This window comes from Pseudophryne corroboree, chromosome 1 (genome assembly GCF_028390025.1).
Source record: "Pseudophryne corroboree isolate aPseCor3 chromosome 1, aPseCor3.hap2, whole genome shotgun sequence".
NCBI classification, from domain to species: Eukaryota; Metazoa; Chordata; class Amphibia; order Anura; family Myobatrachidae; genus Pseudophryne; species Pseudophryne corroboree.
The window spans coordinates 237,899,857-238,188,214 of record NC_086444.1 but is presented as its reverse complement, the minus strand read 5'-3'; the positions used below and the strand labels follow the sequence as shown (position 1 = coordinate 238,188,214).

Genomic DNA, 288,358 nt, shown 5'->3' with positions numbered 1-288,358 from the left:
AATGCGTATCCGATGGTAAAATGTACACAACAAATGTTCGCTATCTTGTCGCAGCCGAGGAGTAAGTTTGCAGCTACTCAGCACTTGCGAAGTACTGTTACAAGTGTGTCTGCCCTAATTATCAATTCATTTGCCAATGAATTCACCTGTTGACCAATTACTTGGCAAACACTGCTCTTACAAAATACTACAAACAGCAATTGTATGGCCACATATCATTTTTATTGTTAGCACGTATAAATCTGACACACTCACAAATAATGCACTGTATTTTTTTTTAAATACTTTGATGTTAAATGCATGTTTTAATTATTTGTTTAATACTGTCAAATGTAATCAAGTGTGAATAAACCAACTTATAAACTACATCAGCTAAATCTTCTCGACATAGACATAGTCCTTTGTACATACCAAATAACATGAACAACATAATGCAGCCTACACTTAATGTAACTTAATACAATTTTTTTGTTTTTTTGTGGGAATATGTGTCCATATCTAATACTATGCCATGTTGCCCCTAGTAACCCAAGTTACTATTTTTTTTTTTATATGGCCACTTAAGTGTTGTGCAAGGCATACATGTTTTAAATTTTAATATGCAATGTTTGTATGAATATTCTGATTGTTCCCTTGTTCCACAAATGTCAATATGCCATGTTAAAGTTTACAGGGCACAGTTTTCCATAGTGCATAACCCATACTTGCCTACCTGACCCTCTCCATGAGGGAGAAAATGCTCTGTTCCTGGACTTTCCTGGTAATGTATGATTGCCATCACCTGCTAGTTAATTGATAAGAAAGGTGTTTCACCACAGGTGATGGCAATCATACATTACCAGGAAAGTCCAGGAACAGAGCATTTCCTCCATCATGGAGAGGGTCAGGTAGGCAAGTATGGCATAACCTTTAATAAAACACCAAGTTTTTTTTTATTTTTTTTTTACTTCAAAAAATAAAGTAAATCAGCAACACATCATGGCTACAAATGAGCATCACATACAAAGATGGACATAGCAACAAGCAGATGGCAGTGCCAAAATTCACTTAGCAGAACCCAGTACTATGGTAACACCATCTTCTGACAAAATATGATGTTTAATATTTACTAAGTATATGTTGTGAACCCCCAGCCAGACAAAAGTTTTAGGGGAACTGAGGTCGATTCTGGAACCAACACACAAACACAACCATACACAGCACGCTCGGAAGAGGAAGATGGCTCAGGTGTAGATGAAAATAACTCACAGGCTACAATTTAAATAAACACAAATATACCCTTTCACTTTGAGGGAGTTGTACATTCTGGCCACACAAGCCAAAAAAACAACAACACAGAGGCAACATGTAAAACATGGGTGCTGCCCATCTGGAGAGACATCACTTTCTCTTCTTTTTCCCCGCCTGATGTAATTCTTCATGGCTCGGTCTGCGAAGCGACCTTCGAGGGCCCTGCCCAGTGGGATGTTCTCCCTGGGCAGAGGGAGGGGAGCGAGCAGAAGTGGCTGGCTCTCTGCCACTGTGGGCAAGGGAGACAGCGATGTCCTGGAGCCCTTGCAGAATGGAATTGGCAATTTGTTGGAAGGAGGAGGCGAGTTGCTCTTGGCCCTGCCTGATCTCTGCCAGACCTTGGCAGAGTTGAGCTACACCTTGCTCCACACTGTTTCAGTGCTCAGTGAGCCGGAGAGGTATCTGGCTTACCTCCCGGATCATCCTGTCCTGAAAAGCATTCAGGCTCTCACCATACCTGGCAATTTGAGACAGGATGTCCGGGATAGCAGATGGTTGGGTGGGGGGGCCAGTTGGAATCTGGACGGATGGAATCTGTGGTCCCACAGTGGCAGAGACACTAGGTCCCCCCAACTCAGCCTCAGCCACATAACCCTCCTCTGACTCTACCTGCTCACCCACCTGTGCTGTGTTATGTTCAAAGCAAATAGAAGAATGAGTGGGGAAAAAAACAGAAAAAAAAAACATGAGACTTTTGGAACCACTAAATTAGTTGTTTAGGAATATGTGTGTAAACTTACCTGGCAAGTCATGTGCACTCAGTATTTCAGGCAGGTCCGTGTCCATATGAGACACCCCAACCCCCTCCTCGTAGCTCACACAGTCCATCGCCATCTCCTCAAGATCTGTGTACTCCACAGTGGCCGCTGGACCTCCCCCTGTTGCCCTCGAGGCATTCCACTCCGCAGACCTCTTGCCCTTCAGGCGGGATTTGAAGTCGGCCCAACTACATATGTGATTAAAAATAGGGGCAAGGGACATAAAAGTTATGAATACCTGCTTTAATTGATAGTACACATGTTATGTATTTGGTTGCTATAGGCAACATCACATCTAGCTAAGTTTTTAATAATACTTGGCTCAGAAAATGGTGTGTCAATATACACTTACCGTCTTCTAACTTCCTGTGAGGTGCGGACTATTGAGCCGACTTCATTAACAGAAACAGTGATGTCCCTCTAGATTCGATCTTTGGATGCAGCACCCATGTTTTTGGGGCCTCGATTAATTTTTTCCATGGCCTGTGTGACCAAAACATGTAACTCCCTCTTAGGGAAGGCGGGCTGTCTTTTTTTTTTTTTGGGATGTAGCCTGTGAGCTATCGTCCTGTCCCTCCTCACCATCTTCCTCTTCACTAGCTGTTGTGTACTTTGTGTTTGAGATGCTAGACCAGAATCTCCCTCAGTTTCCCCAGTATCTATGTCTGGCAGGGGATTCACTCCTAACTCCTGGGTATCAGAAGATGAAGTTTGTACAGTACTGGGTCCTGCAATTTGAACATCTGCACTTGCAGCTTCCATCATCTGCCTCAGCAGCGCTAGGCGCCTATGTGTCAAAGCGGACATCTGCTGCTGCACCTGGTCCATCTCTGCTGCCATCTGCTCACGAGTAGCCATGTTGCTGGTGGCATGTGTGTTTGCACAGGTGTCTAGCGATTTATAGCTGTGTGTGTTTTCCAGTGCGGTAATTCGTACAGGTGTAAATTATGCTAATACTTCCAGTAATTGTTGTACTGCCTATTTAAAAGCCTTGACTGCAGCCTGTGTGAGTGGGTGTATGATGCTAAATGCTGTTTGAAGACACAAGCAAGGTGGACGTGTTGCCTCTCACATTTCAGAGTAAGTTTTTATTGCAGTATATAGCATAAAAATGTGCGTTTGTTTGCTTGCAAATGTGTTACTGTTGTGTTGCGGAGGGCGTATTTAAAGCATAATTTTTTTATTTTTTTATTAAAAATTAGGATATTAACAAACCAAGTATGTATGGGTGTGCAGTGGTCCTTTGTAGTGGTTTAAAATGGGTGTTTGTAGTTTGGTGGTTAATGTTTTTTGGTATAAATTTATTAACATGTACTATCTAATAGTTTTGTTACCTGTAATTTACAGTGTGTCCGTTCTAGTGTTGAGAGTGGTTATTTTATTTCTTATTGCCCATTTCTCTCTCTTGTAGGTGTCTTCTTGGTTTTTGCAGTCCCATTTTGTTTGCCAAAGTAGGCCAGATTTTATTTCTGAGCAGGTAAGTTGCCTGTCCCTGGGTGTCATGGTGTGTGTTTGTTGCGAGTGTGTATCTTATTTCTTATTGCCCATTTCTCTCTCTTGTAGGTGTCTCTATTGTTTGTGTTTGCATTTCCATTTTGAGTGCCAAAGTAGGCCAGTTTTCATTTTCAGTTTCCAAAAAAGGGATCCTTTATTTTCGGATCAGGTAAAAAAAAATTTTTTTAATGTTTGCATGTTGTTTTTTTTTAAACATACTTAGTACTTTTTTAATATATTGTTGCAGTAATTATATGGGTATGTTTTAAATCTCAGAAAGTTTTTGATTTGTGATGGAACCTATGTTGTAGGTACTTAGCTAACTGTGGCGTATTTTTTTTCATTTATGTGATTTTGTTCCGTATTTTCATCTTGAAGATATGGAGTATGCTCCTGCAGTAAGTGAACACCCATACACTTTGAATTATATTTTGGTTTACAATGTGTGTTGTTATTTGTTTGTGTTTTTTAATGATTCTTACCTTCATTTTAAGTTGGTGATGTCCATTCATGTGGCAGCTGAAGCCCTCCCACCACAACCCACGGAACCACTCCCACCCCAACCGCCGCAAGCCCTCCAACCCCAACCGGCTCCTCATCCTCCAAGGCAACGGAGGTGTGTTAGGCCACCAATTTTCCCTACCCGTGTCCTGCTTTTTGGGATGCCTAATGATGTAGTGTTGCGCAGATACAGACTGCCACCTCATCTAATCCTAGACACTCTCTCCATAATAGAGAGTGATCTAGAACAATTCATTAGGTATCCTACAGCAATACCAGCATTGACACAATTCCTTGCTGTGTTACATTTTGTGTCCACTGGTTCGTACCAGCATGTGGTAGGAGATCTGGTTGGCATGTCGCAGGGCCAGTTCAGTAAGGTCCTGCGGCGTGTCAGCCAAGCTTTCCTAAAGCGAGTGAAGCAATTTATCGCAATGCCTTTGGATGTTGGTGCCCTGGCTGTGGTGAAGCGGCAATTTCAAGAAGGTGGTAGTCGCTTCCCACACGTTATTGGGGTTGTGGATGGGACACATGTAGCTATTGTTGCGCCAAGACATAATGAAGAAATTTATAGAAACAGGAAACTGTTTCATTCTCTGAATGTAATGGTTGTTTGTGGGCCATCCCTCCAGATCCTGTCCCTGAATGCTAAGTTCCCTGGGAACTCCCATGATGCCCATGTCATTAGACAATCAGGGATATGGCAGAGATTAAGAACGATGGAAGGCCAAGACATGTGGCTATTGGGTGAGTTTGGTATTTTTTATGATTTGAGCAGTCATATTTTTGGTATTACATTATTTAATGTTTTATTTTTCCTTTTTCTATTTTCATCTTATCAAACAGGAGACCGTCGATATCCTTGCACCCCCTGGCTCATGACTCCTTACAGTAAACCCAGGCCAGGACCACAGACGGCATTTAACTCTGTGCTTACTGCCACTAGACAGCTGGTGGAGCGCACGATGGGTGTTCTTAAAGGGCGTTTTCGTGTGCTCCACCGCACTGGTGGCGACATCATGTATTCGCCGGAGATGGTAAGTAAAATTGTGGTCCTGTGCGCTCTCCTACATAACATCGCTGTAAGGAGTCGCGTAGAGCGTCCCCAAATGGAGGAATTGCCGGATGAGGAGCCAGGGGTTGGCCGGACATTCGGTGGAGGGAGTGTGTCCCGCCGGGGGAATGCAGTAAGGGCTAGAATTGTCCGGGATATTTCAAGTATTGTTATTTTTTTATCTTTAGTTTTGTTTCCAAAAACTCTCTGAATTTGTTTAATAATTTTGGACTGATGTCATTTAGGTTGCTTGGTAAAGTTCAGAGTGTGTTGGTTTTGTTTTGTGAGTCTATATTATTGTTTCAGTACATAATTAATCTGTAATGTTCTCCTTATCATGTTTTTTTGTGTAATATTGTTGTTGACAATGGTTTTTTTTCTTGTAATTTATAATTAATTCTATTTGGGTTAATTGTGTTAATAACCATAATTTGTATTTTTTTTTTTTTTTTGGTTTGGCTTGTGCATCTGTTTACATTAAAAATGACACAACATATGATCCTAAATGTCGAAAACTTTGTGACTTTGTGCAGCTGATTGTTCATGCAAAATGTGGTGAGTACACAGATTGTAACAATTACTTTTCAATAAGTGTGTGTGAGTGTGTGTGTGAGTGAGTGTGATTGTGAGTGAGTGTGTGTTTGTGTGTGTGTCTTTTTTTTAATTTTCTTCCGCGGGTGCGAATTTCCGCTAATGCGAACTGTACCCACTGCCCTTCACATTAATGCACACATATCAATAAAGTTTATTACAGATGACACCATTAATTTACAACCAATCAAATGGCACCACACACTATAAATATATGCCCATGTATGGGAAACGCCATTGGCACCATGCGCACAGCTGCATTCTCACGACGGGAGCTGCGCGTGTTGGTCGAGGTAATGGACCGATGCGTAGGCCGCGCAGGGCCCTTTATACCAAATAGGGGCCTACGCGGAGGTCCGCCGCATACTGCGCACACGCACCCGGACCAGAAGGAGTATAATCCAGCTGGAAAGGCGCCTGAGCGACCTCCGACGTCGAACACCGGACCTGTTGGCGGAATTACGCCAACAAATCCGCTGTATACGTAGACGCAGTAAGTTTCACATATTACATTAAATATGTGTATTACACTGAGATTATTAGCAGAAACTTTAAATGTAAATACTGCACATTTTCACTAAGAAGTTATATAGTGAGAAAATTAGCAGACTGTAATTATACTATTGTAGAACAAACATGACAAGTTTACACAGTGTGTGTGGTTATGGCAAGCAGTGATGACTGTGTAGCAAAGTGTTTCTGAAAAAGTTCATGTTGTTGTAGTGAGTGAGCTGTCGACTGAACCCAATAACGTGCTCTGTGTCTTTAACATGGGACAGAACAATGTAATTTTTAAATGCTGATGGTATTATTTTTTAAGCCACAACCTAAATAATACATATTTCATTCTAGGGCAAGCATAACGGCAAACCGCCGATGGAAGGCTGCAAAGTGTCAGCCCAGGCCAATCCCCTTCTCCGCCCCCCTCCCCTTCTGTGGCCCAATCCCCCTCTCCTTCCCCCTCCCCCTCTCTTTCCCAATCCCCTTCTCAGCCCCACTCCCCCTCTCTTTCATAATCCACTTCTCTGGCCCCCTCCCCTTCTGTGGCCCAATCTCTCCCTCCCCACCCCCCTCCTCCTCTCTTTCCCAATCCCCTTCTCAGCCCCCCTCCCCCTCTCTTTCCCAATCCCCTTCTCAGCCCCCCTCCCCCTCTCTTTCACAATCCACTTCTCCGGCCCACTCCCCTTCTGTAGCCCAATCCCCCTCTCCGCCACCCTCCCCCTCTCTTTACCCAAACCCCTCTCTGTCCCCCTCCCCCTCTGTAGCCCAAACCACCTCTCTGCCCACCTCCCCCTCTCTTTCCTAATCCCCCTCTCTGCCCCCTCCCCCTCTGTGGCCCAACCCACCTCTCTGCACCCCTCTGTGGCCCAACCCACCTCTCCGCCACCCTCCCCCTCTCAATCTGACCCACCCTCTGTAACCAGATCCCCCTTTCATCCTCTTTCCACAATCCAGACTCCTTCCCCCATCCAGACTCCTTCCCCCATCCAGACTCCTTCCCCACAATCTGAATGGGCAGCAGAGGCCCCGGAGCGACTTGATGAAGGTGAACAAGTGGCAGAGGAGAGTAAGTTCACACACATTTACATTTAATTTGTTACCTAATTTAACTTCACATTCAAATAAATGCAGTGTTGTAGTGGGGCCAATATTTTCCCAAGGTCAAATTTTGGACTTCTTCATCATGGTATGGATGTTGGATTTACATTTGTGTGAGGATCATTAGATGTACAGTGTCTACGTCTGCAATGTTTAGGATGAGCACTCTAGGTCGACACTCATTATGTCGACAGGGTTGCATGGACAACAGGGTTTATATGTGCGACATTATCAGCAAAAATAAGATTTTACTCACCGGTAAATCTATTTCTCGTAGTCCGTAGTGGATGCTGGGAACTCCGTAAGGACCATGGGGAATAGACGGGCTCCGCAGGAGACTGGGCACTCTAAAAGAAAGATTAGGTACTATCTGGTGTGCACTGGCTCCTCCCTCTATGCTTCTCCTCCAGACCTCAGTTAGGATACTGTGCCCGGAAGAGCTGACACAATAAGGAAGGATTTTGAATCCCGGGTAAGACTCATACCAGCCACACCAATCACACCGTATAACTCGTGATACTATACCCAGTTAACAGTATGAAATATAACTGAGCCTCTCAACAGATGGCTCAACAATAACCCTTTAGTTAGGCAATAACTATATACAAGTATTGCAGACAATCCGCACTTGGGATGGGCGCCCAGCATCCACTACGGACTACGAGAAATAGATTTACCGGTGAGTAAAATCTTATTTTCTCTGACGTCCTAGTGGATGCTGGGAACTCCGTAAGGACCATGGGGATTATACCAAAGCTCCCAAACGGGCGGGAGAGTGCGGATGACTCTGCAGCACCGAATGAGAGAACTCAAGGTCCTCCTCAGCCAGGGTATCAAATTTGTAGAATTTTGCAAACGTGTTGGCCCCTGACCAAGTTGCAGCTCGGCAAAGTTGTAAAGCCGAGACCCCTCGGGCAGCCGCCCAAGATGAGCCCACCTTCCTTGTGGAATGGGCTTTTACTGATTTAGGATGCAGCAATCCAGCCGCAGAATGCGCCAGCTAAATTGTGCTACAAATCCAGCGAGCAATAGTCTGCTTAGATTATTTTGTTGGGTGCATACAGGATAAAAAACGAGTCAGTTTTTCTGACTCCAGCCGTCCTGGAAATATAAATTTTTAAGGCCCTGACTACGTCCAGTAACTTGGAATCTTCCAAGTCCCTAGTAGCCGCAGGCACTACAATAGGTTGGTTCAAGTGAAAAGCTGATACCACCTTAGGGAGAAACTGGGGACGAGTCCTCAATTCTGCCCTATCCATATGGAAAATCAGATAAGGGCTTTTACATGACAAAGCCGCCAATTCTGACACACGCCTGGCCGAAGCCAAGGCCAATAACATGACCACTTTCCACGTGAGATATTTCAGATCCACAGTTTTAAGTGGCTCAAACCAATGTGATTTCAGGAAACTCAACACCACGTTGAGATCCCACCGTGCCACAGGAGGCACAAAAGGGGGCTGAATATGTAGCACTCCCTTTACAAAAGTCTGAACTGCAGGCAGTGAAGCCAGTTCTTTCTGGAAGAAAATCGACAGAGCCGAAATCTGGACCTTAATGGAACCCAATTTTAGGCCCATAGTCACTCCCGACTGTAGGAAGTGCAGAAAACGACCCAGCTGAAATTCCTCTGTTGGGGCCTTCCTGGCCTCACACCACGCAACATATTTTCGCCAAATACGGTGATAATGGTTTGCGGTTACTTCTTTCCTGGCTTTTATCAGCGTAGGAATGACTTCCTCCGGAATGCCCTTTTGCTTTAGGATCCGGAATTCAACCGCCATGCCGTCCAACGCAGCCGCGGTAAGTCTTGGAACAGACAGGGCCCCTGCTGTAGCAGATCCAGTCTGAGCGGTAGAGGCCATGGGTCCTCTGATATTATTTCTGTAAGTTCTGGGTACCAAGCTCTTCTTGGCCCATCCGGAACCACGAGTATCGTTCTTACTCCTCGTTTTCTTATTATTCTCAGTACCTTTGGTATGAGAGGCAGAGGAGGGAACACATAAACCGACTGGTACACCCACGGTGTCACTAGAGCGTCCACAGCTATTGCCTGAGGGTCCCTTGACCTGGCGCAATATCTAGTTTTTTGTTTAGGCGGGACGCCATCATGTCCACCTGTGGCCTTTCCCAACGGTTTACCAACAGTTGGAAGACTTCTGGATGAAGTCCCCACTCTCCCGGGTGTCGGTCGTGTCTGCTGAGGAAGTCTGCTTCCCAGTTGTCCACTCCCGGAATGAACACTGCTGACAGTGCTAAGACGTGATTTTCCACCCATCGGAGAATCCTTGTGGCTTCTGCCATCGCCATCCTGCTTCTTGTGCCGCCCTGTCGGTTTACATGGGCGACTGCCGTGATGTTGTCTGATTGGATCAGTACCGGCTGGTTTTGAAGCAGAGGCCTTGCCAGACTTAGGGCATTGTAAATGGCCCTCAGTTCCAGAATATTTATGTGTAGGGACGACTCCTGACTTGACCAAAGTCCTTGGAAATTTCTTCCCTGTGTGACTGCCCCCCAGCCTCGAAGGCTGGCATCCGTGGTCACCAGGACCCAGTCCTGTATGCCGAATCTGCGGCCCTCTTGAAGATGAGCACTCTGCAGCCACCACAGTAGAGATACCCTGGTCCTTGGAGACAGGGTTATCAGCCGATGCATCTGAAGATGCGATCCCGACCACTTGTCCAAGAGGTCCCACTAAAAGGTTCTTGTATGGAACCTGCCGAATGGAATTTTGCTTCGTAAGAAGCTACCATTTTTCCCAGGACTCGTGTGCAGTGATGCACCGATACCTGTTTTGGTTTCAGGAGGTCTCTGACTAGACATGACAGCTCCTTGGCTTTCTCCTGCAGGAGAAACACTTTTTTCTGTTCTGTGTCCAGAACCATCCCCAGGAACAGTAGGCGTGTGGTAGGAACCAGCTGTGACTTTGGAATGTATAGAATCCATCCGTGCTGTTGTAGCACTTCCCGAGATAGTGCTACCCCGACCAACAACTGCTCCTTGGACCTCGCCTTTATAAGGAGATCGTCCAAGTACGGGATAATTAAAACTCCCTTTTTTCGAAGGAGTATCATCATTTCTGCCATTACCTTGGTAAAGACCCTCGGTGCCGTGGACAGTCCAAACGGCAGTGTTTGGAATTGGTAATGGCAATCCTGTACCACAATCTGAGGTACTCCTGGTGAGGATGGTAAATGGGGACATGTAGGTAAGCATCCTTGATGTCCAGGGATACCATGTAATCCCCCTCCTCCAGGCTTGCAATAACCGCCCTGAGCGATTCCATCTTGAACTTGAATTATTTTATGTATGTGTTCAAGGATTTCAAATTTAAAATGGGTCTCACCGAACCGTCCGGTTTCGGTACCACAAACAGTGTGGAATAGTAACCCCGTCCTTGTTGAAGTAGGTGCACCTTGACTATCACCTGCTGGGAATACAGCTTGTGAATTGCCTCTAGCACAGCCTCCCTGCCTGAGGGCGTTGTCGGCAAGGCAGATTTGAGGAAACGGCGGGGGGGAGACGCCTCGAATTTCAGCTTGTACCCCTGAGATACTACTTGAAGGATCCAGGGATCCACCTGTGAGCGAGCCCATGATCGCTGAAATTTTTGAGGCGGCCCCCCCACCGTACCTGGCTACGCCTGTGGAGCCCCCGCGTCATGCGGTGGACTCAGAGGAAGCGGGGGAAGAATTTTGATTCTGGGAACTGGCTGACTGGTGCAGCTTTTTCCCTCTTCCCTCGTCTCTGTGCAGAAAGGAAGCGCCTTTGACCCGCTTGCTTTTCTGAAGCTGAAAGGACTGTACCTGATAATACAGTGCTTTTCTTAGGCTGTGAGGAAACCTGAGGTAAAAAAAATTCTTCCCAGCTGTTGCTGTGGATACGAGGTCCCAGAGACCATCCCCAAACAATTCCTCACCCTTATAAGGCTCTATGTGCCTTTTAAAGTCAGCATCACCTGTCCAGTGTCGGGTCTCTAATACCCTCCTGACAGAATGGACATTGCATTAATTCTGGATGCCAGCCGGCAAAATATCCCTCTGTGCATCCCTCATATATAAGACGACGTCTTATGTTCGCAAAATAGTATCCCTGTTTGACAGGGTTACAGACCACGCTGCAGCAGCACTATCTGCAGGTCTCAGTCTAGTACCTGAGTGTGTAAATACAGACTTCAGGATAGCCTCCTGCTTTTTATCAGCAGGTACCTTCAAAGTGGCCGTATCCTAAGACGGCAGTGCCACCTTTTTTAACAAACGTGTGAGCGCCTTATCCACCCTAGGGGATATCTCCCAGCGTAACTTATCCTCTGGCGGGAAAGGGTACGCCATCAGTAACTTTTTAGAAATTACCAGTTTCTTATCGGGGGGAACCCACGCTTTTTCACACTTCATTCACTCATTTGATGGGGGAACAAAACACTGCCTGCTTTTCCTCCCCACACATAAAACCCTTTTTTAGTGGTACTTGGGTTAATGTCAGAAATGTGTAACACATTTTTTATTGCCGGGATCATGTAACGGATGTTCCTAGTGGATTGTGTATATGTCTCAACCTCGTCGACACTGGAGTCAAACTCCGTGTCGACATCTGTGTCTGCCATCTGACGGAGCGGGCGTTTTTGAGCCCCTGATGGCCTTTGAGACGCCTGGGCAGGCGCGGGCTGAGAAGCCGGCTGTCCCATAGCTGTTACGTCATCCAGCCTTTTATGTAAGGAGTTGACACTGTCGGTTAATACCTTCCACCTATCCATCCACTCTGGTGTCGGCCCACAGGGGGCGACATCCCATTTATCGGCATCTGCTCCGCCTCCACATAAGCCTCCTCATCAAACATGTCGACACAGCCGTACCGACACACCGCACACACACAGGGAAGGCTCTGACTGAGGACAGGACCCCACACAGCCCTTTGGGGAGACAGAGAGAGAGTATGCCAGCACACACCAGAGCGCTATATAATGTAGGGATAAACACTATCACTGAGTGAATTTTCCCCAATAGCTGCTTGTATAAACAATATTGCACCTAAATTTAGTGCCCCCCCTCTCTTTTTAACCCTTTGAGCCTGAAAACTACAGGGGAGAGCCTGGGGAGCTGTCTTCCAGCTACACTGTGAAGAGAAAATGGCGCCAGTGTGCCGAGGGAGATAGCTCCGCCCCCTTTTCGCGGACTTTTCTCCCGCTTTTTTATGGATTCTGGCAGGGGTAATTATCACATATATAGCCTCTTGGGCTATATATTGTGATTATTTTGCCAGCCAAGGTGTTTTTATTGCTGCTCAGGGCGCCCCCCCCAGCGCCCTGCACCCTCAGTGACCGGAGTGTGAAGTGTGTATGAGGAGCAATGGCGCACAGCTGCAGTGCTGTGCGCTACCTTGGTGAAGACTGAAGTCTTCTGCCGCCGATTTTCCGGACCATCTTCATGCTTCTGGCTCTGTAAGGGGGACGGCGGCGCGGCTCCGGGAACGAACACCAAGGACGGGTCCTGCGGTCGATCCCTCTGGAGCTAATGGTGTCCAGTAGCCTAAGAAGCCCAAGCTAGCTGCAAGCAGGTAGGTTCGCTTCTTCTCCCCTTAGTCCCTCGTTGCAGTGAGCCTGTTGCCAGCAGGTCTCACTGTAAAATAAAAAACCTAATATATACTTTCTTTCTAGGAGCTCAGGAGAGCCCCTAGTGTGCATCCAGCTCGGCCGGGCACAGAAATCTAACTGAGGTCTGGAGGAGGGGCATAGAGGGAGGAGCCAGTGCACACCAGATAGTACCTAATCTTTCTTTTAGAGTGCCCAGTCTCCTGCGGAGCCCGTCTATTCCCCATGGTCCTTACGGAGTTCCCAGCATCCACTAGGACGTCAGAGAAACAGTTATACCTGAGTGGAGTTTAGTATGTTGTTTGACTTTTACACTTGTGCCTGGGTATTCCAATATTTGCACATTGAACTCGCATGCTTCACTTTGTTAGCCAGGCTAAGGACACAGTGATTAGTGTTGTGAAAGTTACACTCCAAAAATGTTACAATACACATTTAAAAAACCTGTTTGACCTTATGTAGTAAGGCAGGCTTTCAGGGAGGGTGTGCCTGCTAGGATATGTGGTCCTTCTGAAGATGTTGATATGCAGTGTGATGATACAGGGCCAACCACAAAAACAAAAAATCTGCTTCACTCCAGATGTGAATGAATCCCTGCATGAGGTTACATTTACTAAGATGGTATTTCTATTTAAGTTGGGATGTTGCCCATAGCAACCAATCAGATTATACTTTTCATTTATTTAGCAACTTCTACAAGATAATATGTGGAATTTGATTGGTTGCTATGGGTAACGTTCCATCTAAAATATAACTTCCATATTACTGTATGTACCCCATGGGGTCGTACACTTTGTTAAAAAAAACAAAAACCTTGCTGAGCAGGCTTGTGTGTTGTTCTGATACTGTTTTCTCATTAAAACATCCATGATGTAGTCACTTTGCCATTAAAGCAGGCCTGTCCAAACTGCGGCCCTCCAGCTATTGACAAACTACACATCCCAGCATAGCCAGACACAGCTTTAGCATTCTCTGACAGCAAAACTGCGTCAAGGCATGCTGGTATATGAAGTTTCACAACAGCTGGAGGGCCGCAGTTTGGACATGCCTGCATTAAAGTGTGCTTTGTACCTTGTTTGTATAATAGGTAATATGAGGAATTTAATAATGTTTATTTTGCCTCTTAATTTCAGATGTTGCGGTTGGAGATCCTACAAGTTTTGCGGGCATTCTGGCCAGCATGCGCCACAACCTTCAAGCCTTGTTAAATAATGTTTCACAGTTAGAAAAGTTTGCATAATATTTATTTTTATTTAAAAAAAAACAGTTAATTAATGGAAAAAATTAAAACAAAAATAAATATATATTTTTTCAATTTAAGCGGGTGTTGTGTTTATTTATGCAATAAAGGAACATCAGATTGGCTAGCAGAAATTGGTTAGCTTAAACATTACACACATCTAACTTAAGAATGTTATTTCAAAATTAAAACCAAAAAATAAAAAGTTAGGAGGTTATTGTTTACAAAAATATAAACACCTTTATTCACAAACTACATCTCTACACACACAAAAAAAAAAAAAAAAAAAAACATTAGACCAGGCACATTTACCACATCTATATTTTTATTTAAAACATTTAAATGTTGAGGGCCAATTATGCCTACAAAGTGTGCTTCAGGTATTCTTTGAACACTTAATTTGTCATGACCATTATCATTCATTACAGTAATTGGAATCGTAATTGAGGATGGCTTGTGTAGTTTGAATTGAAAGCAGTAATTTATCTTTAAAAAAAACAAACATTGCTGTGCGTATTTTAGCAAAAGCGTGTGCAATTTTAAGAGGAATGTGTAAATCTACGAGAAGTTAAGATTTTTACGATGAGGTTTGTGGGAATACGATGGGTTCGCATTAGTGCGATGTCATTTGGTATACGCCTACTTTGTGTACTACTGCGTACGAAATTGCAAAAATACGTTGGGGGCGGATATTCGCTATTGTGCAACATATTCGCATTTTTGCGCATATGCTGTGCGAACGAAAAAGATAGCGATCAACTCGGAATGACCCCCATGGTTTTGCCCAACTGCTAACAAAATTCCTGCTGCGATCAACTTGGAATTACCCCAATTGTGCAGACTTGATTTCAAATTAGTGCAGAGATCAGACCCACCAAACACTATTGTGATGCAGCTTGCCCGCCTGTCGCATCAAATCTGCTGCCTGCCTGTCCCCCTGTGAGTGCTGGTTGTAAAACAAATAGAGACCAGGGCAAAAAGTCCCTTTGGCAACTCCCTTAACAAAAATAACAATACTAAATAAAAATGCACCAAACCTACACTGCATCCGGAAGTATTCACAGCACTTCACTTTTTCTACATTTTCTTATGTTACAGCCTTATTCCAAAATGGAATAAATTTGTTTTTTCCCCTCATAATTCTACACACAATGGGGGCCATTCCGAGTTGATCGCTCGCTAGCAGTTTATAGCAGCCGTGCAAACACTATGCCGCCGCCCACTGGGAGTGTATTTTAGCTTAGCAGAAGTGCGAACGAATGTATCACAGAGCGCATGCAAAAAAATTTTGTGTAGTTTCAGAGTAGCTCAAAACCTACTCAGCGCTTGCAATCACTTCAGCCTATTCAGTTTCGGATTTGACGTCACAAACCCGCCCAGCGTTCGCCCAGCCATGCCTGCATTTTTTCTGGCACGCCTGCGTTTACCCAAACACTCCCTTAAAACGGTCAGTTGCCACCCAGAAACGCCCACTTCATGTCAATCACTCTGCGGCAACCAGTGCGACTGAAATGCATCACTAGACCCTGTGCAAAACAACATCATTCATTGTGCCTGTACGTTGCACGTGCGCATTGCGCCGCATGCACATAACTGCCTTTTTTTGACTGATCGCTGTGCTGCGAACAAATGCAGCTAGCGATCAACTCGGAATGACCCCCAATACCCTATAATGACAACGTGAAAAAGTTTTTTTTAGATTTTTGAAAATTTATTAAAAATAAAAAACTAAGAAATCACATGTACTTAAGGTAGTCACAGCCTTTGCTCAATACTTTGTTGCTGCACCTTTGACAGCAATTACAGCCTCAAGTCTTTTTTAATATGATGCCACAAGCTTGGCACACCTATCTTAGGGCAGTTTCACCCATTCCTCTTTGCAGCACCTCTCAAGCTCCATCAGGTTGGATGGGAAGCGTCAGTGCACAGCCATTTTTAGATCTCTCCAGAGATGTTCAATCGGATTCAAGTCTGGGCTCTGGCTGGGCCACTCAAGGACATTCACAGAATTGTCCTGAAGCCACTACTTTGATATCTTGGCTGTGTGCTTAGGGTCGCTGTCCTGCTGAAAAATGAACCGTCGCCCCATTCTGAGGTCAAGAGTGCTCTGGAGCAGGTTTTCATACAGGATGGATGTCTCTGTACATTGCTGCAAACATCTTTCCCTCTATCCTGACTAGTCTCCCAGTTCCTGCCGCTGAAAAACATCCCCACAGCATGGTGCTGCCACCACCATGCTTCACTGTAGGGATGGTATTGCATTGGCTTGGTGATGAGCGGTGCCTGGTTTTCTCCAAACATGACGCCTGGCATCCACTCCAAAAGGGCCCTACACATTGGCCGATCCACCGCCGAGCTGCCCAACGGCGGATACGGCCGACGGACGACCCGGCAGCGGAGGGGCAGTGACAGGGGGAGTGAAGTTTCTTCACTCCCCCCATCACCCAGCTGCATTGAAGTGCAGGCAAATATGGACGAGATCGTCCAAATTGGCCTGCATGTACAGCCGACGGGGGACCAGCGATGAACGAGCACGGGGCCGCACATCGTTCATCGCTGGAGCCTCCACACTTAAAGATATGAACGGTATCTTGTTCATTTATGAACAAGATCGTTCATATCTTTGACTGATGTCGGCCAGTGTGTAGGGCCTAAAAGAGTTCAATCTTTGTTTCATCAGACCAGATAATTTTGATCCTCATGGTCGGAGAGTCCTTCAGGTACATTTTGGCAAACTCCAGCCATGTGCTTTTTACTAAGGAGTGACTTCCGTCTGGCCACTCTACCATATAGGCCTGATTGGGGGATTGCTGCAGAGATGGTTGTACTTCTGGTAGGTTCTCCTCTCTCCACAGAGGAATGCTGTAGCTCTGACACAGTGACCATCGGGTTCTTGGGCACCTCCCTGACTAGGACCTTTCTCCACCAATAGCTCAGTTTAGATGGCCGGCCAACTCTAGGAAGAGTCCTGGTGGTTCCGAACGTCTTCCATTTACGGATGATGGAGGCCACTATGCTCATTGGGACCTTCAAAGCAGCAGATATTTTTCTGTACCCTTCCCCAGATTTTTGTCTCGAGACAATCCTGTCTTGGAGGTCTACAGACAATTCCTTTGACTTCATGTTTGGTTTGTGCTCAGACATGCACTGTGCCTTTCCAAATCATGTCCAATCAACTGAATTTTCAACAGGCGGACTCCAATTAAGCTGTAGGAACATCTCAAGGATGATCAATGGAAACAGGATGCACCTGAGCTCAATTGTGAGCTTCATGGCAAAGGCTGTGAATACTTATGTACATGTGATTTCATAGTTTTTTATTTTTTAATACATTTTCAAAAATCTCAAAAAAACTTTTTCACGTTGTCATTATGGGGTATTGTGTGTAGAATTTTGTGGGAAAAAATGAATTTATTCCATTTTGGAATAAGGCTGTAACATAACAAAATGCGGAAAAAGTGAAGCGCTGTGAACATTTTCCGGATGCACTGTATATGGTGGTTTCTCTGCAACAGAACACCTCTAAAGAAATTCATCTTCTTTGGGCAGACAGTGTCTTCAGTCAGTATTCACTACTCGTGTAGACCACATGGCTTGGAATAAACCTTTGTGTAGGAATATAACCAATGTCATCATCATACAACAGAGGTTCGACAGACTCGTATCCCGTTTCTCTTCTAGCCTCCTCCCCCCTGTATCTCTCCAGCCTCCTATGTACCAACAGCCTCCTGTCCCTCCTGCCATTCCAGCCTCCTGTATTTGCAGACACCTGCTACTCCAGCTTTTTCATCCCCGTTACTCCAGTCCCTTCTGTCACCCCAGCCCCCTCTGTCACTACAGCCAGCTGTCCCCTGTCACTCCAGCCAGTTGTCACTACAGCCTCCTGACTTACTTCAAGAGCCAATATCCATTCTGGCTCCTGAAGTCTGCAATGTTCCTTTTTGCGCATCTCTTTCTCAGCTTGGAGGACAGACGTGGCAGTGACCAGTGGTTGCGCATATGTTCTAGTGTCCCCATGCCACAGCACCAAAGGCAATAGCTCCACCAGCCCATCCCTGTGCACAGCTGTTTTATCATGTGATCTAATCAGAGTGTATTATAGCCCTGACCTGAGTTGTTGCCTGGATAATTACTAGTCACTATAAAATTGGACATATAATTATGGAGACCCTGCAAAAAATACGTTAAATACAAGAGCAAGTCTCAGAAACACTAAATAAAACGTGCAAATTATTCCTACAAACCTGTAGGAATAATTAAAAACACAACTGTACACAGTAAAAAAAATAAAAAAAAGTCCAATAAAGGGAAAATAACAAAAGAATTCCAGGCACCTCTGCTACAGCAGCACTGGGAGCCCCGTATGGCGGCGGCTTGTGTGGACTGTGGTGTTACTGGTGTGCACCTTGCGTCCTCCTCCCGAGTCCCGTCCCCTGCCACAGCTCCACCCAAGTTTCTGCTACGAGTGACTGTGTGTATGTATCACGTTTCGTGTGACGGTTGGAGAGGGAACATGGCCTCCCTAGCAACCAGATCAGCGCAAACGGAGCAGCCCGGCTCGCAGGTAATGTAGTAAGCCGCTATACATAGACGAGAATAGGGTGATCTGGCACAGTCCTGTGTAATGATTCCTAGTAGTGTGCGGCTGGGATGTGTACGTCCTCTGTGCCTGGCCTGCTGAGCTCACATGTGAATGGGTAGAGTATGGGGACACTGACTGCACCTTCCCAGTCATCAGTACCTTGCAGCTTCCTGTCGCCTCTATTTGAGCTGTACTTAGAATTAGTAAATTGAATTAATTTTCGTTTTTCTAAAGGCACATGGCTACAATAACTGGATGTTCCTTTGATGACTGCTTTGTTAGATCGTTTACAATCTGTCCAAAATGTAACTTTATTATTATTATTATTATTATCCTTTATTTATATGGCGCCACAGCGGTTCTGAAGCGCCTTTATTCACAAAATAGTCTTCATATGGTTGCCATTATTCTTACAAGGTATCTATGTTTTGTGAATAAAGTTACATTTTGTAAAGTGTTCATTTTCCCTATTTATGGAATTTTACTATTTATGGGTACTTTTGGAATCAAACTGTTGTGCAGGAGACAGTAGTGTTCCAGAACTCTGCAACATTCTGGGAGTTCTAGCTGAAAGCACAGCAGCTGGATAAATAGCAGCAGTGCTAAAACAGTTGATGACAATGTACTAAAGGGCCCCATGCACTAGAACGATAATGCCCGATTTCATCCAATTTCAGCTATTCGGGACGATATATCGGGTGAAATCGGGCATTTTGGATGTGTTTCCGATCCGATGCGCGTTCCTGTGAGGGTCGGATCGGCTCCCCCAGGTCGTTAGTGCTGCACTCGTGATATGTCGGTTCCCGCAGGTATGGCTGGGATTGCATACGATATATCGCATGCAAAATGTACCAAATCGTATGGAATTGTATGGAACCACTCTCGGGAAGCTCCCGGGAGAGTTCAAGGGAAATCGCCTCCGACTTCAGCCTCAGACATATCGTAGTGTATGGGGCCCTTAAGTCTTGGAGAGTGATAATCTGGAGAGAGATAAAGTAACAGCAGATCAGCAACTTACTGTTACAGGCTGTGTGTGAAAAATGACAGGAGCTGATTGATTGGTACCTTATCTCTCTCCACTTTTTTCGCTATCTATTCAGTACTGATTGGTATTTACACAGTGACATATTACTCTTTTACCCTATTTACTTTGCCAACCCGGGTCCGCGGGTCACTGAACACACGTTTGAAGCCGTATCACAGCGGCTTGAAATCCAGTTTACACCACAGGCTGACCTGGATTACTGCAAGGGCTTCCCTCTGCCAGCGCTTGTAACGGGACCTGGTTTGGATGACCCGGGTCACCCATTTACACTGCCAGGCAACCCGGGTCCAACCCTCTCGATACCCGGGTTAGATTGCCAGGTCATTGGGCCCAGGTTATTTTTTGAGATGCGGATTAGGGTATTAGATTTAGTTTAGCGGTTTGGGTTCAGGGGCAAGTGCAGGATTTCTGGAGGGGTGTTTCCTAATGTTTGATTTTAGAGCAATTGTCGCCAGCCCATGAAGGATACATAATTAGCATATAACAAGCTATAGTCTGCACCAAACAAAGTGCGGTTTATGTAATACAGTACTTCAGACATATGCAGGACCAATACTCTGGTGCGATGATTGGGCATTCTCAGATCCACACATAGACACAGCAGACTTTATAGGAAAATCTGCAGCCACTGGCCATGTGCAGCAGTTATATTCCTACACGTGATACTGTATGTAGTAACCGCTGACCAGGCTGTGGGGAAAGGGGTTTCCGGGCAACTGGAATCCCCCCCTTCTCCCCCCTGCATTTGCCTATGAGGTTAGGGCAGGGGTTCCCAAACTGGGTACCGTGGCAGCTTGGGGCGCTTCGGGGCACTTGCAGGGGTGCCCCGGGTTGGTGGTCCAGGACCAAATTTAACATTTTTATAGTCAATGTAATAGGCAAAACCAATGATTGTGGCTACCAATCTTAAAATATGTGGACAAACAGAAGCGAATCCTGTCCCTCACCACATAACTGAGTCTAAAGCTAAGTACACACTGTCAGATTTTTTTTTGTCCGCCCAAAAATCGGCAGAATTTTCGAGAAATTGTAGGCACCAATATCTGAGCTAGCCACTAACAGATTATTGTTGTTTTTTTTTTTTCAAAGTTACCGATGTTCTGCCACATCACACTGCATTTACATATGTCCATGAACAAGGAGGATGACGTAGCGACAGGAAAACATAGGAAATATGGGCAGATTATTGAGAATACACACAGTGCTCGATATCGGGAGTTTGCGGTTGAGATTTTTGGTTTGGGATGTGGGCAATGTGGATGGTGTGATGGTTAGCATTACTGCCTCACAGCACCGAGGTCATGGGTTTGATTCCCACCATGACCCTAACTGTGTGGAGTTTGTATATTCTCCCCTTACTTGCCTGGGTTTCCTCCGGGTACTCCGGTTTCCTCCCACAATCCAAAAATATACTGGTAGGTTAATTGGAGACCAACAAAATTAACCCTAGTGTGAATGTGTGAGCATGTGATAGGGAATATAGATTGTAAGCTCCACTGGGGCAGGGACTGATGCGAATGGCCAAATATTCTCTGTAAAGCGCTGCAGAACATGTGTGCGCTATAAAAATAACTGGTAATAATAATAATAATAATGTGTGTGGGCAAGATTTTCCAGAATTATCGGTGAAACGCTGAAACAAAATGATATTAGGGTTGGTTTAGTGGTTTGGGTTAGGGTATTCATTCAGCATAGGTAACTGCATTAGGAAAATAATACCCCTTTCTCACTGCACAAATAACCCGGTATATTGCCGGGTTGACGTGGGTCTAGTGCGGTTTAAAAGGGTTATACAGGTTGAGTATCCCTTATCCAAAATGCTTGGGACCAGAGGTATTTTGGATATGGGATTTTTCCGTATTTTGGAATAATTACATACCATAATGAGATATCAAGGTGATGGGACCTAAGTCTAAGCAAAGAATGCATTTATGTTACATATACACCTTATACACACAGCCTGAAGGTAATTTTAGCCAATTTTAGCAAATATTTTTTATAACTTTGTGCATTAAACAAAGTGTGTCTACATTCACACAATTCATTTATGTTTCATATACACCTTATACACACAGCCTGAAGGTCATTTAATACAATATTTTTAATAACTTTGTGTATTAAACAAAATTTGTGTACATTGAGCCATCAGAAAACAAAGGTTTCACTCTCTCACTCTCACTCAAAAAAGTCCGTATTTCGGAATATTCCGTATTTCGGAATATTTGGATATGGGATACTCAACCTGTATTCCAATTTCCCTGATTGCCTGACAAGGTATTTCAACCCGGGAATACACACATTGCTCGATATTGCTTATTCCTGGGTTATTACCGTGTCAGGTGCATTGTGAACGGGTTGCCGGGTCGATGCAATCCGGGACCCGTTCACACTATAGGGAGAGGCGGCGCTAGAGGAAAAGGCGACACTTGGAGATGATCTGATCTCCAGGTGCCGCCTCCACACACGTCACCACGCACGTCACCAACCCGGCAATTTGCCGGGTTGGCGCCGCCAATCTGAAAGTGAGCTCAAGCAGGTCACACCAAGGAAGGACCTGTGGGGAATTCAAGTATTTTGCACGCCGGCAGACATTAGATGGCACCAGGCGGAGCAATTCAAGTGTTGCTCCGTTTGGGCGCAAAGCCGCCGATGCTGACATCACTGTAATGTTTGACGGGCTGGTAGCTAGTACAGTATAATTTGTTTTCACATTTATATTGCGTTATAAGCAGATGGTACATACTTTTATACCTAGAAGAATTATTGTTGTATGATTATATTAATGTGTTTTTTATAGGAAGATGGCAGCTATTGCAGTGTTGGTGAAGATAGTGCACAAAACTGGAAGCTAAAAGCTGAACAAGCAAAGAAAGCAGAATTTCTCCGTGAAACAGAGAAACTCAAACACCAGTAAGTGGCCACTTAGCTCTTGTCAGGGATTCGCCAATGAGAAACACAACCGCTCTTTTATCTGTCCACTAAGTTTTCCTGTTACGAGATTGCTAGTCTAGTGATAACCATGCTTCAAATTAATACTTTAAAGGATATCATTGCTGTAGATGTAAAAGCCACCCTTTACAGTCTACAGACATTTTAGGATGTTATCAAATGTCATAAACAAGAGTCACATTAATTTTAACACTAATGATTGATGGATACCTGACTATGGGGGAGATGTATCAAACCTTGGAGGGATAAAGTAGACATAGAGTGGTAGATGCTCAATTAGCTTAGTGATATCTCTCAGGTGCTTGCAATTATCATGTGGCTCCTTGCTGGTTAATCATAGACCCAGATTGGGGTTATGGAGGTGTGGGGTGCGGTGACCCTGGATTGGCTGGGCTGGATGGTTCGAGTGTGGCATACATTTACATTCTATTAACTTACTAATTTCTTCACTAACACTATTTCTCTATCGTCCTAGTGGATGCTGGGGTTCCTGAAAGGACCATGGGGAATAGCGGCTCCGCAGGAGACAGGGCACAAAAAGTAAAGCTTTAGGATCAGGTGGTGTGCACTGGCTCCTCCCCCTATGACCCTCCTCCAAGCCTCAGTTAGATTTTTGTGCCCGGCCGAGAAGGGTGCAATCTAGGTGGCTCTCCTAAAGAGCTGCTTAGAAAAGTTTAGCTTAGGTTTTTTATTTTACAGTGAGTCCTGCTGGCAACAGGATCACTGCAACGAGGGACTTAGGGGAGAAGAAGTGAACTCACCTGCGTGCAGGATGGATTGGCTTCTTTGGCTACTGGACATTAGCTCCAGAGGGACGATCACAGGTACAGCCTGGATGGTCACCGGAGCCTCGCCGCCGGCCCCCTTGCAGATGCTGAAACAAGAAGAAGGTCCAGAATCGGCGGTCTTCTTAAGGTAGCGCACAGCACTGCAGCTGTGCGCCATTTCCTCTCAGCACACTTCACACGGCAGTCACTGAGGGTGCAGGGCGCTGGGAGGGGGGCGCCCTGGGAGGCAAATGAAAACCTATTTTTGGCTAAAAATACCTCACATATAGCCTCCGGGGGCTATATGGAGATATTTAACCCCTGCCAGAATCCGTTAAGAGCGGGAGACGAGGCCGCCGAAAAAGGGGCGGGGCCTATCTCCTCAGCACACAGCGCCATTTTCCCTCACAGAAAGGCTGGAGGGAAGGCTCCCAGGCTCTCCCCTGCACTGCACTACAGAAACAGGGTTAAAACAGAGAGGGGGGGCACTAATTTGGCGTTAGAAATATATAAAAAAGATGCTATAAGGGAAAACACTTATATAAGGTTGTCCCTATATAATTATAGCGTTTTTGGTGTGTGCTGGCAAACTCTCCCTCTGTCTCTCCAAAGGGCTAGTAGGTCCTGTCCTCTATCAGAGCATTCCCTGTGTGTGTGCTGTGTGTCGGTACGTGTGTGTCGACATGTATGAGGACGATGTTGGTGAGGAGGCGGAGCAATTGCCTGTAATGGTGATGTCACTCTCTAGGGAGTCGACACCGGAATGGATGGCTTATTTAGGGAATTACGTGATAATGTCAACACGCGGCAAGGTCGGTTGACGACATGAGACGGCCGACAAACAATTAGTACCGGTCCAGACGTCTCAAAAACACCGTCAGGGGTTTTAAAACGCCCGTTTACTTTAGTCGGTCGACACAGACACAGACAGGGACACTGAATCCAGTGTCGACGGTGAATAAACAAACGTATTCCTTATTAGGGCCACACGTTAAGGGCAATGAAGGAGGTGTTACATATTTCTGATACTACAAGTACCACAAAAGAGGGTATTATGTGGGATGTGAAAAAACTACCGTAGTTTTTCCTGAATCAGATAAATTAAATGAAGTGTGTGATGATGCGTGGGTTCCCCCCGATAGAAAATATGGGCGGTATACCCTTTCCCGCCAGAAGTTAGGGCGCGTTGGGAAACACCCCTTAGGGTGGATAAGGCGTTCACACGCTTATCAAAACAAGTGGCGGTACCGTCTATAGATAGGGCCGTCCTCAAGGAGCCAGCTGACAGGAAGCTGGAAAATATCATAAAAAGTATATACACACATACTGGTGTTATACTGCGACCAGCGATTGCCTCAGCCTGGATGTGCAGAGCTGGGGTGGCTTGGTCGGATTCCCTGACTAAAAATATTGATACCCTTGACAGGGACAGTATTTTATTGACTATAGAGCATTTAAAGGATGCATTTCTATATATGCGAGATGCACAGAGGGATATTTGCACTCTGGCATCAAGAGTAAGTGCGATGTCCATGTCTGCCAGAAGATGTTTATGGACACGACAGTGGTCAGGTGATGCAGATTCCAAACGGCACAAAGGTGTATTGCCGTATAAAGGAAGAGGAGTTATTTGGGGTCGGTCCATCGGACCTGGTGGCCACGGCAACTGCTGGAAAATCCACCGTTTTTACCCTAAGTCACATCTCTGCAGAAAAAGACACCGTCTTTTCAGCCTCAGTCCTTTCGTCCCTATAAGAGTCATATCTGCCCAGGGATAGAGGAAAGGGAAGAAGACTGCAGCAGGCAGCCCATTCCCAGGAACAGAAGCCTTCCACCGCTTCTGACAAGCTCTCAGCATGACGCTGAGACCGTACAGGACCCCTGGATCCTACAAGTAGTATCCCAGGGGTACAGATTGGAATGTCGAGACGTTTCCCCTGCGCAGGCTCCTGAAGTCTGATTTACCAAGGTCTCCCTCCGACAAGGAGGCAGTATGGGAAACAATTCACGAGCTGTATTCCCAGCAGGTGATAATTAAATTACCCCTCCTACAACAAGAAAAGGGGTATTATTCCACACTATATTGTGGTACTGAAGCCAGAAGGCTAGGTGAGACCTATTCTAAATCTAAAAAAATTTGAACACTTACAAAGGTTCAAATCAAGATGGAGTCACTCAGAGCAGTGATAACGAACCGGGAAGAAGGGGACTATATGGTGTCCCGAGACATCAGGGATGCTTACCTCCATGTCCCAAATTTGCCCTTATCACTAAGGGTACCTCAGGTTCGTGGTACAGAACTGTCACTATCAGTTTCAGACGCTGCCGTTTGGATTGTCCACGGCACCCCGGGTCTTTACCAAGGTAATGGCCGAAATGATGGTTCTTCTTCGAAGAAAAGGCGTCTTAATTATCCCTTACTTGGACGATCTCCTGATAAGGGCAAAGTCCAGGGAACAGTTGGAGGTCGGAGTAGCACTATCTCGGATACTGTTACAACAGCAGGGGTGGATTTCTAAATATTCCAAAATCGCAGCTGATCCCGACAACAAGTCTCCTGTGCTTAGGGATGATTCTGGACACAGTCCAGAAAAAGGTGTTTCTCCCGGAAGAGAAAGCCAGGGAGTTATCCGAGCTAGTCAGGAACCTCCTAAAATCAGTGCATCATTGCACAAGGGCCATGGTAAAAAAAATGGTGACTTCCTACGAAGCAATTCCATTCGGCAGATTTTATGCAAGAACTTTTCAGTGGGATCTGCTGGACAAATGGTCCGGATCGCATCTTCAGATGCATCAGCGGATAACCCTATATCCAAGGACAAGGGTGTCTCTCCTGTGGTGGTTACAGAGTGCTCATCTTCTAGAGGGCCGCAGATTCGGCATTCAGGTTTGGATGTTGGTGACCACGGAGGCCAGCCCGAGAGGCTGGGGAGCAGTCACACAAGGAAAAAATTTCCAGGGAGTGTGATCAAGTCTGGAGACTTTTCTCCACATAAATATAGCTAAGGGTAAATTTATAATGCTCTAAGCTTAGCAAGACCTCTGCTTCAAGGTCAGCCGGTATTGATCCAGTGGGATAAAACATCACGGCAGTCGCCCACGTAAATAGACAGGGCGGCACAAGAAGCAGGAGGGCAGTGGCAAAAACTGCAAGGACTTTTCGCTGGGCGGAAAATCATGTGATAGCACTGTCAGCAGTGTTTCATTCCGGGAATGGAAACTGGGAAGCAGACTTCCTCAGTAGGCACGACCTCCACCCGGCAGAGTGGGAACTTCATGGGGAAGTTTTCCACATGATTGTAAACCGTTGGGAATTACCAAAGGTGGACATGATGGCGTCCCGTCTGAACAAAAAACGGGACAGGTATTGCGCCAGGTTAAGAGACCCTCAGGCAATAGCTGTGGACGTTCTGGTAACACCGTGGGTGTACCAGTCGGTGTATGTGTTCCATCCTCTGCTTTTCATACCTAAGGTACTGAGAATTATAAGACGTAGAGGAGTAAGAACTATACTCATGGCTCCGGATTGGCCAAGAAGGACTTGGTACCCGGAACTTCAAGAGATGCTCACAGAGGACTTATGGCCTCTGCCGCTAAGAAGGGACTTGTTTCAGCGAGTACCATGTCTGTTCCAAGACTTACCGCAGCTGCGTTTGACGGCATGGCGGTGGAACGCCGGATCCTAAGGGAAAAGGCGTTCAGAAAAAGGTCATTCCTACCCTGGTCAAAGCCAGAAAGGAGGTGACCGCACAGCATTATCACCACATGTGGCGAAAATATGTTGCGTGGTGTGAGGCCAGGAAGGCCCCACGAAGAAATTTCAACTCGGTCGATTCCTGCATTTCCTGCAAACAGGAGTGTCTATGGGCCTCAAATTGGGGTCCATTAAGGTTCAAATTTCGGCCCTGTCGATTTTTCTTCCAGAAAGAATTGGCTTCAGTTCCTGAAGTCCAGAAGTTTGTCAAGGGAGTATTGCATATACAACCCCCTTTTGTGCCTCCAGTGGCACTGTGGGATCTCAACGTAGTTCTGGGATTCCTCAAAACTCATTGGTTTAAAACCAGTCAAATCTGTGGATTTGAAGCATCTCACATGAAAAGTGAACATGCTCTTGGACCTGGCCTGGACCAGGCGAGTGTCAAATTGGTGGTTTTTTTCTCAAAAAAGCCCGTATCTGTTTGTCCATTCGGACAGGGCAGAGCTGCAGACTCGTCCCCAGTTCTCTCCCTAAGGTGGTGTCAGTGTTTCACCTGAACCAGTTTATTGTGGTGTCTTGCGCCTACTAGGGACTTGGAGGACTCCAAGTTGCTGGATGTGGTCAGGGCCCTGAAAATATAGGTTCCAGGACGGCTGGAGTCAGGAAAACTGACTTGCTGTTATCCTGTATGCACCCAACAAACTGGGTGCTCTTGCTTCTAAGCAGACTATTGCTAGTTGGATGTGTAATACAATTCAGCTTGCACATTCTGTGGCAGGCCTGCCACAGCCAAAATATGTAAATGCCCATTCCACAAGGAAGGTGGGCTCATCTTGGGCGGCTGCCCGAGGGGTCTCGGCTTTACAACTTTGCCGAGCGGCTATTTAGTCAGGGGCAAACACGTTTGTAAAATCCTACAAATTTGATAACCTGGCTAAGGAGGACCTGGAGTTCTCTCATTCGGTGCTGCAGAGTCATCCGCACTCTCCCGCCCGTTTGGGAGCTTTGGTATAATCCCCATGGTCCTTTCAGGAACCCCAGCATCCACTAGGACGATAGAGAAAATAAGAATTTACTTACCGATAATTCTATTTCTCGGAGTCCGTAGTGGATGCTGGGCGCCCATCCCAAGTGCGGATTATCTGCAATACTTGTACATAGTTACAAAAATCGGGTTATTATTGTTGTGAGCCATCTTTCAGAGGCTCCGCTGTTATCATACTGTTAACTGGGTTCAGATCACAGGTTGTACAGTGTGATTGGTGTGGCTGGTATGAGTCTTACCCGGGATTCATAAATCCTTCCTTATTGTGTACGCTCGTCCGGGCACAGTATCCTAACTGAGGCTTGGAGGAGGGTCATAGGGGGAGGAGCCAGTGCACACCACCTGATCCTAAAGCTTTACTTTTTGTGCCCTGTCTCCTGCGGAGCCGCTATTCCCCATGGTCCTTTCAGGAACCCCAGCATCCACTACGGACTCCGAGAAATAGAATTATCGGTAAGTAAATTCTTATTTTCTCTGACGTCCTAGTGGATGCTGGGAACTCCGTAAGGACCATGGGGAATAGCGGCTCCGCAGGAGACTGGGCACAAAAAGCAAAAGCTTTAGACTAGCTGGTGTGCACTGGCTCCTCCCCCTATGACCCTCCTCCAAGCCTCAGTTAGATTTTTGTGCCCGAACGAGAAGGGTGCAAGCTAGGTGGCTCTCCTGAGCTGCTTAGAAGTAAAAGTTTAAATAGGTTTTTTATTTTCAGTGAGTCCTGCTGGCAACAGGCTCACTGCATCGTGGGACTAAGGGGAGAAGAAGCGAACTCACCTGACTGCAGAGTGGATTGGGCTTCTTGGCTACTGGACATTAGCGCCAGAGGGACGATCACAGGTTCAGCCTGGATGGGTCCCGGAGCCGCGCCGCCGGCCCCCTTACAGAGCCAGAAGAGCGAAGAGGTCCGGAGAAAGCGGCGGCAGAAGACGTTCCTGTCTTCAGATAAGGTAGCGCACAGCACTGCAGCTGTGCGCCATTGCTCTCAGCACACTTCACACTCCGGTCACTGAGGGTGCAGGGCGCTGAAGGGGAGCGCCCTGAGACGCAATAAAAACGATATAAAAACCTTATATGGCTAAAAAAAATGCATCACATATAGCTCCTGGGCTATATGGATGCATTTATCCCCTGCCAGTTTCCTGAAAAAAGCGGGAGAAAAGGCCGCCGTGAAGGGGGCGGAGCCTTTCTCCTCAGCACACAAGCGCCTTTTTCTTTCACAGCTCCGCTGGAAGGACGGCTCCCTGACTCTCCCCTGCAGTCCTGCACTACAGAAACAGGGTAAAACAGAGAGGGGGGCACTATTGGCAGCTAATATATAAATACAGCAGCTATAACAGGGAGTAACACTTATATAAGGTTATCCCTGTATATATATATAGCGCTCTGGTGTGTGCTGGCAAACTCTCCCTCTGTCTCCCCAAAGGGCTAGTGGGGTCCTGTCCTCTATCAGAGCATTCCCTGTGTGTGTGCTGGGTGTCGGTACGATTGTGTCGACATGTATGAGGAGGAAAATTATGTGGAAGCAGAGCAATTGCCTGTGTTAGTGATGTCACCCCCTAGGGAGTCGACACCTGACTGGATGGTAGTAATTAAAGAATTACGTGACAATGTCAGCACTTTGCAAAAAACTGTTGACGACATGAGACAGCCGACAAATCAATTAGTGCCTGTTCAGGCGTCTCAGACACCGTCAGGGGCGCTAAAACGCCCGTTACCTCAGATGGTCGACACAGACCCTGACACGGATACTGAATCCAGTGTCGACGGTGACGAGACAAACGTAATGTCCAGTAGGGCCACACGTTACATGATCACGGCAATGAAGGAGGCATTGAACATTTCTGACACTACAAGTACCACAAAAAAGGGTATTATGTGGGGTGTGAAAAAACTACCAGTGGTTTTTCCTGAGTCAGATGAATTAAATGAGGTGTGTGATAAAGCGTGGGTTTCCCCCGATAAAAAACTGCTGATTTCTAACAAATTATTGGCACTATACCCTTTCCCGCCAGAGGTTAGGGCACGTTGGGAAACACCCCCTAGGGTAGATAAGGCGCTCACACGCTTATCAAAACAAGTGGCGTTACCATCTCCTGATACGGCCGCTCTCAAGGAACCAGCTGATAGAAGGCTGGAAAATATCTTAAAAGGTATATACACACATACCGGTGTTATACTGCGACCAGCGATCGCCTCAGCCTGGATGTGCAGCGCTGGAGTGGCTTGGTCGGATTCCCTGACTGAAAATATTGATACCCTGGATAGGGACAGTATATTATTAACTATAGAGCATTTAAAGGATGCATTACTATATATGCGAGATGCACAGAGGGATATTTGCACCCTGGCATCTAGAGTAAGTGCGATGTCCATTTCTGCCAGAAGAACATTATGGACGCGACAGTGGTCAGGTGATGCGAATTCCAAACGACATATGGAAGTATTGCCGTATAAAGGGGAGGAGTTATTTGGGGTCGGTCTATCGGACCTGGTGGCCACAGCAACGGCTGGAAAATCCACCTTTTTACCCCAGGTCACCTCTCAGCAGAAAAAGACACCGTCTTTTCAAACCCAGTCCTTTCGTCCCTATAAGGGCAAGAGGGAAAAAGGCCGCTCGTTCCTGCCCCGGGGCAGAGGAAGGGGAAAAAGACTGCACCATGCAGCCTCTTCCCAGGAGCAGAAGCCCTCCCCCGCTTCTGCCAAGTCCTCAGCATGACGCTGGGGCTCTGCAAGCAGACTCGGGCACGGTGGGGGGCCGTCTCAAGAATTTCAGCGCGCAGTGGGCTCACTCGCAAGTGGACCCCTGGATCCTGCAGGTAGTATCACAGGGGTACAAATTGGAATTCGAGACGTCTCCCCCTCGCCGGTTCCTGAAGTCTGCTCTACCAACGTCTCCCTCCGACAGGGAGGCAGTATTGGAAGCTATTCACAAGCTGTATTCCCAGCAGGTGATAATCAAGGTACCCCTCCTACAACAGGGAAAGGGGTATTATTCCACGCTGTTTGTGGTACCGAAGCCGGACGGCTCGGTGAGACCAATTTTAAATCTAAAATCTTTGAACACTTACATAAAAAGGTTCAAATTCAAGATGGAGTCACTCAGAGCAGTGATAGCGAACCTGGAAGAAGGGGACTATATGGTATCTCTAGACATCAAGGATGCTTATCTCCATGTCCCAATCTACCCTTCTCACCAAGGGTACCTCAGGTTTGTGATACAAAACTGTCATTATCAGTTTCAGACGCTGCCGTTTGGATTGTCCACGGCACCACGGGTCTTTACCAAGGTAATGGCCGAAATGATGATTCTTCTTCGAAGAAAAGGCGTATTAATTATCCCTTACTTGGACGATCTCCTGATAAGGGCAAGGTCCAGGGAACAGTTAGAGGTCGGAGTAGCACTATCTCAGGTAGTGCTACGTCAGCACGGGTGGATTCTAAATATCCCAAAATCACAGCTGATTCCAACAACACGTCTACTGTTCCTAGGGATGATTCTGGACACAGTCCAGAAAAAGGTGTTTCTCCCGGAGGAGAAGGCCAGGGAGTTATCCGAGCTAGTCAGGAACCTCCTAAAACCAGGACAAGTGTCAGTGCATCAGTGCACGAGAGTCCTGGGAAAAATGGTGGCTGCTTACGAAGCGATTCCATTCGGAAGATTCCATGCAAGAACTTTTCAGTGGGATCTGCTGGACAAATGGTCCGGATCGCATCTTCAGATGCATCAGCGGATAACCCTATCTCCAAGGACAAGGGTATCTCTCCTGTGGTGGTTACAGAAGGCTCATCTTCTAGAGGGCCGCAGATTCGGCATTCAGGATTGGATGCTGGTAACCACGGATGCCAGCCTGAGAGGCTGGGGAGCAGTCACACAGGGAAGAAATTTCCAGGGCTTGTGGTCAAGCATGGAAACGTCTCTTCACATAAATATCCTAGAGCTAAGGGCCATTTACAATGCCCTAAGTCAAGCAAGGCCTCTGCTTCAGGGTCAACCGGTATTGATCCAGTCGGACAACATCACGGCTGTCGCCCACGTAAACAGACAGGGCGGCACAAGAAGCAGGAGGGCAATGGCAGAAGCTGCAAGGATTCTCCGCTGGGCGGAAAATCATGTGATAGCACTGTCAGCAGTGTTCATTCCGGGAGTGGACAACTGGGAAGCAGACTTCCTCAGCAGACACGACCTCCACCCGGGGGAGTGGGGACTTCATCCAGAAGTCTTCCAAGTGATTGTAAACCGTTGGGAAAAACCAAAGGTGGACATGATGGCGTCCCGTCTCAACAAGAAACTGGACAGATATTGCGCCAGGTCAAGGGACCCTCAGGCAATAGCGGTGGACGCTCTGGTAACTCCGTGGGTGTTCCAGTCGGTATATGTGTTCCCTCCTCTTCCTCTCATACTAAAAGTACTGAGAATCATAAGAAGGAGAGGAGTAAGAACGATACTCGTGGCTCCGGATTGGCCAAGAAGAACTTGGTACCCGGAGCTGCAAGAGATGCTCACGGAGGACCCGTGGCCTCTACCTCTAGGGAAGGACCTGCTCCAGCAGGGACCTTGTCTGTTCCAAGACTTACCGCGGCTGCGTTTGACGGCATGGCGGTTGAACGCCGGATCCTGAAGGAAAAAGGCATTCCAGATGAAGTCATCCCTACCCTGATCAAGGCCAGGAAGGATGTAACTGCAAAACATTATCATCGTATTTGGCGAAAATATGTTGCGTGGTGTGAGGCCAAGAAGGCCCCTACGGAGGAATTTCAACTGGGTCGTTTCCTACATTTCCTGCAAGCAGGATTGTCTATGGGCCTAAAATTAGGATCCATTAAGGTTCAAATTTCGGCCCTGTCGATCTTCTTCCAGAAAGAACTGGCTTCAGTGCCTGAAGTTCAGACGTTTGTCAAAGGGGTCCTGCATATACAGCCTCCTTTTGTGCCTCCAGTGGCACCTTGGGATCTCAATGTAGTTTTAGGGTTCCTAAAATCACATTGGTTTGAACCACTTGCCACAGTGGATTTGAAATATCTCACATGGAAAGTGGTAATGCTGTTGGCCCTGGCTTCAGCCAGGCGCGTATCAGAATTGGCGGCTTTATCCTATAAAAGCCCTTACCTGATATTTCATTCGGATAGGGCGGAATTGAGGACTCGTCCTCAATTTCTCCCTAAGGTGGTTTCAGCGTTTCACATGAATCAACCTATTGTGGTACCTGTGGCTACTAGGGACTTGGAGGACTCCAAGTTGCTGGACGTAGTCAGGGCCCTGAAAATATATGTTTCCAGGACGGCTGGAGTCAGAAAATCTGACTCGCTGTTTATACTGTATGCACCCAACAAGCTGGGTGCTCCTGCTTCTAAGCAGACAATTGCTCGTTGGATTTGTAGTACAATTCAACTTGCACATTCTGTGGCAGGCCTGCCACAGCCAAAATCTGTAAAAGCCCATTCCACAAGGAAGGTGGGCTCATCTTGGGCGGCTGCCCGAGGGGTCTCGGCTTTACAACTTTGCCGAGCAGCTACTTGGTCAGGGGCAAACACGTTTGCTAAATTCTACAAATTTGATACCCTGGCTGAGGAGGACCTGGAGTTCTCTCATTCGGTGCTGCAGAGTCATCCGCACTCTCCCGCCCGTTTGGGAGCTTTGGTATAATCCCCATGGTCCTTACGGAGTTCCCAGCATCCACTAGGACGTCAGAGAAAATAAGAATTTACTTACCGATAATTCTATTTCTCATAGTCCGTAGTGGATGCTGGGCGCCCATCCCAAGTGCGGATTGTCTGCAATACTTGTATATAGTTATTGTTACAAACAAATCGGGTTGTTTATTGTTGGAAGCCATCTTTTCAGAGGCTCCTACGGTTATCATACTGTTAACTGGGTTCAGATCACGAGTTGTACGGTGTGATTGGTGTGGCTGGTATGAGTCTTACCCGGGATTCAAGATCCTTCCTTATTATGTACGCTCGTCCGGGCACAGTATCTTAACTGAGGCTTGGAGGAGGGTCATAGGGGGAGGAGCCAGTGCACACCAGCTAGTCTAAAGCTTTTACTTTTTGTGCCCAGTCTCCTGCGGAGCCGCTATTCCCCATGGTCCTTACGGAGTTCCCAGCATCCACTACGGACTATGAGAAATAGAATTATCGGTAAGTAAATTCTTATTTTCTTTATTTTAATTACATCTCATTATTTTTGCATCACTTTCTGTATATAGCTTGGGCTTCCTAACACTAAATTTTCTCTTACGTCCTAGAGGATGCTGGGGTCCACATTAGTACCATGGGGTATAGACGGGTCCACCAGGAGCCATTGGCATTTTAAGAGTTTGAGATTGTGGGCTGGCTCCTCCCTCTATGCCCCTCCTACAAGACTCAGTTTAGAAAATGTGCCCGGAGGAGCCGGTCACAGCTAGGGGAGCTCTACAGAGTTCTTCAGGAAAAGAGTAATTTTGTCTTTCAGGTTTTTTTTATTTTACAGGGAGGCTGTTGGCGACAGCCTCCCTGCAGAGTGGGACTGGGGGTGGGGGGAGCAGTGTCCGCCCCACGGGATCTTGAGCCACTGCTCTCGCTGACTGGACGGTGGCTCCAGAGGGGTCTGATCGCGCCCCGCCGCAGGGGAATGCTCGCCCCAGCTGCAGACCGCCTCCCCCTCAGAAGCTGAAGTGTGGCGAGTCAGTCACTGTCCCCCCTTACAAGCGGGGGGACAGCGTGAAGAGGGCGGCTACGGGTCAGGAGCGCGGTTGTTCCTGGAAGGCTCAGCGGTACCTTGGTGCGGCGCTTGGGAGGAAGCGTCCTGGGCCAGCTCCGGACCCTACACTGGTTTTCTTCAGCGTGTCGGGGTCTGCGGACCCAGGTCAGCATATTCCTCCGGCCAGTATAATCATCTTGTGAGCAGGAAGACAGCGCCATTGAAGGGGGGGGGGCTTCTCCTAAGAGCAGACCCAGCAGCGTTCAGCGCCATTTTCTCTAACGTCCTAGTGGATGCTGGGGACTCCGTAAGGACCATAGGGAATAGATGGGCTCCGCAGGAGACTGGGCACTCTAAGAAAGATTTAGTACTACTGGTGTGCACTGGCTCCTCCCTCTATGCCCCTCCTCCAGACCTCAGTTAGAATCTGTGCCCGGACTGAGCTGGGTGCATTTTAGTGAGCTCTCCTGAGCTTGCTAATAAAAAAGTATTTTAGTTAGGTTTTTTTATTTTCAGAGAGTTTCTGCTGGCAACAGACTCTCTGCTACGTGGGACTGAGGGGAGAGAAGCAAACCTACTAACTGCGGCTAGGTTGCGCTGCTTAGGCTACTGGACACCATTAGCTCCAGAGGGATCGAACACAGGACCTGACCTTGTCGTCCGTTCCTGGAGCCGCGCCGCCGTCCCCCTCGCAGAGCCAGAAGTCAGAAGCCGGCGGGTTGAAGAGAGAAGACGTCAAAATCGGCGGCAGAAGACTCCTGTCTTCATATGAGGTAGCGCACAGCACTGCAGCTGTGCGCCATTGCGCCCACACTAACCCACACACTCCGGTCACTGTAGGGTGCAGGGCGCAGGGGGGGGCGCCCTGGGCAGCAATTAGATACCTCCTGACAAAAGCAGCATATATACAGTTAGACACTGTTATATGCATGAGCCCCCGCCATTAAATTTTACACAAAATCGCGGGACAGAAGCCCGCCACTGAGGGGGCGGGGCCTTCTTCCTCAGCACTCACCAGCGCCATTTTCTCTCCACAGCTCCGCTGAGAGGAAGCTCCCCAGGCTCTCCCCTGCAGACTCACGGTAGAAAGGGTAAAAAGAGAGGGGGGGCACATAAATTTAGCGCATTTAATATATATACAGCAGCTACTGGGTAAACACTAAGTTACTGTGTGATTCCTGGGTCATATAGCGCTCGTGTGTGTGCTGGCATACGCTCTCTCTGTCTCTCCAAAAGGCTTTGTGGGGGTCCTGTCCTCATATAGAGCATCCCCTGTGTGTGTGGTGTGTCGGTACGCGTGTGTCGACATGTTTGACGAAGAGGGCTATGTGGAGGCAGAGCAAGTACAGATGAATGAGGTGTCTCCGCCGACGGCGCCGACACCTGATTGGATGGATATGTGGAAGGTGTTAAATGATAATGTAAACTCCTTACATAAAAGGTTGGATAAAGCTGATGCCTTGGGACAGTCGGGGTCTCAGCCCATGCCTGATCCTACAGTGCAGAGGCCGTCAGGGTCTCAGAAGCGCCCACTATCCAAAATAGTTGACACAGATATCGACACGGATTCTGACTCCAGTGTCGATGACGATGATGCAAAATTGCAGCCTAAAATGGCTAAAGCCATCCGCTACATGATTATAGCAATGAAGGATGTATTGCACATATCAGAGGTAAACCCTGTCCCTGACAAAAGGGTGTATATGTATGGGGAGAAAAAGCAAGAGGTGACTTTTCCCCCTTCACATGAGTTGAATGAATTATGTGAAAAAGCGTGGGATTCCCCCGATAAGAAAGTGCTGATTTCCAAAAGGTTACTTATGGCGTACCCTTTCCCGCCAACGGACAGGATGCGCTGGGAATCCTCCCCTAGGGTAGAAAAAGCTCTGACACGCTTATCTAAAAAGGTGGCCCTGCCGTCACAGGATACGGCCGTCCTTAAGGATCCTGCAGATAGGAAGCAGGAAAGTATCCTGAAGTCTGTTTATGCACACTCGGGTACTATACTGAGGCCGGCCATTGCGTCGGCCTGGATGTGTAGTGCTGTAGCAGCATGGACAGATAATCTGTCTGAGGAAATGGATACCTTAGACAGGGATACCATTTTACTGACCCTGGGGCATATAAAAGACGCTGTCCTATATATGAGGGATGCCCAGAGGGACATTTGCCTACTGGGCTCTAGAATAAATGCAATGTCAATTTCTGCCAGAAGGGTCCTGTGGACTCGGCAATGGACAGGTAATGCCGACTCCAAAAAGCACATGGAGGTGTTACCTTACAAGGGTGAGGAATTGTTTGGGGACGGTCTCTCGGACCTAGTTTCCACAGCTACGGCTGGGAAGTCAAACTTTTTGCCATATATTCCCTCACAGCTTAAGAAAGCACTGTATTACCAAATGCAGTCCTTTCGATCACAGAGAAGCAAGAAGGTCAGAGGTGCGTCCTTTCTTGCCAGAGACAGGGTAGAGGAAAGAAGCTGCACCATACAGCTAGTTCCCAGGAACAGAAGTCCTCCCCGGCTTCCACTAAATCCACCGCATGACGCTGGGGCTCCACAAGAGCCAGGAGCGGTGGGGGCGCGTCTCCGAAATTTCAGCCACCAGTGGGTTCGCTCACAGGTGGATCCCTGGGCTGTACAGATTGTGTCTCAGGGATACAAGCTGGAATTCGAAGTGATGCCCCCTCACCGTTACCTCAAATCGGCCCTGCCAGCTTCCCCCATAGAAAGGGAAGTAGTGTTAGCGGCAATTCACAAGTTATATCTCCAGCAAGTGGTGGTGAAGGTTCCCCTCCAACAAGGAAGAGGATACTATTCCACAATGTTTGTGGTACCGAAACCGGACGGTTCGGTCAGACCCATATTGAATTTAAAATCCCTGAACATTTATCTGAAAAGATTCAAGTTCAAGATGGAATCGCTCAGAGCGGTCATTGCAAGCCTGGAAGAGGGGGATTTTATGGTGTCTCTGGACATCAAGGGTGCTTACTTGCATGTCCCCATTTATTCACCTCATCAGGAGTACCTCAGATTTGTGGTACAGGACTGTCATTACCAATTCCAGACGTTGCTGTTTGGGCTCTCCACGGCACCGAGAATATTTACCAAGGTAATGGCAGAAATGATGGTGCTCCTTTGAAAGCAAGGAGTCACAATTATCCCATACTTGGACGATCTCCTCATAAAGGCGAGTTCCAGAGAACAGTTGCTAATCAGCGTAGCACACTCTCAAGAAGTGTTGCAACAGCACGGCTGGATTCTGAATATTCCAAAGTCGCAGCTGATTCCTACGATGCGTCTGCCTTTTCTGGGCATGATTCTGGACACGGACCAGAAGAAGGTGTTTCTTCCGGCGGAGAAGGCTCAAGAGCTCGTGACTCTAGTCAGAGACCTCTTGAAACCGAAACAGGTGTCGGTGCATCGCTGCACGCGAGTCCTGGGAAAGATGGTGGCATCATACGAAGCCATTCCCTTCGGCAGGTTCCATGCGAGGTTCTTTCAGTGGGATCTGTTGGACAAGTGGTCCGGATCGCATCTTCAGATGCATCGGCTGATCACCCTGTCCCCGAGGGCCAGGGTGTCTCTTCTGTGGTGGCTGCAGAGTGCTCACCTTCTCGAGGGCCGCAGGTTCGGCATACAGGACTGGGTCCTGGTGACCACGGATGCGAGCCTCCGAGGATGGGGGGCAGTCACTCAGGGAAGAAACTTCCAAGGGTTGTGGACAAGTCAGGAGGCTTGTCTGCACATAAATATCCTGGAACTAAGGGCCATATACAACGCCCTGAGTCAAGCGGAGCCTCTGCTTCGCGACCAACCGGTGCTGATTCAGTCAGACAACATCACCGCAGTGGCTCATGTAAACCGCCAGGGCGGCACAAGAAGCAGAGTGGCGACGGCAGAAGCCACCAGGATTCTTCGTTGGGCGGAGAATCACGTGCAAGCACTGTCAGCAGTGTTCATTCCGGGAGTGGACAACTGGGAAGCAGACTTCCTCAGCAGGCACGACCTCCACCCGGGAGAGTGGGGACTTCATCACGAAGTCTACACTCAGATTACAAATCGATGGGAACTGCCAAAGGTGGACATGACGGCGTCCCGTCTCAACAAAAAGCTACAAAGGTATTGCGCCAGGTCAAGAGACCCTCAGGTGATAGCTGTGGACGCCCTGGTAACACCGTGGGTGTTCCAGTCGGTCTATGTGTTTCCTCTTCTTCCTCTCATACCCAAGGTACTGAGAATCGTAAGAAAAAGAGGAGTGAGAACAATACTCATTGTTCCAGATTGGCCAAGAAGGACTTGGTACCCGGAACTGCAAGAAATGCTCACAGAGGACCCATGGCCTCTGCCTCTCAGAAAGGACCTGTTGCAACAGGGGCCCTGTTTGTTCCAAGACTTACCGCGGCTGCGTTTGACGGCATGGCGGTTGAACGCAGGATCCTAGCGGAAAAAGGCATTCCGGATGAAGTTTTTCCTACGCTGATAAAGGCTAGGAAGGACGTGACAGCGAAACACTATCACCGTATATGGCGAAAATATGTTGCCTGGTGTGAGGCCAGGAAGGCCCCTACAGAGGAATTCCAGCTGGGCCGGTTCCTGCACTTCCTACAGTCTGGAGTGACTATGGGCCTGAAGTTGGGGTCCATAAAGGTCCAGATTTCGTCCCTATCCATTTTCTTTCAAAAGGAACTGGCTTCTCTTAGTGAAGTTCAGACGTTTGTTAAGGGAGTGCTGCATATTCAGCCCCCTTTTGTGCCACCAGTGGCACCTTGGGATCTCAACGTAGTGTTGGGTTTCCTGAAATCCCACTGGTTTGAGCCACTTAAGACTGTGGAGCTAAAGTATCTCACGTGGAAGGTGGTCATGCTATTGGCCTTAGCTTCGGCTAGGCGTGTGTCAGAATTGGCGGCTTTGTCATGTAAAAGCCCCTATCTAGTTTTCCATATGGACAGGGCAGAATTACGGACTCGTCCGCAATTTCTGCCGAAGGTGGTGTCATCTTTTCATTTGAACCAACCTATTGTGGTGCCTGCGGCTACTCGTGACTTGGAGGATTCCAAGTTGCTTGATGTAGTCAGGGCTTTGAAGATCTATGTAGCCAGGACGGCTGGAGTCAGGAAGACTGACTCGCTGTTTATCCTGTATGCATCCAACAAGCTGGGTGCTCCTGCTTCAAAGCAAACTATTGCTCGCTGGATCTGTAGCACGATTCAGCAGGCTCATTCTGCGGCTGGATTGCCGCATCCAAAATCAGTGAAAGCCCATTCCACAAGGAAAGTGGGCTCTTCTTGGGCGGCTGCCCGAGGGGTCTCGGCATTACAGCTTTGCCGAGCAGCTACTTGGTCGGGTTCAAACACATTTGCAAAGTTCTACAAGTTTGATACCCTGGCTGAGGAGGACCTTGTGTTTGCCCATTCGGTGCTGCAGAGTCATCCGCACTCTCCCGCCTGTTTGGGAGCTTTGGTATAATCCCCATGGTCCTTACGGAGTCCCCAGCATCCACTAGGACGTTAGAGAAAATAAGATTTTACTCACCGGTAAATCCTATTTCTCGTAGTCCGTAGTGGATGCTGGGAGCCCGTCCCAAGTGCGGACTTTCTGCAATACGTGTATATAGTTATTGCTTAATACGTTATGTTGGCATCCATTGTTGATGCTCTGTTGTTGTTCATACTGTTGACTGGGTAAGTTTATCACAAGTTATACGGTGTGATTGGTGTGGCTGGTATGAGTCTTACCCTGGATTCCAAAATCCTTTCCTTGTAATGTCAGCTCTTCCGGGCACAGTTTCCTTAACTGAGGTCTGGAGGAGGGGCATAGAGGGAGGAGCCAGTGCACACCAGTAGTACTAAATATTTCTTAGAGTGCCCAGTCTCCTGCGGAGCCCGTCTATTCCCCATGGTCCTTACGGAGTCCCCAGCATCCACTACGGACTACGAGAAATAGATTTACCGGTGAGTAAAATCTTATTTTTCCTGCCTACAGCCACGGTTCAATGGATCCAGGTCCCTCCAGAGCTTTCTCCAGCAGTCTGTACGGTACCAGGGGGCTGTAGAAGGGGGGGGGGGGGGGGGGAGGCTGCTTAAAGGCTGTGTCACCTATTAAGGGACACAGTCAGCGCTGGGAAGGGACTCCCTTTACCTGAAAAGCGCTGTGTGTGGGTTGGCTCCAATCTCTGTGTCTCTCTGCCATTCTTGGGGGGAAAACTCTGTCCTCAAAATACCCTGTGTGTTTGTGGGGTGTTTGTGTGTGTGTGCAACATGTCTAGGGACACTGTTTCATATGCTGCGGAGGATTTGTCTTCCCAGGAAGACTCCATTCCATGTAATCAGGATTGCACTGTTTTAGCCCAGATCCCAGCTAGAGAGCCAGAATGGTGAGTCTCTCTGAGGGGGACTATTTCTCTGATTTCTGATAGGGTGGCTAGGACTGAGCATGCCACTCAGGTCCTCCAGTCCTCTATTGTGGTATGGTCTGATCCTGCCTCCTCGGGGTCCCCTGCGGTACTTTCTAATAAGCGTGCGCTTGCAATTATGCAGGATGGGGAGGTGTTGCGGGGGACGGCATCGCTTGCCAGGGGGTGCAGTAGATGATTGAGGCTGTTACGGATGTTTTACACATTTCAGACACAGCTCCGGAACAGGTGGAGGAGGCCTTCTTCACAGATAATAAGAAGCCCCCCCTCACTTTCCTGGCATCCAAGGAATTGAATGCTATCTTTGAAAAGGCATGGGAAACTCCGGAAAAGAAATTCCAGTTTCCCAAAAGAGTCTTGGTGGCTTTTCCCTTCCCAGAGGAAGATAGGAAGAGGTGGGAGTCCCCACCGATAGTCGACACCTCTGTATCCAGGCTGTCCAAACAGGAAGTTTTACCGGTCTTGGGATCTACCACGTTGAAGGACCCGGCAGATCGCAAGGTGGATGCTACGCTGAAATCCATTTACACGGCTTCGGGGACTATATTGCGGCCTACTATAGCCTGTGCTTGGATTGCTAAAGCTATTGCCAGGTGGTCGATCACTCTGCAGGAGGAATCGTCTAAGGTGGACAAAGGTGATGTTGATTTGTTTTTACATAATATTCAGGATTCTGCAGGGTTCCTGGTGGATTCCATGGAGGACCTTGGTTCCATGGCTGCGGGGATCTCCTCCATGTCAGTCTCGGCTCGAAGGGGTCTCTGGCTGCGCAACTGGTCTTCGGACTCGGAATCCAGGAAGTGTGTGGAGGGCCTTCCGTACAAAGGTCAGGCTCTATTTGGAGAGGCGCTGGATGCGTGGATTGCCACGGCTACCGCGGGTAAGTCTCCTTTTCTCCCCTCAGCTGCACCGGCTTCGAAAAAGCCCTTTTCATCTAACACGTCACAGTCCTTTCGGGCCGCGCGGCCTAGGAAGAATAAGCCTTCGAACACCTTCTTCAGAGGTGGTCGTGCCAAAGGAAAGAAACCCGCTCCCGCAGGTTCCCAGACCCAGAAGCCCGCTTCTGATACCCCTGAGTCCTCCGCATGACGGTGGACAGCTAGTCCTGGAGGAAGGTCAGGTGGGGGCGAGACTCCGACAGTTCAGCCACGTCTGGGTGTCGTCGGGTCTGGACCCCTGGGTTCTGGATATAGTGTCCAGGTGGTACAGACTGGAGTTTCAAGAGCCCCCGCCTCACCGTTTCTTCAAATCAGGCTTACCAGCGCGGCTGGTGGACAGGACAGTTCTTCTGGAGGCCATCAGGAAATTGGTGGTGTCAGAGGTCATTGTTCAGGTCCCTCTTGAGCAACGGAACAAGAATTATTATTCGAACCTTTTTGTGGTACCGAAACCGGATGGTTCGGTACGGCCTATTCTAAATTTAAAGTGTTTGAACCCTTTTCTCAAGGAGTTCAAATTCAAGATGGAATCTCTGAGAGCTGTCGTTTCAGTGCTGTCGGAGGGGGAGTTCCTGGTGTCCCTAGACATCAAGGATGCCTACCTCCACATTCCCATTTGGGCGCCGCATCAAGCTTATCTCAGGTTTGCGCTGATGGACGATTACTACCAGTTCCAGGCGCTGCCGTTTGGCCTCTCAACATCACCAAGGATCTTCACCAAGGTGATGGCGGAGATGATGGTTCTCCTCCGCAAACAGGGGGTGAACATAATGCCATAGCTGGACGATCTCCTGATCAAGGCGTCATCCAGGGAGAGGTTGTTGCGGTCCATCGCGCTCATGACACAGCTGCTCAGGAAGCACGGTTGGATCCTGAACCTTCCGAAGTCTCATCTGGAGCCGACAAGGCGGCTGTCTTTCCTGGGAATGATCCTCGGCACGGAAGTGCAGAGGGTATTTCTCCCGGCAGAGAAAGCGTTGGTGGTTCAAACAATGGACCGGGATGTCCTACGGCCTACCCGGGTATCGGTTCATCAATGCATACGCCTTCTGGGGATGATGGTTGCCGTCTACAAGGCTCTGCAGTACGGCAGGTTTCATGCTCAACCTTTTCAACTGGACCTCTTGGACCAGTGGTCGGGCTCTCACCTACACATGTACAAGAGGATACGCCTGTCTCAAAAAGCCAGGATTTTACTCCTCTGGTGGCTGCAACTTCCACGCCTTCTGGAAGGGCGAAGGTTCAGAATTCAAGACTGGATCCTTCTGACCACAGATGCAAGTCTAGGAGGTTGGGGAGCGGTCGCTCTGGGAGAAACCTTTCAAGGACGATGGTCGGATTAAGAGTCACTTCTCCCAATAAACATCCTGGAACTCAGGGCAGTTTACAACGCCCTTCTGCAAGCAGCACACCTACTACAGGATCGGGCTGTTCAGGTGCAGTCGGACAATGTGACCACAGTAGCCTACATAAACCGACAAGGCGGAACGAAGAGCAGAGCTGCCATGGCAGAGGTGTCAAAAATCCTCATCTGGGCAGAAAGGCATGCGGTGGCGATGTCGGCGATCTTCATTCCGGGCGTAGACAACTGGGAAGCAGACTTCCTCAGCAGACACGATCTCCATCCAGGGGAGTGGGGCCTCCATCCGGAGGTGTTCGTGGAGGTAACCAGTTGGTGGGGGGTTCCTCACATAGACATGATGGCCTCCCGCCTCAACAAGAAGCTACAGAGGTACTGTTCCAGGTCAAGAGACCCACAGGCGGTGGCGGTGGACGCACAGGTAACACCTTGGGTGTTCAAGTCAGTGTATGTGTTCCCTCCACTTCCTCTGATACCAAAGGTTCTTCAACTCGTGAGAAGAACAACGGTTCTGGCAATCCTCATTGCTCCGGACTGGCCAAGGAGGGCTTGGTGCGCGGATCTGCTGGATCTTCTACTGGAAGATCCGCGGCCTTTGCCTCTTTGGGAGGATCTGCTTCTGCAGGGGCCATTTGCTTATCAAGACTTACCGCGGCTTCGTTTGACGGCATGGCGGTTGAACGCCAGATCTTAGCTTGGAAGGGTATCCCGAGTGAGGTTATTCCTACCCTGATACAGGCCAGGAAGGGTGTAACGTCTAAGCATTACCATCGCATTTGGAAGAAATATGTCTCTTGGTGTGAGGCCAAGAAGTTACCGGCGGTGGAGTTTCAACTGGGACGTTTTTTCCTTTTCCTGCAAGCAGGGGTGGATATGGGACTAAGACTGGGCTCCATCAAGGTCCAGATCTCTGCTTTGTCCATCTTCTTCCAAAAATAATTGGCTGTTCTTCCTGAGGTTCAGACCTTTTTGAAAGGGGTTCTGCACATCCAGCTTCCCTTTGTGGCGCCTACGGCTCCATGGGATCTTGATGTGGTGCTGCAGTTTCTACAATCTGCTTGGTTTAAGCCTCTACAGGAGGCTGATCTCAAGTTTCTCACGTGGAAGGCGGTCACCTTGTTGGCCTTGGCTTCTGCACGACGCGTGTCGGAATTGGGGGCTTTATCTTGTAAAAGGCCCTATTTGATCTTCCATGAGGACAGGGCGGAACTTAGGACTCGTCCACAGTTCCTACCTAAGGTTGTGTCGGCTTTCCACATCAACCAACCAATTGTGGTGCCAGTGGCTACTGACTCCTCAATTACTTCAAAGGCCTTGGATGTAGTGAGGACTTTGAAGATTTACGTGAAGAGAACGGCTCTTCACAGGAAAAGTGACTCCTTGTTTGTCCTCTATGATCCAAAGAAAATTGGATGTCCTGCTTCTAAGCAGTCGATTTCACGCTGGATCAGGTTCACTATCCAGCATGCTTATTCCACAGCAGGATTGCCGTGTCCGAAATCCGTAAAAGGCCCACTCTACTCGTAAGGCGGGATCTTCCTGGGCGGCTGCCCGGGGTGTCTCAGCGATACAACTCTGCCGAGCAGCTAGTTGGTCTGGGTCGAACACGTTTGCCAAGTTTTACAAGTTCGATAATTTGGCCTCTGCTGACCTCCAGTTTGGTCAAGCAGTGTTGCAGGAGCCTCCGCGCTCTCCCTCCCGTACTAGGAGCTTTGGTACATCCCCATGGTTCTAATATGGACCCCAGCATCCTCTAGGACGTAAGAGAAAATAGGATTTTAATTACCTGAAACGGTAAATCCTTTTCTCGTAGTCCGTAGAGGATGCTGGGCGCCCGCCCAGCGCTTCGTTTTCCTGCATTGGTTATGGGTCAGTGTTACCTGGTTCCTAGGTAAGTTCTGCGTTATTTACTGTTTCAGCTGTTGCTGAGTTGTTCCGGCGTGTTGGCCGGATTTTCATGTTTGTGTGAGCTGGTATGAATCTCGCCACTATATAAGTGTAATTCCTTCTCTCGAAGTATGTCGTCTCCTCGGGCACAGTTTATAGACTGAGTCTGGTAGGAGGGGCACAGAGGGAGGAGCCAGCCCACACTATTAAACTCTTAACGTGCCAATGGCTCCTGGTGGACCCGTCTATACCCCATGGTACTAATATGGACCCCAGCATCCTCTACGGACTACGAGAAAAGGATTTACCGTTTCAGGTAATTAAAATCCTATTATTAACACTATAGTTTTTTCACTGGTATGCTGCCCTGGGCTTTCTGGCTTATGATGATTTTTGGTGTGCTGCACCCTGCACCTAGATAGACCCCCAATACACAGAGAGGCTTGACACGGCTTGGGGGCTTATTCATACATTTTCGCAAATATATGTAACCAAGATCTCTGAATTCTAATATTGTGTGGAATTTAAATCTGGTTACTGGTCTCATTCAGGGTGCTGGGGAAACAAAATGCTTCTTTTCAGGAATAAAGTAGAGAAGTTACCCAAAGTAACCTATCAGCTTCTAACTGTCATTTATCTAGCCCAGTCTTTGAAATGACAGAACCTGATTGGTTGCTTGGGCAACTTTCTCCACTTTATCCCTCTCCAAGGTTTAATACATCCTCCCCTATGTCCAGGACCATCGTAACATATAGGCACACTACACAATTACCCAGGGCCCCACAATTCTAGAGACTTTCAAGCAGGGGCTGGTGGTGGTCACACAATTAGAGCGGCCAGACAGCATTCTCTACCTGCCTACCAGCATGCAGCCAGCCTGTAGACAGAGTGTCATTCACTGTATGAAATCATGTAGAGAGACGCATGTGGAGTGTATTGCATACATTTTTAAGCAAAAAAGGAATGTCTAGAAATATGGATGTATCATTGTAAAGGGGATGTCCACTATTCAAACTTGATATTTGACAAGTAATATTGATCATAGTACCACTTACCCTCTTTCCTGTTACCTGCATAGTGCTAGTCATAACAATTTCCTGGCACTAGAATGGCTCTAACAGTGATGTCAGTCTTCTACCAGGCATTTCCTGGAAATGATTGTAAGCAGAATACTGGGGATATTTGGCAGCGTGTGGGGTGGCAGTTGGTGTGGCTCCCCCATTTGAATTTAGAATGTAAGCTCTCGTGAGCAGGGCCCTCTTCCCTCATGTGCTTATCCTTTTCTTACTTTAATATTCTTCAACTGCACCAAATTCTGCGGTTTTCTGCCACCTGATACTTTTTTCAGTTTCATCTGCTGATCCAGCTATGTTTATTTACCCTGTACTTGTCCCATATTGTCTTCAACTGTAATGCTATGTACACATTATGTGACGATCCCATACGATACGATATCGTACGATATTGTATACGATATCATATCGGATCGGATCGTGTGTACACACTACAAATGATGTCTAGAAACAAAGTCATCAGTGGAGTACAAAAGCACACAATATCACCTCATCAAGACTACATGCAGTCCGATGTACGATGTCGCCGGTGACCCGCGGGAGCGCGCATCGTACGTCGGATCATGCATACACATTATGTAATATCATTTAGGACTGAACAATATCGTTCAGATTGTGAACGATATTGCGTAGTGTGTATGGGCCATAAGTCACTGTTTTCCTGTTTTAAATATTTGTTTATGTACTCTGTAATTGGGCGGTGCGGAACCCTTGTGGCTCAAAATAAATAATAATAATAATAATAATAATAATGGACTATGCTGCAGCCCCACCTCTGGAGCCGCCACTGGTTACAACTGTAATATTGCAGATTTAAAGAAGGAGGGGATGTCCTTTAATAATCACAATTACTTTGAAACATTTGCAGTTTACATTAAATATTAAATTATAATCTGATTTCTCCCTGCTTTCAGAATAGCAGTACTAGAAAAAGACAAGAACGGACATCTGTATAATAAGAATAATGACTTCAGAATTGACTACAGTGCACTGGAAGAATATGAGCAAAGGCTGGCGAGCAGCAGGAAAGTAGACAGTAAATATGTTTTGTTATTAAGCACGCTTCTCAATATTCTTTTTCCTGACTTCTGTTAATTGATTTGAATGTAAAGCATGTAATCTCAGTATTAAATGTGTTCCACAATCATGTATGTGAACGTTTCCCACCTTAGTTGCCAGATGTCCCCTGTTTCTACTTTTCACACACCTATCTTGTGTGAGTCCATTTATCTCTTGATATACCAGCACAACTCAGGGCATACTTCGTACGGGTTCACTACGGCTGGCCGGCGGTCGGGCTCCCGGCGACCAGCATCCCGGCGCCGGGAGCCCGACCGCCGGCTTACCGACAGCTTGGCGAGCGCAAATGAGCCCCTTGCGGGCTCGCTGCGCTCGCCACGCTACGGGCACGGTGGCGCGCTACGCGCGCCACACCATTTTATTCTCCCTCTATGGGGGTCGTGGACCCCCACGAGGGAAAATAATTGTCGGTATGCCGGCTGTCGGGCTCCCGGCGCCGGTATACTGAGCGCCGGGAGCCCGACCGCCGGCAAACAGAAGACCACCCCTTCGTACTACTGCAGTCACCTTTTGTGCTGCTGTTTCCTTCATTTGTTTTGTAAATAAATATATGTATAAATTACAATTGTTGCAGGCTTGCTTGTATAAGTAGTGTAAACCATATAACGTGGCTTAGGGCTTGGCAATCAGTACACTTTTGTATCTGCTTCATGTTGGAGAGGGGAGTGTGCTCCTGCGTTGTCTCTTCCTCTCTCTGTAAGCAGTGACCCCGGCTGGAGGACATCTCTGCGCATGCGAAACCCGCACACATTACTGCAGAGGTCCCCAAACTGTGTGCCGTGGCTCCCTGGGGTGCCTCGGGACACTTGCAGGGGTGCCATGGATGGGTGGTCCAGGACCAATTCAAATTATTCATGGTCAATATAATAGGCAAAACCAGTGCTGTTGGCTGCCAGTCATAATATATGTGGCCAAACAGAAGCAAATCTTGTCCCTCACCACACAACTGACCCTAAGGATGACATATAAATGCGATCTACTTAATGTAATATTTCTTTCTAAATTTCTCAATAAGAAATTTTTGGCCTAGGGATGCCGTGAAAAAAATTCTGATATTCTAAGGCGCCGTGATTCAAAAAAGTTTGGAAACCACTGCATTACTGTATAAGAGTGCCACAGTACTGTACACACATGCAGTCCCTAGCTCCTCCAGATGAGACTGGTTACGCTGCATGACCACTGCCACAGCCATTACCTCTGTTACCCTGCATTACTTTGCATCACTGTGTATTACAGCTGTTAACCCTCTATGTTACCAATAAACCTGCAAGCCTGGTAAAGGACCTCCTTTGTGGACTAACCTCCATTTCACATTCTGCTGGTACCTATTGTAGCCACCCACATTCCATCAATACTGTACATTCTATCAATACTTCATTTATGTTAATATATATATATATTTTTTTTTATTTTTTTTGTTGTAACAATTGTTAGTATGTACTTTCAGTTATTTTTTTGTAACAATCATCTCCATTTGAGGGGTCATCACGTCTGAACATGACAGACCGCTGTGTCTATGGCATTCCACCTTACTAAAGTGACTTTCCAATATTGTTTTTATAATGCACACATTGTAATTAAACATTTCAACGGGCAGTAAGTGAGAAGGGATTGTGTGTTAATTATGTATTTAGTATGTTATTAAACAATTTACAGGCAGTATTTTTATCATTTCCAGGTGGTTTCTGTGATTTTAGTTCAGTATACAGCCCCTGTATACAATACTTCTATATGCTGCCTGCACTTTGCTATTCTTAAATTTATATAGTTTATGTAGCTGTTACTGAAACGCAAGTCCGACATAAACATGAGGTCACTATTCCCTAAATGCGCCTGCCAGCTGTACAGTAGATGTAATGTCTGTGTCATTAGAGGTGGCACCAAGTCCAGCAGATCTCTACTTTGGTTCCTCCACCATTTACCAGAACCATTAGTCTCATTGTCATAATGTATAGCTGGATAGTTAAAATCATCAAGAAGAGAACCACATTTTACTTTGCTGTCCTTTGAATTTGTGAAAATACTTAAGTCCTTATTTTTACAGTTTGAAAGGACAGCAATATTACATTTCAGTGCAACTGAAAATCTCTAAACCCCATTATTTTACTGGTGTTTTTTTCCAGGTATATCTATTCCCAAGTAATATCCATTGTCATAAGTTTCATAGATATCCTCCTATATTTCATATCCTTCTTATATAATATACATACTACATATCGATATATGTATTATTGAAGCTTGGCTCACACCTGGCATGGGTCAGCAAGCCATGTTATCGTTCGTTAATACTGTGTTCATAATCCCATTTAGAAAATATAATGATATAAACTTGATTTTATTATTACTCAACAGAAGTTAAAACTGAGCAACAACTATCAAAAATACATAATAATGTGAAGAGGCTCCAGCTCCAGTTAAAAGATGTCAAACCTACTCCAGAGTGTAAGTTATTTTTATTTATTTATTTATTTATTACCAGTAATTTATATAGCGCACACATATTCCGCATCGCTTTACAGAGAATATTTGGCCATTCACATCAGTCTAATGGTGACAACACACTGTGAGATTCTGTCTTATGTTCGATTTTCACTTTGGGATTTCCCCTGAACTCCCCAGAGCCCAGGACCACCGATTTTGACTAACTTTTCTTGAGATTTGGACTATGTGTGCTTACGATTTTGGCTTATGTGAGATTTTGGCTTATGTGAGATTTTGACTATCTAGCTACTTGCAGTATGAACTAGATAGTACACCGATCTAGCAAGGATTGACTTGCCTGCACAGTCTATATTTTCTTGCGATGCCGACCTGGCGGGACCGCGCATCGGGATCGAATCGGGATCGCAAGGTGACTTTCACCTTGCTATCTGCACTAACTTTTCTTACAATTTTGACTATATAGTCAAAATCGGAAGAAAAAATCTCACCATGGCCCTCATTCCGAGTCGTTCGCTCGTTCTTTTTTTTCGCATCGCAGTGAAAATCAGCTTAGAGCGCATGCGCAATGTTCGCACTGCGACTGCGCTAAGTAATTCTGCTATGAAGAAAGGATTTTTACTCACGGCTTTTTGTTCGCACCGGCGAACGTAGTGTGATTGACAGGAAATGGGTGTTACTGGGCGGAAACACAGCGTTTTATGGGCGTGTGGCTGAAAACGCTACCGTTTCCGGAAAAAACGCAGGAGTGGCCGGAGAAACGGGGGAGTGTCTGGGCGAACGCTGGGAGTGTTTGTGACGTCAAACCAGGAACGACAAGCACTGAACTGATCGCACAGGCAGAGTAAGTCTGGAGCTACTCTAAAACTGCTAAGTTTTTTTTGTTCGCAATATTGCGTAAACTTCGTTCGCACTTTTAAGATGCTAAGATACACTCCCAGTAGGCGTAGACTAAGCGTGTGTAACTCTGCTAAATTCGCCTTGCGACCGATCAACTCGGAATGAGGGCCCATGTGTACACACCATAAGTAAGTACTCCTCTTCCCTTTCCATTCTCGTTATACTTTTCATCAGGCCGCTATTTGATGGAGCATCTTTTGGGGCTTCTGTCTTTTGTTGCTGTGATTGTGGATTTGCTCAGTTCTGTTTTACTAAGGGGATCACTCTGACCAGTTCGTACACAGCGGTTCTTCGCTGTGGTGCGAACGGGTCGGGACTGCGGCAGCGTCCGCTATGCACACACGCGTCATTGCCAGGCGACGATTGTCCCCAGGCAGCGACGCCGCCAGCACAGAAAGTGATCACAGCGGCGTTCGCATGAAGACTGACAGGCGGGAGGCATTCCGGGGCGTCAACTGACCGTTTTCAAGGTGTAGTGAGGCGAACGCAGGCGGATCCAGGCGTTTGGAGGGCGGATGTCTGACCTCACTCCCGGGACCTTCGTCGCTGGATCCGTCGCACAGGGTAAGTAGGTCTGACCCTGTTCTTGTTTTGCAGGAAACTTTTTAAGCATAGCAGGGCTGCACAAGCGATCGCAGCCCTGCTATGCTAAAATACACTCCCCCATAGGCGGCGTCAAGTTGATCGCACGAGCAGCAAAAAGTTGCTATGTGCGATCAAATCGGAATGGCCCCCAGCATACAACCGCAGCCAGCTGCAGTTTTACTAAAATAGCAAAACTGCAGCTGAAGCTGAATAAGGTCCAATGTCTTCGCATTTTAACCTTTATGATATCTTTGGACATGTTTGCAGCTGTAAGCTTGTGAGCAGGGCGTTCTAGTCTTGTTTTATCACTTTATTTGTTCCCAGTTGTAAAACACTGCAGAGTATGCTTGAGCTGTAAAAATAAATGTAATAAATAAGTAGCAAACATGGCTGTGTAGGGAGACGTATTAGAAGCAGCAACATGGAGGTTATATTGAAACTTTATTGTAAGACTCCACTAGAGGAGACTATTGAAGTCTTCCATGGCACATTAATATCTCTCCTTGCTACATATATAGATAAAATACATAATAATACTACTATATTTCCGTGCTTAAATAAAAAATGGAATCCCTACCTGTCCTGAAATGACAATATAAATTGTGCCTCTTGTGATTCAGTTATTTTATATTGCAGTTGTTGAGAAACTTAGAGAAATGATGGAAGATGTAGACAATGCAATTTCTGCTTTTAAAGAAGAACAGCGGATAATGTAAGTTATTCAATCACATAAATTTTTCTTACCTTCAATTCTACTGCTATGTATAGCAATAACTGTGTTCTTTCATATTCTTTATAGTGTTCTATAAAGTAGTCCATTGTGTTTGGTAGATTTGGTAAATGTTATCATGGAAATACTTCCTCAAATGTAACACTTTTTCTCTAACGTCCTAGTGGATGCTGGGAACTCCGTAAGGACCATGGGGAATAGCGGGCTCCGAAGGAGGCTGGGCACTCTAGAAAGATCTTAGACTACCTGGTGTGCACTGGCTCCTCCCACTATGACCCTCCTCCAAGCCTCAGTTAGATTTCGTGCCCGGCCGAGGTTGGATGCACACTAGGGGCTCTCCTGAGCTCTTAGAAAGTTATAGTCTTAGAATTTGTTCTTTTCAGTGAGACCTGCTGGCAACAGGCTCACTGCAGCGAGGGACTAAGGGGAGAAGAAGCGAACTCGCCTGCTTGCAGCCGGATTGGGCTTCTTAGGCTACTGGACACCATTAGCTCCAGAGGGATCGACCGCAGGCCCAGCCTTGATGTTCGGTCCCGGAGCCGCGCCGCCGTCCCCCTTACAGAGCCAGAAGCAAGAAGATGGTCCGGAAAATCGGCGGCATGAAGACTCAGTCTTCACCAAGGTAGCGCACAGCACTGCAGCTGTGCGCCATTGCTCCTCTCACACACTTCATACTCCGGTCACTGAGGGTGCAGGGCGCTGGGGGGGGGCGCCCTGAGGCAGCAATAAAAACACCTTGGCTGGCAAAAATACCTCAATATATAGCCCCAGGGGCTATATATGAGGTAAATACCCCTGCCAGAAGTCCATAAAAAAACGGGAGAATAGGCCGCGAAAAAGGGGCGGAGCCTATCTCCTCAGCACACTGGCGCCATTTTCCCTCACAGCTCCGTTGGAGGGAAGCTCCCTGGCTCTCCCCTGCATACAAGGGTTAAAAAAAGAGAGAGGGGGCACTAAATTTAGGCGCAGTATACATTATATATATAGATATAAAGCTATAGGGGACATAACTCAGTTAGTCCCTGCAGTATATAGCGCTCTGGTGTGTGCTGGCATACTCTCACTCTGTCCCCCCAAAGGGCTTTTGTGGGTCCTGTCCTCGTTTAGAGCATTCCCTGTGTGTCTGCGGTGTGTCGGTACGGCTGTGTCGACATGTTGAATGAGGAGGCTTATATGGTGACGGAACAAAGGCCGATATATGTGATGTCGTCCCCTGTGGGGCCGACACCAGAGTGGATAGAGAGGTAAAAGGTATTAACCGACAGTGTCAACTCCTTACATAAAAGGGTGGATGACGTAACAGCTGTGGGACAGCCGGCTTCGCAGCCCGCGCCTGCCCAGGCGTCTCAAAGGCCATCAGGGGCTCAAAAACGCCCGCTCTCTCAGATGGCAGACACAGATGTCGACACGGAGTCTGACTCCAGTGTCGACAAGGTGGAGACATATACACAATCCAATCCGTGACTTGATCCCGGCAATAAAAAATGTGTTATACATTTCTGACTTTAACCTCTATAAATGGGTTTTAGGTTTGGGGAGAAAAAACAGGCAGTGTTTTGTTCCCCCATCAGATGAATAAATGGAGTGTGTGAAAAGCGTGGGTTCCCCCGTTAAGAAACTGGTAATTTATAAAAAGTTACTGATGGCGTACCCTTTCCCGCCGGGAGGATAAGTTACGCTGGGAGATATCCCCTAGGGTGGATAAGGCGCTCACACGTTTGTCAAAAAAAGGGGCACTGCCGTCTTAGGATACGGCCACTTTAATAGGTACCTGTTGATAAAAAAAAAAAAAAAAAAGGAGGCTATCCTGAAGTCTGTATTTACACACTCAGGTACTAGACTGAGACCTGCAGATAGTGCTGCTGCAGCGTGGTTGGTGACCCTGTCAAACAGGGATAATAGTTGGCAAACATAAAAACATATTAAAGACGTTGTCTTATATATGGGGGATGCACAGAGGGATATTTTGCCGGCTGGCATCCAAAATAAATGTAATGTCCATTCTGTCAGGAGGGTATTAGAGACCTGTCACTGGACAGGTGATGCTGACTTAAAAAGCGCATAGAGAGCCTTATAAGAGTGAGGAATTATTTGGGGATGGTCTCTGGGACCTCGTATCCACAGCAACTGCTGGGAAGAAATAATTTTACCTCAGGTTTCCTCACAGAAAAAGGTACAGTCCTTTCGGCTTCAGAAAAGCAAGCGGGTCAAATGGCGCTTCCTTTCTGTACAGAGACAAGGGTAGAGGGAAAAAGCTGCACCAGTCAGCCTGTTCCCAGAATCAAGATTCTTCCCCCGCCTCCTGTGAGTACACACCATGACGCGGGTGCTCCACAGGTGTAGCCAGGTACGGTGGGGGGCCGCCTCAAAAATTTCAGCAATTAGTGGGCTCGCTCACAGGTGGATCCCTGTTTCTTCCAAGTAGTATTTCAGGGGTACAAGCTGGAATTAGAGATGTCTCCCCCCAGCCGTTTCCTAAAATATGCCTTGCTGACAACTCCCTCAAGCAGGGAGGCTGTGCTAGAGGCAATTAATAAGCGGTATTCCCAGCAGGTAATACTCAAGGTGCCCCTACTTCAACAAGGACGGGGTTACTATTCCACACGGGTTGGGGTACCGAAACCGCATGGTTCGGTGTGACCCATTTTATATTTAAAATCCTTGAACATAAAAAAATTCAAGTTCAAGATGGAATCGCTCAGGGCGGTTATTGCAAGCCTGGACGAGGGGGATTACATGGTATCCCGGGACATCAAGGATGCTTACCTGCATGTCCCCATTTACCATCCTCGCCAGGAGTACCTCAGATTTGTGGTACAGGATTACCATTACCAAGTCCAGACACTGCCGTTTGGACTGTACATGGCACCGAGGGTGTTTTATCAAGGTAATGGCCGAAATGATGATACTCCTTCAAAAAAAGGGAGTTGTAATTATCCCGTAATTGGACAATCTCGTTATAAGGGCGAGGTCCAAGGAGCAGTTGGTAGTCGGGGTAGCACTATTTTGGAAAGTGCTACAACAGCATAGGTGGATTCTAAACAGTCCAAAGTCACAGCTGGTTCCTATGACACGTCTACTGTTCCTGGGGATGGTTCTGGACATAAACCAGAAATAGTGTTTCTCCCGGAGGAGAAAGCCAAGGAGTTGTCATCTCTAGTCAGAGACCTCCTGAAACCAAAATAGGTAGCGGTGCATCATTGCACGCGAGTCCTGGGAAAAATGGTAGCTTCTTACGAAGCAATCCCATTAGGCAGGTTCCATACAAGAACTTTTCAGAGGGACCTGTTGGACAAGTGGTCCGGATCGCATCTTCCGATGCATAGGCTGATAACCCTGTCTCCAAGGACCAGGGTATCTCTACTGTGGTGGCTGCAGAGTGCCCATCTTCAAGAGGGCCGCAGGTTCGGCATACAGGACTAGGTCCTAGTGACCATGGATTCCAGCCTTTGAGGCTGGGGGGCAGTCGCATAGGGAAGAAACTTCCAGGGACTTTGGTCAAGTCAGGTTATTTCCCTACACATAAATATTCTGGATCTGAGGGCCATTTACAATGCCCTGAGGCCAGCAAGGCCTCTGCTTCAAAACCAGCCGGTACTGATCCAATCAGACAACATCACGGCAGTCGCCCATGTAATCAACAGGGCGGCACAAAAAGCAGGATGGCGATGGCAGAAGCCACAAGGATTCTCCGATAGGCGGAAAATCATGTGTTAGCACTGTCAGCAGTGTTCATTCCCGGAGTGGACAACTGGGAAGCAGATCTTCTCAACAGACACGACCTCCACCCGGGAGAATGGGGACTTCCTCCAGAAGTCTTCCAATAGGATTGTACACCATTGGGAAAGGCCACAGGTGGACATGATGGCGTCCCGCCTTAACAAAAAGCTATAAAAGATATTGCTCCAGGTCAAGGGACCCTCAGGCGATAGCTATGGACGCTCTGGTAACACCGTGGGTGTACCAGTCGGTTCAGGTGTTCTCCCCTCTGCCTCTCATACCAAAGGTACTGAGAATAATAAGAAGGCGAGGAGTAAGAACGATACTCGTGGATGGCCAAGAAGAGCTTGGTACCCAGAACTTCAAGAATTTATATCAGAGGACCAATGGCCTCTGCCACTCAGTCAGGACCTGCGGCAGCAGGGGCCCTGTCTGTTCCAAGACTTACCGCGGCTGCGTTTGACGGCATGGCGGTTGAACGCCGGATCCTGAAGGAAAAGGGTATTCCGGAGGAAGTAATTCCTACGCTTACTAAAGCCAGGAAAGAGGTTACAGCAACTCATTATCACCGCATATGGCGAAAATATGTTGCATGGTGTGAGGCCGAAAGGGCCCCAACAGAGGAATTTCAACTAGGTCGATTTCTGCATTTCCTGCAAGCAGGAGTGACTATGGGCCTTAAATTGGGTTCCATTAAGGTACAGATCTCGGCTCTGTCGATTTTCTTTCAAAAAAGAACTAGCTTCAGTACCTGAAGTTCAGACATTATAAAAGGAGTGCTGCATAGTCAGCCCCCGTTTGTGCCTCCTGTGGCACCTTGGGATCTCAACGTGGTGTTGAGTTTTCTTAAAATCACTTTGGTTTGAACCACTAAAAACCGTGGATCTGAAATATCTCACATGGAAGGTGGTTATGTTATTGGCCTTGGCTTCTGCCAGGCGAGTATCAGAATTGGCGGCTTTGTCTTGTAAAAGCCCTTATTTGATTTTCCATATGGATAGGGCAGAATTGAGGACTCGTCCCCAGTTTCTCCCTAAGGTGGTGTCAGCGTTTCACCTGAACCAGCCTATTGTGGTGCCTGCGGCTACTAAGGATTTGGAGGACTCCAAGTTGCTAGACGTTGTCAGGGCCCTGAAAATATATGTTTCCAGGACGGCTGGAGTCAGAAAATCTGACTCGCTGTTTATCCTATATGCACCCAACAAGCTGGGTGCTCCTGCTTCTAAGCAGACTATTGCTCGTTGGATTTGTAGTACAATTCAGCTTGCACATACTGTGGCAGGCCTGCCACAGCAAAAATCTGTCAATGCCCATTCCACAAGGAAGGTGGGCTCATCTTGGGCGGCTGCCCGAGGGGTCTCGGCTTTACAACTTTGCCGAGCAGCTACTTGGTCAGGAGCAAACACGTTTGCAAAATTCTACAAATTTGATACCCTGGCTGAGGAGGACCTGGAGTTCTCTCATTCGGTGCTGCAGAGTCATCCGCACTCTCCCGCCCGTTTGGGAGCTTTGGTATAATCCCCATGGTCCTTACGGAGTTCCCAGCATCCACTAGGACGTTAGAGAAAATAAGAATTTACTCACCGGTAATTCTATTTCTCGTAGTCCGTAGTGGATGCTGGGCGCCCATCCCAAGTGCGGTTTATCTGCATTACTTGTACATAGTTATTGTTAACTAAATCGGGTTATTGTTGAGCCATCTGTTGAGAGGCTCTATTGTTTCATACTGTTAACTGTGTTTCATATCACGAGTTGTACGGTGTGATTGGTGTGGCTGGTATGAGTCTTACCCGGGATTCAAAATCCTTCCTTATTGTGTATGCTCGTCCGGGCACGGTACCTAACTGAGGCTTGGAGGAGGGTCATAGTGGGAGGAGCCAGTGCACACCAGGTAGTCTAAGATCTTTCTAGAGTGCCCAGCCTCCTTCGGAGCCCGCTATTCCCCATGGTCCTTACGGAGTTCCCAGCATCCACTACGGACTACGAGAAATAGAATTACCGGTGAGTAAATTCTTATTTTTTTTAGATTTTCTCTAAGGAAAGTTACCCTTAGAAAATACCAAGAACAGAGAAACAAGGGATATGGGCCCTCATTCCGAGTTGTTCGCTCGCTGCTATTTTTAGCAGAATTGCTAATAGGCTAAAATCCGGCAGTTCTGCGCATGCAAGTATTTTTACACAAAACTATGCAATTTCACTCACGGGCGAACAAAGCTTTTCAATCGCTCTGCTGATCGTAGTGTGATTGACAGGAAGTGGGTGTTTCTGGGCGGAAACTGGCAGTTTTCAGGGAGTGTGCTAAAAAACGCAGGCGTGCCAGGTAAAAACGCAGGAGTGGCTGGAGAAACGGAGTGGCTGGCCGGACGCTGGGCGTGTTTGTGACGTCAAACCAGGAACTAAACGGACTGAGGTGATCGCAATCTAGGAGTAGGTCTGGAGCTACTCAGAAACTGCAAGGAAATACTTAATAGCAGAATTGCTAATCTATCGTTAGCAATTCTGCTATGCTAAGATACACTCCCAGAGGGCGGCGGCTTTGTGTTTGCATTTCTGCTAAAAGTAGCTAGCGAGCCAACAACTCGAAATGAGGGCCATGGTAAATAGTGCACAGTTTAATGATGGACTTGGGTCTTATATGTCGAAGTCGGAAAATATTTCAGTACACACATCATGTACAAACTACACACAGATGGCCTCCGTGCGCGTACTTGTTCTGCCGTGCGTGCGCATATTCGCAATTTGCGTATGGTCGCTCCCGCGGTCCTGCGTATTAGCGCGTGGTATGAGTATTTACGGTAGTATTTGTAATCGCATGGAAAAGCCATAAAAACACATTACATATTTAATCCAAATAGTGCACAATGTACACATAGTCTCCCTGCACCACACCAGCGAGTTACACTTGTTTAAATGGTATAGGAACAAAGGGATTCACCTTTACAGTACAGGAGGGGACAGAACTAGGTTATAAGGTGGTGTTTGGTATCCAGCTGTAGGGTATTTTAAGACCAATATTCCGGTGTTAGTTTGCAGAAGATCACACGCTCCTGAGGATAGTTATGCGCAGGAGCAGAATATAAATATTAACTGTATTTACTGTACACTTGATATGCGGCTGGAACCCAGAGGATAACATCTGCAACTGCACCTGGACCAGACATCGCCCACCTATTCAAACTGACCTATGACCTCTCCTGTACTGTAAATGACCATCCCTGTGTCCAATGGACAAAGAGATTACAGTTCCCATTGTGTTAGGTTTTGGACAAATGTATAAATAGCCAGCTGCGGGCCAGGTCACTCTCTCAAATCTCTGAAGATCATCTACCTTGATGAATGAGGACCGGACCGGGAAGCGCAGGCGAAACCAAATGTATGTTCCATTGACTGTAGCCTTTTTCTCTGATTGTATTGTATTATCATTGTAACCCCCTGCTAGTAAAGATAACCGTTGTGGGTTGGACCTCAACATAGTTTTTGAATTACAATTGGTGTCGTGTCCCATTTCTCTGACGTCCTAGTGGATGCTGGGAACTCCGAAAGGACCATGGGGAATAGCGGCTCCGCAGGAGACTGGGCACAAAAGTAAAAGCTTTAGGACTAGCTGGTGTGCACTGGCTCCTCCCCCTATGACCCTCCTCCAAGCCTCAGTTAGATTTTTGTGCCCGAACGAGAAGGGTGCAATCTAGGTGGCTCTCCTGAGCTGCTTAGAGTAAAAGTTTAAATTAGGTTTTTTATTTTCAGTGAGTCCTGCTGGCAACAGGCTCACTGCATCGAGGGACTAAGGGGAGAAGAAGCGAACTCACCTGCGTGCAGAGTGGATTGGGCTTCTTAGGCTACTGGACATTAGCTCCAGAGGGACGATCACAGGCCCAGCCATGGATGGGTCCCAGAGCCGCGCCGCCGTCCCCCTTACAGAGCCAGAAGAGCAGAAGAGGTCCGGAAAATCGGCGGCAGAAGACGTCCTGTCTTCAATAAGGTAGCGCACAGCACCGCAGCTGTGCGCCATTGCTCTCAGCACACTTCACACTCCGGTCACTGAGGGTGCAGGGCGCTGGGGGGGGCGCCCTGAGACGCAATAAAAATACCTTAGATGGCAAAAAATACATCACATATAGCTCCTGGGCTATATGGATGCATTTAACCCCTGCCAGAATACATAGAAAAACGGGAGATAAGGCCGCCGATAAGGGAGCCGAGCCTATCTCCTCAGCACACTGGCGCCATTTTCCCTCACAGCTCCGTTGGAGGGAAGCTCCCTGGCTCTCCCCTGCAGTCACTACACTACAGAAGGGTTAAAAAAGAGAGGGGGGGCACTAATTACGCGCAGTATTAAAGATACAGCAGCTATAAGGGGAAAAACACTTATATAAGGTTATCCCTGTATATATATAGCGCTCTGGTGTGTGCTGGCAAACTCTCCCTCTGTCTCCCCAAAGGGCTAGTGGGGTCCTGTCCTCTATCAGAGCATTCCCTGTGTGTGTGCTGTATGTCGGTACGTTTGTGTCGACATGTATGAGGAGAAAAATGATGTGGAGACGGAGCAGATTGCCTGTAATAGTGATGTCACCCCCTAGGGGGTCGACACCTGAGTGGATGAACTGTTGGAAGGAATTACGTGACAGTGTCAGCTCTGTATAAAAGACAGTGGTTGACATGAGACAGCCGGCTACTCAGCTTGTGCCTGTCCAGACGTCTCATAGGCCGTCAGGGGCTCTAAAGCGCCCGTTACCTCAGATGGCAGATATAGACGCCGACACGGATACTGACTCCAGTGTCGACGGTGAAGAGACAAATGTGACTTCCAGTAGGGCCACACGTTACATGATTGAGGCAATGAAAAATGTTTTACACATTTCTGATAATACGAGTACCACCAAATAGGGGTATTATGTTCGGTGAGGAAAAACTACCTATAGTTTTCCTGAATCTGAGAAATTAAATGAGGTGTGTGATGATGCGTGGGTTTCCCCCGATAACAACTGATAATTTCTAAAATGTTATTGGCATTATATCCTTTCCCGCCAGAGGTTAGGGTGCGTTGGGAAACACCCCCTAGGGTGGATAAAGCGCTCACACACTTGTAAGGGCTCTACCCTCTCCTGAGATGGCCGCCCTTAAGGATCCTGCTGATAGAAAGCAGGAGGGTATCCTAAAATGTATATACACACATACTGGTGTTATACTGCGACCAGCAATCGCCTCAGCCTGGATGTGCAGTGCTGGGTTGGCGTGGTCGGATTCCCTGACTGAAAATATTGATACCCTAGATAGGGACAGTATATTTTTGCCTATAGAGCATTTAAAAGATGCATTTCTATATATGCGTGATGCACAGCGGAATATTTGCCGACTGGCATCAAGTCTAAGTGCGTTGTCCATTTCTACCAGTAGAGGGTTATGGACACGACAGTGGTCAGGTGATGCGGATTTCAAACGGCATTTGGAAGTATTGCCTTATTAAGGGGAGGAGTTATTTGGGGTCGGTCTTTCAGACCTGGTGGTCACGGCAACAGCTGGGAAATCCACGTTTGTACCCCAGGTCGCCTCTCAACATGAGAAGACGCCGTATTATCAGGCGCAGTCTTTTCGTGGACAAGCGGGCAAAAGGTTCCTCATTTCTGCCCCGTGACAGAGGGAGAGGAAAAAGGCTGCAGAAATCAGCCAGTTCCCAGGAACAGAAACCCTCTCCCGCCTCTGCCAAGCCCTCAGTATGACGCTGGGGCTTTACAAGCAGAATCAGGCACGGTGGGGGGCCCGTCTCAATGAATTTCAGCGCGCAGTGGGCTCACTCGCAAGTAGACCCCTGGATCCTTCAGGTGATATCTCAGGGGTACAAATTGGAATTCGAGACGTCTCCCCCTCGCCGTTTCCTAAAGTCGGCTTTACCGACGTCTCCTTCTGACAGGGAGACAGTTTTGGAAGCCATTCACAAGCTGTATTCCCAGCAGGTGATAATCAAGGTACCCCTCCTGCAACAGGGAACGGGGTATTATTCCACACTGTTGTGGTACCGAAGCCGGACGGCTCGGTGAGACCGATTCTAAATCTAAAATCTTTGAACACTTACATACAGAGGTTCAAATTCAAGATTGAGTCACTCAGAGCAGTGATTGCGAACCTGGAAGAAGGGGACTACATGATGTCTCGGGACATCAAGGATGCTTACCTTTATGTCCAAATTTACCCTTCTCACCAAGGGTACCTCAGGTTTATGGTACAGAACTGTCACTATCAGTTCAGACGTTGCCGTATGGATGGTCCACGGCACCCCGGGTCTTTACCAAGGTAATGGCCGAAATGATGATATTCCTTCGAAGGAAGGGAATTTTAGTTATCCCTTACTTGGACGATTCCCTGATAAGGGTAAGATCCAGGGAACAGTTGGAGGTCGGTGTAGCACTATCTCAGGTAGTGTTGCGGCAGCACGATTGGATTCTCAATATTCCAAAATCGCAGCTGGTTCCGACGACTCGTCTTCTGTTCCTAGGGATGATCCTGGACACAGTCCAGAAAAAGGTGTTTCTCCCGGAGGAGAAAGCCAGGGAGTTATCCGAGCTAGTCAGGAACCTCCTAAAACCGAGCCAAGTCTCAGTGCATCAATGCACAAGGGTTCTGGGTAAAATGGTGGCTTCCTACGAAGCAATCCCATTCGGCAGATTCCACGCAAGAACTTTCCAGTGGGACCTGCTGGACAAATGGTCCGGGTCGCATCTTCAGATGCATCAGCGGATAACCCTGTCACCAAGAACAAGGGTGTCCCTCCTGTGGTGGTTGCAGAGTGCTCATCTTCTAGAGGGCCGCAGATTCGGCATTCAGGACTGGGTCCTGGTGACCACGGATGCCAGCCTGCGAGGCTGGGGAGCAGTCACACATTGAAGGAATTTCCAGGGCTTATGGTCAAGCCTGGAGACATCACTTCACATAAATATCCTGAAGCTAAGGGCCATTTACAATGCTCTAAGCTTAGCAAGACCTCTGCTTCAAGGTCAGCCGGTGTTGATCCAGTCGGACAACATCACGGCAGTCACCCACGTAAACAGACAGGGTGGCACAAGAAGCAGGAGGGCAATGGCAGAAGCTGCAAGGATTCTTCGCTGGGCGGAAAATCATGTGATAGCACTGTCAGCAATTCCGGGAGTGGACAACTGGGAAGCAGACTTCCTCAGCAGACACGACCTCCACCCGGGAGAGTGGGGACTTCACCCAGAAGTCTTCCACATGATTATAAACCGTTGGGAAAAACTCGACAGGTATTGCGCCAGGTCAAGGGACCCTCAGGCAATAGCTGTAGACGCTCTGGTAACACCGTGGGTGTACCAGTCAGTGTATGTGTTCCCTCATCTGCCTCTCATACCCAAGGTACTGAGATTGATAAGATGGAGAGGAGTAAGCACTATATTCGTGGCTCCGGATTGGCCAAGAAGGACTTGGTAACCGGAACTTCAAAAGATGCTCACGGAGGATCCGTGGCCTCTACCTCTAAGAAGGGACCTGCTTCAGCAAGGACCCTGTCTGTTCCAAGACTTACCGCGACTGCGTTTGACGGCATGGCGGTTGAACGCCGGATCCTGAAGGAAAAAAGGCATTCCGGATGAAGTCATCCCTATCCTGATCAAAGCCAGGAAGGATGTAACCGCAAAACATTATCACCGCATTTGGCGAAAATATGTTGCGTGGTGCGAGGCCAGTAAGGCCCGACGGAGGAAATTCAACTGGGTCGATTCCTACATTTCCTGCAAACAGGAGTGTCTATGGGCCTGAAATTGGGGTCCATTAATGTTCAAATTTCGGCCCTGTCAATTTTCTTCCAAAAAGAACTAGCTTCAGTCCCTGAAGTTCAGACGTTGTAAAAGGGGTACTGCATATACAGCCTCCTTTTGTGCCTCCAGTGGCACCTTGGGATCTCAATGTAGTTTTTGGGTTCCAAAAAGTCACATTGGTTTGAACCACTTAAATCTGTGGAGTTAAAATATCTCACATGGAAAGTGGTCATGCTGTTGGCCCTGGCCTGGGCCAGGCGCGTGTCAGAATTGGCGGCTTTATCCTGTAAAAGCCCTTATCTGATTTTCCATTCGGACAGGGCGGAATTGAGGACTCGTCCTCAGTTTCTCCCTAAGGTGGTTTCAGCGTTTCACCTGAACCAACCTATTGTGGTGCCTGCGGCTACTAGGGACTTGGAGGACTCCAAGTTGCTAGACGTTGTCAGGGCCCTGAAAATATATGTTTCCAGGACGGCTGGAGTCAGAAAATCTGACTCGCTGTTTATCCTGTATGCACCCAACAAGCTGGGTGCTCCTGCTTCTAAGCAGACTATTGCTCGTTGGATTTGTAGTACAATTCAGCTTGCACATTCTGTGGCAGGCCTGCCACAGCCAAAAATCTGTAAATGCCCACTCGACAAGGAAGATGGGCTCATCTTGGGCGGCTGCCCGAGGGGTCTCGGCTTTACAACTTTGCCGAGCAGCTACTTGGTCAGGAGCAAATACGTTTGTAAAAATTCTACAAAATTGATACCCTGGCTGAGGAGGACCTGGAGTTCTCTCATTTGGTGCTGCAGAGTCATCCGCACTCTCCCGCCCGTTTGGGAGCTTTGGTATAATCCCCATGGTCCTTTCGGAGTTCCCAGCATCCACTAGGACGTCAGAGAAAATAAGAATTTACTTACCGATAATTCTATTTCTCATAGTCCGTAGTGGATGCTGGGCGCCCATCCCAAGTGCGGATTGTCTGCAATACTTGTACATAGTTACAAAAATCGGGTTATTATTGTTGTGAGCCATCTTTTCAGAGGCTCCTCTGTTATCATGCTGTTAACTGGGTTCAGATCACAGGTTGTACGGTGTGATTGGTGTGGCTGGTATGAGTCTTACCCGGGATTCAAAATCCTTCCTTATTGTGTACGCTCGTCCGGGCACAGTATCCTAACTGAGGCTTGGAGGAGGGTCATAGGGGGAGGAGCCAGTGCACACCAGCTAGTCCTAAAGCTTTTACTTTTGTGCCCAGTCTCCTGCGGAGCCGCTATTCCCCATGGTCCTTTCGGAGTTCCCAGCATCCACTACGGACTATGAGAAATAGAATTATCGGTAAGTAAATTCTTATTTTCCTTGCTAAGGTTTAAAGTGTATTTACAGCCACTCGGGCTGCTGAATTGTGCGATCAGCGTGTAGGCCTGTGTACGCAAACTGTGTAGTCACTACGCCCTTTCGGCGTACGTACGCAGAGTGCGTACACGGCACGATCTTGTGTACGTAAGGCATTGTCTCTGAAGGCCCAATCTACAAGTTCGGAGGGGTCTTCCTGGGCGGCTGCCCATGGTGTCTCGGCCTTACAAATATGCCGGACTGCTACCTGGTCGGGACAGAACACCTTTGTGAAGTTCTACAAGTTTGCTACCCTGGCCAAAGAGGATACCTAGTTTGGGCAGGCGGTGCTGCAGATGTCTCTGCACGTTCCCGCCCGTTCTGGAAGCTTTGGGACACCAAAGAGGATACCCAGTTTGGGCAGGTGGTGCTGCAGATGTCTCCGCACGTTCCCGCCCGTTCTGGAAGCTTTGGGACATCCCCATCGTACTAATGTGTCCCCAATATCCCTTATGGATGCTAGAGAAAAATAAGAATTTACTTACCGATAATTCTATTTCTCGTAGTCCGTAGTGGATGCTGGGGACTCCGTAAGGACCATGGGGAATAGCGGCTCCGCAGGAGACTGGGCACAAAAGTAAAGCTTTAGAACTACCTGGTGTGCACTGGCTCCTCCCCCTATGACCCCCCTCCAAGCCTCAGTTAGGATACTGTGCCCGGACGAGCGTACACAATAAGGAAGGATTTTGAATCCCGGGTAAGACTCATACCAGCCACACCAATCACACCATATAACTTGTGATCTAAACCCAGTTAACAGCATGATAACAGAGGAGCCTCTAGAAAAGATGGCTCACTACAGCAATAACCCGATTTTTTTGGTAACAATAACTATGTACCAGTATTGCAGACAATCCGCACTTGGGATGGGCGCCCAGCATCCACTACGGACTACGAGAAATAGAATTATCGGTAAGTAAATTCTTATTTTCACTAACGTCCTAAGTGGATGCTGGGGACTCCGTAAGGACCATGGGGATTATACCAAAGCTCCCAAACGGGCGGGAGAGTGCGGATGACTCTGCAGCACCAAATGAGAGAACTCCAGGTCCTCCTCAGCCAGGGTTCAAATTTGTAGAATTTTACAAACGTATTTGCTCCTGACCAAGTAGCTGCTCGGCAAAGTTGTAAAGCCGAGACCCCTCGGGCAGCCGCCCAAGATGAGCCCACCTTCCTTGTGGAATGGGCTTTTACAGATTTTGGCTGTGGCAGGCCTGCCACAGAATGTGCAAGCTGAATTGTACTACAAATCCAACGAGCAATAGTCTGCTTAGAAGCAGGAGCACCCAGCTTGTTGGGTGCATACAGAATAAACAACGAGTCAGATTTTCTGACTCCCGCCGTCCTGGAAACCTATATTTCCAGGGCTCTGACAACGTCTAGCAACTTGGAGTCCTCCAAGTCCCTAGTAGCCGCAGGCACCACAATAGGTTGATTCAGGTGAAACGCTGAAAACCACCTCAGGGAGAAACTGAGGACAAGTCCTCAATTCCGCCCTGTCCGAATGGAAAATCAGATGAGGGCTTTTACAGGATAAAGCCGACAATTCTGACACGCACCTGGCCCAGGCCAGGGCCAACAGCATGACCACTTTCCATGTGAGATATTTTAACTCCACATATTTAAGTGGTTCAAACCAATGTGACTTTTGGAACCCAAAAACTACATTTAGATCCCAAGGTGCCACTGGAGGCACAAAAGGAGGCTGTATATACAGTACCCCTTTCACAAGCGTCTGAACTTCAGGGACTGAAGCTAGTTCTTTTTGGAAGAAAATTGACAGGGCCGAAATTTGAACCTTAATGGACCCCCATTTCAGGCCCATAGACACTCCTGTTTGCAGGAAATGTAGGAATCGACCTAGTTGAAAATTCCTCCGTCGGGGCCTTACTGGCCTCGCACCACGCAACATATTTTCGCCAAATGCGGTGGTAATGTTTTGCGGTTATATCTTTCCTGGCTTTCATCAGGATAGGAATGACTTCATCCGGAATGCCTTTCTCCTTCAGGATCCGGCGTTCAACCGCCATGCCGTCAAACGCAGCCGCGGTAAGTCTTGGAACAGACAGGGTCCTTGCTGGAGCAGGTCCCTTCTTAGAGGTAGAGGCCACGGATCTTTCGTGAGCATCTCTTGAAGTTCCGGTTACCAAGTCCATCTTGGCCAATTCGGAGCCACGAATATAGTGCTTACTCCTCTCCATCTTATAATTCTCAGTACCTTGGGTATGAGAGGCAGAGGAGGGAACACATACACTGACCGGTACACCCACTGTGTTACCAGAGCGTCTACAGCTATTGCCTGAGGGTCCCTTGACCTGGCGCAATACTTGTCGAGTTTTATAAACATGTGGAAGACTTCTGGGTGAAGTCCCCACTCTCCCGGGTGGAGGTCGACTTCCCAGATGTCCACTCCCGGAATGAATATTGCTGACAGTGCTATCACATGATTTTTCGCCCAGCGAAGAATCCTTGCAGCTTCTGCCATTGCCCTCCTGCTTCTTGTGTCACCCTGTCTGTTTACGTGGGTGACTGCCGTGATGTTGTCCGAATGGATCAACTCCGGGTGACCTTGAAGCAGAGGTCTTGCTGCGCTTAGAGCATTGTAAATGGCCCTTAGCTTCAGGATATTTATGTGAAGTGATGTCTCCAGGCTTGATCATAAGCTCTGGAAATTCCTTCCCTGTGTGACTGCTCCCCAGCCTCGCAGGCTGGCATCCGTGGTCACCAGGACCCAGTCCTGAATGTGCGGCCCTCTAGAAGATGAGCACTCTGCAACCACCACAGGAGAGACACCCTTGTGCTTGGTGCCAGGGTTATCCGCTGATGCATCTGAAGATGCGACCCGCACCATTTGTCTAGCAGGTCCCACTGGAAAGTTCTTGCGTGGAATCTGCCGAATGGGATTGCTTCATAGGAAGCCACCATTTTTCCCAGAACCATTTCATTGATGTACTGAGACTTGGCTCGGTTATAGGAGGTTCCCGACTAGCTCGGATAACTCCCTGACTTTCTCCTCCGGGAGAAACACCTTTTTCTGGACTGTGTCCAGGATCATCCCTAGGAACAGAAGACGAGTCGTCGGAATCAGCTGCGATTTTGGAATATTGAGAATCCAATCGTGCTGCCGCAACACTACCTGAGATAGTGCTACACCGACCTCCAACTGTTCCCTGGATCTTACCCTTATCAGGGAATCGTCCAAGTAAGGGATAACTAAAATTCCCTTCCTTCGAAGGAGTATCATCATTTCGGCCATTACCTTAGTAAAGACCCAGGGTGCCGTGGACCATCCATACGGCAGCGTCTGAAACTGATAGTGACAGTTCTGTACCATAAACCTGAGGTACCCTTGGTGAGAAGGGTAAATTGGGACATGAAGGTAAGCATCCTTGATGTCCCGAGACATCATGTAGTCCCCTTCTTCCAGGTTCGCAATCACTGCTCTGAGTGACTCAATCTTGAATTTGAACCTCCGTATGTAAGTGTTCAAGATTTTAGATTTAGAATCGGTCTCACCGAGCCGTCCGGCTTCGGTACCACAACCGTGTGGAATAATACCCCGTTCCAGGAGGGGTACCTTGATTATCACCTGCTGGGAATACAGCTTGTGAATGGCTTCCAAAACTGCCTCCCTGTCAGAAGGAGACATCGGTAAAGCCGACTTTAGGAAACGGCGAGGGGGAGACGTCTCGAATTCCAATTTGTACCCCTGAGATATCACCTGAAGGATCCAGGGGTCTACTTGCGAGTGAGCCCACTGCGCGCTGAAATTCATTGAGACGGGCCCCCACCGTGCCTGGTTCTGCTTGTAAAGCCCCAGCGTCATACTGAGGGCTTGGCAGAGGCGGGAGAGGGCTTCTGTTCCTGGGAACTGGCTGATTTCTGCAGCCTTTTTTCCTCTCCCTCTGTCACGGGGCAGAAATGAGGAACCTTTCGCCCGCTTGCCCACGAAAAGACTGCGCCTGATAATACGGCGTCTTCTTATGTTGAGAGGCGACCTGGGGTACAAACGTGGATTTCCCAGCTGTTGCCGTGGCCACCAGGTCTGAAAGACCGACCCCAAATAACTCCTCCCCTTAATAAGGCAATACTTCCAAATGCCGTTTGGAATCCGCATCACCTGACCACTGTCGTGTCCATAACCCTCTACTGGCAGAAATGGACAACGCACTTAGACTTGATGCCAGTCGGCAAATATTCCGCTGTGCATCACGCATATATAGAAATGCATCTATTAAATGCTCTATAGGCAATAATATATCAATATTTTCAGTCAGGGAATCCGACCACGCCAACCCAGCACTGCACATCCAGGCTGAGGCGATTGCTGGTCGCAGTATAACACCAGTATGTGTGTAAATACATTTTAGGATACCCTCCTGCTTTCTATCAGCAGGAACCTTAAGGGCGGCCATCTCAGGAGAGGGTAGAGCCCTTGTTCTTACAAGCGTGTGAGCGCTTTATCCACCCTAGGGGGTGTTTCCCAACACACCCTAACCTCTGGCGGGAAAGGATATAATGCCAATAACATTTTAGAAATTATCAGTTGTTATCGGGGGAAACCCACGCTTCATCACACACCTCATTTAATTTCTCAGATTCAGGAAAACTACAGGTAGTTTTTCCTCACCGAACATAATACCCCTTTTTGGTGGTACTCGTATTATCAGAAATGTGTAAAACATTTTTCATTGCCTCAATCATGTAACGTGTGGCCCTACTGGAAGTCACATTTGTCTCTTCACCGTCGACACTGGAGTCAGTATCCGTGTCGGCGTCTATATCTGCCATCTGAGGTAACGGGCGCTTTAGAGCCCCTGACGGCCTATGAGACGTCTGGACAGGCACAAGCTGAGTAGCCGGCTGTCTAATGTCAACCACTGTCTTTTATACAGAGCTGACACTGTCACGTAATTCCTTCCAACAGTTCATCCACTCAGGTGTCGACCCCCTAGGGGGTGACATCACTATTACAGGCAATCTGCTCCGTCTCCACATCATTTTTCTCCTCATACATGTCGACACAAACGTACCGACATACAGCACACACACAGGGAATGCTCTGATAGAGGACAGGACCCCACTAGCCCTTTGGGGAGACAGAGGGAGAGTTTGCCAGCACACACCAGAGCGCTATATATATATATACAGGGATAACCTTATATAAGTGTTTTTCCCCTTATAGCTGCTGTATCTTTTAATACTGCGCGTAATTAGTGCCCCCCTCTCTTTTTTAACCCTTTCTGTAGTGTAGTGACTGCAGGGGAGAGCCAGGGAGCTTCCCTCCAACGGAGCTGTGAGGGAAAATGGCGCCAGTGTGCTGAGGAGATAGGCTCCGCCCCCTTATCGGCGGCCTTATCTCCCGTTTTTCTATGTATTCTGGCAGGGGTTAAATGCATCCATATAGCCCAGGAGCTATATGTGATGCATTTTTTTTGCCATCCAAGTTGTTTTTATTGCGTCTCAGGGCACCCCCCCCCCAGCGCCCTGCACCCTCAGTGACCGGAGTGTGAAGTGTGCTGAGAGCAATGGCGCACAGCTGCAGTGCTGTGCGCTACCTTGTTGAAGACAGGACGTCTTCTGCCGCCGATTTTCCGGACCTCTTCTGTCTTCTGGCTCTGTAAGGGGGCCGGCGGCGCGGCTCTGGGACCCATCCATGGCTGGGCCTGTGATCGTCCCTCTGGAGCTAATGTCCAGTAGCCTAAGAAGCCCAATCCACTCTGCACGCAGGTGAGTTCGCTTCTTCTCCCCTTAGTCCCTCGATGCAGTGAGCCTGTTGCCAGCAGGTCTCACTGAAAATAAAAAACCTAAAACTAAACTTTTCACTAAGCAGCTCAGGAGAGCCACCTAGTGTGCACCCTTCTCGTTCGGGCACAAAAATCTAACTGAGGCTTGGAGGGGGGTCATAGGGGGAGGAGCCAGTGCACACCAGGTAGTTCTAAAGCTTTACTTTTGTGCCCAGTCTCCTGCGGAGCCGCTATTCCCCATGGTCCTTACGGAGTCCCCAGCATCCACTTAGGACGTTAGAGAAATAGGATTTTAAATACCTACCGGTAAATCCTTTTCTCATAGTTCATAAGGGATATTGGGCGCCCGCCTCTGTGCGGTGACTTTCTGCAGGTTCTCTGTTATGTGTTACCTGTTCAGCTGTTGCTGTTTATGTTGCCAGACGTTGCTGGTCCGGTTATGTTTTGATGTGCTGATGTGTAAATCTCACCACACTTATTGTTGTTATGTTTCTTCTCTCAAGTATGTAATTTCTCCTTCGGGCACTGTTTTACCTATAACTGCCTGTGGGAGGGGGCATAGAGGGGAGGAGCCAGCACACCCAGTTGTAGGAATTTAAAGTGCACTGGCTCCTTTGGACCCCGTCTATACCCTTCGTACTAATGTGTCTCCAATATCCCTTATGGACTACGAGAAAAGGATTTACCGGTAGGTATTTAAAATCCTATTTAATTAAATAACTCATTGCTTAGTATTGATTACTTCTACCGTGTAAATGTTCAGTAAGCATAGGTGCCTATTTATTTTCCACTATGTATTATGTTCCTCTCCAATATGAGTGATTTTACATCCCTAGATTTAATAGCAAAGCAGCCTTAGGGGTAATTTCTACCGTGAAATCAATGGTTCTTGTTTACATCAGCAAACATGCTCAAACAACTTATAATCCTTTTTTATCATACACATTTTTATTATTTATGTAAAGTGTACTTTCAATATTTTAAAGCACTGTCTGTTACTTTTTGTGTACTGTGTGAACTGCACATGGGGCACGTATACTGAAATACTTTAGGGATGTATCATATAATTTACTTGTGTTTTCATAATGTTTTAGATTTGAAGAGCTAATGAAGGAAGAAAAGACAACTACTATTGAGCTGACCGTCCTGGAGAAGAAAATTGAGGCATCATTAAACAATGTGCCAGGACAGTCGTTTAGGGCCCCCACTGGTAAAGCTGTAATAGACACCGTTGTTTTCAGCCGGCTCCCAGAAGAAGTGGTGGCATTTGAAAAGTTTCTGCAACAGACAGGAGGGCGTCTGGGAGGATGGGATGATTTCGACCACCAAAGCTTCCTAAAAGTGTGGACCAAACATAAGGGCAAGCCCTCATATCTAGAAGAGGCATTGGCATACCTGCCAAGCAGAACACAGGAGGATGTACAACAACATGAAGCCTGGTATCAGGAGTTTCTCTGTCTAGAGGAGAAGAAGAAAGACGTGAGAACAGTTATTTTTTGCAGTTTACATTTCTGATTTGCAGAGTTTATGAAATATTGGACATATTGACATTCTAAATCTGATAGATAATAGGCAGAATACAATTTTATCAGATTTTTCCCAACCTCTCATCACATATTGATGAAACATACCATGTTTTAAAGCTGTATCTGTATAAGGGTGATCATAAGTAGACTTATACGGTGACATGGATAGCCTTAAGCTAAATCATAACTAAAGCACAATGCCAAAAAAGCTAAAATGGTCCACACATTCTTTGTGAAGCAGCTCTACCAGCAGTCCTGATTTTTGGCAACCAATAAGGACATGGCTTACAAAAAAGACGCAGGGTAATATACAAAATTAATATGCTGTGTAGATTGGGAGCATGGTCTAATTTGTCTGACCTTTCAAATCAGAAATGAATGCCCAAGTAAGTTGCTAACTTTCACTTCCTGTGCACAAACACTGATTCTAGTGCCATAGACCATTCAGTGAATCATTGATTATCACCTTTTCTTTTTCCCCCCGCATAAGGCTTAACAAGTAGAAGAACGACAGATTGAAGATTGATAGATTGTATATTGGATTTGTGATATAATTTTGGTTTCTTTCGTTTTTCAGTCTATTCAGAAGTGGAAATCAAGAAAGCAGCAAGAAAAGCAGGAAATGTCAAAGCTTCAGGAAAAGACAAAAGAAGTTACAGAGTTCGATCGGTGGCAGCGTGAAGAGGCTCAAAAACAGAAAATAGAAGAGGAAAAGAGAAAGCGGCAACAGGAAGTTGAGGCCTGGAAGAGGCAGAAGGAGATTGAGGCTGCTGCACAACTTGAAGAAAAACTGAAGGAAGAGGAAGAGCGTCAGAGAAAACAGAGGAAAGAGCGCCAGCGTCAGCTGGAAGTCAGGCTGATAGTGGAGGAGCATGCACGGATTAGGAAAGAGCAAGAAGAGTTTCTAAGACTGGAAAAAGAAGTCATGGAAGAAGCAGAGAGGGAAGAGAAGAGGAGACTAGCTGCATATGAGATATATCGATTTCAAGATAGGGTAAGTTACAGAGACTATATTCTTATAAGTACACATCATCACATTTTAATGTGTTTTGAAATGTTGCAAAAGATCATATACAACAGCATCTACAAATAGTTCTAATCTATTTAATAAATTTGTCTGCTGATAAAAATTATGTCATCATGTTATAATGACAGTTGGTCTGCCCTCAGGTCCATCCCTAATACTCCCCAAAATGTATCATACGTTTGTACTGACATCGAGAAGTTGGATGGAGGACTGTCCAGATAGCAACGTTTATGGCTAGAATGTTGCCATAGTAACTATCATGTATATAAAAAAGCAGTCATATTGAAATGTGGGAAAAACATCCCATTGATTCACTACTTATAGGACTCTGAGTGCTGCCAATTCTTGCATTATATATATATATATATAGTGGTTGAAGATCATACTAAAGAAAGTTGGTGAGTAGACAACCTCCCCATGGAGATGAATTCCTGGGACAGCTAACCTAGAAGACTGAGGGCCTGATTCATTATGGATCTCTATTGAGGCTGAGATAGCGATGTTCATTAATCTATTCTTGCTAAAATTCGCATGTGAAGACCCGCCCAGAAAGGATAAAAGACGCCCACCGTTGCATTCGCAAATCTGCGTATGCATTAGCAGATTCACAATGCATACGCAAAAAAAAGGACACCATTGACATTTGTGGCTGACCCCAGCATACTCAAATCAATGAGAATGCAGTTGCACCGGGCACCTCCTTTTTTGAACGCAGTGTTCGCAGATGATGTCAGATACACGCCTCGAAAACGGCCATGACACGCCTGCGTTTTACCAACCACTCCCCACAAACGCCATGTTACCACCTACAAATGGTCACTTCCTGTCAATCAAAGTGTGTTCCCTTTACAATTAGGCTGCATACGCAAGGCGATCGCATTTTTCCTTTCGCGCATGTGCAGTTTGCTGATAATTGCTCACTGCGTGCAACCTCACATTTGCAATTGCTGATGAATCAGGACCAGAGAACGCTGTGGGAGACAGAAAAACGAACAATTTTTAAAAAACAGTATTTTTAATCTTATTATATTTGAAAATGTTTTGACTGGGATTGTTTATATGCCAGTAAACTTGTATTTGATATTCTGTGGACATACAAGTTTTCAATAATAATAAAGGCAGATGCGATGAACAGCAAAAACAGCTATTGTGCATATTTTTTGACAACTAGACAATTGAGAACGGGGCTATCCTATTCTTGCCAGTGTGCACAGTTTATAGTGTTAAAGGTCTGTCACTCCTGCGTGGCAGGTTGTCAGAGGAGGTACTTTACTACAGCAGAGAGTAACTGGAAGATTTATAGGCTTGGTTTGCTGGATCACATTATATGGATTGGTGGAGTCATATATCATGAGCGGGGTCTGTAACATTAGAGCAGATCAGCTGACTGCAGTCTCAGTTTTCTTAACCTGCATCATTTCCTAATTTCATCACTGTCCCAAAAAATTTGGAGGGGTTTTATCAGTCTGAAGGGTCGGGGAGATAATAATTTCACTTTTTAGTAAAGCTGTAATAGAATATAAGGAGAGCGCTAAATAATGTATTTTACCTCCACAGTTCTCATGTAAAAGAAATGACTTTTAGGGGTTATTTATGCTTCCCAGTGCATATTAGTTTTGGGGTTTATTTGTCCTTCACAGTGCATATTGGACTGTGTAAGTGATTAATCATATTTTTGATATGGTACTTTTATTATTGTAAGTGGAGAAGCAACAGTAAAGACAAAAAGGTAGAAATACAATAACGTGATACATTATGATTAAGCTGAAGTAATACAATTCTGTTGGTTTATGACTTACCAGTTATCAATACCAATATCTTGGATTATTTGTGTTGGCAAAAATAACAAATGTGTTTTCATGACCTAACCTAATACTGCAAAGTAAGCTTGATTTACACAGTTTCATGTTTTATAACTTTTTTTCTAGGATCAAAATAAACTTGAGGAAAGGGCAAATGAAAAAAGGGCTAAAGAAGAAGCTGAAAAAGAAAAAGAAAAGAGACTAGCAAAATTAAAAGAAAAGGTAATGTACATTGAGGACAATTCTAGTGAGAAAAGAGCACAGCTAAGACTAGAGGAGTGAATGACAGTGTTGTAGCCAGGTTTTGAAGTCGAGGGGAGCAAGGGTAAGGATGCATGGCAGTATTATGCGGGGGACGTGACTCTGTCATGGTGGGTGTGGTCATACCCTCCAGAGCCAAACACAGCTGGGCCCTACCACACTGTAGTCCCCCCAGTATGTCACATTATGCCACAATTTAGTGCCCCCAATTATTCACATTATGGGGTATATTCAATTAAAGTTGGATCCATTCCGACATGTATTTGTCGGAATGGATCCGACAACCCCTATTCAATCCCATCTAAAATTTCGACTTTTTCAAGTCGAATTTAGATGGGACTCAGAGGAGGAGAGGGGGGGCGAGCTGCGGGGGGGGACAGCCGGCGGCAGCCAGAGGAGATCAGCGTGCTGGAGCCGGGTGGAAGCTGCCGTAAGGTCGGGCGGGTGAGTGACATCCAGCTGCAGCGCTACTGTAGCGCTGATCTCCCCTGTATGCCCGCCGGCTGTCCCCCCGTCTCCCTGCGGCTCCCCCCCCTCGCCTCCTTCGGGTCCGCATCTCAGTCCGACATTATTTTGATGTCGGACTGAGATGGTCGAAAAGGGGGCCAAAATCTGCCGTCTTTTCGACAGATGGCAGTTTTCGACTGCAATTGAATATACCCCTATATGTCACTGTTCTTCCCACAGTAGGTCACATTATGCCACACTGTACAGCCCCCAGAAATTCACATTATGCCATGCTGTAGTTCCCCCTCAGTAGTTCATTTTATGTCACACTGTAGTGACCCCAGTAGTTCACATTATACAGCATATATGATATACAGTACTGTGCAAAAGTTTGGGGCAGATGTTTAAAAAATGCTGCAAAGTAAGAATGCTTTCAAAAATGTTTGGAGTTGTTGTCCTGCTGCAGAATAAATTTGGAGCCAATCAGACGCATCCCTGATGGTATTGCATGAAGTACTTGCCTGTATTTCTCAGCATTGAGGACACCATTTAATACTGACAAAATCCCCAACTTCATTTGCTGAAATGCAGTACCAAACTTGCAAGGAACCTCCACCATGCTTCACTGTTGCCTGCAGACACTCATTATTGCATCGGTCTCTCGCCCTTCGGCGAACTTACTGCCATCTATTACCGCCAAATATTTAAAAATTTGACTCATAAGTCCTGAGCACCTGCTGCCATTTTTCTGCACCCCAGTAACTATGTTTTTGTGCATAGTTGAGCCGCTTAGCCTTGATCCCATGTCAAAGGTATGGCTTGTTGGCCGCAATTATTTCATGAAGACCACTTCTTGCCAGACTTCTCCAAACAGTAGATGGGTGTACCTTGGTCCCACTGGTTTCTGCCAGTTCTGAGCTGATGGTACTACTGAACATCTACCGATTTTGAAAGGAAATAAGCATGATGTGTCTTTCATCTGATGCACTAAGTTTCCTTGGCAAACCACTGAACCTACTGTCATCAGCGTTGCCCATTTATTTGTGCTTCAGTGTTGAGAAATACAGTCAGATACTTATAAATCATGCAATACCATCAGAGAGGCGTCTGATTGGCTCTAAATGTATTCTGCAGCAGGGCAACGACTCCAAACATACAGCCAATGTCACTAGGAACTATCTTCAGCGTAAAGAAGAAGGGAGAGTCCTGGTGATGATATGGCCCCCACAGAGCGCTGATTTCAACACCATCGAGTCTGTCTGAATTACATGAAGAGACAGAAGTTCAGCAAGCCTACATCCACAGAAGATCTGTGGTTAGTTCTCCAAGATGTTTAGCACAACATCCCTGCTAAGTTCCTTCAAAAACTGTGTGCACCTAGAAGAATTGATGCCTCTTTGAAGGCAGAGGCTGGTCACACCAAATATTGGTTTGATTTAGATTTCTCTTCTTTTCGTTCATTTTGCATTTTGTTAATTGATAAAAATAAACTATTAACACTTCTATTTTTGAAAGCACTTCTATTTCTCTATCGTCCTAGTGGATGCTGGGGTTCCTGAAAGGACCATGGGGAATAGCGGCTCCGCAGGAGACAGGGCACAAAAGTAAAGCTTTCCGATCAGGTGGTGTGCACTGGCTCCTCCCCCTATGACCCTCCTCCAAGCCAGTTAGATTTTTGTGCCCGGCCGAGAAGGGTGCAATCTAGGTGGCTCTCCTAAAGAGCTGCTTAGAAAAGTTTAGCTTAGGTTTTTTACTTTACAGTGAGTCCTGCTGGCAACAGGATCACTGCAACGAGGGACTTAGGGGAGAAGAAGTGAACTCACCTGCGTGCAGGATGGATTGGCTTCTTGGCTACTGGACATCAGCTCCAGAGGGACGATCACAGGTACAGCCTGGATTGTCACCGGAGCCTTGCCGCCGGCCCCCTTGCAGATGCTGAAGTAAGAAGAGGTCCAGAATCGGCGGCAGAAGACTCCTCAGTCTTCTAACGGTAGCGCACAGCACTGCAGCTGTGCGCCATTTTCCTCTCAGCACACTTCACACGGCAGTCACTGAGGGTGCAGGGCGCTGGGAGGGGGGCGCCCTGGGAGGCAAATGAATACCTATTTTGGCTAAAAATACCTCACATATAGCCTCCGGAGGCTATATGGAGATATTTAACCCCTGCCAGAATCCGTTAAGAGCGGGAGACGAGGCCGCCGAAAAAGGGGCGGGGCCTATCTCCTCAGCACACAGCGCCATTTTCCCTCACAGAAAGGCTGGAGGGAAGGCTCCCAGGCTCTCCCCTGCACTGCACTACAGAAACAGGGTTAAAACAGAGAGGGGGGACACTAATTTGGCGTTAGAAATATATAAAAAATGCTATAAGGGAAAACACTTATATAAGGTTGTCCCTATATAATTATAGCGTTTTTGGTGTGTGCTGGCAAACTCGCCCTCTGTCTCTCCAAAGGGCTAGTGGGTCCTGTCCTCTATCAGAGCATTCCCTGTGTGTGTGCTGTGTGTCGGTACGTGTGTGTCGACATGTAGGAGGACGATGTTGGTGAGGAGGCGGAGCAATTGCCTGTAATGGTGATGTCACTCTCTAGGGAGTCGACACCGGAATGGATGGCTTATTTAGGAAATTACGTGATAATGTCAACACGCTGCAAGGTCGGTTGACGACATGAGACGGCCGACAAACAATTAGTACCGGTCCAGACGTCTCAAAAACACCGTCAGGGGTTTTTAAAACGCCCGTTTACTTTAGTCGGTCGACACAGACACAGACAGGGACACTGAATCCAGTGTCGACGGTGAATAAACAAACGTATTCCTTATTAGGGCCACACGTTAAAGGCAATGAAGGAGGTGTTACATATTTCTGATACTACAAGTACCACAAAAGAGGGTATTATGTGGGATGTGAAAAAACTACCATAGTTTTTCCTGAATCAGATAAATTAAATAAAGTGTGTGATGATGCGTGGGTTCCCCCCGATAGAAAATTATGGGCGGTATACCCTTTCCCGCCAGAAGTTAGGGCGCGTTGGGAAACACCCCTTAGGGTGGATAAGGCGCTCACACGCTTATCAAAACAAGTGGCGGTACCGTCTATAGATAGGGCCGTCCTCAAGGACCAGCTGACAGGAGGCTGGAAAATATCATAAAAAGTATATACACACATACTGGTGTTATACTGCGACCAGCGATCGCCTCAGCCTGGATGTGCAGAGCTGGGGTGGCTTGGTCGGATTCCCTGACTAAAAATATTGATACCCTTGACAGGGACAGTATTTTATTGACTATAGAGCATTTAAAGGATGCATTTCTATATATGCGAGATGCACAGAGAGATATTTGCACTCTGGCATCAAGAGTAAATGCGATGTCCATAACTGCCAGAAGATGTTATGGACACGACAGTGGTCAGGTGATGCAGATTCCAAACGGCACAAAGGTGTATTGCCGTATAAAGGAAGAGGAGTTATTTGGGGTCGGTCCATCGGATCTGGTGGCCACGGCAACTGCTGGAAAATCCACCGTTTTTACCCTAAGTCACATCTCTGCAGAAAAAGACACCGTCTTTTCAGCCTCAGTCCTTTCGTCCCTATAAGATCATATCTGCCCAGGGATAGAGGAAAGGGAAGAAGACTGCAGCAGGCAGCCCATTCCCAGGAACAGAAGCGTTCCACCGCTTCTGACAAGTTCTCAGCATGGCGCTGAGACCGTACAGGACCCCTGGATCCTACAAGTAGTATCCCAGGGGTACAGATTGGAATGTCGAGACGTTTCCCCTTCGCAGGCTCCTGAAGTCTGCTTTACCAAGGTCTCCCTCCGACAAGGAGGCAGTATGGGAAAAAATTCACAAGCTGTATTCCCAGCAGGTGATAATTAAATTATCCCTCCTACTACAAGAAAAGGGGTATTATTCCACACTATATTGTGGTACTGAAGCCAGAAGGCTAGGTGAGACTTATTCTAAAAAAATTTTTGAACACTTACAAAGGTTCAAATCAAGATGGAGTCACTCAGAGCAGTGATAACGAACCAGGAAGAAGGGGACTATATAGTGTCCCGGGACATCAGGGATGCTTACCTCTATGTCCCAAATTTGCCCTTCTCACTAAGGGTACCTCAGGTTCGTGGTGCAGAACTGTCACTATCAGTTTCAGACGCTGCCGTTTGGATTGTCCACGGCACCCCGGGTCTTTACCAAGGTAATGGCCGAAATGATGATTCTTCTTCGAAGAAAAGGCGTCTTAATTATCCCTTACTTGGACGATCTCCTGATAAGGGCATAGTCCAGGGAACAGTTGGAGGTCGGAGTAGCACTATCTAGGATACTGCTACAACAGCACGGGTGGATTCTAAATATTCCAAAATCGCAGCTGATCCCGACGACACGTCTGCTGTGCCTAGGGATGATTCTGGACACAGTCCAGAAAAAGGTGTTTCTCCCGGAAGAGAAAGCCAGGGAGTTATCCGAGCTAGTCAGGAACCTCCTAAAAACAGTGCATCATTGCACAAGGGTCCTGGTAAAAATGGTGGCTTCCTACGAAGCAATTCCATTCGGCAGATTTCACGCAAGAACTTTTCAGTGGGATCTGCTGGACAAATGGCCCGGATCGCATCTTCAGATGCATCAGCGGATAACCCTATATCCAAGGACAAGGGTGTCTCTCCTGTGGTGGTTATAGAGTGCTCATCTTCTAGAGGGCCGCAGATTCGGCATTCAGGATTGGATGCTGGTGACCACGGAGCCCAGCCCGAGAGGCTGGGGAGCAGTCACACAAGAAAAAAAATTTCCAGGGAGTGTGATCAAGTCTGGAGACTTTTCTCCACATAAATATACTGGAGCTAAGGGTAAATTTATAATGCTCTAAGCTTAGCAAGACCTCTGCTTCAAGGTCAGCCGGTATTGATCCAGTGGGAAAAACATCACGGCAGTCGCCCACGTAAACAGACAGGGCGACACAAGAAGCAGGAGGGCAATGGCAAAAACTGCAAGGACTTTTCGCTGGGCGGAAAATCATGTGATAGCACTGTCAGCAGTGTTTCATCCCGGGAATGGAAACTGGGAAGCAGACTTCCTCAGCAGGCACGACCTCCACCCGGGAGAGTGGAAACTTCATCGGGAAGTTTTTTCCACATGATTGTAAACCGTTGGGAAATACCAAAGGTGGACATGATGGCGTCCCGTCTGAACAAAAAACGGGACAGGTATTGCGCCAGGTCAAGAGACCCTCAGGCAATAGCTGTGGACGTTCTGGTAACACCGTGGGTGTACCAGTTGGTGTATGTGTTCCCTCCTCTGCTTCTCATACCTAAGGTGCTGAGAATTATAAGACGTAGAGGAGTAAGAACTATACTCATGGCTCCGGATTGGCCAAGAAGGACTTGGTACCCGGAACTTCAAGAGATGCTTACAGAGGTCTTATGGCCTCTGCCGCTAAGAAGGGACTTGCTTCAGCAAGTACCATGTCTGTTCCAAGACTTACCGCAGCTGCGTTTTGTCGGCATGGCGGTGGAAAGCCGGATCCTAAGGGAAAAAGGCATTCCGGAAGAGGTCATTCCTACCCTGGTCAAAGCCAGAAAGGAGGTGACCGCACAACATTATCACCACATGTGGCGAAAATATGTTGCGTGGTGTGAGGCCAGGAAGGCCCCACAAAGAAATTTCAACTCGGTCGTTTCCTGCATTTCCTGCAAACAGGAGTGTCTATGGGCCTCAAATTGGGGTCCATTAAGGTTCAAATTTCGGCCCTGTCGATTTTCTTCCAGAAAGAATTGGCTTCAGTTCCTGAAGTCCAGAAGTTTGTCAAGGGAGTATTGCATATACAACCCCCTTTTGTGCCTCCAGTGGCACTGTGGGATCTCAACGTAGTTCTGGGATTCCTCAAATCACATTGGTTTAAAACCAGTCAAATCTGTGGATTTGAAGCATCTCACATGAAAAGTGACCATGCTCTTGGCCCTGGCCTGGACCAGGCGAGTGTCAAATTGGTGGTTTTTTTCTCAAAAAAGCCCATATCTGTTTGTCCATTCGGACAGGGCAGAGCTGCGGACTCGTCCCCAGTTCTCTCCCTAAGGTGGTGTCAGTGTTTCACCTGAACCAGCTTATTATGGTGCCTTGCACCTACTAGGGACTTGGAGGACTCCAAGTTGCTAGATGTTGTCAGGGCCCTGAAAATATGTTCCAGGACGGCTGGAGTCAGGAAAACTGACTTGCTGTTATCCTGTATGCACCCAACAAACTGGGTGCTCTTGCTTCTAAGCAGACTATTGCTAGTTGGATGTGTAATACAATTCAGCTTGCACATTCTGTGGCAGGCCTGCCACAGCCAAAATATGTAAATGCCCATTCCACAAGGAAGGTGGGCTCATCTTGGGCGGCTGCCCGAGGGGTCTCGGCTTTACAACTTTGCCGAGCAGCTACTTGGTCAGGGGCAAACACGTTTGCTAAATTCTACAAATTTGATACCCTGGCTAAGGAGGACCTGGAGTTCTCTCATTCGGTGCTGCAGAGTCATCCGCACTCTCCCGCCCGTTTGGGAGCTTTGGTATAATCCCCATGGTCCTTTCAGGAACCCCAGCATCCACTAGGACGATAGAGAAAATAAGAATTTACTTACCGATAATTCTATTTCTCGGAGTCCGTAGTGGATGCTGGGCGCCCATCCCAAGTGCGGATTATCTGCAATACTTGTACATAGTTACAAAAATCGGGTTATTATTGTTGTGAGCCATCTTTTCAGAGGCTCCGCTGTTATCATACTGTTAACTGGGTTTAGATCACAAGTTGTACGGTGTGATTGGTGTGGCTGGTATGAGTCTTACCCGGGATTCAAAATTCCTCCCTTATTGTGTACGCTCGTCCGGGCACAGTACCTAACTGGCTTGGAGGAGGGTCATAGGGGGAGGAGCCAGTGCACACCACCTGATCGGAAAGCTTTACTTTTGTGCCCTGTCTCCTGCGGAGCCGCTATTCCCCATGGTCCTTTCAGGAACCCCAGCATCCACTACGGACTCCGAGAAATAGAATTATCGGTAAGTAAATTCTTATTTTTTTAAAAGCATTACTTTGCAGCATTTTTTCCACACCTGCCTAAACCTTTTGCACAGTACTGTGTATGGGTGATAAATGAGCTAGATTTGTCAGCCACAGACTCTCACTTTCCACAATACAGTGGTGGTGCTCTGCAAGCAGGTCCCGACACCTGGGAGTATGAAAGCCCCATGTTAAGATGGTGCACAGTGCAACCAATCAGACACTCTCAGCACAGCTTGTCCGATATATCGTCTGAACAGTGCACAGGTACATGTGAACTCAGTGGCTGCGTACACCTGCCCCCTTCCCTGGAAGCTTGCATTGCCGGTGGCCAGTTATCTTTATGGTCAACAAAAAAATAAATAATAGAGACAGTGAGTGTGCCGGCTGGACCACATAGGTGCTGATTTATAAAGCAGGGCGAGCAGTCATTCCCGCTGCATGCCCCCCTACCTAGGTGACTGAAGAGCAGTGCTGGTGTACCAGAGTATGCACGGCACTAGGGAAGGCTCTGGCCCACCTTTCAATATCTACTATATTGTGTGCACAACTGCGTTTATGGATATTCCAATCCTACCTAAAGCTCAAAAAGTCTAAAGCCGGGTACACCGTAGGCGATGCAGATCGGAATGACATATCAGCCATATAGCTCAGTGTTTACCCACAATTACACACTCCCGCAGGTCGTTCCCAGGGACCGTCAACATGCATTTTAAATGTGGCGGGCAACGATACATCGCATCGTTGTCCGCATCATCGTGCAGTGTGCACAGATGGCGCAATATATTGTATACCATTTAGTGTGTATCCAGCATGAAACAGAGCTTCCTGGAGTCACCAACTCCCCCCTCAATCATCCCTCCCTGTTGGCACACAACAGGTTCTGACACCCTCTTACTGCACCCGTTGCTGTCAGTTCATCAGCTGGTGTCTGTCTGCTGCTCAGAATACTAGGGGTAAACATGCTGTAACAAACTAGTATCTATGTGTGGCGTTTCTCCTGAGTTGGTTTACTATCATATGCTTTATGGAAACAGGTACAAGTTCATGTTGAAAGAGATCCTTCCAGACTATGTAAGCTTACTAAAGGATGGGAAGAACGCTGCAAAAACATAGGCCCAACGGGTTCCGGTCCAGCTTTGAGCATTCCACACCGGTAATACTGATTGTACATGTTTCTGCATATGTAAAGATATATATATTTCCATATTGTCTAATAATATGTGTGTTTTATGACCAGTTCCTTATTTTTCATATGTGTGATTTCTAAAAGCATAAAAACATTCTCAAATTGTATTGTGAAATGTTGATATTTCAAAGCTAAGGTCCAATCAGAATTTTTAGTTTTGAATATAGACCATGAAGATAAAATACATTTATATTGATTGATAATCTGGCAATTCTTTGCAGATCCATTACAGAGAGCTGAAGCCCTTTCTAGATCTTTAGGGCATTGTACTAATGGGATCTGATACAAGGCAGAAAGCTGAGACGGCAGTCATTTGAGCTGCAGTGATAATATTTGCCTGTTGCTGAATTAACAAATCCACTCAGTGTATTTGAGCAGGACAAGTCTGAAAGTCTGCCTCTGTCTACTCAGTTGCATAAAGGCCCGTATTCACGGGCTGATGTGGGAGAGATGTGTGCTGAGCGAACCGCTCAGCACAGCGCGATGTGTGCTGAGCGTGCGGGGGGAGACGGGGGGGCCGCTCATTTCACCCAGGGGGTGAAATGAGCGACCTGCTATATTGGCCTTCATGCAGGCCAATCTAGCACCAGCGATAGCGATGTGCGGGGCTGCGCATCGCTGTCGCTGTAGGGGGTACACACGGAGCGATCATGCTTAAAATCTAAGCAATCTAGTCAGATTGCTTAGATTATCGCTCCCCTTAAGTATTTCATGCCTAAAATGGCAACAAATTGCAGAGCATTTATTATAATCCTTTACTTATTTGCATTCGGTTTGTGCAAATGGCGTACTCAGAGTGTCATGACTGAGGTTTTGTGAACCCGGTGTTAGTGAAGTCTGTGCAGGCGACTGGAGGACTATGTGAATACTTTCACTGACCTGGTTTGGGGGTGTTGTGGGCTCGGGGTTTCTTCCGGTGACCAGGAAGAGGGACCGCAGCGGAGATGACCGAATCTAGGTTTTCCTCATGCAGGATTTGGTCGGCAGACAGGAAGCAGGTATGGATGCTGGAGGTCTCCTGAAAGACAGAACTTGAAAAGGTGCTGAGGAAAGAACTAAGGAGTACCGGATGCTGGAGACACCAACTACGCTTGTGAGCACTGGGTTTTTGGAGGCACTGAGGTGCTTGGAGGCACTGAGGTGCTAGGAGGTACTGAGGTGCTAGGAGGTACTGAGGTGCTAGGAGGCACTGAGGTGCAGAAGTGCCTGGAGGCACTGAGGTGCTTGGAGGCACTGAGGTGCAGAAGTGCCTGGAGGCACTGAGGTGCTTGGAAGCACGGAGATACTTGAAGGCACGGAGATGCTTGGAAGCACGGAGATACTTGAAGGCACGGAGGTACTTGGAGGCACAGAGGTGCTTGGAAGCACGGAGATGCTGAGGCACAGAGGTGCTGAGGCACAGAGGTGCTGAGGCACGGAGGTGCTGAGGCACGGAGATGCTGAGGCACGGAGGTGCTGAGGCACGGAGGTGCTGAGGCACGGAGATGCTGAGGCACAGAGTTGCTGAGGCACGGATATGCTGAGGCACGGAGGTGCTGAGGCATGGAGGTGCTTGGAAGCACGGAGATACTTGGAGGCACGGAAGCCACAGGGATACGGCAGCTCTGGAGATCACAACTACAACAGCAGTAAAACTGAAACACGGCAGCTGTGGTTTTCAGTGGAGACTATGGAATACAGTACTGTGCCTTTAAGATGAACCACTGCAGCTGTGCCTTTACATTGAGACTCATGGAAATAGTGAAAATCAGTGGCAACACAAAAGTAAACCAAACAGGGTAACAAGGGAACAGAGTTTCCACAGGAACTTAAGTACAAAGGTTACCTTTAGGGAGCTCAGCTTTAAGACTCACACAGAGCTGTGTGTGACACGAGGAACTGGCCCAGTTTCTAACTCAGCCTCCCGACTTATACTTCCTGGTCCTTGGTGATTGGTGAGCAGGATTAGGTGATGCAGAGAGTCTCAGGCTGGCAGAGGATTGGACAACTCTGGGTCAGGTAAACAGTCACTGTCATGTGACTACTCTAGACTAGGCTGTGATGTAGAATGAGGCCTAGCAGGCCGAGAGAACCCTGAAGCCAGAACTTCTGCAAAACATAAGATGCTGGCTTTTAGGCCTAAACTTCAGATTACTGAATTCAGCCTCACACAGGAGCTCACCACAGGTGGAGCTAATTAACTATTACCTTTCAGGCAGAGAACTCAGGAAAACTCATAGTGCTGACAAACTGTTTAACTCAGTGAGTAAAAGACACAGGATCCGGGACAGATGGCAGGGGTAAGTCACCAAATATGAAACCTACAGTCAGGATTGTGACAGTATCCCCCTCTTCAAGGGTGGACTCCGTACACCCATCTTGAAACCTAGGGGAACTTGATGAATAACTCGTACACAAAGCATCTGAAAAGTGGAAACCGGAGGGTCCAGAAACAAAACTTAAGCTAGATTCTTTAGAAGTCTTCCTGATCTTCATCTTCTGAACAGGTAGACCATCCATCATAGACAAGACTGGAATTTCCTTAATCAGAAAGGACTGAGGAATAAACTGTAGAAGGTTCCTCTCCTCGTTTTGTAGTGCGAGAAGATTGTGCTTTCGAAGCTAGCACTCCACTGAGGCTTAAATTAAATCTTGTTCTATAACGAGGACTTTTCATACAGAGACCTGTAGAGCTTTTTGGTGATTCTGGAACCTCTTCATGCGTGGAAGCATAACAGGAAGGAACAGCACCTCCCAGGAAAGGAGTAGCATCATAAACTGGATCAAATTCAGAGTCTGAGTCCAAGTCTAACGGAAAATACGAATCTCCTTTAGATACACAGTTTGAAAATGACCAAGAAGTGCACTGTAGCTTTGAATTTTTTGGCGGAGAACTTAGTATTGGGCTAGGAGAGACTCCTACATGACCAACCTTAATATTCGGATTCTTACGGAAGGAGATACTTGGATTATCTTTGGCAGGACTGCACAAACTTACTTTTGTATCAGACTGTGGTAGTTTGAATGAAGACGAACTGAGGTTCTTTTTGGAGCATGATCTTTTAACTGAGTCAGATTCCGAGGGCTTTGGAGTAAATTCTTTAAAGACTGCATTACTAAAAGTCTGTAAATCATGGAACACAGGATCATTACTCTCAAAAAGCATGTTGGCCCACTCCAAAGCTCTTCCTCTGAATGCCAGGAACAGATATCGAGTAACGTTGGAAGGAGTTACTACACCTGAAGGATCAGACTCCATCAGAGAGAGAAATTGTTCAACCAGAGCGGCATATTGCAATAAATCTCCATCAAAGTAAATAGGTGGTAAGCCATCAGACGAAAGCTTAGAGGCTGAAACTGGAGAAATCTTTGGCTGGACGAGTAGGACTGGATTGGATCTGAGGATACTTGAATTGGCTGGAGCCAACGGAGACTGACCAGGCAGGGCCTGGAGTATCGCTGGACCGGCTGGAACCGGGACGGACTGACCAGGCGGAGCCTGGAATATTGCTGGACCGGCAGGAGCCCCCTCTTCACGGGGCTGGGCTGAGGCAAGAGCCCCCACTTCACGGGGCTGGGCTGAGGCAAGAGCCCCCACTTCACGGGGCTGGGCTGAGGCAAGAGCCCCCACTTCACGGGGCTGGGCTGAGGCAAGAGCCCCCACTTCACGGGACTGGGCAGCACTCTGTAGACTCTCTGGCTGGGCAGCACTCTGTAGACTCTCTGGCTGGGCAGCACTCTGTAGACTCTCTGGCTGGGCAGCACTCTGTAGACTCTCTGGCTGGGCAGCACTCTGTAGACTCTCTGGCTGGGCAGCACTCTGTAGACTCTCTGGCTGGGCAGCGCTCTGTAGTCTCTCTGGCTGGGCAGCGCTCTGTAGTCTCTCTGGCTGGGCAGCGCTCTGTAGTCTCTCTGGGGCTGGACCCTCTGAACCCCTCACTGGGGCTGGACGCTCTGAACCCCTCACTGGGGCTGAAGACACGGACGCCCCTCCTTGGGCTGAAGACACGGACGCCCCTCCTTGGGCTGTAGACACGGATGCCCCTCCTTGGGCTGAAGACACGGACGCCCCTCCTTGGGCTGAAGACACGGACGCCCCTCCTTGGGCTGAAGACATGGACGCCCCTCCTTGGGCTGAAGACACGGACGCCCCTCCTTGGGCTGAAGACACGGACGCCCCTCCTTGGGCTGAAGACACGGACGCCCCTCCTTGGGCTAAAGACACGGACGCCCCTCCTTGGGCTAAAGACGCCCCTCCTTGGGCCGAAGACACGGACGCCCCTCCTTGGGCTGAAGACACGGATGCCCCTCCTTGGGCTGAAGACACGAACGCCCCTCCTTGGGCTGAAGACACGGACGCCCCTCCTTGGGCTAAAGACACGGACGCCCCTCCTTGGGCCGAAGACACGGACGCCCCTCCTTGGGCCGAAGACACGGACGCCCCTCCTTGGGCCGAAGACACGGACGCCCCTCCTTGGGCCGAAGACACGGACGCCCCTCCTTGGGCTGTAGACACGGACTCCTCTATGACTCTAAATGGCTTGAACATTCTTCTCTGGACACCCAACTTGGGATAAGGTCTTTTAATCACCGGACCCCAGTCATAAATTTGAGTCTCTTTCAGAGTAGCCATCTTGATACCCCTGTCAGCAGTAGCAGGATCGGCTACTGTGGATGACTTGTAGACATGAGCACTGTGATACTGAGATTTGTCACCATTCCCTGGCTTACGAAGAATGCAATCTTTAACAAAATGACCGGAATTTCCACAGTAAAGACAGAGGTGTAGCTCCTTACGCCGCTGACGTTCAGCTTCAGAGAGTTTGGGCCGTGGATAGCTCTGATGAACAACTTTTCCTTGCACAGAGGAAGAGACTCTATTAACTGGATGGGACAAAACAGGATCAACAACGTTGGTAGTATTCCTGAAGAGATCAGGCATCACAGAAAGAATACTAGACAAAAGTTCTTGTAACTGTAATAACATCTGGTAGAAAATCTGCAGTTGGTCAGGAGTCTTAGTGCAGAAGGTCAGAGAATCTCTGGAGAAAGAATTCCGCTGCAGACACTGTGCTAATTGATGCTGAGTCGACTCCAGACCTTCCAAGCGTCCTGCAATATTGCTTAGGAGGTCCTGCGTCAGACAAACACTTTCGGCCGGGTCCATGTGGCCAGTTCCTACTGTCATGACTGAAGTTTTGTGAACCCGGTGTTAGTGAAGTCTGTGCGGGCGACTGGAGGACTATGTGAATACTTTCACTGACCTGGTTTGGGGGTGTTGTGGGCTCGGGGTTTCTTCCGGTGACCAGGAAGAGGGACCGCAGCGGAGATGACCGAATCTAGGTTTTCCTCATGCAGGATTTGGTCGGCAGACAGGAAGCAGGTATGGATGCTGGAGGTCTCCTGAAAGACAGAACTTGAAAAGGTGCTGAGGAAAGAACTAAGGAGTACCGGATGCTGGAGACACCAACTACGCTTGTGAGCACTGGGTTTTTGGAGGCACTGAGGTGCTAGGAGGTACTGAGGTGCTAGGAGGTACTAAGGTGCTAGGAGGCACTGAGGTGCAGAAGTGCCTGGAGGCACTGAGGTGCTTGGAGGCACTGAGGTGCAGAAGTGCCTGGAGGCACTGAGGTGCTTGGAGGCACTGAGGTGCTTGGAAGCACGGAGATACTTGAAGGCACGGAGATGCTTGAAAGCACGGAGATACTTGAAGGCACGGAGGTACTTGGAGGCACGGAGGTGCTTGGAAGCACGGAGATGCTGAGGCACGGAGGTGCTGAGGCACGGAGGTACTGAGGCACGGAGGTGCTGAGGCACGGAGATGCTGAGGCATGGAGGTGTGAGGCACGGAGGTGCTGAGGCACGGAGGTGCTGAGGCATGGAGGTGCTTGGAAGCACGGAGATACTTGGAGGCACGGAAGCCACAGGGATACGGCAGCTCTGGAGATCACAACTACAACAGCAGTAAAACTGAAACACGGCAGCTGTGGTTTTCAGTGGAGACTATGGAATACAGTACTGTGCCTTTAAGATGAACCACTGCAGCTGTGCCTTTACATTGAGACTCATGGAAATAGTGAAAATCAGTGGCAACACAAAAGTAAACCAAACAGGGTAACAAGGGAACAGAGTTTCCACAGGAACTTAAGTACAAAGGTTACCTTTAGGGAGCTCAGCTTTAAGACTCACACAGAGCTGTGTGTGACACGAGGAACTGGCCCAGTTTCTAACTCAGCCTCCCGACTTATACTTCCTGGTCCTTGGTGATTGGTGAGCAGGATTAGGTGATGCAGAGAGTCTCAGGCTGGCAGAGGATTGGACAACTCTGGGTCAGGTAATCAGTCACTGTCATGTGACTACTCTAGACTAGGCTGTGATGTAGAATGAGGCCTAGCAGGCCGAGAGAACCCTGAAGCCAGAACTTCTGCAAAACATAAGATGCTGGCTTTTAGGCCTAAACTTCAGATTACTGAATTCAGCCTCACACAGGAGCTCACCACAGGTGGAGCTAATTAACTATTACCTTTCAGGCAGAGAACTCAGGAAAACTCATAGTGCTGACAAACTGTTTAACTCAGTGAGTAAAAGACACAGGATCCGGGACAGATGGCAGGGGTAAGTCACCAAATATGAAACCTACAGTCAGGATTGTGACACAGAGGGCATTAGGATTAGGCTGCGGAACAGGAGGATTAGGGTTGGGCATTACAGTTAGGTTAGGGTTAGGCTGCAGGGAGAAATAGGTTAGGGTTAGGCATTAGACTCTAGTCTAGAGGGAGAGGTAGGAGTTAGTAATAGGGCCACTATACTTATTGGATTGCTGCTCCGTCAAATTACTCCGCTGTAAGTGACAATCACCTAACCACTGGGACCCGGAAGATGGAGAGATGGAGTTGCAGCCGTCGGAAGCAGGTAAGTCCCTACTGAACCCTGAAACTTAGCAATAGATGGTAAGGATGGTCCTGCCCAAATAAGTTTACAATTAAAAATGTGTGGCGAACACTTTGTACATAAAATTGTGGAATAGCTATTGTAGTTGCTGGTGGGTAAAGTGTGTGTGGCTACTATAAGGCAGAAACAGTATTAGCAACCAATTTTAAATTAGCCATTGTCAACCGTAATTTTTGTGCACCTGCCATCGGTGTAGTTGCTTTGAAGGGAGGAGAGACAATGGAAGGTGGAGATATATTTTCTACAAAGACTAGTTCATCTGTTATAAGACTTGCCTAAAGGCAACCATGACAGTCTTTCACTGATCATATTAAATGAACCTACTTCCTCTTCTGGCTCTACAGAAGGCTTTTTCTTTTCTGCTGAGTGGGCATTCTTGTGGTTATCTGTCAGCTCACAGTAGCTTTTTTTTTTATTTTACTTTGGCGTCATGTTCGCTACAAGACACTCAGGACACTTGTTTACAGATGTTATTATAGTGGCAGCTGCTGAGATCACCAGAGATGGAAACAGCATAAAAACAACTATCCTTGATGTGCTGCGACTCTTAGCACCGCTTTGTAATTTCCCACTTCCTACAAAAATGTTTCACTTTTATATCTGTAAGATCATTATATGCTCTAAAGGGCAGCCATCTGTAACTGCAGTTGATGTATGATTCTTAAGATTCTATCTATATTGTTTGGTAATATTTAAAGTTATTTAAATATGATTTTCTCCATCTAAAATCAAACATAAATGCTTCTTAGGCAGAGACATGTCCACGTGTTACTTTCTTACATAACGTGTTTTATGTTAATGTTAGTTTCTTTTTTTTTTCTCTTTTAGAGCTGTGCCAACATGGAGACAAGGTTTATAGGCTGCCAATATAAAGAAAATAACAGATTAACAAAAAGACTTGGATTATGCATTAGACTATGGTTAATCGAGACATTTCTCCCTACGTACCTTGGCCCTCATTCCGAGTTGTTCGCTTGTTGCCGAGTTTCGCTATATTGCGATTAGTCGCTTACTGCGCATGCGCAAGGTTCGCAGAGCGCATGCGCTTAGTTATTTTACACAAAAGTTAGGTATTTTACTCACGGCATAACAAGGATTTTTCATCGTTCTGGTGATCGGAGTGTGATTGACAGGAAGTGGGTGTTTATGGGCGGAAACTGGACGTTTTATGGGTGTGTGCGGAAAAACGCTGCCGTTTCTGGGAAAAACACGGGAGTGGCTGGAGAAACGGGGGAGTGTCTGGGCGAACGCTGGGTGTGTTTGTGAAGTCAAACCAGGAACGAAACTGACTGAACTGATCGCAGTGGCAGAGTAAGTCCCGAGCTACTCAGAAACTGCAAAGAAATTTCTATTCGCAATTATGCGAATCTTTCGTTCACAATTCTGTTATGCTAAGATTCAATCCCAGTAGGCGGCGGCTTAGCGTGTGCAATGCTGCTAAAAGCAGCTTGCGAGCGAACAACTCGGAATGAGGGCCCTTATGTTACACAGTAGTTCTGCAGACTGATGGCTGAGGATTACCGATCCTTGCTCCTGATTTCAGCACAAATTACAGAATATTTTTGCTGCCTTTGTGAAGGAAATGGGGTAGGTTCTGGAGCATGCAATCTGCATAGGCAGAGCTGAGAAATGGACTGTTTGCTCTAATGTTTCCCTGATCGTTTTAATTGTCTTTTTTGACTTATAATTTTTAATTACATTTTCAGTAAAAAAAATATGTTATGCTAAGAGCTGACATACTTGTAATTTAAGAAAAATCTAGTTGAAAATTAAAAGATATTTAGTTTTTTTGTGCCTTGTCTTGGGAACAAATGTTCACATACAGTAATCTCATGCTTATATAGGGGGAGCTGTGTTCAACCTTGGAAGAAATAAAGTGGAGAGGTAAAATACCAACCACTCGAAAATTTGATACATTTCTTCCTTAGGGGTCTAGGTACTAAGCATTGGAAAGAGATAAATTGCACAGAGATAAAGTATCAGCCAATTAGCTCCTAACTGCCATGTTACTGCCATGTTTGGTGAGCACTACATGAGTACTTGTGTGAGAAGTCTGAATATTTCTATGACTGCATGATGCTCACTTTCATTCTAATAAAAAACAGATGTGTTATACATGTTCACTCAGCAATGATTCTCTTCTGAGAACTGCTTTCATCCTGAGGTGTTAACTATACCTGAAAAAAAAGAGTTTTATGGTAAGAACTTACCTTTGTTAAAACTCTTTCTGCGAGGTGCACTGGGCTCCACAAGGAATGGACAATGGGGTGTAGAGTAGGATCTTGATCCGAGGCACCAACAGGCTCAAAGCATTGACTGTTCCCAGAATGCATAGCGCCACCTCCTATATCACCCCGCCTCCCTGCACAGGATCTCAGTTTTTAGTTAACCAGTCCAATGCAGTAGCAGGAAAAGAGACGACAACGGCAGAGATCGTGCTGAAACCAAAAAAAAGTGGGTCCCAGGGACCCTTCACTTTTAAAAATTGGGGTCCTACCTGTCCTTTTCTGGGTCCCATCGGAATGAAGGTTTTAATTAGTCTTATTAATGATTCAAATATAAAAACACAAACTTGATTTGGACACTACAAAAGTGGTGCAAGGGGGAGGATGGGGCGACGATGCTGCTGGGCTGTGTAGCATACAGGACACCCCGCACTATAGATGTAACTAGACATTTTGGTGCCCTTGTGGCAGTAAGAGAATTGGTGCTCCCTCACCCACACCGAACAGCGACAGTGCGCGCCTTCGTCAAATTTTTTAGGGGTGTGGCTTCGTGGGGAAGGGGCGTGGTCACATTATAGTATTAATTCACATTACTCCACACAGTAGTGCCGCTTATACACATTGCACCAGGTAGAACCTCCTATACACACTGAGCCAAGGAGAGCACGTTATACACATTGCGCCAGGCAGAGCACATTATTCACAGTGCACCAGGTAGAGCATGTTATACACCTTGCGCCAGGCAGAGCACATTATTCACAGTGCACCAGGTAGAGCATGTTATACACCTTGCGCCAGGCAGAGCACGTCATACACATTGCGCCACACATTGCGCCAGGCAGAGCACGTTATACACAGTGCACCAGGTAGAGCACGTTATACACAGTGCACCAGGCAGAGCACGTTATACACATTGCGCCAGGCAGAGCACGTTATACACATTGCGCCAGGCAGAGCACGTTATACACATTGCTCCAGGCAGAGCACGTTATACACATTGCGCCACACAATGCGCCAGGGGGAGCACGTTATACACAGTGCACCAGGTAGAGCATGTTATACACATTAAGCAAGGCAGAGCACGTTATACACATTGCGCCAGGCAGAGCACATTATGCACATTGCGCCAGGCAGAGCACATTATGCACATTGCGCCAGGCAGAGCACATTATACACAGTGCACCAGGTAGAGCACATTATACACATTGCGCCACACATTGCACCAGGCAGAGCACGTTATACACATTGCACCAGGCAGAGCACATTATGCACTTTGCACCAGGTAGAGCACGTTATGCACATTGCGCCAGTTAGAGCACGTTATACACATTGCGCCAGGCAGAGCACGTTATACACATTGCGCCAGGCAGAGCACGTTATACACATTGCGCCAGGCAGAGCACGTTATACACATTGCGCCAGGCAGAGCACGTTATATACATTGCGCCAGGCAGAGCAAGTTATACACATTGCGCTAGGCAGAGCACGTTATACACATTGCGCCAGGCAGAGCACGTTATACACATTGCGCCAGGCAGAGCACGTTATACACATTGCGCCAGGCAGAGCACGTTATACACATTGTGCCAGGCAGAGCACTTATACACATTGCACCAGGCAGAGCACGTTATACACATTGTGCCAGGCAGAGCACGTTATACACATTGCGCCAGGCAGAGCACGTTATACATATTGCACCAGGCAGAGCACTTAACAATTATATGATAAAAAAAACAGGACAACATTATTAAATACATTTTATATATGTGATGGGTGTATGGTGCCGCTATAATAGGAGCCCCAGACTGGATTTAGACACTACAGTGTTGTGGGGGAGGGAGGGGTGAGAGGGTGACAGTGCTGCTGGGCTGTTATCATATCGGAAGTATGCGTTCGGGATCCCGGCTGTCGGGATCCCAGCAGCCGTAATACCGACACCGGAATCCTGACAGCCGCCAGAATACCGATGCTGGCATCCCGAGGAGATCAGGTCCCCTGCAACGATATCCTGACAGTCAGGATCCTAAAGGTAAGTATGTGCTGCCGACACTGGTTTAGCGTGCGGGAGGGGGGGGGGGGGGGTTAGGATATTGCGTTGGGGAGGTTAGGGTTGGGCTGCAGAGAGGGGGGATAAGTGTTAGGCACTAAGGGGGTTTAGGCTGCGGGAAATGGAGGGTTAGGGGTGGGAGGTTGCTGCGATCGGGATGCTGGTGTCGGTATACTGAATGCCGGCATCCTGACCGCTGACTTCGGACACTTGGTACAACCACTGGATTCGAGTCATCCTGTCTGTAATTTATGTGCTGAGTGATCAACTTCAGTGACTCTCACTGTGCTGCCTGTCTTTACAGTAACCAGCAGCAACCAACAGTAATCAGCAGCAACCAACAGTAACCAACAAAGACAGCCAGCACAGTGAGTGTCACTGAAGTTGATCACTCAGCACATAAATTACAGGCAGCATGACTCGAATCCAGTGGTTGTATCAAGTGTCCTGTATGCTGCACAGACCAGCAGCATCTCACCCCCACCCCATGCAACATTTTTGTGGCATTTAACACCTGTTTGCCGGCGCCATGCAGCCCCCATCTCTGCCTTCCCACCGATATGAGAAGCCCCCCAGCTGCCACCGCAAGTCCAGCTCACCCTTCCTCAGTGTCACGGCACTTACAGACCGCGGTCACCGCACTCACCTCCCCCCGCACCACAGTGTGTATCGCGCCGCAGAGCCGTCCTCGTACTCTGTCCGGCCCCCGTGAAGCTGCAGCAGGTGATCGGGGGGAGGGAGGGAGAGGCGGAAAGGGGAGAGAGAGGGGGAGCGTGCCGTCGCAAGAGGACTGGTAAGGCTCCGCCTCCATCCTCTATTACAGGAAACTAAAGACAACCAGCTTCAGCGGAGCGCGTCCCCGGGGACCCACACAGTTTACAAAAGTGAGTCCCCGGACCACAGACCTGGGTAAAATACGCGCTATAGCGTGTATTTGCGAACACTGAACGGTTAGTAGCCACAACACCGCATTCTCACGACAGGAGACGTGTCAGCGGCTAATGCCATACCAACCCAAAGAAGCTAAGTGCGTCAGGGTGGGCACCTTGTGGAGCCCAGTGTACCTCGCAGAAAGAGTTTTAACAAAGGTAAGTTCTTACCATAAAACTCGTTTTCTGCTGCGGGGTACACTGGGCTCCACAAGGAATGGACAATGGGGATGTCCTAAAGTTGTTCCTTATGGGAGGGGACGCACTGTAGCGGGCACAAGAACCCGGCGTCCAAAGGAAGCATCCTGGGAAGCGGCAGTATCGAAGGCATAGAACCTTATGAACGTGTTCACAGAGGACCACGTAGCCGCCTTGCACAATTGTTCAAGGGTCGCACCACGTTGAGCCGCCCAAGAAGGTCCAACAGACCGAGTAGAATGGGCCTTAATGTGATCAGGAACAGAGAGACCAGCCTTCACATAAGCATGTGCAATCACCATTCTAATCCATCTGGCCAGAGTTTGCTTGTGAGCAGGCCAGCCACGTTTGTGAAACCCAAACACAACAAAAAGAGAATCAGATTTCCTAATAGGAGCAGTTCTCTTCACATAGATACGGAGAGCCTGTACCACATCCAAAGACCGCTCTTTGGGAGACAGATCAGGAGAAACAAGTGCCGGAACTACAATCTCCTGATTAAGGTGGAACGAAGAAACCACCTTAGGTAGATAGCCGGGACGGGTCCTAAGAACCGCCCGGTCACGGTGAAATATCAGATATGGGGAACTACAGGACAAGGCACCCAAATCCGACACTCTTCTAGCTGAAGCAATAGCCAGCAGAAACACCACCTTAAGGGAAAGCCACTTAAGGTCAGCTGAACCAAGAGGTTCAAACGGAGACTCTTGTAACGCCTCCAAAACCACCGACAAGTCCCAAGGAGCCACAGGCGGGACATAGGGAGGTTGGATACGCAACACGCCCTGAGTAAAGGTATGCACATCAGGTAAGGTCGCAATTTTTCTCTGAAACCACACCGACAAGGCAGATATTTGAACCTTGAGGGAGGCCAGACGCAGGCCTAAGTCCAGGCCCTGCTGAAGAAAAGCTAACAACTTGGCTATACTAAACTTGGAAGCGTCATAATCGTTAGATGCGCACCAAACAAAGTAAGAATGCCAGACCCTATGGTAAATCAGAGCCGAAGCCGGTTTCCGGGCCCGCAACATAGTTTGAATGAATGCCTCAGAAAACCCTTTAGCCCTTCAGACGGAAGCTTCAAGAGCCACGCCGTCAAAGACAGCCGGGCAAGGCCCTGGTAGACACAGGGGCCCTGAACGAGGAGGTCTGGGCGTTGTGGAAGTAGAATTGGACGCTCTGACGATAGGCCTTGCAGGTCTGAGAACCAGTGCCGTCTGGGCCACGCTGGAGCTATGAGAAGCAGAATTCCTTTTTCTCTAACGTCCTAGTGAATGCTGGGGACTCCGTCAGGACCATGGGGATTAGCGGCTCCGCAGGAGACAGGGCACAAAAATAAAGCTTTAGGATCAGGTGGTGTGCACTGGCTCCTCCCCCTATGACCCTCCTCCAAGCCTCAGTTAGGTTTTTGTGCCCGTCCGAGCAGGGTGCAATCTAGGTGGCTCTCCTAAAGAGCTGCTTAGAAAAAGTTTTTAGGTTTTTTATTTTCAGTGAGTCCTGCTGGCAACAGGCTCACTGCATCGAGGGACTTAGGGGAGAGAAGTCAACTCACCTGCGTGCAGGATGGATTGGCTTCTTAGGCTACTGGACACCATTAGCTCCAGAGGGATCGAACACAGGCCCAGCCATGGAGTCCGGTCCCGGAGCCGCGCCGCCGACCCCCCTTGCAGATGCCGAAGATGGAAGAGGTCCAGAAGCAGGCGGCAGAAGACTTTTCAGTCTTCCTGAGGTAGCGCACAGCACTGCAGCTGTGCGCCATTGTTGTCAGCACACTTCACACAGCGGTCACGGAGGGTGCAGGGCGCTGGGGGGGCGCCCTGGGCAGCAATGTATAATACCTTTTTATGGCTGAAAAATACATCACATATAGCCCTTGAGGCTATATGGATGTATTTAACCCCTGCCAGATCTCACAAACTCCGGAGAAGAGCCCGCCGAAATAGGGGGTGGGGCTTATTCTCCTCAGCACACAGCGCCATTTTCCTGCTCAGCTCCGCTGTGAGGAAGGCTCCCAGGACTCTCCCCTGCACTGCACTACAGAAACAGGGTAAAACAGAGAGGGGGGGCACTTTTTTTGGCGATATTACTATATTTAAGCTGCTATAAGGATACAACACTTATATAGGGTTGTTCCCATATATATTATAGCGCTTGGGTGTGTGCTGGCAAACTCTCCCTCTGTCTCCCCAAAGGGCTAGTGGGGTCCTGTCTTCAATAGAGCATTCCCTGTGTGTCTGCTGTGTGTCGGTACGTGTGTGTCGACATGTATGAGGACGATGTTGGTGTGGAGGCAGAGCAATTGCCGGTAATGGTGATGTCACCCCCCAGGGAGTCGACACCGGAATGGATGGCTTTGTTTATGGAATTACGTGATAATGTCAGCACATTACAAAAATCAGTTGACGACATGAGACGGCCGGAAAACCAGTTAGTACCTGCCCAGGCGTCTCAGACACCGTCAGGGGCTGTAAAACGCCCTTTACCTCAGTCGGTCGACACAGACCCAGACACGGACACTGAATCTAGTGTCGACGGTGAAGAAACAAACGTATTTTCCAGTAGGGCCACACGTTATATGATCACGGCAATGAAGGAGGCTTTGCATATCTCTGATACTACAAGTACCACAAAAAGGGGTATTATGTGGGGGGTGAAAAAACTACCTGTAGTTTTTCCTGAATCAGAGGAATTGAATGATGTATGTGATGAAGCGTGGGTTAACCCAGATAGAAAAGTGCTAATTTCAAAAAAGTTATTGGCATTATACCCTTTCCCGCCAGAGGTTAGGGCGCGCTGGTAAACACCCCCTAAGGTGGATAAGGCGCTCACACGCTTATCAAAACAAGTGGCGTTACCGTCTCCTGATACGGCCGCCCTCAAGGATCCAGCTGATAGGAGGCTGGAAACTACCCTAAAAAGTATATACACACATACTGGTGTTATACTGCGACCAGCCATCGCCTCAGCCTGGATGTGCAGTGCTGGGGTGGTCTGGTCGGATTCCCTGACTGAAAATATTGATACCCTGGATAGGGACAGTATTTTACAGACTTTAGAGCAATTAAAGGATGCTTTTCTTTATATGCGAGATGCTCAGAGGGATATTTGCACTCTGGCATCGAGAGTAAGTGCGATGTCCATATCTGCCAGAAGAAGTTTATGGACACGACAGTGGTCAGGTGATGCGGATTCCAAACGGCATATGAAGTATTGCCGTATAAAGGGGAGGAATTATTTGGCGTCGGTCTATCGGATTTGGTGGCCACGGCAACTGCCGGGAAATCCACCTTTTTACCTCAGACCCCCTCCCAACAGAAAAAGACACCGTCTTTTCAGCCGCAGTCCTTTCGGTCGTATAAGAAGCGGGCAAAAGGACAGTCATATCTGCCCCGAGGCAGAGGAAAGGGTAAGAGAGGGCAGCAAGCAGCTCCTTCCCAGGAACAGAAGCCCTCCGCGGGTTCTGCAAAGCCCTCAGCATGACGCTGGGGCTTTACAAGCGGACTCAGGAACGGTGGGGGGTCGACTCAAGAATTTCAGCGCGCAGTGGGCTTGCTCACAGGTGGACCCCTGGATCCTGCAGGTAGTATCTCAGGGTTACAGGTTGGAATTCGAGAAGTCTCCCCCTCGCCGGTTCCTAAAGTCTGCTTTGCCAACGTCTCCCTCAGACAGGGCGACGGTATTGGAAGCCATTCACAAGCTGTTTTCTCAGCAGGTGATAGTCAAGGTACCCCTCCTACAACAGGAAAAGGGGTATTACTCCACGCTATTTGTGGTACCGAAGCCGGACGGCTCGGTAAGACCTATTCTAAATCTGAAATCTTTGAACCTGTACATACAAAAATTCAAGTTCAAGATGGAATCACTCAGAGCAGTGATAGCGAATCTGGAAGAAGGGGACTTTATGGTGTCCCTGGACATAAAAGATGCTTACCTGCATGTCCCAATTTGCCCTTCACATCAAGGGTACCTCAGGTTCGTGGTGCAAAACTGTCATTATCAGTTTCAGACGCTGCCGTTTGGATTGTCCACGGCACCTCGGGTCTTTACCAAGGTAATGGCCGAAATGATGATTCTTCTGCGAAGAAGAGGCGTATTAATTATCCCTTACTTGGACGATCTCCTGATAAGGGCAAGGTCCAGAGAACAGCTGGAGGACGGAGTAGCACTAACCCAAGTAGTGCTGCAACAACACGGGTGGATTCTGAATTTTCCAAAATCTCAGTTGACCCCGACAACACGTCTGCTGTTCCTGGGAATGATTCTGGACACGGTTCAGAAAAAGGTGTTTCTTCCGGAGGAGAAAGCCAAGGAGTTATCCGAACTTGTCAGGAACCTCCTAAAACCAGGAAAAGTGTCTGTGCATCAATGCACAAGAGTCCTGGGAAAGATGGTGGCTTCTTACGAAGCAATCCCATTCGGCAGATTCCACGCACGAACTTTTCAGTGGGATCTGCTGGACAAATGGTCCGGATCGCATCTGCAGATGCATCAGCGGATAACCTTATCGCCACGGACAAGGGTGTCTCTTCTGTGGTGGTTGCAGAGTGCTCATCTGTTAGAAGGCCGCAGATTCGGCATACAGGACTGGGTCCTGGTGACCACGGATGCCAGTCTGAGAGGCTGGGGAGCGGTCACACAGGGAAGAAACTTCCAGGGAGTATGGTCAAGCCTGGAGATGTCTCTTTACATAAATATACTGGAGCTAAGAGCGATTTACAATGCTCTAAGCCTGGCAAAACCCCTGCTTCAGGGTCAACCGGTGTTGATCCAGTCGGACAACATCACGGCAGTCGCCCACGTAAACAGACAGGGCGGCACAAGAAGCAGGAGAGCAATGGCAGAAGCTGCAAGGATTCTTCGCTGGGCGGAAGATCATGTGATAGCACTGTCAGCAGTGTTCATTCCGGGAGTGGACAACTGGGAAGCAGACTTCCTCAGCAGACACGATCTACACCCGGGAGAGTGGGGACTTCATCCAGAAGTCTTCCACATGATTGTGAACCGTTGGGAAAAACCAAAGGTGGATATGATGGCGTCTCGCCTCAACAAAAAACTGGACAGGTATTGCGCCAGGTCAAGAGACCCTCAGGCAATAGCTGTGGACGCTCTGGTAACACCGTGGGTGTTCCAGTCAGTGTATGTGTTTCCTCCTCTGCCTCTCATACCCAAAGTACTGAGAATTATACGGCAAAGGGGAGTAAGAACGATACTCGTGGCTCCGGATTGGCCAAGAAGAACTTGGTACCCGGAACTTCAGGAGATGCTCACGGAAAATCCGTGGCCTCTACCTCTAAGACGGGACCTGATTCAGCAGGGACCGTGTCTATTCCAAGACTTACCGCGGCTGCGTTTGACGGCGTGGCGGTTGAACGCCGAATTCTAAGGGAAAAAGGCATTCCAGAAGAGGTCATTCCTACACTGGTTAAAGCCAGGAAGGAGGTGACTGCACAACATTATCACCGCATTTGGAGAAAATATGTTGCGTGGTGTGAGGCCAGGAAGGCCCCCACGGAGGAATTTCAATTGGGTCGATTCCTACATTTCCTGCAAACAGGATTGTCTATGGGCCTCAAGTTGGGGTCCATTAAGTTTCAAATTTCGGCCCTGTCGATTTTCTTCCAGAAAGAATTGGCTTCAGTTCCTGAAGTCCAGACTTTTGTAAAAGGAGTACTACATATACAGCCCCCGGTTGTGCCCCCAGTGGCTCCGTGGGACCTTAATGTAGTTTTGGATTTTCTCAAATCCCATTGGTTTGAGCCACTCAAATCGGCGGATTTGAAATATCTTACATGGAAAGTAACCATGCTACTGGCCCTGGCTTCAGCCAGGAGAGTGTCAGAATTGGCGGCTTTATCGTATAAAAGCCCATATCTGATTTTCCATTCGGACAGGGCAGAACTGCGGACGCGTCCTCATTTTCTGCCTAAGGTGGTGTCAGCGTTTCACCTGAACCAGCCTATTGTGGTGCCTGCGGCTACTAGCGATTTGGAGGATTCCAAGTTGCTGGACGTTGTCAGGGCATTGAAAATATATATTTCAAGGACGGCTGGAGTCAGAAAATCTGACTCGCTGTTTATACTGTATGCACCCAACAAGCTGGGTGCTCCTGCTTCTAAGCAGACGATTGCTCGTTGGATTTGTAGCACAATTCAACTTGCACATTCTGTGGCAGGCCTGCCACAGCCTAAATCTGTCAAGGCCCATTCCACAAGGAAGGTGGGCTCATCCTGGGCGGCTGCCCGAGGGGTCTCGGCATTACAACTCTGCCGAGCAGCTACGTGGTCGGGGGAGAACACGTTTGTAAAATTCTACAAATTTGATACCCTGGCTAAAGAGGACCTGGAGTTTTCTCATTCGGTGCTGCAGAGTCATCCGCACTCTCCCGCCCGTTTGGGAGCTTTGGTATAATCCCCATGGTCCTGACGGAGTCCCCAGCATCCACTAGGACGTTAGAGAAAATAAGATTTTACTTACCGATAAATCTATTTCTCGTAGTCCGTAGTGGATGCTGGGCGCCCATCCCAAGTGCGGATTGTCTGCAATACTTGTACATAGTTATTGTTACAAAAAAATCGGGTTGTTCTTGTTGTGAGCCGTCTGTTCAGAGGCTCCTATGTTGTCATACTGTTAACTGGGTTCAGATCACAAGTTGTACGGTGTGATTGGTGTGGCTGGTATGAGTCTTACCCGGGATTCAAAATCCTTCCTTGTTGTGTACGCTCGTCCGGGCACAGTATCCTAACTGAGGCTTGGAGGAGGGTCATAGGGGGAGGAGCCAGTGCACACCACCTGATCCTAAAGCTTTATTTTTGTGCCCTGTCTCCTGCGGAGCCGCTAATCCCCATGGTCCTGACGGAGTCCCCAGCATCCACTACGGACTACGAGAAATAGATTTATCGGTAAGTAAAATCTTATTTTCTTGCTTGAACTTCCCAATTACCCTGGGCAGGAGCGACACCGGAGGGAACACGTACGGCAGCCGAAACCTCCACGGCACCGCCAGCGCATCCACGAATGCTGCTTGAGGATCCCTTGTCCTTGCTCCGAAGACCGGAACCTTGTGATTGTGTCGAGACGCCATCAGATCTACGTCTGGAAGGCCCCACCTTTCCACTAGGAGTTGAAACACTTCTGGATGAAAGCCCCACTCGCCGGCATGCACGTCCTGACGACTGAGAGAGTCCGCTTCCCAATTCAGGACTCCCGGTATGAACATTGCCGATATGACCTGTAGATGGCGTTCTGCCCACTGTAGAATCCGTGAGACTTCCTTCATTGCTAGGCGGCTTCGAGTGCCGCCTTGATGATTTATGTAAGCCACTGTGGTGGCGTTGTCCGACTGTACTTGAACAGGACAGTTCTGAATTAAATCCTGGGCTAGGTTCAAGGCATTGAAGACCGCCCGCAACTCCAGAATATTGATCGAGAGGAGGGACTCCTCCTTGGTCCACCGCCCCTGAAGGGAGTGTTGCTCCAGCACCACGCCCCAACCTCTTAGACTGGCATCTGTCGTCAACAGGACCCAGTCGGATATCCAGAACGGACGGCCTCTGCACAGTTGTTGGTCCCGGAACCACCAGAGCAGCGACAGACGGACCTACGGAGTCAATGAGATCACTTGAGACCTGATCCGGTGAGGCAGGCTGTACCATTTGGCTAGAATCAGCCTCTGGAGAGGGCGAGAGTGAAATTGAGCGTACTCCACCATGTCGAATGCTGACACCATGAGGCCCAGCACCTGCATCGCCGAATGTATCGACACTTGCGGACGATATAGTAAGCAACGAATCCTGTCATGAAGTTTCAGGACTTTCTCCTGAGACAGGAACAACCGCTGGTTGTGAGTGTCCAGTAGTGCTCCCAGATGCACCATGCTCTGAGCAGGGATCAGGGATGACTTTTTCCAGTTCATGAGCCACCCGTGGGCTTGCAGAAACCGGACCGTCACATCTAGATGACGCAGGAGAAGTTCTGGGGAATTTGCCAGGATTAACAAGTCGTCCAAATACGGCAGTATCCTGACCCCTTGACGGCGGAGTACCACCGTCATCACCGCCATGACTTTTGTAAAGACTCGCGGAGCCGTTGTTAAACCAAAAGATAACACCCGAAACTGGTAATGGCAGTTGCCAATCGCAAATCTCAGGTATTGCTGATGAGACACTGCTATAGGAATATGCAGGTAAGCATCCTGTATATCCAGGGAGACCATGTAGTCCCCAGGTTCCAAGGCCAGAACTATAGAGCGAAGGGTTTCCATCCGGAACTTGGAAACCTTCACAAACCTGTTCAGTGCCTTGAGGTTGAGAATGGGCCGGGAGGACTCATTCGGTTTCGGGACTAGAAACAGCGGAGAATAGTACCCCCGGCCCCTCTGCGCAAGAGGCACCTGTACTACGACTCCTGTATCCAGGAGGGTCTGTACCACCGAATGTAGAGTGTTTGCCTTTGTCTTGTCCAACGGGACATCTGTCTGGCAAAATCGATGAGGGGGTCGGTTTTTGAAGGCTATGGTGTAACCTCGAGTGACGACTTCCCGTACCCAGGCATCTGAAGTGGTCTTCAACCATTCCTGGGTATACCCTAGAAGCCGGCCTCCCAGAGGGAGGCCCGCCCCGTCATGCGTCAGGCTTATCTGTCTTGGAAGCTGGCTGACGGGCCGCCCAGGCTCTTTTGGGCTTAGGATTACCAGGTTTGAAAGTGCGGGCCTGCTTGTTGTACGCCTGACCTTTTGCTTTACCTGAAGGGCGAAAGGAAGTACCTTTAGCCTTCGACACAGAAGGAGCAGTACTTGGCAGATAGGCAGTTTTGGCAGTAGCCAAGTCAGCCACACTCTTATTTAAATCCTCCCCAAACAGAATATCTCCCTTAAAAGGGAGTACCTCCAGGGTTTTTCTAGAGTCCAGATCCACAGACCAGGATCTCAGCCACAATATCCGGCGAGCCAGGACTGACGTAGTAGAGGCCTTGGCTGCCAGGATACCGGCATCAGAAGCCGCCTCTTTAATATAACGAGAAGCTGTGACAATATTAGACAAGCATTGTCTAGCATGGTCAGAGGAGATTTCAGCATCTAACTCCAAGGCCCATGCTTCAATTGCCTCTGCAGCCCAAGTAGCTGCAATAGTGGGCCTTTGTGCAGCACCCGTGAGGGTGTAAATCACTTTCAGACAACCCTCCACAAGTTTATCCGTAGGCTCTTTTAGAGATGTGACGGTGGTGACCGGCAGAGCTGAGGAAACCACCATCCTAGCCACATGTGCGTCCACTGGAGGAGGCGTTTCCCAATTCTTAGACAGCTCCGGCGCGAGGGTATAGCGAGCCAGCATTTTCTTTTGAGGCACAAACTTCGTACCCGGGTTTTCCCAGGGTTCCTGACGTATATCAATTAGGTGGTCAGAGTGAGGTAAAACTTGTTTAATCACCTTCTGACGCTTGAACCTATCTGGTTTCTTAGGAGGAACGGATAGCTCAGGATCATCCGTAATCTGTAAAATTAACTTAATAGCCTCCAAAAGATCAGGAACATCCACATGTGAACCACCCTCCCCATCAGCCGTATCTGAGTCAGAACCTGTGGGGTCAGTGTAAGTGCCGTCTTGATCGGACGAGGTGTCAGTGACAGCAGTGGATTGTGAGGAGACAAGCGCTCGCTTAGAGGACCCCTTGGACGTAGGCGAGCGACCGTCAGACTTTTTAGTAGTCAGGGACTGGTTCAACTTCTTTATTTGAGCAGATAAATCTTCCGCCCACGGCGGGTTAGCTGCAGGGACCACAAATGGTTGTACCGGCATTGGGGGTCCCATAGGGGGTGTTAGTTTATGAACTAGCGTATGCAGAAGCGTGGAAAAAGCGGCCCACGGCAGGTCATTCTTTGCCCCCGTTGCCACTGTCCCACTGGGGGGCAAGGAGCCCCCAGAACCAGAGCCCAAAGCTGCTATATTCTCATAGGTATCTGCGGCTTCAGCAACACCGGCAGTGTGTTCAGCCCCAGAACTGTTACCCTCAGAAGCAGACATGATATAACTTGCAGTATCAGGTAACACAGTACAATTTGTCAGCAGCACAATACCTCTAGCCCAAACCCCTGAGCAGTGTAGTCAGCACCAGCAGAGATAAAGGAGAGATATGGTGACTAAATCACAGAGAAAAATACGTAATACAGTATATTTTTGTGAAAATCCTATATTAGATAAAACCTGACGCACCAAGCCCCTTCAGGTTATAAAATATAGGGATAGCAGGTTGAGTGAAAGACACGAAATGGACACCACTCAGCTATCAAATGCACACACAAATAGTCACAGTTTGTACAATGCAGAGGTTATTACTAACAATAATACTGCACTGGACTAGCTTACACAGCTATATAACAATAGATATAACAGTACACGGTAAGAACTGGATGTATATCACAGGGTAATTGTACTAGGAAACCCTGACTAAATGCACTCTTTCTTAACTAACACTGACTAAAAAAGGCAGGTAGAATACTTAAGTGTCTTGTAAAGTCACAGTACTGACAACCAGGTGGCTTTACATAGGAGGATTTGCCCAAGCATTCCCAGGAACAATGAGCTGAGGGATAATGGCGCCGCAGACACTGCCAGGGAGTGAGGGAGAGACAGATATGCAGCTCCAGGGCGGGAACATTTGCAGAAAATGGCGCCCTGGGGCTGGGGGAGGGGCTTCAGGTCCAAGCTCTATCCCCATGCTGGCAAAACCACCGGGTACTGCGGGCTCTAATAAAACGGTTTATAGAGAAAACCTGACCTGTCCCATGCCCTGGTGATCTAGTGGGATCGCCTGTACTGCCACAGTGTCCACCGCCAGTGCGCGCGGCCCGGCTCCCACTGATCGCGATAAAGACCGGGTCCCGCAAGCGGGACCCACTTACCACCTCCCGAAGCGCGGCCACGCGATCCCGGAGAGCCCCTGTTGTGTGTGCCTGACAAGAAGAAAACCGGAGCCTCCTGCTGTAGTTACCCGGCATCCAGGGCTCGGGAGTGTACAGCGCCGCTGGGGAGAGCCGGAGCTGCAGCTGTGAATGTCCACTGACATGTAACACTGCTGCTGCCCTTGAAGTCTTCACTTTTCTCCTCAGAAAAAAAGCGCTTCTTAGGGCTGCCTGGAGCAGCCCCTCTGTTAAGTGCCTGCTACTGCAGCACCAACTACAAAACTGAGTTCCTGTGCAGGGAGCCGGGGTCATATAGGAGGCAGCGCTATGCATTCTGGGAACAGTCAAAGCTTTGAGCATGTTAGTGCCTCGGATCAAGATCCTACTCTACACCCCATTGTCCATTCCTTGTGGAGCCCAGTGTACCCCGCAGCAGAAATATGCATTTTACATAGCATGTAAAGCTGCAGGTACCCTAAAATAATCTAAAGATTATCTTTCCAACCAGCCAACTAGTTGGCTGATTGGAATGAAAATCTGGTAATGTTTGGGAGCAAACGACAATTAGTTACAGTAAATCAATAATTTAACCAAACTGTCTTAAGGGCCCCATACACTACTGCGACAGGTCCGTCTGACATGTAGCAGGCGATCACCCATGGCAGCCTCCCGGGCGGCAGGATCGCCCAAGATACTTCGTATGCTGTCCTTTTGCATACAATATATCTTGGGCGATCCCAGCCATGCCTGCGGGGTCCAACATATCAGGAATGCAACGCGTTCAATCTGGAGAATCCAATCCGATGCTCATGGGAACGCGCATAGGATCGGATCAGAAACACCTCCAAAATGCCCGATTTCACCCGATATATCGTGCCGAATGCCCAAAATTGGATGACATCGGGCATTATCGTTTTAGTGTATGGGGTCCTCTAATTACCATTTTCATTCATTTTACAGCATTTGGATCAAGACTGTAAGCTTGCGAGCAGGGCCTTCCTACCTCTGTGTCTTTCTGTTATTACCCAGTTTGTCTTATCACTGTTGTTTACAATTGTAAAGCTCAACTGAATATGTTGAGCTATATAAAAGTGCATACAAACGGTGAGATTCAGGGCTAACACCGATTCTCACTATGCAATAGGGACTAGGTCGGTATCGCAACCATATAATGACTGTGCTTGCGATACTGGCTTTGTCCAATTTTGTCTAAGTGTCAGTTTTGACTATCTTTTCTACGAGATAGTAAAAATGTACTTGCCTGCACAGTCTATCTAGGCTTGCGATGCCGGCTGCGCATCGGGATCACAAATTGCGATCTGCACTATCTTTCCTTACGATTTTGATTATATAGTCAAAATCGTAAGAACAAGATCTCACCATGTGTACACACCTTAAGAAACTGTAAATAAATAAATAAATAAATAAATGGTTTATTGTAATTTGCTCTATACATTACCAGCTTTTCATTCCAACCAGCCACCTAGCAGACTGGTGTGAAAGATAATTTTTAGGTGTTTGGACATCTTTACTGAGCACAGACTAAAAGAGTATAGAGAAAATAATCCAGAATTTCAGATCTCTTTGTGTGTCTCAGGATGGTCAAACACTTTTCTCCTCTTTCATCTTTATATAACTGTTTTATGACTTACTATTAATCAGTTCACATTTCTTTGCAAAATAGTTATTTATTTTCAAGTCTGTACATTACATATACTCCAACATCTAGCAATAAACCAGAAGCCCCATACTCTCACCACATACAGATGTGTCCTCTTACATCTTTGCTCTGTGCGCTACAAGTCGCGTTACATATACTGTAATGTGTGAGTGCTGTATGACTCGGTAGCACCGATTTGTCTTTTTTGCGGTTTTTCCGCGAAAATGCTTCTTAGAAGCACAGTAATGTAATATGACACACAGGATGCTTCTGCTAATTAAAATAATATGCAGCATGCCTATATTCTGAGTGTGACTGCAACTGTATTTGCATACAAAATGCTATGCTACAGTGTTTTCATGGAAAACACTGTAATGTGGCATTTCGGATGCAGATAGAGCCACAATTACACACAGTATATAGACATGCTGGATATCATTTTAATCAGCAGAAGCTGCTTGTGCGTACTGTTACATTACTGTGCGTCTAAGACGCATTTTCACAGAAAATAAAATGCAAAAAAAAAGACACTCAGTGCTACAGAGTCCCGCCACGGCATGGCACGACTTCAGGGGCTGTTTAGTGTGATTGCAGCAAGAATGTAAGAGGACACATCTGTAATACTATTATCCACACTCCTTTTCCCTCTTTCTCTTTCCCTGTTTTTTAAGTAAACGCATTATTCTTATTTTGGCCACTCCCAAATCACTGACAACCATGCTGCTTGAGTTCCACCAATCCTTTCTTCTTGCCATACTCTCCATTAATTGTCCCATCAATGCTGCTGCTTTACATTTTTCTCCCTTCCCCAATATACAGACTCTTAGGCTGGGTACACACTTCATGATAAGCAGCTGATATATTGTCCCCTCTGCACTATATCGTTAACGGAGCGCTCTCTCACGAGTTATTAACGTTGTCCAATATCTTTATTTCAAGCCTTGAAATCTAAAGATATTGGACAAGACTGCATGCACCTGCATGTGGGTGGATGCCGTCACTGACCATATCGGTAATGACATTGTTCAGTGTGAATGCCTGATATTGTTTGCCTTGATGATGTCGCATCTTATGCGCATTGTCATGTGTGTATCCAACCACAAAGAATTAAACTATTCCCAACTCCAACACTCTGTAGGTTTAATTTTTTTCCAAACTTGGGAGTATAAGAGAACACTGTCGGCTACTCTGGATAAGGCTACTCCTGCCACACTACTTATCTCATAAGAAGTGTGGTGGCCAAAACCAGTCCTGAGGGATACCTAACAGCTGTTTGGTTTCCAGATCTCCTAGCTGGTGCCAAGCTGTATACATTACTAACAGGTGCATTTTAAAGAGACACGGGTTATTGGAAAAGAAGGACTGTTAGGGGTCTCTGAAGACCACCACTTGTTTAAGATCTCTTGAAAAAATCCGCCCAGGTTGCTGTACTCAAAAAGAGAGCATACCATTTAGAAGATAGTTCTGTGAGTATCTGAACATTCTTCAGTCGTGAGGGAAGAGGTTACTTAAGCACCCCAATCATTTTAAAATATTAGAGACTGTGGTTTAAACGTACCTACAAACCCTAACTATTTCTTCTACCCTATCTTAAGTATATGTAAAACAAACCTTACTTTTTATCACTCTAAAATGGTCTCACATTTCAGTCCCTGCTTAACTCAAATTAGTCTGCTCTGACGTCATGGCCATAGCTCAGAGGTTCTCAAACGCGGTCCTCAAGGCACCCCAACGGTCCAGGTTTTAGTGAGATCCTTGCTATGCCGGATTTTCACTTGCGATTTCCCTTGAACTCCCCGGAGCCCAGCACCACCGATTTTGACTAACTTTTCTTGAGATATGGACTATGTGCGCTTACGATTTTGGCTTATGTGAGATTTTTGATTATGTGAGATGTCATTGGCATGTGAGATGAACTAGATAATACACCAATCTAGCAAGGATTGACTTGCCTGCACAGTCTATCTTTTCTTGCGATTTTGATTATATAGTCAAAATCGTAAGAACAAGATCTCACCATGTGTACACACCTTAAGAAACTGTAAATAAATAAATAAATAAATAAATGGTTTATTGTAATTTGCTCTATACATTACCAGCTTTTCATTCCAACCAGCCACCTAGCAGACTGGTGTGAAAGATAATTTTTAGGTGTTTGGACATCTTTACTGAGCACAGACTAAAAGAGTATAGAGAAAATAATCCAGAATTTCAGATCTCTTTGTGTGTCTCAGGATGGTCAAACACTTTTCTCCTCTTTCATCTTTATATAACTGTTTTATGACTTACTATTAATCAGTTCACATTTCTTTGCAAAATAGTTATTTATTTTCAAGTCTGTACATTACATATACTCCAACATCTAGCAATAAACCAGAAGCCCCATACTCTCACCACATACAGATGTGTCCTCTTACATCTTTGCGTTGTGCGCTACAAGTCGCGTTACATATACTGTAATGTGTGAGTGCTGTATGACTCGGTAGCACCGATTTGTCTTTTTTGCGGTTTTTCCGCGAAAATGCTTCTTAGAAGCACAGTAATGTAATATGACACACAGGATGCTTCTGCTAATTAAAATAATATGCAGCATGCCTATATTCTGAGTGTGACTGCAACTGTATTTGCATACAAAATGCTATGCTACAATGTTTTCATGGAAAACACTGTAATGTGGCATTTCGGATGCAGATAGAGCCACAATTACACACAGTATATAGACATGCTGGATATCATTTTAATCAGCAGAAGCTGCTTGTGCGTACTGTTACATTACTGTGCGTCTAAGACGCATTTTCACAGAAAATAAAATGCAAAAAAAAAGACACTCAGTGCTACAGAGTCCCGCCACGGCATGGCACGACTTCAGGGGCTGTTTAGTGTGATTGCAGCAAGAATGTAAGAGGACACATCTGTAATACTATTATCCACACTCCTTTTCCCTCTTTCTCTTTCCCTGTTTTTTAAGTAAACGCATTATTCTTATTTTGGCCACTCCCAAATCACTGACAACCATGCTGCTTGAGTTCCACCAATCCTTTCTTCTTGCCATACTCTCCATTAATTGTCCCATCAATGCTGCTGCTTTACATTTTTCTCCATTCCCCAATATACAGACTCTTAGGCTGGGTACACACTTCATGATAAGCAGCTGATATATTGTCCCCTCTGCACTATATCGTTAACGGAGCGCTCTCTCACGAGTTATTAACGTTGTCCAATATCTTTATTTCAAGCCTTGAAATCTAAAGATATTGGACAAGACTGCATGCACCTGCATGTGGGTGGATGCCGTCACTGACCATATCGGTAATGACATTGTTCAGTGTGAATGCCTGATATTGTTTGCCTTGATGATGTCGCATCTTATGCGCATTGTCATGTGTGTATCCAACCACAAAGAATTAAACTATTCCCAACTCCAACACTCTGTAGGTTTAATTTTTTTCCAAACTTGGGAGTATAAGAGAACACTGTCGGCTACTCTGGATAAGGCTACTCCTGCCACACTACTTATCTCATAAGAAGTGTGGTGGCCAAAACCAGTCCTGAGGGATACCTAACAGCTGTTTGGTTTCCAGATCTCCTAGCTGGTGCCAAGCTGTATACATTACTAACAGGTGCATTTTAAAGAGACACGGGTTATTGGAAAAGAAGGACTGTTAGGGGTCTCTGAAGACCACCACTTGTTTAAGATCTCTTGAAAAAATCCGCCCAGGTTGCTGTACTCAAAAAGAGAGCATACCATTTAGAAGATAGTTCTGTGAGTATCTGAACATTCTTCAGTCGTGAGGGAAGAGGTTACTTAAGCACCCCAATCATTTTAAAATATTAGAGACTGTGGTTTAAACGTACCTACAAACCCTAACTATTTCTTCTACCCTATCTTAAGTATATGTAAAACAAACCTTACTTTTTATCACTCTAAAATGGTCTCACATTTCAGTCCCTGCTTAACTCAAATTAGTCTGCTCTGACGTCATGGCCATAGCCCAGAGGTTCTCAAACGCGGTCCTCAAGGCACCCCAACGGTCCAGGTTTTAGTGAGATCCTTGCTATGCCGGATTTTCACTTGCGATTTCCCTTGAACTCCCCGGAGCCCAGCACCACCGATTTTGACTAACTTTTCTTGAGATATGGACTATGTGCGCTTACGATTTTGGCTTATGTGAGATTTTTGATTATGTGAGATGTCATTGGCATGTGAGATGAACTAGATAATACACCAATCTAGCAAGGATTGACTTGCCTGCACAGTCTATCTTTTCTTGCGATGCCGACCTGGCGGGACCGCGCATCGGGATCACAAGGTACTTTCACCTTGCAATCTGCACTAACTTTTCTTGTGATTTTGACTATATAGTCAAAATCGAAAGAAAATATCTCACCATGTGTACACACCCTAAGGCAGGGGTGGACAATTATTTCAGCTGAGGGGCCACTTGACATTTCCTGTCAGTATCCGAGGGCCACATACAAAATAGCAGCTCGCCCCACTTGCCAAAAATATAGGGACGTGGCTTCATGTGGAAGGGGTGTGGGCAAAAAATAATACAGATTCATATTAGGCTGCACAATAGTCTCCATTATTCAAATTGCGCCACTTACGCACATTACACCAGGTAGAGCCCCTTTTACACACATTACGGCAGGTAGAGAGCCTTTTTACACATTAACATTTTATTTAGGATAATTATTGTGCAGCAAGCAAATTATCCAGTGTCTTATGGCCCCTGGGGAAAGGTGAGACACAGTGACAGAACACGGGGGTGTGACACGGTGACAGAACACGGGGGTGTGACACGGTGACAGAACACGGTGGGGGTGACACAGTGACAGAACACGGTGGGGGTGACACAGTGACAGAACACGGTGGGGGTGACAGAACACAGGGGGTGTGACACAGTGACAGAACACGGTGGGGGTGACACGGTGACAGAACATGGGGGGTGTGACACGATGACAGAACACGGGTGTGTGACACAGTGACAGAACACGGTGGGGGTGACACGGTGACAGAACACGGGGAGAGGGGGGTGACAGTGACAGAACACGGGTGTGTGACACAGTGACAGAACACGGGGAGGGGGGGTGACGGTGACAGAACACGGATGTGTGACACGGTGACAGAACACGGGGGGTGTGACACAGTGACAGAACACGGGGAGGGGGGGTGACGGTGACAGAACACGGATGTGTGACACGGTGACAGAACACGGGGGGTGTGACACAGTGACAGAACACGGATGTGTGACACGGTGACAGAACACAGGGGGTGTGACACAGTGAAAGAACACGGGAGGGGTTGGTACAGCAAGAGCTAAAGATCTCTCCCCCAAACCTAAAAACAGTCTGACGCCACTGCCCACACACACAAATATATGCACACACACTCTCTCTCTCTCTCTCTCTTTTCCCATTAACTTACTGATCTGGCTGGCAGTGGCAGGAAGGATGGATCTGCAGCAGTCTGGCTCTTGTCCCGTGTAGCTCCGCCCCCTGAGGTCCCGTGTAGCCCCGCCCCTCATCGACACGTAGCCCCGCCCCCTTCTCGGCTGAACACAGCCGTTGTCACTGGGGACTCTGGAGGAGGCTGCTACAACGCAGCAGCAGGGGAGAGAGGCGCCGCTGGCAGCTTGGAGGTACTGCAGTGCAGAGCAATGACAAGCAGCTCAGCCGGTCGGGCCGCTTGTCATTGCTCGCTGGTGGGAGGCAGTGGGCCGGGCAGGATCGGTTTGCGGGCCGCATCTTGCCCGCGGGCCGTATTTTGCCCACCCCTACCCTAAGGTGTACACCTGTGCATCTGCTAGGTGACCTGGAAAATGTGAATTGTGTGGGGTCTTGAGGACCAAGTTCGGGACCTACTGCATTATTGTATTACAGTGAACAATTATTACCCCTACCCAAATGGCAGAATTGGTGGGTTCAGTACTGTTTGTCAATAAAGCTAACTGGACAAGCTGAAGAATAATCATTACAATTTTTACAGTGTAACAGAAAGAAGATGAAATTAGCGAAGGTGACAGATTACAAGAAAGTAAATGAGTGATTTAGTTGTTTTCAAGGTGTGAAAGAGCCTGGAAATGTTCAATTAGGTAGAAGTTCCAGGATTGGGAGAGGGACTAAAGGTGATGAGTAAAGGACAAGAAGGAGTGAAGTATGAAATCCAGGCAGTAAACTTGAGTCAGAGAAGAAGAGTTATCAACATAGGAAAAGGAGTAGAGGCGTGAAGACCTTGGAGGGGGGGAATACAATGATTTCTGTTTTAGACATGAAAAAACAGAAGGGGGCTGAGAATGGTTCCTTGGGACTCCCAATATATAGGGAAAGAGGAGGAGTTGCTGTAAAGGTAAGAGGTATTCCAGGAGAGAACAGTGTCCTGGAGACCAATGGACTGGAGGTTGCAATAGAGCAGTGGTTCCTAAACTATGGAGGTCATTCCGAGTTGATCGCTCGCTAGCAACTTTTTGCAGTGCTGCGATCAGGTTAAAACTCTGCAAAACTGCGCATGCGTATGTACCAAGGGGATCGGTGCTGAGCGATGGATTTAACGAAGAATCCATTCGCACAGTCGATTGCAAGGTGATTGACAGAAAGAGGGCGTTTATGGGTGTCAACTGACTGTTTTCTGGGAGTCTTTGGGAAAACGCAGGCGTGTCCAAGCGTTTGCAGGGAGGGTGTCTGACGTCAATTCCGGGACCAAAAAGACTGAAGTGATTGCAGCGGCTGAGTAAGTCCAGAGCTACTCAGAAACTGCACAAACTGTTTTTGTACCGCTCGGCTGCAAAGGCGTTCGCACACTTGAAAAGCGAAAATACACTCCTCCATAGGCGGCAACTATCTGATCGCAGCGCTGCAAAAAAGTTGCTAGCGACTCGGAATGACCCCCTTTGTCATTGAGGACCATCAACAGTTCATGTTTTCCAGGTCCCTTCACAGAATCACAAGTAAATTAATGACCTCCGCCAATGGATCTTTTAAGACATAGCAGTGAGTAATGAATACAGTTGTGCACATGCCCGGTGATGTGGAAAACATTAACCTTGAGGACTGGGGCAAATGTATGAAAGTGCGTTATTGGGGGGAAGTGGAAACCACACACATTATGGGTGCTGATACCGCTAAACCCCCCCCCCCCCCATTTATTAATGCAGTGGTGTGTTTCCAGTGACGGGCGCATTATTGGCGCTGCCATCGTTTAGACAGCATGCCGATATGCAGCGCAATGTAAAAACGGTCAGTGGCGCACTGACAGTTCAGACACCTGCAGCTATCGATTTTGACAGCAGCAGGGGTCAATGCCCTATCTCCATAGCAGGGACAGCGCTGTCCCTGGCTGTGGCGAGTGACTGCCGGCTCAGGGCTGCATGTCAGATCTTGTGTGAGTGGTGAGATCTTGCACATGTGCACTGGAGTCAGCCAGGTAGGGAGACACAGCACATCAGCTTGAAAGCAGCAGAGAGGTCCAGAAGAGTATGGAGGGGAATTGAACCTTAGCGGGCAATTTAGTATGGAGCAATTTTAGACTGTGTTTTTTGATTATGTGTACCACGGATGGATAAGGTAGCCTAACATGGTTCATGCTACTGTGCACCCCCATAGGTGTTTGAGGTAAAATATGTGATTTTGTAGTAATGAAGTGTTTCTACAGCTCCAAATGATCCCATGCCATAAAACACATTGCCAACATAGCTCCAAACTGGGATGTACTAAAAGGATGATCACAGAAAGGGATGATCGGGATGATTACACGCAGTTCACCTCCAAGACACTAGATGTCAGAATTTTTTACTTAATTTAAAGATTTTACAAACAAAAAAAACATCATATAACATCAAATTTTATGTAAGTCAGGCCCAAAAAGAGACTTATAATATATTTATAATTTGCAGTAAAAAGTACATTATCCCACATTTATTATATAGTATAATATATGTACACATACACATACCATTGCATAAGGTGTTAAAGTACACCTAATTTCTGTTTTATAAACTGTATAAAAATCGATTAAAATTTACATTGGATGACCGCGTTATAATCACATTTCCGTATACCTGGGACTGTTTTCTATGCGTTTCCAGTGGGATGATGGCTATATCTTTTTTATTTATGTGGGATGATCACGTTTTTAGCGCAGATATACATACCTGGGACTGTTTTCTATGCGTTTCCAGTGGGATGATGGCTATATCTTTTTTATTTACGTGGGATGATCACGTTTTAAGCGCAGATATACTTACCTGGGACTGTTTTCTATGCGTTTCCAGTGGGATAATGGCTATATCCTTTTGATTTACGTGGGATGATCACGTTTTACGTTAAAACATGATCATCCCACGTAAATCAAAAAGATATAGCCATTATCCCACTGGAAACGCATAGAAAACAGTCCCAGGTATGTATATCTGCGCTAAAAACGTGATCATCCCACGTAAATCAAAAATATATAGCCATAATCCCACTGGAAACGCATAGAAAACAGTCCCAGGTATGTATATTTGCGCTAAAAACGTGATCATCCCACATAAATAAAAAAGATATAGCCATAATCCCACTGGAAACGCATAGAAAACAGTCCCAGGTATGTATATTTGCGCTAAAAACGTGATCATCCCACATAAATAAAAAAGATATAGCCATAATCCCACTGGAAACGCATAGAAAACAGTCCCAGGTATGTATATCTGCGCTGAAAACGTGATCATCCCACGTAAATAAAAAAGATTAAGCCATAATCCCACTGGAAACGCATAGAAAACAGTGACAGGTAAGTATATCTGCGCTAAAAACGTGATCATCCCACATAAATAAAAAAGATATAGCCATCATCCCACTGGAAACGCATAGAAAACTGTCCCAGGTATGTAAATTTGCGCTAAAAACGTGATCATCCCACATAAATAAAAAAGATATAGCCATCATCCCACTGGAAACGCATAGAAAACAGTCCCAGGTATGTATATTTGCGCTAAAAACGTGATCATCCCACGTAAATAAAAAAGATATAGCCATCATCCCACTGGAAATGCATAGAAAACTGTCCCAGGTATGTATATCTGCGCTAAAAATGTGACCATCCCACGTAAATAAAAAAGATTAAGCCATAATCCCACTGGAAACGCATAGAAAACAGTGACATGTAAGTATATCTGCGCTAAAAACGTGATCATCCCACATAAATAAAAAAGATATAGCCATCATCCCACTGGAAACGCATAGAAAACAGTCCCAGGTATGTATATCTGCGCTAAAAACGTGATCATCCCACGTAAATAAAAAAGATTAAGCCATAATCCCACTGGAAACGCATAGAAAACAGTGACAGGTAAGTATATCTGCGCTAAAAACGTGATCATCCCAATTAAATAAAAAAGATATAGCCATCATCCCACTGGAAACGCATAGAAAACAGTCCCAGGTATGTATATCTGCGCTAAAAACGTGATCATCCCACATAAATAAAAAAGATTAAGCCATAATCCCACTGGAAACGCATAGAAAACAGTGACAGGTAAGTATATCTGCGCTAAAAACGTGATCATCCCACATAAATCAAAAAGATATAGCCATTATCCCACTGGAAATGCATTGAAAACAGTCCCAGGTATGTATATTTGCGCTAAAAACGTGATCATCCCACATAAATAAAAAAGATATAGCCATAATCCCACTGGAAACGCATAGAAAACAGTCCCAGGTATGTATATTTGCGCTAAAAACGTGATCATCCCACATAAATAAAAAAGATATAGCCATCATCCCACTGGAAACGCATAGAAAACAGTCCCAGGTATGTATATTTGCGCTAAAAACGTGATCATCCCACGTAAATAAAAAAGATATAGCCATCATCCCACTGGAAACGCATAGAAAACAGTCCCAGGTATGTATATCTGCGCTAAAAACGTGATCATCCCACGTAAATAAAAAAGATTAAGCCATAATCCCACTGGAAACGCATAGAAAACAGTGACAGGTATGTATATCTGCGCTAAAAACGTGATCATCCCACATAAATAAAAAAGATATAGCCATCATCCCACTGGAAACGCATAGAAAACAGTCCCAGGTATGTATATCTGCGCTAAAAACGTGATCATCCCACGTAAATAAAAAAGATTAAGCCATAATCCCACTGGAAATGCATAGAAAACAGTGACAGGTATGTATATCTGCGCTAAAAACGTGATCATCCCACATAAATAAAAAAGATATAGCCATCATCCCACTGGAAACGCATAGAAAACTGTCCCAGGTATGTAAATTTGCGCTAAAAACATGATCATCCCACATAAATAAAAAAGATATAGCCATCATCCCACTGGAAACGCATAGAAAACTGTCCCAGGTATGTATATCTGTGCTAAAAACGTGATCATCCCACATAAATAAAAAAGATATAGCCATCATCCCACTGGAAACGCATAGAAAACAGTCCCAGGTATGTATATCTGTGCTAAAAACGTGATCATCCCACATAAATAAAAAAGATATAGCCATCATCCCACTGGAAACGCATAGAAAACAGTCCCAGGTATGAAAATGGTAGAGGGTGCCAGGACTCAATATTGATATTAGGATGCTGGTTTCCTTATTTAATTATATGGCTTTGTTGATATAAACCGATGCAGAAACAATATAAATGCTGTAACTATTTTTTTTAACTATGAGTATATCATTTAAAAGCTTTATGTGCTTGCTGTAGTTTGTAAATTCTCAGTTGAGGTAAAAAAAATATAGTGACATCTAGAGGTGTGAATAGGAACTACAGGCAATCATCCCGATCATCCCTTTCTGTGATCATCCTTTTAGTACATCCCGCTCCAAACTGAATTGCACCCTTAGATTCGGCTGTGGGATGCTGGTGAGGTTAGTGACAGTGGTTAGGGCAGAGCCAGTGGTGTGTAGGGGGAAGTTGACGGTGGAGCAGTCGCTAAGTATCACAACCGCAAACCTCCTACACTCACTCTTCCCTCTATCATTGTGCTACAGGCTGCATTATTTACACAGACCTACTGTAAGTACATCCTGACCTGCAACTAGCGCCAACCACAGCATGGCGACTGTATAAACTATGTTTATCTATGTCATTAGTCATGTGACAGACGCTGGGTACCGGTTACCATGGTGCGAGACCCGACTTCCGCCTGTCCCGGAAGTGCCTATCGGAGAGTTACAGCTACGGGAAGTGGGAGCAACCAGGGAGGGCTATGGCGGCGGTGGCGGAGGAGGAGGAGGTCGATGAGTTACTCGGGGAGAGGCTGCTATTCCTCCCGGATCGACATGTGCGTTATTTCCAGCGCAGCCTGCAGGCCCTCCCCGAGCAATGCTGCACGCTGGAGACTAGCAGGTGATGTATGGGCGGGGGCTGCAGTCATGCACAGCAGGCACAGACTGATGGGGCAGAGACTTGTGTGCTGCATTCACGTTATGTGTGCACACTTGTGATACACTGCTGCTACACACCGTTATGCAGAGATTACACAATTCCCCTTGTTGCAGGAACTCTGATACTGAGCACACAAGTTGGAGCTTGTATAGGTGTGTAACAGCCATAGACACAAGACTCTCTTTATCAGATGACACTTATTTAAAATAAGGGATTAAGTAATTTACTGTTGTTTCCTTCCAGTTGGGCTGTTGCCGCAAGTGGTTTTTGGGTTACATAGACTTAGCAGCAAAGTCATGGTAGACTCATGTTCACCTTACTTTCATCTCTTTGCAAGTACATCACAGTATTAACGTCATTGGGAACATTTACTAACTATACTCTTAACAAAGTTGGGAACCTGTGTCCGCTTTATCCATTAGCATTTGTTTCTGTTATAATTTTTTTTAAATCTGTCTGTAAGAAAATGCTAAAAATCAGGACCTCTGACAACCCCACTGGTTAGTAAATATACCCTCTTGCCTGCTATATATTTCAGTTTTTTGCTTCGTAATTATATATCCGTGTTCAAACTGCTTTTGCCGCTAAAGGTATGTTCTATTGTGACACCCCTCATGTTTTCCAAAAGAATTACTCAACATCTTGGGTTTTCTAAACTTTGTTTTAAATGTGTCCTCCGCATTCTGATTTCTCTGACGTCCTAAGTGGATGCTGGGACTCCGTATGGACCATGGGGAATAGCGGCTCCGCAGGAGACTGGGCACAACTATAAAGAAAGCTTTAGACTACTGGTGTCCACTATGACCCTCCTCCAGACTTCAGTTAGAATCTTGTGCCCGGCTGAGCTGGATGCACACTAGGGGCTCTCCTGAGCTCCTAGAAAGAAAGTATATTTTAGGTTTCTCTGACGTCCTAGTGGATGCTGGGGACTCCGTAAGGACCATGGGGAATAGCGGCTCCGCAGGAGACTGGGCACAGCTAAGAAAGATTTAGGACTACCTGGTGTGCACTGGCTCCTCCCACTATGACCCTCCTCCAGACTTCAGTTAGAATCCTGTGCCCGGCTGAGCTGGATGCACACTAGGGGCTCTCCTGAGCTCCTAGAGAGAAAGTATATTTTAGGTTTTTTATTTTACAGTGAGATCTGCTGGCAACAGACTCACTGCAGCGAGGGACTAAGGGGAGAAGAAGCGAACCTACCTAACTGGTGGTAGCTTGGGCTTCTTAGGCTACTGGACACCATTAGCTCCAGAGGGATCGACCGCATGGAACCGGCCATTGGTGTTTGGTCCCGGAGCCGCGCCGCCGGCCCCCTTACAGAGCCAGAAGCAAGAAGAATCCGGAAAATCGGCGGCAGAAGACATCAGTCTTCACCAAGGTAGCGCACAGCACTGCAGCTGTGCGCCATTGCTCCTCATACACACTTCACACTCCGGTCACTGAGGGTGCAGGGCGCTGGGGGGGGGGCGCCCTGAGAAGCAATAAATACACCTTGGCTGGCAAATATATCACAATATATAGCCCCAGAGGCTATATATGTGATAAATACCCCTGCCAGAATCCATAAAAAAGCGGGAGAAAAGTCAGCGAAAAAGGGGCGGAGCTATCTCCCTCAGCACACTGGCGCCATTTTCTCTTCACAGTGCAGCTGGAAGACAGCTCCCCAGGCTCTCCCCTGTAGTTTTCAGGCTCAAAGGGTTAAAAAGAGAGGGGGGGGGGCACTAAATTTAGGTGCAATATTGTTTATACAAGCAGCTATTGGGGGAAAAATCACTCAGTTATAGGGTTAATCCCTGCATTATATAGCGCTCTGGTGTGTGCTGGCATACTCTCTCTCTGTCTCCCCAAAGGACTTTGTGGGGTCCTGTCCTCAGTCAGAGCATTCCCTGTGTGTGTGCTGTGTGTCGGTACGGCTGTGTCGACATGTGGGATGAGGAAGGTTACGTGGAGGTGGAGCAGAGGCCGATAAATGGGATGTCGTCCCCTGTGGGGCCGACACCAGAGTGGATGGATAGGTGGAAGGTATTAAACGACAATGTCAACTCCTTACAAGGCTGGAAAACAGCTGTGGGACAGCCGGCTTCTCTGCCCGCGCCTGCCCAGGCGTCTCAAAGGCCATCAGGGGCTCAAAAAAGCGCCCTTTACCTCAGATGGCAGACACAGATGTCGACACGGAGTCTGACTCCAGGGTCGACGAGGTTGAGACATATACACAATCCACTAGGAACATCCGTTACATGATCTCGGCAATAAAAAATGTGTTACGCATTTCTGACATGAACCCAAGTACCACATAAAAGGGGTTTTATTTTTGGGGAGAAAAAGCAGCCAGTGTTTTGTTCCCCCATCAGATGAATGAATGAAGTGTGTAAAGTAGCATGGGTTCCCCCAATAAGAAACTGGTAATTTCTAAAAAGTTACTGATGGCGTACCCTTTCCCGCCAGAGGATAGGTCACGTTGGGAGATATCCCTTAGGGTGGATAAGGCGCTCACACGTTTGTCAAAAAAGGTGGCACTGCTGTCTTAGGATACGGCCACCTTGAAGGAGCCTGCTGATAAAAAGCAGGAGACTATCCTGAAGTCTGTATATACACACTCAGGTTATATACTGAGACCTGCAATCGCCTCAGCATAAATAGTGCTGCTGCAGCGTGGTCTGATACCCTGTCAGATCATATTAATACTCTAAGACAGGGAAAATAGTTTGCTAACATAGAGCATATTAAAGACGTCGTCTTATATATAAAGGATGCACAGAGGGATATTTGCCGGCTGGCATCCAGAATTAATGCAATGTCCATTCTGCCAGGAGGGTATTAGAAACCCGGCAGTGGACAGGTGATGCTGCCTATAAAAGGCACATGGAGATTCTGCCTTATAAGGGTGAGGAATTGTTGGGGATGGTCTCTGGGACCTCGTATCCACAGCAACAGCTGGGAAGAAAAATTTTTTTTACCTCAGGTTTCCTCACAGCCTAAGAAAGCACCGTATTTTCAGGTACAGTCCTTTCGGCTTCAGAAAAGCAAGCGGGTCAAAGGCGCTTCCTTTCTGCACAGAGACAAGGGAAGAAGGAAAAAGCTGCACCAGCAGCCAGTTCCCAGGATCAAAAATCTTCCCCCGCTTCCTCTGAGTCCACCGCTTGACGTTGGGGCTCCACAGGTGGAGACAGGTGCGGTAGGGGCGCGTCTCGGGAACTTCAGGGACCAGTGGGTTTGCCCACAGGTGGATCCCTAGGTTCTGCAAATAGTATCACAGGGATACAGGCTGGAGTTCGAGGCGACTCCCCCTCGCCGTTACCTCACCTCAGCCTTGCCTGCTGCCCTCGGAGAAAGGTAGTACTGGCGGCAATTCACAAGCTGCACTTCCAGCAGGTGAAATCTAGGTACCCCTCCTTCAACAAAGCCGGGGTTACTATTCCAAAATGTTGTGGTACCGAAACCAGACGGTTCGGTGAGACCCATTCTAAAAGTGAAAGCCTTGAACACTTATATACGAAGGTTCAAGTTCGAAATGGAATCGCTCGGGGCGATTATTGCAAGCCTGGATGGTATCACTGGACATCAAGGATGCTTACCTGCATGTCCCTATTTACCCTCTTCACCAAGAGTACCTCAAAATTGTGGTACAGGATTGTCATTACCAATTCCAGACGTTGCCGTTGGTCTGTCCCCGGCACCGAGGTATTTACCAAGGTAATGGCCGAAATAATTATCCCGTACTTGGACGATCTCCTTATAAAGGCGAGGTCCAGGGAGCAGTTGTTCGGCGGAGTAGCACTATCTCGGGAAGTGCTACAACAGCACGGCTGAATTCTGAATATTCCAAAGTCGCAGCTGGTTCCTACGACGCGTCTACTGTTCCTGAGTATGGTTCTGGACACAGAACAGGATAAAAAGGGTTTCTCCCGGAGGAGAAGTCCAAGGAGTTGTCGTCTCTAGACAGAGACCTCCTAATACGTATACAGGCGTCGGTGCATCAATGCATGCGAGCCCTGGGAAGGATGGTAGCTTCTTACGAAGAAATTCCATTCGCCAGGTCCCATTCAAGGATTTTCCAGTGGGATCTGCTGGACATGTGGTCCGGGTCGCATCTTCAGATGCATCGGCGGATAACCCTGTCTCCAAGGGCCAGGGTGTCGTTGTTGTGGTGGCTGCAGAGTGCTCATCTTCTAAGGGGCCGCAGATTCGGCATACAGGACTGGGTCCTGGTGACCACGGATGCCAGCCTTCGAGGCTGGGGGGCAGTCACACAGGGAAGAAACTTCCAAGGCTATGGAAAAGTCAGGAGACTTCCCTACACATAAAACTAAGGGCCATTTACAATGCCCTAAGTCAGGCTAGACCCCTGCTTCAACACCGGCCGGTGCTGATCCAGTCAGACAACATCACGTCGGTCGCTCATGTACACGACAGGGCGGCACAAGAAGCAGGATGGCGATGGCAGAAGCCACAAGGATTCTCCGATGGGCGGAAAATCATGTGTTAGCACTGTCAGCAGTGTTCATTCCCGGAGTGGACAACTGAGAAGCAGACTTTCTCAGAAGACACGACCTCCACCTGGTAGAGTGGGGACTTCATCCAGAAGTCTTCCAAATGATTGTACACAGTTGGGAAAGGCCACAGGTGGACATGATGGCGTCCCACCTCAACTAAAAGTTACAAAGATATTGCGCCAGGTCAAGGACCCTCAGGCGATAGCTGTGGACGCTCTGGTAACACCGTGGGTGTACCAGTCGGTGTGTGTGTTCCCTTCTCTGCCTCTCTTACCCAGGGTAATGAGAATAATAAGAAGGAGAGGAGTAAGAACTATACTCATTGTTCCAGCTTGGTAACCAGAACTCCAAGAAATGATCTCAGAGGACCTATGGCCTCTGCCGCTCAGACAGGACCTGCTGCAGCAGGGGGCCTGTCTGTTTCAAGACGTACCGCGGCTACGTTGACGGCATGGCGGTTGAACGCCGGATCCTGAAGGAAAAGGGAATTCCGGAGGAAGTTATCCCTACGCTATTTAAAGCTAGGAAAGAAGTGAACGCTAACCATTATCACCGCATATGGCGGAAATATGTTGCGTACTGTGAGGCCAGGAAGGCCCCAAAGGAGAAATTTCAGCTAGGTCGATTTCTGCACTTCCTACAGTCAGAGGTGACTATGGGCCTACAATTGGGTTCCATTAAGGTCCAGATTTCGTCTCTATCGATTTTCTTCCAAAATGGAACTGGCTTCACTGCCTGAAGTTCAGACATTTGTCAAGGGAGTGCTGCATATTCAGCCTCCTTTTGTGCCTCCAGTGGCACCGTGGGACCTCAACGTGGTGTTGGGTTTCCTAAAGTCACATTGGTTTGAGCCACTCAAAACCGTGGATTTAAAATATCTCACGTGGAAAGTGGTCATGCTTTTGGCCTTGGCTTCGGCAAGGCGGGTGTCAGAATTGGCGGCTTTGTCATGCAAAAGCCCCTATTTGATTTTCCATATGGATAGGGCAGAATTGAGGACTCGTACCCAGTTTCTTCCTAAGGTGGTATCAGCTTTTCACTTGAACCAACCTATCGTGGTGCCTGCGGCTACTAGGGACTTGGATGACTCCAAGTTACTGGACGTAGTCAGGGCCTTGAAAATTTATGTTTCCAGGACGGCTGGAGTCAGGAAGACTGACTCGCTATTTATCCTGTATGCACCAAACAAGATGGGTGCTCCTGCTTAAAAGCAGACTATTGCTCGCTGGATTTGTAGCACAATTCAGCTTGCGCATTCTGTGGCTGGCCTGCCGCAGCCTAAATCTGTAAAAGCCCATTCCACGAGGAAAGTGGGCTCTTCTTGGGCGGCTGCCCGAGGGGTCTCGGCTTTACAACTTTGCCGAGCTGCTACTTGGTCAGGGGCAAACACGTTTGCAAAATTATACAAATTTGATACCCTGGCTGAGGAGGACCTTGAGTTCTCTCATTCGGTGCTGCAGAGTCATCCGCACTCTCCCGCCCGTTTGGGAGCTTTGGTATAATCCCCATGGTCCTTACGGAGTCCCCAGCATCCACTAGGACGTCAGAGAAAATAAGAATTTACTCATCGGTAATTCTATTTCTCGTAGTCCGTAGTGGATGCTGGGCGCCCATCCCAAGTGCGGATTGTCTGCAATACTTGTATATAGTTATTGTTTAACTAAAGGGTTATTGTTGAGCCATCTGTTGAGAGGCTCAGTTGTTATCATACTGTTAACTGGGTATTGTATCACGAGTTATACGGTGTGATTGGTGTGGCTGGTATGAGTCTTACCCGGGATTCAAAATCCTTCCTTATTGTGTCAGCTCTTCCGGGCACAGTATCCTTACTGAAGTCTGGAGGAGGGTCATAGTGGGAGGAGCCAGTGCACACCAGGTAGTCCTAAATCTTTCTTAGCTGTGCCCAGTCTCCTGCGGAGCCGCTATTCCCCATGGTCCTTACGGAGTCCCCAGCATCCACTACGGACTACGAGAAATAGATTTACCGGTGAGTAAAATCTTATTTCTCTAACGTCCTAGTGGATGCTGGGGACTCCGTCAGGACCATGGGGAATAGCGGCTCCGCAGGAGACAGGGCACAAAAGCAAGCTTTTAGGATCACATGGTGTGTACTGGCTCCTCCCCCTATGACCCTCCTCCAAGCCTCAGTTAGGTTTTTGTGCCCGTCCGAGCAGGGTGCAATCTAGGTGGCTCTCTTAAAGAGTTGCTTAGAAAAAGTTTTTAGGTTCTTTATTTTCAGTGAGTCCTGCTGGCAACAGGCTCACTGCATCGAGGGACTTAGGGGAGAGAAGTGAACTCACCTGCGTGCAGGATGGATTGGCTTCTTAGGCTACTGGACACCATTAGCTCCAGAGGGAGTCGGAACACAGGTCTCGCCCTGGGGTTCGTCCCGGAGCCGCGCCGCCGACCCCCCTTGCAGATGCTGAAGATTGAAGAGGTCCGGAACCAGGCGGCAGAAGACTTTCAGTCTTCATCAGGTAGCGCACAGCACTGCAGCTGTGCGCCATTGTTGTCAGCACACTTCACACAGCGGTCACGGAGGGTGCAGGGCGCGGGGGGGGGCGCCCTGGGCAGCAATGTATAATACCTGTATGGCGAAAAATACATCACATATAGCCCTTGAGGCTATATGGATGTATTTAACCCCTGCCAGATATCACAAACTCCGGAGAAGAAGCCCGCCGAAAAGGGGGCGGGGCCTATTCTCCTCAGCACACAGCGCCATTTTCCCTCACAGAAATGCTGGTGGGAAGGCTCCCATGCTCTCCCCTGCACTGCACTACAGAAACAGGGTTAAAACAGAGAGGGGGGGCACTGATTTGGCGATATGAACATATATTAAATGCTATAAGGGAGGAACACTTATATAAAGGTTGTCCCTATATAATTATAGCGTTTTGGTGTGTGCTGGCAAACTCTCCCTCTGTCTCCCCAAAGGGCTAGTGGGTCCTGTCCTCTATCAGAGCATTCCCTATGTGTGTGCTGTATGTCGGTACGTGTGTGTCGACATGTATGAGGAAAATGTTGGTGAGGAGGCGGAGCAAATTGCCTGTAATGGTGATGTCACTCTCTAGGGAGTCGACACCGGAATGGATGCCTTATTTATGGAATTACGTGATAATGTCAACACGCTGCAAGCCGGTTGACGACATGAGACGGCCGGCGAACAAATTAGTACCTGCCCAGGCGTCTCAAACACTGTCAGGGGCTGTAAAACGCCCATTTACCTCAGTCGGTCGACACAGACCCAGACACGGACACTGATTTCAGTGTCGACGGTGAAGAAACAAACGTATTTTCCTTTAGGGCCACACGTTAAGGGCAATGAAGGAGGTGTTACATATTTCTGATACTACAAGTACCACAAAAAAGGGTATTATGTGGTATGTGAAAAAACTACCTGTAGTTTTTCCTGAATCAGATAAATTAAATGAAGTGTGTGATGATGCGTGGGTTTCCCCCGATAAAAAATTATTGGCGGTATACCCTTTCCCGCCAGAAGTTAGGGCGCGTTGGGAAACACCCCTTAGGGTGGATAAGGCGCTCACATGCTTATCAGAACAAGTGGCGGTACCATCTACAGATAGGGCCGTACTTAAGGAGCCAGCTGATAGGAGGCTGGAAAATATCCTAAAAAGTATACACACACATGCTGGTGTTATACTGCGACCAGCGATCGCCTCAGCCTGGATGTGCAGAGCTGAGGTGGCTTGGTCGGATTCCCTGACTAAAAATATTGATACCCTTGACAGGGACAGTATTTTATTGACTATAGAGCATTTAAAGGATGCATTTCTATATATGCGAGATGCGCAGAGGGATATTTGCACTCTGGCATCAAGAGTAAATGCGATGTCCATATCTGCAAGAAGATGTTTATGGACACGACAGTGGTCAGGTGATGCAGATTCCAAACGGCACAAAGATGTATTGCCGTATAAAGGGGAGGAGTTATTTGGGGTCGGTCCATGGGACCTGGTGGTCACGGCAACTGCTGGAAAATCCACCGTTTTTTACCCTAAGTCACATCTCTGCAGAAAAAGACACCGTCTTTTCAGCCTCAGTCCTTTCGTCCCTATAAGAGTCATATCTGCCCAGGGATAGAGGAAAGGGAAGAAGACTGCAGCAGGCAGCCCATTCCCAGGAACAGAAGCCCTCCAACGCTTCTACCAAGTTCTCAGCATGACGCTGGGACCGTACAGGACCCCTGGATCCTACAAGTAGTATCCAAGGGGTACAGATTGGAATGTCGAGACGTTTCCCCCTCGCAGGTTCCTGTAGTCTGCTGTACCAATGTCTCCCTCCGACAGGGAGGCAGTATTGAAAACAATTCACAAGCTGTATTCCCAGCAGGTGATAATCAAAGTACCCCTCCTACAACAAGGAAAGGGGTATTATTCCACACTATATGGTGGTACTGAAGCCAGAAGGCTAGGTGAGACCTATTCTAAATCTGAAATATTTGAACACTTACAAAAGTTCAAATCCAGATGGAGTCACTCAGAGCAGTGATAGCGAACCGGGAAGAAGGGGACTATATGGTGTCCCGGGACATCAGGGATGCTTACCTCCATGTCCCCAAAAAAAAAAAAAAAATTTTGCCTTTCTCACCGAGGGTACCTCAGGTTCCTGGTACAGAACTGTCACTATCAGTTTCAGACGATGCCGTTGGATTGTCCAAGGCACCCCGGGTCCTTACCAAGGTAATGACCGAAATGAGGATTCGTCTTCAAAGAAAATGGACGACTTCCTGATAAGAACAAGGTCCAGAGAACAGTTGGAGGTCGGAGTAGCACTATCTCAAGTAGTTCTACGACAACACGGGTGGATTCTAAATATTCCAAAACCGCAGTTGTTCCGACGACACGTCTGCTGGTCCTAGGGATGATTCTGGACACAGTCCAGAAAAAGGTGTTTCTCCCAGAGGAGAAAGCCAGGGAGTTATCCGAGCTAATCGGGATCCTCCTAAAACCAGGAAAAGTGTCAGTGCATCATTGCACAAGAGTCCTGGTAAAAATGGTGGCTTATTACGAAGCGATTCCATTCGGCAGATTTCACGCAAGAACTCTTCAGTGGGATCTGCTGGACAAATGGTCCGGATCGCATCTTCAGATGCATCAGCGGATAACCCTATATCCAAGGACAAGGGTGTGTCTCCTGTGGTGATTACAGAGTGCTCATCTTCTAGAGGGCCGCAGATTCGGCATTCAGGATTGGGTGCTGGTGACCACGGAGGCCAGCCTGAGAGGCTGGAGAGCAGTCACACAGGGAAAAAATTTCCAGGGAGTGTGATCAAGTCTGGAGAATTCTCTCCACATAAATATACTGGAGCTAAGAGCAAATTTATAATGCTCTAAACTTAGCAAGACCTCTGCTTCAAGGTCAGCCGGTATTGATCCAGTGGGATAACATCACGGCAGTCGCCCACGTAAACAGAAAGGGCGGCACAAGAAGCAGGAGGGCAGTGGCAAAACTGCAAGGATTTTTCGCTAGGAGGAAAATCATGTGATAGCACTGTCAGCAGTGTTCATTCCGGGAGTGGACGACTGGGAAGCAGACTTCCTCAGCAGGCACGACCTCCACCCGGGAGAGTGGGAACTTCATCGGGAAGTTTTCCGCATGATTGTGAACCGTTGGGAAAGACCAAAGGTGGACATGATGGCATCCCGCCCGAACAAAAAACGGGACAGGTATTGCGCCAGGTCACGAGACCTTCAGGCGATAGCTGTGGATGTCCTGGTAACACCGCGGGTGTAACAGTCGGTGTATGTGTTCCCTCCTCTGCTTCTCATAACCAAGGTATTGAGAATTATAAGACGTAGAGGAGTAAGAACTGTACTCGTGGCTCCGGATTGGCCAAGAGGGACTTGGTACCCGGAATTTCAAGAGATGCTCACAGAGGACTAATGGCCTCGGGAGCTAAGAAGGGACTTGCTTCAGCAAGTACCATGTCTGTTCCAAGACTTACCGCGGCTGCGTTTGACGGCATGGCGGTTGAATGCCGGATCCTAAGGGAAAAGGCATTCCGGAAGAGGTCATACCTACCCTGGTCAAAGCCAGGAAGGAGGTGACCGCACAACGTTATCACCACATGTGGTGAAAATATGTTGCGTGGGTGAGGCCAGGAAGGCCCCACGAAGAAATTTCAACTAGGTCGATTTCTGCACTTCCTGCAAACAGGAGTGTCTGAGCCTCAAATTGGGGTCCATTAAGGTTCAAGTTTCGGCCCTGTAGATTTTCTTCCAGAAAGAATTGGCTTCAGTTCCTGAAGTCCAGACATTTGTCAAGGGAGTATTGCATATACAGCCCCTTTTGTGCCTCCAGTGGCACCGTGGGATCTCAACGTAGTGTTGGGATTCCTCAAATCATATTGGTTTGAACCGCTCAAATCTGTGGATTTGAAATATCTCACATGGAAAGTGACCATGCTGTTGGCCCTGGCCTCGGCCAGGAGAGTGTTAGAATTGGCGGCTTTGTCTTACAAAAGCCCATATTTGATTTTCCATTCGGACAGGGCAGAACTGCGGACTCGTCCCCAGTTTCTTCCTAAGGTGGTGTCAGCGTTTCACCTGAAACAACCTATTGTGGTGCCTGCGGCTACTAGGGACTTGGAGGACTCCAAGTTGCTAGACGTTGTCAGGGCCCTGAAAATATATATATATATATAATTCCAGGACGGCTGGAGTCAGAAAGTCTGACTTGCTGTTTATATTGTATGCACCCAAAAAGCTGGGTGCTCCTGCTTCTAAGCAGACTATTGCTCGTTGGATTTGTAGTACAATTCAGCTTGCACATTCTGTGGCAGGCCTGCCACAGCCAAAATCTGTAAATGCCCATTCCACAAGGAAGGTGGGCTCATCTTGGGCGGCTGCCCGAGGGGTCTCGGCTTTACAACTTTGCCGAGCTGCTACGTGGTCAGGGGGGAACACGTTTGTAAAATTCTACAAATTTGATACCCTGGCTGAGGAGGACCTGGAGTTCTCTCATTCGGTGCTGCAGAGTCATCCGCACTCTCCCGCCCGTTTGGGAGCTTTGGTATAATCCCCATGGTCCTGACGGAGTCCCCAGCATCCACTAGGACGTTAGAGAAAATAAGATTTTACTTACCGATAAATCTATTTCTCATAGTCCGTAGTGGATGCTGGGCGCCCATCCCAAGTGCGGATTGTCTGCATTACTTGTACATAGTTATTGTTACAAAAATCGGGTTATTATTGTTGTGAGCCATCTTTTTTTAGAGGCTACTTCTTTGTTATCATACTGTTAACTGGGTTCAGATCACAAGTTGTACGGTGTGATTGGTGTGGCTGGTATGAGTCTTACCCGGGATTCAAGATCCTTCCTTATTGTGTACGCTCGTCCGGGCACAGTACCTAACTGAGGCTTGGAGGAGGGTCATAGGGGGAGGAGCCAGTACACACCATGTGATCCTAAAAGCTTGCTTTTGTGCCCTGTCTCCTGCGGAGCCGCTATTCCCCATGGTCCTGACGGAGTCCCCAGCATCCACTACGGACTATGAGAAATAGATTTATCGGTAAGTAAAATCTTATTTTTTTTATTTTACAGTGAGATCTGCTGGCAACAGACTCACTGCAGCGAGGGACTAAGGGGAGAAGAAGCGAACCTACCTAACAGGTGGTAGTTTGGGCTTCTTAGGCTACTGGACACCATTAGCTCCAGAGGGATCGACCGCAGGACCCGACCTTGATGTTCGTTCCCGGAGCCGCGCCGCCGTCCCCCTTACAGAGTCAGAAGCATGAAGAGGTCCGGAAAATCGGCGGCAGAAGACTTCGGTCTTCACCAAGGTAGCGCACAGCACTGCAGCTGTGCGCCATTGCTCCTCATGTACACCTCACACTCCGGTCACTGATGGGTGCAGGGCGCTGGGGGGGGCGCCCTGAGGGCAATATTACACACCTTGGCTGGCAAATATACACCATATATAGTCCCAGAGGCTATATAGGTGTAAATTAATACCCAGAGTTTCAAAAACGCGGGAGAAGTCTGCCGAAAAAGGGGCGGGGCTAACTCCCTTAGCACACTGGCGCCATTTTCCCTCACAGCTCCGCTGGAAGGAAGCTCCCTGGCTCTCCCCTGCAGTCTACAAGCTACAGTAGGGTAAAAAAGAGAGGGGGGGGCACTAAATTTAGGCGCAGTATATGTATATATATATATATATATATATATATATATATATATATATATATATCAGCTATAAGGGGATATAATTCAGTTAGTCCCTGTATTATATAGCGCTCTGGTGTGTGCTGGCATACTCTCTCTCTGTCTCCCCAAAGGGCTTTGTGGGGTCCTGTCCTCTGTCAGAGCATTCCCTGTGTGTATGCGGTGTGTCGGTACGGCTGCGTCGACATGTTTGATGAGGAGGCTTATGTGGAGGCGGAGCAAATGCCTGTAAATGTGATGTCACCCCCTGCGGGGTCGACACCTGAGTGGATGGTTCTGTGGAAGGAATTACGCGACAGTGTCGACTCCTTGCATAAAAGGTTTGACGACATACCTACTATGGGACAGCCGGCTTCTCAGCCTGTGCCTGCCCAGACGTCTCAAAAGCCATCAGGGGCTCTAAAACGCCCGCTACCTCAGATGGCAGACACAGATGTCGACACGGATACTGACTCCAGTGTCGACGACGATGAGACTAATGTAACTTCCAATAGGGCCACACGTTACATGATTGAGGCAATGAAAAATGTGTTGCACATTTCTGATGTTACCCCCGGTACCACAAAAAAGGGTATTATGTTTGGAGAGAAAAAACTACCAGTAGCTTTTCCTCCATCTGAGGAGTTAAATGACGTGTATGAAGAAGCATGGGCTTCTCCTGATAAGAAACTGGTAATTTCTAAGAGGTTACTAATGGCGTACCCTTTCCCGCCAGAGGATAGGTCACGCTGGGAAACATCCCCTAGGGTGGATAAAGCGCTCACACGCTTGTCAAAGAAGGTGGCACTACCGTCTCCGGATACGGCCGGCCTGAAGGAATCTGCTGATAGAAAGCAGGAGGCTATCCTGAAGTCTATATATACACACACAGGTGTTATACTGAGGCCAGCTATTGCGTCAGCATGGATGTGCAGTGCTGCAGCTGCGTGGTCAGATTCCCTGTCGGAAAATATTGATACCCTAGACAGGGACACTATATTGCTAACCGTAGAGCATATTAAAGCGCACTTTTATACATGAGGGATGCACAGAGGGATATTTGCCGGCTGGCATCCAAAATTAGTGCAATGTCCATTTCTGCCAGGAGAGGGTTATGGACTTGGCAGTGGACAGGAGATGCAGATTCCAAAAGGCACATGGAAGTTCTGCCTTATAAGGGTGAGGAGTTGTTCGAGGATGGTCTCTCGGACCTCGTTTCCACAGCAACAGCTGGGAAGTCTACATTTTTACCCCATGTTCCCTCACAGCCAAAGAAAGCACCGTATTATCAGGTACAGTCCTTTCGGCCCAATAGGGGCAAGCGGGTTAAGGGCGCGTCCTTTCTGCCCAGAGGCAGAGGTAGGGGGAAAAAGCTGCAGCATACAGCCAGTTCCCAGGAGCAAAAGTCCTCCCCCGCTTCCTCTAAGTCCACAGCATGACGCTGGGGCTCCACAGGCGGAGCCAGGTACGGTGGGGGCCCGTCTCAAATATTTCAGCAATCAGTGGGCTCGCTCACGGGTGGATCCCTGGATCTTTCAAATAGTATCTCAGGGGTACAAGCTGGAATTCGAGACGTCTCCCCCCCCCGCCGTTTCCTCAAATCTGCCTTACCAACCACTCCCTCAGGCAGGGAGGCAGTGTTACAGGCAATTCACAAGCTGTATTCACAACAGGTGATAGTAAAGGTGCCCCTACTTCAATAAGGACGGGGTTACTATTCCACAATGTTTGTGGTACCGAAACCGGACGGTTCGGTGAGACCCATTTTAAATTTGAAATCCTTGAACACATATATAAAAAAATTAAAGTTCAAGATGGAATCGCTCAGGGCGATTATTGCAAGCCTGGACGAGGGGGATTACATGGTATCACTGGACATCAAGGATGCTTACCTGCATGTCCCCATTTACCATCCTCACCAGGAGTACCTCAGATTTGTGGTACAGGATTGTCATTACCAATTCCAGACGTTGCCGTTCGGTCTATCCACGGCTCTTTACCAAGGTAATGGCCGAAATGATGATACTCCTTCGAAAGAGTTTTAATTATCCCGTACTTGGACGATCTCCTGATAAAGGCGAGGTCCAGGGAGCAGTTGTTGGTCGGGGTAGCACTATCTCGGGAGGTGCTACAACAGCACGGCTGGGTTCTAAATATTCCAAAGTCACAGCTGATCCCTACGACACGTCTACTGTTCCTGGGGATGGTTCTGGACACAGAACAGAAAAAAGTGTTTCTCCCGGAGGAGAAGGCCAAGGAGCTGTCATCTCTAGTCAGAGGCCTCCTAAAACCAAAACAGGTGTCGGTGCATCACTGCACGCGGATCCTGGGAAAGATGGTAGCTTCCTACGAAGCAATTCCATTCGGCAGGTTCCATGCAAGAACCTTTCAGTGGGACCTATTGGACAAGTGGTCCGGATCGCATCTTCAGATGCATCGGCTGATAACCCTGTCTCCAAGGACCAGGGTGTCTCTGCTGTGGTGGCTGCAGAGTGCTCATCTTCAAGAGGGCCGCAGATTCGGCATACAGGACTGGGTCCTGGTGACCACGGATGCCAGCCTTTGAGGCTGGGGGGCAGTCACACAGGGAAGAAACTTCCAAGGACTATGGTCAAGTCAGGAGACTTCCCTGCACATAAATATTCTGGAACTGAGGGACATTTACAATGCCCTAAGTCAGGCAAAACCCCTGCTTCAAAACCAGCCGGTACTGATCCAGTCAGACAACATCACGGCGGTCGCCCATGTAAACCGACAGGGCGGCACGAGAAGCAGGACGGCGATGGCAGAAGCCACAAGGATTCTCCGATGGGCGGAAAATCACGTGTTAGCACTGTCAGCAGTGTTCATTCCGGGAGTGGACAACTGGGAAGCAGACTTCCTCAGCAGGCACGACCTCCACCCGGGAGAGTGGGGACTTCATCCAGAATTCTTCCAAATGATTGTAAACCGTTGGAAAGGCCACAGGTGGACATGATGGCGTCCCGCCTAAACAAAAAGCTAGAAAGATATTGCGCCAGGTCGAGAGACCCTCAGGCGATAGCTGTGGACGCTCTAGTGACACCGTGGGTGTACCGGTCGGTTTATGTGTTCCCTCCTCTTCCTCTCATACCAAAGGTACTGAGGATAATAAGGAGAAGAGGAGTAAGAACTATACTCATTGTTCCGCATTGGCCAAGAAGAGCTTGGTACCCGGAACTTCAAGAAATGATCTCAGAGGACCCATGGCCTCTGCCGCTCAGACAGGACCTGCTACAGCAGGGGCCCTGTCTGTTCCAAGACTTACCGCGGCTGCGTTTGACGGCATGGCGGTTGAACACCGGATCCTGAAGGAAAAGGGCATTCCGGAGGAAGTCATTCCTACGCTGATTAAAGCTAGGAAAGAAGTTACCGCAAACCATTATCACCGCATTTGGCGAAAATATGTTGCGTGGTGTGAGGCCAGGAAGGCCCCAACGGAGGAATTTCAGCTAGGTCGATTTCTGCACTTCCTGCAGTCAGGGGTGACTATGGGCCTAAAGTTGGGTTCCATTAAGGTCCAGATTTCGGCTCTATCGATTTTCTTCCAGAGAGAACTGGCTTCACTACCTGAAGTTCAGACTTTTGTTAAGGGAGTGCTGCATATTCAGCCCCCTTTTGTGCCTCCAGTGGCACCTTGGGATCTCAACGTGGTGTTGGATTTCCTAAAGTCACATTGGTTTGAGCCACTAAAAACCGTGGATTTGAAATATCTCACGTGGAAAGTGGTCATGTTGTTGGCCTTGGCTTCGGCCAGACGTGTATCAGAATTGGCGGCTTTGTCATGTAAAAGCCCTTATCTGATTTTCCATATGGATAGGGCAGAATTGAGGACTCGTCCCCAGTTTCTCCCTAAAGTGGTATCAGCTTTTCATCTGAACCAACCTATCATGGTGCCTGCGGCTACTAAAGACTTGGAGGCTTCCAAGTTGTTGGACGTAGTCAGGGCCCTGAAAGTCTATGTTTCCAGGACAGCTGGAGTCAGAAAGACTGACTCGCTATTTATCCTGTATGCGCCCAACAAGTTGGGTGCACCTGCTTCAAAGCAGACTATTGTTCGCTGGATCTGTAGTACGATTCAGCTTGCACATTCTGCGGCTGGACTGCCGCATCCTAAATCAGTGAAAGCCCATTCCACGAGGAAGGTGGGCTCTTCTGGGGCGGCTGCCCGAGGGGTCTCGGCTCTACAACTTTGCCGAGCAGCTACTTGGTCGGGGTCAAACACATTTGCAAAATTCTACAAGTTTGACACCCTGGCTGAGGAGGACCTAGAGTTTGCCCATTCGGTGCTGCAGAGTCATCCGCACTCTCCCGCCCGTTTGGGAGCTTTGGTATAATCCCCATGGTCCTTACGGAGTCCCAGCATCCACTTAGGACGTCAGAGAAAATAAGAATTTACTCACCGGTAATTCTATTTCTCGTAGTCCGTAGTGGATGCTGGGCGCCCATCCCAAGTGCGGATTGTCTGCAATACTTGTATATAGTTATTGTTTAACTAAAGGGTTATTGTTGAGCCATCTGTTGAGAGGCTCAGTTGTTATCATACTGTTAACTGGGTCTTGTATCACGAGTTATACGGTGTGATTGGTGTGGCTGGTATGAGTCTTACCCGGGATTCAAAATCCTTCCTTATTGTGTCAGCTCTTCCGGGCACAGTATCCTTACTGAAGTCTGGAGGAGGGTCATAGTGGGAGGAGCCAGTGCACACCAGTAGTCTAAAGCTTTCTTTATAGTTGTGCCCAGTCTCCTGCGGAGCCGCTATTCCCCATGGTCCTTACGGAGTCCCAGCATCCACTACGGACTACGAGAAATAGAATTACCGGTGAGTAAATTCTTATTTTCTTTCTGCCATGTTTTTATGCAATCAAGCAAAGTTGGTTATTTTCATTAGCAAAGGATATGGCCCTGCTATGCTGTACACTCCATTGGATAAAAGCATTCTGAAAAAGTAGTTTTATATTTTAATCCATGGCAAGAAAAAGAAACCATGCTGGTTGATAATATTATGACATGCCTCCCCCTCCTCCCGCCAACATTAAAAGTTGTAAGATGATTTCTGTAAATTAATCTTTAGCTGGGACAAACCTAAATAGTCTTGATGCATTATGGGTGTACTACAGGTTAGCCATTGTTGTGAAATTGACAGAATATTTATTTTTAGGTTAACAATTGCATTTTTTGCACTGTCTGGTCTGGACATGTTGGACTCATTGCATGTTGTGAACAAAACTGAAATAATTGAATGGATTTATTCTCTCCAAGTCCTTCCTACTGAAGATAGTAAGTATCTCTTTAAAAGTTATGTATTTGATATCACATTTTTGAAATACCACGTCTAATTTTAAAATGGTTTATTAGGGCACCTTTCTTTGATTATCACACAGGAACCTTCATACTGTGCGTTTTATGTAATTGAGTTTTTGTGTAAGTTATTAAAAGCAGGTTTCTAAAGTGTTAAGCTGGCCATACGCCTAAAGATTTGTCAGATCTGGCTGGTTGGAATGAAAATCTGGTAATGGATGAGAGCAAATGACGACCATTTTGGCTCTTAAAATAGCTATATTCACACAGCACTATTTGGTGGCAATAACATTGGTGGTCATTCCGAGTTGTTCGCTCGCTAGCAGTTTTTAGCAGCCGTGCAAACGCTGTGCCGCCTCCCACTGGGAGTGTATTTTAGCTTAGCAGCAGTGCGAACGAAAGGATCGCAGAGCGACAGCAAAGTTTTTTTTGTGCAATTTTAGAGTAGCTCAATACCTACTCAGCGCTTGCGATGAATTCAGACTGTTCAGTTCCTGTTTTGACGTCACAAACACGCCCTGCGTTCGCCCAGCTACGCCTGCCTTTTTTCGAACACTCCCTGAAAACGGTCAGTTGACACCCAGAAACGCCCCCATTCATGTAAATCACTCTTCGGCCAGCAGTGCAAATCAAATGCTTCGCTAGACCTTGTGTGAAACTACATCGTTCGTTGTAATAGTACGCCGCGTGTGCGCATTGCGCCGCATACGCATGTGCAGAAGTGCCGTTTTTTTGCCTCATCGCTGCACAACGAACGAATGCAGCTAGCGATCAACTGGAAATGACCACCCTTGTGCGCACACATCCACATGAGCTCCTTACGTAGACCCAAAATAATTTTCAGCACTGCCCTGTATTTAGTTAGGCATTTGAACCACTTCTGAACACCTCAAAAGGGGAATGTAGGCAGGAAGACCAATCTGTGAATGGCTGTAGATAGCACTTTGCTGACTCAGCCACACACATAACATACACACGTACCTCACACATCACACATTGACAGTGTTTTTTCTTTTAAGTGTCTATGGGCTGGGTGAGATGTATCAAGCTTCCTGAAGAGTGGAGAAGTTGCCGTTGGCAACCAATCAATTAACATTTATCTAGTGCATCTTATAAAATGATAGGTAGCCCTCCTACCCTTATGGACTTTTAGCCACCATCAAATCATTTCTGTGCCCATCCCTACCATCCTCCCCTTCTTCCCTCACCGCCCCTCTTATATCTGCATCTCCTTTATCAATGTCCAGTCTACTTTGTCTTTTTTTTGTGTAGTTATATGATTTAAAATCCCAATTGTCCATTGCTGAGTTTAATGGTGTCTTACAAATAATGATAATGATGATGCCCTGTACATTTTGTGTAAGTAATCTCCAGATGGGCTTAGAACTGTAGTGACTGATCTGCGGAGACAGCAGGCTGCTATTTCTCTAACGTCCTAAGTGGATGCTGGGGACTCCGTAAGGACCATGGGGAATAGCGGCTCCGCAGGAGACTGGGCACATCTAAAGAAAGCTTTAGGACTAACTGGTGTGCACTGGCTCCTCCCCCTATGACCCTCCTCCAAGCCTCAGTTAGATTTCTGTGCCCGACGAGAAGGGTGCACACTAGGGGCTCTCCTGAGCTTCTTAGTGAAAGTTTTAGTTTAGGTTTGTTATTTTCAGTGAGACCTGCTGGCAACAGGCTCACTGCATCGAGGGACTAAGGGGAGAAGAAGCGAACTCACCTGCGTGCAGAGTGGATTGGGCTTCTTGGCTACTGGACATTAGCTCCAGAGGGACGATCACAGGCCCAGCCTGGATGGGTCCCGGAGCCACGCCGCCGGCCCCCTTACAGAGCCAGAAGAGCGAAGAGGTCCGGAAAAATCGGCGGCAGAAGACGTTCCTGTCTTCAATAAGGTAGCGCACAGCACTGCAGCTGTGCGCCATTGCTCTCAGCACACTTCATACTCCGGTCACTGAGGGTGCAGGGCGCTGGGGGGGGCGCCCTGAGACGCAATAAAACAGGATAAAAATACCTTACATGGCAAAAAATGCATCACATATAGCTCCTGGGCTATATGGATGCATTTAACCCCTGCCAGAATATACAGAAAAACGGGTGATAGGCTCCGCCCCCTTTTTGGCGGCCTTATCTCCTCAGCACACTGGCGCCATTTTCCCTCACAGCTCAGTTGGAGGGAAGCTCCCGGTCTCTTCCCTGCAGTCACTACACTACAGAAAGGGTTAAAAAAAGAGAGGGGGGCACTAATTAGGCGCAGTATTAAAACATACAGCAGCTATAAGGGGAAAAACACTTATATAAGGTTATTCCTGTATATATATATATATATATATATATATATATATATATATATATATATATATATATATATATATATAGCGCTCTGGTGTGTGCTGGCATACTCTCCCTCTGTCTCCCCAAAGGGCTAGTGGGGTCCTGTCCTCTATCAGAGCATTCCCTGTGTGTGTGCTGTGTGTCGGTACGTTTGTGTCGACATGTATGAGGAGAAAAATGATGTGGAGACGGAGCAGAGTGTCTGTAACAGTGATGTCACCACCTAGGGGGTCGACACCTGAGTGGATGTACTGTTGAAAATTACGTGACAGTGTCAGCTCTGTATAAAAAAACAGTGGTTGACATGAGACAGCCGGCTACTCAGCTTGTGCCTGTCCAGACGTCTCATAGGCCGTCAGGGGCTCTAAAGCGCCCGTTACCTCAGATGGCAGATACAGACGCCGACACGGATACTGACTCCTGTGTCGACGGTGAAGAGACAACCGTGATTTCCAGTAGGGCCACACGTTACATGATTGAGACAATGGAAAATGTTTTATACATGTCTGATAATACGAGTACCACCAAAAAAGGGGTATTATGTTCGGTGAGGGAAAAACTACCTGTAGTTTTCCTGAATCTGAGAAATAAAATGAGGTGTGTGATGATGCGTGGGTTTCCCCCCGATAACAATTGATAATTTCTTAAAAAGTATTGGCTGTATACCCTTTCCCGCCAGAGGTTAGGGTGCGTTGGGAAACCTTTGTTGGCAAGCGGACAAAAGGTTCCTCTTTTCTGCTCGTGACAGAGGGAGAGGAAAAAGGCTGAAGAGATTACCCAGTTCCCAGGAACAGAAACCCTTTCCCGCCTCTGCAAAGCCCTCAGTATGACGCTAGGGTCTTACAAGCTCAGGCACGGTGGGGGCCCGTTCTCAATGAATTTCAGTGCGCAGTGGGCTCACTCGCAAGTAGACCCCTGGATCCTTCAGGTAATATCTCAAGGGTACATATTGAAATTCGAGACGTCTCCCCCTCGCCGTTTCCAAAAGTCGGCTTTACCGACGTCTCCCTCTGACAGGGGGGCAGTTTTGAAAGCCATTCACAAGCTGTATTCCCAGCAGGTGATAATCAAGGTACCCCTCCTGCAACAGGGAACAGGGTATTATTCCACACTATTGTGGTACCGAAGCCAGACGGCTCGGTGAGACCGATTCTAAATCTAAAATCTAAAATTTTTGAACACTTACATACAGAGGTTCAAATTCAAGATTGAGTCACTCAGAGCAGTGATTGCGAACCTGGAAGAAGGGGACTACATGATGTCTCGGAACATCAAGGATGCTTACCTTCATGTCAAAATTTACCCTTCTCACCAAGGGTACCTCAGGTTATGGTACAGAACTGTCACTATCAGTTCAGACGCTGCCGTAGGGATGGTCCACGGCACCCCGGGTCTTTACCAAGGTAATGGCCGAAATGATATCCCTTCGAAGGAAGGAAATTTTAGTTATCCCTTACTTGGACGATTCCCTGATAAGGGTAAGATCCAGGGAACAGTTGGAAGTCGGTGTAGCACTATCTCAGGTAGTGTTGCGGCAGCACGATTGGATTCTCAATATTCCAAAATCGCAGCTGGTTCCGACGACTCGTCTTCTGTTTCCTAGGGATGTTCCTGGACACAGTCCAGAAAAAAAGGTGTTTCTCCCGGAAGAGAAAGCCAGGGAGTTATCCGAGCTAGTCAGGAACCTCCTAAAACCGAACCAAGTCTCAGTGCATCAATGCACAAGGGTTCTGGGTAAAAATGGTGGCTTCCTACGAAGCAATCCCATTCGTTAGATTTCACGCAAGAACTTTCCAGTGGAACCTACTGGACAAATGGTCCGGGTCGCATTTTCAGATGCATCAGCGGATAACCCTGTCACCAAGGACAAGGGTACCCATCCTGTGGTGGTTGCAGAGTGCTCATCTTCTAGAGGGCCGCAGTTTCGGCATTCAGGACTGGGTCCTGGTGACCACGGATGCCAGCCTGCGAGGCTGGGGAGCAGTCACACAGGGAAGGAATATCCAGGGCTTATGGTCAAGCCTGGATACATCACTTCACATAAATATCCTGAAGCTAAGGGCCATTTACAATGCTCTAAGCTTAGCAAGACCTCTGCTTCAAGGTCAGCCGGTGTTGATCCAGTCGGACAACATCATGGCAGTCACCCACGTAAACAGACAGGGTGGCACAAGAAGCAGGGGGGCAATGGCAGAAGCTGCAGGGATTCTTCGCTGGGCGGAAAATCATGTGATAGCACTGTCAACAGTATTCATTCCGGGAGTGGACAACTGGGAAGCAGACTTCCTCAGCACGACCTCCACCCGGGAGAGTGGGGACTTCACCCAGAAGTCGTCCACATGATTAAAAAACTCGACAGGTATTGCGCCAGGTCAAGAGACCCTCAGGCAATAGTTGTAGACGCTCTGGTAACACCGTGGGTGTACCAGTCAGTGTATGTGTTCCCTCCTCTGCTTCTCATACCCAAGGTACTGAGATTGATAAGATGGAGAGGAGAAAGCACTATATTCGTGGCTCCGGATTGGCCAAGAAGGACTTGGTAACCGGAACTTCAAGAGATGCTCACGGAGGATCCGTGGCCTCTACCTCTAAGAAGGGACCTGCTCCAGCAAGGACCCTGTCTGTTCCAAGACTTACCGCGGCTGCGTTTGACGGCAGGCCGGTTGAACACCGGATCCTGAAGAAAAAAAAAGGCATTCCGGATGAAGTCATCCATATCCTGATCTAAAGCCAGGAAGGATGTAACCGCAAAAACATTATCACCGCAATTGGCGAAAATATGTTGCAGTAAGGCCCGACGGAGGAAATTCAACTGGGTCGATTCCTACATTTCCTGCAAACAGGAGTGTCTATGGGCCTGAAATTGGGGTCCATTAAGGTTCAGATTTCGGCCCTGTCAATTCTCTTCCAAAAAAGAACTAGCTTCAGTCCCTGAAGTTTAGACGTTTGTAAAAGGGGTACTGCATATACAGCCTCCTTTTGTGCCTCCAGTGGCAATTTGGGATCTCAATGTAGTTTGGGTTCCAAAAGTCACATTGGTTTGAACCACTTAAATCTGTGGAGTTAAAATATCTCACATGGAAAGTGGTCATGCTGTTGACCCTGGCCTGGGCCAGGCGCGTGTCAGAATTGGCGGCTTTATCCTGTAAAAGCCCTTATCTGATTTTCCATTCGGACAGGGCGGAATTGAGGACTCGTCCTCAGTTTCTCCCTAAGGTGGTTCCAGCGTTTTCACCTGAACCAACCTATTGTGGTGCCTGCGGCTACTAGGGACTTGGAGGAATCCAAGTTGCTGGATGTTGTCAGGGTCCTGAAAATATGTTTCCAGGACGGCTGGAGTCAGGAAATCTGACTCGCTGTTTATCCTGTATGCACCCAACAAGCTGGGTGCTCCTGCTTCTAAGCAGACTATTGCTCGTTGGATTTGTAGTACAATTCAGCTTGCACATTCTGTGGCAGGCCTGCCACAGCTAAAATCTGTAAAAGCCCGTTCCACAAGGAAAGTGGGCTCATCTTGGGCGGCTGCCCGAGGGGTCTCGGCTTTACAACTTTGCCGAGCAGCTACTTGGTCAGGGGCAAACACGTTTGCTAAATTCTACAAATTTGATACCCTGGCTGAGGAGGACATGGAGTTCTCTCATTCGGTGCTGCAGAGTCATCCGCACTCTCCCGCCCGTTTGGGAGCTTTGGTATAATCCCCATGGTCCTTACGGAGTCCCCAGCATCCACTTAGGACGTTAGAGAAAATAAGAATTTACTTACCGATAATTCTATTTCTCATAGTCCGTAGTGGATGCTGGGCGCCCATCCCAAGTGCGGATTGTCTGCAATACTTGTACATAGTTATTGTTACAAAAATCGGGTTATTATTGTTGGGAGCCATCTTTTCAGAGGCTCCTCTGTTATCATACTGTTAACTGGGTTCAGATCACAAGTTATACGGTGTGATTGGTGTGGCTGGTATGAGTCTTACCCGGGATTCAAAATCCTTCCTTATTGTGTACGCTCGTCCGGGCACAGTATCCTAACTGAGGCTTGGAGGAGGGTCATAGGGGGAGGAGCCAGTGCACACCAGTTAGTCCTAAAGCTTTCTTTAGATGTGCCCAGTCTCCTGCGGAGCCGCTATTCCCCATGGTCCTTACGGAGTCCCCAGCATCCACTACGGACTATGAGAAATAGAATTATCGGTAAGTAAATTCTTATTTTTCCTCATTATCTCGCCACATTAGCAATATTTTTATGTTACATTCTTGCCGGTGGCTTGAGAGTCAACTATTTTTATTTTGTTTTTATTGATAGTTTCTTTTTTTGTTTTTGTATGTGTCTATTCTCCTGCTGGGGCAGGTGTGTTAGTACGCACATGCCATGATCATAGGATCAGAAACAAATCATCGGAGGTGCTTCCAGTTGAGATGCCAGAAGCCAGTATCTGGTGATACCCAGGATCTCTCTTTTTTTTTTTTTTATCTTTGACTAATAGGTAGTAGTGCATATACTAGAGCTGTTTTAATCTATGTTGCCTGCCATATTTCCTTCTCTATTAAGGTAAGCATACAAGACAGACAATTTGACTGGTATTACCAGGACCAAATGAAGACAATAATGGTACATTTGAATATAGTGAATAAATAAAATTACAAAATCGCTGCCAGGATGTTCCCAGATCAGTTTCTGTTGTAAATTCTCAGTCACAGTGGATCTGAGTGCATATGCTAATACACAGGCTGCCGGCTTCTCAGATCGCTGTCTGAAGATACAGCATTGGGTCCGCAGCATAAACAGTGGCTGATCCATCAAACATCTGAGTAACCTTCAGGTTCTTTAGGATGTCCGTCAAAACTACTGCCAGGACCAGTGAAACCGCAATTCTAGGGTACAGCCTCTGGCTTTGGAAATGACTCCATCCCCCTCGTTTTCTGCAACACTCCCTGACGCCAACCTCAAACGTCAACAGCATGTCAGTCATGCTGCGGATTATCGGGACACTGCAACTGACTTTGCTGATGTATGGAGGCACATGTGCACTATGGTTTTGCATGTGCAGTCCTCAGCCCATCGGGGAACTGTAATAATCTAAACCACGTCTGCCTCTGAAACAGGCCACAGTCCAGGTTTAAAGGATAGCCATGCTTTTGCACAGATGCTGACTGAAGTACTAATTAAGCACCAGTGCTTATGCATGGATAGCGTTAAAACTTGGGTGCCTTGAGGGCAGAGTTTGGGAACCACCGACCTACAGGTGTAATATAGCCTTTCAGAACCATCCAGTGTTTGTTGCAGTCTCACTAATCACAAAAGAAAAGATTGTACAGTTATAATTATTTTTCTGCAGCGGGGTACACTGTGTTCCACAGGGAATACATCGGGGTGTAGAGTTGGATCTTGATCCAGAGGCACCAACAGGCTAAAGCTCTGACTGTTCCCAGGATGCATTGCATGGCCTCCTCTATAACCCCGCCTCCAGGCACTGGAGCTCAGTTTGTAAGTTGGTGCCTGCATAGCAGGTCACTTAACAGGGGGGACTGTGCTAGGCAGCCCTGAAAAGAGCTTTTTAGAAAACTTCAACGGCCGCAGCACTTTCTATGTCATTATGACATGCTGTACTGTGGCTCCATCACCTCACCAGCAGCGCTGCATACACCTGTGGCCGGTTCCCGGGTACTTGCATCGGAGGGGCACTGGTTCACAGGCACACCACCGCTGACGCTCTCCAGGCTGCACATCAGGGAGGAGGTAAGAGGGTCCCCCAGGTGGGACCCGCCGGTAAATCGTGGTCCCAGGAGACGGACCGCGCCGCTGGCGTGGACACTGTACTGCACAGGGACCCCACTAGATCCACATGGGCAGGGAGCACAGGTCGGATTTAAAAAAAATCTGTTTTACATAGGCTCCACAGTACCCGGTGGTGAGGACCAGCATAGGGGATAAGACACTGACCTGTAGCCCCTTCCCCAGCTCCGGGCGCCATCTACTGCTGGTGTTCCCGTCCTGGAGCTGCATTTCACTCTCCCTCACTCCCTGACAGAGATTTTGGCGCCAACTTTACACAAGTAGCTGCGTCTGATCTCCAGGACTGCAGAGCAATGTCTCCTCTGTAAATCCGCCTGCCTCATCAGCGCTGTGAATTTGCAGTCACTTAAGTATTCTACATGTCATTTTAGACAGTGTTAGTTAAGAACAAGTGTACTTCTACCTGAATATTTAGTACAAGTATTCTGAGATATACATCCAGTATCTACTGTGCATTGTTATATATATTTATATGTAGTTTTACTGGTCCAGCGCAGTTTTGTTGTTTATCTGAAATAACTTCTGCATTGTACCTGTGACTTAGTGTGCCTGTAGCTGCTGTGCGGATTTCATTCTCGTGTATCACACTCATTGCCATCACTATATTCTGCACCCTAGGGGGCTAGGGTGCGTCAGGGTCTCATATATATATACGGCTGGAGATAGGCGGCACTCACGGGACTTGTTCACAGAATACACAGGACGGCACCCGTAGATATCAACGTTTCGATTTTATTAATCGTCTTCAGGATAAAACACAAACAGAAAGAACAAACATTTATAGCTCACCAAGTGAATGCACACCTCCTCCCGCCGCCAGGCTCCGGGCGTCCGTCCGCTCCCGATGACGTCGCCCCACCGCGACGTGCGCCCTCCAGCGCTCACACCAAGCTCCGTGCCGGACTCCCGTTGCCTAGCTACAGCAGGAGGCATAATCATGTGACTTTCCACCACCATGCTGAATGAAAAAACAAAACAAACATACTGTTACAGCTAAAAAGCAATCCATCCTGCCCTGCATACTGCAATAGTATATCATTATCTGATCATTATATTTACTTTACGTATACATTATACAGTTCGCTAGATAAATCTTTAATGATAATAAGGTGCAAACAACAATGTGTACCCCGCTGTTGATGTTTATTTAGAGAAAACAATTTAATCCAAAATTCTCATTCAGGCCATGTGGGGATACAGTGTTCAATCTATGTATCCACCTTGCCTCGCATTGCAGGAGAGACCTATCTCTGTCACCACCTCTCACCTTTTTCTCTACTTGATCTATGATCTTATATCTTAAGGTGGACAGTCCATGTTTGTGAATTCTAAAATGCCTCGCTACTGGCTGTTCCTGGGCTACTATCTGTCCCTCCACAGCTTTTCTAATAGATGAACAGTGTAAATTCATCCGTTCTTTGAATTGCCTAGTGGTCTTCCCTACATGTGGTGCACCCCACACACCGGTAACAGCCTGGTTTTCTGGTGAGAAAATTGGACTTGTGGTGACTAATGGCCAAAGAGTCTTAGTTTCCTTAACCACAGTGGTTAAGGAAACTAAGACTCTTTGGCCATTAGTCACCACAGATCCGGACCTAAAGGTCTTTGAAAAAGCTAAAATAATGCCAAGTTTTAGATGCAGCAAAAACCTCAAGCAGTGGTTGGTAAAAAATGACATCTCTGAAAATACCAGAATTCAGAACAAGTCCAATTTTCTCACCAGAAAACCAGGCTTTTACCGGTGTGTGGGGTGCACCACATGTAGTTACCTTGAAAAAGGTGACACATTTGCGCACCCCCACACTGGTAAACTGATTCCTATCAAGAAAGTACTAACCTGTACCAGCACTCATGTAGTGTATTTCATCAGGTGCCCATGTGGTCTTCTCTATGTAGGGAATACCACTAGGCAATTCAAAGAACGGATGAATTTACACTGTTCATCTATTAGAAAAGCTGTGGAGGGACAGATAGTAGCCCAGGAACAGCCAGTAGCGAGGCATTTTAGAATTCACAAACATGGACTGTCCACCTTAAGATATAAGATCATAGATCAAGTAGAGAAAAAGGTGAGAGGTGGTGACAGAGATAGGTCTCTCCTGCAATGCGAGGCAAGGTGGATACATAGATTGAACACTGTATCCCCACATGGCCTGAATGAGAATTTTGGATTAAATTGTTTTCTCTAAATAAACATCAACAGCGGGGTACACATTGTTGTTTGCACCTTATTATCATTAAAGATTTATCTAGCGAACTGTATAATGTATACGTAAAGTAAATATAATGATCAGATAATGATATACTATTGCAGTATGCAGGGCAGGATGGATTGCTTTTTAGCTGTAACAGTATGTCTGTTTTGTTTTTTCATTCAGCATGGTGGTGGAAAGTCACATGATTATGCCTCCTGCTGTAGCTAGGCAACGGGAGTCCGGCACGGAGCTTGGTGTGAGCGCTGGAGGGCGCACGTCGCGGTGGGGCGACATCATCGGGAGCGGTCGGATGCCCGGAGCCTGGCGGCGGGAGGAGGTGTGCATTCACTTGGTGAGCTATAAATGTTTGTTCTTTCTGTTTGTGTTTTATCCTGAAGACGATTAATAAAATAGAAACGTTGATATCTACGGGTGCCGTCCCGTGTATTCTGTGAACAAGTCCCGTGAGTGCCGCCTATCTCCAGCCGTTTATTCTTTGGTGTGCATACACCTAGGAGGGCACCAGGGCCAGGTGACTTTGCTTGTTGGGAGTGCCGACCATCGCCACGTGTGTGTGTGTGTGTGTGTGTGTGTGTGTATATATATGTGTATGTATATATATATATGTATATATATATATATATATATATATATATATATATATAATGTGGCAAGGTTACAGGCGGCACTCACGGACTCCTTGAATAACGACCGGGGACCCCTGGTCAGTGTACAACGTTTCGGATTTATTATCCTTCGTCAGGTAACAACGAAGGATAATAAATCCGAAACGTTGTACACTGACCAGGGGTCCCCGGTCGTTATTCAAGGAGTCCGTGAGTGCCGCCTGTAACCTTGCCACATAACCATACTACCAGAGGAGGGCACCCGGCATGTTGTTTGGCTGTGTTTCTGGGAGTGCCGGTTGTTTGTATATGTATGTATGTATGTATATATATATATATATATATATATATATATATATATATATATATATATATATATATATATATATATATATATATATATATGTATTTGTATTCGGCACTCATGAAATAAACATCAACTTTGCAGGTTGAAGATATAAGCACAATGAAGCGGCACTCCAGGACTTAATTCAAATAAACGGGTCCAGTCTCCCGATTTTGATGTGCAACGTTTCGGTTTTAATCACAAACCTTCGTCAGGCATATACATACAACAGAAAAAGTCTTACCTATATAACAAATGAAATCACCAGGTGCAGTCCAGGAAACCCCAGAGTTAGACTTCCGCTGATGTCATGCAGCATGGACTAATTACGTAACAAGAGAGTGTTAACCCTTCACCACACTACAGACATGGAAATGAATGAAAGACGTATAATAATATTCAAACGATACTTTGTAAATACAATGATCATCCACAGGATAAAATGCAACAAGTTGTATCAAAGATTATATATGAGTATAGCAATCGGGCGATTATACAACACCATATCACAATTGACTTAAATGGTTAACCAGGGGGAATCAGTTAGATTAATTAATGAAAACAACATATAGAGATGAAGAAAAACATCACAGAAAACTGCTGTAAGAAAGTTTCATTTAACCCCTTAGTTGTTAGTGTTGAGCCTGTCAATCCACTGTGCTTCCCTTTGTAGCAGGAGCCTAGATCTGTCACCACGTCTCCTGCTTTCCAGGACCATGTCTATCATTTTGTATTTTAATGAAGACAAAGTGTGTCCTCGTAACTTAAAATGTTTAGAAACAGGTTGTTCGGCTGGTTTGCCTTCAAGCGCGGATTTAATAGCGCTCCTGTGTTGGGCCATGTGTACTTTAAACATGCATGTGGTCTACCCTATATAGTATAATACACAGGGGCAAATGATACAATACACCACATAGCGTGAGGTACATGTGAAACAATGTTGCAGTTTGATTCGTTTGCCAGAGTGCGGATGTACCATAGTATCTCCTGTTTCTAGGTATGTGCAAGTGGTACACCCTGAATATTTATAATTACCCGTTTTTTTGGTAAGAAAATGTTGGGGTGCCTGGGAGTCAAAATCAGAAATGTCACTGTGCACAATCATGTCACGAATATTACGTCCTCGTTTATAACAAGGCATTATCCGTTTCTTGGATAAAGATGGTAGGTCAGGGTCAGTTTGAACAATAGGCCAAATACCCTTCGCCTTTGACATTAATCTAGTACTGGCAGTTGTATACTGATTCACATAAATCATAGTATTTGTTATGCGGCTCTGACTAGAAATGTCTGGTTCTTTAACCTTCGACGCTGCGAGTGCCTTAAGCCTAGCACTGGTCAGTGCATTGTTGGAATATCCCCTTTCTAGGAACTTAGTGGTCGTAATATCAAGCTGTTTACATTCATCATCAAAATTACTACAGATGCGATGTACTCTCAAGAACTGAGAGTACGGTAGACCCTTTTTAAGTGGAGCAGGATGATGGCTTGAAGCTAATAAATAATAAATTGTTAGTCAGTAGGCTTAGTGTAAAGAGAGGTACTTAACACCTCAGCATCTCGACTCACAAGTGCATCAAGAAAATGTATATCTTTCCCCTGAATATCAAAAGTGAATTTGATATTGTTATCTTGGGTATTAATGTCAGCCATCATGCTCAAAAACTCACACCTCGTGCCTCGCCAAAGGAGGAACACGTCATCTATGTACCTGGTGTAGAAAATGATTTTGCTTGCATATTCAGGTTTACCAAAGAACAGATCATGTTCAACTTTGAACATAAAGGCATTGGCATAGGCCGGTGCGACCGGAGACCCCATGGCACAGCCAAGAGTTTGTAAGTAATATTCCTTGTTGAATAGGAAGTAGTTACGTGTGAGAACCAATTGTAGTAATTTCACAAACAGAGATTTATCTGGACCATTGTACAGTGTATTGTTGCTAATCAAGCTCTCAACAGCTGTAATACCTCGGCTGTGTGGAATGTTAGTGTATAAACTTACAACGTCAGCTGTACACAACCATGTCTCTGAAGTAATAGGGTCAAGATTACGCAGTTTACACAAAAAAGTTGACGTGTACTTCAAATATGTCTGGTCATTCTGAATCACTGGTTGCAGGTAATGGTCTAAGTATCTTGCTACCTGGTAAAATATGGAATTACGAGCAGAAACAATTGGACGTCCCGGAGGCTTTGTCCAGTTTTTGTGCAGTTTGGGCAGGGTATATAGCACAGGGATTGTTGGTTCAGGGATCCTTAATGCCTCCATAGTTGAGGCATCAATGATTCCCTCATCAACTGCATACCTCAAACAGTCATTCAATTCGTGTTTATATAAATCAGTAGGATCTCTGTCCAATTTCTGATAAACGGCTGTATCTGATAGCTGCGCATAGGCCTCAGCAAGATAGTCTTGTAAGTCCTGTACAACTATCCCTCCGCCTTTATCAGCCGGACGGATAGTGATATCAGTTCTTGTAGAGAGTGACTTCAATGCAGAACGTTCAGCTGCAGAAAGGTTGTAAATCTTACCTCCGACATCAATAGTTGTGGGCTCAATTTCTTTCGTCATGGTGCGTGAAAAGGCACGAATTGTGGAATTCAGGGATAAAGGGTCAAAGTTAGATTTAGTCCGAACGGGACATGTAGATGTGGTGTCCTCAGTTGCTTTTGGTAAAGTATCCTTTTTGTCAAAGTATTCACTAAGGCGTAACTGTCTGCTGAAGCGGGCTAGGTCAATCTTGCTGTCAAATTGCCGGTGAGTGTTCGTAGGGACGAAGCTGAGACCTCGTCGTAACACTGCAGTCTCTGAAGGTGTAAGAGGACTAGAGGATAAATTAAAGATTATTTCTTTGTCTTTGAATTCTTTGCGCCTCTGCCTTTCACACTGGTGGCCTCGTCTGGTTCTTCTTCTATTGGTGCTCCTCTCTGAGCCCTGGTCTTGACGCCTAAAGGGATGTGCTTTGATCTCACTGCTGCACGTGCTCCTTCAGACTCACTTTGGGAACTAGCACTAGAATTTTCTGAATCTTGGGAGGATTTTTTCTGATTCCTAGCGTATCGTGGGCGGAATTGTTTCTGACCCCGTTGTCGGCTAGATGTCCAGTCGTACACCCGGTTCTCCTCGAAATCTTGTGATACCACGGTGTATTTCTTTGACTTGAAATTGATCAGTTCACTTCTGTATTTGACAATGGGGTTGTATCTGCACACACACTATTTATTGATACATAATTGGAACAAAAAGCTCCAAGAGTAGCCCCTATTAATTGTAGGTATGTACCATTAATGTTGGGGGTGCTACCAACTACAGCTAAGGTTAGTAGACAAGGAAAAAAGAAGAAAAGGCTGTATTGTTGATGCACAAGAATAAGAGTGACCTAATTATCACCACTAGTGGTGATAATTAGGTCACTCTTATTCTTGTGCATCAACAATACAGCCTTTTCTTCTTTTTTCCTTGTCCACTTCTGTATTTGTCAATCTGTACTTGTAATTGATCTATCCAATTAGTGCTAGTGTCAGCCTTTAGTTCATCCAAGCAGGTAGATTTAAATGTCTTAATCTTCTCCCGTACCTCAGTCAGTTCTCGTGATGATTCTTCAATGACGAGGAGAATAAGGTCGAAGGATGCTTTATTAAGGACAGCTACCCACTTCTGATAGAATGACTGATTGTAGCGTCCAATTGTCGGATTATTGCGGATCCTGAATCCTCTAGGAATTTTGCGATCACGGTAGTAGTCCGACAAAGTTACTCCGTGTAGGTAAAAGTCAACTTCACATCCTGTGTTTGTGTCCTGCATTTACTGTCACATAAATCAGGAGTTATTTGCAGGTGTTGTGTTTGTCTGGTTATATTGTACTGTTAAGCTGTAAGGCTACATTCCCTATAATGTCTACCACACAGGATGGGAAATCCGCGGACGCTTCTGCACCATGCAGTGCTTGCACCACGGATTTACCTGAGGGGGAAGTTTTAGCTGATGGTTCAGGTACTGGGTGCCATACATCTCCCAGTCAGCCCGCAGCACCTGTGGCCAATCAGGAACCACCTTGGGCAGCGTTCTCAAGTATGCTGAATACGCTTGTGACACGTCTTACGCTCCCTGTGGGGCCTCCTGTGCCATTGCAGCCACATATTGTCCCTGTAGTTAATCCGCCCTGGGCGGATACTCTGTCTACCCAGATACAACAATTAAATCAATCTTTGGTTAGACAAAAGTCTACCTCGCGCCCCTCTGGGGTCAAGGGGTCATCTAAGCGGGCCACTTCCTCCTCACAATCCATTTAATATTTCAGATAATTCTGATGAGGATGGGGAATATACTGATCCGTCAGACACTGATAGTCGCTTCTGACGCGGACCCTTCAACTCGGGTTGATGTTCCTGACCTAGTGGAGGCTATTAAGCTGATTCTACAAATTGATGATGAGGTAGATCCCACTACTGCGTCTAAGAAACCTGATTAAGTTAAAACGTCAGAAAGTTACTAAAGTAGTCTTACCACATTCTGACCATTAATTTGACATACGTCAGGAATCCTGGTCGTCTTAAGGAAAGACATTCTCCCTGTCTAAAAGATGCTAGCATGTTATCCTATCCCTGTGGAGTTGAGTAACAAGTGGGAAACTCCACCGCCAGTAGACTCTCATGTCGCCCGTCTTGTGTCATCTACTCTACCTGTCACCACTGTCGCCTCCCTGAAGGATAAGCGTGTGGAGGGATGCCTGAAGTCTATTTACTCCCTTACCAGTGCTGTACATAGACCCACTATAGCAGCCTCCTTGGCCACAAAAGGAATTGAAATATGGGTTCAGGCATTAGAGGATGAGCTGCCTCAGGATATTTCTGACACTGCCAGACAATATCTGTCTCCTATTACCACCGCTCCCACTATATTCAGGAGGCGTTTCTGAGGCAGGTGTAATGGCGGCCAAGGCGTCTACTACGTCTATACTGGCTTGCCGAATTCTGTGGTTGAGGTCCTGGAAGGTGGACTCAGATTTCAAAAAGACCTTGGAGGTGCTCCCTTTTAAGGGAGACATCTTATTTGGGGAGGTTCTGAATAAGATTGTGATTGACTTGGCGACTGCTAAGTGTGCGTTTCTCCCAAGTACTAATCCTTCTACACCGAAGACAAAGAGTACCACTTTTCGTTCCGTTTGACCTCCAGGGAAAGTAAAGGGTCAGGTATACACAAAACAGGCTCGAACTTCCAAAACCACTAAGTCCAGACCTAAACAATCCTGGGCCGCCCGTCAGCCTGCTTCCAAACAAGACAAGCCAGCTGCATGACAGGGCGGGCCTCCCCCTGGGGGATTCCTGGGTGGGAGGCAGACTTCTGCAGTTCGCCCAGGCCTGGTTAAAGACCACTTCGGATGCCTGGGTGCGGGAAGTTGTCTCTCACGGGTACGTGATCTCTTTCAAGAGACATCCCCCTCGCCAGTTCTGCTCGACTGTCATCCCTTCGGATCCGTTGAAAGCGCAAGCTCTACAATTGGTTGTGCTAGCCGTCCTGGAGACAGCAGTGGTAGTACCGGTACCTCTGTCCCAGAGAGGCAGGGAATACTATTCAACCCTGTTTCTAGTTCCAAAACCCAATGGGTCCTTGCGGCCTATACTCAACCTCAAATCATTGAACAAATTTGTGAAAGTGTCCAAATTCCATCTGGAAACTGCGCTCTATTGTACTGGCCATGGAACCTAAAGACTATATGGTATCCCTGGACATACAGGATGCTTACCTGCATATACCTGTTGCCATATTGCATCAGCAATATCTGCGGTTTGCTATTGACAACCTACATTGTCAATTCCAGGCTCTGCTATTTGGACTGGCCATAGCCCCTCGGATCTTCACCATGGTCATGGCCATGATGACGGCCCTTCTCTGCCGTCAGGGAATCCTGCCGTATGTGGACGACTTGTTGATTCTAGCGAACTCCCAAGATGTTCTCCTCAGTCATCTGGAACTGATGGTCCAATTCCTACAAGCCCATGGGGGGCTCATCAACTGGAAATAGTCCTCGCTGATCCCTGCTCAGAGCATGGGGCACTGCTAGACACACACAGCCAAAGACTGTTTCTGTCTCCGGAGAAAGTACTGAAACTACAGGACAGGATCAGAGTCTTCCTTTCTCGCCCAAGAGTGTCGATACACTCGGCGATGCAAGTACTAGGCCTTATGGTATTGGCTTTCGACATGGAGTACGCTCAATTTCATTCCCGCCCTCTGCAGAGGTTAGTCCTTTCCAAATGGGAGTGCCTGCCTCATCAGATCAGGTCTCAAATGATCTCCTTGACTCCGGAGGTACGTCTGTCACAGAGCTGGTGGCTACAGGACCAACAGCTGAGCAGGGGCCGACCCTCCTGGATCCCCAACTGGGTCCTACTGACTACGGACGCCAGTCAGCGGGGTTGGTGCGCAGTTCTGGAGCAACACACTCTCCAGGGTCGGTGACCCAAGGAGGAATCTCTCCTCCCGATAAACATTCTGGAATTGCGGGCAGTGTTCAATGCTTTAAATCTGGCCCTGCCTCTGGTACAGAATAGGCCTGTTCAAGAACAATCAGACAACACCACCACGGTGGCGTACATAAATCATCAAAGTGGCACTTGAAGCTGCATGGCAATTATGGAAGTGTCAAAAATCCTTTGTTGGGCGAAACGCCATCTGCCAGCAATATCAGCAGTGTTCATTCCCGGAGTCCTCAACTGGGAAGCGGATTTCCTCGGTCATCAGGATGTGCACGTCTGAGAGTGGAGTCTTCATCCGGAAGTCTTTCACTCCTAGTGGACAAGTGGGGCCTACCAGATGTAGACCTGATGGCGTCTCAACACAATCACAAGGTTCCAGTCTTCGGATCAAAGGACAAGGGATCCTCAAACAGCATTCGTGGACGCACTGGCAATTCCATTGAACTTTCAGCTGCCATACGTGGTCCCTCCAGTGTCACTCCTGCCCAGGGTACTACGGAAGTTCAAGCAAGAAGGAGGTATACTACTTGTAGTCGCTCCAGCGTGGCACAGACAGTATTGGTTCTCAGACCTGCAGGGTCTATCAATTGAGCGTTCTCTTCTACTTCAACGCCCAGACCACCTCGTTCAGGGCCCTTTTGTCTGTCCAGACCTGGCCAGGCTGGCTTTGATATCGTGGCTCTTGAAGCGTCACTCCTGAGAGCCAAGGGATTCTCAGAGGCGGTTATCCAAACTATGCTGAAAGCCCGCAAACCGGCTTCTGCACGGATTTATTACAGGATCTGGAATTCTTACTTCACCTGGTGTGCTGCTAAGAATTACGATGCATACAATTTCAGAACTTCCAGACTTCTGGCTTTTCTGCAACAAGGCCTGGATTTAGGCCTTCGTTTAGCCTCCCTCAATGTTCATATTTCTGCCATTATGGTGTGGTTTCAGAGGAAAATTGCGTCTATTCCTGACGTTCATACTTTCACTCAAGGCGTTTTACGGATCCAGCCTCCATATGTCCCTCCTGTGGCTCTATGGGATCTATCCGTTGTCCTGAATTCCCTACAAGAGTCTCCATTTGAACCTCTTGAATCTGTGGACCTTAAATATCTTGCGCTTAAGGTCGTGTTTTTGCTGGCTATTGCCTCTGCTAGGAGGGTGTCGAACTTAAGAGCTTTGTCCTGTCGTCTGCCCTTTCTGATTTTTTTCACAGTAACTGGGCAGTTCTTCGAACTCGTCCTGGTTATTTGACTAAGGTGGTGTCATCCTTTCACCTTAACCAAGAGATTGTGGTTCCGGCTTTTATCTCTTCTGGTTTGTCCTCCAAAGAGCGGTTTTGAATGTGGTACGGGCTCTCCTTGTTTACGTGGAGAGGACTGCCTCTCTCAGGAGGTCCGATACCCTTTTTGTACTTTTTGGTTTTCACAAACGTGGCTGGCCTGCGAATAAGCAAACCTTGGCCAGATGGATTAGAACGGTGATTGCACAAGCTTATGCACAGGCCAGCTCCTGCTGCTATTAAGGCCCATTCTACTCGGTCTGTTGGACCTAGTCGGGTGGCGTCCGCTGAACAACTGTGCAAGGCGGCTACGTGGTCTTCAGTGAACACTTTCATTAGGTTTTATGCCTTTGATACTTCTGCCTCCCAGGATGCTTCCTTTGGACGCCGGGTTCTTGTGCCCGCTACGGTGCGTTCCCTCCCATGAGGAACTGCTTTAGGACATCCACAATGTACCCCGCTACAGAAAAGGAGATTTATGGTATACTTACCATAATTAAATCTCATTCTGTGAGGTACATTGGGTTCCACAGGGCACTCACCCTGACACACGTAGCTTCTTTGGGTTTGTATGGCATTAGCCGCTGGTCCCTTCTCCTGTCGTGAGAACGTGGTTTTATGTGACTAACCTCTGCCTTCTCTTTACCTGCTACTGCATTGGACTGGTTAACGAAACTGAGCTGCAGTATCCGGGGTTATAGAGGAGGCCATGCAATGCATCCTAGGAACAGTCAAAGCTTAAGCCTGTTGGTGCCTCTGGATCAAGATCCAACTCTACACCCTGATGTATTCACTGTGGAACCCAGTGTACCTCGCAGAAAGAGATTTAACTATGCTAAGTCTACCATAAATCTCCTTATTATGTTTCTTATATAGCGCAGTATATTGTGTTGCGCTTTTATAATTGGAAACAACAATGATAAAACAACACTGGGTATTAACAAACAGTCATAGAGGTATGAAAGCCCTTCTTGCAAGCTTACAGTCTATAGCAGGCATTCCCAACCACGGTCCTCAAGGCACACTAACAGTGCAGGTTTTTGTGATATCCAGGCTTCAGCACAGGTGACTTAATTAGTAGCTCAGTTATTTTGATTTAACCATCTGTGCTGCAGCCTGGATATCACTAAAACCTGCACTGTTGGTGTGCCTTGAGGACCGTGGTTGGGAATGCCTGGTCTATAGGATGAGAGATGCTCTTTTAATGATCAAAATGACTTTTGGAATTCTTCATCTTATCTGATGAGTGGTACAAATTAAATTGAATGTTTATATAGTGAATTTAAATGTTAATTATGGAAGCCTGGTAATTCTGTACTTTGTTTGGTATAAGCTTCGCTTGCACACACCAGATTCCCATATGAAAAAGTGGTATCCGGTCATTAGGTCGACCACTATTTTTCGACTTGGTCACTAGGTCGACACGCCAAATGTCGACACATGAAAAGGTCGATATGAGAATTTTTTTTTTCTCCCCAGCGGTAGCGGCGCACTAATTGGGGTTCCTGGCCACTTTACGAAGAAAAAGACACCCAAGTAAATTAAACTCATGTCGACCTAATGACCGTGTCAACCTATTTCAGGTGTCGACCTAGTCACTGTCGACCCAATGATCCACACCCTGAAAAAGGTTATTAGTCCATCTAGATCTGTAAATAAAAATGTATATTTTGTATACGCAGCAGGGGATTTAAGTTTTAGCAGGACAACCATTTTTATTAAATTAACTGTACCCTCTGTGTACAGTACATGGGATGTTCACCACAAGCCTCTATCTTTCCTCTGACGTTAGTAGTTCCATTCAGTGAATAACGAGTAAGAAATTAATGGAGTGTAGGGTTGTGGGGAGAGTGGGATGGCTTGTGTACTGTAAACCACCGCTGTCCTCCCCCCTCTGCCGTCACATAATGGGTTGGGTGTGTGTATATCTAACATTTGTACTTAGTGCCCTTCAGAGAGGTTCAGAAAAGGAGATAATGATTACTTTGGTAGATGATAAAAAGAACTATCAAATGCTTTACTTAAGGGGCCCATACGTCAGGCATCTATCAGGCTAATTCCCCGTTGTGCCAATGACTGGGGCCAGACTGTTGGCAAAATCCAGAATCCAACAGGTTGGACAATTTCTATTCACTGATTCCGATCCAAACATAAGTTGGGGATTTTTAACATGTATTTTGCCTAATCCCCCCCCCCAGAAATTGGTGACCATCGGAGTCCGCCGATTTGCAAGTCTGATTAAGCATCAAGGAATCAGATTCTACCAATAGATGTATGGGTTACATTATTTAACTTTCTCTTTAAGGATAGGAAAAAACACCTGTTTGTTAGTTTCTTTACAGTTACTTTTGAGGGTAAAATACGTAACAGTAGGTGGCAGTATCTCTTCTAAAAGGATTTGTACGTGGTTAGTTGGAACCTTGTATCTGAACAATCTGTTTTCATGAGCTGCCTCTGGCTTTACTGCAATCTTACAGATCAAAAGAACAGTGTAAAAAGTTGTAGTGCAATTTTTTTGTGTTGTTGTACCTTTTGCATATCATTTCAGTTATAGGGTATATTGTATTAGATTTGTGCATGCAGTGTTGGACATAGGTCTTTATTATTATTATTATATATTTCTCTAACGTCCTAGTGGATGCTGGGAACTCCGAAAGGACTATGGGGAATAGCGGCTCCGCAGGAGTCTGGGCACAACTAAAAGAAAGCTTTTAGACTACCTGGTGTGCACTGGCTCCTCCCACTATGACCCTCCTCCAAGCCTCAGTTAGATTTTTGTGCCCGGCCGGGCTGGATGCACACTAGGGGCTCTCCTGAGCTCTTAGAAGAAAGTATATTTTAGGTTTTTTATTTTACAGTGGGACCTGCTGGCAACAGGCTCACTGCAACGAGGGACTAAGGGGAGAAGAAGCGAACCTACCTGCTTGCAGCTAGCTTGGGCTTCTTAGGCTACTGGACACCATTAGCTCCAGAGGGACCGACCGCATGGAACTGGCCTTGGTGTTTGGTCCCGGAGCCGCGCCGCCGTCCCCCTTACAGAGCCAGAAGCAAGAAGAAGTCCGGAAAATCGGCGGCATGGAGACTTATGTCTTCTCCAAGGTAGCGCACAGCACTGCAGCTGTGCGCCATTGCTTCTCATACACACTTCACACTCCGGTCACTGAGGGTGCAGGGGCGCTGGGGGGGGGGGGGGGGGGCGGGCGCCCTGAGCAGCAATAAAAACACCTTGGCTGGCAAAACAATCACAATATATAGCCCCAGAGGCTATATATGTGATAATTACCCCTGCCAGAATCCTTAAAAAAGCGGGAGAATAGTCCGCTAAAAGGGGCGGAGCTATCCCCCTCAGCACACTGGCGCCATTTTTCCCTCACAGTTCCGCTGGAAGGAAGCTCCCTGGCTCTCCCCTGCAGTCTACACTACAGAAAAAGGGTAAAAAAGAGAGGGGGGGCACTAAATTTAGGCGCAGTAAATATTATAGCAGCTATAGGGGACATAATTCAGTTAGTCCCTGCAGTATATAGCGCTCTGGTGTGTGCTGGCATACTCTCTCTCTGTCTCCCCAAAGGGCTTCTGTGGGGTCCTGTCCTCTGTTTAGAGCATTCCCGGTGTGTTTGCGGTGTGTCGGTACGGCTGTGTCGACATGTTTGAGGAGAAAAATTATGTGGAGGCGGAGCAGATGCCTGTAGAAGTGATGTCACCCCCTGCGGGGCAGACACCTGAGTGGATGGTTTTATGGAAGGAATTACGTGCAAGTGTCGACTCCTTACACACAAAATTTGACGACATGCCAAATGCGGGACAGCCGGCTTCTCAGCTTGTGCCTGCCCAGGTGTCTCAAAGGCCATCAGGGGCTCTAAAACGCCCGCTACCTCAGATGGCAGACCCAGATGTCGACACGGATACTGATACCAGTGTCGACGACTATGAGTCTAATCTAATGTCCACTAAGGCCATTCGCTGCATGATTGAGGCAATGAAAGAGGTGTTACACATTTCAGATTTAAACCCAGGTACCACAAAAAAGGGTATTATGTTTGGGGAGAAAAAACTACCCGTAGTTTTTCCCCCATCTGAAGAATTAAATGAAGTGTGTGAAGAAGCGTGGGCTTTCCCTGATAAAAGATTGATAATCTCAAAAAAATTACTAATAGCGTTCCCTTTCCCGCCAGAGGATATGGCACGTTGGGAAACACCTCCTAGGGTGGATAAAGCGCTCACACGTTTGTCTAAAAAGGTGGCACTTCCGTCTCCGGATACGGCCGCCCTGAAGGAGCCTGCGGATAGAAAACAGGAGGCAATCCTGAAGTCTATATATACACACACAGGCATTATACTTAGACCAGCTATTGCGTCAGCATGGATGTGCAGTGCTGCCGCTGCGCGGTCAGATTCCCTGTCAGAAAATATTGACACCCTAGACAGGGACACTATTCTGCTAACCATAGAGCATATAAAAGACTCAGTCTTATACATGAGAGATGCACAGAGGGAGATCTGCCGGCTGGCATCTAAAATAAGTGCATTGTCCATTTCTGCTAGGAGAGGCTTATGGACCCGACAGTGGTCAGGGGATGCAGATTCCAAAAGGCACATGGAAGTTTTGCCTTATAAGGGTGAGGAGTTATTCGGGGATGGTCTCTCGGACCTCGTTTCCACAGCGACAGCTGGGAAGTCAGCATTTTTACCCCATGTTCCCTCACAGCCTGAAAAAGCGCCGTTTTATCAGGTACAGTCCTTTCGGACCCAGAAAAACAGGCGAGGAAAAGGCGGGTCTTTTCTGTCCAGAGGCAGAGGTAGGGGAAAAAGGCTGCAACCAACAGCTAGTTCCCAGGAGCAAAAGTCCTCCCCCGCTTCTTCCAAGTCCGCCGCATGACGGTGGGGCTCCACAGGCGGAGCCAGGTACGGTGGGGGGCCGCCTCAAAAATTTCAGCGATCAGTGGGCTTGCTCACAGGTGGATCCCTGGATCTTTCAAGTAGTATCTCAGGGGTACAAGCTGGAATTCGAGGCGTCTCCCCCCCGCCGTTTCCTCAAATCAGCCTTGCCAGCAACTCCCTCGGACAGGGAGGCTGTGCTAGAGGCAATTCACAAGCTGTATTCCCAGCGCGTGATAGTCAAGGTGCCCCTACTTCAACAAGGACGGGGTTACTATTCCACACTGTTTGTGGTACCGAAACCGGACGGTTCGGTGAGACCCATTTTAAATTTGAAATCCTTGAACACATACATAAAAAAATTCAAGTTCAAGATGGAATCGCTCAGGGCGGTTATTGCAAGTCTAGACGAGGGGGATTACATGGTATCCCTGGACATCAAGGATGCTTACCTGCATGTCCCCATTTACCATCCTCACCAGGATTTGTGTTACAGAACTGCCATTACCAATTCCAGACGCTGCCGTTTGGTCTGTCCACGGCACCGAGGGTGTTTACCGAGGTAATGGCGGAAATGATGATACTCCTTCGAAAAAAGGGAGTTTTAATTATCCCATACTTGGACGATCTCCTAATAAAGGCGAGATCCAAGGAGCAGTTGTTGGTAGGAGTAGCACTATCTCAGGAGGTGCTACACCAGCACGGTTGGATTCTAAATATTCCAAAGTCACAGCTGGTTCCGACGACACGTCTACTGTTCCTGGGAATGATTCTGGACACAGTCCAGAAAAAAGTGTTTCTCCCAGAGGAAAAAGCCATGGAGCTGTCGTCTCTAGTCCGAAACCTCCTGAAACCAAAACAGGTGTCGGTGCATCACTGCACGCGAGTCCTGGGAAAGATGGTGGCTTCTTACGAAGCAATTCCTTTCGGCAGGTTGCATGCCAGAATCTTTCAGTGGGACCTGTTGGACCAATGGTCCGGATCGCATCTTCAGATGCATCGGCTAATAACCCCGTCTCCAAGAACCAGGGTGTCTCTACTGTGGTGGCTGCAGAGTGCTCATCTTCTAGAGGGCCGCAGATTCGGCATACAGGACTGGGTCCTGGTGACCACGGATGCCAGCCTTCGAGGCTGGGGGGCAGTCACACAGGGAAGAAACTTCCAAGGACTATGGTCGAGTCAGGAGACTTCCCTACACATAAATATTTTAGAACTGAGGGCCATTTACAATGCCCTAAGTCAGGCAAAATCCCTGCTTCAAAACCAGCCGGTACTGATCCAATCAGACAACATCACTGCAGTCGCCCATGTAAACCGACAGGGCGGCACAAGAAGCATGACGGCGATGGCAGAAGCCACAAGGATTCTCCGATGGGCGGAAAATCACGTGTTAGCACTGTCAGCAGTGTTCATTCCGGGAGTGGACAACTGGGAAGCAGACTTCCTCAGCAGACACGATCTCCACCCGGGAGAGTGGGGACTTCATCCAGAAGTTTTCACACTGATTGTAAATCGTTGGGAACGGCCACAGGTGGACATGATGGCGTCCCGCCTAAACAAAAAACTAGAGAGATATTGCGCCAGGTCAAGGGACCCTCAGGCGATAGCGGTGGACGCTCTAGTGACACCGTGGGTGTACCAGTCGGTTTATGTGTTCCCTCCTCTGCCTCTCATACCAAAGGTACTGAGAATAATAAGAAAACGAGGAGTAAGGACAATACTCGTGATTCCGGATTGGCCAAGAAGAGCGTGGTACCCGGAACTTCAAGAGATGATCTCAGAGGACCCATGGCCTCTGCCGCTCAGACAGGACCTGCTGCAGCAGGGGCCCGGTCTGTTCCAAGACTTACCGCGGCTGCGTTTGACGGCATGGCGGTTGAACACCGGATCCTAAAGGAGAAAGGCATTCCGGAGGATGTCATTCCTACGCTGATTAAAGCCAGGAAAGATGTAACTGTAAAACATTATCACCGCATATGGCGGAAATATGTTGCTTGGTGTGAGGCCAATAAGGCCCCAACAGAGGAATTTCAGCTGGGTCGATTTCTGCACTTCCTACAGGCAGGAGTGTCTATGGGCCTAAAATTAGGCTCCATTAAGGTGCAGATATTGGCTCTGTCGACTTTCTTCCAAAAAGAACTAGCTTCACTACCTGAAGTTCAGACATTTGTAAAAGGAGTGCTGCATATTCAGCCCCCTTTTGTGCCTCCAGTGGCACCCTGGGATCTCAACGTGGTGTTGAATTTCCTAAAATCACATTGGTTTGAACCACTGAAGACCGTGGATCTTAAATATCTCACGTGGAAAGTGGTCATGTTAGTGGCCTTGGCTTCGGCCAGGCGTGTTTCAGAATTGGCGGCTTTGTCATGCAAAAGCCCTTATCTGATTTTCCATATGGATAGGGCAGAATTGAGGACTCGTCCCCAGTTTCTCCCTAAGGTGGTATCAGCTTTTCACTTGAACCAACCTATTGTAGTGCCTGCGGCTACTAGTAACGTGGAGGATTCCAAGTTGCTGGACGTAGTCAGGGCCTTGAAAATTTATGTTTCCAGGATGGCTGGAGTCAGGAAAACTGACTCGCTATTTATCCTGTATGCACCCAACAAACTGGGTGCTCCTGCTTCTAAGCAGACTATTGCTCGCTGGATTTGTAGCACAATTCAGCTGGCGCATTCTGCGGTTGGACTGCCGCGTCCTAAATCAGTTAAAGCCCATTCTACAAGGAAGGTGGGCTCATCTTGGGCGGCTGCCCGAGGGGTCTCGGCTTTACAACTTTGCCGAGCTGCTACTTGGTCAGGGGCAAACACGTTTGCAAAATTCTACAAATTTGATACCCTGGCTGAGGAGGACCTTGAGTTCTCTCATTCGGTGCTGCAGAGTCATCCGCACTCTCCCGCCCGTTTGGGAGCTTTGGTATAATCCCCATGGTCCTTTCGGAGTTCCCAGCATCCACTAGGACGTTAGAGAAAATAAGATTTTACTCACCGGTAAATCTATTTCTCGTAGTCCGTAGTGGATGCTGGGCGCCCGTCCCTAGTGCGGATTGTCTGCAATAATTGTACATAGTTATTGTTTAATAACGGGTTATTGTTATGAGCCATCTGTTGAGAGGCTCAGTTTTGTTTCATACTGTTAACTGGATATGGTATCACGTGTTGTACGGTGTGATTGGTGTGGCTGGTATGAGTCTTACCCGGGATTCAAAATCCTTCCTTATTGTGTCAGCTCTTCCGGGCACAGTATCCTAACTGAGGTTTGGAGGAGGGTCATAGTGGGAGGAGCCAGTGCACACCAGGTAGTCTAAAAGCTTTCTTTTAGTTGTGCCCAGACTCCTGCGGAGCCGCTATTCCCCATGGTCCTTTCGGAGTTCCCAGCATCCACTACGGACTACGAGAAATAGATTTACCGGTGAGTAAAATCTTATTTTATATAGCACCACAAGGAGTCCACAACGCCTTACAAAGTATGTAAAAAAGAAACCGTATGAACAAAACCAAGATTAGGTGATATGAAAATAAGTGAAAATGTCCCATACATGACATACACTGCTACAGTTTTCAACATAAACAAGTTAAATTATAGCTCTTATTCGTAGGTTTTCATAAACAAATTAACACGGGCTCTTAATTTGGAGTTCAGCGGAATTATCAAGTAGAAGTTTCCTTTAGAAAACAGTGGTGGACTTGGCTTGTCCCATACGTAACCACTAAATTTTGTAATATTGTGTTGGTTATAACAGAAAAAACACTTTTTTTTCTATATAATAAAATGAAGCCTAGTGAAGCACTTTGATATTGCATACATTTAAAAAAAAAATATCCTATCCGACACTGAGGAAGCCGCCGAGGTAATCAAAGGCGGAGAAACGCGTCTGTCGTCAGTATTCCCTATACAGGAATCAACAGTTCATTTATCAGCGGGCCGGCCGGCCACAGGCATAAGAAACCCCACTGCTGTCGGGGGAGGAGACGCCGTAGAAAGAACCCGGAGGCTCCAGATAAGGCTATCACTAGCCGGGAGGGGTGGCGTTCAGGACACTATACAGGCAATGTATCATATCTTGAAAGAATGTTACAAAGTTGCAATACAAAAAGTATCTAATCACACATGATCTGCACAGTTAATCAGCAGAAGTTTTACTATGCACAAAGTAAGCCTAAGTGATTAATCAAGTCTGGTTGGGAACCAAGGAAATAAAATTACGTGTACTTGGATGAAATATTAACACCTTAAGGAAAAAGAATCCCACATGGTGATGTGAAATTGACCAAAGGGTACTGGACATTTTAAATTCTGACTATATTCATCTTAGTGATATTGCCAAATTTGTCGGAGAGGTCTCTAAAGAAGTTCTTAAAAGTGTATGAATGGAGATTATATCAGCCATTTGATTTAGAGTGGAAATATATATATAAAAGATATTTTAGTATTATACTAATTATATTTTATGTAGTATTTTTTATGTGATGCTGGCCGGTATCTAAATATGTATGTGTATATGTGTAGAAAGTAATTTTATGTAAAAATAAATATCCACATCAGATTGATTTGCGCAGTCCCAGTTTTTTCGTTTTTTTATAGTCTTTTGCATTAAGGGTTAAAACCAAAAACCCTTTTGGGATCGCTGCATCTATCTGTAATCAATCACAGCGCCAGGTATTGTGGTTTTGTAAAAAAAAAAAAACTTTCTCGTTAAGTTTTAACAAAAAGTGATATGTTAAAACGGAATCTGGTCAACATGCCGGAATGCCGACCACTGCATACTGACATCGGAATCCCGAAAAGGTCAGGATACCGATGCCGGAATCCCGACATCCGGCATCCCAAACGCGAGTATAGTGATTTAGGCACCACCCCAGGAGTTTAGGTATAGGCTGCAGAAGGGGGGAAGTTAGGGTTAGGCTGTGGGGATAGGGGTTAGGCACTACTGGGGGAGGTTAGGTTTTGCCCTAAGGGTGGAGGGTTAGGTTTAGGCAGCGGGAATGGGGTTGGGGGTGTTAGGTTAAAGGTGCCCATACACTAATGCGACTTCTCCGAGGGAGAATTCGCATAAGATTTCCCTTGAACCGCCCGGCAGCTTCCCGGGCAGCAGGATGGCATATGATACATAGTATGCGGCCCTTTTGCATACGATGTATCGTATGCTTTCCCAGCCATGCCTGCGGGATCCGAGATATTTGTAGTGCAGTACTTCCAATCTAGGGGCTCCGATCCGATGCTTACGGGACCGCGGATCGGATTAGAGGTAAAGCACATGCAATTTGCCCGTTTTCATCCGATTTATCAGCATCGGATAAAGTTGGGCAAAATTGCACTAGTGTATGGGAGGAGGTTAGGGTTAGGCTGTGGGATGGGAGAGTTAAGGGAGATGGGAAAACATACCTAGCTCACCCCTGTCGGGATTTCAATTATCGGGATGCCGGCATCGGTATACTGAACGCCGGCATCCCGACCACTGGTAAATCATACCTAACCTGTTAAAACTTGTGCAAATAGTCTTGTACTTGACAGTGGAATGGCCCTACAGGACATTGCAGAAACTGTTAAGCATTGCTACATCAGGAGCAGATGTATTAACCTGGAGAAGGCATAAGGAGGTGATAAACCAGTGATAAATGCAAGTTGATAAACACACCAGCCAATCAGCTCCAATATGTAAATTAACAGTTAGGAGCTGATTGGCTGGTTCATTATCACCTTGCACTTAACACTGCTTTAACACTGATTTATCACTTCCTTAAGCCTTCTACAGGTTAATACATCTACCCCAATATCTGCAGGGTGACAGAACTCAGAGATTAGGCTCCATTGTAGGCAGTGGAGAGGAGATGATGGTATAAGTGAGGGAAGAGGGCCTTGCTAGTGAGAGCTTGTAGTGCAGGGCTGGCCAAACCAGTCCTCGAGATCTACCAACAGTTCACATTTTCCAGACCACCTAGCTGGTGCACAGGTGTAGTCATTACTAATTAAGATGTGCTGCATTCATTCCTAACTGACAATTCTACAGATCTCCAGGAGGCCTGGAAAACATGAACTGTTGGTAAATCTCGAGGACCGGTTTGGCCAGCCCTGTTGTAGTGTAAAGGGGAGGGGTAGGCAGACAGGGCTGACTCACAGGGGAAAGACAGTGCGCAAAGAGCATTAAGCAGTGGGTTAGGACAGGGACGGATCTAGACTTTTCTTTAGGAGGGGGCGGTTTACTGTTTAATCTTGACTCCTCCCTCTACAGTCCCAACTCCTCCCGTCTGCAATCCTAACTCCTCCTCTCTCAATTCTGACTGAACTTTTTGAGTGAGACTGAGATAGAGCTTTGTGATTGTTCTATGTACATGTGCTATGGGGTAATTGTATTTATTAGCCCTAGTACCCACACACCAGCAAGTGAGGGGCAAATGCTCTGTAACCCTTGCTCTCCTGGCTCATCTGTGCTGCTGTGGTATAAGCCACAGCACATCGTTCTGCTGCAGGCTCTCTTCTGCTTAAAAGTAGGCGTGGCTATGACTGTGTTAGGGGGGGTGGTCGCCCCCTTCGCCCACCTCCCTAGATCTCGCCCCCCCCCCCTAGATCTGGCCCTGGGTTAGGATGGGAGCTGGAAGGCTTTGTCAAAGAAGTGGGAGAGCGTTTCAGAGATAGAGAGGGGAAGCATTTAGAATCCCGACAGGCCTGGGATCCCCACTTGGGGGGTGGTCCACCCCACCTCTCGAGGGGGAATAAATTAGTGCCCACATCTCCCATATAGTGGGAATAGAACCTGTGGCGAGCGCACTTGTGCCTCCTCCCGCCGTAATTCTGCTGCCAGGATCCCGCAGTCGGTATACTGACTGCCGGGATCCCCAGTGCCGGTACAGCATACCCAACCCCTCCATACAAGTAATCCCCGTGCTTGTGCTGTTTCAGTTTTATATGATTGCGACACATGATTCACAGCAATTAAAAAAAATTTTAATCTCCGTATCTTAGTTTTCTAGATGTGCAGATAAGGTACTAATCTGTTCAATCAAAATCATATTGTGCTGCCTAATTTAATAATTGTAGGCTGTCATTTAGGAACTTAATTTTTTTTTAAATGTAATTACAGCCATTCCTGTTGCTATTATTAATACATGCTAGCGAATTCTGATGATGCTGCAATAGTTAGTCCTTGATAGAATGAATAGGTGAGCAGTATAAATGGAGCTGAGTAAGCAGCCCAATCTGTGTCTGCAGATAACCAGTATCTGGGAGGCATATAGTGCACTGCACACAGCAGAGGCCGGACCCTGAGTCAGCACAATGTGACAACTTACAAATGAATTACTTTTTGCCTCAGGTGTCCTTGGGTTTTGCAGAAAATCACATACCCCATAGTGTCTCTGTTGATGTTTCTTGCTAACTTTAATTTATGGCAAGATCTTTTTCAGATATTTCCTTTTTAACATGTACTGCCAAAGTCTGTGTACTTTTACACAAGATGTACCCTGATGGAGTGTATATTTACCCGGGGTGTACTCCCATGTTTGTGTAAGGTTAGTACTCCTATGGTAAGACATACAAGTTAAACCTATTAATACAATTGGTACGCTGCCTGTTTTCCGCCAAAATCCCGGGTCTGGCTTGGAATTTGGAACACTGTTATTTCCGGGGCAGCGCCATTCGGCGGTGTCGGCGCTTGGAGATGACAACGTCTCCAAGCATCAGGAACTTTGGCTCTCCCCATGCTGTAAACTGGTCCCAGGTCTGAAGACCCAGGTTACCTATTTACACTGCAGCTCTCCTGGGTTCTTCCTGGGTAAAACCCTGCTAACTACACGGATTGCTGGGTTTTTGGACTCTGATTTTTTTTTTGGCCTGGACCCTTTTCCACTAACAAATTCGGGGTTGATTTGATGCATGTTCTCGAACATGCACAACCTGGGATTTTCATGTAAGTGTAAAAGGGGTATTAGTCAGCCAATACTGTGGTTCACAAACTGATTGCTGCGGGACACTTGCAGTGGTGCTAAAGGTTGGTGGCCCAGGATCAAATCAAATTATTTGTGGTCAATGTCAGCGTTCACACTAGGGTGAACTGCGGTCAGGGCGCCGGCCAGGAAGGGGAAAACTTCTGCATGTCCCGTAGTTGCACGTGCTCCCGAAAAGAGGGTGCTGCAGTTTGTAAGGGGAGCATGGTCTCATGACGCTCGCCCCTTTCATCACTCTTGGGGGAGTGCCCAGCACTTATTGGTTGCCTGTGTTAATGTTGGGAAGTATGCGTTCTGTAAATACAGTATACAAATAGACTGTGCAGTCCAGACTCGCATGGGTTGTATCTAAAATAGTGCTGTTTCCCCCTCTCAGTATGTTTTTGACGTTAACCCAGTTGTTCTCAAACTGTGTGCCATGGCACCCTGGGGTGCCCCGGTATGCTTGCAGTGGTGCCCTCGGTTGGTGGTACAGTACCAATTAAAACTATTTACATCAATATAATAAGCAAAGCCAGTGCTGGTGGCTGTCGATCATAACATATGAGGACAAACAGAAGCAATTCTTGCCCCTCACCTCACAATGAAACTTATTTATGACCTATAAACTCAATTTACTTAATTTAATATTTCTTTATAAATTTTTCAATAAGAAACTTTTGGCCTAGGGGAGCCATGAAAAGAATACTTATACTCTATGGCGCTGTAATTAAAAAAAAACTTTAAGAACCACTGCGTTAAAGGGAAAAAATGTTTCTAGGGTGAAAAAATAATTTTTAATTGATAAATGCATTGGACAGAATTGGAGAGGTTACTGCGGAGGTATTGGTGAGCACAACACACTATAGTTAGGACAGCCTAACAGTTAGGACTGTCTAAGGCTGAAATAGATGTGGTCATACAGTAGGTGCAGTACAGAATGTTACAATGGAGGGAAAGGGAAGAAGCAGCAAAAGCGATGAGGGTAATATGCGTTAGTTTGGGGAGTTGGTGCTGGTTGTATAAAACAAAGTGGGTGAAAGAAGTCCCTTCCCTGATCCCTAAAGGATATCTTAAAAATCTCAGATGCAAACAAGGACAATGGCTCTAGATCTTCAACATAAATTCCTCTTGTGTTGAGTTCACCCAAATAAGATCCCTCTTACCGTCTCTCACCCTCAGCTCAAGTCCTTTCGAGATCTCATCACCTTTGAGTTGATTTGCTGTCACCATCTCGTTTGTAAAGGGATGACCTTTTTTTTTTTTTTCTTCTGCTTTATTTCCCACCTCCCCTTGATGATGCCCACATAACAGAATGTCAGAAAGCTTTCTTTCTCTTCTCCCACCTTTCCTAAATTAATCTCCCCACATAAATATAAAACAATCTGTCGCAATCATTTTCTGTTTACATAATTTTATTGCATAAAACTGCATTGGGGTTGACCCTGGAAACGACAGAGATCTCATTTGGTTTCAATACTGTTTTGTTATACTTATAAACCTGACATACTATGGAAGTCATTTAAAGAGCAGTGTCCTTTTCCATGCAGAATAGCTGAGTACACTAAAGTGTGAGCGGCCGATCCAGGTAAGCTTATACACTTACCGATCGGCCACTTGATGTGCAGTCCTGACGTCACAGCAGCTTTGCGTTCACTCCCCACAGGAATTGTAGAGGCAGTTGGCAGACTGCCCGTACACACAGCCAGATTCGCCGATATATCAGCTTGTGTTATATCGACCGATATATCGCCCAGTGTGTACACAGCTTAACATTTTTGGAAATTGATTCAATATATTTATTTACATCTTTGCCATCTTTAATAAATACAGTTCTGAAGCACAGGCTAATATTGTTACATATTCAATTCGATGGCTTTAGTCTTCTGTAGTATTGAATTTACATTGGCTGCTTTTAAGCAGATATTTTTCATTCTTTCCATGGTATAAGAAAAACTAGAACCAATGTATAAAAAAGCTGATTAATGTTGCCCATTGTTTTGGGTTGGGTATGAAATGCCGGCATGACCAACTGTGGCATCTCACCAGTGAGAATCCCGACACCGGCAGGGGGTAAGTATTTTACCCGCCTACCCTTGGTGTTGGCTAGGGCTAACCTTCCGTGGGTGTCTGCTATTGCCAAACCACCTCTGGGTCGTAACCCCCACCCCAATACTCGCCTTCGGGATGTCGGCTGTCTGTATTCCAGCATCAGTCAAATGACCGCCGGAATCCCGACAGCTGGGATACCAAATGCATCCAGTTGATTTAACGAATACAGGTTGAGTATCCCTTATCCAAAATTCTGTATTACAAACCCTCCCAACTCTTTCTTTTCTCAAGTTATTTCCTTTTGTGTTTGTGGGGGACAAGTCTTAATTATTTTTACTTTGAATATACTTGGCAAGATTCTTGTCACCCGTGCTCATTTGTTCCCCTGTCTCCATGCCTCTGGTCCGATGCTGTCTGTACTGTTGTACTGCATTAATTATCCCATGTATTGACGTATAATTCCAGTATGTTGAAGCTTTGGACACCTTGTAGCCCCATGTAAATGCGATCTAATTAATAATCCTTTATAATTATAATTAGAGTGCATTAAAAGTAATAGGTTTTGCTGCCAAGCTAAAATGCTGAGATTTTCTAAATTTCAACATAAAGCAAAGTGTTCTAATCCTCCTAAGCCATCAATGTTTGCCAGCCATAGTCACACAGGCAGTCCTGGTATAAGAAGATCAAAGTGAAAAGAACAATAAAAGTTGAAGCAAAAAAATGTGTATTTTAATATTTAATCTTAATGTGTGTGAATGTTATTCACATACTGAGTAACCATTTGTGTTCTTGGAATTTTACACAGAGACAAATCTAGATCGATGTGGATTTCGGGGTTCCTCGTGTTTGGGGTTACCGTTCAATCCATCTATGGTATGTTGATTCCTGAAAGATTATCTACACTTTCTAAAGCTGAAACGTTGGTCCTCTCTCCTAGGCAGTAGGGCCCGAGGTGGAGCCAGACGGGGTTCAAGGGTGGCTGCTGTGTTGTATATGTAGTTTCTAACTGAAGCAGCTAGATGGTGGTTTGAAGAAATGTGAATATGTTATCTCTGTCACCCGCATGGGTGAGATGCATCCTAAAAAGATCATCATAGTAAAATATCTTCTGATCTTTGTCATTGTGTAACATCACTAGTTGCCAGAAAAGGTTAATGTAACTGTTCTACAACTGGTGGGACAGACTAATTAATTTTCCACCCCATAGAATGATTAATGAAGTATATTTTCCTGCCACGGTAGTTTCTTTTAAACTTTTTTTGCTGTTGTGAAAAGGTTTATTACATATATTACATATTACAAACCTCCTAGCACATAAGTAAGGATTCTTGTTAATTTTATTCTATGTTCTAATCAGGGCCATGGAGTTTACCATCCGTATGACAGTGGACACATAGCAATGACGTACACAGCGCTGTCTAGTTTGCTGATATTGGGAGACGACTTGAGCCGTGTTAATAAGGAAGCATGCCTTGCAGGGCTGCGAGCTCTCCAGCTTCTCGACGGAAGGTAAATATAAATGTCAGAGCCTTTACTTCCTCATCACCTTGCTATGTATTACTGAGCAAAATAATCTGACATACATGGAGCATATAGACTGAATGTGTCCCCATGCACTCTCTCACGTCTCTGCAGCAGGTTGCCAATGGTAGGAAGGAGATGCTTCTCTGGCTAATCCAGCAGGCAGATAGGCAGACTATTTTGCAGAAATTCTCTGTGAGGATTGGTTGATTCAATCACATGATAAAGGGCTGATACCTTTTGTCCTGTAGGGAGAGGTAAACATTTTCTATTAATAGGATTAGAGTGAATTTATCACAATGCATTTTACATTCATGGTTCATATCAGAAAATTAAGTTGGCGTATCTATAGAGATTGTTCTCCATGGTCTCTGCGAAGGGTAGGTTGGCTTTCAAAGAAAGAAATAGTAAAGGTCCCGCCTCTCCCGCCGCCATCATATCCTCTATTGTAATACTTGAAGACTGTCTGGAAAGTGTGCTGCTAAGAACTAATAAGGAGAAAGTGAAATGTTGTGTTTCCTGCAGTTTCTGCGCCGTACCCGAAGGAAGTGAGAATGACATGAGGTTCGTGTACTGCGCTTCCTGCATTTGTTACATGCTCAATGATTGGTCAGGAATGGATATGGAAAAGGCGATAGACTACATCAGAAGAAGTATGGTAGGTACTTTTTAAATGCAATAATGATGTCCTTTTCTTTCTTACATGGTTACTTGTGGATTATTTGTGAATTTTTATTTTTATTCTTGTGAAATATATCATAATAAACTGGGGGGGGAATATAACAAAATGACCCTTTGCATTGAGATAATGGGTAGAGGTGCATGAAAATTCCGCCGCGACTGATTCCGTATGCAGCAGATTTGCAGAAATATGCTGATGTCTCAACCGTTGGGTACTAAGGCGCTCAGTCGGCACCTCAAATATGTCGCTTGCAAACAGAGACTCTGCATTGGTCGGATAACTGTAGCACCATCCATCATCTGAGCATGCCTATGCTTGCCCAGAATATTCACCTGATCCATTTTAACAGCACACATAGTTGCAGGCTCCAATACGCGCCTGAAGCGGTCACAACGCACCTTTGTTTGACCTCCTCACCGTTACCACCCACAAATGCCTGTATCCAGGTCCTCACTGCGACTGTCATCTCTAATCCATTGGGAGCATGTGCATTGTGACTGAGATATGCGCAAGCCCAGATCCACAAACATCGCCATTGCGCCCACTATTGGATTGTGCCAAATGTAACTTAAACCTCTGTAAACAGAATCTGTCACGAGAGAACCCAAGTACCAGTTTAAACAGTATTTTAAGAGTTACAACAGAAACCTTAGGGGGGATTGAAATTATCCCTGATAATTTTTCAGGAGCGAATAACTTTTTTATTTTTTCACTATTTTTCCCCCCTCCCAATTCAGCCTCAACCCCCCCCCCCCCCCCCCCTTTTTTTTTTTTTTTTGGAGCACCAGAAATCTATTTTCAGGTGAAAACACACGGAATTCGTGCTAAGTTCACGGACCTATGTGTTTTTCCGCTTATCTTTTTTGCCTGCCTCAGGCTTGTGAAAAAAAAAAACCTGCTGGCTTCGGGGCATATTGGAAAGCCCTGTGGGATCAATTAGCGCGTGGTAACTTACAGTAGCTAATTGAATTCCCCACTTAGTGTTTTCAATGCATTTTTCCAGTTTCTTCTCTTCATGAAAGATCTTATCAAGGTATTCCCAGCATGCTACATATCTCAGGGTGTACCTGTTGCTTAAACCGCTTTTATACCAAATAACGCGGGTCGCAGCAGAGGGAGCCTGACACGGATGCTACCCGGCTGTGACCTGCCTCAGGCCCCTTTCCCAACGCACTTACCAACCTGGCATATCTCTTGGCGCCGCCCGTACATTCACTGTAAACGGGAAGCCGAGTCGATGTGACCCGGCTCCCGTTTACACAGTACAGTTTGCCGAGTTGAACCTGTGTTCAACCCTGCAAACTACCCGAGTTGGAATACCGGATTATTCCAACTCTGCCCTTTTACACCGCACAGCAACGCGGGTTATGTACGTTCACGTGCAATAACCCGTCTTATATGCTGGCGGTGTAACAGGGGTATAAATGAGAGAAGAAAATACAGAAAATGAACTTTCTGCATATCTGGGACCCTGGAGTGTACTCGGATGATATGACTGGATATTTCTCCAGCGCTAACTATGATATTTTATAACCACTAATGTTCCACTTAATATTTAGAAATAAGAAAATGTCCATTCCATATGGGTGTCATAAAATACCAGTGGACACACAAATTTAGATTTGCTTCACAATTTTATTCAAAAAGTCAATAATACCCCTTTCAGAAATGCATCAAAATCCTGGGTTGATGCTAGTGAACACGCGTCAACCTGGAATTTTAGTATGTCTGAATGCAAACGACCCAGATGACACTTCTCCCGACCAGGGTCATGGAGCTCAAAGACGGGAATTTACCAGTGTGCTAGACCTAGCAATTTTCCCGGTCTGATGTCAGAAAGGGGTATCAAGCGCTTCATACTGCAGTTCTAAAAAATAAACTGTAGAATTCTGGTCATTACTGTGCTGCATGAGACCGGGCAAGACCTGGCTGCTCATTTTGTTATCTTACCAGATAATACATTTAAGATTATGCCCTTATAAATTTATTATGATAGTTTCAGTCCATTTTTTTCTCACATTTTCTTAGTCATCCATTTATCCTATCTTGCATCCAGTCCTTTAATTACCAATTAGGTGCTATACATTAGCCTATATAAGGACCAAAAATTCAGTCTTACATTCAATGCCTGAGGAAGCAGACCTGTCCTGTTGCAACCACAACTTTAGTTACACTTTTTACATTTTATGTTGTTTTATTTTTATTGCCTGTCACATAAATTATATATATATATATATATATATATATATATATATATACATATACACACATACATATTTATATATACATACATACGTATGTATGTATATATATATATTTATATATATATATATATATATATATACATACATACATACATACATACATACATACATACATACATACATATATATATATACACATACATACATAGCAGAAGATCCGGCACTCCTCGAGGAAGATGCAGCTAGGTTTGGTGACCTTACAAAAAGGAAATATAGCAGCACAGGTATACGGCACTCAAAACCATTTGATAAAGAAGAGACAACAGCACGTTTGCTATTACCAATAGCAAACGTGCTGTTGTCTCTTCTTTATCAAAGAACATCAGTTGGTAACAATTGATCTTGTAGGTGATATTTGCATGTAAGTCTCTTGTGGGGGTAACCAAGCACAATAACTTGTTTGTTGATTGGACAAAATGGTCAAATAAACCAAAGGTGTCTGTGGAGGAGATTCTTTGATTCCATTTCCTAATTGAGTAGATCTTATTTTTCAACAAGCTGACCTGGTGCATAACTGAATGACGGGCTGCTGGCTGCCTGTGGAAACATATAGATGCGGGTATGGGTCGTTGGATAGACACAACTTAGGTCGACCATGGAAGGTCGTCATGCATTAGGTCGACAGGGACAATAGGTCGACATGGTCATTAGGTCGGCATGTACTAGGTCGACATGATATTCTTTACTGTTTTTGGTGTCGTTTTCTACGTAAAGTGACGGGGAACCCAAATTAGTGCTACCGCTTCGCTCGGCTTGGATTACCGTTCCAATCGTAGTCCACGTGGATCATTAAGTATGAAAAAATCCCAAAAATGAAAAAAAAAAGTGAAAACCTCATGTCAACCTTTTGACCTGTCGACCTAGTATATGTCGACCTAACGGCCATGTCGACCTAATGTATGCCAACCTAATGGCATTGTCGACCTTCAGTGGTCGACCTGAGTGTCGACCTAACGACCGTAACCCATAGATGCAGACTGCCTCATTAACTTGCTTATAGCATGTTTGACTAGAAATGATGCATTTTGCCAGATACGTCACTGAGTGCATCGTCATTTTCACGTTGTTTTTTTTTTAAATTTTAGTTTGGTTTAATGTGTATGCCTAGCAGTAAATAAACTCCTTTCCATTCTATCCTGTTGTGGTAAATGCATAAATAAATATCATGCTCCACCTGCATTTACACAGTGTTCCTGTTAGGGTCTCCTGCCCTGTGCTGCCACGTCGTCATGGCAACCGGGAGACAAGTGCTAGCGGAGTAACCTGAGCACAGCTGATACTCCGGTTCGGGTCTTTTGCTGTGCAGTGGTTATAGGCTCTGTGCATGGCAGGGGATCCGGTGCTGGTTTTTGTGCTCACAGTCTGTGAGGTCTGAGTGGGGCGTGGATAGCACCTGCTTTATAAGGCCTCTTCTCAGGGTAAGCAGATGCTGCTGAATCTTTGTTGGTTAGTCAGTTTCTGAAAGTTAGCCAGTACTGTGTAGCTTTGTATTTGTTTGTTGCTTACTGCAAATAGGCCTGGGGGTTTGGTATTACACTCTGCCAATCCAGACCTAGCAGTAAGACTGGAGTCAGTCGTTTAGCTTGCTGGGGTTCTGTTACTACTCTGTGAACTTAGCAAGTTTGCGGCTGTATTCTAAGACTTGCCTGTCTAATCCTGTCTCACTGTGCTAGGTGTCAGGGGTCAGTTTAGTGGCAGTAAGCTGAACCTGTGCACTGCAAGTGAGAATTAGGATTGTGGAGACTCTCCTTGTGTCTATCATTCCATCTCTGACCAAGGAGTTTACTGCCACACCCGTTGGTAACCCTTTAGGGTTTTGCTGTTGCCCTTAGCAACAGCATTTCGGGTTCTCTACGTATTAAAACACAACATCTTGCTTTTCCCATCTGAGCAGTTCTAATACAAGGGAGATACCCAGTTCCTTAGCCTCTGGGCTTCTCTGTTCACTTTGTGTGTATTTTGTTACCCTATCACCTTCTGTGTACGTTATATCATTTTCCCCAGTCTGTCTGTGAGTCCATTTGTTTTGCATAACAGTTCAAACACCAGTACATTCCTGCAGGCACTGGAGTGCATAACAGTCCTGACACCAGTACTTTCCTGCAGGCACTGGTGTGCATAACAGTTCCTGTGCATAAAGTGTATTTATATTACTGGGATTAGTATAAAGAGCTACAGAAGTAACTGAGGTCTGGTTTCCAAAATAGCTGTATATTTTGCCCTATTGCTTATGCAAATGTAAAGTCCTTCTCTCTTAGATACGTATTTTTAGATCTGTTGTGTTTTGCATGGTGTTTTCAAAGGTAATTGTTAAAATGTGTACAGTGTTGCATTGTTTTATTTACTGCTCTGGCAATAAGGGGCTGTTTGTGGGCATCCAATTCTTTTTGCAAATCACTTCTGAACAAGAACAGTGACAGTGTCATAATATGCAAACCACTCTCTTGTTTGGAAATATTGTCATGGAACAATGAATATCTTTGTGGTGTCTGAGCTTAAATGTGACACCTGTACTACATCATTAACATAAAAAATAACTTAATCATTTCTCCTGCAGGGTCCACAGGTTTTCCACAGGATAAACATTGGGATATGAGATAGCGTCAGCGGATTGGCACCAAAGATCAAAGCTTTCTGCCTCCCAGAATGCAACGGGCCAGTCCCCTATATCCCCGCCTCCTAGCTCAGGCAATTCAGTTTTTTTGTTGGTGCGGCAGGAGCTGCTGATTTTGGCCGCCATAAGCTTGTTATTTAATTTATTTTTATAGTCTTACGTTTTTTTGAGCGAGTGTTCTAAAAACCGTCTTACATGCACCTTAAAAAGAGCCGCTCCAACAACTCTCCGCCAGGTTGCGACATCACTTACCAACGTGTACAGTGCTGTTTCGGCAGGCGTCTGTGTCGGATGTACTAGCAAGTCCAGCGGACGTTGCCAGGCTGTGGCCGGATCACGGGGAGAAGGTAAGGCGTCGGTTCCGCTTAGCGGGGGAGACGCAAGACACAGCATCACTGTTTTCGGGAGGAAGACTACCGAACAGTCGCTGAGGCGGCTGCCACCTGGGGTGTACCAGCGCTAGGCCCCAGGGGTCATGGACTCCAGGGATTAGTGTGAGGCCACGATCCCTGGGGTTGATGGCAGCAGTGGAGAGTAAGACGCTCCCTCTGGTTCATGACCAGTTTCCCGCCATGAACTGATTTCCTGCTTCCGTCTGAGGCGCTGTGTATCTAAAAGGACCCAGTTGCATTATAGGTGGCTGTGTGACTGGTGCGTCGGTGTTCACTTGGGCGTCTGTGTTCACTGTAGGTTCACTGGATATTTGTGTACACTATTAGCGTCTGGATCCACGCAGCGTTCGCTAACGTATTGATCGATTCTGGAAGCAGGGTGAAATCTCCCTGTATCCCACTCTCCTGAGCCAGGTGATACAGCACTAAGTTTCTACCTACCATTAAGTGCAAGTAGTTGGATTAGTGCCTGATGCATAGGAGCCTGTAAACTATTGCTGCTGTTTCTCTTGCTGTGCGACTAAATATGTTTAAAGACCCATCTCTTATATATTTGCCCAGATCTGTGATTCTGTGACTCCGTGTATAACGCTGGGCGTGGCTCTAGCAGGGTCTGCCCTTCTGAATTACAGATCACTGTGAGCTAGAAACACCCCCCCCCCCCCCCCCACAGGTCCACGTCATTACTAGCCCTGGGGCAGATACACAGGCCGCAGCCATATGCCGCGGTGGTGACCGCTCACTAAGCGGGGGGTTACTGCGCGGCCCCCTCTCCTCTCCCACCCCCCTCTCTCTCCTCACAGATTACACAGCCACTGGGCCACGTACAGAGGCTGCAGCCATATGCCGCGCTGCTGACGGCTTCTTACCTGCAGGTTACAGCACGGCTCCCCATCCCGTGCCTGGGGACGATGGTGGCTGCTGGATGTGGCATGCGGAGGGCGGCAGCGTTGTTACACCATGCCACCGAGACTTGGCCCAGATCCCGGTGGAACACACAGCGCGGAAGCAGCGACGCGAGGAATGGCCGGCGGCCGCAGCCAATGGCTTGACAGCGGCGGCTGGTGACGTCACTATCGTGCCTTCTCCTCTGGCTACTGCTGTACACACGGCGTCGTGGCTGCCGGGTACTGCGGGGGGCAGCGGTGACTTCACGGTGGTGGGGTTTACAGTGTGCTCCGCTGGCTGCTGCTGTACACACAGCGTGGTGGCTGATGGGGCTATGGTGTAGTGGGGACCACATCATCGCTTCAGGTACTATTAGATAGCAAACATGTTATTGCATAGTCTTTGTACTGCTGTGGTACAGCCATTGGGGTGAAGTTGTTAACAGGGTGTCACACATAGTATTGCGCCAGCCGGCAGCTCAGTTGTGTGAGGCATTACATAAACACTACCCTGCTGCATGCATGCCCACAGGGTACAGGCCAACCCAGGTTGGGTCCCACTGCCAATGGCCAGCCCCTTCTCTATGGATCAGGTTCTACATTGTGCAACTATACATATGATACATTATACTGCACAGGACTAGGGTGTATTCTCTACAGTGCATTGCTGCTACTAATCTGGTACTTTATCATGCATACACTACTAACTCATTTTGTAATGCTGGCCGGGCCTGTAGCAGGGACTCCCCTTCTGCACCACAAACCAGGGACTGTAGTACACTATGTGGTTCATCGTGGCCTGCGGCCATGTTTCACGCCGTGGCAAGGGGCTATGCTATATTTAACCACTAACACAATTAGCCGTGCAATATTCAACCACTAACAATTATGATGGCAGGTGATACTCCATATAATACAAATATACCACGGCCTAAGGGCGTGCAGGGGTTCAGGGAGCGTAGCCTGTTGCATAAAATACAAAGATTTCACGCACAACGGGCGTGCAGGTGTTAAGGGGGCGTAGCCCCTTATGACAATGTGAAGAGCGCCTGTAGGGCGCGATGAATCACCTAGTTTAAAGTAATGCAGTAATGTGTTTCTCCTACATACTTGAAATGTATCTGTGTTGAATATGTGCTCATATTGCTTATTTCTCTAACGTCCTAAGTGGATGCTGGGGACTCCGTAAGGACCATGGGGAATAGCGGCTCCGCAGGAGACTGGGCACATCTAAAGAAAGCTTTAGGACTATCTGGTGTGCACTGGCTACTCCCCCTATGACCCTCCTCCAAGCCTCAGTTAGATCTCTGTGCCCGAACGAGAAGGGTGCACACTAGGGGCTCTCCTGAGCTTCTTAGTGAAAGTTTTAGTTTAGGTTTTTTATTTTCAGTGAGACCTGCTGGCAACAGGCTCACTGCATCGAGGGACTAAGGGGAGAAGAAGCGAACTCACCTGCGTGCAGAGTGGATTGGGCTTCTTAGGCTACTGGACATTAGCTCCAGAGGGACGACCACAGGCCCAGCCATGGATGGGTCCCAGAGCCGCGCCGCCGGCCCCCTTACAGAGCCAGAAGACAGAAGAGGTCCGGAAAATCGGCGGCAGAAGACATCCTGTCTTCACCAAGGTAGCGCACAGCACTGCAGCTGTGCGCCATTGCTCCTCAGCACACTTCACACTTCGGTCACTGAGGGTGCAGGGCGCTAGGGGGGGGCGCCCTGAGCAGCAATAAAAACACCTTGGCTGGCGAAAATACATCACATATAGCCCCCAGGGCTATATGGATGAATTTTAACCCCTGCCAGAATCCATAAAAAAGCAGGAGAAAAGTCTGCGAAAAAGGGGCGGAGCCTATCTCCTCAGCACACTGGCGCCATTTCCCCTCACAGCTCAGTTGGAGGGAAGCTCCCCTGGCTCTCCCCTGCAGTCACTACACTACAGAAAGGGTTAAAAAAGAGAGGGGGGCACTAATTAGGCGCAGTATTAACAATACAGCAGCTATAAGGGGAAAAACACTTATATAAGGTTATCCCTGTATATATATAGCGCTTTGGTGTGTGCTGGCAAACTCTCCCTCTGTCTCCCCAAAGGGCTAGTGGGGTCCTGTCCTCTATCAGAGCATTCCCTGTGTGTGTGCTGTATGTCGGTACGTTTGTGTCGACATGTATGAGGAGAAAAATGATGTGGAGACGGAGCAGATTGCCTGTAATAGTGATGTCACCCCCTAGGGGGTCGACACCTGAGTGGATGAACTGTTGGAAGGAATTACGTGACAGTGTCAGCTCTGTGTAAAAGACAGTGGTTGACATGAGACAGCCGGCTACTCAGCTTGTGCCTGTCCAGACGTCTCATAGGCCGTCAGGGGCTCTAAAGCGCCCGTTACCTCAGATGGCAGATACAGACGCCGACACGGATACTGACTCCAGTGTCGACGGTGAAGAGACAAATGTGACTTCCAGTAGGGCCACACGTTACATGATTGAGGCAATGAAAAATGTTTTACACATTTCTGATAATACGAGTACCACCAAAAAGGGGTATTATGTTCGGTGAGGAAAAACTACCTGTAGTTTTCCTGATTCTGAGAAATTAAATGAGGTGTGTGATGATGCGTGGTTTTCCCCCGATGATAACTGATAATTTCTAAAATGTTATTGGCATTATATCCTTTCCCGCCAGAGGTTAGGGTGCGTTGGGAAACACCCCCTAGGGTGGATAAAGCGCTCACACGCTTGTAAGGGCTCTACCCTCTCCTGAGATGGCCGCCCTTAAGGATCCTGCTGATAGAAAGCAGGAGGGTATCCTAAAATGTATTTACACACATACTGGTGTTATACTGCGACCAGCAATCGCCTCAGCCTGGATGTGCAGTGCTGGGTTGACGTGGTCGGATTCCCTGACTGAAAATATTGATACCCTAGATAGGGACAGTATATTTTTGCCTATAGAGCATTTAAAAGATGCATTTCTATATATGCGTGATGCACAGCGGAATATTTGCCGACTGGCATCAAGTCTAAGTGCGTTGTCCATTTCTACCAGTAGAGGGTTATGGACACGGCAGTGGTCAGGTGATGCGTATTCCAAACGGCATTTGGAAGTATTTCCTTAATAAGGGGAGGAGTTATTTGGGGTCGGTCTTTCAGACCTGGTGGCCACGGCAACAGCTGGGAAATCCACGTTTGTACCCCAGGTCGCCTCTCAACATGAGAAGACGCCGTATTATCAGGCGCAGTCTTTTCGTGGACAAGCGGGCAAAATGTTCCTCATTTCTGCCCCTTGACAGAGGGAGAGGAAAAAGGCTGCAGAAATCAGCCAGTTCCCAGGAACAGAAACCTTCTCCCGCCTCTGCCAAGCCCTCAGTATGACGCTGGGGCTTTACAAGCAGAATCAGACACGGTGGGGGGCCCGTCTCAATGAATTTCAGCGCGCAGTGGGCTCACTCGCAAGTAGACCCCTGGATCCTTCAGGTGATATCTCAGGGGTACAAATTAGAATTCGAGACGTCTCCCCCTTGCCGTTTTCCTAAAGTCGGCTTTACCGATGTCTCCTTCTGACAGGGAGACCGTTTTGGAAGCCATTCACAAGCTGTATTCCCAGCAGGTGATAATCAAGGTACCCCTCCTGCAACAGGGAACGGGGTATTATTCCACACTGTTGTGGTACCGAAGCCGGACGGCTCGGTGAGACCGATTCTAAATCTAAAATCTTTGAACACTTACATACAGAGGTTCAAATTCAAGATTGAGTCACTCAGAGCAGTGATTGCGAACCTGGAAGAAGGGGACTACATGATGTCTCGGGACATCAAGGATGCTTACCTTCATGTCAAAATTTACCCTTCTCACCAAGGGTACCTCAGGTTTATGGTACAGAACTGTCACTATCAGTTCAGACGCTGCCGTATGGATGGTCCACGGCACCCCGGGTCTTTACCAAGGTAATGGCCGAAATGATGATATTCCTTCGAAGGAAGGGAATTTTAGTTATCCCTTACTTGGACGATTCCCTGATAAGGGTAAGATCCAGGGAACAGTTGGAGGTCGGTGTAGCACTATCTCAGGTAGTGTTGCGGCAGCACGATTGGATTCTCAATATTCCAAAATCGCAGCTGGTTCCGACGACTTGTCTTCTGTTCCTAGGGATGATCCTGGACACAGTCCAGAAAAAGGTGTTTCTCCCGGAGGGGAAAGACAGGGAGTTATCCGAGCTAGTCAGGAACCTCCTAAAACCGAGCCAAGTCTCAGTGCATCAATGCACAAGGGTTCTGGGTAAAATGGTGGCTTCCTACGAAGCAATCCCATTCGGCAGATTCCACGCAAGAACTTTCCAGTGGGACCTGCTGGACAAATGGTCCGGGTCGCATCTTCAGATGCATCAGCGGATAACCCTGTCACCAAGGATAAGGGTGTCCCTCCTGTGGTGGTTGCAGAGTGCTCATCTTCTAGAGGGCCGCAGATTCGGCATTCAGGACTGGGTCCTGGTGACCACGGATGCCAGCCTGCGAGGCTGGGGAGCAGTCACACAGGGAAGGAATATCCAGGGCTTATGGTCAAGCCTGGAGACATCACTTCACATAAATATCCTGAAGCTAAGGGCCATTTACAATGCTCTAAGCTTAGCAAGACCTCTGCTTCGGACAACATCACGGCAGTCACCCACGTAAACAGACAGGGTGGCACAAGAAGCAGGAGGGCAATGGCAGAAGCTGCAAGGATTCTTCGCTGGGCGGAAAATCATGTGATAGCACTGTCAGCAGTATACGGGAGAGTGGGGACTTCACCCAGAAGTCTTCCACATGATTATAAACCGTTGGGAAAAACTCGACCGGTATTGCGCCAGGTCAAGGGACCCTCAGGCAATAGCTGTAGACGCTCTGGTAACACCGTGGGTGTACCAGTCAGTGTATGTGTTCCCTCCTCTGCCTCTCATACCCAAGGTACTGAGATTGATAAGATGGAGAGGAGTAAGCACTATATTCGTGGCTCCGGATTGGCCAAGAAGGACTTGGTAACCGGAACTTCAAGAGATGCTCACGGAGGATCCTTGGCCTCTACCTCTAAGAAGGGACCTGCTCCAACAAGGACCCTGTCTGTTCCAAGACTTACCGCGGCTGCGTTTGACGGCATGGCGGTTGAACGCCGGATCCTGAAGGAAAAAAGGCATTCCGGATGAAGTCATCCCTATCCTGATCAAAGCCAGGAAGGATGTAACCGCAAAACATTATCACCGCATTTGGCGAAAATATGTTGCGTGGTGCGAGGCCAGTAAGGCCCGACGGAGGAAATTCAACTGGGTCGATTCCTACATTTCCTGCAAACAGGAGTGTCTATGGGCCTGAAATTGGGGTCCATTAAGGTTCAAATTTCGGCCCTGTCAATTTTCTTCCAAAAAGAACTAGCTTCAGTCCCTGAAGTTCAGACGTTTGTAAAAGGGGTACTGCATATACAGCCTCCTTTTGTGCCTCCAGTGGCACTTTGGGATCTCAATGTAGTTTTTTGGGTTCCAAAAGTCACATTGGTTTGAACCACTTAAATCTGTGGAGTTAAAATATCTCACATGGAAAGTGGTCATGCTGTTGGCCCTGGCCTGGGCCAGGCGCGTGTCAGAATTGGCGGCTTTATCCTGTAAAAGCCCTTATCTGATTTTCCATTCGGACAGGGCGGAATTGAGGACTCGTCCTCAGTTTCTCCCTAAGGTGGTTTCAGCGTTTCACCTGAACCAACCTATTGTGGTGCCTGCGGCTACTAGGGACTTGGAGGACTCCAAGTTGCTAGACGTTGTCAGGGCCCTGAAAATATATGTTTCCAGGACGGCTGGAGTCAGAAAATCTGACTCGCTGTTTATCCTGTATGCACCCAACAAGCTGGGTGCTCCTGCTTCTAAGCAGACTATTGCTCGTTGGATTTGTAGTACAATTCAGCTTGCACATTCTGTGGCAGGCCTGCCACAGCCAAAAATCTGTAAATGCCCACTCCACAAGGAAGGTGGGCTCATCTTGGGCGGCTGCCCGAGGGGTCTCGGCTTTACAACTTTGCCGAGCAGCTACTTGGTCAGGAGCAAATACGTTTGTAAAATTCTACAAAATTGATACCTTGGCTGAGGAGGACCTGGAGTTCTCTCAATTGGTGCTGCAGAGTCATCCGCACTCTCCCGCCCGTTTGGGAGCTTTGGTATAATCCCCATGGTCCTTACGGAGTCCCCAGCATCCACTTAGGACGTTAGAGAAAATAAGAATTTACTTACCGATAATTCTATTTCTCGTAGTCCGTAGTGGATGCTGGGCGCCCATCCCAAGTGCGGATTGTCTGCAATACTGGTACATAGTTATTGTTACCAAAAAATCGGGTTATTGCTGTAGTGAGCCATCTTTTCTAGAGGCTCCTCTGTTATCATGCTGTTAACTGGGTTCAGATCACAAGTTGTACAGTGTGATTGGTGTGGCTGGTATGAGTCTTACCCGGGATTCAAAATCCTTCCTTATTGTGTACGCTCGTCCGGGCACAGTATCCTAACTGAGGCTTGGAGGAGGGTCATAGGGGGAGGAGCCAGTGCACACCAGATAGTCCTAAAGCTTTCTTTAGATGTGCCCAGTCTCCTGCGGAGCCGCTATTCCCCATGGTCCTTACGGAGTCCCCAGCATCCACTACGGACTACGAGAAATAGAATTATCGGTAAGTAAATTCTTATTTATACTAATATATAACCTGTGACTGATTGCTAGTGAGATTGCTGACTTTGCTATTTCTGTCCATTTTCTGTGTATTCCGATCCTCATGCAAAGCAGGGAGGGATCGATTTGTATGTCACTTTAAAAAGTTTTAAAGTGATTTCAGTCACAATTTGTGTAGTTAACACTGTACAGGTGTGTGATTTGTTCATCATGTCTACAGAGGATACACTCAACAGCAACACCAACACTCAACAGCAACACCAACACTCATTTCATGTTTGTCTTGCAAAGCTGGGTTAACCTCTCGGGAACTGGTTCAAAATGGTTTATGTGCAAACTGTTTTAGTTTTCACCAAAGCCTCCTGAATAATCCAAGGAAGGCGCAGGTTCAAGTTGAACCCCAATGGGCGACATTTTCACAGACATCCATTATAGCTAAGCGGATAATGCCAGCTCCTATACCAGAGAGAGGTTACCCTATCAATGCTTACATGCAACATTTGCCCTGGGGTTTATCACATCCAGTCCAGGAATATGCAGACTTTCAACAAAAAAAGGCTGAAAGGCCGGTGAAAAGTAAATCACATAGACCTTAAACAACATCTTCACAGTCTACACATGTTTCAGATGGGGACTCGTCGGAGGATTAGGACTCATCACACTCTGGGTTTGCATAGAGAGACGAGGATGAAGGTCTCCGCTCAGTGGACATACCTGAGCTAATTAGTGCTATGAAAGCCATTCTATCCTTAGAGGAAGCAGCAGGGCCTCTGTTAAAATCTAAGGCACCTGTGTTTAAACGTCCCAAAATAGTCAGAACTTAATTTTCTTGGGTCAGAACAACTAAAATTATGCAAGAGGCTTGGGTAACACCCAGTAAGAAGTTTAGAATTCCAAAGAAATGGAATTCCCATTATCCTCTTCCAGCTGGGGACTGTTTAAAAAGGGAGGTGGCTCCCAAAGTAGATACACATGTAATTCGATTGGTGCAAAAATCTACATAACCATGACATTTCCTACCACACACAAATCCAAGCCTAGATTTCCAGCTTTTCGTCCTTTTTGGACTCAAGGAAAAGCAAAAGGTAAGGGTTATGGCAAACACTCTCAATCTGACCAGTCTGGTAAGACTAAAAAGCATTGGGCTACCAGAAGGCTGGCTTTCAAGCCAGAAGATAAGCCATCAGCATGATGGTGCGGGCTGCACCTGGGGGATCCCAGGGTGGGAGGCTGACTTTTGCATTTTGCACAGATCTGGCAGCAGTCCACCACAGATGCTTGGGTGCAAGAAGCGGTATCTCACGGTTATGCATTTGCCTTCAAGAAACACCCTCCTCAAAGGTTTTTTTTGTACCAGCCCGACTTCAGTGAAAACGAAGGCCAGGGTTTTGCAAGAGGCAGTTCAGATGTTGCTTCAGTCAGGAGTGATAATCCCAGTTCCTCCTGCGCAACGAGGACAAGGTTTTTATTCCAACCTGTTTCTAGTTCATAAGCCAAATGGGTCGTTCCAGCCCATACACAATCTCAAAGTGCTGAATAAGTACATTTGGGTGCTTCAGTTTCATATGGAGACTTTACGTTCCATTATTTTGGCCATGGAGCAGGAGGATTTTATGGTTTCTCTTACATCCTAGATGATACTGGGGATCCATTTAGTACCATGGGGTATAGACTAGTCCACTAGGAGCCATGGGCACTTTACGAATTTGATAGTGCGGGCTGGCTCCTCCCTCTATGCCTCTCGTACCAGACTCAGTTAGAAAATGTGCCCGGAGGAGCCGGTCACGCTTATGGAAGCTCCTGAAGAGTTTTCTGCATTTATTTTTCTGTTTGTTATTTTCAGGCAGGACTGGATGGCACCAGCCTGCCTGCTTTGTGGGACGGACGGGGGGGGGGGGGGGGGAACGGCCTGACCTCTTGAAGGGTTGATGGTCCCGTTCCCCGCTGACAGGACACTGAGGGAACGGTTTGCAAGCCCCACTACGGCGGGCGTACATTCCCGCAGCACACCGCCACCCCTAACAGAGCAAGAAGAAAGAAGAGTGGTGAGTACTAAGCGAGTGACCCGGTTAGCAGGTCGCCAGCCATTATGGCAGCATGAGGGTACGGAGACGCACAGCTTCTAACCGGGGCGGATTGCGTCTCCAGACTCTGTACATAACTGCGTCACTGTACACAGTACTCACACTGGCAAACAAAGCCTTAAAACGGTTCTGTCTCCATTTTAAGCACAATTTACCTCAGCCAGTATAAATAAAGCAGGAAGATCGCGCCATTGAAGGGGCGGGTCTTCACTATGAGCGGATCCAGCAGCTCACCAGCGCCATTTTCCCTCTGCAGTGGACACAGACGCTGACTGACAGGGACACGCAGCTCCTCTGGTGTGACTCCAGATTACCTCAGCGGTACCAGGGGGTCATAGCAGGGGGGGAGCGATTTATTAGTGTACTAAGTCCCCAATCTGGGTACTTAGTCTTCGCCCCGGCTAAGCTTGACATTTGTAATTAGGACTCCGTGTGCTGGCTCCAAATACCTCTGTGTCTGCCTGGAAGGGCTCTTTGTGAGTTAATTGTGTTTTTAACCTTTCCTGTGTATGTGTGCTGTCACATTTACAATATTTCGGGCAAAGTGTGTTTCATGTACGGCAGAGTGTTCCTCTTCCCCAGGGAGCTCACTACTATGTACTCAGTGTAGTGCACCTTCTCTGGCTAGCGTGGCTGAACCAGTGTGGTTAGATTCCTTCAAAGGAATGATTTTTCTCTATCGTCCTAGTGGATGCTGGGGTTCCTGAAAGGACCATGGGGAATAGCGGCTCCGCAGGAGACAGGGCACAAAAAGTAAAGCTTTAGGATCAGGTGGTGTGCACTGGCTCCTCCCCCCATGACCCTCCTCCAAGCCTCAGTTAGATTTTTGTGCCCGGCCGAGAAGGGTGCAATCTAGGTGGCTCTCCTAAAGTGCTGCTTAGAAAAGTTTAGCTTAGGTTTTTTATTTTACAGTGAGTCCTGCTGGCAACAGGATCACTGCAACGAGGGACTTAGGGGAGAAGAAGTGAACTCACCTGCGTGCAGGATGGATTGGCTTCTGTGGCTACTGGACATTAGCTCCAGAGGGACGATCACAGGTACATCCTGGATGGTCACCGGAGCCTCGCCGCCGGCCCCCTTGCAGATGCTGAAAAGCGAAGAAGGTCCAGAATCGGCGGCAGAAGACTCCTTAGTCTTCTTAAGGTAGCGCACAGCACTGCAGCTGTGCGCCATTGCTCTCAGCACACTTCACACGGCAGTCACTGAGGGTGCAGGGCGCTGGGAGGGGGGCGCCCTGGGAGGCAATGTAAACCTATTTTTTGGCAAAAAATACCTCACATATAGCCTCCGGGGGCTATATGGAGATATTTAACCCCTGCCAGAATCCGTTGAAGAGCGGGAGACGAGCCCGCCGAAAAAGGGGCGGGGCCTATCTCCTCAGCACACAGCGCCATTTTCCCTCACAGAAAGGCTGGAGGGAAGGCTCCCAGGCTCTCCCCTGCACTGCACTACAGAAACAGGGTTAAAACAGAGAGGGGGGGCACTAATTTGGCGTTAGAAATATATAAAAAGATGCTATAAGGGAAAACACTTATATAAGGTTGTCCCTATATAATTATAGCGTTTTTTGGTGTGTGCTGGCAAACTCTCCCTCTGTCTCTCCAAAGGGCTAGTGGGTCCTGTCCTCTATCAGAGCATTCCCTGTGTGTGTGCTGTGTGTCGGTACGTGTGTGTCGACATGTATGAGGACGATGTTGGTGAGGAGGCGGAGCAATTGCCTGTAATGGTGATGTCACTCTCTAGGGAGTCGACACCGGAATGGATGGCTTATTTAGGGAATTACGTGATAATGTCAACACGCTGCAAGGTCGGTTGACGACATGAGACGGCCGACAAACAATTAGTACCGGTCCAGACGTCTCAAAAACACCGTCAGGGGTTTTAAAACGCCCGTTTACCTTAGTCGGTCGACACAGACACGGACACTGAATCCAGTGTCGACGGTGAATAAACAAACGTATTCCTTATTAGGGCCACACGTTAAGGGCAATGAAGGAGGGGTTACATATTTCTGATACTACAAGTACCACAAAAGAGGGTATTATGTGGGATGTGAAAAAACTACCTGTAGTTTTTCCTGAATCAGATAAATTAAATGAAGTGTGTGATGATGCGTGGGTTCCCCCCGATAGAAAATTATTGGCGGTATACCCTTCCCCGCCAGAAGTTAGGGCGCGTTGGGAAACGCCCCTTAGGGTGGATAAGGCGCTCACACGCTTATCAAAACAAGTGGCGGTACCGTCTATAGATAGGGCCGTCCTCAAGGAACCAGCTGACAGGAGGCTGGAAAATATCATATAAAAGTATATACACACATACTGGTGTTATACTGCGACCAGCGATCGCCTCAGCCTGGATGTGCAGAGCTGGGGTGGCTTGGTCGGATTCCCTGACTAAAAATATTGATACCCTTGACAGGGACAGTATTTTATTGACTATAGAGCATTTAAAGGATGCATTTCTATATATGCGAGATGCACAGAGGGATATTTGCACTCTGGCATCAAGAGTAAGTGCGATGTCCATATCTGCCAGAAGATGTTTATGGACACGACAGTGGTCAGGTGATGCAGATTCCAAACGGCACAAAGGTGTATTGCCGTATAAAGGAAGAGGAGTTATTTGGGGTCGGTCCATCGGACCTGGTGGCCACGGCAACTGCTGGAAAATCCACCGTTTTTACCCTAAGTCACATCTCTGCAGAAAAAGACACCGTCTTTTCAGCCTCAGTCCTTTCGTCCCTATAAGAGTCATATTTGCCCAGGGATAGAGGAAAGGGAAGAAGACTGCAGCAGGCAGCCCATTCCCAGGAACAGAAGCCTTCCACCGCTTCTGCCAAGCTCTCAGCATGACGCTGGGACCGTACAGGACCCTTGGATCCTACAAGTAGTATCCCAGGGGTACAGATTGGAATGTCGAAACGTTTCCCCCTCGCAGGCTCCTGAAGTCTGCTTTACCAAGGTCTCCCTCCGACAAGGAGGCAGTATGGAAAAAAATTCACAAGCTGTATTCCCAGCAGGTGATAATCAAATTACCCCTCCTACAACAAGGAAAGGGGTATTATTCCACACTATATTGTGGTACTGAAGCCAGAAGGCTAGGTGAGACCTATTCTAAATCTAAAAAAATTTGAACACTTACAAAGGTTCAAAGCAAGAGGGAGTCACTCAGAGCAGTGATAACGAACCAGGAAGAAGGGGACTATATAGTGTCCCGGGACATCAGGGATGCTTACCTCCATGTCCCAAATTTGCCCTTCTCACTAAGGGTACCTCAGGTTCGTGGTATAGAACTGTCACTATCAGTTTCAGACGCTGCCGTTTGGATTGTCCACGGCACCCCGGGTCTTTACCAAGGTAATGGCCGAAATGATGATTCTTCTTCGAAGAAAAGGCGTCTTAAATTACCCCTTACTTGGACGATCTCCTGATAAGGGCAAAGTCCAGGGAACAGTTGGAGGTCGGAGTAGCACTATCTCGGATACTGCTACAACAGCACGGATGGATTCTAAATATTCCAAAATCGCAGCTGATCCTGACGACACGTCTGCTGTGCCTAGGGATGATTCTGGACACAGTCCAGAAAAAGGTGTTTCTCCCGGAAGAGAAAGCCAGGGAGTTATCCGAGCTAGTCAAGAACCTCCTAAAACCAGGAAAAGTGTCAGTGCATCATTGCACAAGGGTCCTGGTAAAAATGGTGGCTTCCTACGAAGCAATTCCATTCGGCAGATTTCACGCAAGAACTTTTCAGTGGGATCTGCTGGACAAATGGTCCGGATCGCATCTTCAGATGCATCAGCGGATAACCCTATATCCAAGGACAAGGGTGTCTCTCCTGTGGTGGTTACAGAGTGCTCATCTTCTAGAGGGCCGCAGATTCGGCATTCAGGATTGGATGCTGGTGACCACGGAGGCCAGCCCGAGAGGCTGGGGAGCAGTCACACAAGGAAAAAATTTCCAGGGAGTGTGATCAAGTCTGGAGACTTTTCTCCACATAAATATACTGGAGCTAAGGGTAAATTTATAATGCTCTAAGCTTAGCAAGACCTCTGCTTCAAGGTCAGCCGGTATTGATCCAGTGGGAAAAACATCACGGCAGTCGCCCACGTAAACAGACAGGGCGGCACAAGAAGCAGGAGGGCAATGGCAAAAACTGCAAGGACTTTTCGCTGGGCGGAAAATCATGTGATAGCACTGTCAGCAGTGTTTCATTCCGGGAGTGGAAACTGGGAAGCAGACTTCCTCAGCAGGCACGACCTCCACCCGGGAGAGTGGAAAATTCATCGGGAAGTTTTTCCACATGATTGTGAACCGTTGGGAAATACCAAGGTGGACATGATGGCGTCCCGTCTGAACAAAAAACGGGACAGGTATTGCGCCAGGTCAAGAGACCCTCAGGCAATAGCTGTGGACGTTCTGGTAACACCGTGGGTGTACCAGTCGGTGTATGTGTTCCCTACTCTGCTTCTCATACCTAAGGTACTGAGAATTATAAGACGTAGAGGAGTAAGAACTATACTCATGGCTCCGGATTGGCCAAGAAGGACTTGGTACCCGGAACTTCAAGAGATGCTCACAGATGACTTATGGCCTCTGCCGCTAAGAAGGGACTTGCTTCAGCAAGTACCATGTCTGTTCCAAGACTTACCGCAGCTGCGTTTGACGGCATGGCGGTGGAACGCCGGATCCTAAGGGAAAAAGGCATTCCGGAAGAGGTCATTCCTACCCTGGTCAAAGCCAGGAAGGAGGTGACCGCACAACATTATCACCACATGTGGCGAAAATATGTTGCGTGGTGTGAGGCCAGGAAGGCCCCACGAAGAAATTTCAACTCGGTCGATTCCTGCATTTCCTGCAAACAGGAGTGTCTATGGTCCTCAAATTGGGGCCCATTAAGGTTCAAATTTCGGCCCTGTCGATTTTCTTCCAGAAAGAATTGGCTTCAGTTCCTGAAGTCCAGAAGTTTGTCAAGGGAGTATTGCATATACAACCCCCTTTTGTGCCTCCAGTGGCACTGTGGGATCTCAACGTAGTTCTGGGATTCCTCAAATCACATTGGTTTAAAACCAGTCAAATCTGTGGATTTGAAGCATCTCACATGAAAAGTGACCATGCTCTTGGCCCTGGCCTGGGCCAGGCGAGTGTCAAATTGGTGGTTTTTTTCTCAAAAAAGCCCATATCTGTTTGTCCATTCGGACAGGGCAGAGCTGCGGACTCGTCCCCAGTTCTCTCCCTAAGTTGGTGTCAGTGTTTCACCTGAACCAGCTTATTGTGGTGCCTTGCGCCTACTAGGGACTTGGAGGACTTCAAGTTGCTGGATGTTGTCAGGGCCCTGAAAGTATAGGTTCCAGGACGGCTGGAGTCAGGAAAACTGACTTGCTGTTATCCTGTATGCACCCAACAAACTGGGTGCTCTTGCTTCTAAGCAGACTATTGCTAGTTGGATGTGTAATACAATTCAGCTTGCACATTCTGTGGCAGGCCTGCCACAGCCAAAATATGTAAATGCCCATTCCACAAGGAAGGTGGGCTCATCTTGGGCGGCTGCCCGAGGGGTCTCGGCATTACAACTTTGCCGAGCTGCTACTTGGTCAGGGGCAAACACGTTTGCAAAATTCTACAAATTTGATACCCTGGCTGAGGAGGACCTGGAGTTCTCTCATTCGGTGCTGCAGAGTCATCCGCACTCTCCCGCCCGTTTGGGAGCTTTGGTATAATCCCCATGGTCCTTTCAGGAACCCCAGCATCCACTAGGACGATAGAGAAAATAAGAATTTACTTACCGATAATTCTATTTCTCGGAGTCCGTAGTGGATGCTGGGCGCCCATCCCAAGTGCGGATTATCTGCATTACTTGTACATAGTTACAAAAAATCGGGTTATTATTGTTGTGAGCCATCTTTCAGAGGCTCCGCTGTTATCATACTGTTAACTGGGTTCAGATCACAGGTTGTACAGTGTGATTGGTGTGGCTGGTATGAGTCTTACCCGGGATTCAAAATCCTTCCTTATTGTGTACGCTCGTCCGGGCACAGTATCCTAACTGAGGCTTGGAGGAGGGTCATGGGGGGAGGAGCCAGTGCACACCACCTGATCCTAAAGCTTTACTTTTTGTGCCCTGTCTCCTGCGGAGCCGCTATTCCCCATGGTCCTTTCAGGAACCCCAGCATCCACTACGGACTCCGAGAAATAGAATTATCGGTAAGTAAATTCTTATTATAATATCTCTAATAAATTGTCCCTCAATGAGAAAGAGACGCAATACTTAAGACAGTCTGTGGATGAGATTATGAACAGAGACTGTCCCTTGCCATTTGTCCACAAAAAAGTACTCTGGCCCATATCCTGCAGTCTGACTCTGTCGCTGAGGGGTCAGACTTGGAGGAGGGGGAGGTGGATTCAGAAGGGGGGGGGGGGATGCTGCTCTGTCACAGGGAATACAGGCTCTTATAGAAGCTATCAGAGATGTGCTACAAATTCCTGATAAGGTGACAGAGGAGTGTGTTCTGTAGTATTCTGTGTTTTTTTCTATCTGTAATCCTTTGTTCATAGGGTTCTAGTTCTTTTTTAATTTTTTCAGAAGCCATTAGCATTCTGGAGGAACTGCAAGAGCCCAACCAAGATCCTACAATTCAACAGTCCAGACCTAAATGCAAGAATAAGTCGACCTTTTGTCCTCCCGAACACCTCTCAGCTGAAATAAAGATTTTTCAAGAACTTGTCTCCAGAGATCTAGACAAAATATATCTACAATCTAGGAAAAACCCCAATTATGGAGACAATCTTAATACTACAGAACGCAAAACCTTACGGGAGATACAATCCTGGACCGACATAATAATCAAACCTTCTGATAAAGGAGGAAATGTAGTACTCTGGCCGAAAGTAATGTATACTACTGAAACCTTTGTGCCTCTCATCTATACTCATGAGGTTTTAGACTAGGTGCTTACCTACAATTATCACTGCGGTGATTATATGTACATATCATTTACCTCTACTCCAATTTTGAATTTTGATTAACTCAGGCACCTTAATAATATTAATTTTTTGTAATTTTTTATGTTTTTCAGTATATTTTTCACCACAGGTGCCCATAATTTTGTATCAGGCTTATCCTGATTTCTGTCAATATATATGTTTACTTTGTGTTCTTGAACAATTTTTTTGTATCAAACTCCTCATTACTTTTATTCGTTATTAATTAAATGTTAAGTTTTAATAAACTTATTTCAAATTTCTAAGCGTGCCCCAACACAGAGTCTTTCTTTTTTCTTCTCTTTGCTTAACCATTACTGACTCTGGGAGCACCACCAACTCAAATAATTATTTAGATGTCTTCATTAAGAATCTTTAAATTTAAACTTAGTATCGTTGGTCATTCCCTGAACAGTTTTCTACAATCTGTGTATTAATCTATGTTCATCATTACCACATTTTTCCTGTGCGGAACCAAACCAAATTTCTGTTAACTCTGTAACCCCTGCTGATTAAATCTTCAGTTTCAGGCTCCAGCACGGTTTATATACCAATACTGTTTTCTAATAATTAATGCTATTCTGCTAATAGATTTTTTTCTTTTTGATACTTCTGAATGTTCATTAAGCACATTTTTTATTTAACATACACTAACTTCATACGTGATTCATAATTCAGGACACTAGGAACTAGCTGCCAACACTTATCCTAAAATGGCAACATTTAGCTTGAGAAATGAACTGACGAGTAGACATACCATACCTGAAAATCTTGACGATATATTTGACAATATCTCAGAAGCACCATCCGGTAACAAAGGATGGGAATCTGATTTGTACAAATTAAGATCCTGTCTACAAAAAAGACTACAATCATCTTGGGACATAAAAACGATGGAAAGTTATAATAAAAATAAAATTACCCCACGGGGTTTGAGACCCAACATATTTCCCACTTTCCAGTTAATTACTGAAAGTCTGACAGCAGAATGGGAAGGTATACTCCTGAAATGCTCACAAGACCTTATGGCTGTGTTACTTAAACATAACCATCTGGTACTTAATGACTGTGAGAAAGAAATAGAAGAACTCACTAAAAATTTGGAGGAATGGGAAAAAAATTCTAAATTCCAAGAAACTTTTGAAAAAATTAAAGATCTAGAACCCTATGAACAAAGGATTACAGATAGAAAAAAACACAAATTCATTCGGGACATGAAAGACTTCAAGACTGGTAATGTCTTTCACTGGAAGCATACGAATACACGCAGGGAATACTCCAAATTCCAGGACAGGTATTCCTCATCAGAAGCAGAATCATCCGGAGGAGAAGACCCCTCAGACTCAGGCGATAGGGAGATTGATCGATATAACTTTCAAGACGAACCCAGTGCTAACACATCAGCCCATTTTTTAGGGGCAGGCAGGGGTGGAGGAAGACCCAAGTTCCGACAAAGAGGAAGACGAGGAGGGGGAGCAAAAAATCAGCGAGACCAGACAGATTGGCTGCAACCGGGACCACCGAGATACCCTGTCAGAACCAACCGGAGGAAATAACTGATCATCTTAAAGTTATCAACCTATCCAATAGAATCTTAACGGATGATCACATCAAAATATTCACTAAGGGACTCTCCTTCTCACCTTCCCAACATCTAAATCGTTTCGCATGGGAAAAAGATTTGAAACTCTTTGGACGTAAACTACTCTTAAGGAAATTCTTCGCTTCTCGAACTTTGTCGTCAATTAATCCGGATTCAGACGCTACCTCCTTCTCTCAATCTTTGACTGCTGAAGATTTAGAAGCCATTAGCATTCTGGAGGAACTGCAAGAGCCCAACCAAGATCCTACAATTCAACAGTCCAGACCTAAATGCAAGAATAAGTCGACCTTTTTTCCTCCCGAACACCTCTCAGCTGAAATAAAGATTTTTCAAGAACTTGTCTCCAGAGATCTAGACAAAATATATCTACAATCTAGGAAAAACCCCAATTATGGAGACAATCTTAATACTACAGAACGCAAAACCTTACGGGAGATACAATCCTGGACCGACATAATAATCAAACCTTCTGATAAAGGAGGAAATGTAGTACTCTGGCCGAAAGTAATGTATACTACTGAAACCTTTGTGCCTCTCATCTATACTCATGAGGTTTTAGACTAGGTGCTTACCTACAATTATCACTGCGGTGATTATATGTACATATCATTTACCTCTACTCCAATTTTGAATTTTGATTAACTCAGGCACCTTAATAATATTAATTTTTTGTAATTTTTTATGTTTTTCAGTATATTTTTCACCACAGGTGCCCATAATTTTGTATCAGGCTTATCCTGATTTCTGTCAATATATATGTTTACTTTGTGTTCTTGAACAATTTTTTTGTATCAAACTCCTCATTACTTTTATTCGTTATTAATTAAATGTTAAGTTTTAATAAACTTATTTCAAATTTCTAAGCGTGCCCCAACACAGAGTCTTTCTTTTTTCTTCTCTTTGCTTAACCATTACTGACTCTGGGAGCACCACCAACTCAAATAATTATTTAGATGTCTTCATTAAGAATCTTTAAATTTAAACTTAGTATCGTTGGTCATTCCCTGAACAGTTTTCTACAATCTGTGTATTAATCTATGTTCATCATTACCACATTTTTCCTGTGCGGAACCAAACCAAATTTCTGTTAACTCTGTAACCCCTGCTGATTAAATCTTCAGTTTCAGGCTCCAGCACGGTTTATATACCAATACTGTTTTCTAATAATTAATGCTATTCTGCTAATAGATTTTTTTCTTTTTGATACTTCTGAATGTTCATTAAGCACATTTTTTATTTAACATACACTAACTTCATACGTGATTCATAATTCAGGACACTAGGAACTAGCTGCCAACACTTATCCTAAAATGGCAACATTTAGCTTGAGAAATGAACTGACGAGTAGACATACCATACCTGAAAATCTTGACGATATATTTGACAATATCTCAGAAGCACCATCCGGTAACAAAGGATGGGAATCTGATTTGTACAAATTAAGATCCTGTCTACAAAAAAGACTACAATCATCTTGGGACATAAAAACGATGGAAAGTTATAATAAAAATAAAATTACCCCACGGGGTTTGAGACCCAACATATTTCCCACTTTCCAGTTAATTACTGAAAGTCTGACAGCAGAATGGGAAGGTATACTCCTGAAATGCTCACAAGACCTTATGGCTGTGTTACTTAAACATAACCATCTGGTACTTAATGACTGTGAGAAAGAAATAGAAGAACTCACTAAAAATTTGGAGGAATGGGAAAAAAATTCTAAATTCCAAGAAACTTTTGAAAAAATTAAAGATCTAGAACCCTATGAACAAAGGATTACAGATAGAAAAAAACACAAATTCATTCGGGACATGAAAGACTTCAAGACTGGTAATGTCTTTCACTGGAAGCATACGAATACACGCAGGGAATACTCCAAATTCCAGGACAGGTATTCCTCATCAGAAGCAGAATCATCCGGAGGAGAAGACCCCTCAGACTCAGGCGATAGGGAGATTGATCGATATAACTTTCAAGACGAACCCAGTGCTAACACATCAGCCCATTTTTTAGGGGCAGGCAGGGGTGGAGGAAGACCCAAGTTCCGACAAAGAGGAAGACGAGGAGGGGGAGCAAAAAATCAGCGAGACCAGACAGATTGGCTGCAACCGGGACCACCGAGATACCCTGTCAGAACCAACCGGAGGAAATAACTGATCATCTTAAAGTTATCAACCTATCCAATAGAATCTTAACGGATGATCACATCAAAATATTCACTAAGGGACTCTCCTTCTCACCTTCCCAACATCTAAATCGTTTCGCATGGGAAAAAGATTTGAAACTCTTTGGACGTAAACTACTCTTAAGGAAATTCTTCGCTTCTCGAACTTTGTCGTCAATTAATCCGGATTCAGACGCTACCTCCTTCTCTCAATCTTTGACTGCTGAAGATTTAGAAGCCATTAGCATTCTGGAGGAACTGCAAGAGCCCAACCAAGATCCTACAATTCAACAGTCCAGACCTAAATGCAAGAATAAGTCGACCTTTTTTCCTCCCGAACACCTCTCAGCTGAAATAAAGATTTTTCAAGAACTTGTCTCCAGAGATCTAGACAAAATATATCTACAATCTAGGAAAAACCCCAATTATGGAGACAATCTTAATACTACAGAACGCAAAACCTTACGGGAGATACAATCCTGGACCGACATAATAATCAAACCTTCTGATAAAGGAGGAAATGTAGTACTCTGGCCGAAAGTAATGTATACTACTGAAACCTTTGTGCCTCTCATCTATTCTCATGAGGTTTTAGACTAGGTGCTTACCTACAATTATCACTGTGGTGATTATATGTACATATCATTTACCTCTACTCCAATTTTGAATTTTGATTAACTCAGGCACCTTAATAATAATAATTTTTTGTAATTTTTTATGTTTTTCAGTATATTTTTCACCACAGGTGCCCATAATTTTGTATCAGGCTTATCCTGATTTCTGTCAATATATGTTTACTTTGTGTTCTTGAACAATTTTTTTGTATCAAACTCCTCATTACTTTTATTCGTTATTAATTAAATGTTAAGTTTTAATAAACTTATTTCAAATTTCTAAGCGTGCCCCAACACAGAGTCTTTCTTTTTTCTTCTCTTTGCTTAGACACAGCTGATCGTAAGATTGAGGCAAGGCTTAAATCCTTGTACACAGCTGCTGGGGTGGCTCAGAGACCCACTATATAGCATGTGCGTGGATTACTGAAGCCATTGCTAAATGGTCGGGTAACCTTATTGAAGGGTTGGATTCCTGATCTAGGGGGGAGATTGTGTTACTCCTGCAGCATATACAGGACTCTGCGAATTTTTTTGGTGGAAGCCATAAAAGAAGTAGGTTTGCTGAATGCACGCACTACTGCTTTGGCAGTATCAGCACGCAGGGGCTTATGGTTACGCCAGTGGACTGCGGACTCTAGGAAAGGCGTGGAAGTCCTACCCTTCACAGGAAAAGCCTTATTTGGAGATGAACTGGACAAATGGATCTCCAGAGCTACTGCGTGTAAGTCCACATATCTTTCTGCAGCTCCCCCAACCAGGTAGACCTACTCAGGACCTACCATACAGTCCTTTCGGACTGCCAAGTTTAAGGGCAAAGCCAGAGGATCTTCTACTACCAAAAGAGGCGCTAGAGGTAAACCACGCAAACCAGCAACTGCCGGTTCTCAGGAATAGAGCTCCAGTCCTGCTTCCTCAAAGCCTTCTGCATGACGTTGGACCGTGTGCCCTGGAAGACTGACAGGTGGGAGCCCGACTAAGAAATTTCAGTCACATCTGACAACATCATGCCTGGATCCCTGGGTCATAGATCTTCTTTCCCAGGGCTACAGACTGGAGTTTCAGGAGCTCCCACCTCACAGATTCTTCAAATCAGGCTTACCAGCTTTACAAGAGGAAAGTACAACCTTACAGGATTCCATTCAAAAACTGGTACAGACTCAGGTCATTGTTCCAGTTCCACCTCATCTGCACAACAAGGGATACGATTCCAACTTGTTTGTAGTACCGAAACCAAACGTTTCGGTGAGACCGATTTTGAATCTAAAATCATTGAACCCGTACTTATGAGTGTTCAAATTCAAGATTGACTCTCTGAGAGCGGTGATCTCGGGTCTGGAGGAGGGGGAAATTCCTAGTGTCTCTGGATATTAAGGATGCGTACCTTCACATTCCGATCTGGCTACCTCACCAGGCTTGTCTAGGCTTCGCAGTACAGGACTGTCACTACCAGTTCCAGGACCTGCCATTTGGTCTCTCCACGGCACCGAGGGTGTTCACCAAGGTAATGGCAGAGATTATGTTTCTCCTTCACAAGCAGGAAGTGAACATAATTCCATACCTGGACAATCTTCTGATAAAGGCACCGTCCAGGGAAAGGTTGTTGAGCAGCATTGGTCTCACAACCAAACTACTCCAGGATCACGAATGGATTCTAAATCTCCCGAAATCTCATTTAGAGCCAACTTGGAGGCTCCCATTTCTGGGAATGATACTGGACACAGAGTCACAGAAAGTTTTTCTTCCGTTGGAAAAGGCATTGGTAATCCAGTCGATGGTTCGGGATATCTGTGCATCTAAGCATTCACCTTCTGGAGAAAATGGTGGCCTCTTACGAGGCGCTTCATTATGGAAGGTTTCATGCGAGGCCCTTCCAGCTGGATCTGTTGGACAAATGGTCCGGATCTCATCTTAACATGCACCAGAGGACCCATCTGTCACCAAATGCCAGGATCTCCCTTCTGTGGTGGCTACAGACTTCTACCTAATCGAGGTTCGGGATTCAGAATTGGATTCTGCTAACCACAGACGCAAGCCTAAGAGGTTGGGGAACGGTCACCCAGGGGGAGCAGTTTCAAGGAAGATGGTCTAGTCAGGAAGTCGTCCTTCCAATCAAAATTCTGGAACTCAGGGCTGTATACAACGCCCTTCTGTAGGCCTCATATCTTCTTCAAGATCGGGCCATTCAGGTTCAGTCGGACAATGTGACGGCAGTAACGTACATAAACCGACGGAGGAACGAAAAGCAAAGCAGCAATGTCAGAGGTATCAAGAATTCTCTGTGCAGAAAAACACGCTGTGGCATTGTAGGCGGTCTTCATTCCAGGAGTAGACAACTGGGAAGCAGACTTCCTCAGCAGACATGACCTGCACCCGGGGTAGTGGGGCCTTCACCCGGAGGTGTTCAGGTGCTTGACACGTCGATGGGGATGTCCACAAATCGACATGATGGCCTTTCGTCTCAACAAGAAGCTCAAGCGGTATTGTTCCAGGTCGAGAGACCCACAGGCAGTGGCAGTGGACGCTCTGTCAACTCCATGGGTCTATCAGATGGTGTACGTGTTCCCTCCACTTCCGCTGATCCCAAGAATTCTCAAAAGAATAAAAAGGTAAAAAGTTCAAGCAATTCTCATTGCTCCTGACTGGCCAAGAAGGGCCTGGTTCGCGGACCTTCTGGGGATGCTCCTGGAAGATCTGTGGCCTCTATCTCTACATGAGGATGTCCTGCAACAGGGGACGTTTGTCTATCAAGACTTAACACTGCTACGTTTGACAGCATGGAAGTTGAACGGCTGATTCTAGCCAGGAGAGGGATTCCTGACAAGGTCATCCTGACTATGATCCAAGCCAGAAAGGGGGTAACGTCTAAACATTACCACCGTGTTTGTATGAAATACGTCTCCTGGTGTGAGAGCAGAAAATATTCTGTGGTGGAATTTCATCTGGAACGTTTCCTGCTTTTTCTGCAGTCAGGTGTGGATGTGGGCCTACGTCTGGTCTCTATAAAAGTCCAGATTTCGGCCTTGTCCATTTTCTTTCAGAAACAATTGGCATTGCTTCCTGAGGTCCAGATGTTCTTGAAAGGGGTTCTGCACATCCAGCCTCCCTTTGTGCCTCCCACGGTACCTTGGGATTTCAATTTGGTGCTGCAGTTCTTCCAATCGGACTTTTTTGAACCATTACAGGAGGTAGACGTAAAATATCTTATGTGGAAAACCGTCACACTGTTGGCCTTCGCTTCTGCAAGACGTGTGTTGGAGCTGGGGGTGTTGTCTTACAAGAGCCCCTATTTAATCTTCCATGTGGATAGAGGTGAACTCAGAACTCGTCAGCAATTTCATCCTAAGGTGCTGTCTGTGTTTCACATCAAGCAACCAATTGTGGTTCCGGTTGTCATGACCGACACCTCTGTTACTTCAAAGTCTTTGGATGTTGTGAGGGCTTTGAAGGTGTATGTGAAGAGAACAGCTCGTCACAGGAAATCGGACTCGCTGTTTGTTCTATACGATCCCAATAAGATTGGGTGTCCTGCTTCAAAACAGTAAATTGCACGTTGGATCAGGCTCACTATCCAGCATGCTTATTCCACGGGAGGATTGCCGATTCCTAAATCTGTACAGGCCCACTCGACTAGGTCAGTGGGTTCTTCTTGGGCAGCTGCCCGCGGTGTCTCGGCCTTACAGCTCTGCCGAGCAGCTACTTGGTTGGGTTCGAACACGATTGCAAAGTTCTACAAGTTCGATACTTTGGCATCTGAGGACCTTCAGTTTGGTCAGTTCTGCAGGACCCTCAGCACTCTCCCACCCAGTTTGGGAGCTTTGGTACTTCCCCATGGTACTAAATGGATCCCCAGTATCTTCTAGGACGTAAGAGAAAATAGGATTTTAATTACCTACCAGTAAATCCTTTTCTCGTAGTCCGTAGAGGATACTCGGTGCCCGCCCAGTGCTTCATTCATCCTGCCCTATTACTTGGTTAAATATTGTTGTTGGTTCAGCTGTTGCTGTTCCTGTTCGAAGTTTGGTTAGCATGGCTTTCCTCTTGTTTGTGTGTGCTGGTTAGGAATCTCACCACTATCCTTTTATATCCTTCTCTCAAAGTCCGTTTCCTCGGGCACAGTTTCCTAGACCGAGTATGGTAGGAGGGGCATAGAGGGAGGAGCCAGCCCGCACTATCAAATTATTAAAGTGCCCATGGCTCCTAGTGGACCTGTCTATACCCCATGGTACTAAATGGGTCCCCAGTATCCTCAACGGACTACGAGAAAAGGATTTACTGGTAGGTAATTAAAATCCTATTATCCCTGGATATCCAGGATGCTTACCTACATGTTCTTATAGCACTGTCCCATCAGTGCTATCTCAGGTTTGCCATCCTCCAGCAACACTTTCAGTTTCAGGCCCTACCATTTGTACTGGCCACAGCTCCCAGAGTGTTCACCAAAATTATGGTGGTAATGGCTTCTTTTCTCCAGCATGATATTAGAACTTTTCCATACTTCGATGATTTATGAATCCTGGCACAATCTCAGGAATTGCTTCAGTGTCATCTGCAACTGACAACAGATTGCTTGGAGGGACACAGTTTGCTCATAAATTGGGCAAAGTCGTTCCTGGTTCAGTCATAACGGATGACTCTCACTTGGGGGCTGTGTTGGATTCGGGTCTTCAGAGAGTAATTTTACCTCTGAACAAAATATCCAAAATTCAGTCGAGAATCCATGAGCTGCTACACAGTGAAAGGGTATCCATTCGCGCAGCAATGTGGGTGATTGGATTGATGGTGTCGACATGGTGGAGTATGCTCCGTTCCACTCGAGGCCTCTACAGCGTCTGATCCTTTCCAAATGGAATGGGTTACATCAGACAATAAAAATGCAGGACTATGGTCCTTCCTCTGGAATTAAGGAGATCATTAGCCTGGTTTCTAAAGGCATCCCATCTGGACAAAGGGAGACCCTTTTGGATATCAGATTGGGAAGTTCTGATGACTGATGTCAGTCTTCATGGCTGGGCTGGGGAGCAGTGTCAGGAAGTTGCTTTCTAGGGCAGTGAACCAAGGAAGAAAGTTGCCTGCCAATAAATATATTGGAACTTCAGCCCATATGTATATTGCACTCATTCAGGCAAAGGACATCGTTCAGGGGAAACCAGTTCAAATTTTCCCGGACAATGCAACGGCAGTAGCGTACCTCAATCATCAGGGAGGAACTCGTTGCCAGAAAGCAATGGAGGTGGTAAGACACACGTTAAGGTGGGCAGAACTTCATCATCCAGACTTGTCCGCAGTAAGCATTCCAGGAGTCCTAAACTGGGAAGCGTATTTTCTCAGTCAACATGACATTCATGCAACCGAATAGGCTTTATTCCCCGAGGTCTTCTAGACTCTGGTAGACAAGTGGGGGTTACCGGAGATAGATCTTATGGCGTCCCGTCAGAACAACAAAGTTCCTGCATATGGGTCAAGAACAAAGGATCCCATTGCTGTCTTTGTGGATGCCATGTCAGTGAGATGGGACTTTCGTCTGGCCTATGTGTTTCCACCAATCACCCTGTTACCCAGGGTAATGTGAAAGGTGAAACAAGGAAAGGGCACCGTGATACGAATAGCTCCGGCTTGTCTCAGAAGACATTGGTACACAAATCTACAGGGGATGTTGATGGAGGCTCCATTCCTACTCCCTCAACGTCCAGACAGATCTACTGTCTCAGGGTCCTTGCTATTACAAGCACGTGGATCGTCTGTCTTTGACGGCGTGGCTCTTGAGACTTCCATCCTGTAAGCAAGAAGATTCTTACAACAGGTAATTCAAACAATGCTCAGAGCAAGGAAACCACCCTCTGCTCGCATTTGTCACCGAATATGACAAACCTATATTCAGTGGAGTAGTGACTGGATATTTGACCCTAGGTCTTTTAGAGTTTCCAGAGTCCTAGCATTTTTTCAGGCAGGAATGGACAAAGGTCTACGGGTGGATTCCTTGAGAGTGCAGGTGTCAGCATTGACTGTATGGTTCCAAAATAAAATAGTTAACATACAGGATGTTCGCAATTTTTTCCAGTGAATGGGTACTACACTGGTCACAGGAAGGAAATGTTACCAGTGGTGTACCCCAGGGATCTGTACTTGGACCAGTGCTTTTTAATATCTTTATTGGTGACATTGCAAATGGCATTAAAGGTATACCTTTTTGCAGATGACACAAAGGTATGCAACAGGGTAGACACACCAGGTGGGGGTAAAACAAATGATTGAGGATCTAGGTAGATTAGAGGAATGGTCAAGAGTGTGGCAATTACAGTTTAATGCCAAAAAATGCAAAATCATGCACTTGGGTCTCAAAAATCCAAAGGCTAAATATAGTATTAATGGCAATATACTAGAAACTACTGAGGAGGAAAGGGATCTAGGAGTCACTATTTCAGGTGACTTAAAGGCAGGTAAGCAATGTAACAAAGCAATAAGGAAGGCTAGTCAGATGCTTGGCTGCATTGGGAGAGGAATCAGCAGCAGAAAGAAAGAAGTAATAATGACACTGTGTAGGTCATTGGTACGGCCTCATCTAGAATACTGTGTTCAGTTCTGGAGGCCATATCTTCAAAAAGATATTAATACATTAGAGACCGTACAACGAAGGGCAACTAAAGTGGTGCATGGCCTACATCACAAAACATACCCAGAAAGACTAAAAAAATCTCTATGTATTATTTGGAGCAGAGAAGGGAAAGGGGGGACATGATAAAACCCTTGATATAGTTTCTAACAACGTTCAGGAGGTAAACATTCTCCAAAAGAAGAGAAGCAATAGGACATGAGGACATGCACTGAGACTGGAGGGGGGGAGGTCCAGGGGAAATCTGAGGAAACATTACTTTACAGAAAGGTTAGTGGACAAGTGGAATAGCCTCCCATCAGATGTGGTAGAAGCTAAAACAGTAGAGCAATTTAAAAATGCATGGGATAGGCATAAGGATATCCTTACAAAGAAATAAGGATCAAATAAGGTTTGAGATAAAAATGAGAAAAAAAAAGAAAGGGGCAGACTAGATGGGCCAAGTGGTTATCTGACGTCAAATTCTATGTTAATGCTTCACATCCAACCTTTTTTTGTTCCTCCTACAGTGCCTTGGAATTTAAGTTTAGTTCTAAAGGCGCTTCATGTTGCTCCGTTTGAACCACTATAGCAAGTGGATCTTAAATGGCTGACAGCTAAATTTCTCTTTCTACTGGCTATTGCTTCAGCTAGAAGAGTTTCAGATTTAGGGGCATTATTATGTCGCCCTCCTGTTCTGATTTTTCATCCAGATAGAGCGGTTCTCAGAATCAAATCTGGTTATCTTCGTCAGGTGGTATCTAAATTCCACCTTAACTAAGAAATTGTAGTCCCGGCCTTCCAAGGGCCGGACCTTTCTGCAGGAGATGCATCATTTGATGTAGTATGTGCCTTAAGGCTCTACATGGATCGTACCAGTGCCATCAGGAAGACAGACACACTCTTCGTTTTCTACGGATTTCACAAGAGAGGATGGGCTGCTGACAAGCAGACACTGGCGAGGTGGCTTCGAATGACTATTTCAGAAGCATATTCTCAGGCTGATCTCCCTGTTCCGGCTAATGTCTCTGTTCACTCTACTCGTAAAGTACGTCTGTCATAGGCAGCACAACGCGGTGCTTCAGCAGAACAGATATGTAAGGCAGACACATGGTCCTCCATTAACACATTCATTAGACATTATGCTTTTGATACCGTTGCCGCTCAGGACGCTGAATTCGGGCGCAATATTCTCCTATCCAATCAGGAGAGTCCCCACCACTAAATTTGCTTTGGGACATCCCAATGTTTATCCTGTGGATAACCTGTGGACCCTACAGGAGAAATATGTAGTTATGGTAGACTTACCGTCGATAACGCGATTTCTCCTAAGTCCTCAGTATCCACAGGGATCCCACCCTGACGCACCTGATTTGAGGATCCTTTCACCTACTAACTTCTTCCTTCTTGTACGGAAAGATGGAAAGGTGTGCATGTGTGATCATCTCGCCTGATTAGGGCTCTCTATGATGCTCCTGCCTTAAGCTTTGGAAAACAACTAAATTGCCAGAGCCAGGAGGCGGGGGGTGATAGGGGACTGGCTCGTTGCATTCTGGGAGGCCGAAAGCTTTGATCGTTGGTGCGAATCTGCTGATACTACCTCATATCCACATGTTTATCCTGTGGATACTGTGGACTTAGGGTAGATTTACCGTCGATAACGGTATTTCTCTATCGTCCTAAGTGGATGCTGGGGTTCCTGAAAGGACCATGGGGAATAGCGGCTCCGCAGGAGACAGGGCACAAAAAAGTAAAGCTTTACTAGGTCAGGTGGTGTGCACTGGCTCCTCCCCCTATGACCCTCCTCCAGACTCCAGTTAGATTTTGTGCCCGAACGAGAAGGGTGCAATCTAGGTGGCTCTCCTAAAGAGCTGCTTAGAGAAAGTTTAGTTTAGGTTTTTTTTTTTTTTCTTTACAGTGAGTCCTGCTGGCAACAGGATCACTGCAACGTGGGACTTAGGGGGAAAGTAGTAAACTCACCTGCATGCAGAGTGGATTTGCTGCTTGGCTACTGGACACCATTAGCTCCAGAGGGATCGAACACAGGCCCAGCCGTGGAGTCCGGTCCCGGAGCCGCGCCGCCGACCCCCTTGCAGATGCTGAAGCGTGAAGAGGTCCGGAAACCGGCGGCTGAAGACTCCTCAGTCTTCATAAGGTAGCGCACAGCACTGCAGCTGTGCGCCATTTTCCTCTCAGCACACTTCACTGGGCAGTCACTGAGGGTGCAGAGCGCTGGGGGGGGGCGCTCTGAGAGGCAAATATAAACCTTATACAAGGCTAAAAATACCTCACATATAGCCCATAGGGGCTATATGGAGATATTTAACCCCTGCCTGACTGGAAAAATAGCGGGAGAAGAACCCGCCGAAAAAGGGGCGGGGCCTATCTCCTCAGCACACGGCGCCATTTTCTGTCACAGCTCCGCTGGTCAGAACGGCTCCCAGGTCTCTCCCCTGCACTGCACTACAGAAACAGGGTAAAACAGAGAGGGGGGGCACATTAATGGCTATATATATATATATTAAAGCAGCTATAAGGGAGCACTTAATATAAGGATATCCCTTGTATATATAGCGCTTTGTGGTGTGTGCTGGCAGACTCTCCCTCTGTCTCCCCAAAAGGGCTAGTGGGTCCTGTCTTCATTAGAGCATTCCCTGTGAGTTTGCGGTGTGTGTCGGTACGTGGTGTCGACATGTATGAGGACGATATTGGTGTGGAGGCGGAGCAATTGCCAAATATGCAGATGTCACCCCCCAGGGGGTCGACACCAGAATGGATGCCTTTATTTGTGGAATTACGTGATGGTTTATCTTCCCTTAAACAGTCAGTTGAGGACATGAGGCGGCCGGACAATCAATTAATGCCTGTCCAGGCGCCTCAAACACCGTCAGGGGCTGTAAAACGCCCTTTGCCTCAGTCGGTCGACACAGACCCAGACACGGGCACTGATTCCAGTGACGACGGTAGAAATTCAAACGTATTTTCCAGTAGGGCCACACGTTATATGATTTTGGCAATGAAGGAGACGTTACATTTAGCTGATACTACAGATACCGTAAAACAGGGTATTATGTATGGTGTGAAAAAACTACAAACAGTTTTTCCTGAATCAGAAGAATTAAATGACGTGTGTGATGAAGCGTGGGTTGCTCCTGATAAAAAGTTGATAATTTCAAAAAAGTTATTGGCATTATACCCTTTCCCGCCAGAGGTTAGGGCGCGCTGGGAAACACCCCCTAAGGTGGACAAGGCGCTCACACGCTTATCCAAACAAGTGGCGTTACCCTCTCCTGAGACGGCCGCACTTAAGGATCCATCAGATAGAAAGATGGAAGTTATTCAAAAGAATATATACACACATGCAGGTGTTATACTACGACCAGCTATAGCAACTGCCTGGATGTGCAGTGCTGGAGTAGTTTGGTCAGAATCCCTGATTGAAAATATTGATACCCTAGATAGGGACAATGTTTTACTGTCGTTAGAACAAATAAAGGATGCATTTATCTATATGCGTGATGCACAGAGGGATATTTGCACACTGGCATCTCGGGTGAGTGCTATGTCCATTTCAGCCAGAAGAGCCTTATGGACACGACAGTGGACAGGCGATGCGGATTCAAAACGTCACATGGAGGTTTTGCCGTATAAAGGGGAGGAGTTATTTGGAGTTGGTCTATCAGACTTGGTGGCCACGGCTACTGCCGGGAAATCCACTTTTTTACCTCAAGTCACTCCCCAACAGAGAAAGGCACCGACCTTTCAACCGCAGCCTTTTCGCTCCTACAAAAATAAGAGAGCAAAGGGCTTGTCGTACCTGCCACGAGGCAGAGGAAGAGGGAAGAGACACCAACAGGCAGCTCCTTCCCAGGAACAGAAGCCCTCCCCGGCTCCTGCAAAAACCTCAGCATGACGCTGGGGCCTCTCAAGCGGACTCGGGGACAGTGGGGGGCCGTCTCAAAAATTACAGCGCGCAGTGGGCTCACTCGCAGGTAGACCCCTGGATCCTGCAGATAATATCTCAGGGGTACAGGTTGGAATTAGAGACGGATCCTCCTCATCGTTTCCTGAAGTCTGCCTTACCAACCGTCTCTTCCGAAAGGGAGAGGGTGTTGGAAGCCATTCACAAGCTGTACGCTCAGCAGGTGATAGTCAAAGTACCCCTATTACAACAAGGAAAGGGGTATTATTCCACTCTATTTGTGGTACCGAAGCCGGATGGCTCGGTAAGGCCTATTCTAAATCTGAAGTCCTTGAACCTCTACATAAAAAAGTTCAAGTTCAAGATGGAGTCACTCAGAGCAGTGATAGCGAACCTGGAAGAAGGGGACTTTATGGTATCCTTGGACATCAAGGATGCGTATCTACACGTTCCGATTTACCCCGCACACCAGGGGTACCTCAGGTTCATTGTTCAAAACTGTCACTATCAGTTTCAGACGCTGCCGTTCGGATTGTCCACGGCGCCTCGGGTCTTTACCAAGGTAATGGCCGAGATGATGATTCTTCTTCGAAGAAAAGGCGTATTAGTTATCCCATACTTGGACGATCTCCTAATAAGGGCAAGGTCCAGAGAACAGCTGGAGACAGCTTTAGCACTATCTCAAGAGGTGCTAAGACAACACGGGTGGATTCTGAATATTCCAAAATCCCATTTAATCCCGACAACTCGTCTGCTGTTCCTAGGAATGATTCTGGACACGGTTCAGAAAAAGGTTTTCCTTCCAGAGGAAAAAGCCAAGGAGTTATCCGATCTGGTCAGGAACCTCCTAAAACCAGGAAAAGTGTCAGTACATCAATGCACAAGAGTCCTGGGAAAAATGGTGGCTTCTTACGAAGAAATTCCATTCGGCAGATTCCATGCAAGAATATTCCAAAGGGATCTGTTGGACAAATGGTCAGGGTCGCATCTGCAGATGCACCTGCGAATAACCCTGTCACCAAAGACAAGGGTGTCACTTCTGTGGTGGTTGCAGAAGGCTCACCTATTAGAAGGCCGCAGATTCGGCATTCAGGATTGGATCCTGGTGACCACGGACGCCAGCCTGAGAGGCTGGGGAGCAGTCACACAAGGAAGAAACTTCCAGGGAGTATGGACGAGTCTGGAAAAGTCTCTTCACATAAACATTCTGGAACTAAGAGCAATCTACAATGCTCTAAGCCAGGCGGAACTTCTCCTGCAAGGAAAGCCGGTGTTGATTCAGTCGGACAACATCACGGCGGTCGCCCATGTAAACAGGCAGGGCGGCACAAGAAGCAGGAGTGCAATGGCAGAAGCTGCCAAGATTCTTCGCTGGGCGGAGAATCACGTGATAGCACTGTCAGCAGTGTTCATCCCGGGCGTGGACAACTGGGAAGCAGACTTCCTCAGCAGACACGATCTTCATCCGGGAGAGTGGGGTCTACATCCAGAAGTCTTCAACATGTTAATAGACCGTTGGGAAAGACCAATTGTAGACATGATGGCGTCTCGCCTCAACAAGAAACTGGACAAATATTGCGCCAGGTAAAGAGATCCACAGGCAATAGCTGTGGACGCACTGGTAACTCCTTGGGTGTACCAGTCAGTGTATGTGTTTCCTCCTCTGCCGCTCATACCAAAGGTATTGAAGATCATACGGCAAAGAAGAGTAAGAACAATACTAGTGGTTCCGGATTGGCCGAGAAGGACTTGGTATCCGGAACTTCAAGAGATGCTCACGGACGAACCGTGGCCTCTACCTCTGAGAAGGGACCTGCTACAGCAGGGTCCCTGTCTTTTTCAAGACTTACCGCGGCTGCGTTTGACGGCATGGCGGTTGAACGCCAGATCCTAAAAGGGAAAGGCATTCCAGAAGAAGTCATTCCTACCTTGATTAAGGCACGGAAGGAAGTCACCGTGAAACATTATCACCGCATTTGGCGAAAATATGTAGCGTGGTGCGAGGATCGGAGGGTTCCGACGGAGGAATTCCAACTGGGTCGTTTCCTACATTTCCTGCAATCAGGATTATCTATGGGTCTCAAATTGGGATCCATTAAGGTTCAAATTTCGGCCCTGTCAATATTCTTCCAAAAAGAATTGGCCTCTGTCCCTGAGGTCCAGACTTTTGTCAAGGGAGTACTGCATATACAGCCTCCTGTGGTGCCTCCGGTGGCACCGTGGGATCTAAATGTAGTTTTAGATTTCCTCAAATCCCATTGGTTTGAACCATTGAAAAAGGTGGATTTGAAATATCTCACATTGAAAGTGACTATGTTACTAGCCCTGGCCTCTGCCAGGAGAGTATCTGAATTGGCGGCTTTATCTTATAAAAGTCCTTATCTAATCTTCCATTCGGATAGGGCAGAACTGCGGACTCGTCCGCATTTTCTCCCTAAAGTGGTATCAGCATTTCATCTGAACCAACCTATTGTGGTGCCTGCGGCCACTAGCGACTTGGAGGACTCCAAGTTGTTGGACGTTGTCAGAGCCTTAAAAATATACATTGCAAGGACGGCTGGAGTCAGAAAATCTGACTCGCTGTTTATATTGTATGCACCCAACAAGTTGGGCGCACCTGCTTCTAAGCAGTCGATTGCTCGTTGGATTTGTAACACAATTCAACTTGCACATTCTGTGGCAGGCCTGCCACAGCCTAAAACTGTAAAAGCCCACTCCACAAGGAAGGTGGGCTCATCTTGGGCGGCTGCCCGAGGGGTCTCGGCATTACAACTCTGCCGAGCAGCTACGTGGTCGGGGGAGAACACGTTTGTAAAATTTTACAAATTTGATACCCTGGCAAAGGAGGACCTGGAGTTCTCTCATTCGGTGCTGCAGAGTCATCCGCACTCTCCCGCCCGTTTGGGAGCTTTGGTATAATCCCCATGGTCCTTTCAGGAACCCCAGCATCCACTTAGGACGATAGAGAAAATAAGAATTTACTTACCGATAATTCTATTTCTCGGAGTCCGTAGTGGATGCTGGGCGCCCATCCCAAGTGCGGATTATCTGCAATACTTGTACATAGTTATTGTTAACTAATTCGGGTTATTGTTAAGGAGCCATCTTTAAGAGGCCCTTTCTGTTGTCATACTGTTAACTGGGTTTAGATCACAAGTTGTACGGTGTGATTGGTGTGGCTGGTATGAGTCTTACCCGGGATTCAAAATGCCTCCCTTATTGTGTATGCTCGTCCGGGCACAGTACCTAACTGGAGTCTGGAGGAGGGTCATAGGGGGAGGAGCCAGTGCACACCACCTGACCTAGTAAAGCTTTACTTTTTTGTGCCCTGTCTCCTGCGGAGCCGCTATTCCCCATGGTCCTTTCAGGAACCCCAGCATCCACTACGGACTCCGAGAAATAGAATTATCGGTAAGTAAATTCTTATTTTCTCCTAACTACATATATTTTCCTAACGTAGCTCTAACATCTAGCTAACATTTATTTTATTTGTCATATTTTAGAGATTGAACATATTAAGCTGGGTAAACTCTCTGGGATATAACAAATGTTGTAACGGTCGTTCCAGTTTTACTGAATCCCATAACACACGATGTAGACGCTCTACACATTGCACACATCGCAATCTTCTGAATGATTGAACTATTGTTTCGGAGGATTGTATCCAATTAATCGCTGTTCCTGTAAACTAGGCAGTTGTGCGTACACGCTATGATACCACATCGCAGATTGCATCGTCCCATCTGATGTGCAGCACATCAGATATGAAGATGCAGTGAATGACTGACTGGGTGTACACACTATAAGGTGGTCATTCCGATCCGCTTCCAGACGATATGTTAGACGCTAGATCTTTTACTGTGTACCCAGCTTTGGTTGTGATCAGATCATTGGGGCCAAATTAGTCCTGATCGTAGATGTGCTAAATTTAGCACATCTATGATCAGCTTCCATGACATGCGGGGGGACGCCCAGCACAGGGCTAGTCCGCCCTGCATGTCTGTCCCTGCCCCACCGCACAGGTACAAAAGCATTGCACGGCGGCGGTGATGCTTTTGTGCTTGAATAGCAGCTCCCCACCAGCGCAGCTCCTGCACGCCGGCAAGGAGCTGCTCGGGTCGCAGTGGCTGCGTGTGACGTCATGCAGCAGCCACAGCCTTCCCCTCCCATTGGTCCGGGCACGCCTGTGTTGCCCGGACCATGCCCCGTAAACGGCGCCCAGACGCCACCAGCCCGCCCAGTGACCACCTCTGCCTGTCAATCAGGCAGAGGCGATCGCCGGCCTGAGACAGCCGTCTGCTGTCTGGCATGCGTTGATGCACTGCGACACCGGCGCATGCACAGTTCAGACCTCATTGCTTCTGTGCGAAAACGCACAGCAGCGATTAAGTCTGAATTTGCCCCATTGCTCGTATTCGTTTCACACAATGTAAAAAGAACTTCTATGTCTATATAGTTCGAGTTAACTTTATTTTTCACTTTTCTTTATTTTTTTATCATTTCAGTCGTATGAGAATGCACTGGGTCAAGGAGCTGGGTTAGAAGCACACGGTAAGGCTGTTGAAGATCTGTATTTTGTTTTTGTATGTGTTTTTGTGACAAACATGTTGCTTTTTCTCCGCACATAATGAAGTACATCAGCCAGAGAAATTGACAGTAGCACCGTTCTGTTGTTAAAATCCTGGTATTGCTATAGTCCTAAAGCAACTTGACTGCTGCCTCCATTCACATTCTTTGTTTAATCCACAGTAGTAATTATATATGATGTCTTTACCTTAACTAATTTTCTGACTGACAGGGGTGTATGTTCTATTTGTAACAATTGACAGAAGGTATAGGGAAGACAATTTAACTTGATTGTCTTGAAGAATAGAGTGTAATTTTACATACACCCCTCACTCGTGAAGGTATCTGGTCAAATGGTCGTCAGCAACCATATTGGCACTAGGTCAACATCCCCAAACTACTGATAGGTTCACAATGTCAACATCTGAAATGTCACCAATTTTGTGATGCCGACAGTTAAGGTTAGACGCTAGGGGAAGGTTAGGTTTAGGGGTGGAGGAGAAATACTCACCATAACACTGCGTTATCGAAGGTCCGCTACAGGCCCAGAAGAAGACGCTGGATCCACGACTGTTGCTGGGTGAAGGTGAGAAAACACTAGACCACCAGGGAATGGTTGTCGCCAGTTCATCATGTTAACATATCCTAGTCTAGTAGGTATGATGATCACTAACATGGTCACTGTCAACTTGCTGAGCTTGTTGACATTTTCTTGTCGGCGTGATGTTTGTCGACAACTCCTAAAACACCCCTTGTGATCTGATTGCAGCATCATTTTATACTTAGAGATGGTCTGGGGTAAAATAAATGGTCTTTTACCGTCTGTGTGAAGGCATTTATATTTTTTTGCCTGAATTTTATTTCTATTTCTCTGACGTCCTAGTGGATGCTGGGAACTCCGTAAGGACCATGGGGAATAGACGGGCTCCGCAGGAGACTGGGCACTCTAAAAGAAAGATTAGGTACTATCTGGTGTGCACTGGCTCCTCTTTCTATGCCCCTCCTCCAGACCTCAGTTAGAATCTGTGCCCGGCCAGAGCTGGGTGCTCCTAGTGGGCTCTCCTGAGCTTGCTAGAAAGAAAGTATTTGTTAGGTTTTTTATTTTCAGTGAGATCTGCTGGCAACAGACTCACTGCTACGTGGGACTGAGGGGAGAGAAGCAAACCTACCTGCGTGCAGCTAGCTTGTGCTGCTTAGGCTACTGGACACCATTAGCTCCAGAGGGTTCGAACACAGGGCCTGACCTCGATCGTCCGTTCCCGGAGCCGCGCCGCCATCCCCCTTGCAGAGCCAGAAGACAGAAGAAGGAAATGAAATCGGCGGCAGAAGACTCCGGTCTTCATTAAGGTAGCGCACAGCACTGCAGCTGTGCGCCATTGCTCCCACTGCACACCACACACTCCGGTCACTGTAGGGTGCAGGGCGCTGGGGGGGGGGGCGCCCTGGGCAGCAATAAAAATACCTTTTGGCACTAAATACACATAATACAGTCTGGAAAACTGTATATGTGTAATAACCCCCGCCATTAAAGCTATACAAAACGCGGGAGAAGCCCGCCGCTGAGGGGGCGGGGCCTTCTTCCTCAGCACACCGGCGCCATTTTCTCTTCACAGCTCCGCTGGAAGGACGCTCCCCAGGCTCTCCCCTGCAGTATCCTGTACGAGAAGGGTAAAAAAGAGAGGGGGGGCACATAAATTTAGGCGCAAATAGGATAATAAGCAGCTATTGGGAAAAATCACTCATTATAGTGTAAATCCCTGTGTTATATAGCGCTGTGGTGTGTGCTGGCATACTCTCTCTCTGTCTCCCCAAAGGACTTTGTGGGGTCCTGTCCTCAGTCAGAGCATTCCCTGTGTGTGTGCGGTGTGTCGGTACGGCTGTCGACATGTTTGATGAGGAGGGTTACGTGGAGGCGGAGCAGGGGCAGATAAGTGTGGTGTCGCCCCCGACGGGGCCGACACCGGATTGGATGGATATGTGGAAGGTCTTAACAGACAGTGTCAACTCCTTACATAAAAGGTTTGATGACGCAGCAGCCTTGGGACAGCCGGGATCTCAGCCCGCGCCTGCCCAGGCGTCTCAGAGGCCATCAGGGGCTCATAAACGCCCGCTAGCTCAGATGGTAGACACAGATGTCGACACGGAGTCTGACTCCAGTGTAGATGAGGATGAGACAAATGTACAGTCTACAAAGGCCATCCGATGCATGATTACTGCAATGAAAGATGTATTGCACATTTCTGATGTTAACCCGGTTACTACCAAGAAGGGTATTATGTTTGGGGAGAAAAAGCAGCCAGTGACTTTTCCCCCATCTGATGAATTAAATGACTTGTGTGAAGAAGCGTGGAGTTCCCCCGATAAGAAACTAGTGATTTCTAAGAGGTTACTGATGGCGTACCCTTTCCCGCCAACGGACAGGTTACGTTGGGAAACATCCCCTAGGGTGGACAAGGCGCTCACACGGTTATCAAAAAAGGTGGCACTGCCGTCTCAGGATACGGCCGCCCTAAAGGAGCCTGCGGATAGAAAGCAGGAAGCTATCCTGAAGTCTGTGTATACACACTCGGGTACTATACTGAGACCTGCTATTGCTTCAGCATGGATGTGTAGTGCTGCAGCAGCATGGTCTGATACCCTGTCAGACAACATTGATTCCCTCGACAGGGATACTATTTTGCTAACCATAGAACATATAAAAGACGTCGTCTTATATATGAGGGATGCACAGAGGGACATTTGCCTGCTGGCATCTAGAATTAATGCAATGTCCATTTCTGCCAGGAGAGTATTATGGACTCGGCAGTGGACAGGTGATGCTGATTCTAAAAGACACATGGAGGTTTTGCCTTATAAGGGTGAGGAATTGTTTGGGGACGGTCTCTCGGACCTCGTATCCACAGCAACAGCTGGGAAGTCGACTTTTTTACCTCCGGTTCCCTCACAGCCTAAGAAAGCACCGTATTATCATGTACAGTCCTTTCGGCCTCAGAAAGGCAAGCGGGTCAGAGGCGCATCCTTTCTGCCCAGAGGCCAGGGTAGAGGAAAGAAGCTGCACCAGGCAGCCAGTTCCCAGGAACAAAAATCCTCCCCCGCTTCCACTAAGTCCACCGCATGACGCTGGGGCTCCACAGGCGGAGCCAGGTGCGGTGGGGGCACGTCTCCAAAACTTCAGCAACCAGTGGGTTCGCTCACAGGTGGATCTCTGGGCTGTACAAATTGTATCTCAGGGATACAAGCTGGAGTTAGAGGCGACTCCCCCTCGCCGTTACCTCAAATCAGCCTTGCCAGCTGCTCCCAGGGAAAGGGAGGTAGTACTGGCGGCAATTCACAAGCTGTACCTCCAGCAGGTGATAATCAAGGTTCCCCTCCTTCAACAGGGACGGGGTTACTATTCCACAATGTTTGTGGTACCGAGACCAGACGGTTCGGTGAGACCCATTCTGAATTTAAAATCCTTGAACACTTTTATATAAGGAAGTTCAAGTTCAAAATGGAATCGCTCAGGGCGGTTATTGCAAGCCTGGAAGAGGGGGATTTTATGGTGTCGCTGGACATCAAGGATGCTTACTTACATGTCCCCATTTACCCACCTCACCAGGAGTACCTCAGGTTTGTGGTACAGGATTGTCATTACCAATTCCAGACGTTGCCGTTTGGTCTGTCCACGGCACCGAGAGTATTTACCAAGGTAATGGCCGAAATGATGATACTCCTTCGGAAGAAGGGAGTTATAATTATCCCGTACTTGGACGATCTCCTTATAAAGGCGAGATCCAGAGAGCAGTTGTTAGTCAGCGTAGCACTCTCTCGGGGAGTGTTGCAACAGCACGGCTGGATTTTGAATATCCCAAAGTCGCAGCTGATTCCTGCGACGCGTCTGCTTTTCCTGGGTATGATTCTGGACACAGAACAGAAGAAGGTGTTTCTCCCGGTGGAGAAGGCCCAGGAATTGTCATCTCTGGTCAGGGACCTCCTGAAACCAAAACAGGTGTCGGTGCATCACTGCACGCGAGTCCTGGGAAAGATGGTGGCTTCTTACGAAGCAATTCCCTTCGGCAGGTTCCATGCAAGGATCTTTCAGTGGGATCTGTTAGAAAAATGGTCCGGATCGCATCTTCAGATGCATCGGTTGACCTTGGGGACAGGGTGTCTCTGCTGTGGTGGCTGCAGAGTGCTCATCTTCTCGAGGGCCGCAGATTCGGCATACAGGACTGGGTCCTGGTGACCTTGGGATGCAAGCCTCCGAGGATGGGGGGCAGTCACTCAGGGAAGGAACTTCCAAGGACAGTGGTCAAGTCAGGAGACTTCACTACACAGAAATATACTGGAACTAAGGGCCATTTACAACGCCCTGAGTCAAGCAGAGCCCCTGCTTCAAAACCAACCAGTGCTGATTCAATCAGACAACATCACGGCGGTCGCCCATGTAAACCGCCAGGGCGGCACAAGAAGCAGGATGGCGATGGCAGAAGCCACAAGGATTCTTCGATGGGCGGAGAATCACGTGATAGCACTGTCAACAGTGTTCATTCCGGGAGTGGACAACTGGGAAGCAGATTTCCTCAGCAGGCACGACCTCCACCCGGGAGAGTGGGGACTTCATCCAGAAGTCTTCACGCAGATTGTAAACCGTTGGGAACGGCCACAGGTGGACATGATGGCGTCCCGCCTCAACAAAAAGCTAAAAAGATATTGCGCCAGGTCAAGGGACCCTCAGGCGATAGCTGTGGACGCACTAGTGACACCGTGGGTGTACCAGTCGGTTTATGTGTTCCCTCCTCTTCCTCTCATACCCAAAGTACTGAGGATAGTAAGAAAGAGAGGAGTAAGAACTATACTCATCGTTCCGGATTGGCCAAGAAGAACTTGGTACCCAGAACTACAAGAAATGATCTCAGAGGACCCATGGCCTCTGCCTCTCAGACAGGACCTGTTACAGCAGGGGCCCTGTCTGTTCCAAGACTTACCGCGGCTGCGTTTGACGGCATGGCGGTTGAACGCCGGATCCTAACGGAAAAGGGCATTCCAGATGAAGTGATTCCTACGCTGATAAAAGCTAGGAAGGATGTGACAGCAAATCATTATCACCGCATATGGCGGAAATATGTTGATTGGTGAGAGGCCAGGAAGGCCCCAACAGAGGAATTCCAGCTGGGGCGATTTCTGCACTTCCTACAGTCAGGAGTGACTATGGGCCTAAAATTGGGGTCCATAAAGGTCCAGATTTCGGCCCGATCTATTTTCTTTCAAAAAGAACTGGCTTCACTGCCTGAAGTTCAGACGTTTGTTAAGGGAGTGCTGCATATTCAGCCCCCTTTTGTGCCTCCAGTGGCACCTTGGGGTCTTAACGTTGTGTTGGATTTCCTGAAATCCCACTGGTTTGAGCCACTTAAGACCGTGGAGCTAAAATATCTCACGTGGAAAGTGGTCATGCTATTGGCCTTAGCTTCGGCTAGGCGTGTGTCAGAATTGGCGGCTTTGTTCATGTAAAAGCCCTTATCTGATCTTCCATATGGACAGGGCAGAATTGAGGACTCGTCCCCAATTTCTCCCTAAGGTGGTATCAGCGTTTCATTTGAACCAACCTATTGTGGTGCCTGCGGCTACTCGGGACTTGGAGGACTCCAAGTTACTGGATGTAGTCAGGGCTTTGAAAATCTATGTAGCCAGGACGGCTGGTGTCAGGAAAACTGACTCGCTGTTTATCCTGCATGCACCCAACAAGCTGGGTGCTCCTGCTTCAAAGCAAACTATTGCGCGCTGGATCTGTAACACGATTCAGCAAGCTCATTCTGCGGCAGGGTCCTAAATCGGTAAAAGCCCATTCCACAAGGAAGGTGGGCTCTTCTTGGGCGGCTGCCTGAGGGGTCTCGGCTTTACAGCTTTGCCGAGCTGCTACTTGGTCGGGTTCAAACACATTTGCTAAGTTCTACAAGTTTGATACCCTGGCTGAGGAGGACCTTGCCTTTGCTCATTCGGTGCTGCAGAGTCATCCGCACTCTCCCGCCCGTTTGGGAGCTTTGGTATAATCCCCATGGTCCTTACGGAGTTCCCAGCATCCACTAGGACGTCAGAGAAAATAAGAATTTACTCACCGGTAATTCTATTTCTCGTAGTCCGTAGTGGATGCTGGGCGCCCGTCCCAAGTGCGGACTCTCTGCAATACATGTATATAGTTATTGCTTAACTAAAGGGTTATTGTTATGAGCCATCTGTTACTGAGGCTCAGTTGTTGTTCATACTGTTAACTGGGTATGGTTATCACAAGTTGTACAGTGTGATTGGTGTGGCTGGTATGAGTCTTACCCTGGATTCCAAATCCTTTCCTTGTTGTGTCAGCTCTGCCGGGCACAGTTTTCTTAACTGAGGTCTGGAGGAGGGGCATAGAGGGAGGAGCCAGTGCACACCAGATAGTACCTAATCTTTCTTTTAGAGTGCCCAGTCTCCTGCGGAGCCCGTCTATTCCCCATGGGCCTTACGGAGTTCCCAGCATCCACTACGGACTACGAGAAATAGAATTACCGGTGAGTAAATTCTTATTTTTGGTAACTTTTACACAGATGTGTAGCCCTAGTCTTCTGAGATATGGCACGTGTCCTTTTGCAGTGTTGCTGCAATGCGTACGTGGCTTGTGGCATAGAGGGGTGCACGCTCCCACTATGCATCCACTTCTTTGAGAGCCTGGTGCGGCACTTGGATGCTTGTGTTGGTACAGTCAACCTGAAATGTAATAGTAACTGCAAAATATTCCCACTGTACTGTACCATATGCCATCTTGAATGGAGTGTAAACGGGTAGGACATGCACTTACTGCCCCTGTAAACTGTACTACATAAGTAGTATTATGTATACATAAGTAAATATGTATACATAATTAAAAAAAAACTGTAAAAAGTTTTTTTTTATTCTATTAAATTGACAATCATCAAATGAGGGCTTATAACCAATCAGTGGAAATTATAAAATTATGGAGGGGGGTGTTACTGGTGTGCCCAGGGGCACCCTCACCCCTAAATTGCCCCTGTGGATAGCCTCATGTTAAATGCCTTTGCCATAGAATGTGCAATCCCCACCCCCTGAGGTTTGAGCACCTTGCCCAATGACAAGAGCCTCTGACATATTTGGGGCCTGATTCAGAGGTGAACACAGGGGTAGTTTGCACACAAACAGATGATGATTTGAGCCTGATTATGCATCCAAGTCACACTACACAAGCGTCCCAATGGTTTCTGCTCAAAGATGCAGGGAGAGGAGATTTCAGTGGTTAGCCAGACGCCGGTGTGCCACTGACGTTTAAATACACAATAGCCTGATGAAGGGCACTATCTGCCATAAGGCTTGTGCAAGCTACTATGTTGCAGTGGATGGTAAAGCTAAGGAAGCACTGAGACGGATTAGCGCTGCTGCCAGTGTGTGTGTGTCTGTTACTAGGAAAATAATCAGTCACTGCCTTAGACTGTGGCAAAAGACGCAGCCTTGCATGTGTCCCAATCGGAATCAGGCATTTAGTGCATTGTGAGGGATTACTTTTGCTCCACTACACGGATCACAAATGGCCCAGCTCTTCTCACCAAGGAGAGCGACATCCTACAGCGATAATACCCAGCTGCTTGTGTGTAATATATACGACATGCTAAGCCAGCCTGTGCAGAATGGCTCTGGTGCGCAGTTCTAGCGAGCTGTGACAGAAGGGAGCGAAGGTCAGTCCTGCTTCACGAGCAATTATTGCAATTTTGCAGGTTTATAAATAAAAGTTGATGTCTCCCTGCTTTAGCAATATTATCAAAATATGTTCCTTTCTTTTGAATACAACACTATGGTATTTTACTGTATTTCCACTATGTTGTGATTGGTACAGGGCCATTGGTCTTCTACTAAAGCAATATGTGGGAATGTGATATTTTCACTTTCCTCTGCCAAGTTACCAAAGCTTTACTTTTTATATGCCCAAAATTGGACATGGCTTTATCTGAGCAAATGTTACATACAAAAAAAAGTCTCCATTTATCAGAATGTCCCCTCTCTACATAAACAGGACATACTCTGTCTGTGTATCTGTCTGATATCTATCATCAAACTATAACAACGTAATATATTCAACAAAAAGCTGTGAGCAGGTGATGATATTAAATTGCATCTTAACATATCACTCAACAACAATAAGTTTGATCAGTCTGTAGAAATCGGTTTCCTATTTTTAATTAGGCTGCATTATAAATATATAGTACTTTTATGAAGCACTACTGGGGTTATTCAGGTGTGGTTGGAGTTGCTATCACTATAGCGCTGTGCGGTGATGCAGCAGGAGGCATCTATTACAAGCATACGCCTTCTGCTGCAGTAGTGATCCGAGCTACATCCTAGAATGCCACATTGGATCTCTCTCCCACCATCAGGTGGCACAAGCCCATCACAGAGGCCAGGAAATCTTTCCTATGACCTCTGCCCCCTTCCTTCCCCCTAAATGAAAACATGCCACCGTCCCCGGAGAGGCAGCAGACTGTCAATCACGACGTCGCAGGACCCATTCACGCACACGTAGAATGGGTCCTGTGCATGTGCAAAGTACTTTGCGCATGATAGCGCTCCTACAACCGCACCTGAATGACCCCCTATATGTTCTTGTAAGATGCATCCCTTTTATTCACCTGAATTGTATGTTGAAAGTGCATTTTCCTATCACCAGTTCTATGAAAATGTTTTTACGTGGCTGACCATTTTCCACAGCTACATTCTGGTGGGTGCATGGGAAATATGGAGATAAAAAGGGGTTTATTCAGAGCTAGGAGCAACTTTGCGCTGCAGATGGAAAGTGTGCCGAGATATTTAGAGTTCGGAAGGGGTGTGTGCTAGCTTAATTCTAAATTTCTGGGTAAAAACTAAGCTCCAGTATTTCTTTGCTACATACAAGTGCAGCCAGTATTTTCCCTGCATGCAAAAATAAGATTTTACTTACCGGTAAATCTATTTCTCGTAGTCCGTAGAGGATGCTGGGGACTCCGTAAGGACCATGGGGAATAGACGGGCTCCGCAGGAGATAGGGCACTTTAAGAAAGACTTTAGGATTCTGGGTGTGCACTGGCTCCTCCCTCTATGCCCCTCCTCCAGACCTCAGTTAGGGAAACTGTGCCCAGAGGAGACGGACAGTACGAGAAAAGGATTTTAGTTAACCTAAGGGCAAGATTCATACCAGCCACACCAATCACACCACATAACCTGTGATAAACTATCCAGTTAACAGCATGAACAACAACATAGACTCGGTTCAAACCGATGAAACTATAACATAACCCTTATGTAAGCAATAACTATATACAAGTCTTGCAGAAGAAGTCCGCACTTGGGACGGGCGCCCAGCATCCTCTACGGACTACGAGAAATAGATTTACCGGTAAGTAAAATCTTATTTTCTCTAACGTCCTAGAGGATGCTGGGTACTCCGTAAGGACCATGGGGATTATACCAAAGCTCCCAAACGGGCGGGAGAGTGCGGATGACTCTGCAGCACCGATTGAGCAAACAGGAGGTCCTCCTCAGCCAGGGTATCAAACTTATAGAACTTTGCAAAGGTGTTTGACCCCGACCAAGTAGCTGCTCGGCACAACTGTAATGCCGAGACCCCTCGGGCAGCAACCCAAGAAGAGCCCACCTTCCTAGTGGAATGGGCCTTAACCGATTTAGGCAATGGTAATCCTGCCGTAGAATGCGCCTGCTGAATCGTGTTACAGATCCAGCGAGCAATAGTCTGCTTTGAAGCCGGAGCGCCAACCTTGTTGGCCGCATACAGAACAAACAGAGCTTCAGTCTTCCTGATCCTAGCTGTTCTGGACACATAAATCTTCAAAGCCCTGACCACATCCAGGGACTCGGAATCCCCCAAGTCCCGCGTAGCCACAGGCACGACAATAGGTTGGTTCATATGAAAAGATGAGACCACCTTTGGCAGAAATTGAGGACGAGTCCTCAATTCTGCCCTATCCACATGAAAAACCTGGTAGGGGCTTTTATATGACAAAGCCGCCAATTCCGAAACACGCCTTGGCCAATAACATAACCACTCTCCAAGTGAGATATTTCAATTCCACCGTCTTGAGTGGTTCAAACCAAGGTGACTTGAGGAAACTTAATACCACGTTAAGATCCCAAGGCGCCACCGGAGGTACAAAGGGAGGCTGAATATGCAGTACCCCCTTCACAAATGTCTGTACTTCAGGAAGAGAAGCCAATTCTTTTTGGAAGAGAATGGATAAGGCCGAAATTTGGACCTTTATGGACCCTAATTTTAGGCCCAAATTCACTCCCGTTTGCAGGAAGTGAAGCAGACGGCCCAAATGGAACTCCTCCGTAGGAGCAGTTCTGGCCTCACACCAAGACACATATTTTCGCCATATACGGTGATAATGTTTCGATGTCACGTCCTTCCTAGCCTTGATCAGGGTAGGAATGACCTCCGGAGGAATCCCTTTTTCCGCTAGGATCCGGCGTTCAACCGCCATGCCGTCAAACGCAGCCGCGGTAAGTCTTGGAACAGACAGGGCCCCTGCTGCAGCAGATCCTGCCTTAGGGGAAGAGGCCACGGATCTTCTGTGAGCAACTCTTGCAGATCCGGATACCAAGTCCTTCGTGGCCAATCCGGAACAATGAGGATCGTTCTGACTCCTCTTAGCCTTATTATTCTCAACACCCTGGGTATGAGAGGTAGAGGAGGGAACACATAGACCGATCTGAACACCCAAGGTGTCACTAGAGCGTCTACCGCTACCGCCTGAGGGTCCCTGGACCTGGCGCAATACCGCTTTAGCTTTTTGTTGAGACGGGACGCCATCATGTCTATCTGAGGCAGTCCCCACCGACCCACGATCTGTGTGAAGACTTCTGGATGAAGTCCCCACTCTACCGGATGCAGGTCGTGTTTGCTGAGGAAGTCCGCTTCCCAGTTGTCCACCCCCGGGATGAATACTGCTGATAGGGCGCTTACATGGCCTTACGCCCAGTGAAGAATCCTGGTCGCTTCTGCCATGGCCACTCTGCTCCTTGTGCCGCCTTGGTGGTTTACATGAGCCACTGCTGTGACATTGTCTGACTGAATCAGAACCGGTTTGTCCCGAAGCAATGCCTCCGCTTGGCGTAGGGCGTTGTATATGGCCCTCAACTCCAGGACGTTGATGTGGAGACCAGTCTCTAGATTTGACCAGAGACCTTGAAAATTTCTTTCCAGTGTGACCGCTCCCCAACCTCGGAGGCTTGCGTCCGTGGTCACCAGGATCCAGTCCTGAATGCCGAACCTGCGGCCTTCTAGGAGGTGAGCACTGTGCAGCCACCACAGGAGAGATACCCTGGCTCTGGGAGACAGTGTGATCCTCTGATGCATTTGTAAATGGGACCCGGACCATTTGTCCAGTAGATCCCATTGAAAGGTCCTCGCATGGAACCTGCCGAAGGGGATGGCCTCGTACGATGCCACCATCTTCCCCAGGACACGTGTGCAATGATGCACTGAAACCGTTTTTAGCTTTAATAGGTTCCTGACCAGGGCTATGAGCTCCTGAGCCTTTTCCATCGGAAGAAAAACCTTTTTCTGGTCTGTGTCTAGAATCAGACCCAGAAAGGTCGGGCGCGTTGTAGGGACTAGCTGGGACTTCGGTAAATTGAGAATCCAGCCGTGCCCCTGCAACATTCTCACCGACAGCGACACGCTGTCCAGCAACTTCTCCCGAGATCTCGCCTTTATGAGGAGATCGTCCAAGTATGAGATAATTGTGACACCCTGCTTGCGCAGGAGCACCATCATTTCCGCCATTACCTTGGTGAAAATTCTCGGGGCTGTGGAAAGCCCAAACGGCAACGTCTGAAATTGGTAATGACAGTCCTGTACTGCAAATCTCAGGAACGCCCGATGAGGAGGGAAAATCGGAACATGAAGGTATGCATCCTTTATGTCCAGGGACACCATCCAATCCACCCCCCCTCCAGGCTGGCGATGACCGCTCTGAGCGATTCCATCTTGAACTTGAACTTTTTCAAGTACAAGTTCAGGGATTTTAGATTCAAAATGGGCCTGACCGAACCGTCCGGTTTCGGGACCACAAACAGGGTTGAGTAATACCTCTTTCCTTGCTGGAGAAGAGGAACTTTGACTATCACCTGTTGAAGATACAATTTTTGAATTGCAGTCAACACTAACTCCCTCTCTGACGGTGAAGCTGGCTGAGCCGATTTGAAAAACCGGCGAGGAGGCACGTCTTCGAATTCCAGCCTGTATCCCTGAGAAACAATCTCTATAGCCCAGGGATCCACCTGTGAGTGAACCCAGACCTGGCTGAAAAATCGAAGACGCGCCCCCCCACTTGAGCTGACTCCCCCCGGGAAGCCCCAGCGTCATGCGGTGGACTTTGCAGATGTAGGGGAGGACTTCTGCTCCTGGGAACTAGCTCCATGCAGCTTTTTTCCCTTGCCTTTTCCTCTGGCAAGGAAGGACGATCCCTGTACCTTCTTGCTTTTATTGGAACGAAAGGACTGCATTTGATAATGAGGTGCCTTTTTAGTATGCTGCGGGGGGACATAAGGTAAGAAATTCGATTTACCGGCCGTAGCATTAGAGACAAGGTCCGAGAGGCCTTCTCCAAACAACTCCTCCCCCTTGTAAGGCAACGACTCCATATGCCGCTTTGAGTCGGCATCCCCCGTCCATTGTCGGGTCCACAGGAGTCGCCTAGCAGAAATAGACATAGCATTTATTCTGGAGCTTAGTAAACAAATGTCTCTTTGAGCATCCCTCATAAATAAAGCAGTATCTTTGATATGCTCTAGGGTCATTAGAATGGAATCCTTATCTAGGGTTTCAAGTTCCGTAGATAAGGAATCTGTCCATGCTGCGATAGCACTACACACCCAAGCCGATGCCATAGCCGGTCTAACGATAGTACCGGAATGTGTGTAAATGTGCTTCATGGTAACCTCCTGCTTACGATCAGCAGGATCCTTGAGGGAAGCTGTATCCTGAGAAGGCAGTGCCACCTTCTTGGATAAGCGTGTCAGCGCCTTGTCTACCTTCGGCGAAGATTCCCATCGTATCCTGTCCTTTTGTGGAAAGGGATACGCCATAAGAATCCTTTTGGGAACTTGTAGTCTCCTATCTGGAGATTCCCAAGCCTTTCCGCACAAGTCGCTTAGTTCAAATGAGGACGGAAAAGTGACCTCAGGCTTTTTCCCTTTATACATGTGTACCCTCGTGTTGGGGACAGGGGGTTCCTCCGTGATATGCAAAACCTCTTTAATGGCCATAATCATGTAACGAATACCTTTTGCCACCTTTGGCTGTAATTTTGCATCCTCATAGTCGACACTAGAGTCAGTCTCTGTGTCGGTATCTGTGTCAGTGATCTGGGATATGGTGCGTTTTTGAGACCCCGAAGGTCCTGGTGCCACAGGGACAGGCATGGTCTGACTACCTGACTGATCCCTAGCTTCAGCCTTGTCTAATCGTTTATGCAGTAAATTTACATTTGCATTCAAGACATTCCACATATCCTCCCAGTCCGGTGACGGCGACCTGGCCATCATGCACTCCCCCTCCTCCTTAGGTGAGCCTTCCTCGTCAAACATGTCGACACACACGTACCGGCACACTTCACACACTCAGGGAATCTCTTTTCTGAAGACAGGTTCCCCCTGAGGCCCTTTGGAGAGACAGAGAGAGAGTATGCCAGCACACACCCCAGCGCTGCTGTAGTGTATAAACGCCAATAATGTGCCCCCCCTCTACTTTAAAACCCCCTTTCACCGTGTGTCAAGCAGGGGAGAGTCCGAGGAGCTTCCTCTCAGCGGTGCTGTGTAGAGAAAATGGCGCTGGTGAGTGCTGAGGGAGAAGCCCCGCCCCCTCCGTGGCAGGCTTCTATCCCGCTCAAACTTATTAAAAAATGGCGGGGGCTCTTTTATATACATGTACAGTGCCCACCTGTACATGTATATACACTTTTGCCATAGGAGAGGTGTTTTATTGCTGCCCAGGGTGCCCCCCCTGCGCCCTGCACCCTTAGAGTGACCGGAGTGTGTGAGGTGTAGCGGAGCAATGACGCACAGCTGCAATGCTGTGCGTTACCTCTGTGAAGCACCGAAGGCTTCTGCTGCCCGAGACGTCTTCTGTCTTCGTTTCTTCTGGCTCTGTGAGGAGAACGGCGGCGCGGCTCTGGGGTGAACGCCCAGGACGAACCTGTGTTCATTCCCTCTGGAGCTAATGGTGTCCAGTAGCAGAAGAAGCAGAGACTAACATTTAAGTAGGTCTGCTCCTCTCTCCTCAGTCCCTCGATGCAGGGAGCCTGTTGCCAGCAGTGCTCCCTGAAAAAGAGAAAAAATCCTAACAAAAATGCTTTCTAAGCAGGAAACTCAAGAAAGCTCCCTGCAGTGCACCCATTCTCCTCTGGGCACAGTCTAAAACTGAGGTCTGGAGGAGGGACATAGAGGGAGGAGCCAGTGCATACCCAGAATCCTAAAGTTTTTCTTAAAGTGCCCTATCTCCTGCGGAGCCCGTCTATTCCCCATGGTCCTTACGGAGTCCCCAGCATCCTCAAGGACGTTAGAGAAAAATAGATGAATGAATGCATTAGCACCACTTGCATTGCAATATTGTTTGTTTCAGGACCAAACTACTATGCTTTTTTTTTTTTTTTTTTTCCTGTGTGTGTGCTCCTGTCTCTGCAGAATGCATGGATTACCAGACTTGGAAGTAATGGAAATGGGTGCAGTGAGTGTGGTGCACACGGGACCCTTGGGTATAGTGTACAAAGGGCCTGATTAAGATTAGTAAGTAAAGCAAAAAAAAACAAACCAGCAAGTAATTTTGTATCTGGAACAAACCATATTGCCATGCAAGGGGAGCAAATACATCTATACTTTTTTCTGTGCAGGGTAAATACTGGCTGCTTTTGTGTGTAGCCCACAAATGTTACAGCTTTATTTTTACACTTCAATTTAGATTTCAGTTTAAACATACCCCACCCAAATCTAATTCTCTGCACATGTTGCATCTGCAGTGCAATATGATTTTACTCAATTGCTTGCTTTTTTGCAAATCTGAATCAGGCCCAAAGTCTACAGCTACATTTTTAGGCCTGTAATCTTTGAATTATACCATATTCTCTTTTCAACAAACTCACCATAATAGCCCATAACATTTGTCTAGTATGCAGTGCCGCAGCCTTTCACCAACAAATAGAAGCCACTTAATTAGACTGTAAAGCAGCACACCGCCAAACTGAAGGCCAGCGTATTCCATTGCACCAGTGTGGAATAAAGCACTAATGAAACAAAACTGGGTAATAGACAGAGGTAAAAGGACCATGCTCGCGAGTTTACAATCTATAGGGAGCTAGGCATTGATACACAAGGATCAAGTCTTACGTTCTCATGCTGAGAGCATTTGCGGCTCCCTCTGCTCGGAACAGCCAGCACTGTAATCTGTTAGAATGCTGCCAGCCTCAGCATGTGCTCTAGCAGACAATTAAAGTAAGTGACCTTTTATATGCTGCCTCTCTGCTATTGATCTCAGTCATTGCTACCAAGAAAGGCATGTTGGTGCCTGCACACCCCTTGATGCGCTACTATGGTATTGTCCACAAGAAAACCATGAAAGTAAAAAGTATGAATTACATTAAGCTAATCTTGCATCTTGTTTTACGTGTGTGTGTGTGTGTGTGTGTGTATGTATGTATATATATATATATATATATATATATATATATATATATATATATATTAATACACACATGCACCATTCCAGTGTCCTTATAGCAAAGGAAAGGCGGCACTCATCCGGTCTTGGAGTGAAATAAAAAGGTGCTGTTTATTCACAACATTTCAAAGCTAACAAGCTTTTTCATCAGGTGCATAAGAGGTGCAAGGTGCAAAAGACGTACCTTATATAGGGAGGAATGTAACCTCACATGTGCAGTGCTCGTTCATGCTGTCCCGCCGGGTGGCTTCGGCCATGTGACGTCATACGTGCGACGGCCGCATGATTGGAGGAATGACTGATATGTAGTACAGGTTGCCCAGCAACGACGTGCCGCGTCCGGAAGGAAGTAGGAGAAAGGCCTGTAGTGACAGCGGTTACCAGGCAACCGCAGCGCCGCATCATAAATGAGATGCGGTGGTTGCTAGGCCACCAGCGGTGTCTTAGTCTGGGAAGGGCATCGGTGAGGCCACACTGCCGGGATTCCCTGCGAGAGAGACGGAAGGAGTGAAATAAAGTGATATAAGAACATACTTAAAGTTAAACCAGTGGTGACATCTAGCAATATGAATAAACATAAATATGGGCACTGTAGCAAAAAAGAAGCATTAGTGGCATTCAATAGGGTAACAAACTCAACAGGATATGAACATTATGGGGGGGGGGGGGGGGGAAATCCTATGTTCCTATCCTGTCTTTTTTGCTACAGTGCCCATATTTATGTTTATTCATATTGCTAGATGTCACCACTGGTTTAACTTTAAGTATGTTCTTATCACTTTATTTTACTCCTTCTGTCTCTCCCACAGGGAGTCCTGGCAGTGTGGCCTCATCGATGCACTTCCCAGACTAAGACACCGCTGGTGGCCTAGCAAACGCCGCATCTCATTTATGATGCCGCACTGTGGTTGCTGGGCAACCCGTACTACACACCAGTCATTCCCCCAGTCATGCGGCCGTCGCACATATGAAGTCACATGGCCGGCGCCACCCGGCGGGACAGCGTGAACGAGCACTGCACATGTGAGGTTTCATTCCACCCTATATAAGGTACGTCTCTTGCACCTTGTACCTCTTATGCATCTGATGAAAAAGCTTGTTAGCTTTGAAACGTTGTGAATAAACAGAACCTTTTTATTTCACTCCTAGACCGGATGAGTGCCGCCTTTCCTTTGCTATAAGGACATTGGTATGGTATACATATTCATTTGGGAAGGCACCCCGGCATTGCTACAGCACCCAGAGTGCCACTTCTACATGCCATTGTATGTGTGTGTGTGTGTGTATGTATATATGAGTGTGTATGTATATATGTGTGTGTATGTGTGTGTATATATATATATATATATATATATATATATATATATATATATAAATTACCTCCTATTTTTTTTTTTATTTTTTTTTTTTTAATCAGGTGGATCCACTTTTTGTGGAATTGCTTCTCTTTGTCTGATGGGAAAGCTGGACGATGTCTTTACTGAGAGAGAATTAAATAGAATGAAAAGGTGGTGCATTCTAAGGCAACTAAATGGCTACCATGGGCGACCAAATAAACCAGTTGACACCTGTTATTCCTTTTGGGTGGGAGCAACTTTAACGGTAATTATTTGTAAATTTAAATAGGACAAGTTTAATGCTTTGAAAATGAACGTTCTGTTTTGTTTATATGCTTTTAATGCACAGGTTTGCTGAAAATCCATGGGAACTATACATTTTTTTTTTTTTTTACTCATTTCAGCTCTTAAACATCTTCAAGTATACACATTTTGAGAGGAACAGAAATTTTATCTTGTCAACCCAAGACCGCCTTGTTGGGGGTTTTGCTAAATGGCCAGATAGCCATCCAGGTAATGTATTTTTACAATTATTAATGTTGATTTGTGCCCACCACGGTGCATTGTGGAGGAAGTCACTTACTCTAGGGATATATTTTAGAAAGGGAGAAAGCTGCCTAAATAAATGGTTATTTAGCAGGGAAATAAGAAATGTTTAGATCTCAGAGTATCAAACACTTAGGAGGGTTGCCAATTACCCACGCCGGAGACTATCCTATTAGCCCCGATGCGGTGGTCTCTTATCTCCAATCCCATGTGTTTTCACGTGTCCGTTTTTGGCCGATGAAAATGGACCCTAAATGGATACCGTGATAATCATTGGCCATTAATCGCGATATCCGTCCGTTTTCAACCTGGCGAAAATGGATCTGATTTAAATGGCTAAAAAATAATAAAAAAGTCCTGTTTTTGCGCCCAAGAAATTATTGGAGCAATTTGAGTACTAAGAGAGATGGAAGCAGCAGGATCCTAGATACGGAGTTACCATAGCATCTTAATGTGAGTACAGATGACCACGGAATATTTTTAGTGGTCTACAAATGTTGCATGAATTAAATTGTCTTAATGCGTGATGAATCTGCTACCATCGTACACCTAATGCAGTATAAAATCTCCATGAGTAGTGATAACCTTAAACACTAAAAATCAAAATAATGCTAGATATTGTGGGAATTTCTTGTGGAACATTACCTCCAACTTGCTGAGATTCGCACCCGGGAGCACCGTGCCCTACAGCCTTCAGAGCAGTCTGCGTACAGAGTGATTTACAGTACTGTCAACTTCTTAGTCATGGCTTATTTTATACTTTTTTATTGTCAAATAAATTCCATTTACTCTTTCCCAGTACTCTTGTTCTATTTTTATCCCTGTCTTTACACTAGAAGACCATCAGATTAAAGTCTGTTAAGTATTTAAGCTGCAGGGTCGCTGTCATATTGAAACACAGCAAGTCTGCAAAGGAAAATCTACTGCGTTCTAACTACAAAGATTGCTGTCAAGTTACCATAATTGAGGTTTTGGTTAGAACAGCAGTGCTTGACAGGTGCTGCCAATAATACAAATAAATAAAAATCTTAATTTGATATTACATTAATAATTTGTCGTTGGCTGTGCACTGAGCATATGTATCTGTCAGTCATTTGCAGTAAAGAACATAGGGCCAAATTCAGATCTGATCGCAGCAGCATATTTGTTAGCTAATGGGCAAAACCATGTGCACTGAGGGGGGCAGATTTAACACTTGCAGAGAAAGTTAGATTTGGATGGGTTATATTGTTTCAGTGCAGGGTAAATACTGGCTGCTTTATTTTTACACTGCAATTTAAGTTTAATTTCTCGAACGTCCTAGTGGATGCTGGGGACTCCGTAAGGACCATGGGGAATAGACGGGCTCCGCAGGAGACAGGGCACTTAAAGAAAGAATTTGGATACTGGTGTGCTCTGGCTCCTCCCTCTATGTCCCTCCTCCAGACCTCAGTTTGAATCTGTGCCCGGACGAGCTGGGTGCTACTTAGTGAGCTCTCCTGAGCTTGCTATAAAAGAAAGTATTTTGTTAGGTTTTTTTATTTTCAGAGAGATCTGCTGGCAACAGACTCTCTGCTACGTGGGACTGAGGGGAGAGAAGCAGCCCTACTCACTGAAGATAGGTCCTGCTTCTTAGTCTACTGGACACCATTAGCTCCAGAGGGATCGTACACAGGATCTCACCCTTTGTCGTCCGATCCCGGAGCCGCGCCGCCGTCCCCCTCGCAGAGCTGGAAGACAGAAGCCGGTGACAGAAGCAAGAAGACTTGAAATCGGCGGCAGAAGACTCCAGTCTTCATACTGAGGTAGCGCACAGCACTGCAGCTGTGCTCCATTGCACCCACACTACACCCACATACTCCGGTCACTGTAGGGTGCAGGGCGCAAGGGGGGGCGCCCAGGGCAGCAATTAGGGACCTCTTGGCAAAAGTGGGCATATATACAGTTGGGCACTGTATATATGCATGGGCCCCCGCCATATTTTTACACAAACGCGGGACAGAAGCCCGCCGCTGAGGGGGCGGGGCTTCTTCCTCAGCACTCACCAGCGCCATTTTCTCTCCACAGCTCTGCTGAGAGGAAGCTCCCCAGGCTCTCCCCTGCCGAAACACGGTAGAAGAGGGTAAAAAGAGAGGGGGGGGGGGGGGGGGGCACATAAATTAGGCGCGATAACAGTTTATACAGCAGCTACTGGGTTAACACTAAGTTACTGTGTGATTCCTGAGACATATAGCGCTGGGGTGTGTGCTGGCATACTCTCTCTCTGTCTCTCCAAAAGGCCTTGTGGGGGAACGGTCTTCAAAAAGAGCATCCCCTGTGTGTGTGGTGTGTCGGTACGCTTGTGTTGGCATGTTTGACGAGGAAGGCTTTGTGGAAGCAGAGCGGGAACAAATGAATGTAAGGTCGCCGCCGACAGCGACGACACCCGATTGGATGGATATGTGGAAGGTTTTAAATGATAATGTTACTTCCTTGCATAAAAGGTTGGATAAAGCTGAAGCCTTAGGACAGCCGGTGTCTCAGCCCATGCCTGATCCTATGTCGCAGAGGCCGTCAGGGTCTCAGAAGCGCCCACTATCCGATATTGTTGACACAGATATCGACACGGATTCTGACTCCAGTGTCGATTGCGATGATGCAAAGTTACAGCCTAAATTGGCTAAAGCCATCCGTTATATGATTATAGCAATGAAGGATGTGTTGCACATCACAGAGGAAACCCCAGTCCCTGACAAGAGGGTTTATATGTATGGGGAAAAAAGGCAAGAAGTAACCTTTCCCCCTTCACATGAGCTAAATGAGTTATGTGAAAAGGCTTGGGAATCTCCAGATAAAAAACTGCACATTTCAAAACGGATGCTTATGGCTTACCCTTTCCCGCCAACGGACAGGTTACGCTGGGAATCCTTCCCTAGGGTTGACAAAGCTTTAACACGCTTATCCAAGAGGGTAGCCCTGCCGTCACAGGATACGGCCACCCTAAAAGATGCTGCGGATAGAAAGCGGGAGGGTACCCTGAAGTCCATTTATACACATTCAGGTACCTTACTAAGGCCGGCGATTGCGTCGGCCTGGATGTGTAGTGCTGTAGCAGCATGGACAGATATCTTATCTGAGGAACTTGATACCTTGGACAAGGATACTATATTGCTGACCCTGGGGCATATGAAAGACGCTGTCCTGTATATGAGAGATGCTCAAAGAGACATTAGCCTACTAGGCTCTAGAATAAATGCAATGTCGATTTCTGCCAGAAGGGTCCTGTGGACTCGGCAATGGACAGGCGATGCCGACTCAAAAAGGCACATGGAGGTTTTACCTTACAAGGGTGAGGAGTTGTTTGGGGAGGGTCTCTCGGACCTGGTCTCCACAGCTACGGCTGGAAAGTCAAATTTTTTGCCATATGTTCCCTCACAACCTAAGAAAGCACCGTATTACCAGATGCAGTCCTTTCGATCACAAAAAGGCAAGAAAGTCCGAGGTGCGTCCTTTCTTGCCAGAGGCAGGGGTAGAGGAAAGAAGCTGCATAATTCAGCTAGTTCCCAGGAACAGAAGTCCTCCCCGGCTTCCACTAAATCCACCGCATGACGCTGGGGCTCCACAGGCGGAGCTAGGCCCGGTGGGGGCGCGTCTCCGAAATTTCAGCCACAAGTGGGTTCACTCCCAGGTGGATCCCTGGGCTATAGAGATTGTGTCTCAGGGATACAAGCTGGAATTCGAAGAGATGCCCCCTCACCGTTACCTCAAATCGGCCCTGCCAGCTTCCCCCTTAGAGAGGGAAATAGTGTTAGCTGCAATTCACAAATTGTATCTTCAGCAGGTGGTGGTCAAGGTTCCCCTCCTTCAACAAGGAAGGGGTTACTATTCGACCATGTTTGTGGTACCGAAACCGGACGGTTCGGTCAGACCCATATTGAATTTAAAATCCCTGAACATATACCTGAAAAGGTTCAAGTTCAAGATGGAATCGCTCAGAGCGGTCATCGCAAGCCTGGAAGGGGGGGATTTTATGGTGTCTCTGGACATAAAGGATGCTTACCTTCATGTCCCCATTTATCCACCTCATCAGGAGTACCTCAGATTTGTAGTACAGGATTGTCATTACCAATTCCAGACGTTGCCGTTTGGTCTGTCCACGGCACCGAGAATATTTACCAAGGTAATGGCGGAAATGATGGTGCTCCTGCGACGGCAAGGACTCACAATTATCCCATACTTGGACGATCTCCTCATAAAAGCGAGGTCAAGGGAGCAGTTGCTGATCAGCGTAGCACGCTCTCGGGAAGTGTTACAACAGCACGGCTGGATTCTAAATATTCCAAAGTCGCAGTTGATTCCTACGACTCGTCTGCCCTTCCTGGGCATGATTCTGGACACAGGCCAGAAGAGGTTTTATCTCCCAATGGAGAAGGCTCAGGAGCTCATGACACTGGTCAGAGACCTATTAAAACCAAAACAGGTGTCGGTGCATCACTGCACGCGAGTCCTGGGAAAGATGGTGGCATCATACGAGGCCATTCCCTTCGGCAGGTTCCATGCGAGGACCTTTCAATGGGATCTGTTGGACAAGTGGTCCGGATCACATCTACAAATGCATCGGCTGATCTCCTGTGGTGGCTACAGAGTGCTCACCTTCTCGAGGGCCGCAGATTCTGCATCCAGGACTGGGTCCTGGTGACCACGGACGCAAGCCTCCGAGGGTGGGGAGCAGTCACACAAGGAAGAAATTTCCAAGGTCTGTGGTCAAGTCAGGAGACTTGCCTTCACATCAATATCCTGGAACTAAGGGCCATATACAACGCCCTATATCAAGCGGAGACCCTGCTTCGCGACCGATCGGTGCTGATTCAGTCAGACAACATCACCGCAGTGGCTCATGTAAACCGCCAAGGCGGCACAAGGAGCAGGGTGGCGATGGCGGAAGCCACCAGAATTCTTCGCTGGGCGGAGAATCACGTCAGAGCACTGTCAGAAGTGTTCATTCCGGGAGTGGACAACTGGGAAGCAGACTTCCTCAGCAGGCACGACCTCCACCCGGGAGAGTGGGGACTTCATCAAGAAGTCTTCACGCAGATTGCAAATCGGTGGGAACTGCCACAAGTAGACATGATGGCATCCCGCCTCAACAAAAAGCTAAAGAGGTATTGCGCCAGGTCAAGAGACCCTCAGGCGATAGCTGTAGACGCACTAGTGACACCGTGGGTGTTTCAGTCGGTCTATGTATTTCCTCCTCTTCCTCTCATACCCAAGGTGCTGAGAATCATAAGAAGAGGAGGAGTGAGAACAATACTCATTGTTCCGGATTGGTCAAGAAGGACTTGGTATCCAGAGCTGCAAGAAATGCTCACAGAGGACCCGTGGCCTATGCCTCTAAGACAGGACTTGTTGCAACAGGGGCCCTGTCTGTTCCAAGACTTCCCGCGGCTGCGTTTGACGGCATGGCGGTTGAACGCCGTCCTAGCAGAAAAAGGCATTCCGGATGAGGTTATTCCTACGCTGATAAAGGCTAGGAAGGACGTGACGGCTAAACATTATCACCGTATATGGCGAAAATGTTGCTTGGTGTGAGGCCAGGAATGCCCCTACGGAGGAATTCCAGCTGGGCCGTTTCCTTCACTTCCTACAGTCGGGAGTGACTTTGGGCTTAAAATTGGGTTCCATTAAGGTCCAGATTTCGGCCCTATCCATTTTCTTTCAAAAACAACTGGCTTCTCTACCTGAAGTTCAGACGTTTGTGAAGAGAGTGCTGCATATTCAGCCCCCTTTTGTGCCTCCAGTGGCACCTTGGGATCTTAACGTGGTGTTGAGTTTCCTGAAGTCACACTGGTTTGAGCCACTTAAAACCGTGGAATAAAAATTTCTCACGTGGAAGGTGGTCATGCTATTAGCCTTGGCTTCAGCTAGGCGTGTGTCAGAATTAGCGGCTTTGTCACATAAAAGCCCCTATATGGTTTTCCATATGGACAGGGCAGAATTGCGGACCCGTCTGCAATCTCTGCCAAAAGTGGTGTCATCTTTTCATATGAACCAACCTATTGTGGTGCGTGTGGCTACTCGTGACTTGGAGGATTCTGAGTTACTAGATGTGGTCAGAGCTTTGAAGGTTTATGTAGCCAGAACGGCTGGAGTCAGGAAAACTGAGTCGCTGTTTATCCTGTATGCACCCAACAAGCTGGGTGCTCCTGCTTCAAAGCAAACTATTGCTTGCTGGATCTGTAACACGATTCAGCAGGCTCATGCTGCGGCTGGATTGCCGTTGCCAAAATCAGTAAAAGCCCATTCCACAAGGAAGGTGGGCTCTTCTTGAGCGGCTGCCCGAGGGGTCTCGGCATTACAGCTTTGCCGAGCAGCTACTTGGTCGGGTTCAAACACTTTTGCAAAGTTCTACAAGTTTGATACCCTGGCTGAGGAGGACCTTGTGTTTGCTCATTCGGTGCTGCAGAGTCATCCGCACTCTCCCGCCCGTTTGGGAGCTTTGGTATAATCCCCATGGTCTTTACGGAGTCCCCAGCATCCACTAGGACGTTAGAGAAAATAAGATTTTACTTACCGGTAAATCTATTTCTCGTAGTCCGTAGTGGATGCTGGGCGCCCGTCCCAAGTGCGGACTTCTTCTGCAATGCTTGTATATAGTTATTGCTTACATAAGGGTTATGTTATAGTTGCATCAGGGTTGATCTGATGCTCTCTTGTTGTTCATACTGTTAATTGGGTAAGTTTATCACAAGTTATACGGTGTGATTGGTGTGGCTGGTATGAGTCTTGCCTTGGTTTTTAAAATCCTTTCCTTGTACTGTCAGCTCTTCCGGGTACAGTTTCTCTAACTGAGGTCTGGAGGAGGGACATAGAGGGAGGAGCCAGAGCACACCAGTATCCAAATTCTTTCTTAAAGTGCCCTGTCTCCTGCGGAGCCCGTCTATTCCCCATGGTCCTTACGGAGTCCCCAGCATCCACTACGGACTACGAGAAATAGATTTACCGGTAAGTAAGATCTTATTTTTGAACACACCCCACCCAAATCTAGCTGTATCTGCATATGTTATATCTGCCTCCCCTGCACTGCACATGGTTTCACCCATTAGCTAACAAATTTGCTGCTGTGATCAAATCTGAATTAGGCCCATAGTACTAAAAGTGATCGACAGTTGCCTCCTTTCAGTTTGCATATGATATGATAAAAATAATTAAATAACATAGAGCAGCTTGCACCCCTCTCTACATTTTCATCTGGACCAGTGGTTCCCAAACTCAGTCCTTAAGGAGCATCAAAAGCTGAGCTTTTAAAGATATCCATAACACAGCACAGATGGCTAAATGAAGTCACCTGTGGCCAAGCATAGATATACTTAAAACCTGGACTGTTTAGTTGTCCTTGAGGACCGTATTTGGGAACCACTGATCTAGACCCTTCTGCACTCTGATGACATTTGAGGTTAGCTATATTTCATTTATCTCCCATCACTTTAAAGGTCCTTCATATAAGCATATGTCTTATGTGTCCATAACAAATTACATGCATCAGTGATCACTTCTTCTCAAACAACTTCAATATGGTAAATTAAATTTCTCTAACGTCCTTGAGGATGCTGGGACTCCGTAAGGACCATGGGGGAATAGACGTGCTGCGCAGGAGATAGGGCACTTTAAGAAAGCTTTGGATTCTGGGTGTGCACTGGCTCCTCCCTCTATGCCCCTCCTCCAGACCTCAGTTAGGGAAACTGTGCCCAGAGGAGATGGACAGTACGAGGAAGGATTTTTGTAAATCTAAGGGCGTGATCCATACCAGCCACACCAATCACACCGTAGAACTTGTGATACACTACCCAGTCAACAGTATGAACAACAACATAGCCTCGGTTCAACCGATAAACCATAACATAACCCTTATGTAAGCAATAACTATATACAAGTCTTGCAGAAGAAGTCCGCGCTTGGGACGGGCGCCCAGCATCCTCTACGGACTACGAGAAATAGATTTACCGGTAAGTAAAATCTTATTTTCTCTAACGTCCTTGAGGATGCTGGGACTCCGTAAGGACAATGGGGATTATACCAAAGCTCCCAAACGGGCGGGAGAGTGCGGATGACTCTGCAGCACCGATTGAGCAAACAGGAGGTCCTCCTCAGCCAGGGTATTAAACTTATAGAACTTTGCAAAGGTGTTTGACCCCGACCAAGTAGCTGCTTGGCACAATTGTGATGCCGAGACCCCTCGGACAGCCGCCCAAGAAGAGCCCACTTTCCTAGTGGAATGGACCTTAACCGATTTAGGAAATGGTAAACCTGCCGTAGAATGCGCCTGCTGAATTGTGTTACAGATCCAGCGAGCAATAGTCTGCTTTGAAGCAGGAGCGCCAACCTTGTTGGCCGCATACAGAACAAACAGAGCTTCAGTCTTCCTGATTCTAGCCGTTCTGGTCACATAAATCTTCAAAGCCCTGACCACATCCAGGGACTCGGAATCCTCCAAGTCCCGTGTAGCCACAGGCACGACAATAGGTTGGTTCACATGAAAAGATGAGACCACTTTTGGCAGAAATTGAGGACGAGCCTCAACTCTGCCCTATCCACGTGAAAAAACAAGTATGAGCTTTAATGTGATAAAGCCGCCAATTCTGAAACACGCCTTGCCGAAGCTAATGCCAACTACATGACCACTTTCCACGTGAGGTATTTCAACTCCACTGTTTTGAGTGGTTCAAACCAAGGTGACTTGAGGAAACGTAACACCACGTTAAGATCCCAAGGCGCCACCGGAGGTACAAAGGGAGGCTGAATATGCAGCACTCCTTCACAAAAGTCTGTACTTCAGGAAGAAAGGCCAATTCTCTTTGAAAGAAAATTGATAAGGCCGAAATTTGGACCTTTTATTGACCCTAATTTTAGGCCCAAATCCACTCCTGTTTGAAGGAAGTGAAGTAGAGGGCCCAAATGGAACTCCTCCGTAGGAGCAGCCCTGGCCTCACACCAAAAAAACATTTTCTCCATATACGGTGATAATGTTTCAACGTCACGTCTTTCCTAGCCTTGATCAGGTGACCTCAGGCTTTTTCCCTTTATACATGTGTACCCTCGTGTCAGGGACAGGGGGTTCCTCAGTAATATGCAAAACCTCTTTAATGGCAATAATCATGTACCGAATACCTTTTGCCACCCTCGGCTGTAATTTTGCATCTTCATAGTCGACACGAGTCAGTATCAGTGTCGGTATCTGTGTCATCGATCTGGGATATGGTGCGCTTCTGAGACCCCGAAGGTCCTGGCGCCACAGGGACAGGCATGGACTGGCTACCTGACTGATCCCTAGCTTCAGCCTTGTCTAACCTTTTATACAATAAATTGACATTTGCATTTAAGACATTCAGCATATCCACCCATTCCAGTGTCTGCGTTGCCGACGGCGACATGACATTCAAGCACTCCCCCTCCACATTAAGCGAGCCTTCCTCGTCAAACATGTCGACACACGCGTACCGACACACTTCACACACACAGGGAAACTCTTTTTTGAAGACAGTATCCCCTTTAAGGCCCTTTGGAGAGAGAGAGTATGCCAGCACACACCCCAGCGCAATGACCCTGGAGACCAACACAAATGTTTTTCCCAAGCCACGCTGTATAATATGTTATCCGCCAATTATGTGCCCCCCCCCTCTCTTTTAAACACCCCTTCACCGTGTGTAAGCAGGGGAGAGTCCGGGGGGCTTCCTCTCAGTGGTGCTGTGGAGAGAAAATGGCGCTGGTGAGTGCTGAGGGAGAAGCCCCGCCCCCTCAGCGGCGGGCTTCTTTCCCGCTCAAAGTTATTAAAAAATGGCGGGGGCTCTTTTATATATATGTACAGTGCCCACCTGTACATGTATATTGTCTTATGCCATAAGAGAGGTGTTATATTGCTGCCCAGGGCGCCCCCCCCTGCGCCCTGCACCCTTACAGTGACCGGAGTATGTGAGGTGTATGGGAGCAATTTACCTCAGTGAAGCTCAGTGAAGCTCTGAAGGCTTCTGCCGCCTGAGACGTCTTCTGACTTCGTTTCTTCTGGTTCTGTGAGGAGAACGGCGGCACGGCTCTGGGGGTGGACGCCCAGTAAGAACCTGTGTTCACCCCCTCTGGAGCTAATGGTGTCCAGTAGCCGAGGAAGCAGAGCCTATCTTAATGAAGAAGGTCTGCCCCTCTCTCCTCAGTCCCTCGATGCAGGGAGCCTGTTGCCAGCAGTGCTCCCTGTAAAAATGTAGAAAAAATCCAAACAAAAATGCTTTCTAGGCAGAGAACTCAGGGGAGCTCCCTGCAGTGCACCCATCTTGCTCTGGGCGCACAGTGTAAAACTGAGGTCTGGAGGAGGGGCATAGAGGGAGGAGCCAGTGCACACCCAGAATCCAAAGCTTTCTTAAAGTGCCCTATCTCCTGCGGAGCCCGTCTATCCCCCCATGGTCCTTACGGAGTCCCAGCATCCTCTACGGACTACGAGAAATAGATTTATCGGTAAGTAAAATCTTATTTTATATGCTTTGAGGTGAGGTTGGTCTCCTGTTTCTCTGCATTGCGCATTCAAAGTTCTCCTACCTCTCTGTTCATGTTCCTTTCTTTTCAAGTACATACTATATGAATTTTCAGCCCTTCTTGCTGCATATTGCTGTAATCTATGGACTCCAATTTACCTCAGAAATGTCTTGTATATACTGTATATGTATAACACATCCCATTTCTTGGTAGGATGACAGAAGGAGACTTAATCAATGAACCTCTGTCTCTAAACTACTTTCTAACTCCATCTCTCCACTCCTCTCAGATCATATAACTGTTTCTCTAGCATCCATAAGGGATATTGGGGACAGAATTAGTACGATGGGGTATAGACGGGTCCAAAGGAGCCAGTGCACTTTAAATTTCTTCAAGAGGGTGTGCTGGGTCCTCCCCTCTATGCCTCCTCCTTCAGGTCAGTTTAGAAAAAAATGCCCTCAGGAGAGGATGCACACTCTGCAAGCTCCAGAGGTTTTCTTAAATTTCTTTTAAACTATTTCTTTCGGTATGCTGTTTGGGCAACAGCATACCTGCACCGTGGGAGTTAGGGGGGGCGGGTCACCGGCCTCTTGAGGCGCAGAGCCATTTCCCCGCTTGCAGGACCACCGTCCTGAGGGGCTGTTTGTTCAGCGGGCCATGGCGCCTTGGCTGTCGCAGCCGCAGCATGCCGTACACCCCTAATGCTGCGTGAATGTGATCATCGGTGGTGAGTACACACCGGGGACCCCGCTAAGGGGTACCCCAGTTCACTGTGCGGCAAAAGCGCAGGTGAGGCGTCGGGTCCCTCCTGGGGGTTCCCGCTGTGTGAGACTGGCTTATTACATGGTACTGTAAAGTTCAATTTACTTACAAGGGAAAGCAATACTTAAACACTCTGTTGTTCGGGCCGCTAAATGTAAACAACAACCCCTAAGATGTGTATGCACGTTGCGTATACATGCCGACACGCTGTGCACAAAATGCAGCTACACTTGTGGCTTAATACACCTTATTCCCCAAACAAGAATGAGATGCGACACCAGTAGTGAAATGTCATGTTGTGGTCCAATGCATCAACAATATTTACTCAAAAGATACAAGTAAAGATGCAAGTAAAGATACAACAATATTACATAGAAAGAGCTACAACCAATAGTACATACGTTTGTTCGGCAGCGCTCCCGGATCCAGGCCTCAGTCAGTCTTAGCAAGATGACCTCCAGAGAATAGACTGGTGCCTGGTCAGGGAGCCTTTCTATTATACAATGGGTCCAAATACAATACAATAGGAAATTAAGCTCTTCTTCCATAGGTCATGGGGCAGGTCATTTACAGTACAGGAGGGGTCATAGGTTGGTTTGAATGAGTGGGTGATGCTTGGTCCAGGTGTGCTTGTAGGTCTCCACCACCGGGTTCCCGCCGAATATCATGAGTACAGTATTTACAGTATTTGTGAATATTACAATTCTGTGCATATCTATGCGCAGAAACATGCGATTAACTGCACATAACAACCGGAACATAGATCTCAAAATACTGCACATCTGGATACCAAACACTAAGTCCTAACCTTGTTCTGTCCCCTCACATCCTATAAAGCTGGATACCTCTATTGTTCTACCCTCTGAGTAAATGTAACTTGCTGGCAATGTGTGTAAATTGTGCACTATATGAATTGAATATGTCTTTGTAGCTTTTCTGTGCGAATGCATATGCTACCGTATATACTCATACCACGAGCCAATATGCAAGGCTCATGAACCAGTGTACGTAGCGTGCGTGTATGCGTACGCACGGCGATTACGTGCAACACAGAGGCCTTTCTGTGTGGTGTTTGCACGTGGTGTGTGTGTAATATTTTCGACTTCGACAGTACCAAGCATTTATGTGAGGTTACTAACATTTAGGCGACCTGGCCAGTATAAAAAAATACACAGTAGCTCCTGCGCCATAGTGGGGGGCGGAGCTACATCAGAACGGGCTCAGCGTCATTTTGGCGCTTTCCTCTGCATAAGCAGCAACGTCTTCACACAGCTCCTCCATAACGGTCACACACTGGATCACGGATACAGGGTGTAGAGGGGAAAAGCCGCTATTTTGTGCACAAATATCATCACTCAGGGATTGTTCATTAGACAGACTCACTGTTTATATGTTTGTATAAAACGATGACAGCCTCACTGGGGCTGTGCAGCCCTGGGTGCGCTGGTGTCCTCTCTCCTGTGTCTCCTCTCACATGCAATAGGGCAGGCTTGTATTGTATTTCAGACTGTGTTGTATGTGTATTGTACCTGTTTTTTTCACAATGGTAAAACAGAAGTTATGCAGTGTGTGTAATGCTAGATTTTCCCCTAGCTCATCTGACTCAATATCATGTGAGCAATGTAGTCAGTCGTCACAAAATGCGGATAATAAGAATTTACTCACCGATAATTCTATTTCTCGTAGTCCGTAGTGGATGCTGGGGACTTCGTAAGGACCATGGGGAATAGACGGGCTCCGCAGGAGACTGGGCACTCTAAAGAAAGATTAGGTACTATCTGGTGTGCACTGGCTCCTCCCTCTATGCCCCTCCTCCAGACCTCAGTTAGGGAAACTGTGCCCGGAAGAGCTGACATTACAAGGAAAGGATTTTGGAATCCAGGGTAAGACTCATACCAGCCACACCAATCACACCGTACAACTTGTGATAACCTTACCCAGTTAACAGTATGAACAACAACTGAGCATCACTCAACGGATGGCTCATAACAATAACCCTTTATTAAGCAATAACTATATACACGTATTGCAGAAAGTCCGCACTTGGGACGGGCGCCCAGCATCCACTACGGACTACGAGAAATAGAATTGCCGGTGAGTAAATTCTTATTTTCTCTAACGTCCTAGTGGATGCTGGGGACTCCGTAAGGACCATGGGGAATAGACGGGCTCCGCAGGAGACTGGGCACTCTAAAGAAAGATTAGGTACTATCTGGTGTGCACTGGCTCCTCCCTCTATGCCCCTCCTCCAGACCTCAGTTAGAATCTGTGCCCGGCCAGAGCTGGGTGCTCCTAGTGGGCTCTCCTGAGCTTACTAGTAAAGAAAGTATTTTGTTAGGTTTTTTATGTTCAGAGAGCTTCTGCTGGCAACAGACTCTCTGCTACGTGGGACTGAGGGGAGAGAAGCAAACCTACTCACTGAAGCTAGGTTGAGCTTCTTAGGCTACTGGACACCATTAGCTCCAGAGGGATCGAACACAGGTACCTGACCTTGATCGTCCGTTCCCGGAGCCGCGCCGCCGTCCCCCTCACAGAGCCAGAAGACAGCAGCAGCAGAAGCAAGAAGACATCGAAATCGGCGGCAGAAGACTCCTGTCTTCACTTAAGGTAGCGCACAGCACTGCAGCTGTGCGCCATTGCTCCCACAGCACACCGCACACTCCGGTCACTGTAGGGTGCAGGGGGGGTGCCCTGGGCAGCAATTTAATACCTTTTTTGGCAAAAGAATAGACATATATGCAGTCATGGACTGTATATATGTCCGAGCCCCCGCCATTTTTACACATAGAAAGCGGGACAGAAGCCCGCCGCTGAGGGGGCGGGGCCTTCTTCCTCAGCACTAACCAGCGCCATTTTCTCTTCACTCCTGGCTGGGGGCTATCAAAACTATGATGTCTGATATGTCCTCTCAACTCACTGCTAATGCCAATAAAACTAAGGAACTGCAACAAGCAGTGGCAAATCTAGCTGCTAAACATCCCCCCTGTCCACTACAGGTGCACAAAAACGTGCTTTACCTGCACTTCTATCAGATACTGATGATGATATACAGGATGATGTGGACCCCATAAGCGGGGACTCCACCCCTATACAGGGTATTGAACCCCTTATATTGGCTATACGGGATGTGTTAAAGCTCCCCCTGGAGGATGCTACTAATCAGCAGTCATTTTTCTCCCACAAGGCAAACGGTCTGTCACCTTCCCTGATTTTAAAGAATTGGATGATTTATTTAAATTAGCCTGGAAAAATCCAGATAAAAAATATCAGGTGTCCAAAAGGTTTTTAAATACCTTCCCATTTGCCCCTGAAGTCAGGAAATCTTGGGAAGAATCTCCAGCAGTAGAGGTCTCAGTCTCTCGCCTTTCTAAAAAGGCGGTGCTCCCTGCTCCTGGCTCTTTTACGGTAAAGGACCCGGGAGATAGATTTTAGAGTGGTCTCTATTTTCCTATCTACAGTGCTGCAGGTGTAGCTCAAAGGCCGGACATTGCTGGTTGCTGGATGACGCAGCATGTCATTCATACATGGGCTACTCAGTTTCAAGAGAGTCTTTCAGGGGATACGACCTTGGGTTACTACTGTAACTTTCCTAAAACACATTCAGGACACGGCAAGAGTCCTCTGTGACTCCCTTAAAGAGATTGGCAATATTAATGGTAGGACTACTGCTATGGCTGTGTCTGCACGCAGAGCCATATGGTTGCATCAGTGGATTGCAGACGCGAACTCCAAACGTAATGTGGAATCTCTTCCCTTCACAGGTGAATGGCTCTAAGGTGAATTGGATCTCCAAAGCTACTGCTGGGAAATCCATGTTTCTCCAGCAGGTTCCACAGGTTATCCACAGGATAACAATGGGATATAATGAAGCGACATCGGATTTGCACCAATCGGTCAAAGCTTTCCGGCCTCCCAGCATGTAACGGGCCCGTCCATATATTCCTGCCTACTTGCTCAGGCAAATCAGTTTTTTGTTTGATGCGGCAGGAGCCGGACCATGGTCAGAGGGCCGCTGTTTTTTTTTATAGTCTACCTATTTTTCTGAGCAATCTTTCTAAACAGCGTCTTATACGTACCTTAGAAAGAGTTGCACCAACAACTCTCCGCCGGGTCGCGACAACGCTTTCCCACGAGTACAATGCTGTTTCGGTGGACGTCTGTGTCGGATATACTAGCAGGTCCGTCAGACGCTACTAGGCTGTGGCCGTAGCACGGGGAGAAGGTAAGGCATCGGTTCTGCATAGACGGGAAATACGGACACAGCCGCACTGTCTTGGAAGGAGTCTACCAAACAGTCGCTGACGTGGCTACCACCTTGCGGGCACCAGCGCTTGGCCTTAGGAATCATAGGTTCCAGGAATAGTATGAGGCCGTGATCCCTAGGGTTGACGTCGGCAGCGGGAAGTCAGACGCTCTCCTGGTCGCCGCTCCCCCACACGGTTCATGACCAGTTTTCTCTGAGTCTCCCACCATGAACTGTTTCCCGCTTCCGTCTCAGACGCTGTACACGAAGGGGACCCAGTCGCAGCATCGGCGGCTGTGTGACTGGTGCGTCTGTATTCACTGAGCATCTGTGTTCACTATAGATTCATGGAGTGGCAGTGTACACTAGTAGCGTCTGGATCCACTCTGCTTTCGCTAACGTATTGATCTGTCCTGGAAGCAAGGTGAGTCTCCCTGTATCCCACTCTACTGAGTACGGGTAATACAGCACTAAGTCTCTATCTACCTTTTGGAGTATAAATAGTTAGATAAGTGCCTATTGCATATGAGTCTGTATACATTTACTGTTTCTTTTGCAATGCGTCTGAATACTGTAGATCTGTTTAAACGTGATTCAGTAATGTTCTCCTACATACTTGAAATGTAGTTGATGATGTGCTCATATTGCTTATTATACTAATGTATAACATGTGACTGACTGCTAGTGTGATTGCTGACTTTACTACATTCTGTCAGTTTTGTTCTATTCCGATCCTCAATGCTGGTGCACGGGTAGGGTCGGGATGTATGTCACTTTAAAAAGCTTAGTGATTACAGTCACAAATTATGTAGTACACTGTGGAAGTGTTGATTATTTATTATGTCTAAGAGCGGTAAAGGTGAGGAAGATACACTCACAGCAACACCAACACTCATATTTGTGTGTTATCCTCTCAGGATCTGGTTCAAGATGGTTTGTGTGCAAATTGTTTGTTTTAGCTTTCACCAGGGGTTCTTGAAAAATACAAGGCAGATTCAGGTGCAGGTTGATCCACCTTAGGCTATGTTTGCACAGGCTTTATCCAGTATAGCTGAAAGGATAATTCCTCCAACTCCTGTACCGGGGATAGGTTACACGATTAACCCTTACATTCAGCTTCCCACCTGTGGTGTATCACTTCCAGCAGCTGCCTCTCAAAAGAAACAGGCTGATAAGCCGGTGGTAAGTAAATCTTCATCCTCACAGGCTGCACACGGTTCAGATGAGGATTCATCGGAGGATGAAAGTTCGATTAATTCTACTTCGACATACGAAGAGGAGGAGGAAGGTCTCAGCTCAGTGGATATAGCGGAGTTAAATAAAGCAATGAAAGCCATTCTATCCTTAGAGGATTCAGCGGAGCCTGTGTTAAAAACCAAGGCACCTGTGTTTAAACGTCCCAAAACAGTTAAGACTGAGTTTTCAGGGCCAGATCAGCTGACAGAAATCACCTAATAAGTTTAGAATTCCTAAGAAATGGAATTCCAATTATCCTCTTCCAGCTGGAGATTGTTTAAAAAAGGGAGGTGGCTCCTAAAGTAGATACGCATGTGATTCGATTAGTGCAAAAATCTACATTACCTTTGCCTTCAACATCATTAAATGATGTCACGGATAGGAGAGTGGATGGTTTTCTAAAAAACATTTTTTCCCTGTCTGGGGCAGTCATAAGGCCAGTCATGGCTTCAGCTTGGATGGCAAAGGCAGTGGCTTCCTGGGCTGATGCATTGGAGGGGGATTTTTCAATAGCATCTAGAGAGCAAAAATCCCATATAGCACATATAAAACAGGCTGCAATGTTCTTGGAAGAAGCAGAATTGGATATGGGTACTATTGCCTCCAGGGCATCAGCTTCAACAATAGCTGCTCATAGAGCAGTTTGGCTACGTACATGGAAAGCGGATTTAGAATCTAAGAAGGTTTTGGAATATTTTCCCTTTTCTGGAGATATTCTTTTTGGTAAAGAATTGACAAATATTTTGGAGTCAGAAGCAGACCCCAAGAAAGTAAAGTTTCCTTCCACATACAATTTCAAACCTAAGTTCCGGCTTTTTGGCCGTTTCGGTCTAAGGGAAAGGCTAAAGGTAAAAGTGATAGCAGGCAGTCCCAGTACAAGAAGTCTGGTAAGACTAAAAAGCATTGGGCTACCAGAGGGCCGGTTGGTAAGACAGATAAGCTATCAGCCTGATGGTGCGGGCCTCCACCTTGGGGGGGGGAAGGGGGGGGGGCGACTTCTTCAGTTTGCACAGATCTGGCAGCAGTCTGCAACAGATGCCTGGGTGCAGGAAGCGGTGTCTCTAGGTTATGCTTTTGCCTTCAAGAAGCACCCTCCTCGAAGGTTTATTTGTACCAGCCCTTCTCGGGTTGAGACGAAGGCCAGGGCTTTGCAAGAGGCAGTTCAGAAATTGCTTCAGTCAGGAGTAGTCATTCCAGTTCCTCATGCACAAGGAGGACAGGGGTTTTACTCCAACCTGTTTTTAGTTCAGAAGCCAAATGGGTCATTTCGGCCCATCCTCAATCTCAAAGTGATGAACAAATACATTTGGGTACCTCGGTTTCACATGGAGACGTTACGTTCTATGATTTTGGTCATAAAGCCAGGGGATTATATGGTATCCCTGGATATACAGGATGCTTACCTACATTTTCCTGTAGCACTGTCCCATCAGTGCTATCTCAGGTTCGCTATCCTCCAACAGCATTTTCGGTTCCAGGCCCTACCTTTTGGGTTAGCCACAGCTCCCAGAGTATTTACTAAGATTATGGTGGTAATGGCAGCTTATCCTCGCCAGCAGGGGATAAGAATTTTTCCATACCTCGATCTTTTAATCCTGGCACAGTCGCAGGAATTGCTCCTATGTCATCAGCAACAGACAATAACGTGTCTGCAGAAGCACGGGTGGCTCATAAATTGGGCAAAATCGTCTGTGGTTCCGTCACAGCGGATGACTCACTTGGGGGCTGTACTGGATTCAAATCTTCAGAGAGTAATGTTACCTCTGAACAAGATATCCAAGGTTCAGTAAATGACTCTGGACTTGCTACACAGTCAAAAGGTATCCATTCACGCAGCAATGCGTGTGATAGGTTTGATGGTGGCAACATTCGACATGGTGGAGTATGCACAATTCCACTCAAGACTCCTGCAGCGTCTGATTCTGGCCAGATGGAATGGAATACATCAGACAATAAAGAAACAGACTATGGTACACTCAGTAAAAGTAAGAAAGTCATTAGCTGGGTGGCTACAGACATCTCAGCTGGACAAGGGGAGACCCTTTTGGATATCAGATTGGGAAATTCTGATGACAGATGCCAGTCTCCAGGGCTGGGGAGCAGTATCAGGAAGGTTGTGTTTCCAGGGGTAATGGACCAAGGAAGAAGGTTGCCTGCCAATAAATATATTGGAACTTTGGGCCATATACATGGCACTGATTCAGGCAAAGGACATTCTTCAGGGAAAACCAGTCCAGATCCGCTCGGACAGTGCGACGGCAGTAGCATACCTCAACCATTAGGGAGGAACTCGCAGCCGAAAAGCGATGGAGGTAAGTCACATACTAAAGTGGGCAGAACTTCATCATCCAGCCTTGTCCGCAGTGTTCGTTCCGGGAGTCCTAAACTGGGAAGCGCACTTTCTCAGTTGACACGCCATTCAGGCTCTACACCTGGAGGTCTTCCAGACTCTAGTAGACAAGTGGGGGTTGCCAGAGATCTCATGGCGTCCCATCTGAACAACAAAGTTCTCGCATACGGGTCAAGAACAAAGGATCCCAGAGCCATCTTTGTGGATGCCCTGTCGGTGACATGGGACTTTCATCTGGTTTATGTGTTTTCTCCAATCGCCCTATTACCCAGGGTGGAGAGAAAGATAAAGCAAGGGAAAGGTGCCGTGATACTAATAGCTCCTGCTTGTCCCAGAAGGCATTGGTACACAGATCTGCAGAGAATGTCGATGGATGCTCAACTTCTGCTCCCTCAACGTCCAGATCTACTCATACATGGTCCTTGTTATCAGACATCTGGTCGACTGTCTTTGACGGCGTCGCTCTTGAAACCTCTATCCTGAAGTCAAGAGGATTCTCACAACAGGTAATTCAAACTATGGTCAGAGCAAGAAAACCTTCCTCAGCTCGCATTTATCACCGAATATGGCAAACCTATATTCATTGGTGCAGTGAACGGAAAATGGACCCTAAGTCTTTCAGAGTTTCCAGGGTCTTAGCATTCCTTCAGGCAGGAATGGATAAAGGTTTGAAGGTGGCTTCCTTGAGAGTGCAAGTGTCAGCACTGACTGTATGGTTTCAAAAGAAAATTGCCAACTTACAGGATGTGCATACTTTTTTCCAGGGAATGCTGCGCTTTCAACCTCCTTTTGTTCCTCCTAAGTCTAGTCCTGAAAGCCCTTCAAGTTGCCTCATTTGAACCACTTAATAAAGTGGATCTTAAATGGTTGACAGCTAAAGTTCTCTTTCTATTGGCTATATGGCGTCAGCTAGAAGAGTATCAGATTTAGGGGCATTATCATGTCGTTCCCCATTTCTGATTTTTTTTTTATCCAGATAAAGCAGTTCTCAGAATTAGATCTGGGTATCTTCTGAAGGTGATGTCTAAATTCCACCTTAATGAAGAAATTGTAGTCCCGGTGTCAAAGTCGAAAAATATTGCAGTACACACATCACGTACTAACAACACACACATGCCCGCTGCGCGTGCACATATCCGCAATTTGCGTATGGTCGCTCCCGCGGTCCTGCGCGTGGTATGGGTATTTACGGCGGAGTTTGCGAACGCATGGAGGGCTATCAAAACATTACATATTTAATCCAAATAGTGCACATTGTACTCCATTGCCCCCCCTGCACCACATCAGAAAGTAACAACAGTTTAAATGATTCCAGAACAAAGGGATTCACCTTTACAGGATAAGAGGGGACAGACTAAGGTTATAAGGTGGTGTTTGGTATCCAGCTGTAGGGTATTTTAAGGGTAACATTCCGGTGTTGGTTTGCGGAAGATCGCATGTTCCTGAGGATAGTTATGTGCAGAAGCAGAATATAGGTTTAAACTGTATTTACTGTACATTATGTATGCGGCGGGAATCCAGAGGAGACAACCCACAAGAGCAGTTGGGAAAGGCATCGCCTACCTTTTCAAATCAACCTATGACCTCTCCTGTACTGTAAAAGTGCAATCCTGTGTCGAATGGACAAAGGGATTACAGTATCCATTGTATTGCTTTTAGAAGTATTGAATAAATAAAGCCTGCTGCAGCCTGGCCACACACAAGACTCACACCGCTATCTACCCGATTGCGGAGGACCGGGCCGGGTTGCGCAAGCGAATCTACTCACGTATGTACATTGACTGTAGCCATTTACTCTGTTGTATTGTAGAGCATAATTTGTATTGTTAACCCCCTTTTAGAAATATTACTCTGTGGTGTCGGAACCCAGTGATTAACTACAAATCGGTGTTGTGTCCTCTTTTCCCTGCTAAGGTTTTAAAGTGTAATAATTAGGTGTGTACGCGCTGCGGGTACTTTGTACCGTCAGCGCTGCATAAGGTTTAAAGTGTAATAGCATCATTGCAGTGCATTGCTGCATAAGGTTTAAAGTGTAATATCATTGCATTGCATTATCAATCAAAGGTTTAAAGTGTATCTCTGGGTGTGTGCGCGCTGTGTACTTTGTACCCCCAGCGCGGCGTTTGTACGCTAAGTCCGTACAAGGTACGGGACTCTGTACGCAAATAGCGTAAAAGGTACGTAGAGTGCATATTAAGTCTAGCGGCCGCAGCGGCTCCATGGTAAAAGTGTGTTTAAAGGTATAGCTTTCTGTTTTAAGATAAATTTGACATTATCACCGGCTTTTCAGGTACCGGGCCTTTCTGCGGGAGATGCATCGCTGGATGTGGTCCTTGCATTAAGGATCTACGTGGATCGTACCAGTGCCATTAGAAAGACAGATTCTTTTTTCATTCTCTACGGATTTCACAAGAGGTTGGCCTGCTGATAAGCAGACACTGGCAAGATGGCTTCGGATGACCTATTTCAGAAGCATATTCCCAAGTTGATCTGCCTGTTTCGGCTAATGTGTCTGCTCACTCTATTTGTAAGGTAGGTCCATGGGCAGCACAACGTGGTGCTTCAGCAGAACAGATATGTAAGGCAGCCACACGGTCTTCCATTAACACGTTCATTAGACATTATGCCTTTGATACCTTTGCCTCTCATGACCCAGAAGTCGGGCGAAGGATTCTCCTGTATAATCAGGAGCGTCCCACCACTAAATTGCTTTTGGAAATCCCATTATTATCCTGTGGATACCTGTGGACCCTGCCGGAGAAATATACTTTATGGTAAAAACTTACTGTTGATAACAGTGTTTCTCCTAAGTCCACAGGGATCCCAGCCTGACGCACCTGATTTGAGGATCCTTTTACTCACTAACCACTTCCTTCTTGTACGGAAGGGTGTGCATGTGTGTTCTTATCACCTGATTAGGGCTATCTATGATGATCCTGCCTTGAGCTTTGGAATACAACTGATTTGCCTGAGCCAGGAGGCGGATATGTGGACGGGCCCGTTGCATGCTGGGAGGCCGGAAAGCTTTGACCGATTAGTGCAAATCCGCTTTTGCTTCATCATATCCCATTGTTATCCTGTGGACTTAAGAGAAATACCATTATCATTGGTAAGTTCTTTCCATAACTTATATTTCGACCTTCAGGGGCTCCGCCTGCTAGACGTACCTACCCGGGACCGTCTACTCAGTCCTTTCGGTCCTCCAGATTTCAATCTAGGGCCCGGGGTGCATCCAATGCAGCTAGAGGCTCCAGAGGTAAGCCTAAGAAACCAGCCGTTGCCAGCTCTCAGGACCAGAGCACCAGTTCAGCTTCCGCTAAGACTTCAGCATGATTGTGCCCACCCACCCCGAGGGAAACTCTTGGTGGGAGCTCGATTACGTCACTACAGCCACATCTGGACGGTTCCTGCCAAGATGCCTGGGTAAGGGACCTTATCTCTCAGGGTTACAAGCTGGAGTTCGACGGTGCTCCTCCCCAACAATTTTTCAAATCAGGCTTGCCAGCTTTGGAAAATGAGTGTTACGCTATTACTGGTCATCGACAAGTTGGTCCAGTCCCAGGTCATTGTTCCAGTACCCCTGCTACAACAAGGACAAGGTTACTACTCCAGTCTGTCTGTTGTGCCAAAACCAGACAGGTCTGTGAGACCCATTTTGAATCTGAAGTCCTTGAATCCTTACCTGAAGGTTTTCAAATTCACGAGGGAATCTTTGAGAGCGGTGATCGCAGGCCTGGAACAACAGGAATTCATTGTGTCCCTGGATATCAAGGACGCCTACCTGCATATCCCGATTTGGTCTCCTCATCAAGCCTATCTACGATTCGCCCTACTGAACGATCACTACCAGTTTCAAGCGTTGCCCTGCGGCCTGTCTACAGCTCCAAGGGTGTTCACGAAGGTGATGGCAGAAATGATGTTCCAGCTCAGAGTCCAGTGGGGTCAACATTGTCTCTTACCTGGACAAACTCCTCATAAAAGCAAGTTCCAGGGAGCTTCTATTGCTTCATATAGATAGCACTATCCAACTTCTGTCTCACCACTGGTGGATCCGCAATCTACAGAAGTCTCAACTGGAACCGTCTCAACGGCTCCTGTTTCTGGGTATGGTACTGGATACTGTAGCTAAAAGAGTGTTTCTCCCAGAAGACAAGATGAGAACACTTGAAGAGATGGTTCGCATGGTTCTCCGTCCTGCTCGAGTTTCCATTCATCTTTGCATAAAGTTGTTGGGGAAAATGGTGGCCTCATACGAGGCGATACAGTTCGTCAGGTTCCATGCCAGACCTTTCCAATTGGACATTCTGAACAAGTGGTCCGGTTCACATCTCCAGATGCACCGAATGATGCAGCTGTCACCCCAGGCCAGTATTTTGCTACTTTGGTGGTTGCAGTCTTCCAATCTGCTGGAAGGTCGAGGTTTCGGGATTCAGGATTGGACCCTCCTCACGAAGGATGTGAGTCTACGAGGATGGGGAGCTGTTACCCAGGGGGCGCAATTCCAGGGCAGGTGGTCTGCCCAAGAGGCCCTACTCCCGATCAACATTCTCGAACTATGGACGATATACAATGCTCTACTTCAGGCGTCTTCTCTGCTCAGGGATTGGACGATGCAGGTTCAGTCGGGCAACGCCACGGCAGTGGCGTACATCAGTCGACAAGGAGGGACAAAAAGCATGGCCTGCATGCAAGAGCACTGTCCGCAATCTTCATTCCAGGAAGCGGTCTTCCTGAGTCGCCACAACCACCACCCAGGGGAGTGAGGATTTCACCCTCATGTGTTTCAACAGATTGTCGACAGGTGGGGATACCCGCAGATCGACATGATGGTGTCTCGCCTGAACATGAAGCTTCGCTGCTACTGTTTGCGACCCAGGGACTCTCACCTTGGCCTTACCAGCTGGTCTACCTATTTCCTCCGATCCCGTTGATCCCAAGGGTGCTCCAACGGATCAGACATCAGTCGAAGCAATCCTGTTTGAGCTGGAATGGCCCCGAAGGGCGTGGTACGCAACTTTTCTGGATATGTCCGTAGAAGACCCTTGGCCTCTGCCGCTAAGAAAGGATCTTCTTCAGCAAGGACCGTTCGTCTACCCGGACTTACGGCGGCTTTGTTTGACGGCATGGAAGTTGAGCGAAATATCCTAGCTCACAAAGGATTTTCCAAAAAAGTAATTGTCACTATGGTGCAAGCCAGAAAACCTGTGACGTCAAAACATTATCATCATATCTGGAGGAGATACGTATCTTGGTGCGAGGCATGCACGTATCCGCCTGCAGCGTTTCACTTGGGACGTTTAGGTCCGGATTTCAGCTCTTTCAATTTTCTTTCAGAAGAAATTGACTGTGTTGCCAGAAGTTCAGACCTTCTTACAAGGGATGCTCCACATACAACCTCCCTTTGTGCTGCCTATGGCACCCTGGGCTTTTGGATGTAGTGTTGCAGTTTCTACAGTTCTTCTGGTGTGAGCCTCTGATGACAGTGGAAGACAGTGATGTTGATGGCCCTGGCTTCTGCTAGACGAGACTCAGAATTGGGGGCCTTATCTTGTAAAAGTCCCTACTTTTACGAGGACAGAGCGGAGCTCCGAACTAGACAACCGTTCCTGCCAAAGGTTGTCTCAGCTTTCCATCTGAATCAGCCTATTGCGATTCCGTCTTGTTCTGACGCTTCGGCTCCTCCGGAGTCTTTGGATGTAGTGCGCGCATTGAAGATCTATGTCAAACGCACCGCTCGGGTCAGGAAGACGGATTCCTTGTTCGTGCTCTATGATGCGCAGAAGAAGGGTTGTCCTGCTTCAAAGCAGTCCATTGCGCGTTGGATTAGGCTTACTATCCAACAGGCCTATGTGTCGGCAACCTTACCCGTTCCTAAGTCTCTGAAGGCCCACTCTACAAGATCAGTGGGGTCTTCCTGGGCGGCTGCCCGTGGAGTCTCGGCTTTGCAACTATGCTGAGCCACTACCTGGTCGGGGAAGAACACTTTTTTGTGAAATTCTACAAATTTGATACCCTGGCCAAAGGGGATAACCAGTTTGGTCAGGCGGTGCTGCAGCAGTCTCTGCATGTTCATGTCCGTTCTGGAAGATTTGGGACATCCCCATCGTACTAATTCTATCCCCAATATCCCTTATGGATGCTAGAGAAAATAGGATTTTAAATACCTATCAGTAAATCCTTTTCTCATAAACCATAAGGGATATTGGGCGCCCGCCTCTGTGCGGTGACTTTCTGCAGGTTCTCTGTTCTGTGTCACCTGTTCAGCTGTTGCTGTTACTGTTGCCAGATGTTGCTGGCCTGGTCATGTTTTTGTGTGCTGGTGTATAATTCTCACCACCATTATTATTGTTATGTTCCTTCTCTCAATTATGTAATTCTCCTTTGGGCACTGTTTTACCTATAACTGACCTGTAGTAGGTGGCATAGAGGAGAGGAGCCAGCACACCCAGTTGAAGAAATTTAAAGTGCACTGGCTCCTTTGGACCCGTCTATACCCCATCGTACTAATTCTGTCCCCAGTATCCCTTATGGACTATAAGAAAAGGATTTACCGGTAGGTATTTAAAATCCTATTTTGTTCACCTTATCTTGCACTTGTAACTGTTTCTTTTCTCTAACGTCCTAAGTGGATGCTGGGGACTCCGTAAGGACCATGGGGAATAGCGGCTCCGCAGGAGACTGGGCACATCTAAAGAAAGCTTTAGGACTATCTGGTGTGCACTGGCTCCTCCCCCTATGACCCTCCTCCAAGCCTCAGTTAGATCTCTGTGCCCGAACGAGAAGGGTGCACACTAGGGGCTCTCCTGAGCTTCTTAGTGAAAGTTTTAGTTTAGGTTTTTTATTTTCAGTGAGACCTGCTGGCAACAGGCTCACTGCATCGAGGGACTAAGGGGAGAAGAAGCGAACTCACCTGCGTGCAGAGTGGATTGGGCTTCTTAGGCTACTGGACATTAGCTCCAGAGGGACGATCACAGGCCCAGCCTGGATGGGTCCCAGAGCCGCGCCGCCGGCCCCCTTACAGAGCCAGAAGACAGAAGAGGTCCGGAAAATCGGCGGCAGAAGACATCCTGTCTTCACCAAGGTAGCGCACAGCACTGCAGCTGTGCGCCATTGCTCCTCAGCACACTTCACACTTCGGTCACTGAGGGTGCAGGGCGCTAGGGGGGGCGCCCTGAGCAGCAATAAAAACACCTTGGCTGGCAAAAATACATCACATATAGCCCCCAGGGCTATATGGATGAATTTTAACCCCTGCCAGAATCCATAAAAAAGCAGGAGAAAAGTAATCGAAAAAGGGGCGGAGCCTATCTCCTCAGCACACTGGCGCCATTTTCCCTCACAGCTCAGTTGGAGGGAAGCTCCCCTGGCTCTCCCCTGCAGTCACTACACTACAGAAAGGGTTAAAAAAGAGAGGGGGGCACTAATTAGGCGCAGTATTAACAATACAGCAGCTATAAGGGGAAAAACACTTATATAAGGTTATCCCTGTATATATATAGCGCTTTGGTGTGTGCTGGCAAACTCTCCCTCTGTCTCCCCAAAGGGCTAGTGGGGTCCTGTCCTCTATCAGAGCATTCCCTGTGTGTGTGCTGTATGTCGGTACGTTTGTGTCGACATGTATGAGGAGAAAAATTATGTGGAGACGGAGCAGATTGCCTGTAATAGTGATGTCACCCCCTAGGGGGTCGACACCTGAGTGGATGAACTGTTGGAAGGAATTACGTGACAGTGTCAGCTCTGTATAAAAGACAGTGGTTGACATGAGACAGCCGGCTACTCAGCTTGTGCTTGTCCAGACGCCTCATAGGCCGTCAGGGGCTCTAAAGCGCCCGTTACCTCAGATGGCAGATATAGACGCCGACACGGATACTGACTCCAGTGTCGACGGTGAAGAGACAAATGTGACTTCCAGTAGGGCCACACGTTACATGATTGAGGCAATGAAAAATGTTTTACACATTTCTGATAATACGAGTACCACCAAAAAGGGGTATTATGTTCGGTGAGGAAAAACTACCTGTAGTTTTCCTGAATCTGAGAAATTAAATGAGGTGTGTGATGATGCGTGGTTTTCCCCCGATAACAACTGATAATTTCTAAAAAGTTATTGGCATTATATCCTTTCCCGCCAGAGGTTAGGGTGCGTTGGGAAACACCCCCTAGGGTGGATAAAGCGCTCACACGCTTGTAAGGGCTCTACCCTCTCCTGAGATGGCCGCCCTTAAGGATCCTGCTGATAGAAAGCAGGAGGGTATCCTAAAATGTATTTACACACATACTGGTGTTATACTGCGACCAGCAATCGCCTCAGCCTGGATGTGCAGTGCTGGGTTGGCGTGGTCGGATTCCCTGACTGAAAATATTGATACCCTAGATAGGGACAGTATATTTTTGCCTATAGAGCATTTAAAAGATGCATTTCTATATATGCGTGATGCACAGCGGAATATTTGCCGACTGGCATCAAGTCTAAGTGCGTTGTCCATTTCTACCAGTAGAGGGTTATGGACACGTCAGTGGTCAGGTGATGCGTATTCCAAACGGCATTTGGAAGTATTGCCTTAATAAGGGGAGGAGTTATTTGGGGTTTCAGACCTGGTGGCCACGGCAACAGCTGGGAAATCCACGTTTGTACCCCAGGTCGCCTCTCAACATGAGAAGACGCCGTATTATCAGGCGCAGTCTTTTCGTGGACAAGCGGGCAAAATGTTCCTCATTTCTGCCCCGTGACAGAGGGAGAGGAAAAAGGCTGCAGAAATCAGCCAGTTCCCAGGAACAGAAACCCTCTCCCGCCTCTGCCAAGCCCTCAGTATGACGCTGGGGCTTTACAAGCAGAATCAGGCACGGTGGGGGGCCCGTCTCAATGAATTTCAGCGTGCAGTGGGCTCACTCGCAAGTAGACCCCTGGATCCTTCAGGTGATATCTCAGGGGTACAAATTAGAATTCGAGACGTCTCCCCCTCGCCGTTTTCCTAAAGTCTGCTTTACCGATGTCTCCTTCTGACAGGGAGACAGTTTTGGAAGCCATTCACAAGCTGTATTCCCAGCAGGTGATAATCAAGGTACCCCTCCTGCAACAGGGATCGGGGTATTATTCCACACTGTTGTGGTACCGAAGCCGGACGGCTCGGTGAGACCGATTCTAAATCTAAAATCTTTGAACACTTACATACAGAGGTTCAAATTCAAGATTGAGTCACTCAGAGCAGTGATTGCGAACCTGGAAGAAGGGGACTACATGATGTCTCGGGACATCAAGGATGCTTACCTTCATGTCAAAATTTACCCTTCTCACCAAGGGTACCTCAGGTTTATGGTACAGAACTGTCACTATCAGTTCAGACGCTGCCGTATGGATGGTCCACGGCACCCCGGGTCTTTACCAAGGTAATGGCCGAAATGATGATAGTCCTTCGAAGGAAGGGAATTTTAGTTATCCCTTACTTGGACGATTCCCTGATAAGGGTAAGATCCAGGGAACAGTTGGAGGCCGGTGTAGCACTATCTCAGGTAGTGTTGCGGCAGCACGATTAGATTCTCAATATTCCAAAATCGCAGCTGGTTCCGACGACTTGTCTTCGGTTCCTAGGGATGATCCTGGACACAGTCCAGAAAAAGGTGTTTCTCCCGGAGGGGAAAGACAGGGAGTTATCCGAGCTAGTCAGGAACCTCCTAAAACCGAGCCAAGTCTCAGTGCATCAATGCACAAGGGTTCTGGGTAAAATGGTGGCTTCCTACGAAGCAATCCCATTCGGCAGATTCCACGCAAGAACTTTCCAGTGGGACCTGCTGGACAAATGGTCCGGGTCGCATCCTCAGATGCATCAGCGGATAACCCTTTCACCAAGGACAAGGGTGTCCCTCCTGTGGTGGTTGCAGAGTGCTCATCTTCTAGAGGGCCGCAGATTCGGCATTCAGGACTGGGTCCTGGTGACCACGGATGCCAGCCTGCAAGGCTGGGGAGCAGTCACACAGGGAAGGAATATCCAAGGCTTATGGTCAAGCCTGGAGACATCACTTCACATAAATATCCTGAAGCTAAGGGCCATTTACAATGCTCTAAGCTTAGCAAGACCTCTGCTTCAAGGTCAGCCGGTGTTGATCCAGTTGGACAACATCACGGCAGTCACCCACGTAAACAGACAGGGTGGCACAAGAAGCAGGAGGGCAATGGCAGAAGCTGCAAGGATTCTTCGCTGGGCGGAAAATCATGTGATAGCACTGTCAGCAGTATTCATTCCGGGAGTGGACAACTGGGAAGCAGACTTCCTCAGCACGACCTCCACCCGGGAGAGTGGGGACTTCACCCAGAAGTCTTCCACATGATTATAAACCGTTGGGAAAAACTCGACAGGTATTGCGCCAGGTCAAGGGACCCTCAGGCAATAGCTGTAGACGCTCTGGTAACACCGTGGGTGTACCAGTCAGTGTATGTGTTCCCTCCTCTGCCTCTCATACCCAAGGTACTGAGATTGATAAGATGGAGAGGAGTAAGCACTATATTCGTGGCTCCGGATTGGCCAAGAAGGACTTGGTAACCGGAACTTCAAGAGATGCTCACGGAGGATCCGTGGCCTCTACCACTAAGAAGGGACCTGCTCCAACAAGGACCCTGTCTGTTCCAAGACTTACCGCGGCTGCGTTTGACGGCATGGCGGTTGAACGCCGGATCCTGAAGGAAAAAAGGCATTCCGGATGAAGTCATCCCTATCCTGATCAAAGCCAGGAAGGATGTAACCGCAAAACATTATCACCGCATTTGGCGAAAATATGTTGCGTGGTGCGAGGCCAGTAAGGCCCGACGGAGGAAATTCAACTGGGTCGATACCTACATTTCCTGCAAACAGGAGTGTCTATGGGCCTGAAATTGGGGTCCATTAAGGTTCAAATTTCGGCCCTGTCAATTTTCTTCCAAAAAGAACTAGCTTCAGTCCCTGAAGTTCAGACGTTTGTAAAAGGGGTACTGCATATACAGCCTCCTTTTGTGCCTCCAGTGGCACTTTGGGATCTCAATGTAGTTTTTTGGGTTCCAAAAGTCACATTGGTTTGAACCACTTAAATCTGTGGAGTTAAAATATCTCACATGGAAAGTGGTCATGCTGTTGGCCCTGGCCTGGGCCAGGCGCGTGTCAGAATTGGCGGCTTTATCCTGTAAAAGCCCTTATCTGATTTTCCATTCGGACAGGGCGGAATTGAGGACTCGTCCTCAGTTTCTCCCTAAGGTGGTTTCAGCGTTTCACCTGAACCAACCTATTGTGGTGCCTGCGGCTACTAGGGACTTGGAGGACTCCAAGTTGCTAGACGTTGTCAGGGCCCTGAAAATATATGTTTCCAGGACGGCTGGAGTCAGAAAATCTGACTCGCTGTTTATCCTGTATGCACCCAACAAGCTGGGTGCTCCTGCTTCTAAGCAGACTATTGCTCGTTGGATTTGTAGTACAATTCAGCTTGCACATTCTGTGGCAGGCCTGCCACAGCCAAAAATCTGTAAATGCCCACTCCACAAGGAAGGTGGGCTCATCTTGGGCGGCTGCCCGAGGGGTCTCGGCTTTACAACTTTGCCGAGCAGCTACTTGGTCAGGAGCAAATACGTTTGTAAAATTCTACAAAATTGATACCCTGGCTGAGGAGGACCTGGAGTTCTCTCAATTGGTGCTGCAGAGTCATCCGCACTCTCCCGCCCGTTTGGGAGCTTTGGTATAATCCCCATGGTCCTTACGGAGTCCCCAGCATCCACTTAGGACGTTAGAGAAAATAAGAATTTACTTACCGATAATTCTATTTCTCGTAGTCCGTAGTGGATGCTGGGCGCCCATCCCAAGTGCGGATTGTCTGCAATACTGGTACATAGTTATTGTTACCAAAAAAATCGGGTTATTGCTGTAGTGAGCCATCTTTTCTAGAGGCTCCTCTGTTATCATGCTGTTAACTGGGTTCAGATCACAAGTTATACAGTGTGATTGGTGTGGCTGGTATGAGTCTTACCCGGGATTCAAAATCCTTCCTTATTGTGTACGCTCGTCCGGGCACAGTATCCTAACTGAGGCTTGGAGGAGGGTCATAGGGGGAGGAGCCAGTGCACACCAGATAGTCCTAAAGCTTTCTTTAGATGTGCCCAGTCTCCTGCGGAGCCGCTATTCCCCATGGTCCTTACGGAGTCCCCAGCATCCACTACGGACTACGAGAAATAGAATTATCGGTAAGTAAATTCTTATTATTCCCCACATTCAATCTGTCTCCGAATTCTGTTACATAAATCTTATAGAACTGTCCATACCATGCAAATAGCTCTCACAAGACAGTTGTGTCTATAGCACTTTCATTTTACTGGTTTCCCAATACAGGTTGAGTATCCCTTATCCAAAATGCTTGGGACCAGAGGTATTTTGGATAACGGATTTTTCCGTATTTTGGAATAATTAGATACCATAATGAGATATCATGGTGATGGGACCTAAATCTAAGCACAGAATGCATTTATGTTTCATATACACCTTATACACACAGCCTGAAGGTAATTTTTGCCAATATTTTTTATAACTTTGTGCATTAAACAAAGTGTGTGTACATACACACAATTCATTTATGTTTCATATACACCTTGTATACACAGCCTGAAGGTCATTTAATACAATATTATTAATAACTTTGTGTATTAAACAAAGTTTGTGTAAACTGAGCCATCAAAAAACAAAGATTTCACTATCTCACTCAAAAAAGTCCGTATTTCGGAATATTCCGTATTTCGGAATATATGGATATGGGATACTCAACCTGTAATTAGAACTTCACCCTTACATCTCTGTTTATTATTTATTTATTTATTATTTATTAACCGTTTCTTATATAGCGCAGCAAATTCCGTTGCGCTTTACAATTGGAAATAACAATAACAAACTGGGTGATAACAAACAGTCATAGAGGTAGGAAGGCCCTGCTCGCCAGCTTACAATCTATAGATTTTGTTTGTCCGGCTAGTCTAATTTTCCTCTCCAAATCCTATTGCTGCTCCTCTGCCACTCCAAACAGTGATTGCTTGCACATTTCTGAATCCACTATAAAATACTCCTGTCTCAGAACATCACCTAGCAGCCACACTTCTCTACCTTTTTTGTATTACTTGTTTCCATTCCCGGTTACAGGACTTTTTGTGGGCTGCATCTACTATGTGGGATTCCTTGCCTTATACAGTGAGGCTGTTTCCTAGCATCCATACCTTTAGTATTCCCTGAAAACGCATTTCTCCAGATAAGCTTCTTCATTCCTAAACAACCTTTTTAATGTTGCTTAGGCTACTTTATTTTGATCTATTCTGTTTTAAGACAATGAACTGACCCCCTCCCCCCCCCCCCCCCCCATCCATCCATTGCTGTATAACTGAAATACAGATCCCCCTCAGTATTTCCTTTCCATAGTATAACAATAAATGATGTAACCTCATGTGTGAAACTTGCCTATAAATTGTACGCCTATAAGCAAGTTCCCCTTTACTGTGAATACTCCTTTTTGTTTTCTTACGATGTTTGTTTCCACGTGTAACGCACTGCAGTGATTGCTGGCAATTTGGTGCGAGCTACATCTGTAAATAGTTTGTTAATCTGTATAAATGACACGTTGAACACCCCTGAAGTGTGTTCTAAAAGGATAGGACAATGAAAATTGCACTATGATAGTCTGGCAAACTCCTGTGGTATAGATGTTGGTGCTTTTATTCTTTGTAATTCACCTTTTGGTTCCCTATGTGGAAGTTCCAAAATATAAATGAAGCCATTTTAATACTTGTATACAGTGATGTTCCTGTACTCCATCTGTATAGTTCGTTAAATTATATTATACATTTATGCCTTGTTTTTTGTTTATTTTGTGCAAGTTTGTTTGATTTGTGCTCACATTCTTAATAATTTTCAATAATGCATCATTTCTTTGGTAAATTGAAAGTTGTATGGTTTTACATTTATATCACTGTTACCATGTACACATATAATATATATTATAATATTCATGCTGTGATAATGCACCAACCACAGCCCGCATTGCCCACTCATCACAATGTCTTTGTCCTTCTAGATGCTCTGCATGCATACTTTGGGATCTGTGGCCTTTCTTTGATGGGGGAGTCTGGCATTAATGAAGTACACCCAGCCCTGAATGTTAGCTTAACAACATATAAACGTCTCCAGCAGCTCCATGACACATGGAAAGCCAAGGACTATGTTAAGAGTTCAAATCATCTGCACCTTAGCACTTGACTGACTCTCATCATCACATTAGGTTGGAGGATGGATGGAGACCGCACTACTAAGCCATGTAATTACAAAGTGTGCTTTCATTGCTGGAGTCATTCGAACAAAGTGGTTTTTGTTTTTTTTGTTTTTTTGCTCGGTAGCACTGTAATGTACAACAGCTAGTTCTCCAGTAGCTCAATAAAAACATATTTTATGAAGCTTATTTAAAACTGCTGACTGATTAATAAAATATTTTTTATATACATCTTGGAAACCTTGCTGGAAGTATTATAATGTTTTTGTTTGTTTTGATCCGTAATAATGCAAAAACAAAGAAATAAAAATATTCAGCAGCACATATGTCAAATACAAGTATAATGTCTGTCAAGCTGAGTATTATTAGGGGTATATTTTTGTATGCAAAAAAACTGAACCACAGTAATGCATCCTGAGAAAATAAATGTATTAATGAAGTATTTTATTGGCTTGTATAGCGTGGTCAGTACACGTCTTCAGAGATGGAGTGCAAATGTGCTGGGAGGTTTTTAATATGAGCTCTTTACCTTTTTAAAGTATTTGACTTAATTTATGAGGGTGTGAATCGTTGGGTCGACAGTGACTAGGTTGATGGTCATTAGGTCGTCCACTATCGGTCGACACTTGAAATAGGTCGACTTGAGAAGGTCGACATGAGGTTGTTTTTTTAAACAAAAAAAAACGCTTGTTTTCTTCGTATAGTGACTGGGAACCCCAATTAGTGCACGTGTCCCCTCGCATTCGGGCAAGGTTACTATTCCCAGTCGTAGTTCACTTGGATCGTAAAGTATGAAAAAGTCTTAAAAAATTATAATTTTTTTAAAACCTCATGTCGACATTTTCCATGTCAACCTAGTGACCATGTCGACCAATAGTGGTTAACCTAATGACTGTCGACCTAAAGATAGGATACCATTTATGAGTAGGAAACACATTCTACTTGAGTTTTACTTAATCTAATTCAATTAGGCTGAATGAAAAACATAACTGTTATATTGTAATACATTTTTTAACGCTCCATCAGTCATGTTTTTTGTTGTGTTTTTGTTTTACTGTTTTTTTTCTTTTTCCTAAGCAACTAAGGGGGGAATATATCATCAAACCTTCTAAAGAGCGAAGAAGTTGCCCATAGCAACCAACTGGCTTAATTGCTAACTAGAAGCTTATTGGTTGCTATGAGCGACATCCACTCTACCACTCTGTGGGTTTTTTTTTATTTTTACAAAGTGCTGTGTTGTAAAACCCGGCGCCTCTGATCAGGTTTATGCCCCGATATTTAAAAGGGCAATGCTTTTACTAGCAAGACACCGCCCTTTTAAATATCGGAAATAAACACAATCGGAAGCGCCAGGTTTTACCACCCAATGCATCGTAAATAAACCCCTTTGATACTTCCCCCTGCGCCTTGCAGCCTAGATCCTCCATAATTGAATAATAGAATAGTTTTTATAGTATGACGCAGATAATTATGTCTAGCTTCCTTGCACATTATTGCCAAGTAATGACCACAGAATGTGTGCAACTCACTGTAATGTTACAGGACTATTACTTAACCAATATAAACTTAGTCTGTGAATTTATACAGTTTTTTACAATAAAATAATTGTACATGTGGTTTCTGTGAATACATGTTTTATTTTACTATTCAAAAATGTATTGCAGTGATCTGGTATAATGTGTTTCTTTTGTTGATCCACTATAATGAAATGTCTTCTATGTAAAGATTTGCTTCTACGTCCGACTATCTCTGAGCTGGATAATGCATATGCTCAGTCACTCTTTGGCAGCAGGTTGCCACAGAAGGAGGTGCCTCTCTCTAACATGGTAGACATTTGGCAAGCTTGCTGTGCAGAAAAGTATTGGGTGGATTCATAATCCTAGCGGGGCTAGTTATGTTGCAGGATCTCCAGTGACTGCAGTTTCAGCTCTCCCATCTTTATGCATATGATCCCATCTGGATGTTGCCCTAAAGATTTAGCTGGAGCTTGCATTTAGCTGCTTGGAATGACTAGGAAGGTTAAATGTTACTTTTACCAGAGCTGCGTTGGAATGTTAATATTTATTCATATAACAATTATTTATATAGCATGCGCGAGCACACATTACGTAGCACTTTACAGAGATCTAAAACTGAGAGATGCATGTTCCTTTCATTGTCGATATCTAATACTTAGTATTTCTCTTACGTCCTAGAGGATGCTGGGGTCCACATTAGTACCATGGGGTATAGACTGGTCCAGCAGAAGCAATTGGCACTTTAAGAGTTTGAGAGTGTGGGCTGGCTCCTCCCTCTATGACCCTCCTACCAGACTCAGTTTAGAAAATGTGCCCGGAGAAGCCGGTCACAGCTAGGGGAGCTCTCCTGAGTTTTCCTGGAAAAAAGTTTTTTTGGAGTTTATTATTTTACAGGGAGGCTGCTGTCAGCCTCCCTGCAGTGAGGGACTGAGGGGGGAGCAGTGTCCGCCCTGCGGGGTATGAGCCACTGTCCCCGCTCACAGGACACTGAACTCCAGAGGGGTCTGATTGTTCTCCGCCACAGGGGATCGCTCGCCGCCACCCCCTTGCAGAGCTGAAGAATCTGTGGTGAATGAGACACAGACCGCCCTAGCAAGCAGAGGGTCGGTGTGAAGATGGCGGCATCAGGGCTCCAGGGATGGCTCAGTGGTACATGGTGCGGCACTATGAGGTGCACCCTGAGCCAGCACGACACCCTACACTGGTCCAGAAGCCTGTCGGGGTCCCCGGATCTCAGCCAGCACTAAATCCTCAGGCCAGTATAATCTGATGAAAAGCGGGAAGACAGCGCCATTAAGGGGACGGAGCTTCTCCTGAGAGCAGGACCCAGCAGCGTTCAGTGCCATTTTCCTGCCTGCACAGTGCTGACCAGGAGAATCAGGTCCTTCCACAGCAACTCCAGCTATCTACAAACTGTACCAGGGGGTTGTAGAAGGGGGGGGGAGGCTGCAGTACAACTGTGTATCCCAGGCCTGGCCAACCTGTGGCTCTCCAGCTGTTGTGAAACTACATATCCCAGCATGCTACGGAACAGTTTTAGCATTTCCTAATAGCAAAAGTGTAGAAGGGCATGCTGGGACTTGTAGTTTCACAACAGCTGGAGAGCCACAGGTTGGCCAGGCCTGGTGTATCCTATTAAGGTACACAGTCAGCGCTGAAAAGGGGTCTCCCTTTAGTATAAAAGCGCTGTGTTTGGGTTGGCTCCAATCTCTGTGTCTCTCGCCATTCTTGGGGGGGGGGGGGGGAGACTCTGTCTGTCCTCCCGTGTGTGTGTGGAGTGTTTGGTGGTCTCCTTTAGCTATGTCCAGGGACACTGTCATATGCTGCAGAGGATTTGTCTTCCCAGGATGATCCCATTCCATGTAATCAGGATAGCACTGGTTTAGCACAGATACCAGCAAGGGAACCTGAGTGGTTTTCCTCTATCAAATCTTGGATTTCTCAGATTTCTGACCGGGTTGCAAGTAATGAGTCCGCAACCCAGGTATTACAGAACTCTATGGCAGTATGCCCCGTTTCTGGTACCTTGGGACGCTCCGCTATATACCCCCACAAACATGTGCTTGTGCATGTCACGCAGGATGACACGGATACCGATTCTGACACCACAGACTGTGATGGGGATGTGTTGCAGTGGTCTGCATCTCTTGCAAAGGGGGTGCAATTGATGATAGAGGCTATCAAGGATGTGTTACATCTTAATGATACCACCCCTGAGCAGGTTGAGGAGGCTTTTTTCACTGAAAAAAGCCTCGCTAACCTTCCCTGCATCAAAGGAATTGAATGCTATATTTGAGAAAGCATGGGAAAACCCTGAGAAAAAATTCCAGATCCCTAAACGGGTACAGGTGGCGTTTCCTTTCCCTGAGGAGGATAGAAAAAAAATGGGAAAACCCGCCAATTGTTGACGCATCTGTGTCCAGACTCTCAAAGAAGGTGGTTTTACCTGTTCCAGGATCTACCGCCTTAAAGGAGCCGGCTGATCGACAAATTGATAATACACTTACATTAATGTACACTGCTTCAGGGGCCATATTACGTCCCACTATTACTAGTGCAAAGGCTATAGTAAAGTGGTCAGCTACCTTATTAGAGGATTTGGATACGATGGATAAGGGTGATGTTGAATTATATTTCTCATATGTCCTAGAGGATGCTGGGGACACTTCAAGAACCATGGGGTATAGACGGGATCCGCAGGAGACATGGGCACTTTAAGACTTTGAAGGGGTGTGAACTGGCTCCTCTCTCTATGCCCCTCCTTCAGAGTCCAGTTTTAGAATTGTGCCCAGGGAGACTGGTCACACACAGGGGAGCTCTACTGAGTTTCTCTGAAAAGACTTTGTTAGGTTTTTTATTTTCAGGGAGACTGCTGGCAACAGTCTCCCTGCACCGTGGGACTTAGGGGAGGGAAGTCAGACCTACTTCTAATGAGTTTAAAGGCTCTGCTTCTTGGTTACAGGACACCATTAGCTCCTGAGGGTTTGGAACACTAGGTACGCCTAGGGGTTCACTCCCAGAGCCCACCGTCACCCCCCTTGCAGAGCCAGAAGTCAGAAGACAGGTGAGTAGAAGAAGATAGAAGACTTCAATGACGGATTTCTGAGGTACCGCACAGCGATCGTGCTGTGCGCCATGCTCCCACGCACACGGTGGCACTACAGGGGGGGGGGGGGGGGGCGCCGCCCTGGGCACAAAATCCGAACCCCGCCAGTATATTAAGAAAATAGCGGGGCTGAAGCGCGCCATTAAGGGGGCGGGGCTTTGCCCTCACAGCTCTCATCAGCGCCATTTTCTCTTCACAGAAGCTGCAGAGACGCTGGTCCTCTCCTCCAAACACTGCTGTACAAGTAACGGTGCAAAACGGGGGGGGGGCACATAATTTGGTGCAAATATAAAAGCGCTACTGGTCTGGGGCTTTATATTAGAGTTTCAGATCTGGGATTGAACGCTGGGTTGTGAGCTGGCAAACTCCCTCTGTGTTTCTCTGACAGGCTTTACTGTGGGTCTGTCCCCTATTTGCCCGGTGTGTCTGTGGGTGTCGGTATGTCTGAGGCTGAGTGCTGTTCCCAGGAGGAGACTGTGGTAGGGACAGAAACGGCTGTGGGAGTGACCCTGTCGGCACCGCTGACTCCTGATTGGGCAAATGTGTTGAATGCCTTGAATGTTAATGTGGCTCTTATTAATAAAAGATTGGATAAATCTGAATCTCAGAACCAGGCATGGAAGAAATCTGTGGAGGATGTGTTATCACAGGTCCAGAGCCCCTTAGGGTCACATAAACGTTCATTTGCTCAGTTGGCAGACACAGATACCGACACGGACACTGACTCCAGTGTCGACTATAGTGATGCCAGATTAGACCCAAAATTGGCAAAGAACATTCGGTACATGATTGTGGCAATAAAAGACGTGTTACATATCACGGAGGACCCTGCTGTTCCTGATACTAGGGTCTGTATGTTTAAGGGAAAGAAACATGAGGTAGCATTTCCTTCCTCTCATGAACTGAATACCTTTTTTTGAAAAAATGTGGGAAAATCCTGACAAAAAGTTTCTGATTCCCAAAAGGATTCAGGTGGCGTATCCGTTCCCCTCTAGGGATAGAGATAAGTGGGAATCATCTCCCATTGTGGACAAGGCTCTATCACGGTTGTCTAAAAAGGTGGCTTTACCGTCTCCTGACACGGCAGCCCTTAAGGATCCTGCGGATCGTAGACAGGAGACTAAGTTAAAACCCATTTACGTCGCAACAGGTACGCTGCTCAGACCAACCATTGCATCGGCGTGGGTGAGTACTGCTATTGAAAAGTGGGCAGATAACTTGTCATCTGATATAGATACCCTAGATAAGGATAGCATCCTGTTAACTCTGAGTTATATCAGGGACGCTGCGGCCTACCTAAAGGAGGCGGCGAGAGATATTGGCATTTTGGGATCAAGAGCCAATGCCTTGGCAATTTCAGCTAGACGAGCATTGTGGATTGATCAATGGGATGCTGACTCTAAATAAGCTATAGAGTCTCTCCCATATAAAGGTAGTGTCTTGTTTGGTGAGGGTCTCACTGATTTGGTATCTACTGCTACCGCGAGTAAGTCGTCATTTTTGCCTTATGTTCCTCCACAACAAAAGAAAGCTCACCACTTTCAGATGCAGTCCTTTCGGCCAAATAAATACAAAAAAAGGCCGAGGTTATTCCTTCCTTGCCAATAGAGGAAGGGGAAAAGGGAAAAGATCTCCGGCCGTGGCAGGTTCCCAGGAGCAGATGTACTCCCCGGCTTCTGCCAAACCCACCGCATGACGCTGGGGCTCCTCTGCGGGAGTCCGCACCGGTGGGGGCACGTCTCAAGCTCTTCAGTCAATTCTGGGCTTGTTCGGCCCTAGACCCATGGGTTTTAGAAATAGTGTCCCAGGGTACAAATTGGAGTTTCAAGACGTTCCCCCTCACCGATTTTTCAAATCGGCTTTACCAGTTTCTCTTCCGGACAGGAAGGTTGTATGCAATGCAATACAGAAGTTGTGTCTAAATCAAGTCATTATCAGGGTTCCCCCGTCACAACAGGGAGAAGGCCTTTATTCAAGCCTGTTTGTGGTCCCGAAACCGGACGGCTCGGTCAGACAAATTCTGAACCTAAAGTCCCTCAATCTTTACCTAAGAAAATTCAAATTCAAGATGGAATCTCTCCGAGCAGTGATCTCCAGTCTGGAGGAAGGGGATTTCATGGTGTCGGTCGATGTTTCAGACGTTGCCGTTTGGTCTGTCACGGCTCCGAGGATTTTCACCAAGGTAATGGCGGAAATGATAGTTCTCCTTGGAAAACAAGGAGTCACAATTATCCCTTACTTGGACGATCTCCTGATAAAGGCGAGATCCAAAGACAAGCTGGAGCAGCACATTGCGGTCTCCCTGACAGTTCTGCAGCAACATGGTTGGCTCCTAAACTTGCCGAAGTCACAGTTGAATCTGACGAAACGGCTGTCGTTTTTGGGAATGATTTTGGAAATTCAGGGTTTGGTCAAACAAATTCTGAAACCAGCGAGAGTATCAGTCCATCAATGCACTCGATTGCTGGGAAAGATTCCATGCCAGAGTGTTTCAGTGGGACCTATTGGACAAGTTGTCTGGATCCCATCTGCACATGCACCGGAAAATAATCCTGTCCTCCAAGACCAGAATCTCACTCCTGTGGTGGCTGCACAGCTCTCACCTCCTAGAGGGATGCAGGTTCGGGATCCAGGACTGGATCCTAGTAACCACGGATGCGAGTCTCCGAGGCTGGGGAGCAGTCACACAGGGGGAAACCTTCCAGGGAAAATGGTCAAGCCTGGAAGTTTGTTTACACATAAATGTTCTAGAGTTAAGGGCCATTTACAACGGACTTCTTCAAGCGGAACGTCTTCTTCGCAACCTGCCCGTCCTAATACAGTCGGACAACATAACAGCAGTAGCGCACATAAATCGCCAGGGCAGAACGAAGAGCAGGGCGGCAATGGCAGAGGCCACAAAAGTTCTCCGCTAGGCGGAAAGACATACAAGCGCTCTGTCGGCAATCTTCATTCCAGGAATGGACAACTGGGAAGCAGACTTCCTCAGCAGACACGATCTCCATCCAGGAGAGTGGGGTCTTCATCAAGAGGTCTTCACAGAAGTGACAAGTCTTTGGGGAATTCCTCAAATAGACATGATGGCGTCTTGCCTCAACAAGAAACTTCAGAGATATTGTTCCAGGTCGAGGGACCCTCAAGCAATAGCAGTGGACGCGCTGGTGACACCATGGGTGTTTCAGTCGGTGTACGTGTTCCCTCCACTTCCATTCATTCAAAAGGTGCTAAAGATCATAAGAAGAATAAAGGTTCAGACGATCCTCATTGTTCCAGACTGGCCAAGGAGGGCTTGGTACCCAGATCTTCAGGAATTACTCATAAGAGATCCCTGGCCTTTTCCTCTACGGGAGGATCTGTTACAGCAGGGGCCGTGCGTATATCACGACTTACCGCGGCTACGTTTGATGGCTTGGTGGTTGAACGCCGGATCCTAGCCTGAAAGGGTATTCCCAGTGAAGTCATTCCCTCACTTCTTCTGGCTAGAAAAGGAGTAACGTCTAACCATTATCACCGTATTTGGAGAAAATATGTGTCTTTGTGTGAATCCAAGAAGGCTCCTACGGAAGTATTTCAGCTGGGGCGTTTTCTCCATTTCCTGCAAGCAGGTGTGGATGCGGGCCTAAAGTTAGGCGCGATTAAAGTACAAATTTCGGCCTTATCGGTTTTCTTTCAAAAACAATTGGCCTCCCTTCCAGAAGTTCAGACTTTTGTGAAAGGAGTTTTGCACATCCAACCTTCATATGTGGCACCATGGGTTCTTAACGTGGTGTTGCATTTTCTTCAATCACATTGGTTTGAACCTTTACAGAAGTTTGAGTTGAAATTTCTCACTTGGAAAGTGGTCATGCTATTGGCCTTAGTATCTGCAAGGTGGGTGTCTGAGTTAGCGGCTTTGTCTCACAAGAGCCCTTATTTAATCTTCCATGAGGGTAGAGTGGAGTTGAGGACTCGTCAATGATTTCTGCCACATGAACCAGCCTATTGTGGTACCAGTGGCTACTGACGCCTTCGCAAAGTCAAAATCTCTCAATGTTGTCAGGGCCTTGAAGATTTGTCGCCAGAACGGCTCAACTTAGGAAAAACTCGGTTTATCCTGTATGCTGCCAACAAGATTGGAACGCCTGCTTCAAAGCAGACTATTGCGCACTGGATCTGCAATACGATTCAGCATGCGAATTCTACGGCTGCATTGCCGTTACCGAAATCTGTGCAGGCCCACTCTACCAGGAAAGTGGGCTCATCCTGGGCGGCTGCCCGTGGAGTCTCGGCATTACAACTCTGCCAAGCAGCTACTTAGTCGGGTTCAAACACTTTTGCGAAATTTTATAAGTTTGATACCCTGGCTGAGGAAGACCTTATGTTTGGTCAATCGGTGCTGCAGAGTCATCTGCACTCTCCCGCCCGTTCTAGAGTTTTGGTATAAACCCCATGGTTCTTGAAGTGTCCCCAGCATCCTCTAGGACTTATGAGAAAATAGGATTTTATTACCTACCAGTAAATCCTTTTCTCTTAGTCCGTAGAGGATGCTGGGCGCCCGTCCCAGTGCGGACTCTATCTGCAGTTATTAGTTATTAATTATGTTTACACACAGGTTGTGTTTCTGTTATAGTCAGCCTGTTGCTGACGTGGTTCATGCCATTGACTGGAGTTTCTGTTAAATGCCATGTTGTACGGCGTGTTTGTGGTGTGAGCTGGTATGTATCTCACCTTAGTTTAACAATAAATCCTTTTCCTCAAAATGTCCGTCTCCCTGGGCACAGTTCCTATAACTGGAGTCTGGAGGAGGGGCATAGAGGGAGCAGCCAGTTCACACCCCTTCAAAGTCTTAAAGTGCCTATGTCTCCTGCGGATCCTGTCTATATCCCATGGTTCTTGAAGTGTCCCCAGCATCCTCTACGGACTAAGAGAAAAGGATTTACCGGTAGGTATTAAATTCCTATTTTACGCAACATTCACGATTCAGCAGGTTTTATGATAGACCTGGGTTCCATGGCTGCGGGAATCTCTTCCATGTCTGTTTCAGCTCGTTGGGGACTGTGGTCGGCCGACGCGGAATCCAGAAAGAGTGTCGAGTCCCTACCCTATATAGGTCAGACTCTCTTTGGGGATGCTTTAGATGCGTGGATATCCATGGCGACAGTGGGTAAGTCTCCATTTCTACCCTCAGCTGCACCTGCTCCGAAGAAATCCTTCTCTTCTTCAGCAACACAGTCCTTTCGGCCTAACAAGCCTAGAGAGGCCAGACCGTCCAATACCTTCTTTAGGGGAGGTTGAGTTAAGTCCAAGAAACCTGCCGCTGCAGGTTCACAAGAACATAAGCCTGCTTCAGGTACGCCAAAGTCCTCCGCATGGCGGTGGACCACGCGGCCTGGAGGTGGGGCCAGTGGGAGTGAGACTCAGACAATTCAGTCACGTCTGGGTATCGTCCAGCCTGGATCCCTGAGTGATAGATATTATATCCCAGGGATACAGGCTGGAATTTCAAAGTCTTCCGCCTCATTGGTTTTTCTCTTACGTCCTAGAGGATGCTGGGGTCCACATTAGTACCATGGGATATAGATGGGTCCAGCAGGAGCCATTGGCACTTTAAGTGTTTAATAGTGTGGGCTGGCTCCTCCCTCTATGCCCCTCCTGCCAGACCTCAGTCTAGAAAATGTGCCCGGAGGAGCCGGTCCCAGCTAGGGGAGCTCTACAAAGTTCTCTTAGGAAAAGTTTTTCTTTTTTCAGAGTGTGTTATTTTACAGAGAGGCTGCTGTCGACAGCCTCCCTGCAGCGAGGGACTGAGGAGGGGGAGCAGTGTCCGCCCTGCGGGGTCTTGAGCCACTGCTCCTGCTGACTGGACATTGAGCTCCAGAGGGGTCAGATCGCTCCCCGCTGCAGGGGAACGCTCGCCCCGGCAGCCAGTCGCCACCCCCTCAGGGAGCTGAAGTATGGCGAGTGAGTCACTTGCAAGCGGGGGGCCAGTGTGAAGAGGGCGGCTAGAGGGTAGGAGTGCGGTATTAACCGTGCCCCTGGAAGGCTCAGCGGTAATGCGGTGGGGGGCGCCCTTGCCCAGCTCTGGACCCTACACTGACCAAAACAAGCCTGTCGGGGTCTACAGATCCAGGCCAGCACAAAATCCTCCGGCCAGTATAATCTTCAAAGAGCGAGAAGACAGTGCCATTGAGGGGGCGGAGCTTCTATTTAGAGCGGACCCAGCAGCGCTCATCGCCATTTTCCTGCCTGCAGCTCACTGCCAGTGGATGCACAGGTCCCTCAAGAGCGACTTTAGCTATCTGTACGGTACCAGGGGGTTGTAGAAGGGAGGGGAGGCTGTGTAAAGCCTGTGTCACCTATTAAGGGACACAGTCAGCACGGGTTTAGGGTCTCCCTATACTCTAATAGCGCTGTATGTGGGTTGGCTCCAATCTCTGTGTCTCTCTGCCATTCTTGGGGGGAAAACTCTGCCTAGTACCCTGTGTGTTTGTGGGGTGTTTGGTGACAACATGTCTAGGGACACTTTCATATGCTGCAGAGGATTTGTCTTCCCAGGAAGACTCCATACCGTGTAATCAGGATTGCACTGTTTTATCACAGATCCCAGCTAGAGAGCCAGTATGGTTAGTCTCTCTGATGGGGTCTATTTCTCAGATTTCTGATAGAGTTGCTAGGTCTCAGCATGCCACTCAGGTCCTCCAGTCCTCTATGGTTGTATGGTCTGATACTGCCTCCTCGGGGTCCCCTGCGGTACATTCTCACAAACGTGCACTTGCAATTATGTAGGATGACAAGGACACCGACTCTGACGCTGCAGACGGGGACAGGGATGTGTTGAGGGGGTCAGCATCACTTGCCAAGGGGGTGCAGTTGATGATTGAAGCTGTTAAGGATGTTTTACACATTTCAGACAGCTCCGGAACAGGTGGGGGAGGCCTTCTTTACAGATAATAAGAAGCCCCCCCTCACCTTCCCGGCATCCAAAGAATTAAATGCTATCTTTGAAAAGGCCTGGGAAACTCCGGAAAAGAAATTCCAGATCCTCAAGAGAGTCTTGGTTGCTTTTCCCTTCCCTGAGAAAAATAGAAAGAAATGGGAGTCCCCACCGATAGTCGACGCCTCTGTCTCCAGGCTGTCCAAACAGGTGGTGTTACCTGTCCCGGGATCTACCGCGTTGAAGGACCCGGCAGATCGCAAGGTGGATGCTACGCCAAAATCCATTTATACGGCTTCAGGGGCTATATTGCGGCCTACTATAGCCTGTGCTTGGATTTCAAAAGCTATTGCTAGGTGGTCTATCACTCTACAGGAGGAATCGACTACGCTGGATAAAGATGACGTTGATTTATTTTCACGTAATATTCAGGATTCTGCAGGGCTCCTGGTAGAATCCATGAAGGACCTGGGTTCCATAGCTGTGGGGATCTCCTCCATGTCCGTCTCTGCTCGCAGGGGTCTCTGGCTGCGCCACTGGTCTACGGACGCGGAATCCAGGAAGAGTGTGGAGGGCCTACCATATAAAGGCAGGCTCTCTTTGGGAGAGGCGCTGGATGCGTGGATTGCCACGGCTACCGCGGGTAAGTCTCCTTTTCTCCCCTCAGCTGCACCGGCTATGAAGAAGCCTTTATCATCAACTACGTCACAGTCCTTTCGGCCCGCGAAATCTAGAAAGAACAAGCCTTCGAACACCTTCAGAGGTGGTCGTGCCAAAGAAAAGAAACCCACTCCCATAGGTTCCCAAACTCAGAAGCACGCTTCTGATAACCCTAAGTCCTCCGCATGACGGTGGAGAGCTAGGCCAGGGGGAGGGTCAGGTGGGGGCGAGACTCCGGTAGCCCCCGCCTCACCGTTTCTTGAAGTCAGGCTTGCCAGCTCTGCTGGCGGACAGAACAATTCTTCTGGAGGCCATCAGAAAATTGGTGGTGTCAGAGGTCATTGTTTCAGTTCCGCCTCAGCAGCCGAACAAAGGTTATTATTCAAACCTTTTTGTGTTACCAAAAGCGGATGGTTCGGTACGACCTATCCTGAACTTAAAGTTTTTGAACCCTTATCTCAGGGAGTTCAAATTCAAGATGGAATTTGAGAGCTGTCATCTCAGGACTGGCGGAGGGGGAGTTCCTGGTGTCTGGACATCAAGGATGCATACCTCCACATTCCCATTTGGTCGCCGCATCAGGCATATCTCAGGTTTGCACTGTTAGATGATCACTATCAGTTCCAGGCGCTACCGTTCGGCCTATCCACAGCACCGAGGATCTTCACCAAGGTGATGGTGGAGATAATGGTTCTCCTCCGCAAACGGGGTGAACGTAATTCCATATCTGGACGATCTCCCGATCAAGACGTTGTCCAGGGAGAGGTTATTGCGGTCCATCGCGCTCACGATGCTGCTGCTCAGGAAGCATGGTTGGATCCTGAACCTTCCAAAGTCTCATCTGGAGCCGACAAGGAGGCTGTCTTTCCTGGGGATGATCCTTGACACAGAAGTGCAGAGGGTATTTCTCCCGGTGGAGAAAGCGTTGGTGATTCAAACAATGGTCCGGGATGTCCTAAAGCCTACCCGGGTAGCGGTCCATCAATGCATACGCCTTCTGGGGAAGATGGTTGCCACCTACGTGGCTCTGCAGTACGGCAGGTTTCATGCTCAACCTTTTCAGCTGGACCTCTTGAACCAGTGGTCGGGCTCTCACCTACACATGCACAGGAGGATACGCCTGTCTCCGAAAGCCAGGATTTCACTCCTCTGGTGGCTACAACTTCCGCACCTTCTGGAAGGGCGAAGGTTTGGTATTCAAGACTGGATCCTTCTAACCACAGATGCAAGTATAAGAGGTTTGGGGGCTGTCGCTCTGGGGGAAACCTTTCAGGGACGATGGTCGGAGCAAGAGTCACTTCTCCCAATAAACATCCTGGAACTCAGGGCCGTGTACAACGCCCTTCTGCAAGCAGCACACCTTCTACAGGATTGGGCTGTTCAAGTGCAGTCGGACAACGTGACCACAGTGGCCTACATAAACCAACAAGGCAGAACGAAGAGCAGGGCTGCCATGTCAGAGGTGTCAAAAATCCTCATCTGGGCAGAAAGGCACGCAGTGGCGATGTCTGCAATCTTCATTCCGGGCATAGACAACTGGGAAGCAGACTTCCTCAGCAGACACCATCTCCATCCAGGAGAGTGGGGCCTCCATCCGGAGGTGTTCGAGGAGGTAACTGGTTGGTGGGGGGGGGGTTCCTCACATAGACATGATGGCCTCCCGCCTGAACAAGAAGATTCGGAGGTACTGTTCCAGGTCGAGAGACCCACAGGCGGTGGCGGTGGACGCATTGCTAACTCCATGGGTGTTTAAGTCCGTGTATATGTTCCCTCCACTTCCTCTGATAACAAAGGTTCTTCAACTCGTGAGAAGAACAAAGGTTCTGGCAATCCTCATTGCTCCGGACTGGCCAAGGAGGGCTTGGCACGCGTATCTTCTGCTGGAAGATCCATGGCCGTTACTTCTTCGGGAGGATCTGCTCCTGCAGGGGCCGTTAGCTTATCAAGACTTACCGCGGTTACGTTTGACGGCACAGCGGTTGAACGCCAGCTCTAAACTCGGAGAGGTATCCCGAGTGAGGTCATTCCTACCCTGATACAGGCTAGGAAAGGGGTAACGTCTAAACGTTCCCATCGCATTTGGAAGAAATATGTTTCTTGGTATGAGGCCAAGAAGTTTCCTGCGGGGGAGTTTCAACTTGGATGTTTTCTCCTTTTCCTGCAAACGGGTAGATATAGGACTGAGATTGGGCTCCATCAAGGTCCAGATCTCTGCTTTGTCCATTTTCTTCCAAAAACAATTGGCTGTTCTTCCTGAGGTTCAGACCTTTTTGAAAGGGGTTCTGCACATCCAGCCTCCCTTTGTGGCGCCTACGGCAACATGGAATCTTGACGTGGTGTTGCAGTTCCTACAATCTGCTTGGTTTGAGCCTCTACAGGAGGCTGATCTCAAGTTTCTCACATGGAAGGCGGTCACCTTGTTGGCCTTGGCTTCTGCACGACATGTGTCGGAATTGGGGGCTTTATCTTGTAAAAGCCCCTATCTGATCTCTTGTCCATGGTTCCTGCCTAAGGTTGTATCGGCTTTCCATATCAACCAACCTATTGTGGTGCCCGTGGCTACTGACTCCTCAATTACTTCAAAGGCCTTGGATGTAGTGAGGACTTTGAAGTTTAACGCGAAGAGGACGGCTCGTCATCGGAAAAGTGACTCTGTTTGTCCTCTATGATCCTAAGAAAATTGGATGTCCTACTTCTAAGCAGTCGATTTCACACTGGATCAGGTTCACTATCCAGCATGCTTATTCCACGGCAGGTTTGCAGTGTCCGAAATCTGTAAAGGCCCACTCTACTCGTAAGGTGGGCTTTCCTGGACGGCTGCCCGGGGTGTCTCGGCGGTACAACTCTGCCGAGCAGCTACTTGGTCTGGGTCGAACACGTTTGCCAAGTTTTACAAGTTCGATACTTTGGCCTCTGAAGACCCCAAGTTTGGTCAAGCAGTGTTGCAGGAGCCTCCGCGCTCTCCCTCCCGTTCTGGGAGCTTTGGTACATCCCCATGGTACTAATGTGGACCCCAGCATCTTCTATGACGTAAGAGAAAATAGGATTTTGGTTACCTACCGGTAAATCCTTTTATCGTAGTCCGTAGAGGATGCTGGGCGCCCGCCCAGTGCTGCGTTTCCTGGTTTGGGTTTATAGTTCAGTACTGCCTGGTTCCCAGGTAAGTTCTGCGTTGTTTACTGTTTCAGCTGTTGCTGAGTTTTTCCGGCATGTTGGCCGGATTTGCATGTTGTGTGAGCTGGTATGAATCTCGCCACTTTCTGTGTAAATCCTTCTCTCGAAGTATGTCGTCTCCTCGGGCACAGTTTCTACACTGAGTCTGGTAGGATGGGCATAGAGGGAGGAGCCAGCCCACACTATTAAACTCTTAAAGTGCCAATGGCTCTTGGTGGACCCGTCTATACCCCATGGTACTAATGTGGACCCCAGCATCCTCTACGGACTACGAGAAAAGGATTTACCGGTAGGTAACCAAAATCCTATTTTCAAATCAGGCTTACCAGCTCTGCTGGCAGACAGCACTGTCCTACAAGAAGCTGTCCAAAAGTTGGTGGAGGCACAGGTCATTGTGCCAGTTCCTCCTCATTCGCAAACCACAGGTTACTATTCGAACCTTTTCGTGGTACCGAAACCGGATGGTTCCGTCAGGCCCATTCTGAACCTAAAATCATTGAACCCCTTTCTAAAGGAGTTCAAGTTCAAAATGGAGTCTCTCAGGGCAGTGATAACAGGTCTGGAAGAGGGGGAATTCCTGGTATCCCTGGATATCAAGGATGCGTACCTACACATTCCGATCTGGCTACCACATCAGGCTTATCTCCGTTTCACATTACTGGACTGTCATTTCCAGTTCCAGGCCCTGCCATTCGGCCTCTCCACAGCACCGAGGGTGTTTACCAAGGTGATGGCGGAAATGATTCTCCTCCGCAAGCAGGGTGTGAACATCATTCCATATCTGGACGATCTGCTGATAAAGGCATCGTCCAGGGAGAGGCTGCTGCAGTCCATTGTTCTCACAACGTGACTGCTCCAGAGTCACGGTTGGATTGTGAACCTTCACATTTGGAACCAACCCCTAGGTTGTCCTTTCTGGGAATGATCCTAGACACAGAAGTGCAGAGGGTGTTTCTTCCGCAGGAGAAGGCGTTGGTGATACAAACAATGGTCTGGGATGTCCTGAAGCCAGCCTGGGTGTCTGTTCATCAACGCATTCGTCTGTTGGGAAAGATGGTGGCCTCTTACGAGGCTCTCCAGTACGGGAGGTTCCACGCTCGGGCCTTCCAACTGGATCTCCTAGACAAGTGGTCAGGATCTCATCTCCACATGCACAGAGAATACATCTGTCGCCGAAAGCCAAGATTTCGCTCCTCTGGTGGCTACAATTGCCTCACCTGGAGGGCCGCAGTTTCGGGATTCAGGAATGGGTCCTTCTAACCACGGATGCGAGCCTTCGGGGCTGGGGAGCAGTCACTCAAGGAGTAACTTTCCAAGGAAGGTGGTCAAGTCTGGAAGCCGGCCTGCCCATCAACAACCTGGTACTAAGAGCCATCTACAACGGTCTTCAGGCGGCCCATCTTCTAAGAAATCGGGCCATTCAAGTGCAGTAGGACAATGTAACGACAGTAGCCTACATAAATCGACAAGGCGGAACGAAGAGCAGAGCTGCCATGTCCGAGGTAACAAGAATCATCCTCTGGGCAGAAAGACACGCGTTGGCGCTCTCAGCAATCTTCATTCCAGGAGTAGACAACTGGGAAGCAGACTTCCTCAGCAGACACGATCTCCATCCAGGGGAGTGGGGTCTCCATCCGGAGGTGTTCAAGGAAATAACAGACCTTTGGGGTTATCCCACATAGACATGATGGCCTCGCGTCTCAACAAAAAGCTTCAACGCTATTGTTCCAGGTCGAGAGACCCACAAGCAGTGGCAGTGGATGGCCTGGTGTCTTCGTGTGTTCCAGTCGGTGTACGTGTTTCCACCACTTCCACTCATTCGAAGAGTTCTAAAGCTCGTAAGGAGAACAAGAGTTCAAGCGATCCTCATTGCTCCAGACTGGCCAAGACGGGCTTGGTACGTGGACCTTCTGAATCTCTTGCAGGAAGAGCCGAGGCCTCTTCCTCTTCTGGAGGACCTGCTGCAGCAGGGGCTGTTCGCCTATCAAGACTTACAGCGGCTACGTTTGATGGCATGGAAGTTGAGCGCCTGATACTTGCTCAGAAGGGCATTCCAAAGAAGGTCATTCCTACCCTTATACAGGCTAGGAAAGGGACTTGGGACCTTAACGTGGTGTTGCAGTTCCTCCAGTCGGATTGATTTGAGCCTCTACATTGAGGTTGAGGTAAAATTTCTTACATGGAAGGCTGTCACGTTGTTGGCCTTAGCCTCGGCTAGGCATGTGTCCGAATTGGGGGCTTTATCCTGTAAAAGCCCTTACTTGATCTTCCACGAAGATAGAGCTGAGCTCCGGACGCGTCAGCAGTTTCTTCCGAAGGTTGTGTCGGCATTTCATATCAACCAACCTATAGTGGTGCCAGTGGCTACTGACTCCTCAATGACATCAAAATCCTTGGATGTTGTGAGGACTCTGAAGATATATGTGAAGAAAACTTCTCGTCACAGAAAGTTGGACTCTGTTTGTCCTATATGATCCCAAGAAAATTCGGTGTCTTGCTTCTAGGCAGAAGATCTCTCAATGGATTAGGTTCACTATCCAGCATGCTTATTCTACAGCAGGATTGCCGTGTCCAAAATCTGTTAAGGCTCACTCTATTCGTAAGGCGGGGTCTTCCTGGGCGGCTGCCCGGGGTGTCTCGGCATTGCAACTTTGCCGAGCAGCAACTTGGTCTGGGTCGAACACGTTTGCAAAGTTTTAAAAGTTCGATACTTTGGCCTCTGATGATCTGAAGTTCAGTCAATCAGTTCTGCAGGAGCCTCCATGTTCTCCCTCCCGTTCTGGGAGCTTTGGTATATCCCCATGGTACTAATGTGGATGCCAGCATCCTCTAGGATGTAAGAGAAAATAGGATTTTGGTTACCTACCGGTAAATCCTTTTCTCGTAGTCCGTAGAGGATGCCGGGCGCTCGCCCAGCACTTCGTTTTCCTGCAATCGTTATCTAGTTCAGTACATCTTTGTTTAGTTGAGTACTGCATTGTTACTTGGTAAGTAATGTTTCAGCAGTTGCTGAGTGTTTCAAGCTAGTTAGCTTGATGTGCCTTGTATGTGTGAGCTGGTATGAATCTCACCACTATCTGCGTTAAATCCTTTTCTCGAAGATGTCCGTCTCCTCGGGCACAGTTTCTAGACGGATTCTGGTAGGAGGGGCATAGAGGGAGGAACCAGCCCACACTCTCAAACTCTTAAAGTGCCAATTGCCCCCGGTGGACCCATCTATACCCTATGGTACTACTAATGTGGACCCAAGCATCCTCTACAGACTACGAGAAAAGGATTTACCGGTAGGTAACCAAAATCCTATTTTATTCATATAAATTTTGAGCATAACGGACATCTAAACACCAAACTGTAAACAACAGAATGTATAACACTTGGGAACATTTCAATAGCAACTCCACTTGCATCTGTAAAGGTGCATGCACACGGTGCAATGTTTGCTTACTATTTTGACTATATAGTCAAAATAGTGAGAAAAGTTAGTGCATATCGCACCATGTGTACACAGCTTGCAATACCGATGCGCAGCCCCATGGGGTCGGTATTGCAAGAAAAAATAGACTGTGCAGGCAAGGCAGTTTTGATTATATATTGTGTACAATCTAGTTTCTAGTATAAATAATAGTATAGTCAAAATTGTATATAGTAAAAATCGCAAGTAAAGATAGTCAATATCTGTAGTTCTGGGCTCCGAGGAGTTCAAGCGAAATTGTAAAGTCAAAATCGTCACTTAGTCAATATCTCACCGTGTGTATGCACCTTTGCTGGTGTCCTCACGTAGATAAGGGTTCACTGCGCTCTAATGACGAAGGCAACGAATAACAAGGTGAATATGCACCATTTCTCTTAACGTCCAAGAGGATGCTGGGGTCCACATTAGTACCATGGGGTATAGACGGGTCCACTAGGAGCCATTGGCACTTTAAGAGTTTGAGTGTGTGGGCTGGCTCCTCCCTCTATGCCCCTCCTACCAGACTCTGTTTAGAAAATGTGCCCGAAGGAGCCGGTCACAGCTAGGGAAGCTCTACAGAGCTTCTCTGGTTAAGTTTATTTTTAGAGTTTTTTATTTTACAGGGAGGCTGCTGGCAACAGCCTCTCTGCTTTGTGGGACTAAAGGAGGAGTAGTGTCCGCCCTGCAGGGTCTGAGCCACTATCTCCGCTGACAGGAAACTGAGCTCCTGAGGGGATCGAACGTTCCCTGCCACAGAGGATCGCTCACCCCGGCAGCATGCCGCCACCCCCTTACAGAGCCAGAAGATCAGTGGCAGTTGCAGTCACCGGCCCCCCTAGCAAGCGGGGAGCCGGTGTGAATATGGCGGCAACAGAGTATGGAGCGCAGTACTGACTATACGCAGGGGCTCAGTGGCACATTGTGCAGCGCTGTTAGAGGCGCCCTGAGCCAGCGCCTACACCCTACACTGACCTCTAAGCTTGTCAGGGTCCCAAGATCGCTGCCAGCATGATTCCTCAGGCAAGTATAATCTCCAGAAGAGCGGGAAGACAGCGCCATTAAGGGGGCGGAGCTTCTCAGAGCGGAACCAGCAGCGCTCAGCGCCATTTTCCTGCCTGCAGAAACGCTGTCAGTGAAGAGCAGTCCCTCCATATCAACTCCAGTATCTTTTACGGTACCAGGAGGTTGTAGAAGGTGGGGGGAGGCTGTATACAGGCTGTGTAACCTATTAAGGTACACAGTCAGCGCTGGTTGGGGTCTCCTTTTACCTTGAAAGTGCTGTGTGTGGGTTAACTCCAATCTCTGTGTCTCTCTTTCCATTCTTGGGGGTGAAACGCTGTCTATCCTCCCTGGTGTGTGTGTGGAGTGTTTGGGGTCTCCATTTAGCTATGTCCAGGGACTCTGTGTCTTATGCTGCAGAGGATATGTCCTCTCCGGATGATCTCATTCCATGTAATCAGGATTGCACTGTTTTAGCGCAAGGGAGCCTGAATGGTTATCTTCTATCAAATCTATGATTTCTCAGATTTCCAGGGTTGAACAGAATGAATCTGCAACTCAGGTTTTACAGAACTCTATGGCAGTTTGATCCGGTTCTGTTACCTCAGGACCCCCCTCTGTAGGTTCCCACAAACGTGCTCTTGCCCAGATTATTCAAGGTTGACACGGATACCGATTCTGAAACGGCAGACGGTGATGGAGATGTGCTCAGGGGGGCCGCATCTCTTGCAAAAGGGGTGCAGTTGATGATAGAGGCTATTAGGGATGTGTTGAATATTACTGATACAACACCTGAGCAGGTTGAGGAGGCTTACTTCACTGACAATAAGAAAGCCTCACTAACCTTCCCTGTGTCCAAAGAATTAAATGCTATTTTTGAAAAAGCATGGGAAAACCCGGAGAAAAAATTCCAGATCCCTAAAAGGGTTCTGGTTGCTTTCCCCTTCCCTGAGGATAGAAAAAAATGGAAAAACCCACACATAGTGGACGTGTCTGTATCCAGACTCTCGAAAAAGGTGGTTTTACCGGTTCCAGGATCAATCGCCTTAAAGGAGCCAGCTGATCGCAAAGTTGATACTACGCTCAAATCCATATACACTGCTTCAGGGGTGATACTACATCCTACTATTGCCTGTGCATGGATTTCCAAAGCTATAGTAAAGTGGTCAGGCACATTACTTGAGGATTTGGACACAATGGATAAAAGTGACATTGAATTGTTTTTACGGAACATTCAGGATTCTGCAGGATTTATGGTGGAATCCATGAAAGACCTGGGTTCAATGGCTGCAGGAATTTCTTCCATGTCTGTCTCAGCTCGTCAAGGACTGTGGCTGCGCCAGTGGTCTGACGACGCGGAATCCAGGAAAGGTGTGGAGACCCTACCCTACACAGGTCAGGCTCTCTTTGGGGATACGTGGATCTCCACGGCTAAAGCGGGTAAGTCACCTCTTCTTCCCTCAACTGTACCTGCTACGAAGAAGCCTTTTTCTTCAGCTGCATCACAGTCCTTTCAGGTTGCTAAAATCAGAAAGGCCAAACCGTCCACCACCTTCTTTAGAGGAGGTTGACCAAAATCCAAGAAACCTCCTGCTGCGAGTTCCCAGGAAAAGAAACCGGCTTCAGGTATGCCAAAGTCCTCAGTATGATGGTGGGCTGCGCGGCCTGGAGGTAGGGCCGGTGGGGGCGAGACTCAGACGTTTCAGTCACTTCTGGGTGTCTTCCGGCCTGGATCC

At 47.2% G+C, this 288,358-nt stretch overlaps 2 protein-coding genes across 3 annotated transcripts; both read left to right on the top strand.

Moving 5' to 3' along the window:
• The first annotated feature begins 18,510 nt into the window (after positions 1–18,510).
• On the top strand, positions 18,511–92,890 carry CCDC112 (coiled-coil domain containing 112). Of its 2 annotated transcripts, none has more exons than XM_063964152.1 (10): positions 18,511–18,678; positions 22,539–22,651; positions 47,461–47,582; positions 49,979–50,068; positions 52,187–52,262; positions 71,985–72,369; positions 72,994–73,410; positions 75,372–75,467; positions 84,021–84,139; positions 91,931–92,890. In XM_063964152.1, exons 1-10 carry the CDS (start codon positions 18,592–18,594, stop codon positions 91,959–91,961), a joined length of 1,536 nt encoding a protein of 511 aa, XP_063820222.1. In that variant the 5' UTR covers positions 18,511–18,591; the 3' UTR covers positions 91,962–92,890. The 2 variants fall into 2 exon arrangements, with proteins under 2 accessions (XP_063820222.1, XP_063820223.1); XM_063964153.1 differs by lacking the exon at positions 18,511–18,678 and adding an exon at positions 18,702–18,768.
• A 27,293-nt stretch (positions 92,891–120,183) lies between these two features.
• Positions 120,184–268,422, top strand: PGGT1B (protein geranylgeranyltransferase type I subunit beta). Its single transcript, XM_063964151.1, has 9 exons — positions 120,184–120,411; positions 138,286–138,404; positions 173,120–173,187; positions 173,672–173,823; positions 174,361–174,493; positions 215,803–215,848; positions 233,014–233,198; positions 233,338–233,446; positions 266,614–268,422. The coding sequence occupies exons 1-9, from the start codon at positions 120,272–120,274 to the stop codon at positions 266,793–266,795; spliced, it is 1,134 nt and encodes a 377-aa protein (XP_063820221.1). The 5' UTR covers positions 120,184–120,271; the 3' UTR covers positions 266,796–268,422.
• The last annotated feature ends 19,936 nt before the right edge of the window (positions 268,423–288,358 follow it).

Bases quoted from the DNA above. Each gene is read 5' to 3' on its own strand.
- CCDC112 (XM_063964152.1), top strand. From the start codon at position 18,592: ATGTATCACGTTTCGTGTGACGGTTGGAGAGGGAACATGGCCTCCCTA. The intron at 22,652-47,460 runs GTAAGTGGCCAC...CCCTGCTTTCAG, and splicing joins ACAGAGAAACTCAAACACCA to AATAGCAGTACTAGAAAAAG. The intron at 84,140-91,930 runs GTAATACTGATT...TTTCTCTTTTAG, and splicing joins GCTTTGAGCATTCCACACCG to AGCTGTGCCAACATGGAGAC.
- PGGT1B (XM_063964151.1), top strand. From the start codon at position 120,272: ATGGCGGCGGTGGCGGAGGAGGAGGAGGTCGATGAGTTACTCGGGGAG. The intron at 120,412-138,285 runs GTGATGTATGGG...ATTTATTTTTAG, and splicing joins TGCACGCTGGAGACTAGCAG to GTTAACAATTGCATTTTTTG. The intron at 138,405-173,119 runs GTAAGTATCTCT...AATTTTACACAG, and splicing joins AGTCCTTCCTACTGAAGATA to AGACAAATCTAGATCGATGT.